The sequence below is a fragment of the Hypanus sabinus genome, chromosome 22 (genome assembly GCF_030144855.1).
Source record: "Hypanus sabinus isolate sHypSab1 chromosome 22, sHypSab1.hap1, whole genome shotgun sequence".
Classification (NCBI taxonomy): domain Eukaryota; kingdom Metazoa; phylum Chordata; class Chondrichthyes; order Myliobatiformes; family Dasyatidae; genus Hypanus; species Hypanus sabinus.
In genome coordinates, this window is record NC_082727.1 from 28,241,705 (window position 1) to 28,456,456 (window position 214,752).

Below are 214,752 nucleotides of genomic sequence, written 5' to 3' on the forward strand. Positions count from 1 at the left end.
CTGAAAATCCAAGTAAACAACAACCACTGATTCACTTTTATCTAACCTGCCTGTTATTTCCGAAAAGGATTCCAACAGATTTTATGGCAAGATTTCACTTTAAGAAAACCATGCTGGCTTTAACCTACTTTATCATGCACCTCCAAATACCCCAAAACCTCATCCTGAATAGTGGATTTCCCAGTGCTTAGGAACCATTCCAGAATCTAGTGATTTTTGAAACATTATTACTAATGCCTCCACAATCTCTTCAGCCACCTTTTTCAGAACCCTGGGGTGAAGTCCAGCTTGTCCAGATGATGTATCTACCTTTAGATCTTTCAGCTTCCCAAGCACCTTCTCCTTAGTAATAACAACTAACCTCATTTCTCCCCTCTGACACTCTCGATTTTCTGGCATACTGCTAGTGTTTTCCACAGCGAAAACGGATGCAAAATACTTATTAAGTTCATCCGCCATTTCTCTGTCCCCCATTACTATCTCTCCAGCATCATTTTCCAGAGGTCTAATATTCACTCTCACCTCTCTATGTATCTGAAAATGTTTTGGTACCTTCTTTGATATTATTGACTAGATTACCTTCATATTTCATCTTTTCTCACCTTATGGGTTTTTTAAAGCTTCCCAACCCTAACTTCCCACTAGTTTCGCTATATTATTTGCTACATTTTAGAACCATAGAACCAGAGAACATTACAGCACAGAAACAGGCCTTTTGACCCTTCTTGGCTGTGCCAAACCATTTTTCTGCCTTGTCCCACTGATCTGGACCATATCCCCCCATACCCCTCTCATCCATGTACCTGTCCAAGTTTTTCTTAAACGTTAAAAGTGAGCCCACATTTACCACTTCATCTGGCAGCTCATTCCACACTCCCACCACTCTCTGTGTGAAGAAGCCCCCCACCAATGTTGCCTTTAAACTTTACCCCCTTCACCCTTAGCTCATATCTTCTGGTTTTTTTCTCCCCTAGCCTCAGTGGAAAAAGCCTGCTTGCATTCACTCTATCTATACCCATCATAATTTTATATACCTCTATCAAATCTCCCCTCATTATTCTACGCTCCAGAGAATAAAGTCCTAAACTAGTCAACCTTTCTCTGTAACTCAGTTTCTCAAGTCCCGGCAACATCCTTGTAAACCTTCTCTGCACTCTTTTAACCTTATTAATATCCTTTCTGTAATTCAGTGACTAAAACTGCACACAATACTCCAAATTCGGCCTTACCAATGCCTTATACAACCTCACCATAACATTCCAACTCTTATACTCAATACTTTGATTTATAAAGGCCAATGTACCAAAAGCTCTCTTTACTACCCTATCTACCTGTGATGCCACTTTTAGGGAATTTTGTATCTGTATTCCCAGATCCCTCTGTTCTACTCCACTCCTCAGTGCCCTACCATTTACCTTGTATGTTCTACCTTTGTTTTTCCTTCCAAAGTGTAATACCTCACATTTGTCTGCATTAAATTCCATCTGCCATATGTCAGCCTATTTTTCCAGCTGGTCCAAATCCCTCTGCAATCTTTGAAAACCTTTCTCACTGTCCACTACACCTCCAATCTTTGTATCATCAGCAAATTTGCTGATCCAATTTACCACATTATCATTAGGATCATTGATATAGATGACAAGTAACAATGGACCCAGCACTGACCCCTGTGGCACACCACGAGTCACAGGCCTCCACTCGGGGAAGCAAACTCTCTGACTCTCTTTTTTGCACTCTCTTTTGCTTTTATGCTGTCTTTGACTTTACTTGCCAGCCATGGTTGCCTCATCCTCCCTTTAGAATACTTCATCTTTGGAATGCATCTATCCTGCACCTCTGAATTGCCCCCAGAAACTCCAGCTATTGATGTTCTGCCATCATCCCTGCTAATTTTCCCTTCCAGTCAACTTTGGCTAGCTCCTTTCTCAAGTCTCTGTAATTCCCTTTACTCTACTGTAATAATCTGACTTTTTATTCTCTTCCTCAAACTGCAGGGTGAATTCTATCATATTGTGATCAGTTTCCTAAGAGTTTCTTTACCATCAGCTCCGTAATCAAATCTGGTCCATTACACAACGCCCAATCTAGAATTGCCTTCCTCCTAGTGGGTTCAAATGCAAGCTGCACTAAAAAGCCATCTTGTAGACATTCTACAAATTCCCTCTCTTGGGATCTAGCATCAACCTGATTTTCACAACCTACCTGCATATTTTTTTAAAAACCCTGACTATTGTAACATTGCCCTTTTTACATGCATTTTCTATTTCCCATTGAAATTTATATCCCATATCCTGGCTACTGTTTGGGGTCTGTGTATAACTCCCATCAGGGTCCTTTTACTCTTGCAGTTTCTTAACCCTACCCACAAGGATTCTACATTTTCCAATCCTAATAGTATGTCAGCTCTTTCTAAGGATTTGATTTTAATTTTACCAACACAGGTTTTTTTTTAAACCCCTGTGACTAATTGCCTGTCTTTTTGATACATGTTGTATCCTTGAATGTTAAGCTCCCAGCTATGATTCAGTAATACCTACAACGTCAAACCTGCCAATCTCTAACTTGTTCCATATACTGCACTTACTCAAATATAACACACACCCTTTTTAATTTTGCCCCCATGTTACACTTCAATTCATTCCACTGACTGCAGTTTTTCCCTATCATCTACTGTCCTTCCTCTGTCTCTCTACACTCTGCAGGGACTCCATCTTCAGCCCACTCACTTCGATCCCACCCCCCTGCCAAGTTACTTTAAATCCTCCCCTGAAGCTGTAGTCACATGTTTTTGTTGTCGTTGATCTTGTTTGCACCTTTTGACACAATGGGCACCATTTTTGCCGTTTCCATAGCGTTTAACTGTTTTTTTACGAGGCTGAGTTACTCGCTTGACGCTCAACCCAGCAAAGATAGAAAGCATGCAGGGAGCCAGTTGGCTTCAGGGCCATTCTCCTTGCAGTCCTGTATTGATCCCACTACACCACCGGCTAGCTTTGGTTCACATGTTATCTGTCCTATTTAAACAGTTCATACCTTCCCAGAAGAGTATCCACTAATTTGAAACCCTGCCCCATGCATCAGTTCTGCAGCCATTCAGTCATTTGTATTATCATCTTGTTCCTTCTCCTTGGCCTCATCTCTAACTCCCTATACTCACTGTTCAGGACCTCCTCCATTTTCTACCTGTCATTGGTGCTAATGGGCACCATGATCTCTGGCTGCTCACCCTCTCTCTTGAGAATTTTCTGAAGCTGCTCTGAGATATCCTGGAGCCTAGTGCCTGGGAGGCAACACCATTTCCTGGCTTCTCCTTAGCAACCACAGACTCTACTGTCCATACCCCCTAACTACTGAGTCCCCAACACTGTCATTTGCCTGACTTTACCCTTCCCTGCTGGGCCTCCAAGCCGGCCACAGTGCCACCGGTCTGGCTGCTGCTGCTGTGCCCTGATGGGTCATCCCACCTCCCAGCAGTATCCAAAGGGGTTGCTGAGGAGACTAGCCACATAGGAACCCTGCACCAACTGCTTCCTCCCCATCTACTAACTGAAGCCTGCACTCTGGGTCTGACCACCTCAGTAAAAGTCTCATACATGAAACTTTCTGCCTCCCTCCAGGATGGCGCTGAATACACCAGCTGAGATCCACCTCCAGTTCCTTGACCTTGTCACTTAGGCACTGAAGTTTGGTGAACTTCCTGCAGATGTAGTCATCGGGAAGTCAGTCAAGTACCCTGAAATTCCATGTCATAAGAGGAGCATACCACTGCCTGAACTACCACCCTGTCTACACTTGTTATACCTCCAACTTCTCAAACTTAAATTCTAGCTTCTGCCCATTCTCGTTGAAGCCTATTGATCCAAAGCCTGACCACTCTAACATCAATAATGGCTGCTCCACTTAAACCTCATTTCTGTTTTATTGGCCCTTGCTAAGTTCTATTTAACCCAAGCAATCTGACGCTCTGCAGACATGTCCCAACAGGCCCCACTCACTTCTTAAAACTGGCATCTGAACTCCACAAGGAACTATCTCCAACTCACTCCACGATCTCTCACTCCAAGATTATTTATCCATTCAATAAATAGTGCCAACAAGATTATCCATCTCATGATTCCCGCATTGTGTTTGTGAGCTCACACTGTGCTCAGATCACCAACCTCATTTTCCATGTACAATTTCAATGTTCAATAACCACCGGTTAAGAGTACATTTCCCAAGGAGCAAAGTTAACAATCAGACTCTTCCCCACTCCCATAGTCACTGAGACATTTCTGAGAACTTTATTTAAACCAGTCATCTTATATAGGAAATGGCTAAGTTATTACTGTCGACGGTCACTTCTGTTAAGCATTATTTAACAATCGTGCTAATAGAATCACTTTCTTGGACTGCGACCTTTCCAAGATAATGTTTTCCCCTCATTTAGTTATGGTTCAAAAAGTAAGAATGAAAATTGGTTTTGAAACCATTCTTTCCAACTGAGGAAGCAATTGAATGTACTGACAGAGAGATCACTAAATCTACATTAGTCAGGAGAAGTGATTTAATCCAATTCCAAACACAACAACTTTCCCACAATTTTTATCCTTTTGGAAACCTCAAGCCACCAACTCATAACTTAGTATTTAAATTTGAATTTAAGTTGAGACCAGAAAATTCATTTCCTCAGAGAAGGAAGTACCCCTCAATCAGAATATTATCACTCTGGGCAGAACAAGTGACAGACTCGCTATAATGGGAGAGTTCACTCAAGATAACCTAAACTGCATGTGAACCTGAAGTCTACTCAAGAGCAGCAAATTCACTCTAAACCCAGAGTTTACTCAAGCATGGCAAAACTCACTCTAAATGCAGATTCTACTCGAGAACGGCACAACTCACTCTATAAACTTCACCATTTTTTCTGCATCTAAGTTAGCAATTTGTGTCCTGTTATCACAGCACCAGCGGCCTGGGTTCAATTCCCGCTGCTGACAGTGAGGAGTTTGTGTGTTTCCCTCCGGGTGCTCCGGTTTCCAAGGATATGTGGGTTGGTAGGTTAATCAGTTACGTGGGAGTAGCTGGATGGTGCACACTTTTGGGCCAGTAGGGCCTATTACCGCGTTGCATCTCAAAATAAAAATAAATTAAATGTTCCTTAAAACCTACCTCTTTGACCAAGCCTTCAAACTTCTGCCTTTCCTGGCTCACTGTCCGTCTTTCTATGATCACCCTCCTGGGGGCATTTTACGACACTAAATGGTCTATAAAATATATGTTGTTCTTTTGATTGTACGGATCGTTGCCCTATTTTTAATTTATGTTGGTTTTGGATCTCTTAATCATGCTGGTTTATTGTAGAAACGTTATTTGACTAAGTGTTCTGACCTCGAACCCATGCCACCCCCATTACTTCATCTTTCACATTGAAGTTTAGACTGTGTAGGTAAACCTGTGATTCTTAAGCCATTGATGTAACTGGTGTCCATCGTTTAAGATTTGAGAGAGATTTTAAATGGAATGTATCAAATTGGACAAATACTATAAAAGGAGCATTTAATGAGCTGGCATGCTTATTGTAACACTTTATATAGTTCAGCAACATCTGTTTCATGTAGTTAATACCATCTCAGTCCTCTGGGGTTTTTGCCATTCACCAGGGAAATGTGCGTACGATGTACTTTCATTCTCCCAAACTAGTTTCACTGTTCTGATTCATTGTGAATATTGAATGTCATTTGGATGGACAACTAACAACTGGCTGTTAACGTAATTTTACTGAAGGGAATTACAGTTTTTATCTATTCTGAGGCAATCTCTGGTGGGGAGGGGTATTGGTAGAGGGGGATGCTCTAAGTCCACTGGTCTAAGCTGGCTAATGAGACCAAACTGGGAGAACCACATCGCCTCCCACCCCCCAAGAGTCTGCCACAGGTGAGGTGGAAGGCCTGTGACAGGGAGATAGTTTAGCAGGCAGTTCACCTCCCACACTACCAGGTTCAGGAACAGCTAATACCTACAACCATCAGGCTCCTGAACCAGCATAGATAATACCAATCACCTCAGCAATGAACTGATTCCACAGTCTACAGACTCACTTTCAAGGTCTCCACAACTCATGTTCTCAGTATTATGTTTTCTTCTTATTTGCATGATTTATCTTCTTTTGCACGTTGGTTGTTTGTCAGTTTTGATAATTTTCATAAATTCTGTTGTAGGGTATTTCTTTAATTTCCTAGAAATGTCTGCAAGAAAATGAACCTCAGGGTAACATATGGTGACATATATTTCTTTTAGATTTAGAGATACAGCATATTCACAGACTCTTCCAGCCCAACGAGCCCACATTGCTCAATTACACCCATGCGTCTTTGGATTGTGGTGGATATTGGAGCACCCAGAGGAAACCCACACAGTCACGGAGAGAATGTACTAACCCTGTACAGACAGCGGCGTAATTAGCGTTCTTTGATAATAAATTTACTTTGATATCCTTTTTGTCCTCCCAATACAAGGTTCACGCCTGAATACTCCTCCTTCATTTAGATTGGTGATGGGCCGGGAAACCTATTTGTTAATAGAACTGTTCCACTTCTTTAAGAAGACTATGGAAATCCTTTCTTGTGACAGGGCTTGGGATAGTTCATTTGTTTTGGGATACTGAGGTCAGCAAAGAGATAAAGTTTCGACCAATGACCAATTCTGACATCAGAAGTTTTGAGAAGAGGGGACTTCACTCAGGTCCACTGCCCACGTAGAAAAGGGAGCAGTGGATCACGGCAGCATAATTGAGATCTGACCAGCGATCAATCCACGTTTAGGAATGATTAGCAACAGCAAATTAAAGGAAGGCAGGGCAAGCGCAGTGGCCATTATCTGAGTGGACAGAGTCAGAGTGGTGATCTTGAAGCTTTAGCTCATCGAGACTTCAGCTCTTCAAGGCTTTAGTGAAGAGAAGCGTCACTCAGAACAAACAAAAAAAGAAAAGCTCAAGGTTAAGTTTTTTTTTCATTCCCTTCTTTATATCTGCTCAGCTCGGACAGTAAAGATGCCAGGCAGGACAGTTGAATGCTCCTCTTGCGGGATGTGGGAAGGCAGGGAGATCTCCAGTGTCCCTGACGACTACAACTGCAAGAAGTGCATCCAGCTGCAGCTTCTATCAATCCATGTTAAGAAGTTGGAGCTGGAACTGGATGAACTCTGGATCATTTGGGAGGCAGAGGGGTGATAGGATATATAGCGAGGTAGCTACACCCAAGGTGCAGGGCACAGGGAACTAGCTGACAGTCAGGAAGGGAAAGGGGTTAAGGAGCCAGTGCAGAGTAACTCTGTGGCCATCCCTCTCAACAGCAGGTATATCATTTTGTATACTGTGGGGCGGGGGGGGGGGGGTGACCTAACAGAGGAAAATCACAATAGTCAGGACACTGGCACAGGGTCTCCATCTGTGACTCAGAGGGAAGGTGGGGGGGGGGGGAGGAGAAGAGGCACGTTGTGGTGATAGAAGGTTTGTTAGTTAGAGGAATGGTCAGGAGGTTCTGTGGGCAAGAATGAGATTCCCAGATGGCATGTTGCCTCTTGGGTGCCAGGATGTAGGAAACCTTGTATTGAGTCCTCAGTATTCTTAAGTGCAAGGGTGAATAGACAGAGGTTGTGGTCCATGTTGGTACCAATGACATGGGTAGGATGAGTGATGAGGTTCTGCTTAGGGAGTTCAGGGAGTTGGACGCTAAGTTAAAGGATAGGACCTCCAGGGTTATGATCTCGGGAATGCTGCCCATGCCTTGTGCTAGTGAGACCAGAACTAGGAAGATTATACAGCTTAATACATGACTAAGGAGTTGGCATAGGAGGGAGGGCATAAGATTTTTGGATCATTGGGCTTTCTTTGAGGGAAGGTGGATCCTGTACAGAAGGGCAGTTTGCACCTGAACTGGAGGGGAACTAATAACCTTACAGGAAGGTTTGTGACAGGTGGATGAGCTGGGGGCATGGATCAAAACCTGGAATTTTGAAGGTGTAGCCATTAGTAAGACTCCATTGCAGGAGGGGCAGGACTGGCAGCTCAATATTCCAGGGTTCTGTTGTTTTAGATTGGGAGAGTGGGAGGGATTAAAGAAGGAGGGGTGGCACTACTAGTCGGGGAAAATATCACGGCTGTAATCTGTCAGGTCGGACTGGAGAATTCAACTTGAGAGGTTGTGAAGGCAGATGTTGGTTAAGGCCTCAGACAAAGATAGGAACCAAAAGGCTGAGCATAGTGTGACGGGTGTCCTGACCTGAGTATATTTCAATGCAAGAAGTATCATAGGAAAAGCAGATGAAGATGAAGTAGCTGAGGCAATGTGTAGTGAGGAGAGTCTGATGATAGGGCAAAATTGCAATCAACTGGATAAGTTGCAATGTAAAATGCAGACAAAATCAAAAAGAGGTCATTCGTTGGTGGTGCAGTATGAGGTTTAAAAAGAGCTTGAATGTTTTCAGTGGGCTGCAATCAATGCAGGGCCAATGAAAAGAAGGGAGGTGTAAGCGGAGTGGCCTCTGTTGGAGTGGGCTGGTGTCAGAGAGGTCAGGTGGAGGCTCTAAGTAAGTTTCTAATACTTTTTTTCTGTCAGTGCATAGCTAATGTGCTGAGAACAGGTTCAGAGGTAATGATGTGTTCTTTGTGTGAGGTGAGGGAACTCCAGAAGGCCTCCAGCCTCCCTGATAACTACAACTGCACAAAGCGCACCGAGCTGCAGCTCCTCGGAGACCATGTTAAGGAACTGGCGCTGCATCTGGATGACCTTCAGCTCATACGGGTAACTGAGGAGGTGATAGATGGCGCAGGGGACAAGCTCTCAGATTTAGGGATCATTGGGATCATTTTTGGGCAAGGTACAACCTGTACAAAAAAGACAGGTTACATCCGAGGGGCCAATATCCTTGCAGACAAGTTTGATAGAGCCGTTGGGGAGGGCTTAAACTAATTCAGCAGGGGCATAGGAACGGGCGTGATAGGGCTGAGGATGGGGCTGTTGATATATAACTAGATTCAGAGTGTAGTGCAACAGTGAGGAAGGATAGGCAGATGATAGGGCAAAATTGCAGTCAGTGGGATGACTTAAAGTGTAATGAATCCAAAATCGAGAGGGTAATGAATACAGGACTGAAGTTGTCATCTTTGAATGCATGCAGTATACGGAATAAGGTAAATGATCTTGTAGCTCAGTTGGAGATTGGCACGTATGATGTTGTGGGCATCACTGAGTCATGGCTGAAAGAAGATTATAGCTGGGAGTTTAATATCCAAGAATACATATTGTATTGAAAGGACAAACATATATACAGAGCGAGGTCTCTGTTGGTAAAAAAACAGAATGTGGTGACATAGCAGTGGGATCAGAAAATGTAGAATCCTTGTGTTCAGTTAAGAAACTGCAAGGGTAAAAAGACCCTGACAGGAGTTATATACAGACCTTGAACAGTAGCCAGGATGTAGGACATAAATTTCAATGGAAAATAGAAAAGGCATATCAAAAGGGCAATGTTGTGAAAATCATGGGGGATTTTAATATGCAGGTAGATTGGGAAAATCAGGTTGGTGCTGGATCCCCAAGAGAGGGAATTTGTAGAATGCCTGTGAGTTGGCTTTTTAGAGCAGTTTGTGGTCGAGCCCACTAGGATATCAGCTATCCTGGATTGGATGTAATGTAATGACATAGATTTGATTAGGAAGGTTAAGGTAAAGGAACATTTAGGAGACAGTGATCATAAAATGATAGAATTCACTCTGCAGTTTGAGAAGGGGAAGCTAATATCGAACATATCAATATTACAGTGGAGTAAAGGGATTTACTCAGGCATGAGAGAGGAGCTGGCCAAAGTTGATTGGAAGAGGACACAAGCAGGAATGATGGCAGAACCGTAATGGCTGGAGTTTCTGATGCAAATTTGGAAGATTTAGGATAGATGCATCCCAAAGATAAATGAGTATTCTAAAGAGAGGATGAGGCAACCATGGCAAGTGAAGTCAAAGCAACCATAAAAGCCAAAGAGAGGGCATATAATAGAGCAAAAATTAGTAGAAAGTTAGAGGACTGGGAAGCTTTTAAAAACCAGAAGACAGAAGAGAGTTTTGTCGCTATTACTAAGGAGATGTTGCTTGCGAAGCTGAAAAGTTTGAATGTAGGTAAGTCACCTGCCCCAGAAAGACTTCACCCCAGGGTTCTGAAAGAGGTAGATCAAGAGATTGTGGAGGCATTAGTAATGATCTTTCAAGAATCATTAGATTCTGGAATGGTTTCTGAGCACTGGAAAATTGCAAATGTCACTTTACTCTTTATGAAGGGAGAAGATAAAAGAAAGGAAATTATAGGCCATTTAGTCCGAACTTCAACGGTTTGAAAAATATTGGAGAAAGAGGTTTTGGAGTACTTGGAGGAACAGGATAAAATGGGCCAAAGTCAGCATGTTTTCCTTAAGCTTAACTGACGAATCTGTTGGAATTCTTTGAGGAAATAATAGGCAGGATAGACAAAGGAGAGTTTGGGATGTTGTTTATTCAGAAGGCTTTTGGCAAGGTATTGCACATGAGGCTGCCAAACAATATAGAAGCCCATGGTATTACAGGCATGGATAGAAGACTGGCTGACTGGCAGGAGGCAAAGAGTGATAAAAATGGCTGCTTGTATCTAATGGTGTGGCGTAGGGGTTAATGTTGGGACCACTTCTTTTCACGCTCAATGGATGAATGAATGTATTGATGGCTTTGTGGCCAAGTTTGCATACAATACTAAGATAGGTGGAGGGGCAAGTAGTGTTGAGGAAGCAGGGTGTCTGCAGAAGGACTTAGATTGAGGGAATGGACAAAAGGTGGCAGACGCAATATAGTGTAGCAAAGTGCATGGTCAGGCACTTTGGCAGAAGGAATAAAGACGTGGACTATTTTCTAAATGGGGAGAAATTCAAAATCAGAGGTGCAAAGGGACTTGGGAGTCCTTGTGCAGGATTCCCTAAAGGTTGAACTACAGGTTGAGCAGTGTTAAGGAAGGCAAATACAATGTTGTCATTCATTTCGAGCAGACTAGAATACAAAAGCAAGGATGTAATGCGGAGGCTCGATAAAGCATTAGTCAGACTGCACTTAAATATTATAAGCAGTTTTGAGCCCCTTATCTAAGAAAAAAATATGTTGGCATTGGAGAGGGTCCAAAGGAGATTCACGGGAATGATCCCAGGAATGAAAGGGTTAGCATATGAGGAGTGTTTAGTGGCTCTGGGCCTGTACTCACTGGAGTTTAGAAGAATGAGGGGATATCTCATTGAAACCTATCGAATACTAAGAGGTAGATAGAGTGGATGTAGAGAGAGGGTATTTCCTATAAGTGGGATCATATAGTGGGATTCTAGGATCAGAGGGCACAGCCTTGGAATTGAGAATGTGCATTTAAAACAGAGAAGAGGAAAAATTTCTTTAGTCTGCGGGTGGTGAATCTGTGGAATTCATTGACACAAGAGGCAATGCAGGCCAATTCATTGGGCGTATTTAAGGCGCAAGCTGGTAGTTTCTTTATCAATCAGAGCATTAAAGGTTAAGGGGAAAAAGGGCTGAGAGTGATAATAAATCAGCCAAGTGGAATGATTGAGCAGGTTCGATGTGCTGAATGGCCTAATTCTGCTCCTATGTCTTACGGCCCTATGATCAGCTTTATTTGCCACGTGTACAACAATACACACAGTGAAATGTGTCACTCGCATTGGGGATTATGCTGGGGCAGCCCACAATGGTTACCACGCTCCTGGCACCAACGTAGCATTTTCACAACTTACTTACCCGAACTTGTTCATCTTTGGAACGTTGGAGGAAACCAGAGCACCCGGAGGAAACCCCATGTGGTCACGGGGTGAAAGTACAAACTCCTTGCAGATATTGAGCCACAACCTGCAGCTGGCTCTGTGAAGCGTTGCATTAATTGTGTGTCATTGGGCAAAATCTGATGGACTTCTACAAGTCCCAGCTCATTCCCCTTAAGGAGTCAGCGCAACCTGCCATTGTTTCTAGTGGACAAGATAGAGAGCAATTAAAGATTCTGCCTTATGACTTAAACTTCAACAAGCCACGCAGGGAGCTGGACGGGGGTTTCTTTATGCTTTCCAGTTTATGAGAAGCAAGCAGATTTGCAAGAGCTGCACTGAAAGTGATATCAAAATGAAACTCTCACTGTGCTCACTGAGTTGTTTGAAGAATTTTTATAGCAAATATCAAGTTTTACATCAATCTAGTAAAGGATTACTCATGAAAATTCAGCCTCAACATCAGGTTTCCAACAACCTTTTAGCAAGAAGTGGTTTGAAGTGTTTAGAGACATCACTGTGCTTGCTAGAACGTTGTTTCCTAACTTGCAATATATAGTAAAACATCAGCAATCCAGCATCCTTGGCACTCTGATGATGCAGGACCAGCAGATTTTCTGCACTGTTGAGTGTTATGCCTAATAAACCACAATTATTTCACTTCTTTAACATACTGTGTTGCGCAATAGCATGGTAAATTTTCCAGAGAACCTGGTGAATTTAAAGCGAGCAAGAAATAGACCAACATTTGGGACCCCAGTTCTGGCTACAAACTTAACTCTGATGTTCTGAACCTTGACCCTACTGTGGATCCTGACCCATATGCACTCTGAACCCTGGCTTCAGCTGCACACTCCATTTTCTTTCTGGAGCTCGGTTGACAGCCCAATCTGCTGAGAGAGCCAGCTGCCAGTCTCCAGGATTTCAGAACAATGGGGTGAAAGGCTATTGGGGTTCCCCAGTGCAAATAAACTATTCCATTCATTATATATCTCTGCAGGGGTTGATATTCTGATAACTCATTGCCACAAAGTTTCTGTTAAAAAATAAGAAAAGAGCCAAAATTGTACTGGAGGAACCCAGTAGGCTGAGCAGCATCTGTGGCAGGAAAGGAAATTCCACGTTTCAAGTGAAAACCCTTCATCTGGGCTGAAATCCTGCAACAATTCCTTCCACCCCCCCCCCCCCCCCCCCACAGATGCTGCTCAGCCCGCTGGGTTCCTCCAGCAGGTTGTTTGTGGCTCCTGATTTCAGCATCAACAAGCCAATTTTCTACTTACCGGGATCCACCTTCTCGGTCCAACATTTTCTCCATTGCTTCTGCTGCATCAAAGTGTTCCAAATGAGTAGCTCAGATAAAACAAAGGAAGCTTTGTTTACATAGTGCCATAAAACATAGAAAAGTGTGTGGTGAACTACATATACCTGTCTGGACACGCTCCCTGCTGACTGCTCCTGTGGCTCCTCCCACAGACCCCGGTATAAAGGCGATTGAGGCCTGAGCCCGGCCTCTCTGTCTCCAGGATGTAGTATGGTGGTCACTCACTGCTTGTTCCTTCTTCCAGTCAATAAAAGCCGATATCTCGCCTTTACGTCTCAGAGTGAGTTATTGATGGTGCATCACAGTGCAACACGACACAGGCCATTCGGCCCACAATGTTGTGCTGACCTTTTAGCTTACTCTAACTTTTCCCTCCCTTATAGGCCTCTGTTTTTACAGCATAGAACATTACAGCACAGTACAGGCCCTTCATCCCAGGATGCTGTGCCGACTTTTTAACATACTCTAAAATCAATCTAAACTTTTGCCTCCCACATAGCCCTCCATTTTTCTATTCCCTATGTGCCCATCTAAGAGTTTCTTAAATGTCCCAAATATATCTGCCTCTACCAAGTCCCCTGGCAGCGCACTCCTCGCACCCACCACCATCCAATCACCTTAAAATTAAGCCTCCTTGTATTAGGTATTTCTGCTCTGGAAAATGTCTCCGGCTATCCACATGATGAATGCCTCTTGTTATCTTGCACACCTCAAACAAGTCACTTCTCATCCTCCTTCGCTCCAAAGATAAAAGCCCCAGTTCACTCAACCTATTCTAATAAAACATGCTCTCTGATCCCAGGCAGCATCCTTGAAAATTTCCTTGGCACCTTCTCTACCGCTTCACAGCGTCTCCAAGCAGATTAATTTTGGGACTCTCCAGAACTCCCTCCTGGAAGTGCTAAAAAAGAGGGCACAGAATGGTACAAGAATCATCTTGGGGCTGGCCCAACATTCAGTTGTGACTCGGCTATGGGTCATTGACTGGTCCTTTTCTCTGCAGGCTGGACCCTGGAGATGGGGCCCTGGATATAGGACTTACTGGGGTTGACAGCACTCTGGCAGTTTCTCCTTTCCTGGGGTGGATGCTGCAGAGGAAGGGAGGGGGTTGACTTGCTGTTTGTTAAGTGGGCAAGTGTGAGAGTGGGAAGTGGATGGAGATACATGGGGAGGGTTTTGGATTAGAGCTCAGTGTTTTGGATGGGGGAACTGGGGTTGTTCATCTGCAGAAAGGTGGGGAGTAGGTACGGGATGTGCCAATATCAGGGTGACAGAATGCCCTATATTGTAAGTTAGTGATGGCGAAGCTAGAGTTGATCCAAGGGTCAGGGGTAGGAGACATTGATCTTGATTTCAGGATGGCTTAGAACTTGGGTAAGATAGTTTGGGAGAGGGCACAAAAATGCAGGTTATAAGTCCTAATTGGTAGGACTTCCAAGTCAGTGCTGCAGTCAGAAACATGATTGTTGTTCCAGGAGCATGCAACGAAGTGTTGACCCAGGACAATGTGGCGCGCGTGCGTACACACACACACACACACACACACACACACACACACACACACACACACACACACACACACACACACACACACACACACACACACACACATTACCTGTGATCTTGACCAGGACTCACACCGGTGTCACCAGGGCAGCTCATGTCAGTGAGTTCCATGTGGAACTTCCCTGTTGATACCATGATCCTGAAATGGCCTTAAACATGATGGACTCCAGTGGAAGTTCAGTCTTTTAGTGTTGAAGAAACCAATGACACTAATCAAATATCATGGCCCTGGTTACTTTTGCAAAGAGCAATGTGTGAATGAATGAGGTAGATTCTTTACACAGAGGGTGGTAGGTTTGTGGTAAAGGCAGATATATTCGGAACGTTTAAGAAACTCTTGGATAGCCACATGGACGATAGAAAACTGAATGACTATGTAGGAGAGAAAGATTAGATTGATGCTAAAGTAGGTTACAAGGTTGGCACAGCATCGTGGGCTGAAGGTCCTACACTATTAGAGTTTTATGTTAATATTGAAAGCAAACCCACATGAAACACTTCAACTGGCAGCTTGTTCCACTCACACTATTCTCTAAATGAAAAACTTTTGTGTAGAGAACTTACCTCTGACATCCCCCAATTTATCACTCCAGTCAACTTAAAATTATGCCATTTCCACCCTGGGAAGAAGTCTCAGGTTATCTACTCAATCTATGCCTCTTGCATCTCTATCAGGTCATCTTCTCATCCTCCTTTGCTCCAAAGTGAAAAGCCTTAGACCACTTTTAAGAGAAATTTTGGTAAGTACGTGGATGAGAGGGCTATAGTGGAGGTGCGGGTTGATGGGACCAGGAAGATTAACATTTCAGCATGAACTAGATGGGCCAAAGGGTCTGTTTCTGTGCTTTTAGTGCTCAATGACTCGATGATTCCAGAATCTTAGTACTACAATATCTAATCATTCATTTACTTATTGTTCTTTGCTAAAGTTACCAGGGCCAAGAAATTTTATCAGTGGCATTGGTTTCTTCAACATTAAATGGCTGAAACACAACTGGAGTCAATTGTGTTTAAAGCCATTTCTAGATTATGGTATCAACAGGGAAATTTCGCAAGGCATGAACTTCCCTGGTGATCACTGAAATGTAACCTAACTTCATGCAAAGCTCAGTCACTAACCCTGTTCCAAAGTACACTCCAACCTATATTTTCAAATTTCAAAGTAAATTTATTACCAAAGTACATATATATCTCCACATACAACCCTGACGTTCATTTAGTTGCAGGCATTCACAGGGAAATAAAGAATTCGAATAGAATTTGTGAAAATCTATAAATAACATAGACTGACAAACAACCAATTTTCAAAGGAGACAAATCATGCGAATAATTAAAAAGAAGTAAATAAATAATACTGAGTTGTAGGGTCTTTGAAAATGAGTCTGTAGGTTGTGGAGTCAGATCAGAATAGAGGTGAGTGAAGCCTGATGGTTGAAGGATAATAACTGTTTCCGAACTTGGTGTTGTGGGACCTCAGGCTCCTGTACTCCTGCCTAATGGCAGTAGCAAGAAGAGAGCATGGCCTGGATGGTGGGGGTCTTTGATGATGGACACTGCTTTCTTGTGGCAGCCCTCCTTGTAACTGTGCTCATTGTTGAGGAGGGCCTTGCCTGAGATGGACTGGGCTGTATCCACCACTTGCTGTCAACTTTTCCGTTCCTGGGCATCAGTGTTTCCTAGCAATGTGCATTTCCAACTGGAGATACATGAACATTTCCAATCCGTTTTGTTAGGCCCTCGTAGTCTGAGTAACATCTGATTAATAAATTAGTGATCAAATTATGTAGTACATATTATAACCATGCAAAGCATGCTGCAATATACATTAATAAATGCAAAAATATGTCAAGTTAAATAAGATATTACCATGTTTTTTACGACAATGCCTTTTTTCATAGAACAGCATCATACAGCCTGAATTGTCTTGTCAGGCAACATCCATTTTATTTCATTTTATAGTGTGACATTAATGTCTTACTCTTCTAAAAAATGGGTAGTATGCAACATATTATACAAAGTAACAAACAATATACCAACAAAATACAAAACTATGTCTTTTTATTTTTATCTATCACTTCAAGCTCTGGAGGGTTTTATCCCTGGCTGGTTTGAGGCGATGTAAATTCCTTTGCATATCTCAATTAGTTGTTTACATGCTTTGAGTGTTAAGCAGAACATGATCTATAAAATCATTATATCATGGGATGTGGCCAATTGGTCTGTCAAGTCCATACTAACTTTTTATAGAACAATGCTGTCAGTCTCATTTCCTTGCCATTTCCCTGATTCCCACACAACTCTTTTTTTTCCTCAAAGCCCTGACTGACACTATTTCTCCCAGCTGGACAGGAATCAATTCCAGATTGTAACGAGCATCTGCTTAAAAAAACTTTCCCTCACGTCCTATATTTTACCCACCACCCAGGCCATGCTCCTTTCTCTCTGCTGCCATCAGGTAGAAGGTGCAGGTGCCTCAGGACTCACACCACCAGGTTCAGGAACAGTTTCTACACCTCAACTATCAGGCTATTGAACAAAAGAGGATAACTACACTCATTTCTATTTCTGGTCTTCCCACAATCAATGATCTCATTTTAAGGACTCTTTACCTTACAATTCATTAATATTTGCATCTGTACAGTTTTATTTTTCATTGATCCTGTTTACAGTTACTGTTCTATAGTTTTGTCAAGGAAAAATAATCTTAAGGTTGTATATGGTGACATGTATGCACTCTGATAATAAATTTTACTTTGAACTTTTGAACATTGATCTCTTTAACTCTGACACCTGGTCCTTGAACCACACGCCGAAGGGAACAAGTTCTCTTTACTTACCCTGTCTGAACTCTTCAAGCTCTGCTGCGTCCTCTCAGACTTCTTAGCTAGGAGAAAATGAAGAGAAAAAATTACATCTTCTCTAGATTAACCTTGGATGTAAAACCTCCATTGAAATCCCAGGGACCCATTTAAGACAATATTTCCCGTTTCCTTTCTACATCCTTCATAAGGTGTGTTAACTAAATGTGGACACAGTAATCCACCGGTGGTCTAAATATTTCAATGTGACTTCCCTGATTTGTATCTATGAATCGTATCTGTACTGAATAAGCAGCCATAAGTAACATGGCCCTGCAGAGCACTTGAAATTATTCCATTTAGTTAAGTATCCCTCTCCCTCTTTCAAAATGTATCCCTTCACATCACTATTAAATTTCGAATGCCACCCATCTTACTATTCTGCAAGCGTGTGCATAACCAGCTCGCTCCTGATCTACACTCACATGCCATCTATCAATTTACCGATGAGACAATCATTGTTGGCAGAATCTCAGATGGTGACGAGAGGGCATACAGGAGCGAGATATACCAGCTGGATGAGTGGTGTTGCAGCAACAACCTTGCACTCAACATCAGTGAGACCAAAGAGCTGATTGTGGACTTCAGAAAGGATAAACACACACCAATCCTCTTAGAGGGATCAGGAAGTGGAGAGAGTCAGCAATTTCAAGCCTCTTGGCATTAATATCTCTGAGGACCCAACCTACTTCCAACGTTTTGATATAAAGAGGACAAGACTGCAGCTACATTGTATTAGGAGTTAGAGGAGATTTGAAATGTCAGCTAAAACTCTCAAAAATGTCTACAGTTGTACTGTGGAGAGCATTCTAATTGGCTGTATCACCATCTGGTATGGGTGGGGGGGTGGGGGGGCTACTGCACAGAATCCAAGTAAGCTGCAGAGAATTACAAAACTGATCAGCTCCATCATGGGCACTAACCTCTAGAATCCAAGTCACCTTCAAGGAGCAATGCCTCAAAAAGGCAGCATCCATCAGTAAAGACCCCCACCACCCAGGATATGCCCTCTTCTCACTGTTGCCATCAGAAAGGAGGCACAGAAGCATGAAGGCACACACTCAGCGATTCAGGAACAGCTTCTTCCCCTCCGCCATCTGATTTCTGATTGAACATTGAACCCATGAACACTACCTCAGTATGTCCTTATTTCTGTTTTTGTACTACTTATTTAACTATTTGATATACATATATTTACTTACTGTAATTCACAGGTTTCTCCCTATATTATTATGTATTGCCTTGTACTGCTGCCACAAAGGTAACAAATTTCACGGCATATGCCAGTGATATAGATCTGATTCGGACACGAAACTCACTAATATGTGAAGAGCAGCCCTGGTCCCAGCACAAACACCAAAAATTATCACTACCTCTCATCTTCCCATCTGACAGACCCTGAAAATTAACTGAGGGGTCCATGGACCCCAGCTTGGGAACCCCTTCTCTGGGGTATTTCTTCCTCCAACACATGCCCTTTCCTCCCCCAAGAGGACCACAGCCCTATTGGAGGATTTGAGAGCTATGTTAGTTGGAATTAGGGCCTTGTCCTTTGGCTCTTGGTAGGGTCACCCATGCCAAACAGGTCAAAGGGTAGAGGCCAGACCAAGAGTGGTCCACCAGTCCTCCAGGTTCGGCAGTTCATCTCAGGGCTAACAACCCTGACTGGTCAAAAAACAACTGTAACGGAAACAGCAATGAAGTTTAAGATGGAGGATCTTCATTCCTGCCCTAAATGCCAGTGCTGTAACGGGCAGTAAGTTTGCCCTTTTTAGAGATGTGCCTTGCCTGTAACTGAAATACCACCTCTTTTAAGATTGTTTTGTTGTACTTTTACCAGCCAATGATTAGTTCAGCCTCACTCTGGCTAGATCCTTTCTCTTCCCGTTGACTATCATTTCTCCAATTAAGTTTCATTTTACATCATAAAATTTGCCTATCACCACAATAGGTCAATGGCAGACACAATCTCAATGGCCCTCCACACGGCTTTTGACCACCTGGACAACACAAACACCTGCATCAGGATGCTGTTCATGGACTGTAGCTCAGCATTCCCACAATCCTGATTGAGAAGTTGCAGAACCTGGGCCTCTGTACCTCCCTCTGCAATTGGATCCTCAGCTTCCTAAACAGAAGACCACAATCTGTGCAGATTGATGATAATATCCCCTCCTTGTCAACGATCAACACTGGCGCACCTCAGGGGTGTGCTCTTAGCCCACTGGTCTACTCTCTATATACACACGACTGTGTGGCTAGACATAGCTCAAATGCCATCTATAAACTTGCTGATGATACAACCATTGTTGGTAGAATCTCAGGTGGTGATGAGAGGGCGTACAGGAGTGAGATATGCCAACTAGTGGAGTGGTGCCGCAGCAACAACCTGGCACTCAAAGTCAGTTAGACGCCAGAGCTAACTGTGGACTTCAGGAAGTGTAAGATGAAGGAACACATACCTATCCTCACAGAGGGATCAGAAGTGGAGTGAGTGGCTTCAAGTTCCTGGGTATCAAGATCCCTGAGGATTTAATCTGGTGCCAACACATCGATAATGTTATAAAGAAGGCAAGACAGAAGCTCTACTTTATTAGGAGTTTGAAGAGATTTGGCATGTCAACAAATACACTCAAAAACTTCCATAGTTGTACAGGGTAGAGCATTCTGACAGGCTGCATCACTGTCTGGTATGGAGGGGCTACTGCACAGGACTGAAAGAAGCTACAGAAGGTTGTAAATTTAGTCAGCTCCATCTTGGGTACTAGCCTACAAAGTACCCAGAGCATCTTTAGGGAGCAGTGTCTCAGAAAGACAGCGTCCATTATTAAAGACCTCTAGCACCCAGGGCATGCCCCTTTCTCACTGTTACCAGAAGCCTGAAGACACACACTCAGTGATCCAGGAACAGCTTCTTCCCCTCTGCCATCCGATTCCTAAATGTACATTGAACCCTTGGACACTATCTCACTTTTTTTTAGTATACAGTATTTCCATTTTTACATATTTTAATGTATTCAATTTATGTAATTTATTAATTATTATTTTATTTGGTTTTTTTTTTCTCTGTTAGATTATGTATTGCTTTGAATTGCTGCTGCTAAGTTGACAAATTTCACATCACAGATAATAAACCTGATTCTGATTCGGATCATTCGGCTTCTCCATTTCGAACTCCAACCTTACAAAAATAATGATGGCATGCACTGGATGGGCTGAAGGGCTTGTTTCTGTACTGTAGTGCTCTATAACCTCAAGACTATGATTCTTCCCTACATGTTCTCCCACTAACTTGAGCAAAATACTGCAAACACTGAAAATCTGAGATAAAACACACTGTTGGAAATACACAACAGGTCAGGCAGTAGGTCATCCATGGAGAGAGAAAACAGAGACAGAGCTTGTGCTATAAAAGTTTCATCACCTTCACAAACCAATTTTGTTCTCCAAAAGCAGTTTCGGCAATGCTTTCATTGGTGGACTGAAAGCACACTGTTCAAGAAGACTCCTGAACACATTCCAGAAATTAGTCTTCGCTTGCTTGTTACATTATTCCTGTCAATGGGGCTCATTGAAGTCCATCATTCCTGAACATTTCTCTAAGTTTCCTGCAGATTTACCCCTCCATCTTCTCTCTTGCTATTTGGTGGACTGCCTCAGTGTTACGGTGGACCCTTGCTACTTCTTAAATGCAGACAAATAAGATTCTGTCCTCAACCTTCTCTTTCAAGGACATGCTCTTTCCAGCACCATGGTACCTTTCTTAATGAGTACTAGCACGCTACCTCCACCTTTTTATCTCTGAAACTTCGCACCCAGGAGTATTGTTTGCCCAGGAGACATTAGAGCCGGCAGATGCTGGAATCTGAAGTAGCAAATTATCTGCTAGAAGAACTCAGGGTTTTGACCCAAAATGTCAATGATTACTGTTCCCCTCACTGATGCTGCTCCACCTGATCAGCTCTTCTAGCAGATTGTTTGTTGGATTTTCCCAGATGTGCCATTTTGAGCCATTCTTCAAGTATACTGGTTATATTTTTAATTACACACTTGTGCCTGAAGCTCGTAAAACTTAAATTATGGGCCCTTTAAACTAATCCACCTTCCTCTTTGGTTAACATGGCTACTCCCATCTATTGCTCAATAGCTTTCTGCTCTAATAGCATCCTTCAACTCCACCCCTGTCTACACCTTATTTGTTTTTACTGATGCACACTGGTGTCCTTCCCCTCCCCAGATTAGTGGAAATACTCTCTTGTCAAGAGTATTTTGTTTCAAAAAAGAGGAAAAATGAGATTTTTTTTTTGCAGAATTACTTTCACCAGGTTGAGTGAAGCCAATAACAAATAACTTGGCCCCAATTTTAGCACCACTGACAGCATCAAGTACTCTTAGGCCAAGAATAATCTGACAAGGTCAGCAATAAACCATTTCCCTAATGTCAAACTTCTCGCATTTTCAACAGCTCTGTTCCTTATTGCCCCTCCCAGCAAGATTCGTAGTTTTTGTATTTGGTTCTGAATGATATGCCCATCAGCACTAAGCAGTTGTTAATCTTGTTACAGTTGTTGTGCACTAGTCAGGCCACATGTGGAGTGTTGCATGTTGTTCTGGTCGCCTCACTATAGGATGGATGTTGAGGCACTGGAGAGAGGACAGAAGAGGTTTAACCAGGATGCTGCTCAGTTTAGAGGACATGGTGCTATCATGAGAGGCTGGACGAACTTGGGTTGGTTTATTTGGAGTGGCAGAGGCTGTGTGTTGATCTGATAGAGGTTTGCAAGATGATGAGAGGCATAGAGTAGACAGGCAGAATCATAAGACATAGGAGCAGAATAAGACCATTCAGCCCATCAAGTCTGCTCTACCGTTCCATCATGGCTGATCTCAGATCCCACTCAACCCTCTACACCTGCCTTCTTTCCATATCCTTTGATACCAGGAAGGAAACTATCAACCTCCACTTTAAATATACCCATGGACTTGGCTCCCACCGCAGTCTGTGGCAGAGCATTCCACAGATTCACTACTCTCTAGCTAAAAAAAAAATCCTCCTTATCTCTCTTCTAAAAGGTTGCCCCTCAATTTTGAGGCTGTGCCCTCTAGCTCTGGATACCCCCACCTGGGTAACATCCTCTCCACATCCACCTTATCTAGTCCTTTCAACATGCGATAGATTTCAATGAGACTCCCCTCCTCATCCTTCTAAATTCCAGTGAGTACAAACACTCCTCTTATGTTAACCACTTCATTCCCAGAATCATCCTCGTGAACCTCCTCTGGACTCTCTCCAATAACACATCCTTTGAGATATGGAGCCCAAAACTTGACAATACTCCAAGTGCAGCCTGACTAGTGTCATACAAAGGCTCGGCATTATTTCCTTGCTTTTATATTCTATTCCCCTTGAAATAAATGTCAACATTTTATTTTCCTATCTTTTTCCCATGGTAGAAATTTCAAATACAAGGCATGCATTGAAGGTGAGAGGAGGTAGGAAAGGGATGTGAGGGTTAAGCTTTTCTCGAAGGACTGTCTGCTGAACTGATAAAAAGGCTCAAGATTAATTGAAACAAATCTGAACATAAAAGTTACTTTCAAAATAGCAGAGGTAAATAATGTCATGGAAAGATAGTGCTCCAAAAATATGGACCATAGTGTCTGATGCAGTTGTTTAAAGGCTTGTGGCATGAAGTTGAACATATTTTGATGAATACACAACCCATGTACTTTGGCAGTGAGGCAGGCAAACCCAAGGACTATAAATGGGTCCTGATCTGACACGTCAACTGTTTATTCCTCACTGAAAATGCTGCTTGACCTGCTGAGTTTCTCCAGCATTTTGGGTTGGTTACTCTGGATTTTCAGCATCTGCAGAATCGCTTGTGTTTATGGGTGGCAAAAAGGAAGAGATGAAGGTGCCCAGAACATGCCATGATGCCTAATGTTGATTAGGTAAGGGAGGTTTTGCAAGGTATCTTCAATAAAATGCCACAATTAAATTAAAATTAATGTCAGACATGTTACCTTAAGATATTACCTCACTTGAACCCCTACACATCCTTCTTGAATAATTGTAATACAACAATGCCAAGTAGATTGCTGGGCTGCTAATTAAAGCAATATGATGTAATAAAAGTCATAACTTTCAAGGTAATATGAATAATAAGCTACTTAAGAAAACCACTCATCTATTAAGTAGTAAAACTTTTATTAAATATAACAGTGGATCAGAAAGTACAAAATATTTTGCCAGCTATGTGATAGATAAACTATTGGCACAAAGTATCAAAAGCATTTGCCAAGAAGTACACTTTAAGAACATACAAAAACAAAACTTTAGTGTTTATATTTGGCTCAGCAACATTAGACATATAGTTTGAACCTAATATAAGATTACTCAATAACCTTAAACTATTAGGATGCATCTGAATGTTACCAGTCTTCACTTTTAACTATGTACAAATCACCTTACATGAAAATGTGCTATAGATCCAAACCAAAAATGCAAAAAGAAATGTGTTCATTATTTACAAAATACAAGTTTTATAATAACATGTCAGTATAAACATCTTGCTGATAATAGTCTGAAAATATTTAAGCTATGTATGGCGGTGAATGGAACAACCATATGAGGACTACACTCTAACTAATACAGCCACAATCACACAAACAATCTCTTAAGTGCTCGTTATGATCATTACGAGCATGGAAACCAACAAAAATAATATATCCTGATTTCACAATACTTATGATCACAGTGCTCTTTGCAAAGCTGGACCAGATGTGACCGTGGTATACCATCGACAAACATGTGCAGTTAAGTATCGAAGCTTTAATGTGTTGTTGAAATGAAAAGGCACAGCTAGTTCTTGATGTAACAGGGAGACTGCCAGAAAACCACATGTGATACTGAGGCATCAATTAAACATGTTTATTGTGGAACTGAAAGGAAATTATTGTAACCAAATGTTAAGTCCTCCAGAAGCAAATGTTGTAATAAGTTTAAGAAAGACTTTCTTTCAAAGTATTTGCCCATGTTTAATTTGAGGGCACTTTTAAAAGGAAAGTGAAATTTTCCAAAGCCTAAATGAGAAACAAAAGGCTGCCAAAGATTTCAAGCCAAGCTCAGGAGTTGAACAAAGAGCCAGAATTGCATTTCAACACAAATCTTATTAAAGCTTCACCAACAGCTGCAGAGGCAACAGGAGTACACTGAAGAGGCTTTATTACAGAAAAAAAGCAGAATGTTCATGGATGCCAACGTGGAATCTTGGTCTCTTCCATTTTATTGTTCTGCTTCACTCTTCCCTCTTTTCAAAACCTGCCTTGTTTACTTGAGAGATTTACAGTTTAAATATTTGACAAAATGTTATGTAAAACCACAGAAAGAACCCTTACAGCTATATTTTTGTAACCTTAAATGCAAAGTGGGTGGAATCTATATATAAAATTATTTTCCTGTAATGCAGCTATTATGAATTACTATTACCTTGTCTATATACAAATCTTTTAACACGTGTGGCTGCCGGGCATTTAACAAGTGAGTTTGAGACGTTGCCACGGCAACGATGAATGTACGAAAACTGAATTAGAAATATTTACATTAAATTTTGAAATATTAAAACAGAGGCAAACGCATCTCAAGTTATTTTGTAATTGGCTCTGCTTTTATGGATGTGAAAGTCTAGAGCTTAACAACTGCGAGAACAGCAATTATCTCCAAGGGGTTGCGGAATAAGCACGGTGCACTATTACACAATGTAGAAATTAAACACCACATATGGGTTCTACGAAAAGATTCAAAAGAATCCAAACAGACATTTACAGCTGCGGAGAACTTCCTGTAGTTATTATGTCTATCCTGTTCTGGAACAAGAGCACAATTCTCAACACATCCATCATCTGACACTGTGAAAAATGCAGCAATAAGACAACCAAAGCAGCACACAGAACCTGACTACAGTTGCATAAATTAAGATGTAAATGTTTATAGTGAATATTTACACCCATTAAATGTGTCGCTATTCTACTGGTGATAGTGTTAAGTCACAGGCAAAAAGATTTATGTACAAAGGATATCATTACCACACTTAAGAAAACAAAACAAACTTTACAATTTGTAGATGATAATGTCACCGAGGGTGAATGCAAGGAATACGTAAGCCAGTTGCTGGTAGCTTGCAGTCACCAAGTCTTAATGTAACATGGAATGTCCGGCTTATTGCTGTCTTCAGCAACGTTCATGTAATGAAATATTTACAGTTTTGTGCTGGGATGTAGAGAAGAGATCGGCGAACTGGAATAAGCAACCTGCGGGTTCAGAGAACCCAGCGGATAAAGACTATGGTGCAAAATATCTCCATAAGTAGCCGCGACTGGGGAAGCAGCCGCGGACAAATGTCTGTACAACTGCGGGGATGCACCGGTTGAAGCCAGGATCTGTCTCTGCATCGCCGGTATCATGAAGGAATGGATCGCAAGTGGTTGCATGAGGGGAGAGAGCACAGCTTGATTCTTCAAGTATTGTAAGGGGTGGGCATAGTCAACGGGGAAATGAGAGCTTAAGCCGTCACACATATCTTGCACCTGAGATACAAAAGCTCCAGGATACACACCCGGGAAAATTGGTGTAGGCAGCGGGAACTTGTGGCCCTCCAGGAAAATCCCTGGTGGCAGGGTTTTGCTGCCTTCACCATCCAAGTCGAAAGTCTTTTCTTTCATCGTTGGGTCCTTGGAGATGGGAGACACGGCCCGGTGCTTCTTTTCTGGGCTCTCACCGCTCCCACAGTCAGTACTCTCTCGGTTCCTCTTGATGGGCTTGGTGGTCCCGATGACCTGCGAGCTGGCCTTTGAACACATGATCGGTCTGACCGCCTCTTCCATCTTCGCTGGCGATGAGGTGATAGCTTCGCCGGTCTTGGCGCTGGCCACCATCGGCATTGGAGGGACTCGGCATGCCTTGGGGTTGTAGTTGGAATGGGCTGGCTGTGTTCCTGCTGTCGTGCTTTTAGCGTCCAGGGGCAACGATGAAGGAAGTGGCGTACCAGTCAGATTCCTGGGCAACATCTTCTTCAGCTTCGGAAGACTCAAGTCAGTGGGCTGTTCCTCCGCCGGGGATTTCACTCCAAACTTTTTTTCCGGTTGGTGCAAATTTGAGAGATAATTTAGATATTCAGCATCCTGGTTTTTACGCTGCATAAACGATGAACTCTTATTCTTTGCGATGTTGTGGTACTTTGACGTTTGGTCATTAAGGTGGTGCTCTGTATGTTTATAAAGGTTGTGTAGGTGAGGGGAGGAATAGAAGTCCACTAGAAAGCTTGAGACTTGCGACGGCGGGCAACATTTCTTCTCAGAGTTATTGTTTTCATTGTCTGTAAGGTCGGAGGTGAAAGGGTAATGAGTGCCTCCTTTGAATGAGTCTGAGCAATTGAGATGATGGTTGGGAAGGTAAGCTGTCTCAGAATCGGATAATTTATTCAAACCATCTTGCTTAAACGCTTCCCCTAGCTCATCTGAGCTTCTCTTGGGAATGCTATGGGCGCGCTGGATGACAGACGGTCTATTAACGGCGGGCGGGTCTGATGAGGAGCCTTGTGAAAAACTACACTCAGTTTTAACCGTTTCCTCCCCGTTGTCGCCAACTTTTTTACTGCTCAGCAGCAGGGGTGGTGCTCCAATTGAATAGTTGTTGGGTAAGGTGCCACTGACTTGTGACAAGAGCTTCTTCTTGGCAAGCGGTGACATGATGCCAGGATGTCCTCGGGAGTACACCACGGGCATGTAGCTGGGGCAGGCGTCACTTTTTGTGGAAGCAAGCACCTCCTCCTTCTCTTTGTGAGGGTTACCTCTCTCAGGCTGCCGTGTGTGCTGTCTCTGGGCACCGGGCTGCGGACTGCTCCCGGGACGACCTTCAGTCTCCTCCTTGCGAGACTGGTCAGCTTGATCAGACTGGACTGCGTCTCCCTCCGCTGGGACCGCGCCGGCAGCTGTTTCCTCCTGGCTGTCAATTGCTGGGAGGTCGGGTGGGCATGGCGGCGGCTCAGGGTTTTGGCCGGGGGTGGAGGTGTCCATGCCCATCTGTCCCTCCTCTGGTGTTTCCACTGTTGTCACTGCTTCCTTGCCCGAATCGGGCGTGATGCCACCATGTTTCCTGTCTGGGTGCTCGCCACCGGCTTTGTCGTCGTCGTCCTTGGGCTGCCCCGTTCTGGCATCAGAGCCTTCTGCAAGGTCACGGCTGTGCTGCTCCTCGACCTCAGGCTCCGAGATTGCTGCTGCTCCTTCTGGCACTGAGACCAACGTTTCCCTGGACACATCCATCTCCTGCATACCTTCTGGCACTGAAGTTGCCTGGTTATTAAAGAAAAACACAATGTCATTAATACAAAATCTATAAAAAGGGAAAGCAGATATAGATAAAAAGCTACCAGAGAAGTGATACAAGAGCCTGAAAATACCAATTCAAAGTTTAAGAAACATCTTCTTCCCCTTCGCCATCGGATTTCTAAACCACATGAACCTATGGAAACTACCTTCCTATTTTTGCACTACTTATTTACATTTTTTAAAATATATTTCTTATTGTAGTTTATATTTTATGTATTGTACTGCTGCAGCAAAGCAGCAAATTTCATGACACACATCAGTGATAATAACCTACCTGATTCTGATAAAGATCAGCTTTATTTTTCACATGCACATCAAAACACACAGTGAAGTATTCCCTTTGCATCAAATTAAATCAGTGAGGGCTGTGCAAGTGTCGCTATACTTACGGTGCCAACATAGCGGGCACATGACTCTCTAACCCTATGCCTTTGGAATGTGGGAGGAAACCAGAACAGCCGGAGGAAATCCACATAGTCACGGGGAGAATGTACAGGCAGAGGCAAGAATCAGCCAATGTGTTGTAAAGTGTTGCTCTAGCTAGTACGTTACCACACCATCCATGTTCAAAGCATGGGCCCAGCAAGAACATCTTGTGTCAGGAAAGAGAAAGAGTCATCATGTCAAGACTGGGACCCTTTATCTGAACTGGGAAAGAAAGAAATTTAAGGTGGAGGAGGGCAGCGGTGAAACAAAAGGAATTGAAATAGCAGTTCATTTTACATAAATTGTTCTTACTTTCTGTTAAAAGAAATAGCAATTTTTTGACCTTCTGCATTTCCTATGTTTTCCTGTATAGTACTGTATACAACATTGCACAGGTTAGACAACATTAGCAACAGTTTAGATAGAAGCAGTTTAATTGTGTTTCAACTACCCTAATACTTCACCCTAGGAACAAAATTCCCTTTGTTCCATGCACCGTCCACCATTTACCTTAAATGTTCAACCTGAAATGCTAACTTTTCTCTTTCCACAGATGCTGCCTGACATGTTGGATTCTATCAGCATCTTTATTTTTATTTCAGGATCCAGGCATCTGTGATTTTTTTTTTTGTTCCAAGGTTAGGTTTAAATCAACTGCTTCCATGTACACAAGAAAATCTGCAGATGCTAGAAATCCAAGCATTATTGGAAAAGAGTAAACAATCGACGTTTTGAGCCGAGATGTTGCCTGGCTTGCTGAGTTCCTCCAGCATTTTGTGTGTGTTACTGTAGTTTGAATCTTTAGCTTTGTAAAACATTTAAGGGGTTTCAAAGTTACATGAATGTTGTGAAAAATCGATACCAGGACTTAAAAAGAAGGCAAGAAACCACAGTATGCTCCAAAAGGATGGCTTTAGGGAATTGCTTCTAAAAGCAAAGGGGAGCTGAGTATGGAAAAATGTGTTCCAGAAGTTAGGCTGAATGCAGCTCAAAGAAAAGACACCAGATGACTTAGGAAATGGACAAGAGAGCAGAATAGCAGGTAGGCAAAGTTTATTTTTTAGAAGGATGCACAGTTCTCATAATCATTCTCCATTCTATTCCTCATCTTGATTAGGGAAGGGGAAAAGCTTCACTTAATTCTGTTGGATAATCACAACACTTCAACTAAAAGTACAACTCCACAATTCACAGAATCACTTTCAAGGACTCATCAATCATGTACTCATTATTTTTTTGTTTTGAGTTTACATGTTTTGTCTTCTTTTGCACATTGGTTATTTCAGTCTTTGTTTATATATAGTTTTTTAAAAATAAATTCTGTTGTATTTATTTTCCTGTAAATGCCTGCAAGAAAATGAATCTCAAGGTAGGGAATAAATTTGCTTTGACTTCACACGGCTTGTTTCTGCTAGTGACACTACCTGCCCTAAGAGACAGCGGAAACTGTAACTTGTCTCAAATAGCTCAGCTGATCTTCAGTTCTTTAAAACAGAGACAGATTCTAACATGCAATCAAATGTTCTGACATTTTAAAGTACACTATTTGAAATCATGGCCACAGTTAAACCAGTTACTTTGCAAATAGATGGTTGAGGTCAGACATTTCAAATGAATTCTCTGTTTCAACTACAATAGAAAGCAGAGACATAGATTTTAAACGGGTGGGACAAAAACAGAAAAACACTTAATCTGCCCAGCTGTTGGCTTCATTCCCAATAACCTATTCAAAATGGTACAACCAATATGTTGTGTGTGTTCTGGGAACCAAAAAAACACAGCTAAAGGAAAATAGATTAATGTTCTTGTACAGTAACTCTGGATTACAGCAGAGTATAAATCAAAACATTAATATTTAGATATTCATGAAATATTTTACTTTCTATTTCATTTATGTTTTCATAATCCATCATCTCTAATTGCAATTTCAACATAATGGAACACTGCATTGTAAATAATTGTTGACTTTATAATATTGAAGGTTACCATGACTACAATAACCTACTTTCTTTGGCATTTTCCAAGGTTATTTAGCAGCAAAGCAGTTACTAGAACATGATATCTCCTGGCTATATCACTTCCTAGTAAACAACTGAATTTGTCCTTGTTACGATTAGTAGTTGGCAATTCTGCAGTTCTCAGCCTGTCAGTGTGAAGAATCGCCATAGTCAGTGGCTTCCATCAGGGGCCAGCAGAGTGGGTGTAGAGGCCTGGCCAGGCCTCCGGTGGGCCTTGTACTAATGGTTATTATACTAATATGTCATTTAGCACCATTACCGTTGGGATAATGCTCCTACCATTCCCTGTCTCCTTGCCAATTTGCAAACGCCTGACTTACACAAAGCCCACACATACTAATGAGCATTTGGAAGATCAGTGGCATGGATTTGCACTGATCCAGATCAGGGGAGCTGCCGTCACCTTCTGCCATGTGGAAACTCAGATGGCGGCTGTATCTCCAACGTGCAAACTGTTCAGTCCACAACCAGTTGATAGGAATGGAGTGCTGCTGTAACACGGGGAGGGCCTGTAGCAGTAATGACAATACTGAATGGCAGCTAATTAATAGAACAATACAGCATCCGCAGAACAGGATGCACTGCTGACCTCTCAACCTACTGGAAGGTAAATCCAACCCTCCCCTCCCACGTAGCCATTTTTCTATCACCTATGTGCCAAAGAGTTTCTTAAATGCCCCTAATGTATCTGCCTCTACCATCACCTCCGGCAGGGCATTCCACGCACCCACCACTCTCAGTGTAGAAAGAAACCTACCATCTGACATCCCCCTATACTTTCCTCCGATCACCTTAAAATTATGCCCCCTCATATTAGCTATTTCCCACCCTGGGAAAAAATCTCTGGCTCTCCACTCAATCTGTAGCTCTTGTACATCTCTATCAAGTCACCTCTCATCCTCCTTCACTCCAAAGAGAAAAGTCCTAGCTCACTCAAGCTACCCTCTTAAGACATGCTCTCTAATCCAGGCAGCATCCTGGTAAATCTCCTCTGCATTCTCTAAAGCTTCCACATCCTTCCTTTGAGGCGACCAGAACTGAACACGATATTTCAAGTGTGGCCTAACCAGAGTTTTATGAAGCTGCATTGTTTCTTTATGACTCTTGAATGCATCATCAGCTAGTCCTTCCTTGCAACCTAGTGCAGGAACAGTGGAAATTACATTACAGAATTAGGAGTTATGGGGAACAGGCACAGAAGAATAGGTGTTGATTGAGGCCAGTGATGACTGTATTGAGCAATTGGATAGGCTTAAATGGTCAAGTGGCCTGCTCCATTGCTATTTACTTGTAACTGATCGAAGAAGTCCTATGTAATTACAAAAGTCAGAGAAGTAGCAGTTTATTATCACAATGGGACTTACAGACAATGCAATACTTTCAAAGTGTGGGTACAACAATGTAGAAAGGAACTATTAGTTTGCTGCTAACAAACAGATGCAGTGGAGATCTACTTCATCCCATTTCATACCCTTCACCACCTCAATCAGATCAACTCCTCTATCTCAATTCCAGCTTCCTTATCCCAAATCCTGTGATCACCTCGGTATCCAAAGATGCACCAATTTCCATCTTGGATTGATTCAACGCCCTGAATTTTGCTAAGTTTCATGCTGCATGTATGCCAACTGATGTGAAAATCCCAAAGCTCGATGCCAAGCTCCAGCCGCACCTGACCATTAGGTCCAGTGCTGGGAGTCCAACACTGGACAGAAAGCTGGCTCCTAGGCTCTACAAGCTGGCAAGTGTTGAATTTAAATTTCTTGAGTTTGTGAATGAAGGGCACCGAGCCCTACTGTTACTCCTGGATTGCTGTTAGATACAGCTTTCCAGGATTCATTCCATGATTGTAAAGGAAAAATGAGGCATCGATGCTTGGCTTCCATTGGTCTTAGCCAACAATCCTAGTTCTAGGATCTGCTCCCTGAGGATGCAGAGCTAGGAAGAAATACATTTAGTGCAAAGAACTGCTCCCACTTATTAAACCAAAGCCCAATGTTTGAGCGGCACTTTGGGATGATGTGTTTGGAGTACAAACTCACTTAAAGATTCACAACTTTTTCCGTGGAGCAATATCTACCATCTTAATTTTCAGGATATGGTCCTTAACTCAAGATCCCCAGCTACAGAGAAACATCCTCCTTCAACTTGAGGTGAATTTTGTGGTTTATCGAGATCATCTCCGATTCTTCCATGCTTTGAGGAACATGGAGACGCAGATCACTACAGCACAGAATCAGGCCCTTCAGCCCATCTAGTCCATGCCAAACTGTTACTCTGCTTAGTCCACCTGGACCATGGCCCATCCATGTACTTATCAAAATTCCTCTTAAATTTTGAAATGAAACCAACTTCTACCACTTCCACTGGCAGCTCATTCCACACTTGTATGACTCTGAGTGAGAAAGATCCCCCCCCCCAAACAGGTTTTCTTAAATATTTTACATTTCACCCATAACCTACGACTTCCCATTCTGGTCTCACCCAACTTCAAGCCTGCTTGCATTATCTATATCCTCACAATTATCTATAGCTCTACCAAATCTACCTCATTCTCTTGATCTCCAGAGAATAAAGTCCTAGCCTATTCAACTTTCCCTACAAGTCAGGTCCTCAAATTCCAGCAACATCCTTGTGAACTTGCATTTACAATCGTGGAATGAATCCTGGAAAGCTGTATCCAGCAGCAATCCAAGAGTAACAGTAGGAACTCGGTGCCCTTCATTCACAAACTCAGGAAATTCAAATTCAACACTTGCCAGCATCACTGTAATCCCATGAGAAAAGTAATCCCATGAGAAAAGTAACCCCCAAAAAAATCATCCCAACTTGTGCAACCAATGACAACTAGCAGCTGAATACGTAAGTATTTGCCTATGTAGCAGAAATTAAACATGTGTTTATGTCAATGCTAAAATACATTCATCAGATATATAAAATAGATTTCAGCACTCTTCCCCCTTGCCTTCCAGTCTGGGCCCGAAACGTCGACTGTTTATTCCCCTCCATTGATGCTGACTGGCCTGCTGCGCTCTTCCTGCATTGTGTGTGTGTGTGTGTGTGTGTGTGTGTGTGTGTTGCTCCACATATTAAAATAGAATCTACTTTCTTGATTTTGCTATCTAATGTGACAAAAAAAGGGTAAGTTGGCGAACAAATCAATGGCAGTACTTAAGCACAAATGAGCCAGCTCTCACTCTTAATCTTACACTCCTGCATATCTCTTCCCCCTACATAATTTCTTCTTAATCACACCCATGGTATTTGTTCCTCTCTTCTCAAGGGTAGTAAATTTCACTCTCTAACCACTCTGTGGGCATTGAATTAATTAGTGACCACATTATTTTCAAGTTAGTTGAAATATTTTCTAACTTAACAGATTATTTCATGAAATTAAAGATCTATATCAAGCCACTTCAGAGAAAAGAGCCCTGTCTATTTAGTCTTTCCTGAAAGTTATTACCTCTTGGTTCTGTTATCACAGACTTTCTGTAATAGAATGCTTGATGATCTAAGGACTGAAACCACACAAAGACTTCAGGAATCTTGGCCCCTTTCCCAACTCTTCAGTAACATTGTTTTTGATCCATTCAAACTATTGAAATCTTCACCACAGGAAAGTGTTGCAATATATTTAAAATAAATCTACCAATGACTAATTGCCTAAAACATGGCTACAGCAAACAGCAAGAATATGACTCAGGCTGTGTTCTAAAGAGGAAAAGGGCAGCACAAACTACTGAACTGCCTCATTAAATTTCAAATTAGTGTTGCACATTTTAATTAACACATTGATAAAACAATACTTAGAATCTCCATAATCATTCAGATAACCAAATATCCTGTTATGTTATCTCATTCGTTGTGGTAAGGCTGCTGATAAAGCTTACTATTTTTTGTTTGATAAATAAAGTTGTTCCTTAGTCACCAGAGAAAACCACACTTCTTCCTGTAAAGTCTTTTTTTCTCCCCATTAAGTGACAAAAACAACAATGGCAGTTGGTCGTCATAACAACATTTACAAATTTAGAGGAGAAACACTTGTCAGCGTTAAAATAGAACTTCAGTGCTCATATTTGACATTTTAAGATGATGCACTTGATCTGCCTGACTTCAGCTCAGCCTCCAGGTTCTGAGTTAGCTACTCCCCTGTGACTTAATAACTCATTCAAAGCCCTCCCCTCAGTTACTGCCTCCTTATCCGCCATTCAGTGCTCACCTTAATACAACAACAGCACTCCCACCACCGAGTCTCCGTTACAGAGTTCACACTGGAAGTGGCTAGTTAGGGGAATGGAGGTGGAGGGCCAGTGGCTTAGAGTTCCTTGGTGTTAGCATCTCCAAGGATCTGTCCTAGGACCCCCAGACAAGTGTCATCACAAAGACAGCACAACAGTGCCTCTACTTTCTTAGAACTTTGTGTGGATTCGGCATGACACCAGAAGCTTTGATGATCTTCTAAACATGCTGGTTGCATCATGGCCTGGTATGGAAATAGCAGTGCCCAGGAACAGAGAAGCCTAGAGAAAGTGGAGGTACAGCCAAAGCCCTCACCAACAATGAGTGCATTTACACGGGGCACTGGCGCAGGACAGCAGCATTACCATCAAGTCCACCACCATCCAAAGCCATGCCAATATCCCGCTACTACCATCAGGCAAGAGGCACAGAAGCCTTAGGTCTTACAGAACCAGGTTTATGAGCTATTACTACCCTACAACCGTCAGACTTCTGTGTTGGCGCGTGGCCGAGTGGTTCAGGCATTGGTCTAGTGATCTGAAGGTCATTAGTTTGAGCCTCAGCTGAGGCAGCATGTTGTGTCCTTGAGCAAGGCACTTAACCACATATTGCTCTGCGACGACACCGGTGCCAAGCTGTATCAGCCCTTGCCCTTCCCTTGGACAACATCGGTGGCATGGAGAGGGGAGACTTGCAGCATGGGTAACTGCCGGTCTCCCATACAACCCTGGCCAGGCCTGCGCTCTGGAAACTTTCCAAACCCATGGTCTCTCAAGACTAACGGATGCCTATTATCAGGCTTCTGGACAGGCATTGACAACTTTGTTCACCACCTCTCCAAATAGAGACTACCAAATAGACTCTACCACACAGATCCTGACGAAGGGTCTCAACTTTGTTCACCACCTCTCCAAATAGAGACTACCAAATAGACTCTACCACACAGATCCTGACGAAGGGTCTCAACTTTGTTCACCACCTCTCCAAATAGAGACTACCAAATAGACTCTACCACACAGATCCTGACGAAGGGTCTCAGCCCGAAACGTCAACAGTGCTTCTCCCTATAGATGCCCTTGTAGGCTATCAGACTGCCAGCTGGCCCGTTAGTTGTCCCTCTTAACAGCATTTACCAAGAGAAGATATGCAAAAGAGATCTACCATTTTTACTCAATGGATTGCAAACAGAGATGAAATCAAAATCTGATCTAAAAACTACACACAAAATTGTTGGAGCTTGAAAAAAGGACTGTGTTATTCCAGAAAGCCCAAGATTTATAACCATTATGAATAATTTACCATACATTTTGATCCCGAGACCTGCAACCCAAGTTTTTCTAACAGCATGCCCATGCAAATACCAAGAGCCACAAATGTGACTTAAATACCCTACGATGTGACTGTGAGCCAAGATGGCCCATCAGTGGCGAAGTGCACGCTTGAAGTCGGCTCCCAAGACCAATGTATTACCTAGAACTACAGTCATAGAGTCCATTCAGCCCATCTAGTCTATGCTGATTTATAATCTGCCTCGTCCCATTGACCCACATCTGGACCATACCCCCTCCTCCATCCACATACTTTCCAAGGTTCTTTTTGAACGTTCAAATCAAACCTGTATCCACTACTTCTGCTGGCAACTTGTTCCACACTCTCACCACCCAGAGTGAGGTACAGTCGTTCCCCTTAACACATTTCAGCTTTCATCCTTATCCCGTGAGCTCGAGTTCTAGTCGCACCCAACCACAGTGGAAAAAACCCGCTTGCATTTACCTTATCTATACCCCTCATAACTTTGTATATACCTCTATCCAATCTCCCCTCATTCTCCTGTTCCACGGCTGTCTGACAGATCCTTCTGAGCTTGTCAATACGCTGCAAAATGCCTTTGTGAAATCTGAATGGCAGCATTGTCTAAGGACTTCATTTACTACTGAATAAACTGTCAAATTAAGCAGCATGTTAAGACAGCCCTTTAGCTATAAGTCTGTTCAGCTTAGTAACTTCAACAGCATGTCTGAACTCCATTTACCATTACAACTACATTCCTCCAACTCATTTATTTGCCGTTTTCTATCTCAATCCATACATTTCTTGACACTATTATGTTGACCTTCGACCATGAGATACAATCAATTTTCTAGTTACCTCCGCACCATCTTAAAAGCTTCTTCCCCAGTAGATAATCTGATCAACCATTCTAGCTAGCCCCACCCCCTCTATTACCTCAGTCACCACATTGTAAACACATGCTAGTATTTATGTATTAATGCATATTTAATCCATATTTGTACTAACTTTATTTTTTGGTATAATTCTTTATTAATTGTTGAATGTTGCTTTCTGCTGCATGCTGCACCCTGACCAACACAGCACAGCAAATTCCTAACACATGTAAATGTATATGGTGAATAAAGTTGATCATTGAGCTCCACTAGCTACAAGCTTCTGCAAAGTTAAAACTCTCCAAGTGGAACGTTAAAGACTCAGTGACAGAGGAAGTGTCTTTAGCAGTGAGACGTCAGTATAATCAGCTGATCTCTGACACACGTCGGTGAAACATTAGTAACGTCAGCTGAATTCTGACACACATGAGAGTTGGGTTCAGTCAAAGAAGTTGACTAAAGTACAGTACAGGTCTTTAAAAGGAACAGAAGGAGAAGGAATTGCAGAAAATGTAAAGTGGTGGAGCGATCAACGCACTAACCAACTAGTTAACAAGGCTCTAATATGAATGTTTCCTCCATGGCCTTAACCATCCACAAGGGAGATTGGTTAAGTATGGTGGGAGGGAGGGAAGAGAGTTTTATCGATAATGAAGAAAGGGTAACCTAATTTCAGACCCTGTTCTTCCCTGCTGCATTTAAAAGACAAAAAAGGAGTCTATTTGTGATTACTTTGCTCTAAAATGTTTTACTCAATCTCTCAGGAAATGTGGAATTGCATGAAAATACCAGGCAGATGAACAATCCATGGAAGACCAAAATATATTCAGCAGTGTTGAATGGCCAAGCTGGCTTCTGCATGCAGAACAACTCTCTTGGGGTCTGATATGAATTAAGTGAAAGCAATACAGCATGCATCTGTGTTTGAACAGGAACTAATGGTTAACATGATGAAGTCCAGATTGGTCAGTGATGTACATTTGTATCATCTGCATTCAGGCATATCAAATGCATGTATTGTACATTCACAAAAGCCTTGAACGGTGTAGCTACAGCTGCACTGTGATCATTGCTTAACTCAAGCTCGCTAATATGGCTTTGAGCATTAGGTCAGACATGGACGAGATTGCCTCACAGAATACTTTAGTGTTCTGGACCTCTTCAAAAGTGGCCTCTCACCTCCGAGATACTGACAATGCCACATCCCGAATGGATACAGGTTTCTGGCTAAGAGGGTGAAGTGCAATTTTGCAGACTCATTCCGTGCTGTGAGGCCGGACTGATACGCAGACCTCTAGGCACCATCATTGGTTCTGCACTCAAATCGGCATCATACTACATCACACTAAAAAATCTTCGCGGACACTCCCCACCATGCAACCTACCTTTTCCAAAAGCCCCCTTCTGGAAAACACTATAGGGCTCTTAAAACAAAACCTTCACACTATCTTTAAAGTTTCTTCTCCCAGGCAGTTAAACTGATCGGCCATTCTAGTTAGCCACCCCTACCACCCCCACCCCATTAACCCAGTCCCTGCCCCATTAACACTTTAAACCACTTTTTATAATGCTGTTTACAATGCAAATACACGCCGGTATTTATGCACATTGTATTGCATATCTGTACTTTAACCTCTAGCTTTATTCTTTATATAACTTTTCATAATTATTGAATGTTGCTGCACCCTGAGCAACACGCACGCAGCAAATTCCTAATACAGCTAAATGTGTATAGTGAATAAAGCTGATCCTTGATACAAATTGGGGATCAGAATGGAGAGAATATGACTTGTCTACAACTGCAAATGAACAGCTACTGTTCAAACTGGTGGCAGAGGGAACTGGGTGGTGGTGGAGATTGTACCCTCCCCCCCCTTGATGCTCACAATCCACCTGATAAAACACTCTGTTCAAAGTCAGCAGGTCACCCTTTGGAAACGGCCATGGGCTGATCTGCCAGCTAGGGACGTTTGCCAGTCAGTTGCACAAGCTCCAGTTAATTAAGCATCTGGATCAAACAGATGGGGCTGGCGCTGTCTGCCTGGCGCAGGAAACAAGGGGCACAATCCTAGAGCGGGGAAGAGACACAGAGGTAGAAGGTCTGCTGTAGAATGTGACGTAGCCACCAGAAGCTCTGTGGCCCACTCCTGCTTCTGTCCTGCAAGCACTCATCGAAACTCTGGCGGGAGTTTATTGTTTTTAATGGATGGCCGAGCGACCTTTGCTGAACTGCAGCCACGAAGATGAACTTTTAAGTGCCATATACATTCACATGTTTTAGGAATGTGCTCTGGTATGTTGGTCTTGGCATGACACACAACAAAAAGCAACAACATTCAACAATTATCTAGAATTGTATAAAAGTAACGTTATGTGTTTAAGTACAGATGTGGAATAAAATGTGCATAAACTGTAAAAACCAGCATGTATTTACAATGTAAACTGCCTTATATAATCCTCTATATCCCTCACATCCATGTACCTATCCAAGATTCTCTAGCCCTCTACCTAGCTACATGGTCTAATACTAGTCCCAGTGATATAACCATACCGCATGAAAACAGGCCAACAATTTTGAATTCATGCCAACAATCAAGCCTCCATTTGCACCAATGATACATTTATCCCATTTTAGTCTACTCATATTCTATCATTCTGAGGTGAATGGCAGACTCTTAGGAGGGGTATTGATAGGAACCACGGGGAGAATAAATAGCAGTGTAAAATGGGGCTTAATGGTCAGTGCAAACTTGACAGGCCAAGTGGCCCGTTTCCATGCTGCACTCACCTATTCACTGGAGAGTATTGACAGTGGCCAACTGGCTCAACAGTCTCACGTAGCTTTGGAATGTGTGAGGAAACTGGGGCATCCAGAAGAAACCCACACCCCTTCAGAGAGAACATGTGGACAGCAGCAATGGGGGTGGGGATTGACCCTGGACTACAGAAGCCGCTTGGGAGCAGCTCCACTGGCTGAACAACGCAAACGCCCAGCAGAGATACGACTGTACACAATCATGCTTCTAGAGCCGAAGCATCCAAGCGCACTCTCAGTGTTCCTACCTTGTTCAATGCAAGGGTCAGGATTCTTTACATCATTTCTGTGCCAAGCCACTAGGTGGGAGCATTCCACTGTCGAGAAACAAAAGCTACCTTCTTTGTATACCCCTCCCTTTGAAGTACACAATCCTGATGGCAATAGACTCTTCCTGATAAGGATTTGTACTCTGCTGCTCTGCCGCTACGTTTGGAGGGGAAGTTATAACATTCGTTAATGAACTCCTTGCCAGAAAGTGGAATCAGAAAGTATTTCAGATCCTAGGCAGTTCACAATAAAGATACAAAAACTGGCTTCTAATAAATTCTGCAGGTACTGGAAATCCAGAGCAACACACACATATGAAGTGCTAGGGGAACTGTCAGGGAGCATCGGTGGAGGGGAGTAAACAGTGGACATTTTGGTCCGAGACCTTTCACCAGGAATGGAAAGGAAGAGGGCAGAAGCCACAACGAGCTTCTAATACCTGTCCACACATGGAAAGAACCACTGTGACCTACAATTTCAGTGCAAACATGGCAGGTTGGCTAAATGAAACCCGTGTAGCGCCACAGGAATCCGCTGACGACATGTGCCAAAACCTCACAACCGCGGTGCCTAGGGTAGCTACAGAAATGGCAGAAACCAGGAAACACGCTAAAGAGCAGGACCGGCGAAGGCAGGCACCAAACAGATCAGCAGCAGCATGTGTCGAGCCAGCCAGTAAACACACCCCTCAATCCACAGATCATGGATAAAACACTTTGAACCGCTCACAGTAATAATGGCATCGGTGGCACCTTTGAAGCAGCAAGGGAACTTGAAAAGGAACGTTACCAAACTAAAATGGAGATATGAGGAGGGGGTGACCAAATGAATAATTTTAAGGTAATTGGAGGGGTGATCCCACACAGGGAGTGGTAAATATGGGGAGTATTCTGCCAGGTTTGGTTGTTAGCGACATTTACGAGTCTCTTAGACAGGTACATGGATGAGATATGTAGGAACAAAGAGTTACATTGACTTTATAGTTGGTTAAAACATCAGCACCTGTTGGCCTGCACTGTACTATAGTGTCCTATGAATGGGCAAGAGGCAAGCTTTTAGCAATAGTCTTGAAGATGTGTAAAAACAAACCCAAAAGAGCAGGGAGTTTTAAGGCAGGTTATCCCACAGCCAATGAAAGCAGAGTAACCAATGAAGAAGCAACAAATTGCCCAAACTGTAATGGGCTGGTGGAGGCTGTGCACCATTTTGACTTCACTGCCTTGTTGCTGGACAATTCAGAGGTTGGCAGAGCTTTAGAAGATCAGGGGAATTGATGGGGTCAGGCCTCATGGAGGGCCTTGAAACGGAATAAACTGAACGTGGAGTGAATGCAAGGCAGCACTCACAGGGATAACGGGTGACTAGGGCTTGGGAAGTTTGTGGAGAACCAGCCCGGTCAGGTTGGCTAGAGTGTAGTTGGGTCCAGAATGGGCGGGGGAGGGGATGAGGAGGGAGGAGCAACAACGGAAATGGCGAGAAGGGACAGGGTTGGGCAGTTTCAGCAATGGCACAGCCACGCAGACTGAAGCTCCAGTCAGGGTCAGTATGGTGCCAAAGCTGTAAACAGTCCGGCTTAATTGTAGATAAATGACAAACATAGATCAGAGAGATCAGAATGGTGGCTGGGTGGACTGGACATTTCCAGGACAGGACAGTGCCCGACTCGGAGGAAGCTTGTGGGTAGCAGTTCCCACCTCGCTTGCTTGACCCTACAACCTCCTGAACCAATATAGATAACTTCACTCACCTCAGCTGTGAACTGTATCCATGACCTAGAGACCAACTTTCGCACATTGGTTGTTTGCATATGTATATTTTTTCTTTATTTTCATGAGAAAGCCACCAGGAAAATGAATCTCAAGATAGTATATAATGACATTTATGTACTTTGATAATAAATTTACTTTCACTTCTCAGTTTGAGAGATTCTGTTGGAGAGGCCGGATGGTGGATGGGATACCAATCAGTCAAGGCTACATTGTCCTCTGTTCCCGATTGCTGTCTCGCTCCTGCTTCAGCTGGGCACCGGTGAATGGAATCTAACACTGCGATTGCCAGAATGGAGCCCCACTTCGAATGCAAGGCAGATCATTTAAGGGAGGAGTTGAAGGCAAGTGGACCTAGGAGTCGGCCCTGAGAAGTTCTGGTGGGTGACACAGAAGGCCACGAGCAACCGTAGCTAGCTGCTCCCGTGCAGGGTATGGCTCAAACCAGTGAGGGGCTTGCCTTCACCTTGAAGCCTACCGACTTCAATTTTCCCTGGAAGTTAGAATGGAACATTACAGCACTGTGCAAACCCTTCAGGCCAAACTTTTAACCTACTCCAAGATCCATCTAACCCTTTTCTCCTGCATTACCCTCCATTATTCTATCATCTATGTGCTTATCCAAGAACTTCTCAAATGCCTCTAATGTATCTGCCTCCACCACTCCTGCTGGCTTAGCTTGCCACATACTCACTGCTCTGTGTAAATAACCCACCTCTGACAACCCCCTCTATACTTCCTATCACCTTAAAATTATGCCACTTCACTTCTACTCAGATTGTCTCTGGTTGTCCATTTGACTGTTGCCTCTTATCATCTTGTACACCTCTCAGGGCAACTCTCATTCTCCTTTGCTCAAAAGAGAAAAACCCTAGTTTGCTCAATTTATCCTTGTAAGGCATGTTCTCTAATTCAGGCAGCATCCTGATAGATCTTCTTAATGCTACCAATGGGCACACGAGTGTGGATTATTGCTTTAAAAGTGAACAATCAAATTTGCTAGAAGTCCTTCCAGGAAGGAGGGTGCTCTTCTTACTCCGCCTGGTCTGTATATGCGAGCAGACCACAGTTGTCTTTGCAAGCAGAATTGGTAAATGATGTCGACAGCCATGAGACATAGGAGCAGAATTAGGCCATTCAGCCCATTGAGTCTGTTCTGCCATTCCTTCATGGCTGATTTATTATCCCTCTCAGTCCCATTCTCCTGCCTTCTCCTCGTAACCTTTGACACCCTGACCAATCAAGAACCTATCAACCTCCATGTTAAATATACTCAATGACTTGGCCTCCACAGCCAGGAGACAAATACATATGAAAAATGAATCTATATCACCTCTGGAAATCAACTCTTTGAACACGGGTCAAGTAGACCCTGTGGAATCCAAACCGAAGAGAGGACAGGTTGCTAACAATCCATAACTCTGTATAAAACCAGATGATGAAGGCATATAACCAAACAATTTGGAGCAGAATGCAACAGATCACATGGAAATGGTGTGTGTGTGTGTGTGTGTGTGTGTGTGTGTGTGTGTGTGTGTGTGTGTGTGTGTGTGTGTGTGTGTGTGTGTGTGTGTGTAAAAAAAGTAAACAAACCACGTGACACAAGAATACATGAAACCATGTGACCACAGTAAAAAGGAAATCAAACCACTGGGCAAAGAGTGCAGACTAACATGACCAAATCTCATTTGAATAGTACAGATTAAAGCATTGGGCAATACGACACACCAGGTTACACAAGAGTTTTGCACCAAACCAGGAACAAGAGTGTAAATTAATAGCATGATTTGGCAAAGACTGCACAGTCATCTACCACCCTACAACTACAGACTGGAGTAATTCCCGTCTTTGCAATGGCGTACCAATGTAAAAGTTGTAGGTTCCTTGGAAACTTATTCTTAACTGAAAGGAAAATATGGCCAAAATATCGATGCCAATAATGCTTGTGGTTAGACTGGAATATCTGCCCAACACTTAATGAGATTGAATGCTTTCAATCGTGCTGATGCAGCTTACCAGCCTTTGTACAAATTGCAAACTATAGAAATAAACAGCAAAGTTTCAACAAGTATTGTCTATTTCCAACATGCTGAGCATCTCAAACAAAATACCTGGCATTTTCGAAAAGCAGAGTTAACAGTGACTCACAATGCCACAACACAAAATTGTGAACAGACACACAACGGAAAAGGGAACAACACTAACCTCACAGTTCTCTTTCATTCTCTGAGCAGTATCCTTTTCTTTTCTCCCTTTTCTGATTTGCTCACTTCTCCGTTTGGTTCCAGCTGCCTTCATCTTGCTCTCTGTTTCCTGGGAGCTGTTCTCCTGCTTCCGAGGCTTGACTGGAGGGAGAGGCTTGTCTTCTTCCCCTTTGATATATCTTTCGTACGGCAGGATCAGCCTACAACAGCCGTGAAGCACACTTGGTGAGAGAGAGGCTCAGAGAAAGCATGCCACTGCTCTGACCTTTACTACAGAATCAAAAATAATGGAAGGCTAGGGGAGAGGAGGGTGCTTGTTCAGAGGATCACACCAGACTACTTCGACTAGGCAGGACATGCTAAATACTCAGCATTCTCTGTGGTTTTCCTGCATTTGGTCACCAGGAGGCAAAGTGATGGTGAAAAACCAATATCTGAGGCCACAAGGCGATTATCTGTTTGGTCAGTTACAGCCCTTGGGAAACTGAGTAAAATTCAAGCACGAAGGATGGAGTGGAAGTGTGTGTGGGGGGGGGGGGGGTAGGGAAATGTGATAAAAATGTAATTTGCTATCCAAGGACTGTGATTGCTAATAAATCAGAGAGATTAAAAGTTTGACGAAAGCAATTACAAATATAACTTGTGTTTGAACAAGTCTGCAAGTCTGTCAGAAAACCGCTTTGTCTTTAAACCTTGCTCGTCTTGAAACAATGATGTAATGATACTCTACCATCTGGGAAGCCACTGTTCTTTTTCCCTAACCTGAAAAAAGCTAACAATGTAATCTTGCGAATATTTTATTTCCAGAGCATAGATATTACCAGCATGGATATTAATGCACATTCTCCTTGCAGAAGGGGGCCTGAACAAACTTTTATTGCCAAGGAAATGGCAATTTGCCAGCGATAAAGCTCCAGTTCAAGACCATGGGGTATATTTATCATTAGATGCCATTACAAGGAATGTTTAAATATCTTACAGCTGCTAAAACTGGAAAAAGTTTTTTCTGAGTACTGGAAACACACACAGATACCAAAATACTGAGTATCAGCCAAATTCCTGGTCTCTGTAGTAATGTTAGAGTAACATTTATATAATGAATAACACATTAATATAGTGGATGGGAATTTAGTTCGAACTGTGTTCCAATTAAACACGAGATGAAAAATTTATTGCGGTGATACCTGCCTCGCAGACAGCAAAAATACATCCAATGAATAAAAATCAGTGGGATATGAATGACGGCAAAGAGCACAGGACTGTGTTTGCAGCTGTGAGCATGGGTGAACGGGGTGGGCACCTCCAATAACTCAGTTAACAGTCAACAGCACTGGAGCCTGGCATCGACCACAACGTTCATTTGATACTTCTCCCCCCCAGTTTGCCCAGCCATCGGCCACAATGCTTGCCACTAACCGTTCTTCCCTTTTTAACACAGGGGAATTAACAGTCTTCTGGAAACAATAATGCTCCACATTCATAACCGGCTGCAATTTAATCAATTCGAGGTCATAAAATAAAAATTATTTTTCCGAGTGAACGTCTTTACACTGAGCAGGGTCTGAACCAGAATGGAAATCTTAAATTCATTGGGATCAGGCCTGACAAGATTAATGAGCCAACATTCTCTCTACTTTTCCATCTATGGAGATTTCTAAAAAGGTCTTTCTTTCCACCGTTTGTAATACAAGCCTATCTTCAAAATAAAAGAATAGCTCACTTTGTTTGCTAGCAAATTAGGTGCCTATGGTTACAACTTCCCTTTTAAATCTCTTTTAACAGTTCAGCTGGGACGCGAAACATTTAATTTTATTTTATTTTTCACAGAGCTCAAAAACCTGGCAATGGGACAAGGGTAAAAATACACTTAACACAGCTGGCCTGGAGACTTCTGCCAGCTGCAGGAAATCTAGAGTTAAATGTTCCTTGTATCTGTAAAGTCATGACTAAGGTAAAATTGGAATCAAAACACTAAGATTTACTTGTTCATTTTTCCGTGGATATCTGGATGATTCCATTGCTACTTCTGAGAGCCGGGTTTGTCAATAAATTAAGAGAGGGGGAGAAAAAAACAGGCAACGGGAAAAGTCACAAAGTCCAAACAAAAGAAGGCTCTTGGGATTTTTGACTTTGGGTTAAAATTCTCCTTGAACCGCTGGTCCTTAAATGCACAGACTTTGTTTACTGTTAATCCTGAACTTTGTCTTCGTAGTGAGCACTTGGAATACAATGTAAGCCAAAATACAAGAGTCATTTCACAAACTGCCTTCCCATATTTAGAAGGTTTGGTTAAAAAAAACCAGCCAACTTTCTTCAAATATCAGAGCAAATTAATCAACTAGACCAAAAGGGAGTTTGCCTATGGATATTAATGTGCATATTACTCTGAGTGGGGGAGGATCTACTTGTGATTCGAAGGTATTCCATGCTATAACTTGAGACACATTCTATGCCTGATCTTTTAAAGATAGGCTTTGTTTAGATTTTTAAGTGAATGTGAACATTATTTCTTTTTCCTTCTGCTAAACATTTTATCTAGGAATTGGAGGAAACAGTCTAAACACTTACTGGCAGGGTTACAATGAAAACAACAGCTGAACTGTCAATATTCAATTTCTGCCTGTGCCTTTTCATTTGAAAGATTCAACATGGTTTTGCAATCCAACTACAGTGAGTTACGAAGAATTATCCTTCAGAGGTGCAATCATTGAGACGAGATTGATCTCAAAGCTAATAATTTGCATGGTACAGACATGGGGTTTTATTTTAGAATGTGGTGATGGAATTTGGAGGGGGGGGCAGCAGTGGAATAAACAAAACATCATTTTTTCCGGTTGTGCAGCTAACCATGACAGCAGCTGAACAAACATAATATATGACTTCACATAAATAGCACAAACACTCATTAAATTCTCCATAGTTGTAAACTTTCCCTCTGCCAGTCATTACACTAAGGATGCTGACAGTACACATCATATCATTATTTTCTTTTTTAGCTCCTGCTGAGCATCAAGAACAGAGCTCCTTTTGGTGAAAATTACTGTTCTACTGGTCCTTGCAACTGTTATTTTGTTGTTGCCTGAACTTATTACACAGCAACAGCTGTGTCCTTGTCACCTTGCACTATAATTCTCTCCTTGCATTGACATTTTGTGAATAGCAACAGTAACAGGTTCAGCACATATTACCACAGCTATAAAATTGGATGGAAATGAGTCTTTGCTGGCTGTGAAATCAATCAATTCAAGCTCTTTTTAAAAAAAAAATGAAGAAAATAGCTAAAAATCTCAGAGCTAGGAATTAACCATATAACAATTACAGCACGGAAACAGGCCATCTCAGCCCTTCTAGTCCGTGCCGAACGCTTACTCTCACCTAGTCCCACTGACTTGCACTCAGCCCATAACCCTCTATTCCTTTCCTGTTCATATACCTATCCAATTTCTTTTTAAATGACAATATCGAACCTGCCTCTACCACTTCTACTGGAAGCTCGTTCCACACAGCTACCACTCTCTGAGTAAAGAAGTTCCCCCTCGTGGTACCCCTAAACTTTTGCCCCTTAACTCTCAACTCATGTCCTCTTGTTTGAATTTCCCCTACTCTCAATGGAAGCCTATCCACGTCAACTCTATCCATCCCCCTCATAATTTTAAATACCTCTATCAAATTCCCCCTCAACCTTCTACGCTCCAAAGAATAAAGACCTAACTTGTTCAACCTTTCCCTGTAACATAGGTGCTGAAACCCAGGAATTGATCAAAGTTATTTTGATGCACGTTTTTAATAAGACATTATTATATGCAAATCTTAAAAATAAAAGCAATTGCCTCCTTTTATCTAATATACCAGAGGGAAATAAAAATTATAGGAGATAACTGTATTATACAAAGTGACAAAGATACATTGCTCAGGTGGAAACAGTTGTTTGGTTTAGAGGTAAAAGGTGATTGCCCATCAGTTCAGTGGTCTATTTATATATGATCAATAAGGTGCACTTCCAGGCAATATACAGTGCACAAAATTTTATTTAACTCCAATTAGTAAACACTGGTTTAAGAGCCTCTTTCCAGTTCCTTCCTAACCCTGCAGCACAGTCTAATTCCTTCTCATCTACCTGTCCTGTACCTATTTAAATGCATAGAGTCACAGAACGGACTAGTAAAGAAACAGGCCCTTTTGGTGCATCTTATCTGTGCTGAACTATTAATCTGCACAGTCCACCCCCCTTCCCATCCATATATACTTATTCAAATTTCTCTTAAATGTTCGCCACTTGCACTGGGAGCTTGTCCCACATTCATCTTCCCCATAAACTTTTCACCTCCTTAACCAAGACTGCTAGTTCCCGTCTCACCCAACCTCAGAGGAAAAACCTGCCTGCATTCACCCCATCCATACCCTCAATAGTTCTCTTTACTTCTATCAGATCTCCCTTCATTCTCCTACGTTCCAGGGGATAAAGTCCAAACAATGTTCTCAGGCCGTGTGTCTTCAAGTGGCAGGGATTCCCACAATCTGGGAAAATAATTTTTGTCCGGTTGATATTTTTGAATTTATCTGTGACTATACTGTGTAGCTGATGGCCTCTGAGTTTGGTCTCTCCTACCTCACCTCTTCAGAGCCAGTCCTTACTAACCTCATTCACTATTTTAAATACTGCTATTATTCTGCCCCCTCCCCATCAGAATAGAGAAAGGTGCCCCAGTCTGTTTCATTTTTGGCACTGCTCAAGCTTAATTTGGTTTTATATCGGTAGGTGAGCTATTGTTCTGTTTAGTAAAATTACATGTTAGTGCCGACCTCCTTTATCCTGCTATCTAATCCCATTATTAACCCTACAATGCACTGCATCATAAAACTCACTTCCTGTCAGTGAAACACAACTCCACAAATTTTACATAGGAACATTAAAAGGTGCAACTTCTAAAACTTACCATGAGACCACAGATCAGCTCCAAAAATGTGATTTAAACTTCTCATGAGACCGAGCACCAAATAATAAAAGATCAAGGACAAGGCTAGGCATCAGAACACGACGCTCTAAGCTGACTGAATCTGGCCCTCCTGTTTTATTATGTCACGTGATCCCTTTCAGTGAATCACTGTCCAGTAATCTGCTCCCAACCACTTGCTGTATGCATAACTGACCCCTCAAGGACAGTGTCGAATAGTGACCCTATTCCCAGGAAACAGGCTGTTTTCCTCAATATTCTTTCTGAAATTATGGTTTGGCTCAAAATACCACGCAAGTCAGGGAAAACCTAAACCAGAGAAGAAAGGTCCACTGTCACACACAAGGGAGCAAAGTGGAAATTTGAATATGGCTTTCTTTTTTGGACATTGCGACACTTTCAAATGCTCCTAGTTGACAAACAAATGTTTACTGGAAAGCACAAGTGCAAGATCCTGAACTCGAGGAAAATGAGTAACTCAGCGTGTTCTTCAACAGCAGTGGGACAACCCTCACCACAAGGACTTCCATAAAACCAAGGAGTCCCACGACTGCCTTGAGAGCGAGCAGGGATGTGCAATAAATGCCAACTCTGCCAGCAACATGCTGTGAGCTCATACAAAACACACCAGACCCCAACGCTAAACTCAGGCTGAAGAAGAAAAATACTGATTGAGAGAGATTTTTTAAAAAATGTAGCCCAATAGAAGCTCATCAATATACCAATCGAATCCATTACCTGCAGCTTTTAGTCATCGTGACCTGATTCTATCAACCTAGACAAACTGCATTTGCCACGTTAAACTCGTGTGTAACTTTCATCTGGAACAATCACATTTGAATCACAATAGTCTTTCTGCTCTACCTAATCAAAAATAGTTTTGTAAATTTGCAATAAAATTGAAACATAGCAGGAAAGTACTACATGTTAAAATATGTATTACTGACAAGAATTCCCAAAGAAATGAACTGTGTAACATTCCCCCTTTTTAAGAATTCTTGGATTGGGGAAAACTGATAGTATCTCTTCAATAAGTGCAGGTACAAAAATGACATAGTAACTACAGAAAAGAAACAGTGGTGAGATTAATCAATAGGGACACCAGGTCACAAGACATAGGAGCAAAAGTAGGCCATTCAGCCCATCAAATTTGCACTGCTATTCCAGCATGGCTGATTTATTATTCTTCTCAACCCCATTCTCCTGCCTTCTCCCCAAAACCTTTGAAACCCTGACTAATCAAGAACTTATCAACCTCTATTTTGAATAGACCCTACATCTTGGCTGCTACAATGACAACGAATTTCACAAAATCACCATTCTGTAACAAAAGAAATTTCTTCTCTGTTCTAAAGGGATGCCCTTTGGTGGAAATGCTCAATAGCTCAAATCTATAATATATTCTGCTACTTAATCCCTGCTTTATAAACAATCCATGAATCTACGAAGTAAGTTTGGCCTTAGGTGTGATGACTACAACTATGATGGAACAAAGTCATAAATTACTAAGTAGAGTTTAGAATGCACTCAAGGACTTAGCCTGAATAACAATACACAAGAGTTCCACACCTTAATAGAAATATAGCACACACTATCAAAACAGGGTGTGATGGATCAGGACGAATTCACAAGGACGAATGCTGAGCTCAAAAAAAATCTTACATCAGTTAGGGGAAAAAAGTCAAGATTAGAAATATTGCACTGCCTTTCTGCTGTACGAATTTGACGACTGTCAAACCTACCTGCACATTGGACGCTCAACACCTGCCCTTTGATCTACAGCATGACTAGTGAATTTATTAACTTTTCAGTAAACAAGAATCGCAGGAAACTTCCCAAACAAAAAATTATCTCCTCATCCTTGTACGCTACATAATGCAAACTCAGCCCAATTCTCCCAAACTACAGGCATGCAAAAGCCTACGAGAATAAACGACTCACACCACTTGATTTTTGAGTTTCTTTAAAAAAAAAGAGTTGGTACTTTGACAATTAGTAAACTTGAGATTTTTCTGTGGTACATTTTTGACTCATTCCTCACAGAGGTACGGTTACTGTAATACGAGCAGAGCTGGGAGGAATGCAATGCTCTGTTTTAAATTAGTCTGAGGAACTGTTTATTAAAGCAACTTGTGTTCATCATTTTGAATTCAGTTCCTACAAAATACTCCAACTGTTGTAGTCAGCAATTCATATTAATTTCTTGTTAGATCTTTCACTGCAGGTCTGGACCGAAATCCAACAAAATATTTTACTAGATGTAGCTGGCATTTTGCCAGCTACCATCTAGTGTGTAAAAAAAAAACGAGTACATGACAATAAGTAATTTATTTGCTGTTATTTGTTAACCCTTTGTCAACTTTCCAATTCAGCAGTTTAAAAAAAATATTTTCTTGGAGAAATTATTCAATAAATCACTTAAGAGAAAGAATTAAAATTTATAAACTCAGCAGTCCCAAAGCATTTCACTGCTGATGGAATATATTTGAAACAAGGTCATTGCTGTAATGCAGTGAAAAACAGTGCCAATTTCTCCATAACAAGGCCCAATAAGTAGCTACATGTTACACGACATTACGATTTTTAAGTTAACGGCTGGGTTCTGAGAAAGGAGCTTGTCCTGTATTTTGAATAAGCTCATGCAAACTTTTCTTCGCAGAAGGAAGATTCCACACAAAAAGAGGCATCTCTACACATGATCCCTGGCTTGGCGCTAGGCTGGAATGTCAACACAGAGAATCTAATTAATTTCTAGAGCAAGTCTTCAACTCAGCATCTTCAAAATTTAATTCAGAAAGAAAGCGCCGCCACACATATTGGTAGGACCTTGTCAGAAAAGAGCTCAATGAACAAGATTCTGTAGATGTTGAAAATCCAGAGCGCGCACGCACAGAAAATGCCTCAGAGCTCAGCAGGCTACGCATCAGCCGTGGAGAGGAAGAAGCAGGTCGCAGCCCTTTATCGGGACTTAGTTGTAGTCCTTGGTACTGCCTGCAACATGGCCAAAGAAACTAGATTGTATATTCATCAATATATGTTCAACTTTACAACACAGGTGCTTAAATTACTGCTTCAAACAATATAGTCCATTTTTAAAATATTATTTTCTCAACATTTCAGTCTGACTGTAGACTTTATTCATCTCCAGAGAGGCTGCCTGACCTGCTGAGTTCCACCAGCACTTTTTGTGTTCCTCAATACTTTCTGTCTGTCTACAATGGAAATTAATCCACATACAAGGGGTGATTGATAAGTTTGTGGCCTAAGGTAGGAAGAGTCAATTTTAGAAAACCTAGCACATTTATTTTTCAATATAGTCCCCCTCCTACATTTACCCATTTAGTCCAGTGGTCGTGGAGCATACAGATCTTGGACCTTAAAGTGTCCACAGATGGGTGATTGATAAGTTTGTGGCCTAAGGTAGAAGGAGATGAGCTATACAGCTCTCGTTACATGCACATGCAGTTCAACTCTGAGTGATTATGCAGAAAGTTTGAAGTTAATAACTCATCTCCTTCTACCTTAGGCCACGAACTTATCAATCACCCACCCCCCGGATGAGTTATTAAGGTAAAGGAACCTTAGGAGGCTACAATCATAATGTGATTAGTTTCTCCATTTCAAATTGCAGGGTGAAATCTAGTCAGATGTATCAGTATTACAGTAGGGTGTAGGGAACTACACAGAGGAATGAGAGAGGAGCTGGCCACAGTTGATCGAAAACACAGGCAGGGATGAGAGCAATTCAGAGGTGTGCGATCCCAAAGCAGCAGCAACATTCCAAAAGGGTGGATGAGGCAACCGTGGCTGACAAGGGAAACCAAAGGCAACGTTAAAGCTGAAGAGAGAATATAAAGTATAGCAAAACTAGTGGGAAGCTAGAGGATCAGGAGGCTTTTAAAAACCAAAAAGGCAACTAAAAAAGCAACAGAGTCAGTGGATGTCATTTACTTGGATTTTCAGAAGGCCTTTGACAAGGTGCCACACATGAGGCTGCTTAACAAGATAAGAACCCATGGTATTACAGGAAAGACCTAGCATAGATAGAAGAATGTTTGACTGACAAGAGGCAAAGAGTGGGAATAAAGGGGCCCTTTTCTGGTTGGCTGTCAGTGACTAACGGTGTTCTACAGCGGTCTTTGTTACGTCCACTATTTTATCGCGTTACATGTTAATGATCTGGATGACATAAAGGATGGCTTTGTAACCAAGTTTGCGGATGATACAAATATAGGTGGAAAGGCAGGTAGTTATGAGGAAGTAGGGTGTCTGCAGAAGGACTTGGACAGATTAGGAGAATGGGAAAAGAAGTGACAATTAGATCGCCATGTGTATGGCCATGCATTTTAGTACAAGGAATAAAAGATGCAGACCAATTTCTAAATGGGAAGCATGTTCAAAATTCGGAGGTGCAAAGGGATGTGGGAGTCCTGGTGCAGGTTGACTTGCAGATTGAGTTGAGAGTAGGAAGGCACATGCAATGTTAACATTTTTTTTCCCAAGAGGACTAGAATATAAAGCAAGAATATAAAACTTCTGCATACAAGGCATCAATCGGAGCATATCTGGAATATTGGATGCAGTCCTGAGTTCAATATCTAAGAAAGGATGTGCCGGCGTTGGTGAGGGTCCAGAGGAGGTTTATGAGAATTATCCCAGGGATGAAAGAGTTAACTTATGAGGAGCACTTGATGGCTCTAGGCCTGTAATTACCAGAGTTTAGATGAATAGGAGGGAATCTCATTGAAACCTACCAGCTATTAAAAGGGCTAAATACAGTGGATGTGCAGAGAATGTTTCCTATGGAGGTGATTCTAGGACCAGAGGACAGAGAGAAGAAGGTTGTCCCTTTAGAACACAGATAAAGAGAATGGAGTTGAGAGGGAAATTAAATCAGCAATGATTAAATGGTGGAGCATGTTTGTTGGGCCAAATGGTCTAATTCTGCTCTGTCTTATGGTCTTAAAATACAATGTTTATTATTTTAAATCCAAACTCATAACCCCACAGTTTCCATAGTCTGACCAACTCAGATCATACAGGTATATTAATGAACAATTTTTTTCCTAATTTAATTCTGCAACCAATACCTTCCATCTTTGCTTCACAATCCTTGCATAGACAAAGCTGTTCAAAAGTACTGTGAATAGTTGTGGTCCCACCTGGATTCTCGTGAGGTAGAACATCTCAATAACTGACGCCACCTAGCCCCAAGGTATGCCAGTATGACATTTCTTTTTGGGGGGGAAAAAAGGTAATTAGTGTGCCCCATTCCTTCATTTAATACATTAACATGGAAAAGTGATGAGACTAATCATCTAACTAACCTTCTATTGTTAACCATCTTTCCTTTCCTGGCTTTGTTAGGCTTGGATTATTTCCAAGTATCTCCTGGCTGGCTGCAAGGTGCAATTATTATCCATCTTTAATTGGCCTTAAAAAAGTGACAGCAGTTTACAAACAGGCAGTTTGATAGGGTGGCCCACATTCTTCTATATATATTTTAAAGTTCCTTTCATATATTACTAGCAAGTACATGTGTGCTTTACTATAACATTTCAAATTGCATATTGATAAAGGTCATCTAAGTCCCTTGAGGTAGGCTCCATTTCACTATGAGTCAATTCTGCAATACACTGAAAATCATTTTGCATGAGCAGTATATTGAAAACCAGTCTTCGTGTATTGTTCAGACTGTGGGTCATTACAAACAATGTACTCAATACAAATACGGAAACCTCTAGCGGTGCAGGGAGAAGTATCCTATTTGTAATTTTGAGAGATTATCCTCGCCCGCCAAAGGTTTTAATATTTTAAAATAAAGGCTGCAAAACTAATAAGAGTCTAATTGTTGATAACAGATCCCTTGAATAGTTTGCAGATACCAATTGTGTCTTTTAAATTAACTCATAAACAGATTCATGTTTCTAATCTAATTATAGGCCCGAATAAAATTAACTTTAAATACACTCTTAGCAGAAACTCACAAACAGAATCATATCTATGCTGACTTAACAGTTAATCATCAGTAATCCAACTAATTAAATTTAGAACAGCAAAGAGCCTTAGCCAAGTAGCTGGTAATTTGTATTAAATTCTGACAGTGATGGATAGTTACTGAATGAATTAAAGCTGACTAAGACATTTGCTTACAAAGCATCTGAGTTGATTTGAATTAAAACAAAGTAGATGCAGGCATGGACCAGTTAAAGCCCGAGGGACATTAGTGAAATCATCAGCATTAAACTGTTTTCTGCTTTGCTCAAAATAAAAGCTTCCATCCAGCATGAGGCTACATCACAAGGAAGAGAGAGAAAAAAAAATCAAATGAATTTACTCTGCAATGAATACAAAATAATCCACGTGAAAATAAACACTGTGCTCTGAGCATGTTCCGAAATGGAGCACAATTCATCCTGACAGCATTCTGCCCCACTTAATCATCTTAAAGTGTTGTAGCAAAGCTTGAATCGGTAGTGTAAACATATTTAGTCATTGCTTTCCTGAGGGAAAGAAAACCTCTAAATCAGGCCACTCTATCAGTATCAACTGGGAGCTGCTTGTTTTTTTTTATTCTCCTCGACACTGGTGCAGCTGACCAGAAGGAAACAATAATTAAATCTTGTTTTATACAATCAGAAAAACAGCTAATGTGAATTTGAAGACTGATGATGAACTCAGAATATTCATGCTACATAAGGGTCTTATAGGAAGAAAATGGAAATAAATTTCAATATGAATTTTGGATACACTACTGAGCAAGAACCTGAGCAATGGGTTAATCATCGGTGATTAACTAGGTACAGATTGACACTCAGAATCAATCAAAGCTGTGAATTGCTCAACCAAGATTAACTGGTATTATACATCATTAACCAGCTCTACAGCTCAATCAAAGAGATTAACTAACACAGTCAATCTGTGGCCTGCTATCAATCAGCTCATTCACGGTATTAACCAGTACCAGGGATTAACCACCAGGAATGGATCAATTGCCTGGGATTAACTAGTCTAGCACTATACCAGAGTCTGAATTAATCACCTCGATTACTACGAGATATCTGCAAGCCATCAAGCCGCCATCGTTCAAGATGTTCTTCTCAAATGATCCTGCTTCCCAGCACCCTCAATACCCCAACTTTAAATGGCTGGCCTCTCATTTCAGAGTTACATCCCCTTGTTTGCAACTCTCAAAATGACAAAACTAGTCCTCCAGATCAGCTGACCCAATATAACTTCACATGGCTTTCCTCCCACAGTCCAAAGACGTACTAGTTGGTAGGTTAATTGGTCACTGTAAATTGTCCTGTGTTAAATTGGGGGACTGCTTGGTGATACGGCTACAGAAGAGCCCACCCCACACTATATCTCAATAAAATAACTTCAATATAACTCACTCCAATACAACTCACGCTGTTGATCAATGACCAGGAGTTAACTAGAACTGCAGGCTAATCTGCCAAAGTAACTAGCACTATGAATCAATTACTGTTGAAATTCCCTGGGATTAACAGATCAGATACTGATATACAATGTAGACCCTGCAACGTAGATATCTGGTCAATTGACTATTCCATTTTTACTTCCACTTTAACGGATGTAAATAAACGTTGAGCAGTTTTCATAACCAAAACAATTACAGCTACTAGTGTGAAATGTTCCAATCAGCAATTTCATGATAAACCAGGCTTTGCCCTTGACAAGGTTACAGCTCAGACTTGGACTTGTTTTTGAAAGTTCATAAGGGATGATTTTGACAGGCGAACTCTTACCTCTCGTAGTGTCTGCGAGTACACGTCGCTGCACTTGTGCTGCCCGGATTACCACCTAGTTCATCATAGATCTGCTTCCACTGTCGACGTGCTGTTATCTGCCATAATCACAGTAAGAGCCAGTGTTAGATGACGCCTGACTGTTGCCCTCCTACGATAGGTTGCATAACCTGTCGTGTGAACTATTCCCATATAACACACCCTATTTAAATGGAATTTACCAAGCAGCTCCTGAGGAAGAACTTTAGCTCAATGAGAAACCAACCAGATAAATGGTAAAAACTGGAAAGAGTTGTTGGGAATGTAGGGAGAATGAAGTAGGATTAATGTCGGATGAAATCAGATGGACACTTGTTGGCCACTGTGGATTCAATGGACTGGAAGGCCTTTATCTTTTCTGCAGGTCTATAATAATCCTCTCTCACCAGGTGAACCCCACAATAGGTTACAATGGCATCTTAACAGTCTCCAAATGTGCTGATCTGGAATACAGTCCTGCTGGATATTGTAGATAGAGCTAAATCCTGCTCATCACAAGCCATTTCCTGTACCTCAGCCAGCAGTATTCCTACACTGGTCAGGACAGTCCAAAAATTCTGGAAACAAGGTACTGAAATGGACGCATACCAAAAATTTTAAATCTGCAATTTATTCTCAGTTCTTTCCAATCCTCGATTTCCCACCCACACCATCCTGGGGTGCAAGATGGGGCACCACAGTAACATAGTGGGTTAGCATAACGCCTTAAAGGACCAGAGACCCAGTTTGATTCCCAACTGTGTCTGTAAGGAGTTTGAATGTTTTCCACATAACCACGTGGGCTTCCTCCAGGTGCTCTGGTTTCCTCCCACATTCCAGAGACATTGAGGTTAGTAGGTTAATTGGTCACATTGGTGTAATTGGTGTACAGATCTGTTCAGCTGGAAGTGCTCTGTAAATAAAGACGATATGATTCTCAGCTGGGTCTGATGATGCTCCTCTATGAGAGGCCACTAGAGGGCAGACACAAAGAACTCAGCCACCGATCACTGTGATCCATTATAACACACACAAACTGCTGGAACTCAGCAAGTCAGGCAGCATCCATGGACACGAATAGACAGTCGAAGTTTCGGGCCGAGACCCTTCTTCAGGACTGGGAGAGGAAAGGGGAAGACATCTGAATAAAAAGGTGGGGGGGGGGGGCGGGAGAAGAAGGAGAACTAGAAGGTGATAGGTGAAGACCAGTGGGTGGGAAAGGTACAGGGCTGGAGAGGAAGGAATCTGATAGGAGAGGAGAGTGGACCGTGGGGGAAAAGCAAGGAGGAGGGGCACCGGAGGGAGGTGATAGGCAGGTGAGAAGGGGCAGGAGGCCAGAGTGGGGAATAAAAGAGGGAAGCTGGGAGGGATTTTTTTAAACCGGAAGGATGGATCGATATTCATGCCATCAGTCAGAGGTTACCCAGACACAACACAAGGTGCTGCTCCTCCACCCTGAGTGTGGCTTCATTGTGGCACAAGAGGAGGCCATGGACTGATATGTTAGAATGGGAATGGGAATTAAAATGTTTGGCCACCTAATTTACGACAGGTCCCATTAGTGTCAAGGAGGCCACATCAGGAGCATGAGTATCGATTTCCTCCAGTTTAAAAAAAATCCCTTCTCCTCTCCTCCTATTCCGCACTCTAGCCTCTTTCCTCTTCTCAGCTGTCTCTCACCTCCTCCTGGTGCCCCTCCCCCTTCCTTTTCTCCTACGGTCCACTCTCCTCTCCTATCAGATTCCTGTCTCTCCAGCCCTTGACCTTTCCCACCCACTTGGCTCCACCTATCACCTTCTACCTATCCTCCTTCCCCTCCCCTCACATTTGTATTCTGGCATCTTCCCCCTTCCTCTCCAGTCCTGAAGGAGGATTCCGGCCCGAAATGCCAACTGTTTCTTCATTTCAAGGACACTGCCTGATCTCCTGAGTTCCTCCAGCATTTTGAGTATGTTGCATCTGCAGAACCTGTGATTCATTTGTTACCTCCACCTGTGGCAACAAGTCAGTAACACATCCCCTGGGTGTCTGATAACTGGTACAAATCAAAGGGTATGAACCTGCTGCACATTAAACCTCTTCCTTATGAATGGAAAAACTCAAGAAAGCCTTTCCACCATGCACCATTTTAGAGAACGCCTGAGTTGTATCAGTCTAACTGGGAATGGAAATGTCAAACAAAGGACACACAGAAGTTTCTTTTTAAAGGAGCAACTGGCAGAATTTCTCAATTTAGACTGTAAACTGCATGGTGTTGCACGTGCACAGCCAAGACAGAGGTAGCTGAATTTTACACATGCACAGATTTGGACACTGAAGGTGTGGAGTTGTGTGTTAGCATTACATGAGTTTTCAGTTCAGCCCATCAGTCAGGGTGATTTGCTCTTGAGTGACGTTGGTGTCTCTGTGAAATGGTTTTAGCTGCAGCCTGAATCTTCAACAGAAAAATTCATTTCAATTTTCCGCAGAGCAGAGAGAGTTCAATCTACTTCACTTTAAAACATCAACACTCACTCGGCATTGGTGTAAGGCCATAAATGCTCTGCACCCATAGTAAACACTGGTTTGAACGCGGTGTGTGTCACGTGCAAGCCTTGGTAATGCAAGGATAACTAAAAGGATGTGTAAGAACATATTGATTTTCACTTCAGCGCCAGGATTGTGTTACAAGGCTCTCCATTTATATTTCAATTTACATCTCCTTGATATGCAATCGTATTTTACAATGCTTATTCAATTTTTTTTACAAGACATAACTATTGTGTGTGAGTTACATATTCAGAAAGGCCTCTCTAAAAGGAAACACAGCTCCATTGTAGCCTGATTTGCATAAAAGCCCTGTATGAGAACAGTGTATCATGTAGAGAAAATGGGCTTTTGCGCAGCGCAATTGTCAATGGAATTTCATTACTAAAGGCTGTAATGGAAAACCTAGGCAACAGGGGTACTGTTATTATTAAAACAAACAAAAGAGTTTGTTTTCAGAAACAATGCTGCTTCTTGCATCCATTCGTTAGCAATTACATTTTCTACTTTTTGTAAATAATATTTATAACTTTCTATGATGAAATGGGCTTTTATACTTTGTTAACTGGTGGCTTATCAAGCTGTGTGAATACACACATTATAAGTTCTTGCTGGTGAGCAGAAAGCAAACATAATCTTCTTTGTGTACAATGCCACGGCTAAACATTTCATATCTATGCCCAGAGCTGAAGCCTCTTAGATTATGGCTGCCCATTCTCTATCAGATCAATATTCTGCGGAGCAGAGGAAGAAAGTGACTGTCACAGCACCAAAAATGGAGAGGAGGGAGGAAGAGTGGATGGAAGAAGCAGAGGGGGCAGAAAGTGAACAAAAGAGGGAGCAACGCAGATTGAGCAGAGAGGAAAAGAAAAACAGTGGCCATAGAAAACATTATTGTATCATGCCCAAAAATAATACAATGGAAATTTATAACCTCCTACATTTGATGTAAGCAATGGATGGTACTTATGCTTGGCTGACATCACATCTCATGATTTTTATGAAAATTTCCCTCTTGCCAGACACTTGCCGAACCCAAATAACACTAGACCTTCAGTTATCAAAAACGTTAGCTTACTTATTCCAAAGAAACAAAGCAGCAGCTTTTCTAGATGTCTGTCATTAGAATCAAAACATTATAATTCACTGAGAACTGTTTGATATCTGGAGAGATTACTATAAAAGCAGAAGACCCTTTTCTGTTGAATCAAATCCCATTCATAAATCACTCACCAACTTTGAGGGTAGGAACTCTTAAAACAGCAGATATGACAGCCAATCTGTACACTACATAGTACCACTAGCAGGGTGTTTTTTTTAAAAAAAAAAATTCATTTACCTACTTAACCAATAAAAAATTATCATTCTCAATCATGAAATGTTCAACTGTCCCCTGAATTTGGGAGGGGTCAGTGTGAATCACATTTTGCCTTCAGCCCTCATGGACCTAATTTTATCACACACTTACATTCTTCTCTTTCTCAACAGAAGAAATTATTTATCTCCATGTGAAAGACCTAATCATATTAAACACCCGAAATACACTACCTCTTGAACTCGATATGCCTTTAAATCCTTTAAAAGAGGACTTGTTTTAACATCTGACGCACAACAGTTTACAGCACCACACTGAAGCACTATTCTAAATTTTACGCTTGTATTTCTGAAGCAGAACTCAAATTGACGCTCTGAACTCAGTGGCATAATAACCCCGTGTATTTGAAAGTCACTTTTGGGCCATTTTGTTCCTGCCCAGATAGCTAGGTTATTAGTACTTGAACAGTTGGTCTAAAAATGTTAATCATTCTATATTCAGAATGCATTAATCTCCTACTGACTGACCAGACAAGCAAAGGATGTGGACGTCATTGCTCACTGTACTGATGGTTTTTAATATTCCATATTAGCTTGTCAAAAAAAGCAACTGACAAATGGCCTTTACAATTCTTTAACAACCATTACTGACTCACTTTTCAGCCATTAATACTTTCCCATATTACATGTGAACAGATGCCAAGTAAGCAGCCAAGTAAAAATTCCTTTCTGCAGTCTTGGCTTGGCTTTATAATTGTCCCCTTTGAGAGGCAACATGGGAAAAAATTACAGAGCTCACTTCTTTCCTTGACAGAGGAGCTGTTACATGTGTTTTCCACTTGTAGCTTTTTACAATAAATCTGCTCCATTCTAAATCTGGATCTAATCTCTAGCCTCTGTGCAAAAAAAAAAAGGACCTTTTAAAAATGTACTCAGAATGTCTGCACCATGCTAAAAATTTGTCATAGCCACCATTTATTTATACGGACAGCTGAAAAACATGACTGAAGGAAGCAAAGTGATCTTTAGTGAAGCAATAGAGGACTTACCACTTCATATCCTCCGAGATTCTGGGCCGCTTGGAACATAGTCCAAAGGTTAACTGTTTAAAGGAAAACAATAGGTGTAAGGATTATCAAAAGAAATAGCAGGAAATGATTGTAGTTGTATAAAAGTTAATACTAGCCAATGATTTTTCAAACATTACGCACTTAAACTATGAAACCTTAACTTTTGAAAGAACAACAGCCGACAAAGTGTACAAATTTTTAATGTGTAGACCATGCCCAGGGTGGGCTCTGCCTCTGGTCACTTCTGAGAGTCATCGTGCCCATTAGGGGGCTGGGCACAGCTGGCATCAGCCAGGCACTCACTGGCAACACAACTTGTCCCAAAGGGTCTCGGCCAGAAGCGTCAACTGTTCACTCCCCTTCATAGATGCTGCCTGACCTGCTGAGTTTCTCCAGCACTCTGTGTGTTGCCATTTGAAAAGTAACCATCATTATTCTGCATCAGCAAAAGCATGCAGCTAACTGCCACAACCTTATGAGATTAGATTAACAGTTTCAGTAATGTTGGTTGATTCATAAATATTAGCCTATGTACTGGGAGACCTCCCTGCCTTCAAAAAGCATTGCTGCGTGGAAATTAAGACGAAGCTTTACATTGCTCAGTGGAGGAGCAGCACTTCCAAAAGTACGATACCCCGTCATTACGCCATTGGTATCAGACTGGGTGAAATGCTCACGTTTCTGCAGTTCAAATCCTACCTTTGGAATCAACAAGGTCCACATTTAAGATCTCATTTTGATGCACGAATGGGAATAACCTTATCCAAACCACGATTCTGCAGCTGCTGGAAATATTAGCAACACATACAAAGTGCTGGAGGAATGCAGCAAGTCAGGAAGCATCAATGGAGGGGAACAAGCGGTTGACATTTCAGGCTGAGACCCTTCATTGAGTCCTAATGAAGACTCTTGGCCCAAAATGTTGACTGTTTATTCCTCTCAATAGATGCTCCAAACCAGGTCACCACAATGAAAGGTTTTACAGCTGGACTATGGTGTAGCGATTCAGTCAAGTTTGTTCACACTTGCTTTGGCAAAGTGTATCTTCTGCTTTGTCGAGATGGTCCCCTACTCAACAGACCACCGCACATTAACAAGAAACAAATGGGATCCTGTAATCTGTGTGTTAGCTACTTCATGGTGGGAAAAACCTCCATCCTGTCCAAAAAGAAAAATCAGGTGTAGCTTTCAAGAGGTACCAGGATAGCTCCCAGCTCCCAATAAATCACCTACTCAACCTCAGCTTACTCTTTCTACGTGTACTGCTAGAAGATCTAGTTTTCTGAAGCAAGAGCTGAGGTATCTTGTTACTGTTTAATGGTGCCCATTGCAGAAGGAACAAGGAGCTATACTCAGTCCCACTCTGTAACAATGAATGTACTTACTCCTATCATATAGCCATTGTGTGCAATGAATGTGCAATTTTATCAAAGTTGAAAGTAACAGGCATCAAAGAAGTTGACTTTTCTTTTATGAGGATAGGTTGAGCGAGCTAGGGATTTTCCTCATTGGACTGAAAGGGGATGCGAGCAGAATTGATTGAGGTGTACAGGATGATAAGAATGCCTTATGAGTATGGGTTGAATGAACTCGGCCTTTTCTCCTTGGAGCAAAGGAGGATGAGAGATGACCTGATAGAGGTGTACAAGATTTTGAGAGGCATTGATTGCGTGGATAGTCAGAGGCATTTTCCCCCAGGGCTGAAATGGTTGCTATAAGAGGACCCAGGTTTAAGGTGCTGGGGAGTAGGTCCAGAGTAGATATTAGGGATAAGTTTTTTACTGAGAGAGTGGTGAGTCATGCAATGGGCTGCTGGCAACAGTAGTGGAGGAGGATATGATAGGGTCTTTTAAGAGGCTTTTAGATAGGTACTTGGAGCTTAGTAAAATAAAGGGCTACAGGTAAGCCCAGTAATTTCTAAGGTAGGGACATGTTCAGCACAACTTTGTGGACTGAAGGGCCTGTATTGTGCTGTAGGTTTTCTATGTTTCTATGATAAGAGGCATAGATTAAGTAACTAGCCAGAGATTTTCCCCAGGATGGAAATGGCTTATACAAGGGGCCATAATTTTAAAGTGACTGGAAGAAAGTTTGATTGAGGGATATCAGAGATAGATTTATTTATTCACAGAGAGCATTAAGTGCGTGAAGCAAGCTGCCAGGATTGGCAGTACAGCAAGATACATTACGGTCATTTAAGATGGCACATAGATGATAGAAAAATGGAGGGCTATTTGAGAGAGAGGGATTGGATTGATCTTTGAGTAGGTTAAAAGATCAGCACTTGCTGTAATGTTCTAAGTAGGTGCACAGAAATACAAGAAATACAGAAATACAAGCACCAATGAACTACAGGAATGAACAGGATAAAGAAATACTCAGGTCACTCCGTTGTCACAGAACAGGGCAGAGTGTAGTTTTGACCCAATGATAAATCTCTCACATCCCAAAGCCTGAACCACATGATTTAACACCTATATTCATCAACTGCTCTATTGAACTATGAGTCAAATAACACTGGATTTGAGTTTAAAATAACGGCAGTCCATCATGGCTTATATTTTTGCAAACGATCAGAGGGTAAGGACTGGAGACTGTTATAGAGAGCTCTGTTGTCTCAAATACAAGGTGAATAATCTTGCTCCTCTGATTCAACCAAGTGTAGGTCAAACAGATCTTCACTAACAGATCCAAGATCAGGTTGAGGAATTAGTTCCACAAAGAGTTGATTTCCAGCATTTTTGAGGTTAGATGGTTTATGGTTCCATAGCAGATAGAGATTTGACATGCCACCTAACTTGTATAGATGCAGAGTGGAGGATATCCTAACTGATTGCATCATGGCCTCAGATGGAAACATCAATGCCCAGGAATGGAAAACTCAAAAGAAAGTGGTGGATACAGCCTAGTCCAGAGGAAAAGCTATCCCTCCCACCCCTGCCAGGGAGTGCATTTACATGGAGAATTGCCAGAAGGAAGCAAGATCCATCATCAAGGTCCCAAACCATCCAGGTCACACTGCCTTCTTGCTACTGACATTGGAAAGGAGGTACTGGACCCACACCACCACTGTTATTATCCTACAACCATCAGGCTGCTGAACTGGTATGGATAACTTCACACACCTGAACACTGAACTGACTCCACAACCCATAGACTCACTTTCAAGGACTCCACAACTCATATTCTCAGTATTATTTAATTTTTTTAATTTATACATAGTCTATTTTACACTTTGGTTGTCAGACTTTGCTATGTGTAGTTTTTCCACAAATTGATTAGTATTGCTTTATTTCCCTGTAATTGCCTGCAAGAAAAATGATAATAAATGTACTTGGACTTAACTGAGATTTTAGACAGCCACATGCAGAAATTGAGTTCAACCATGATATGGTAAATTTGTAAATAAGAACAAATACTTAAACCTGATTAGCTTGGAATCATTTCTAGCATTAGGCACAGGGTTAATAGTACCTAATGCTAGACCAACTATTGACACAAAACCTTCGGATGAATCAAACGGAGTAGAGCTTGGACATCAGAGAGGAAAAAGATGGTGAAGTCACACCTGGTGGTAATGAACACAGGCCATGGAGGGACACAGGATGTTCCCCCGGGCAGGTGCAAAGCAAGGGAACAGCGTTTGTTACTCAACTCAGTGATGAACATAACAGAATTGTATCTCCTTTGATTTGATCAGTCAGCAATGAATGGTCAGGGACTGGGCTTGCAGTGCAGGGGCAAAAGGGTGGCTTCAGTCTTCCTGATGTCCACTTAGGGATAAAGTCCGATTCATTCACAAGCTACTCAATGCTAATACAGGGAGAGGGAAAAGGAGAGCAACTAGGAGTGAGAAAGGGGTTGCTGCAGTGACTTCAGTATCCAATTGGAAGTTGTAACCTTCCTTCTACAATTTAATTGGGGAATTGGTCAATGTGCTGGCTACTTGGGTTGAATTGTTAACTTTGGAAGGGTTCTGGAAGTGGACAATGCTAGATAAGATGGTGGGGACAGGGACGATAGAATAACCAAGTATATTAAAGCTGATGAGCAAACTGAGAACAAAATGATGGAATTTCATCTGCAGGGGGTACTGATGGCAACTTTGACTTGGCCTCTCAGTGCTAGTAATGAAGCAATATCGGTCCGGAGATCAACCAAACGATTGGGAAAGGAATGGGAGGGGCAAGAACCTGGTTGCTAAGGATGTATTCAAGAGCCCAAAGTAGAACTGGAAGTTTAAACATGGAGAGCAGATTAGAGAGGGGGAAATCAAGTGTGAGCTTCTGATGAATTGATGGGGATTTTGACAGGAGGCAAATGACACTCTCTGCTTCCCTAGAAAGTCGTCAAGTGCCAAAGCACGAAAAGGAAAAGTAAAGACATCTACAGATAATCATTTAAAGGCTTCAGCAGGCTCCATTATTGCAAAGCACTTGCATTATTAATTGCATTACTAGCTGTTAAATTTTCACAGAAGAGGAAGTGTTTTGAAGAACATTTACATTTAGTTACATTTTGATGTATTTTTTATTGGACTTATCTCGATCTTAAGTCTCACTTAAATCCCATTACGCAGAAGCTTCAGTACAGCCTGCAGTAGAACAAGATATGAATGTTCTCATTTTGTTGATGAGTGTACCGCAGATACTCTCAGCAAGCTGTAAATGGTCTGATTTCTCTGGTAATACCATTCAGAGGCTCCACAGATCAAAGATAAAACAAATTGTACTTTGCTGCCTTAATTCTTTTTGAAAGGGAGAAATCAGTGGTGATCTCAAAGCACACATTTGCACTAGAGTAATTTTCATTGCCAATTACTCAGCTGGAGCTACTAATCTATTTACACTGTAAACTGAAACAAATTCTATTCATATGGAGACAGTATGATGAATGGCATACACAAGACTCAGATACTGTACTTATAGGTACCAACGTGTAATAGGTATGTTACTGGTTATTGACCCAAATAACAAAAGTTCAAACCTCACACTACCAGCTTGAAAATTTAAATCTGGTTTGACAAAACTGGAAAATCTAATAAATGTCCTTCATGGCATAAAGCAGGTCATCCTTACCCAATCTGGTTTGAGGCCACGCTAGCCTTTTGAGTCTAAGATTCCCACTGAAATGATCACGCTGCTGTTTTAATACAAAGGATGGATAGTATATGACAATCTTAATGAGATAAACACAAGAGGTCCTATAGATGCTTGGAATCCAGAGCAACACACACAAAACACCGGGGAATTCAGCAGGTCAGGCAGCATCTATAGAGAGGACAGTCAACATTTCAAGCTGAGTCTCAATGAGAATACTTTTATTACTCTTGTTCACGACTCTTTTCTCCTGGCTCTATTCGCTCTGGTTTGCTTGGTGGTGACTTTTAATTTCATCTTCCAATTCCTATTGCAGAAAGAGGTTCAGGCAAGCTTCAAAAGTGGATAGTGGAAATTCAAAGGAGAGGCCATGAGTTTTGAAATTGATTAGATCTATGGTTGCTCTAAGCTTGTGATAGTACATTATGTAGAGATACCCAAATGTGATTGTGCACAAGTAGTTTGTCAAAGCATTAGTTTGAAGTTAAGTGCCCTCAAATCCCAAGGCCATGTCAATCGTATGGCTGCATGCAGAGGAGGACTAGTGCAGAGGGCCAGCCCATAAGACCAAGGAGCAGAATTAGGCCATTTGGCACCATCATTCATTCATGGCTGATTTATTACCCCTCTCAACCCCATTCTCTTGCCTTCTCCCCGTAACCTTTGATGCCCTTACTAAGCAAGAAACTATCAGCCTCCATTTAAAATGTACTCCAATGATTCAGCCTCCATAGACATCTGTGGCAATGAATTCTACATACTCAAAGTTCATTATCGAAGTAGACATACGTCACCATGTACAGCCCTCAGATACATTTCTGGCAGGCATTCACAGTAAATAGAAATGCAATAGAATCAATGTAAGACTGCATCCAACAGGATGGATAAACAACTATTGTGGAAAAGATAAACTGTGCAAATACAAAAAAGAAAAATATAATAAATAAATAAGCAGTAAATATGGAGAACGTGGGATGAAGAATCCTTGAAAGTGAGTCCATAGGCTGCAGGAATGCTTCAGTGATGGGAGGAGTGATGTTATCTAGTTCAAGAGCCTGATAGTTGATGTGAATAACTGTTTCTGAACTTGGTGGCGAGAGGCCCGAGGCTCCAGTACCTTCTTCCTGATGGCAAAAGTGATAATGAGCGTGGCCTGGATTGTGGGGAGCTTGATGATGGATGTTGCTTTCCTGTGACAGCGCTCCGCGTCGATGTGCTCAATGGTGGGCAGGGCTTTACCTGTGATGTACTGCGCCGTATCCATGGCTTTTTGTAGGCTTTTCTATACAAGGGCATTGGTGTTTCCATACCAGGCTGTGATGCAACCAGTCAATATAGTTTCCACCACGCGTCTACAGAATTATGTTTGGGGGGAAAGGCTATTTATTCATTCCAAGGACACAGAGCTGGGTAGAAGTTTACTAAATCAGACCAACAAATCAACTCAGGCACAGTACAGGCCCTTCGGCCCACAATATTGTACTGACATTTTAACCTATTCTAAGATCATGGATGATAACAACTGAAGGGCCTAAGTTTTTTGTTTAAATGTCCTTCATGTATCAGCGTCTACCATGGCTAGCCCAAGAGCATGAGGCCTTCCAGGTCTGATAAATAACTTTCAAACATCCTGTGTACAGATGACATAGATGCACTTCATTAAGAACCAATGATGGACACTACAGTAGCATTATTCAAGAAAAGACTTGCATAGCAGAAAATCCCTTTCGGCATTCAAGGAACTGATAACGTATCTGACATCTACAATCAGAAGTGTGCACGCACGATGGGACACAATAAACAAGATGTACGTATGATGAATTAAAAGCCCACTTTTTATATTAAGACATGCTACAGATCTGTTATACAGGTAAGTGAAAGAAAAATAAAAGTCACACAGTCCCTTGCTTCCTGGGAACACCAGCAGCTTGCCAACCACTTACCTATAACAGTCACCCTCTGGTGTTACTCAAGGCTCAACAGATGCAACTGGGCATAAAACATGGAAGGATTTTATGCTTGACAATGAGCATGCTCCTAGTCCCGTTACCTCCAGGTAAGGGTCTAGCAGATGCACACAGTACAGAAGGTGAAGGCAATGTTTGGTTGTTTGTGTATGACAAGGTGTGTTTGAAACATATGAAGCAATGCATTCAAATTATGTAAGGAAGTGATGCTGTTACCCACTGTGCAAAGTCCCAGGGAGGCTCTGGAATAACTTCCAAGTTGGCCATTCCTCTAAGAAACCCAGCAATAGGTGTAGGGCCACTTTGCTTACTGTAAGGACCAGGCTGAATATTTTGAGCTTGATGAACTATGTAATTCTGCACATTCTTCTAATGACTGGCTTTAACGAAGTCTTAATGAACAGTGAACACATTTTGAATAGACCCTAGCAATGACCACTCAAGATTTCTACTTCTGCAGTGAAGCGATAGATATGAACCAAACACAGGGAAAAGATCTATTCAGCTTACAGCAAGAGAGCGACAGAGAGAATATGCGTGTGTGTGCGCACACACAAGTTTTTTTCCATTTTATTGAATAATGATGGGGCAAACCTCATTCTTCTCTACACAAGGCTTTCAAATGTCCCCAAATTAGGCATTTCAACAGCAACTGTATGTGGAAATGCCAGCTGATGGCCAGATACAAATACAAACCAGCGTACAAGGTCATCACATCGAACTACTTTCACTGCAGTAGCCTACTTGCTGCTAATAGTCTGCACTTGGGACAAAAGCTCCACTGAATTAATAATACAATGCATCACCTGATCTTTCCCAGTCAGTGCATCCATTTGGTGAAATAAATTTTTACTCATTTCACATGTCACGAATTCTTGAAAGATGTTATAAAGGAGGAAAAAAAAGGTCACACCTACTTTGTTTAAATCCAAGGTACGGTATCCTCTCTATGGGAGTATTTCTTTCTTTCATATACTTGTAAAGAGCAACTAGGAAAGCCTGCTCCTCTCCTCTGGATTCACTGCCCGCTGCAACCTTTGATTTTTCATCAGCTGCGATATTTTTGCCGTTGTTGTTATTCTTGGGTTTTGCCATCATGGTTTTGAGCTCACATTTCGACTGCGATGGAAAATATGCACAGAATTTATAACAGCACCGTGATTAACACATCACATCTAAATCTAAAGTTTGTAAGGAACTTGAAGGCTACTATTTCCTAAATATTGCTATACAAAGCACTTATGATAGTTCAAAACATTTCCATTTATTCACAAGTCCTTTGGTACTTCAGGATTTTCCAGAGCACTTTACAATCAAGGAACTAGTATATTTTATGCAGCGTATCTAACGAAACATTATCAAACAAAACTCGACATGAAGAAATATTAACATGGAGGCAGAAGACACTGGTATTTTTGCTCCAATCCCGGCATCTGCAATCTGCTGGAGGAACTCAGTGTGTCAGGTAGCATCCGCGGAGGGAAATGGATAATTAATATTTCGGGTTGATACCCATCACTCAGACTGGACACACACTTCCCTCTGGCACGTCATTTTTCAACTCAATTAATATCAATCCGTAGCTTTCAAACAGTAAAGGGGTAGCAAAGCATCGAGGGAATTCCGGATATTAAGACCTGACTGGAAAATGGCACAAAAACGATCCAGGCATGCTCATGTGAGCAGGATTAGGGGAGCCCAGATGCTGAGGGCAGCTGAGTAACTGGCAGTGGAGGCTCTGCTACCCTGTGGCACCAACAACTCAGGCTCAACCCTGGTCTCCGGTGCTGCTTCTGTGGAGTCTTCAAGCTCTTCCTACTGTGTAGCCCCAAGCATACTGGTTTTCTCCTATGTCCCGGGCTGTACATGTTGGCTAGATGACTGGTTGCTGTGTGTAGCGGAACAAAATGGGATTAATGTAGGTAGGTGCTTGTTGGTTTCACTGACTCAGCGGGCCAAAGGATCCAATTTAGTACCACTCTGTAGTACTCCAGGTAGTCAGGATGGAGTAGATCACAGAGATGTGGGGCAGGAGGACCGTAAGATGTAGGAGCAGAATTAGGCCATTCAGCCCATTGAGTCTGCTCTGCCATTCCATCATGGCTGATCCTGGATCCCACTCAACCCCATACCGCTGCCTTCTCGCCATATCCTTTGGTGCGCTGACTGATCAGGAAACAATCAACTTCCTCCTTAAGTATACCCATGGATTTGGCCTCCACTGTTGTGTCCTCCTTACCTTTGTTGTAAAGGGTCGCCCCTCTATTTTGAGGATGTGCCCTCTAGTTCTGGATACCACCACCATAGGAAACATCCCCTCCACATCCACCCTCTCTAGTCCCTTCAACATTCGGTAAGTTTCAATGAGATTCCCCCCACAGGAGAGGATAGAAAGATTTAATGAGGTTTTTAAAATAATGTACTGCTCAGATAGAAGCCAACATCAGCAGACACCAAAGTGATGAGTAAATGGGCTGTCACGTTACCGGGATGAGGAGATGCTCTGGATGATTCTGAAGTTTATTCTTTTTTTTATATTAAACAAAATATACTTTATTCAAAAATAAAATTATGTACAATAAACCACTCAATAACTCTCAGCCCTTCACAAATGTTTCCATTGCGGACTTTACATTTCCACTCTGTTTGCTACCCAGGTGACACTCTGTTATTCCATATTTACATACTCTTGTTGAGGGGTATACACCCTGGTGGCCCCCTACCCCTCAACTCCCATGGGAGAAGAACCCTAAACTGTGGCCCTTCCCCACCGGACCCTTGCGGTGGCTGCACCAAGTTTGAGTGCGTCCCTCAGCACGTACTCCTGCAGCCGAGAATGTGCCCGTCGGCAGCATTCCCCCACGGACATCTCCGTGATTCTGAAGCTTATGGGTCGGAAACCACTAAGGATTGAGTTACAGAAATCAAGTCTAGAAGGTAGCAATTACACAAGGTGAAAACCTCAGTAGTGTGGCACAGTAGAGTAGTTGCTAGTGTAACATTACTGCAATGCCAACAACCTGAGTGGAACTCTGCCACTGTTGTACAGAGCTTATACATTCTCTCCACAACACCCAAAATTAATGATAAGCACCATTATGTCCGGGCTGCAATCACACATATACAGACATCTCAGGTCAATGGGGTGTTTATCAGTTTGTAATCAACCCCAGTCTGCAGTCCAAGAACACTGCTGTTCTGCACTACTGTTTAAATTCAATTTACAATCCACATTCATACCTGAAGCTGGGTTGCTGTTAAAATTAATATTTGCCATATTCCACTCCAGAATATGGCCCAACACTCAGGTTTCCTCCTACATTCCAAAGGTCTATGGGATAGTAGGTTAAATGGTCACAAGGATGTAATTGGACAGTGCGGTCTCATTGGGCTAAAGGGCCTGTTACCCTAAATAAAAAGGGGTGAGGTGGAGAGCTCAACTGATTCTACAGTGGTAGAAATAGGGAATAACAACAAATTTCACGTCAGTGAAAATAAACCTGATTCTATTTCAACCTAGATTTCATCCAACAGTCTCTGAAGTGCGGCCAGGATCCACAATCTTTCACTTAGAGTCAGAGGCTGACACCTTGCTGTTGATTTCAGAAGATAAAGGGTTTCAGGGTGGGCGAACTGGGATGATGAGGGGCGCAAAGCCACGGACTGAAACGTACGAGCCGGAGTGATGAACTGGACCATACCTTGGGGTTGCTCTTCCCATCAGAATCTTCATTGGAATCTCTCAAGCCGTTTGGAACTTGTGCATCCCGCTTTTGTGAGCAGACCTTCTTCTTCCGGGGTCGGCCTTTCAGATTGAGCGCTGAAAAAAAGCATTAAGGAGGGAATGATTTTTCCGAAATCAAAACAATAGCAACGAAAAACACCTACAAGATAATTTATCCCATTTATGAATCTGTGCTAAATTCACCAAATATTTTTATATCAAACGAACAGTACGTTAAAACAGTTGCATGTCTTTGTGTAAGGTCTGATGTTTAGCACACCTATTGAAAGTACAGATGTAAATTTAGTGACCATTCCTAGTGAATTGCATAGAAACTGCAGGTTCCAAAGAGACAAGTGCAAACTGCAGGGACTGTGCCTCCGTTAACAAGCACGTGCATTGTGTGCAGCTGTGTGACTGCTGCTATAAATAACCTGCTCTACAAAATATTGAACAAAGCACATTTTCTTCAGCTGAAATTGCAAAAGAGAAAGTTATCACATTGATGACATTTTGTTTTTAATATCTGAAAGTCACAAAAAAAACACTTTGCTCACAGCAGCAACTGCTGCTTTGACAGAAAGCCAAGCAGCCTTGTCCCTCTGTTGTAAACTATCATCGCTAATCACTGCAGCATCGTGTTTAAGACCATCAACATTTGGTTTTCCTGTGGCAAGGAATGGCCATTTCAGAGTCTTCGGTCACCACTCACTGGCGTCCTTGGTTACTCTTCGACCGGAGTTCAAACGACACAGGCCAGTGAGCTCACCGAAGATTCAGAAGCGGACACCTATGTGTTGATAATGGCAGGTCCTTAATCATTCCACTAACTTCACTGCAAAACTGGCTTTGCACCACCATATAGGTGGACTAGATAATATTGCCCGGTAAAAGACAGTGGGACCCAATACAAACATTTACACTGTGTGCTTCCTACCATCTGAGCCATTCATTACTGGACTCAATACCATTCATGAGCTTATAATCACCTAAAACTATGGAGATTCTGCGTGCTAATTTTGATTTTGAGTAAACAATTCAACCGTATACTGAATTTCAGTGAAATGGAGATTGGAAGAGATGCATAATCGGTGGCTGAAGAGCAGATGCACAATGGTGGATGTGTTACTACTTGAAAGGTTGTTAGACAGCGAAGGTAGAAGCTCAAAGGAGTTGCAAGGGTCTGGAGGCGTTACTAGGCCTGGGTCATTGGGGTCTGGAGGCGTTACTAGGCCTGGGTCAATGGGGTCAGAGGCCTGTGAGAATCCAAAAGTTGACGCCCAAACGCCAAACCCATGATCAGCGAGTGTTGGGTGAATTCCAAAGGAGTTCTGAGTCTGTGAGCCCCAAAATCCAGAGGCTCTGAAACGGCCTGACCTGTGTTGGAGGTCTGTCTGGGTGGGGGTGAAAAAGGGGCTTGTTTTGCTGTCGTCTTGTCTGGGTGTTGCTTATGCTGTTCTGTGTAACACTGTGGACAAGTTATACTGGCGTCAGAATGTACGGCAATGCTTGTCGGTTGTCGCCAGCAAGTCCTCAGTCGTGCACGTAAATGAGGCATTTCACTGTATGCATTCGATGTACATGTTCTTAGTAAACGGGTCCGAATCTGAGGTATCTGCTGCCACTGGATTTCATTGTGACAATTCCAGGGAAACCTGGCTAGATACCAGTCACTTCCTACGGGAGATGTTTAATGTGTTACCCCTCCACTTACAATCGCACAATGGATACGATTCTGCTTTTCCAATGCAACAAAAGATCCATAAATAATCCAGAGCTGACTCTTGTGCAAAAATGCTTTTGAACTGTAAATAGATCAGTGGCAATCATATTTATGTAAGGTTGCTATTTTAACCTCCTGTGCACACGTAACAAAAGGTGAAATGCTTTGTTATAAATCAGGTTAAAGGTATAATGCTTCTTCCATACTAGACCAAGCCTGGAGTGCTATTGTTCAACACCAGAAAGTACCCCACTGCTGTGCTTAGCGCATTATTGTCTGGAAGGCAAATACCAGAAGGCATGCAATTAAGATGAGAGGCGAAAGTTGAGAGGGGATGTGAAGGGCAAGATATTTGACAGAGAGCGCGGTGGGCGTCTGGAATGTGCTGTCCGGGTGGTGGTGGTAGAAACAGATACATCTGGGACTTTTAAGAGACACGACTGTGAGGGAAATGGAAGGATATGGACATTAGAACATAGCTCGAAAGCCAAGTTCACAGAACAGTACAGGCCCTTCAGCCCACAATGTTGTGCTGAGCCAATTACTAATCAAACAGTGAACTAATCTCTTCTTCCTATATAATGTCAATACCCTATCCAAATGTCGCTTAAAAATCCAAGCACCAACCACTCAGTTTAAAAAAAACGTGCCCTTCACATCTCCTTTTAAATTATCCCCTTTTACCTTAAATGCATGACCTCTGGTACAAAATGGGATTAGTTTAATTAGCCATTTGGTTACTAATTTAATTGGATCAGCACAACACTGTGGGCTGAAGGGCCTGTTCCTGTGCTGTACTGTTCCGTCTTCTGACTTAAGGACCTATCCTACCTTAAATCTCACTCCATACTTGCGTACTGACAATGATACCTTCCTAACATTCAAACAAAGCCCCAGGGTATGTGACTTGTGTTAGTCACACCAATTCCATATTCCTGAAAGGAATTCAAACACCTTTTGCAACGTTGTGGAATATTCCAGAACTAAATAGGACCTGCCTGGAAAATGACTGTTTCAGATTGGTTCCAAGCACTTAGGCAAAACGGTTGCAAAAGATCAGAGAGATTAGTTGCCATTAAGCACATTGTTTGACAACTCAAAAGCTAAGTTCATATTTTCTTTCATATCCTACTATAAAAGGCAGCCAAGACATCAAAAACAGCATGAAATAAGCTACAATCTTATTTAATTACTGTATATTTGTCCGGTAGCTGATGTCTGTTTTAATGACAGGGTTCAAACATTAACTGTAATGAGTAAAGAAACTCGGCAAAATAGCTATAAAGACAAGGAGTCACTGAAAATATGGCAAAGAAACATAATCCAGACTTGGTGTTGGATGTTACGGTTTGCAAAACAAGCGTGCATTTGTAGATTCATTGAGAACAAATACAATCCAACATGTACATATTAGATAGACCATGGGAAATGAATAATACCTTTATTATCCTTAATAGATACTTTGAATTATTTACCTTCATTGCAAATGTCTTACACGAGAGTTTATTTGGAGCCAAAACATACAATTGACACACTAGTCCTTAGTGGATTTGATTTTGTAATCTTTTAGAAATGTTACTCTGTTAATTAAGTAAAGGCTCTCTGTGGTACATTACAAGCTACTGAAGCATACTTAACAAATGTGTAGGTGACCTTTAAATAGCACTGACTGAGGAAGTGATCCAATTTGAGCTGATTCAGAAATATCAGGCTAACTGCAGCTCAGCTGAATATGTCCAAAAATGGATTGGGATGAAATAATTTTACCATTATTAAAACATGACGACATGCCGTATTGATTGCAGTAAAAGCGAACACAAACCTCCTTATTGCAGCCCCCCCCCCCAGCCACACACACAAACTAGTATCATAAACTCCTTATCACAGCATCAGTGGCTTTTTTAAAATATTTAGTTCATTTAAAACTATTGCGGGAGGCAATAGGACCCTTACTAAACATTCAGCCTACAGTGAACTACAGGGTACACTAACCAAAAATCCTTTAATGCCCCACTGACTTGACCAACACAAGCAATCACCAAATACAAAAGGAACTCACAGAATAAACACAGAAAGTGAAAACACAAATAAAACTGTTACCCATTTCAGATGAATTAACCAGGTCCTATCAGCCTCTGACGTTAAGATCATAGCAAGAGGCAATATGCATCATTCTTGACACGCCGATGCTCGGTAAAGTGAACCACTTGCCAATAATCGTGCTTCCTGTCTTGTGCCCACACAGTTTTTACTTGGGCTCAAGAGAACGATTACTCAAATAACAACAGATCACTGACAAAATATGGGGAAAAAAAAGGGATGAACTGCCAAGCAGGATAAAAAAAACCCTCACATACGAGCTGCAGTGCTTCACAGCCTATTTGTTGCCATCTCGTCCCACCTCTTTCATAGTAACAATGATTGGAGTTGCTTTCCTGGGTCCAATTCCAGCTCATTTGAAAGGCACTGCACCCGCTCACAACTCAGAGCCCAGTTACTCATAGGAATGCAGCGCAGGCATGATGTGCTGGCTTGAAGTTTTATATCATTTGATATTTATGGGACTTTCAATATTTCAGAGAGCCTGGTTCTGCTGTGAATGGTTATAGATATATTGATGCCTGCAAGCAAACACAACCAACAAAATTTCCCATACGCTTAAAAATGACTACAAAAGATAGATCAGTTTGTCGATATTTTTCAAGTGTATAAAACACTAATGTAACACAACAGCAGTTCTGCAAAAACTGGGCGCAAGCAGAATTATTAGAAAGCAGGGTAAAGGTAACTTGATAGGCATTTAGGTAATAAATTACCAGGCGCACTTGTGTCCTTTAAGATTCCATTATCCCAGCTATGCTTATTGGTAAGTTGAAGCTCACTGCCGCGTTTAATCAATTTATTAAAATCGTTGCTTTGCAATTAACTCTGCAGGTTCATTATCTGCTGAAAAACTGCCACACCGGCGGCTATCAAAGCACATTGCTGAACACAAGCAACTTCCTTCGTTAAAAGTGCTGGAAACTGTAGTCTAAAATTGACATGGCTGTGAGCAGTATCAAAGTCCAAAGGGCCACAGCAGGTTCTGAAACAAAGGTATCACTGCTTTGTTGTGCAAACAGCTGACGCTACCTCTTCCTAACAGGGCAGTAGTTTCAGTATTTAAATAGGCTTGCAAGTTAATTCTTTGTTTTATTTGGAAGTCAGAGTTTACACAGGGTCCTTTAAATTACTGCCTATAAAAGGAAGCACTAAACTATAAAGTTAAATCATAAGTAATTTATTGGGCTAATGTACTATATCCTCTTATAATATTAATGAACATAAAACCCCAGGTTTAAATATCAGGCATGTAAATTGAGTAGAGCAGCAAACTTAACAAAGGATTATCTTACACCATGGCATAAATATAGTCTTCAACTATTAGGTTTCAAGTGCTGCTGCCAGAATGTGAACAAAACAACTTCTTAATTACTGCAAATGAAAATCCAATTTAAGTTTCACTGGAACATGATCTCATTACTTCAGTTATTATATTCCTTCTATAATTCTTTTCACAGACCAAAATACACATAATATAAACAGTTCAGTTTGAAACCATCTCCCTGTTGGGCTCGGACATCCTGCCTCACAAAGTCAACGATTAAAGCAATAACACCAGTTATTCCGAGGCATCAAAATCCTGAAAACGGTATTTGCAATCCACCATTTCTCAATGCTACCATTTCTTAAAATCGTCACTGGGAGAAATGTGTTTCAAATTTAAGATGTTTTACTTAGCTTCAGCCCACTTTAAGCACACAGCTGGTTTCCTTCTAGTGTGCACAGGAAATTGAAGCTCATAATCATGGGAATGTATCGCTGGGTAAGACTGTTCTTCCCACCATTCCCGTGCTAGCAATTTCAAAGAGGTATCCTGTCATTTCTCGGTTTTTGTTACATAATCCTGAAAATGAATTATGTACCTTTCGCTGCGAGGCAACAGCCCTCTCATCCATGCCCACCCCCTCCCAGGATAAATCTAACCCCCTTGGAAAAGTCGAGCAAACAGGACGAGATGCTGGAGGAACTCAGCAAGTCAGGCAGCATCTACAGAGGGGTTTCAGGACCGGCCGTTGTTCGGCATGCCAAGGGTTCGGCCTGAGAGTCCAGCTCTGATTTGGAAGCCCAAGATCTCAGGGCCCTGGAGACGGGCTGATCGAGGGTCGGTGTCACGGCAGGAGACCCGTGTGTCGTCGGGGAGTCGGAAAATCTTCTGATGTGTGTCCGAAGACCCAAGATCTTTGCGATCTTCAGGCACAGAGCTTGAAAAAAAAGCGACGTAACAGACTTTTAAACCATAAACCAGCGAGTTGTTTGTTATGTCACCCCGCTCGCTGGGAAAATGGAGACACCTCCCTCTCCCTCATTAGGGAGAGGGAGAGAGAGAGAGAGAACCTGTGGCATGTCGAATGCTGGGTGAAACGCAAAGTCTTTGGGGCAACCGCAAGTCCGTGTCTTTGCCATCGCTTTGCTCACGCTTGAGCGTGATGCTTGCTTTTCTGCCAGTGGGGGGAGTGGGGAGCTGGGGGATCTTTGGGGTTCTCCTGTTTGGCTGTCGTTCATTCTTCGGGGCAATTCACTGTTTTTGTAGATGTGCATCTCAGGATGTATATAGTATATATTTCTCCGACATTAAATTCGACCTTTGAATAAACATTCAGTGTTTCAGGCCGAGACCCTTCATCAGGACTAGAAGGGAAGGGAGCTGAAGCCAGAACAAAACACACAAAGTGCAGGTCAGGCAGCGTCTATGCACAGGAATGAACAGTCAACGTTTCAGGCCAAGAACCCTTCATCAGGACTGGCCCACCTCATCCATAGAGGCCGCCAAACCTGTGGAGCTCCTCCAGCACATTGCGTGGATTACTCTAGACTTCCAGCATCTGCAGTACATTGTGTCTAGAAGCTAGAATGAGAAGCCTTTTACTTACACTATCAATATCCTTTAGGGTTCTAAAAATCTCAATTAAATGTTCCCTTAATCTTCTTACTTTAAAAAGTACAACCCCATTCCTTCCAGTTTCTCTATATACCAAGGCACGCAGACTTGTTCAAGGATCAAAGTAAATTTATTATCGAAGTACATACATGTCACCATATACAACCCTGAGATTCACTTTCTTGTGGGCATACTCTATAACTCCATAATAGAATCAGTGAAAGACTGCACCAACTTGGATGTTCAACTAGTGTACAAAAGACAGCAAATTGTCCAAGTACAAAAAGAATAATAATAATAATAAAAATAAATATCAAGAACATGAGATGAAGGCTCCTGAAAGGTAAGACCATAGGTTATGGTAGTGGTCGCCAACCCGTCGATCATGATCGACTGGTAGATCTTTGAGATTTTCCCAGTGGATCCCGAAAAAAAATGAAAAATAAATACACAAATACTGTTGAGAGATTGTTTCCGGGTTGCGGGACTGTAGTTCTTTCTGCCCAGTGCGCGTGTGTGTAACTCCCCCGCCACATGACTGCACAGTGTACTTCAGTGGTCCCCAACCACCGGGCTGCAAGGAAACAATGTGATTTGTTGAACTTGAACACACGCGAGGTCAACAGTTGCCTAAACGCAGTGATACCCTCGCGCCAGGGATCACAGGTTGGCATCAGGTAACCGGCCGCCTCACGTGGCTGGCGGGAAGTGCCATTGCTACCGGTCTGGAGCGCGGACAGATGGGCACCGCCTCTAAACCTGTTTAGCACACTGAATGTTTGTGGGGAACCCGGTGCTAAAATATTCGCAGACAACCTAATCCGGGCTCAGGGTTTCGTAAGTAGCAGAGCAGCTACCGCACTGCAATCTACTGAAACAAACTTTTGTCGACCGATAGATCCTACGGGGGGGACGGGACATGCCCTGTCGCTCTCCTCGCTCGGTCGGTTGCTCTCTCTGGACTGCGACCACCACCACGGCCCCGGCACGGGGACCTCCGGCCCTCACCTTGTCCTCTCACCCCACCCTGGACAAGGCATCAGGCGGCGGGCAGGCAAGAGGCTGGAGTTGGGGCCTGGAGGCTGTCTAATGAGGCCATGAAACCCTCAAAACTGCTCTGGTCCCCTGAGTCCAAGCACCCCGCACTTAAATTCAAACCAGCTGGGTTTTTTTTCCAGCGTTAAAAACGTGAGCAAGCGGGACAGCAGCTAAGTGCAGAGAGCCATGTAAACTAAATTGCTGAATAGACTGGACATAAGGAACCTGCTTCGAGTTTCACTGTATTCCGGTCATGTTTAAACCAGCCCCCCCCCCCCCCCCCAAATCGGCTGAAGCGCAAGAATATTGTCAATATTAAACTGGTCCGTGGTGCAAAAAAAGGGTGACCCCTGGTGTTCGTACATTATTTCTACTACAGGGTTGCGGGGTTTTACTTCCGGTCTTTTCTGCCCCGCTGTGCATGCGTGTAACTAATTGATTTGGAATCAATCTCGTCTTTCACTAAGGCTGAGGTAGGGGATCTTGGGCTTCAAAAGGTTGGTGACCACTAGGTTATGGCAACAGTTCAATGATGGGACAAGTGAAGTTGAGTGAAATTTTCCCCTTCGGTTCAAGACCCAGATGGTTGAAGGGTAATATCTGTTCCTGAAACTGGTGATGTGGGTCCTGAGGCTCCTGTACCTTCTTCCTGATAGCAGCAGCAAGTGGAGAATATGTCCTGGGTGGTCAGGGACCCTGATGATGGATTCTGCTTCCCTGCAACAATGTTTCACGTAGATGTGCTCAGTGCTGGGGAGAGCTTTACCTGTGATGGACTGGACCATATCTACTACTTTCTGTAGGTATTTCTGTTCAAGGGCATTGGTGGTTCCATACCGGGCTGTGATGCAGCCAGTCAACATACTTTCCACCACACATCTATTGAAATTTGTTACCATACTGTTAATGATGCTTGAACCTTCTTGATACCCTTACTGTCATTCCTGACATACAATGTATGGGAGGGGACAGAAAACTCCAGATCAGGTTATCCTGTGATTTATTAGGTTGGGCATAACTTCCTCAACTTGTTTTCTATGCTGTGGTTTACCAGGTTCAGGATCCTTTGAACTTTATAAAAACTTGCCTGGTGGTAGAGCTCTGCCCTGAAATTATGTTCTGTAATTTTACATCTATAATGTGATCTGACTCCAGTGGAAACAATAATCACAAGTGAAAGCTGGGCACTTTGCACAAAACCTGAACTCTTCATTCTGGGTCCTCTGTGCACTCCACGCCTCACATGGCATTGACCATCCAAATGGCAAATCCCTGCTTCCTAAGCAATGGGCACCACGAGCACCCTAACCAATGGACCTTTGGAAGTGCCGACAAATTTCTAAGCACTTTATTTTGCTGGCACAAAGAAACAGAAGACTTAATAATTATAATTAAATCAAGCTAATGTGCACTTCCTGTGAGAAAATTGATCTGAGAAGATTCACATTAAGTAGCACCTATGCCTCAGGGGAGTGCAGAATAACTTCCATTTCTATTTAAGTTTTTAACGTCAGTCCCATTCAAGCCCACTGTAAATTCAGAATTGATTTTGCATCCCTCATGGTTGTTCCAAAATTTTTTACAAAAATTATTTAGAGTTGCAAAAGTTAATTGCCATTTTTTGTAATATTCATGCAACGCTGGTTAAGTTCAACCAATTTGATTAATTGCACTGAACTACTTGAACATTACAGGAACCTACATGGTAGTACTCGCACCTACAAATGATATGAGAGAGGCCTACAAAGATTAATTTAACCTACTCTTAAGATCACTATAACTCTTCACTTCCATTTTTCTATTATCCAAGTTTCTGAAATGTCCCTAATGTATCTGCCTCTGCTCCATCCCTGGCAAGGTGTTCCACAAGCCCACCACTAAAAACATTCTTACCTCTGACATCCCGTCCATGAAACCAAATTCTTTAGCCATTTGCGATTTGGTAACCCCCTCATCCCAGTTGTTACTTTAGTGAATGTCTTTAGGACTGCCTTCAATGCCATTATACACCCCTTCGATAAGGAAACCCAATCAATGCACAGTACTAGAGGTGCAGCCTCACCAGCGCCCAGTACAATTACACGAAGACTTCCCCATTTCTGAAGCTCAACATGCAATAAAGTCCAGGGGACAATCTGCCTTCCTAAACACTTGTAATAAAAGACGTGTTTATTCACCTTCTTGTGATGCATACATAAGGACACCTAGATACCTTATGATTTAAATTTATCTGCAATTTTTCTTCATTTAGATTCCTCTTCATTAAAGTCATGACTTCCCACATTCCAGCATCAAACTTCATTTACCAACCTTTCACCCATTCGACCAGTCCATGCCCTGCTGCAGAATCTGAACAGCCCCTCTCATGACCTTTGTGCCAGCGGCAATCTTCGCCCCTTCTCCACATCATTAACATTGGATCAAAAGGCCCAAGAATCAAATCTTGGGAAACTCCACTACTTACAGATGTGCGGCTAAGGCAGATGCTCACATTCTTTTTTCCTGGGACAGAAGTGTAAAAATAGGGGAGACAGATACAAGGTGGGGGGGGGGAGGGATTTAAAAGTGACCCAGGATACAGCTTTATCCCCCCACACAGTGGGTGGTGGTTTTATGGAATGACCTGCCAGAGGAAGTAAAGGAGGCAGGTACAAATAAGATGTTTTAAAGACATTTGGCCACAAAAGCCACGATGAAACTAAGGGAAAGATACCCCAAGGGGTGCCCGAGAAGAGAGGGGAGGATGAGCACCCCAGTCGGATGGACACAACGGCATCAGACCCAGGCGACGAACAAAATGACTATGAGGAAGCAGTGTGCATGTGGCAAAATCTGCAAGAACGATCGCGGCTTGAAGGTCCACCAAGTGAGGATGAAGAGTCTGGTGGGAGCAGGAGCAGCGCAACGTGCAGATGTCCAACCTGGTGAGACAAAGGAGGTGCCAGGCCCAGAGTCACCCCGTAGTGCCCGGAACCTCCAAGTGTTGCAAACTGATCCCTCCAACATCAACTCTAACAGGAGGCGGATCAAATGGCCTGCAGCTATCATGACTTCACTGTGGAAGCAGTTCGATGAAGATGTCAACCAAATTCTGGGGGAGGGGGGCAACAGCAAAGGGAGGGGTCAATAGGAAGCTACAAGCCATGGCAACAATCATTGTCAGCATCAAAGCTGGACGGAGAGCGAGGTGTCTCCCAGTGGAGGATGGTTGTAGGGGATTTGCAGCCCATTCCTTAGCCACAGCCTTCAACAATTTGGGCATCGAGGAAGAGGAGAGCAATCCGCAGTACCACCGATGCGGCAGAGAGGGCCTCAAGATGGCTGTGACCATGGAGTCACAAGTAGCTAGCCACCTGGACACAAACTGGTGTCTGATGAGCCCCGGCTGGGTCACCTGGAGGAGGGTGTATGATGTTGAAAGACCCAAAACACCCGATGATTCCAGGAACATCACTGAGGATGTGTCCAGAGGCATCAGTAGATGTATGTACACAGGGACAGATACATGGATAGAAAAGGTTTAGCAGGGCACGGACCAAATGCAGGCGAATGGGACTAACTGAGATTGGCATAAACACAAGAGATTCTGCAGATGCTGGAAATCCAGAGAAACAAGCAAACACAAACACACGCACAAAATGCCGGAGGAACTCAGGTCAGGCAGCATCCGTGGAGAGAAATAAACAGGCAATGAGACCCTTCATCAGTTGGGTTGAAGAGCCTGTCCTACATGATAGGACTCCATTGCCCTACGATATCCTTCCAGGCGCTAATAGACCCGTTTATTCTGACAATATCTTCTAAGCAATAATCATTCAACAATCTTGTGTGAACATTTCCCTTTGCTAATGCACCAGTGTTTTAAGGTTCAAAAGTTCATTTATTATTGAAATATGCAACTCTGAAATTCTTCAATTCTACAGGTAGCCGTGAAATCAAGAAAAAAAAAGGCAGCACGATCATCAACCCCCAAAACAAAATGGATCAGGCACATCGTGGCCCTGTCCTCCACCTTCCCTTGAAGATAGGCATATGCAAACAGCGGAGAACTAAACCTGATGCCCTCCCCGGTATTTATCCAAAAATCAGCAATAATAATAATTTAGCTGACCATTATCACTTTGCTGCTTGTAGAAGGTACAAGGGAGTGCAGATGCAAAGCTACAGGTGAGCTGTCCCAGCAGAGTGAACAGAGGACGATGTAGACACCGGCAACACTCCAGCCTTCTACCAATCGCTGCACGTAGGGCATGGTCCAACTCTTCAGATTCAAGTCCCTTTACACTTACTTCATGGTTTTGGATTTTGGTATTGAAGGATGAAACCAAAAAAAGACCCTTCAGCTACTTAAAAGCCTCATTACTGAAGTGCTACAAGTGACAGACCTCAATGGTCAAATAAGTCAACCCAGTACAATCTACAGGCTTTCCATATTAGTTTACATTTTCTTCAATATCAGTGGATGCTTTCCTTTGCATACTTAACCTCGTCTGAAGTAAATTACTGACCGGATAAAACTTGACAACAGCCAATGAAGCTGTCTGTGCAAATTCTATTTAAATATTCTTTCTTGTTTTAATGTAAAACATTCAATAACTAACATTACTTTTGCAGTTACTGAATGCTTTAATTTGCAACTCCTGAATGTGCTTGGCTTGTTAAAGGCTTACTGATAAAGATCTCCAATGAGAGATACTTCTAAACCAAATTCCTGACAGCATTTTTTTTTAAGGCAGTTTAATGATTCAAGAGACTTGTACCAAAATCCAGAGTGTAGTTACAGGAAAGGAGGGCATTCAGCCTCTCAGCTCCATACTGGAGACACAGGAGATTCTGCAGATGCTGGAAATTTGGAGCAACACATAAAAAGTGCTGGAGGGACTCAGCAGGTCAGGCAGCATGTATGGAGGGAAAAGAACAGTGGACGTTTCGAGCCAAGACTCTTTATTGGAATGTCCATACAAGACCTATGTATTAGCCTCAACCCCCTACCATTTACCCCACTGGTCTAGTTCTCTTGCTCCCTATTGAACACCACAACCAAAGCTGCATCCAGAACTCAGTGCATTTCAGATCCCAAACAATTATTGCATGAAAACAGTCTCCCTCATCCCCACCTTTGATTAGCTAGCCACATAAGTCTGTGTCATACACCATGTGACCCTTTTGCCATCACATTTAGTATTACAATCGCCTCGTGTGTATCTTCATTATATAAGGAAATCAACACTTAATTCACATTTTTTACATTGCATGAAACCATCTTAAGTGACAACCAAAATTCGTGCCTGGAAAGTCAGCAGTGCTCTGATTTATTTCAAACAAGTCACAGTATGACTGAATTCCTCTTCTCCCTAAACCTCCTATCACAAAGATTGCCTCGCGTCCCTGTAAGTTTGCCCAGACTCTGCCCAATACATCACTATGGGGCCTCTTGCCGTCAGCACTGCAGGAGAACGCAAGACATGCTGACCTGGGAGCAACCATCATCGAGCTATCCGTTACCAGGGGAAACCAGGTCTTCCCCCAGTGCAGCATGGGACTTCTATCAGTCAGGTCCCTTACTGACCCAGCATCCTGGGGGGGGGGGGGTCGGAGGACCGTGCGTATGCCAGGACAGGCGGGCAGGAGGGAGGCACGGGGCTGGTTTCTGCCGAGCACTGGGGGGATGCCATGTTGGTGCTGGAACATGCCACAACACTTCCAGGAAGCTTCCAGCACATCCTCAGGTGTGTCGGATGTTAATGCAAACGGTACATTTCACTCTGCGTTTCGGTCTACATGTGATAGATAGATCTGAATCTGAAAGCTCCCTCCTATACACACTGCATTAACATCCCCCACCAGAGCTTCACTTCTATTCCGTACCTCTCCCATTGTGGTACTGCTGCAACCCTGGATTTCTTTTGGCAAGTTCGATTATTGTTTTCAATGCCCCCGGCAGTTTGGTGTCTCACCAGAACACAGGCCTTCCCGATGGGAAACTGACATCCGGTACTAATGACTGACACTTGGATGACCAACAGGAGGGATTGGATTTGCCAGTTGTTGCAGGGCTTGTGGTGGGTGGGAATGGGGTACACCCCTGGGTCTACTCAAAATAATAACCCCCTCCACCACCACCCAACTTCAGAAGGGGTGGGGTAAAGCGAAGCAAACCTGGGAGCAGACTCACTTCATCACTTACCGAGTGATAAGTTTACGAACGGTTTCCTGTTGCAAATCGTTCTCGGCAACAGAACCCTATCCTAACGCGGACGCTACCTGTATATCAAATGATCTAAAAGATGGAAGTATATCTTCTGGTGGTGGGGGGGGGGGTGTGGGGAGGAATGTTGTCTAGTAATTTATTTTAACCCTCAAGACAAGGTATCACCAAATTTTCTGGTGTAGGCCATTATGTCGTTCCTGGCATAATTAACGAGAAATTAATTTTGTAGCCGGGGCAAAATACACACGCAGAACAACAAATACTTTTTTGTGTCTTAAATTCCTTTATCTGTTTTAGATGTTTTATTGCAGAAAGAGGGTATCAAAATAAAAATGACAAAATAAATTTTAAAAAACAGTTCCTGCCATTACAATCTCAGTTTAACTTCAGACCACACTCTTGTTAAGTATGCAGTATGAAAATAACAAACAAAATATACAAAACCAATAAGGTAGTGGCAAATATTTGGCACACACGTGCTTTACTTCCAAACACATACAGGCTAGACCTTGAAATGAGTTCTCCTCGCTCACACTGGTAGGCCAAATGAGGAACTTTGCAATCACACTATCTAGCACTGATCAATTTACTCGTGAAAATCTTTCCTCACCTAGCCTGGGAAAAGCATTCGAAGGCTGTACTTTCTAGAACCTGCAACTCTCCACTCTGCTCCACCCCTGCGAAATTACATCACCATTTTCTCTTAAAGGCACAGGCAGCTATTTTAGCATTACCAAGATGAATACATAAGTGCACTTTAACAATTAAAAAAATGATATCCAACAGTCACCTGGTTACATTAAGTATATCTGAGAGTGAACATGCCTCATCAGTGTTAGCTGGTTGTACTGAGTTTAACCTCAAAGGACTTGATATCCTGGGATCAAATTAAGGAGTCAGTTTTACTGTTCCTTATTGATCCAACGTAAAAAAAAGTTCTACTGAACATTCTGAGGTTCATTTTAGGCAGAGTATAAAATCCTCATTTCCAAAGCAATCTACAATCTTAGAATTCAGATCTCAATCTTGTATCATAACCACGAAACAACTCATCTAAATAATTTACTCGCTGCCCCATTCTCCTAGTGGCCAGCCATTTCAACTGCGTACCCCATTCCCACATGGATATGCCTGTCCACAGCCCCCTCCACTGCCACCAGGCTGAGGCCAAAAGTAGATTAGAGGAAAAGCAACTCACATTCCACCATGATGGAATGGTCATCGAATTCTCAAATTTCTGGTAAGCCCTCCCCCTCTTCCACCCCCTCCCACTTTTCTATTTTCCTCATTCACTCTGATCCAACTGGTCCCCATTTCCCCCACCCCACCTTCTTCATCTGCTCATCACCCACACTCTCCACCCATCAGATCTCGTCCTCACTTACTTCCCTGTATTCCATATTCCACCTTTCTCTCCCATCATATTCCATCTTTAGCTCTTTGTCACCTCCACCTCCCAACTTCTGACATCACTCACACTCAGCCCGTCACCTGCTATCTCTTCCTCCATCCCGCTCCTCCACCTTCTTACACTGCGTCTCCTTTTCCAGTCTTAATGAAGGGCCTCAACACAAAATGTCAACTGCACATTTCTCTCCATCAACGCTGCCCGACCCATCGAGTTCCTCCTGTACCCGTGTGTTCTAGACTCTTGTCTCTCTCACTCTCTCTTTAATAATTGAATAATTAAAAAGTGAACTGGTTGACAGATTTCTGAAGCCCATAGAAGCAGCTGATGCTGTTTTTGACCAAGTAATCATGTGTGCTTGCATTATTAAGAGTCTTGTAGATCATCTAATGATTTGAGTTTAGGAAAACCCAATTCAAAATTAGTTCCATAGAACTATAGAACATTACAGCGCAGAAACAGTTCAAGATAGAGATATACAAACTAAACACTAGATTCAGGCAAGAACCCTCTTCTCATTACAACAACACACACAAAATGCTGGTGGAACACAGCAGGCCAGGCAGCATCTATAGGGAGAAGCGCTGTCGACGTTTCAGTGCTTCTCCCTATAGATGCTGCCTGGCCTGCTGTGTTCCACCAGCATTTTGTGTGTGTTGTTGTTTGAATTTCCAGCATCTTCAGATTTCTTCGCGCTTACCCTCTTCTCATTGTTATCGTCAAGAAGGAGGTACAGAAGCCTGAAGGCACATACTCGACGATTTCCCCTCTACCATATGATTCCTAAATGGACATTGAACCCATGAACACTACCTCACTTTTTAAAATACTTCTCATCTGCACCATTTTTGATCAAACTATTTAAATATATACTTCCTGTAATTGATTTACTTTTTTAAAATTTCGATATTATCATGTTAAAAAATTTCATGACACATGCTGGTGATAATAAACCTGATTCTGAGAAAGACTGCTGCTAAAACATTTCAATTCTACCCATCACCAGATGAAATTTGACCTTGGTTGTATTGGAAAACAGGCAATAGCAAATCGGCTATCCATTTAAGACTCTGCTGAGTTACATTTTCCACATTTATTTATTGTGCTGGACTGCAAGAGGCTTCAAGTTGAAGAACAGATAAGGAATTTACCTAATTAACAATATGCAATTATACAACTACCAACAGCAATTACTCCTACAGACTTCACAAAAACAGAATTAGATGAAAATTTACCTTTCTCAATATATCATTCGTTCCATTCTCCCCGGTGTTCCTTCTTTATTTACCAGATCATTTCAGAACAAACTGCAAATGGTTGGGCAGAAGAGTGCTTTCCAGAGCACTTTAAGAAGAGGAGAGAGGAATAGAAGGCATGCAAGTTCAAGAAGAAACATTCAGAATCTAGTTCTGGAGCCGAGACAGCTTTCTCTGTGGCAGGCCACCAAAATGAGAGCAGGAAACACGATTGGTTTTGTTGCACAGTAAATACAATATACTGGTGTGACGATACAACGAATGCTTTGGTGACGCTATAGATGTGCTGATTGTAATGTATTTTCTGTATTTTTTTTTCCAGATGAAGTTTATTTTTGAAAATAACAAAGTGAATGGTGGTACTGTGCCAAAGTTAAATAGAGTCAAGGACAACAATCCTACATTCATACTTTTAGTAGACTAGTTGCTAAAGACACTTCGTGGGCAGGATTTGGTGCAAGTACAGGCACATAACCATTGAATAAATTCTTTGGCATAGGCCTGAGATGCAATAGACAGCTCTTTTGTTCACTACACTAAAAATAAAACCAAAATGAAAAAATGTCTTCTAAAACATCTTTTAACATTCTGGGGGGGGGGGGGGGTGGGTGGGTGTGGAAAGAACAATTTCAGACTGCCTCCAGGCATTTTGAAACAACAAATTGATTTTAAGAGGTTTAGGTAAGCAAACATAGCCTATAATGTCACAGAGAATGATGATGCGTGGTCATATCATTTGTTTAGATTGACCAGGATATCAGGAGAATTACTGCGAACAACATCATGGGATCTTCCACGCCAACTTAAAAAAGTGATACTTCAGTACTGCAGTCAAGTGCCAATCACTGTGCATGTCAAATCTTGGGATGGTGGTAGATTGGGTATGACAAGAGATATAGGAGGGGGGAGGGGGCGGTGATGCTTAAACGCTTGACCTACGGTCTCCGAGGTGACTGAGAGGTCACATCTTTTGTCAAGCCGATCAGAATTAATACCTCAAAAGACCAGGCCCCATGTTTTGTGGGCCTGGGATTTGTGGCCTGACAGTGCTTATGTTCCCTCCGACAGCTGTCACCACTGGAACCGTCATTCGCAGCATCGTGCTGCCAATAGTGAGCGACGCCAGAAGGGAGCACAGGTCGGTAAATAAGCAGTCCAGGGCTTCAGCCCTGGTTCCGGTGGCAGGTCTCATTATCAAATGATGCAAGTCTCCTAACTGGATGTTGTATTCCGGAAGGTTGTATCATGTGACCTCTGACCTCCTACTTCCTTACCCAGTCACATCCACAATATTTTTCCAAATATAATGAAGCAAAAGAGTGTTTCAATTTCTCTCCCTACTCAGTCATAACAACATCCAAAGATTAATCTTTAATGTCCAAATTCACTCAATCGATTCTGGAAACTGGCAAATGAAATTAATGCCAATAAGTGGCTCAAGGTAGAGATAGTGGCTTGTTCCTATGAAGAGGCATCTAACAATAAATCATTAAAGTTTACTGATACTGGTTGGAATACAACAGATCTGGAATCAATTTTGAGAGAGAAGATTTTGGAGACACAACTATTTGAGTAAAACTGGCCACACAAAATTTCCATATTAAAATCTATGCCTAGATTATAATTAAGCCTTTGAGGATGAGTCAAAGGTCCTTTTTTTAAAATCACCTCAAGACTCCACTCTTCTCAGCATCTAACACGAAGACCTAACCCACTCGATTTCTTGGATCAATAAGGATGAATAACTAGGCAAACTTTCACCTTGTCTTGTACTATGCTGCGAAAAATGAAACAAAAATAATGGGATTTATACCATGTGCAAGCAACCGTAACACAACTAAGTCTTTTTGTACCACCGTGAAGACCAGCCCAACAATCAACGTCACTGAAGCAAAATATTTGGCCATTTAGCACTTTTCTCCGCAGGAGCATGCTGTGTGTAAATTGGTTTCTTTGGCACCTCTAATTACATAATTTGTTATGCGTCACAAGTTATTTCATTGGCCAGAATCCATTTTGACGTTTCCTGACGGTGTTAACTTTCCCCTGCTTCCAACTGAGCTTACAACAGCCGTCTCGCTGTACTGCAGTCTTCTCCACCACTAAGAGCATAACATTTTGCTGAGCCCTCATGCTAAAAATCTCCCCAGGCACAAAGCCAGGCTGGGTACAGTTGGAGCAGTCACAGTTAAGGCAGTTGCCTGCGTTGGTTCAGAGCACATTGCGCACCAAAGTACTCAATTGCCCTCTAGTGTCAAACTTTCATCCCACACAACCAAAGAAGCCCTTTTTGGTGACTCTTTGTTATTTCAAGGATTCAGATACAGCACTGGAAAGAGAAGCATGGTTTGGCATCTGATCAAAACAACTAACAAAAAAAAAGTATTAACTTCCTTAGTGACTGATCAGCAATTGCTTACTTAGAATCATCGAACCATTGTACGACAGGAGGTGGAGAAACTTGGCCTTTGGAACCAAGCCAGATCTTTAGAGTCCCACTCTTCTCCTACATCTCCACTAATCTGGAATCTTTTTTTAGTACCCTCAATGTTTTTGGGTCAGAGGTACAGAGTGGAAAGAGTTTCTCTGGCTCTCTGAGTTTGTACTGTGCAGTGACCACCCATTTTACACTCTCCAACATTAGTTTTTTTTATCATCAACAACCTTTATACTGTGCTGCTCACCAACGCGCTCGGGACAAATTACGGTGGCCAGCCAGGCAACCAGCACCTTTCTCTGTGAGAGCCGGACAGAAGCCAGAGCACTCAAGGGAATTCTACACAATCACAGGAAGGACTTGCAAACTCCACACAGACAGGCGGAGATTGTAGATTGGCTTCTGGCGCTGTAAGGCAGATGCTCTGCAAACTGCAGCTCTGAGGTGCCTGTAAATCCCCTATCAAAATTCACAACGTGCGATGTCAGCATCCATCACACTTCCTCAGCTCCCATCACGTGACTGTTCATTAAAAAAAATCCTCCTCATGCCAATTCCAAATATTATACCAATTACTTTAAATCCCCATCCCCTCATCTCAGGCCCCTTACATTTGTGCAGTTTACATTATTGTCAAGCAGGGAATCCAGAAGATTCAATTCCCACAGCACTAGGTTCAGGAATAGTTACCTTCCTACAACCATCAGGTCTTGATACAACCAGCACCATCCTCACCCAACCACAACAATGGAACCTATAGACCATCTTAGACTACAATGGACTCATCTCTGACTGGGGGGGGGGGGGGAAATCAAGACCCTAGTACAAACAATACAGTCTCTTTTCCCTCTCGCACTCTTCAATGACTTGTATAATTTATGCGCTGTGTGTTATTTTCTTTCATGCCCACCAGTGCATGTGAAGGAAATCACGTAACAGGTGAAGTTCGCAACCGCCCAGAAAAAAAAGTAATTTGCACAACCTCCTTTGCAATGCACCCAGGTCTCCACGCTCCAATGCTCCTTTCACTTCATATCATCTTCCCTTGTTCCACTGCCAAAATTCATCTCTTTGAAATTCTCTGTATTAGTGTTGTCTGCCACGTCCAACCACTTCAACCTCTCTATGTCCACCTGATGTTCATTATCCATCTTAAAGCTTCCCCACATCTTCAAGCTGCACATCTTCCACAAAGTTCAGAAATCTTACCCTGCATACCCTTGTCTAAGTTACTAACATATTAAAAAAGAGATGGCTCCAGTACCAACGCCTTGGTAAGAGGACAATCTAGCTCCCTGCAGCCTGAAAAGCAATGCGTTATCATGATCTGCTGCATGTCATACCAGAGAGTTTCATATTAAAGCCATCACTAATCCTTTTAGTTCATCAGCTCCAATTTTGCTAACTAGCCTTGTAGAATATTTAACTTCGCTTGTGAAAAAAAAAACTAATTCATTTTCCACAGTCAGTAAAGAACACGGTAAGATTAAATCAAAACAAGTTTTAATATCTCACAAAATGCCTGGTTTTACAATACTGGTTTCAGTCAAATGTATTTCTAAAGCCAAAGCATTTTTGCTCAATTACTGTTTTGAGAATGAAGTCCCTTTGTGTTGACCTTCTGAAGCTTCTGGACTGTCATCCCAACTAAATCAGCAGAAGTAAAATAGCCAAGAGTCCTATTGACATAATGAAAATGCCAAAAATGATTTTGGCAAGATTAACGACCTGGCATGTTGAACACAATTATAACCACTGCTTCTTTCAAGTTCATACATTTTTTCAATGAAAAGTAAACACAACTGGCTTCCCTCACATTTGTTTTCTTCCAATCAAAAAGAAATTCAAACCCCACCCTCCCTCTATTTAATCGCAATCTAAATTATAGGTTGCACTCTTGAAACCCTAGTTACAGTGGAAGTATGCAACAAAAAAAAATTAGAGTTGCACTCACATGCTCTTCAGTACCACGCAGGCCACTGACTGCAGAGAGCTTACCAGTTGACAGTTTGCTCTGAAACTTCCATGACCAGGGCAGAAAATGCAAATTTACCTCCCAGTCCAATGTTAGGTGGCAATGCAACTGAAATTATGCACTACTGTTTTCGTATCAACAATATTACACTGAGCAAATACTACATAAATTGCATCATTTTCTGAAGAAGTTGAAATGTCCAATAAGGTTAATAGAGCATATAGTTAAAAGAAACAACATATGACTTATATACTGACTTACTGGAAAATAAATTAATCAGTAATCTGTGGGTGATCTTTCCCTGATGTCACTCTCACGTATTTTCCAGTAAACTGCTGCTTATACAAATGGACACATGTTGCTTCAGACTAGAATTTGAGTACAGATGGAAAAATGTTAATTATCACATCAGAAAATAATCAGAATGTGTTGCATCAACATTCTGAGAAATTCATTGTTTCAGAACTGTGTTTATATCTATTCCTATCCTCTCTGAAAATCAAGTATTGTTAATCCAAGCTTTGCCAAACTAAAAAGACTATTTATTAATCCAGCTATTACCTTTTAATAAAATGGAACCATATCAAAATAAATCACATGAACCAGGTTGTCATTTAAATCCACCAGAGACCTTTCTGGATAAAAAAAAGACAATTTCTATTTTAAATTTATGAATTGACAGTAATACTTCAGGTTTTAATACATTTCAACAAGTGCCACCTTGACAAGTCTAACTTGTTAACTGACTAACAGCCATTGGAAGAACAATCGGTTCATTGGCACAGTAGCATAATATCAAGAGTGTAATCTGTTCGTTGGCTGGGTTAAACTCCTATTACAAGTACATTGGCCGGATTAAACATGCTTTGAAGCTGAAATATGGATGCCTGATATCAACCCAAACACAATCACATAATGGGTGAAAGACCCTCTACAAGTATTGGCAATCTTACTTGAGAATTTCCGATCAAGTTGTGAAAAAGGTTCAGAGTTTCAAATGACTTTCTCTACTTCAACAGTGTATTTTTTTCAATTTATGAAGAAATGGTTATTAAATACATATTTTAGTCACAAAGAAATGATTTTAATGCCTGCAGGTACATGCCATGAGTGAGTCGATACTGACACAAGTCTCTCTTCTTCCAAATCCACAGCCCTCGACTCATTCCCTCTTTTTTGTGTTGTGCGTGATTAAAGTGGGCAGGCATATTACACTGCTGACTCAGTTAAGTATATAACACTGGAGCTAACATTTGCTTGCATAAACTTCAGTTTTAACTCGCAGAAAGTAAAATACCAGATGCCATGATTAATATCTTTTCAAATTGGTTTTAGGTTACAATGTAAGAATTCAGCTGCTGAGCTATCTTGGGGAAAAAAATGTGAAAAACAGCATTTTTGCACTGACCCTGCGTTAGGTCACAACAACTATCATTTATTGCAATATACTCAAAACCCTGCCACTGAAGGCCAGATGCAATGAAACAGCAATAGTACAACAGAAATTTATCTAATTCAATCACTTTTAAACGTCAAATGTTGTACAGGTGTCATTTATCTTCTCTGAATGCCTGCCTTTCAGTTTCTTTATTGCTGTACTGCAAAACTGAACTCAAACTGCACTAAAGCCAATCAGATGGACACAAATTCACCAAGCCCTCCTCCATCCTGTACCCAGATTTATGCACTGATGTACATGAACAAAGTGAATGGATATACAAACACTTAACTTATAAATAGAATTTATTTCCCCCCCCAAAATCTGGTCTTGATGAATACTTTATTGCACGTTATTCATTCACAGGCTGTAGGGAAAAATCGCTGGCGAGACCAGCACTTTCTTTTGCTCACATCTCGTCCGCCTGGCAAGGGGCTGACAACTGAAAGATCGGAAAAGCCACTTCATTAGGAAGCTTAACAGCAAACCAGGGGCCCCCCTTTCATTAAGCACATTTACAGGCATCCTTCATCAAGGACCCCCACCACGCAAGGCCATGCCCTCTTCTCACTATTACCATCAGGTAGGAGGTACAGGAGCCTTGCTTCCCATACCACAAAGTTCAGGAACAGTTATTACCCCTCAACCATCAGGCTCCTGAACCGGCGTGGACAACTTCACTCACCTCAACTCCGAACTGATTCCACAACCTACAGACTCACTTTCAAGGACTCAACACATCATATTCTCGGTATTATTTATTTACTTCATCACTCACACAATTTGTTCTATTTTGCATGCCGGATGTTTGTCAGACTGTTATGTGTAGATTTTCATAAGGAAATATAATACAAATTATTTTCTTGCAAATATCTGCAAGAAAGGAATCTCAAGGTAGTATATGGTGACATACATATACTTTATCTGAAAATAAATTTACTTTGAAACAAGGATAGCACAAATTCATGAACTTTTAAAAAATTATCAGCACATATTTATCATCAGTCTAGCCCTCTAGGTTATTAATCCAGCATCATAAACAATGTGCTGGCGCCAATTTAAGGTACAGTTCTAGGGTTGCCACATTGGCCTCATTAGCCACCTCAGAAACCACAAAACCAGAGGGGAAACAACTCATTATTGATCTCAACGCACCGCCCCAGAAGGTAGGACAGTAGAATCGCCTGCTACATCTAGGTTTCCACTAACCTGGTAAGATGTGTGGTAAATAGTGGCATTGCACGATGCAAGGTTTACAGAAATGAACAGTTTTAAACACATTTACTCACATCAAGAAAACAACAATAAGATAACTGACAGAGTGCCTTAACCAAATCAATGGCCACTGGCACTACATCAGGAAAGTGATAAGTTAGTTCTAGTTCACCCGAGTATTCGTCATAACAATTCCTCATTGATTTGGCGCAATAGCGCTTACAGTAGCTTAATGTCAGGTTCCTGAAGACCGTGATACTGGAGGGTCACCAACCTTACCAAAAGGTTAACGAAGGGCATGAGTCCATTCATGGAGTGGTCAAGGGTCAGTGAATGGTCAGCAAAAGGAATCAAAACAGTGTCATTTTGAAAATGTTTTCATGTAATGTATTGTCAGGAAGGGTAAAGGAGTCCAGTTCAGCTTTGATGCTCAAAAGAGAACTGGATTAGTTGAAATGATGGTACATGTTGTACAATGGGGAGAGGGCAGGGACCGGGATTAGCTGGACTGCATTTGCCCAGCATAGATTTGATGGACTGAGTGGCCTCCAGATACGTTGCAGTCTGCGATGCTTCAGCAATGTATGCACTGGGTTTCAGTAAAAGAGCTGAGTGGGCTTAAGGGGGAAAAAAAAGTTACATTCCAGAAACAAATCAGATTTGAAGTTTATTTAAAGAACTTTGCAAACTCTCCCCTGAATCTTTCATTAACTCACCCAAATCTGGTTGTTTTGTGGTAAATACAGCTTTTTTTAAAAAAAAGTGAAGTAACCACGTAAAATAGTGCTGGCACAACGAGTGAAACTAGAACAAGCACTGTTAAATTGAAAGATGAGATCATATCAGAGAAATAGAAAAAAAAAATCCTAAGCTACATGTATAATTAGAAAAAGCAGAATACTCATTTTCTAAGTAATTATCGAAATGTTTTGAAAGAAACACAGAATCCTTTGTGATGTATTTTGCTTGGCCACGTTCCCAAGTTAACTTGATGTTGCAAAGACTAAACATCTTTGGAGCTGAAGTTTTCCTTCAAGTCTCCACAGCTTTGTAGCAAGACTATAATTAAATGCAATTCAAAAATTATTTATATAGTTTAAAAAAGCAGTACAGTTTTAGTAGCCCCTCCTGCTTTCTATATTACAAAAAAAGTTCGAGGAGTAGTTCTTAAAACAAACCAAGACTGGGATATTTAGTTTCAGTTTTATCCAGACTCGAGTGCAGAATCTATTCTCTGTGTTCAGGAGTTGTCTTATCTGTTTATGCCTTTGATGAATCATTGAAGGAGAAGTATAAAGTGAGATGGCAAATTACATGGAAAACATTCATTCTAATCTCAAAATATTCATTATGACTCAATTCAAATTGCACATAATGACGCTGTTTAGAATTTACAGTTAAAAGATCTAAAGCAGTTATTTACTAATTCAAGGGCTTCGAGATTTGAAAAAAAAATTCAGAGTAGAAGGTTGAAAACTGCCAGGAAATTATTGCTTTCATTTACATTTCAATTTATCAACACGTTAGCAAGTTTCCTCTGTGAAGTTGGGCATGTTGGTAATTCACATTATTAGTGTCAGCAAGCTATGACAATATTTCGTAAAAAGTGCTGAACTGATTGCTTAAAGGGCTTTAATTCTTTTTCCTTTCTGGAATAATTCACCTGCCTTGTAGTTGAACAGGAAGCCTTTGCTCATCTTAAATTAAATGTGCTCAGTTCCCACATCAGATGCAAAACATTCTTTTTAGAAAATGCCTCAAGTTCACTTTCAGTTTCCCCCCGGGGCAACCACCCCACCTAAAAGCAGCAGTCAAATTTAAAGCAGGGCAAGAGTGACATGTGATGCAGATATTATTTTGGTACTCTTGTGATTAAGTGACAAGAGACACCAAGAAATGATCATAGAGTGTACAAGTTATTACTCAAAGGTGATACATCAAGCAATTTGTATCAAAAGCACAGTTAGAAATGTGGTTACTTAAAGAAAATACTTCATATTCTGGTAACATTCTTAATTAATCCACAGCATGAGGCCTTTCACTGAATTCCTAGTCTACACTGTAACTAGGGCTAGAAGCTTGGGACTTTGAGAAAGTATTTAAACTGGTATGGAGAAGTGGTCTTCACATGTGTTTCATTTTGTGAAGACGAGTACTCACTGATGCTCTCTTTTTGTGATTTAATTCTGTAAGAACCCCGGTGTACCGACCAGACTCGAAACGGTCTAGCTTTTGTTTAAAATAGAAAGTTAAGTTGCACTTTTATTGAAACTGTCATCTTCCCCCCCCACCCCCAGAGGCTTGAAACTCACTAAGTCATATTTTAGTTCCATATAAACATTTTGCCTGCTTCAGCAATGCTTAGTGGGGAAATTTTTAAAAAAAATTCTCTTCCATTAGTCAAAATAAGTTGCAACATATTTTGGCATCCTTCCTACAAATATTGAAAGATAGTAATTCTGTAAATAGACAATCCAAAACAATCAACAAGTCCACACCTGTCAATGGGATTCTTTTCGCTATACTCTCACCATCACGTTTGGAAAATTTATCTTTTGCCAAGTGTGGCGCCTGCTTTGTAGTATTTCTGTAAAACATCCGTCGGTTGTGCCTTATTTGGTGAAAAGGTTGTGGGCGCAAAGCCTCACTTCAGATCTAGGCCGTTGAATATGCTCCAGATTTCATTCCTTGAAAGAGGCATTAAATTGTGTACCCTCACACTAAATACAAAAGATTCAGCAGTGATATCACAAAGAGGATCAGGGAGTTTCCCAGCAGGGCACTCGTTCACCCATCAGCAATCACACTAAACATCTCTTGATTATTTGGTTGTTATCATCTTGTTATTTATCAGACTTTGCTATGTATGAATTGGCTGCTAAACATTTAAACATTTGTCACAATGACTTTGCTTCAAAGGTAAAACAACCTGGAATGTCACATTTGGGGAAGGAGTGGAATATAAATCAAAAAAAATTTTTTTATATATATATGATTACATTTTATAGTACCAGCGATCATGGTTCAATTCCCTCCAGTGCCTGTAAGGTGTTTTTGTATGTTCTCCCCTTAATTACGTGGGTCTCCTCTAGGTGCTCTGGTTTCCTCCCACAGTCTAAAGACGGACTGACTGATAGGTTAATTAGTTATTGTAATTTGTCTGGTGATTAGGCTCGGGTTAAATCGGGGGATTGCTGGAAACCGTGGCTCAAAAAGCCTATTCCATAAGGCATCTCAATAAATAGATAAATAAATATAAAGCCCTCTTTGGCTGAACATGTTATCACATCTCCAATCATCGTTTTTGCTTACATTGGCCAATTTGGAATTGTGTAGCAGCTTGGAAGGTAATAACAAAATGCAAATTATTGTCCATGTGCACCACAGAAAAATGGGAAGAGGACTCTGATTTAATGTCTCCGCTAAACAACATCATTTTGAAAACTCAAGCACTCCTTACCTTGATATATCAGTGTCAGTCTTCGTGCTGGAGCATGCACACAAAACACTGGAGGAAGGTAACAGCTATGCAGGGGGATAAAGCATCTATGAAAGCTCTCCCCTATCACCTGCTAGGTTGTACCCCTTCCCCTCACTCCTCCCCTCCCCAAATTCCGGCTTCTTCTCCCTTCCTTTCCCGCCTTAGTCCGAAAAGTTGATTGTTTATTCTCCTCCGTTGATGCTGCCCGACCTGCCAAGTTCCTGCAGCATTTTGTACGTTGCTTTGGATTTCCAGCGCCTGCTGAATCTCTTGTAGGTGAATGTGAATAAGGAGAGGTCTTTGTGCTAAGGGTCCCAAAATCAAGAGTTAAAATTAGTTGCAAAATGTTTCTACGTCCATGGACACTGTACCTTCACACCCAGTCTTCTTCCAGGGCGATTCTTTGGAACCAGGGATAGGCAGCCTCCACTACAGCTTCACAGGTTGTGTGGTGGTTGGTGACCGTTGAAAGGACAGACTCTTTCATCACTGTGTTGGGTGGTTTGCAAGGGTGTGCACTCCTTTCACTGGTTGGGCAGGGTCTCCGCGTGCGCATCGTCAATGGATTCCAAAGGCTGCTTCCCCTCTTTCAGCAGGCATGGACGAGAGATGAGCAGGAGCTCCCGGGGATGGCGCAGCGCATGAAGCGGCCTGCTTACGTGCAAGTGAGAACAACATTTTGAAAACTTGGAAGCGATTTAACCCGGAAGGCAAACTTGTTAAAAATGTGATGAGCAAATCTAGCCGCATGGGGAGATGGAGGAAACCAAGTCTGATAAGAAATAATCTGAAAACCAAAGCAAATGAGACCACTTCAGAAGTAAAGCTAGAAAGCACAGCTTCCAAACACAAGGCAGAGGAAGTCTGATACTCCCTCTCCAAAAGTCTGTGGATGGCAGAGGACAACTGGAACTTCCAAGACTGACTGAAATAGATACTTGTTTGGTAAAGACATGTGGACCAGCTGTGAATGCAGATAATGTCCAAGCCAGAAGCTATGGTTCAATTAGCTTGAGGAGATTTTGTGCCTCAAAGGAGATAGCAAATTTCTACAGCTGTGTTACGGAGAGCATTCTAACAGGTTGCATCACTGTCTGGTGTGGAGGGACCATTGCACCGGATCAGCAAAAGCTGCAGAAGGCTCTAAACTTAGTTAGCTCCATCTCCTCCCCACCATCGAGGACATCTTCAAAAAGGTGATGCCTCAGAAAGGTGCCATCCATCATTAAGGACTCCATCATCCAGGATATGCCCTCTTCTCAATTCCACCAGAGAGGAGGGACTGAAGAGACACATGCAACACCTTAAGAACAGCACCTTTCTCTCCACCATCAGATTTCTGAACAGACAACAAAACAATTAACATTACCTCATTATTGTTGCACGGACATGACAAGTGATAACAAACCCAATTCCGATGCTGGTAAAAGAAATTAATTCAGCCTTGGTGGAACAGGCCTGATGGCCAACTGGCTATGTCCATTCTTCTGGTGGCAACATTAAGATGCTGCTAATCATGGTTTACAGAGAACTATACAGTGACCAAAAATGGACCACGAGAATCATTAAATTCCAGCAAAATTTAATGGTTTTACACGATAAGATGCAGGACAATATGGCGTAGAAGCATAATTAGACCGTTTGGCCCACCGTGTCTGCTCCACCACTGCATCAGGGCTGAGTTATCATCCCTCTCAACCCCATTCTCCTGTCTTCTCCTGCATATTCCCTTACTAATCAAGAAGCTTACTTTAAATATACCCAATGACCCGGCCTCTACAGCCGTCTGTGGCAACGAATTCCAGATTCGCCATCCTCTAGCTAAAGAAATTACTCCTCTCTGTTTTAAGGAGATGTCCATCTATTCTGAGGCAGTGCCCTCTTGTCCTAGACTCGCCATCTACAGGAAACATCCTCTCAATGTCCTCAAATAGATACCTACCCCATTCTTCTAAACTCCAGCGAATACAGGCCCACAGCCTCATGTGTTAACCCTTTCATTCCCAGGATCATTCTTGTGAACCTCTGCTGGAGCCTCTCCAACTCCAGCACAGCCTTTCTTGGATAAGGGGTCCAAATCTGCTCACTATGCTCCAAATGCAGTCTGACCAATGCCTTACAAAGCCTCAGCTTTACACCATTGTTTTTATATTCTAGAATCTCAAAACGAATGCTAACGTTGCATTTATTTTCGATTTCCTTCACCATTCCCTGCACTCGCAGTAACCACACCCCCCCCAAACCACCACACAGCCAATGTGCCCTCACCACCCTGTCTGAATTATTAAAAGTTGAGTTATAAAACATGTGGACAGCTGAAGGTCTATTAAAATAGCAAGAGGACAGAACATCAAACAATGGTCTATTATTTCAGCTTGAATGTCACTGTAACACAATGAACCAACAAACCTGACAACCCCGAGACCAAACGTGATCATGGAGCATTGTCCAATTTGTTACAGGCGTACAAATTCAGCTGGGCTGAGCACAGCTCAAGCTAATCTTAGGGGGTGGAACTTTATACTGCAAATGAACCTGGACAAATATTTGTGTGTGCAGTTATCAGGAAGTGCTCCCTTAATTTGCGTTTGTTTTTTTTAAGCTCTATGAACAATTTAATGCTCCACACCAACAAAAAGTAAACATGCCCTCGCTGGTGTCCACAAAGACTATAATGAGTAGTTGACAGATGTCCTATTTCAACTGCTGCAAGCCGCCATCTATTTTTAAGTCAAAGTTTCAACTGCCTTGTGCAAAATACCTGGGTCGAATTTTGCAATGAATTGTCTCTTACGTACAAACATGTTGAATTCCAGGAATACGGAAATGTTACAAAGATTTTCTGGACTGACACTCTCCTCTAATCTTTTATTGTGTCATCTCTGGGCTGCTGAAAAGGAAACTGTTTTCCAGCTTTAAAGTACTGCAAGAGGCAATTTAGATATCTGGTATACACTCCCACCTTGTAAACACAATAAAGCAATTACACCTTGTGCCAAAAACTCATTACTAAAAGTTTCATTTGGAGCCACTAATTTCTTTTTAAGTAGCCCTGCTATTATTCACAAACAGAATTGATTTTATTCCCCAGAGGAAAAGGACAAACATTGTTTTAAATGGGTTATGTTATGTGTGCTTTTTGTGTTTCTATAAATAGCACAGTAATCTCTTTATAATGCATTTCAGCATTGTACCACAAAGAAATGATCTTTTATTTTTTCTCTGAGAACTGAATAGCTTTGTATCAGAGCCTAAATCAATGTTTGTGCAGTTATAGATGAATGCCAAATAACCAAAGAAAATCTACAACATATGGTGCATGTAACATAAAACATAAAAAAGTGATTTTCCCGATTAAAACTTTGCTAAATAATAACAGAACAACACATTCCTCCTGTGTATACAAAATAAAACACCAAGTACTGTACACCGAGTACACACACAACCTTGCATCTTATCTTTTTAAAAAAAATAGTTCACCAAGTTCTAAAGTTAAGAGAACGCAGCTTCCTTCTATAGTTCCTCCCCGTCCCCAAACGCTCCCGATTAAAGCAAATTTAAATAGAGTCAGAAACTTCTCCAGTACATTGTCAATATTTCTGTAGGATGAATTCAGTGATTGGATTGTGAAGATAACTTCACTTGACCATGAATTGACTTTCATTGGAATTTCGGGAAGTGCTGGAAAAGTTCACATTTTGCTTCTTTGAACTTGTGCCTGAGCATGTGACAGTCCCATGATCTGAATACGGTGCCAGTAGAAAGGATTGAGTAGATGCTGGCTTGACCTGTCTAAATAGCTTACCCCTTCATTAAAATACCTGGCGTGTGTTTGTAGTCCGAGGCCCAATCAGTCAGTTGCACTTATTCACGGCTGTGTATGATTAATAACATTTCAAAATAAACAGATATGAAGATTTCAAGATAACGATTAGCTTTTTTTTTGCCACGCGGTACACTGAAACGTCCAACTTAATGGGCCAGTCGCACCAAATCAAATCAGCGAGGATTGTGCTAAGCAGCAAACGATGCCACATTTTTGGCACCAACGTAGCAGGCCCACAACCCGCACGTCTTTGGAATGTGGGAGGAAACCAGAGCACCTGAAGGAGACCCACATGGTCATGGGGAGAACAGCCAAACTCTTTACAGACCGCGGAAGGAATCGAAGCCCCATCTTACACCTGCCACTGTAAACGTGTTATACTATCTGCTACTCTACTCTGAGTGATCGACTGGGGCACCTACAGAGTGAAGGAACCAGATAACTCATGCAGCTTTATTTTGGAACCACTGATCTGTTTTGTATCGATGAGGTAAGTGGGTGGTTCTGATTACCAATCCTGGCTATTAGTCTGGAACTGACCCTGTCACTTGACGGCTACAAACTACATCTCGTATCCTCAGGATTTCATCAGTACAGGCTTCAGACCAGGTGAAGTTTGAGCCTTACAGATTGCTGGAGGCCGCCTGCTGGATAGAGGCAGTAGACACACCACCTCACAACTCGTGACTGGGGTTCAATCCTTGCCTACAGCACTGCACGCGTGGGCTTCGCATGTGCTCCTTCTGGGTTCTTTCGCGCCCCCCCCACATCATTAAAAAAAATGCTGCTTGGTTGGTTAATTGCCCCTGGTCAGGAGGTAATGGGCAGAATCTGCTGGGAGACTAGGTTACAAGGCAACAGGAGAAGCAAGCAATCTGCTAGAGGAACTCAGAAATTGAGCAGAACCAGAGCTGCGATAGGAAGTTTCAACCGACTTTGGGTCGAAACCCTGCGTCAGTCTCTCGTGTCTACAGCAGCAGAACAGAATTGTTTCACTGGCATAGACTAAATGATCCGGAGCGGCCTTCTTCCGTGTCATTAGGAAACAAGGGAAAATACAAGAGAACTTGCTTCAGTGTGGTGGAAAGAAAAACCCATAGGTCTTCATGTGCTTTGAAATAAAGTTCAACACTTGAAGATAAAGAAATAAACGTACCTTAATTTGTCACGTGTACATTGAAACACAGAGTGAAATGCGCCGCTCGCGTCAAATCAAATCTGAGTGCGGCCACGCTTCCAGTGCCAGCAATGCATGCTCGTTAACTCACTGAGTCTAACCTGGAACGTGGGAGGGAGCCTCCGCACTCTTTACAGACAGCAGTGGGAACTGAACCCTGATCTTACACCCGGTGCTAACTGTTACGCTAACTGTTATGCCACCGTGCCGCACTTGGTTAGCCCGAGGTATGCTCTGCTTATGCCAGATTGCACACAGACAGGGCAATACACATGTAAAGGTATGGAGATTTTTCAAGCATCCCATTCCATCTTCTATATTTATTAGTATATTTATACTTCCAGTCACTTACACAGCAGTCTCAGTGTTCGGAGCCCAAGTACTTACAGAATATGCTGTGGTCACCGTTTTAAAGCCAGAGTACGCACTGCAAGCCCTTACACTGCAAACATTGCAAAGTGATACATAACCAGATAAAGGACCAGAAATTGAATTGCTAAAGAGCCTCTATGCAATGCACCACAACTACCAGTGACATTGGTACTGGTTTATCATCGTCACGTTGTACAGTGGCAGAGATACATTGACAAGATTTTCTTCAACACTGTTTATACGGATCAAATCATCAGACAGCACATCAAGGCAGAACAAGGTAAAACAGTAACAACACAGAATGAAATGTAACAGCCACAGAGACAGCGCAGTGCGGGTAAACGATTAAAGGGAATAACATAACAAGGGAAGTCTAATGGCGGGATCAAATTCATTTTTGAGCCTGACCATGATGGGGTCATAGCAGGCCAGACGCTCCCAATAATCTGTTGCACACTTTGCCTCACGCACTGCAGAGTGATACAGTGCTACTGCAGTTAGTTCCCTTCTCTCGCAGTTCCAGCGACCCCAACCTCTGGTGCATTCTGCTTGGAGTTCCCTCACTGTGACCCTGGGGGCTCTCCTCTTCCTTCCCACATCCCAAACTGCCTGGCTGGGTAGGTCGACTAGGTAACACACACACACACAAAATGCTGGAGGAACTCAGCAGGCCGGGCAGCATCTACGGAAAAAGAGTAAACAGTCGGCATTTTGGGCTGAGACTCTTCCTCAGGACCCTTCACGAGCCCTGATGAAGGATCTTGACCCCGAAATGTCGGCTGTTTGCTCTTTTCCATAGACGCTGCCCCGCCTGCTGAGTTCCTCCAGCATTTTCTGTATGTTGCTCTGGATTTTCAGCATCTGCAGAATTTCTTGTGCTTTAGGTTAACCAGGGGCTGCAAATTGCTCTCAGTGTAGGTGAGTGGCGGTGTGGTGATGTCACGACTTACGTGTCAGAACGTGATTGGACAGATTTTGGAGCAGGCACAGAAAACTGAGAAAGATCTAGAATGATCGAGAAGCATGGCGCTGTAAGACACGCGTGTAGTTGTTGCTGTTGTAAATAAGAGTTCTATTTCTATTCTTCCAGAATATGTTTTATTATTAGAAACCCATGGTAGTATAAAGAACTCTTGAATCTGAACTATCAGAGCATCCAATGCTTCACAATTAGCTGTAGAGGTTCAACCTTGTTTCCCCACTCTGCAAACCTCTGAACAAGCGTTCCTGAATTCAGGCATTTCTGCACGGTTGGGGAATAAAGGACTAGAGGGCATGGGTTAAGATTTTATAGGATTGTGAGGGACAACTTTTTTTTTTAAAAAACACGAAGGGTGGTATCTGTGTGGAATGAGATTCTCAAGGAAATGGCTGTAGCAAGTACGGTAAGAACTTTTAAAATGCAGTTGGATATGTACGTGGATTGGAAAGATTCAAGTTGCCTAGTTTGGATGTGACATTTTGATCAGTAAAGGATCTGTGGGGCCAAATGGCCTGTGTCCATTCTGTATAACTGAGTAAACACAACATGGTGTCAGAAGTCGGTCTGGAAGAATAATACGTTCACTAAACATGGGAGAAGCGAAGATAATCGAAAAAAAAAGCGCAAACACTTTTGGCGTTTGCTAACAGCTTTACAAATGGAAGGGTTGCAGCCTCCAAAAACACTTCAGCTAACTGGGAATGCAGCCGAAAACTGGAAAAAAAAATTCAAACTGTTTTGAAATTTATTCATTGGTGATCGGAGCAGAAAATAAAAAGGGAAAAAAGAAAGCTGCGATCCTTCTCCATGTAATAGGGGACGACGCAGTTGAGGTATATAACCATTTTACTTTTGAGAATGGAGACAATTTGAATCTACAAGTGGTAATTGACAAGTTTGAAGCATTTTGTATACTGAAGCGCAATGCGACGTATGAACGGTATAAATTCTGTACATGCAAACAGAAAGCTGGTCAAACAATTGATCAATTTGTTACTCAGTTGAGAAACCTCAGTCAAACAAGCGAGTTTGCAGGACTGATGGACTCTCTCATTAGAGACAAAATGGTTTGCAGCATTCTGGATAATGCGCTGAGAGAAGACTCTTAAGAGAACCAGACGTAAATTTGGAAAAAGCGTTGATTCTCTGCAAAGCTTTGGAAACTGTGAAGCCACAGGCTAAAGAGCTTTTTATTGAGAGCTACACAGACGCTGTGAATAACCGCGAACATGTTAGAAAAAATAATAAAGCGGCAACAAAACTGACAGAGGGCAAGACGTCATCTGAAAGATAAAAACTTTGAGATCGCTGTGGGCAGGAGCACCAACCAAGAAAGTGTCCAGCGTATGGAAAAATGTGCAATCACTGTGGTAAGAGTAATCATTTTTCACGCTCTTGCATAAGTAGAAAGGAAATAAAAGACATAAATGCAGTGTTTGAAAATGAATGTGATGAGTTTTATATTGATGTGCTTTGTGAAAACAAAGAAAGAAAGAATGACTGGACTATTCCACTGCAAGTGAACCAAAACAATATTCAGTTTAAACTGGATACTGGAGCACAAGTAAATTTTCTTGCAGAATCTGAATTTAATGCATTAAGGCCAAGACCAAAGTTACATCAGACAATTATAAAAGTGACTGGATATTCAGGTGCAGACAATCCAGTTAAAGGAACACGTGTGGCAAAAGTATCGCACACGCTTTCATTTGTGGTGGTGCCAGAAAATGTACAGTCAATACTGGGTTTATCTGCCTGTGAGAGACTGAATTTGGTGAAAAGAATCTTAGTCCTGAACAGTGACACAGTCAGAATACAGTGACTTGATGAAAGAGAGAGAACAGAATTTGATTCTAACGCAGCAAAAGTAAAAGAAGTCATAAAGAAAAATCCCTCACCCATCCCTTTGTTACCAGCATCTGACAAAGCATTGCCACCAAAAGCAAACTTGCCGGTACAGTACAATACAGCCAAAGAGTGACAAGGATCAGGATCCAATTGAAGAAGTGAAAGCACAAGTGAAGGAACTGAGAAGTTTTATTGAAATGATGAAGTATCAGCAGAAAAAAGAGATTACACAGTTAATGAATGAACTACGATTTCTTCGCAAAGACCTCAAGAAAGAGCCAACTTTAGAGTTTCCACTAACTGAAGCAGACCAGACAAAACATGAAAATAACGAGACACAAGAACTGTGTGAACCACTTAGAAGGTCTACTCGTGTTCATAAACCCCCAGAGAGACTGATAGAGACATGTTAAATCATGCATTTGTTTTGATTAATGTTGCTAATTGTTTTCTTTTTAAGGAAAAGGAAGATGTGGTGATGTCACGTGTCACGTGTAAGAACATGATTGGACAGAGTTCGGAGCATGTGCAGAATCTGAGAAAGATCTAGAAACAGAGAAGCATGGCACTGTAAGACACACGTGTAGTTGTTGCTGTTGTAAATAAAAGTTCTAGTTCTACTCTGAAGAACACAACAAGCGGGAGAATGTGGAGGGTGTAAGTAGCCATGTGACAGAGAAGCAGTATCAGATAGGGAGCTGGAGTGGTGGAGATGGGGGGGGATATGGGATTAGTAGGGTGGGCACTGTGGATAGCACGATTGGATGGGCTGAATGTCCTGTATCCATACTGTATCGCTCTATGAAGAAATAAGTGGGGGTGAATAGGACTGAGAACAGGAATAAGCTCAAAGGATAAACGGCTTCGTGCTGCAAGGAGATTTGAAGTCCAGAACTCAAGCTGAGTTGCAAAGGATTTTGGGGTAGACAAGGAGAGGGTCTCACGTTTGGCAGTTCAGCCGAGGCTTGCTGGATGAAGGGGGTAGATCATGGCGATTAGGGTTTATAGTGATGTTGGGAGGAAGAGGGGTGCGACTGCACCACTGTGGGATGAATGATTTACAAATTGGGGCCTTTGTGGTGATGGGGGTGGGGGGAGGGAGGGAAGGAAACAAGATTGTCCTGAGATCAGCTCAGAGTGCGACTGCCTTTGAGGAATGGGTGTGAGTAGTTGGATTTGGGCTGGAAAACAGCTAAATAAAGAAACATTGAGCTGAACTGGGTTTCACAGGAATAGAACTGCTTCAGAGAGCAGCCTACATGGTTATTTAGAAGCAACATGTAATGGGCAAACCAGTTGCCATCTCAATCGTGCAAGGGGATCCCTATCAGCTTAGATGCAACTGATGTGAAAAACCCCATCACTGGCAGAGAAGTCTCTCCTCGGTAGGGACACACACAAAATGCTGGAGGAACTCCTCAGCTCAGGCAGCATCCACAGAGGGCAATAGACAGCTGGTGAGACACTTCGCCAGGGAAGGGGGTATAAACCACAACAAGGTCAGTGGGGGGAAGAGGTGAAGTACAAGCTGGCAAGCGATAGGTGTAAGAGGTAGAGGGCTGACAAAGAAAGGATCGAATAGGAGAGGACAGTGGACCGTGGAATAAAGGCAAGGAAGTGGAAAACCAAAGGGAGGCGATGGGCAGGTCAGGAGCGTGGGTGAGGAGAAGGGGGCGAGGTCATCGAGATGGCAACGAGAATGGGGAATAGAAAACGTGAAGTTAGAGATGTTCATGCCACCAGGTTGGAGGCTACCCAGATGCAGTATGAGGTGTTGCCCATCCGAGCCGAGTTTGGCTACATCAGGGCAGTACAGGAGGGCCACAGACTGCCATGTCGGTACGGGGATGGGAAATCGAATAGAAACGCATGGCTTCTGGAAGATCCTGAAAGAGCGAAGGCGATCAGCAGAGCTCTTTAAATCTGCATCTGGTCTTACCGACGTAGAGAAGGCAGCACCAGATACAACAGATGAACGCGACAGACTTGTAGGTACCTGAAAGGACTGTTTAGGGCCCTAACTGATAGTGAGGGAGCACAAGCCATTGCTTAGTCATTGCCAGATTGGTAACTGGAAAAGAGTCACAATTACATTCTGCTCTGAAAATATGCAAACCTATGGCAGGCTGCATCAAACAAATTATTTTGTGAATATACTCCTGAACACCGTAAAATCTTGTACATGCAACTAAGAGGGAAAAGGCAGATTTAGATCTAACACATACATTGAGACATACAGTGAAACGCGTCATTTGCATCAACAGCCACCAGACCCGGGGGCAGCCTGCAAGTGTCCCCACACATTCAGGCACCAACATAACATACCCATCATGCTCAGAACACAACAAAACAGAACTTACCAAGCGACAAAGCGTCAACAGCAAAACGAGCCCCGACCCCCTCTCCTACCCACCCACTCGCACACTCTGACCCCAGCACAGGCCAAACTCAGCCTCGTCGATTCGACGTCCCAAGCGGACTTGGGGCTCCGGCTGTCAGGGCTCGACTTCTGGACTTCCAGCCGACCTATGAGCTTCCGTCCTCGCTAAACGGTGGCAAATTTGGCCTGCGAACGAGATCCCAGACCCCAGGCCCCGATTTCTGCACTTGCCGATGACAGGAGTGCGAGTGGCCTCGCTGGTCTGCCAGCCCAGCATCTGACCACGTCCACATCACCGGCCTTGGAAGGTGGAGCAGGGGCTTCGACCCCAGCCAGCCCTCTAATTCCCCCAACATCCTGACCCCTAACCCCTCCTTCTATCCCCAAAGCGCTCCTACGAATGTTAGAAGAAACAAATAAGTCTGACCTGCAACCTCAACAGAGACCACAGCTCGGTGTCATCTTGACGCACTTGGTTCAATATTTCATCCAAAATACTTCGGTCACCTGTGCTAAGTGTGTAAGCAATACACACTGCTGGTCACACTCCACTTGTTCAATCATTAGCGATCAGTGCAGAAGGCAGTGTGGGATCGTTTGCGTTGAGTGTGATGTTCCTCTAAAGGGTTGTCTATTAGTGGATCTTTGAGTGGCTGTAGAGGCTGGGCCACGACCCACATATTCTAGGATACCAGGGTGGATTTCCTGAATAGAGAACGCCTGTGTGTCGCTGTTCAATGTGGGGAGGCTGATGCTGCCAGGGTGTTTGAGGGATCAGTGTTATAACTCAAGATGACCAGGGACCTATCCTCAGCCCTCAGTGCCATCTTCCTGCAGCTCCACCACTGAGGTCTGGAGGACTGCAGCCTCCATATCGCGCCTTTAGCACGCCAGAAATTGCCTACCCTAACACCGCCAGCAGTGCTGGAATATCAGCCTGTGATTCTGAGCTTAACTCTCTGAAATTAAACCTGAAGCCACGAGCTTTATTCGTGCACGGTTGACCAAGCCAAAGGCTGATATCTAATGTTTACCTGATAAGCAATACTGGCACTGGAAATGCTTTGGACTTTCATTCTGAAAAGTTAAGGATTAAACCCAGTCCCCTGTGAATGTTCGGACCTCACTTGCCAAGACCATTAAATGCTCTTCCACTGGAAATAAAAGTGGACCAAATGGGGCAGGGTTAGACCCTGGGACAGCCTAGATGTCCATGGAAAGACTGCTGCAAATAATGAATCTGCCCTATAGGATGCATGCATATGCCATCTGGAAGCATGTCAAAAGTTCTGCACCTCAACCCCCACCCCAGCAGCGCTTCTAGTCCACTTTAAACACAACCCAAGATTTATTCAGGCTCAAGGAAACATTTTAGAAATATTATGTTCCGAGCTCCAAATTAAACTACCCAGATTCGCCTATAATTGTTTCCTGGCCCATTTTTAAGCTGTATAAATAAGCATTAGATTTTAATCATCTCAAGGACAAACTGAGCTGTGGTGCAATGAGATACAAGCAATAAATAAAATGGTATTTTGCAGCATATGATACATGCTTCACTACGTAATTCAATTTAATAAGGAGTTTTACATGATTTTTATATTAAAATTGTGATGAATAAAATTTTAATTAATTATTAGACACAATGTGCCTATTCCCTTTGCTGTGAATACCAAGATAGAATCACTTACACTCTGATGCTGATAATCTGCCTCCTATGCTCATTTATTAAATCAACCACTTGTAAACCATCAATTCATTGTTCAGCTTGCTAAAGTCCACAATTTCTGCAATCTATTCCCAGGGCATGCAAAAACCAGCAGGTTCTGCTTGGAAAATTCCTATAGACAGCGCCTTACTTACTAAATTATGACATCCATTAGTACCAGCAAGGGAGGGGGAAAAACATGCAAGCTTTGCCAAGACAGTGAAAGCAAGCCTGAGCAAAATCATTCTTCCTAAAAATCATAATTTGTTTTCACTCACAGAAAAAAAATCCTTAAGCAGAGTGCTCCACTTTCAGAACAAGTAATGACACGCAGACTGCAATGAGTTAGTGTATGCGTCTGAGTGAGAATATCACAATACTACAGCACCATTGTCATTAATATTCCCCAAAGCAAAAATGTATTATATGTTCAGAGCAGAGAGTAGCCAAAGGCAAGGTTTTTTCCCCTTATAAAGTAACCCAATTACTTCTAGCCAAATGGAATTTTTATTAGTTTTGCAATGTCAGAAAGGAATGTAATTAATAGTTTGATTTAAATCCATTTTCTTTCCCCAACTCCCTCCTCCCCCCCCCCCCAACACTCCACATTAGAAATCACGGGATTTCTAAAATTATCCAAGGAAATGTATAACACGGGCATAAAGAGCTCACAGAGTCTTGCTTGAATACCACTGTAAATAAATTTACTGTGATATGTCAAAGCTGTGCATAAATGTAATTAAAATATAGAACATCACACTTTAAATGCTCAGTTGGTGTTAAGTTTGTTTGAAACACTGGGGAAAATTCCCTCTGTCCTCATTGGTACAAATAAATTATCACACACTAATTCATTGAATTCAAATCAAAAACAGTCTCACTTAAATGCAATAGTGTGAATTAATGAAATTACTAAATGCATTAACTCAATATTATTTCAGTTGTCATCCTGCTTTATGAATTAACATGTAACTTTACACCAATAAAACATATATATTTAATCATTTTAAACTGGAAGCATTTAAATTGATGCCTAAAAATTTTGGAGAATCCTCTCTTCACCACTCCCTCACGTCCTAAAGTCCTACATCTCTGATTCCGAATATTAGGACAGTGATGCTCCTTTTTATAATATGAGACATTGTTGGTTAGTTACATGTTATAAATGGCATAAAACTGAGTTCAATAGCTCAATGATAATGACCGATGTTCATACTGACCCACAAAAACAAACCAACACGGAAATCAGGAACACATTAACCCAAATTAAAAATACAAACTGTCGCAGTACTTAGGTCAGACAGCATCCCTGGAAAGGCGAGGAGGATTAACAATCAAAGTTCATTGCCCTGATTGCAGGAGTTGGAGCTCTGAAAAATCATCCACCCAATATAACAACTGCTTCTTACTCTGCCTGCCTTTTACACTGACCTACATCAGTACAAAGGGTTTCTGAGTCTCCATGTGTTATTCCTATATTCAATTTCTTAAATAAATGATTGTATGTATTGCCTCGATGCAAAACTTCTGCAAATTACCACATTTTGGAAAATTAATTGTGAAGGTCACAGCAAATGATGTTTTAATATTTGAGATGTAAGCACAGGATAGGACCTATTGGCCTGTCAAGTCATGCCATCCAGCGATCCCCTGATTTACTCCTAGCCTAATCACAGAACAGTTTGCAATGACCAATTAACCTACCAACCGGTGTTGGTATGTGGTATGTGGGAGGAAGCCAGAGCACCCGGAGGAAACCCACGTGGTTGCGGGGAGAACGTACAAACTCCCCGTTGGAATTGAACCCGGATTGCTGGCACAGTAAACCGTTGTGCCAATCACTATGCTACCTTGTTGCCTTTGGCAGACACACTGACCATTGCAATTTGGTGGGGGGGGGGGGGGAGATAAGATTCACCCAGCCCAAGGCTTTAACGAAAAATTAAATTTTGACAAAGTGCTTGTTGACATTAGCTTATTTAGCTCACAGAGTTGGCGCAAGTGAGTAAAACTGGCTCACATCTTGCAACACACTTCGCTTCCTGGAACACAATGGGAGTGGATTAGGATAAATTTACAGTTCTGACATGAAAGGAGATGTAAATTTATGGACACCATTCTTTGTAAATACAGTATGGCAAAGCAGAATTCAGTGTCAAAATTTGGCCATACACAATAAGCCGTTAGTGTAACATCTGCAAGGGTTAATTCTGAATCTTCAAAATTGGATTATTCCCTATTTAAACCTTAATTTTGCGATGGGGCAATTTCAATGCACACAGTGCCAGCATATTTATCCTGAACTATGAATTATACAAGCACTAATTACCATGCTAAATAAATCAAAAGCACTGGGGAGTAAATCTGATGCAGTGCAAGATAAACAGTGCATGGAAAATATTAAAATGTTTTTTTATTGCAGTGCATGCATAATTCGAAGGTATGATCAATTGAAAGCACAGACCATTTTAATTGCTAATAGTAGGAGCTGGTTTTACAGCATGCCAGAATCAAGGGCACTTTGTAAGTGCTTCCAACTTGTGCTTTTGCTTTGAAGTGCTGGGTATATCTAGGGGTATAAAACCTTGGAGAACACGGGAATATTAAACGTCAAGTTGATGAGACGGAGAGAGCGCTAAGAGGGTGCAAAGGACGTGTATTAATTTGGGATAGCTCCCCAAAGCATGAATGAAACCGATCCAAACAGACTGCACTGGTCAAGCAAACTGAAACTGCCACCTTCTCAAAGGCAGGTAGTTAACAACTGCCCCCAACTCTCAGCGCATCACTGCAAAAATTGCTATATGCATTTAACAAAATGAAACATCCTCATACTTCACTGAAGGGATTATTGATAAGGGATAGATACTAGGACAGGGAACCCACATCTCAGTAACTAGGATTATTTAGGGAACATCTTGATAAAGGAGCTGGAGGTGGAGAGGGTATAGACTTTACAGAGGTAGTCCTCAAGAGGAACGTTGACTGCAGTAGCGGGAAGAACAAAGGACTGCTGTAGAAGTTTAAAGAAATGAGGGAGAACAAGGTCATGGAGGGTCTAATACAGCTTCAGAATACGTCCCTTTAGAACAGGGATGAGGAGGAATTTCATTAACCAGGGGGTAGGGAGTCTGTGGAATTCATTGCCGCAGATGGCTGTGGAGGCCCAGTCATTGGATACATTTAAAGCAGAAGTTGATAGATTCTTAATTTTTTTTTATTTATTAAGATGCAGTGTGGAATAGGCTCTTTTGGCCCTTCAAGCCATGCCACCCAGCAACCCCCGACAGAATCCTAGTCTAATCACAGGACAAATTACCAATTAACCTCCCAACCAGTATGTCTGTGGGAGGAAACCGGAGCACCTGGAGGAAACCCACGTGGTCACAGAGAGAACATACAAACCCCTTACAGACCGCAGCAGGAATTGAACCTGCATCGACGGTAGAGCGCTGTGCTGACCGCTATGCTAACGTGGCATCAAAGATTACAGAGAGAAGGCAGGAGAATGGGGTTGAGAGGGAAAACTGTGATCAAATGGCGGAGGAGACCCACTGGTCCGAATAGCCTAACTCTGCTCCTACATAGCTCTTATGATCTAACACATGGAGAGAACTTGCCATCAAAGCATTGCTGGACCTGACTCAATATATCTTAGCAGGGCACTTTGAGAAGAATCTCACCCACGTTAAAGAATAGCACCACTGTGAAATGAAACACCTAACCCTTTTTGAAAAAAAACAACCAAGATCAGCTCTGCAAAATCTTTCTCAGAATTAGGCTACGCCTTTCTGTTCAGTTACATTATAGCAGAGGTGCAGACAAATCTCTTGGGAACTATTTTATGCGGAGCTGCCTCCAAGCCCCATGAATGTTCTTTGCAGATTCATCAGAAGATCATTTAATTGCATTTTTTTTTGCTGCCACGCACAACCCAGCAACCCCAGAGTGCGTGGAGAGATAATATTTCATTTCAGTCAAGTTCTGAGATACACTTCACAAAGCTTTGAGTCAAAAAACCATATATCACGGTTGATGCAAGGTGGGCAATGCTTAAAAAGTGGCCCAGGGAGAAGGATGTTGATACACTTCCATGATGAAATTCATTTTAAGAATGGAGTACAGTGGATTACAGTTAATTGGACCATCAGTTAATCTGGGTCAATTCTTAAAGAACAAAAACTAAAATCAAGAATAGAGCTAGGATTCCCTTCATTTATTGGGACACTGTGGCACTTAATTGAGGCAGGAGACTGTTGAACAGTTTGTAACTAGTGCAAATCGGGTGCACTTACAAAGTCATTAGACACCACACCATACTTGGCATCAGTTGCGTGTGCTCAAAATGCACTAGTTCTTCTCGCTAACAGTTGGTGAGAAATAAATAGTAAGACAACTCAAAATGCTTTTGCTCACCGCAGTTTCAAACATTCGGGCTTGGAGATGCCAGAAACGGCCAGGAGTGAAAATGAAGTGATCTTACTACTTCAATGTGTTCGAAATTATGAAGAATTTGAAGACACCTTGAATGTTTTAATAAAAATGAAGATTTGGAAGATTGTATGAAGGCAGCCCATTATCTGAACTAGGTGTCTGCACTGATTTTGCTCATTTACAGTCAATCACAAGAACATGGCAGATGAATTCCTCAATCAATAACTATTAGGAACTAATAAAGTTTTATAGTACTGTAGGGGTACTGGTTATAATTTGTTCTGTATTTCATTTAAATACATACAATGTTACTTAGTTAAATAGTAGTTTGTCTTTTTTTTAAATATACATTTTAACTATTACATGAAATTTTGGCTAATTGGAGTAGCTGCTTAATTGGGCCAAAATGTACTGGTCTTAATGTGTCCCAATTAACCGGAATCCACTATGATATTAATGCACGCATGTGCATCTATACTTATTTGGACAGAAAGGTAAATAATTTCCAGTTCAGTTCATAGCCTGTGCTGAGATGGTTGAATTTGGGTGGATTGGTTGTACTTTGGTTGCTGCGTTGTGGAGAAGAAAATTACACTGGTACAGCAGATTGGAGGCTGCTGCCTCACACACAACTGGCCCCAACCTGCAAATGTCCTCACCACAAGCTATCTGATATTGTTTACAGACCCGAAGACAGAAGCAAATTAGGCCATTCAGTCCATCAAGACTGTTCAGACGTTCAATCATGTCTGATTTATTTTCCCTCTCATCCCTATTTTCGTCTATAACCTTTGACACTCTTACTAATTACGAACCTATCAACATCTGCTTGAAATACACGTTATTAGGTACGAACTTCATGCACCTAACAAAACAGCCACAGTGTGGGTATGCCCATGCTCTTCTGCTTCAAGGTTCAGTGTGTTGTGCATTCAGAGAGGCTTCTCTGCACACCACTGTTGAATCACATGGTTGTTACTGTCAGCTTGAAACAGTCTGACTATTCTCCTCTAACCTCTCTCATTAACAAAGCATCTTCTGCCACAGAACTGCCCACTGGATGGCTTTCGATTTTTTTACACACCTCACATCCACAACTACATATGGCAATGAATTTCACAGATTCCCCACCCTTTGGCAAAAGAAATTCCTCCTCATCTCTGTTCTGAAGGGACACACTTCTAATCTGAGGCTGTGCCCTCTGGTCCTAAACTCTCCCACTATTAGAAACATCCTATGTCCACTCTATCCAGCCTTTCAATATTCCATAGGTTTCAATGAGATCTCCCCTCATTCTTCTAAACTCCGGTGTGTACAGGCCCAGAGCCATCAAACACTCGTATGTTAACCATTTCATTCCCAGATCATCCTCGTGAATGTCCTCTGGTCAAGATTCATGCAAAGGGAGCAGTAAGCATGTATATCACATCCCTGAGAAAAGCTGCCCCACTGTGAGAACTGGGGAAAGGGACTGAAATAGGAACACAAACAAAAGCTTGGTAGTATCATTCATAATACCATTTATCGCTGCCCATTACAGCCTCTAGGTGGACAGGGACTCAAGCTCATCCTGTTCTGTTGGCAAAGAGCCCCAAACAAGTATTAGCCAGAGAATATACAAATAGGAATTGCTAGGTAATCTCAAGACCATATGTGGGGTCTTTAAATAAACCTGATGAAATAGTTGTACCTTCTATAAGGGAGATAAGATTTGTTGAGGTACAGTCCAGGGCTTATTGTTAACTGCATGGCCACTCCAAACAGGGAGCTAGGTACATCTGAAACCCAACAAGATTTATCTCTGTATAATGTCATATCCATTTTAACCTCGATTCAAAAATAATTTCAAGTAATATATTATCTAGAATGTATTCAGGTTTAGGCTTTTCTGGTCCCGAGCCACGCAAATAAATACCGGTTTGGGGGGGGGGGGTCCTCTCCCTCATGTTCTATATCTGTGTGCATTATCAGACACAAAATAATTCTCTTAAAAATAGACGACTGTCATATAAATAGTTGCTTGCATTCTTTTAGGCTATGTAATATACCCATCAATTTTAATCATAGCTAAAGCTTTCGAGGTTAATAATAGCAGCGAAGCTCGTTGGTAAGGAAATGTTGATGGAAAACAGAATACACATGCTCCAACCCCCAAAAGAGAAAAATAAAATGACCCGGGGCTTCTGATTGATACAAGTACATCACACCTTGTACAAGACTGTGGCTGCATCACAGCTTGCAACCTGAGCAAGGCTTTCACTAATTCCAGGGACGGATTACCCACTTCACATGAATTTATGCTCCACGCCCCATCCAGTGAAGGAAGTGGAAGGAAGGCTTCACGCAAAGTTTGAGAATTTGTTCTCTGCTGTAGTATTCTAAATTCTTCCGTGGCTGGACTGAACTACTGGAGGCATGCAGCTTTTATAAAGGACCTGAAGTAATTAGAAGGACAGTCCAACATCCACTGGAGCACTCCTACTTCCATTTCTTATGGCCACGGGTTCAATTTCAATTAAAGTATGAATCCCTTTTGAATCTCAGACACTCATTTGATGAAACTATTCCAAAGTCTCCAAAATGTAATCGGAGAGACAAAGACAGGCAGAGAGGCAGAGACAAAAAAAAACACCAACAGATTTAGTACTTGAAGCAGATGTGTGGAAGAAACCAAAACAAAGCTATTAATATTTGCATTGTAAAGTCATTTAATATATTCCAAGCAATAATCAGTAAGTTAATTATTTATATTAAATAATGTATTGATTGCTGAAGCTGTTTGTGGTTGAGGACTTGCTTACAGAGAACAATTATCCCTGACAGCTTTACCATGGTAACCTGGTAAAAGCAGTCTACTTTTCAGGCTATAGGACTTCATCTAGTCTTTTCTCATTGTATAAGTGACACACATTCATCATCACTTTAATTATACTTCAGCTTAAAAAAATCTTGATGCATTTTTGATTGTTGAGCAGTTAAGTCTGTCGTGTTTAAAGTTAATGCACTGACAGATAAAATAATCAGCAATTTTCAAAAGGAAAATGTAAACTAATTTAGGAATGTTATGTACATATGCCCACAGTGAGATGCAGGTAAATGTTTTCATCCTTTGCAATTCTGGAATGTCTTTATTATTACAAAGAATTCAAAGTAAATGTTTTGAAGTAAACTTGAGTTGAAACCATTTAAAGAGATTAAAGATGAGATGTATTTGTCACACGTACATTGAAACATAGTAAAATGCGCAATTTGCTTCAAATCAAATCAGTGACGATTGCGCTGGGAAGCCCGCAAGTGTCTGCATGCTTCCAGTACTAACACAGCACGCCCACAACTTACCATCCCCAACCTCTACGTCTTAGGAATGTGGGAGGAAACCAGAGCACCTGGAGGAAACCCATAGAGTCACAGGAAGAACATACAAATTCCTTACAGACAGTGGCGGGAATTGAACCCCAATCTTACATCTGACTTTGTAATAGCATCATTTGGACTACAATGCTACCCTGCCATCAATTAGTTTCCCTGTTGTCTGAAAATGCAAGTTTTTGCTGATTGTGAGGTGCTAGATTGAACCGCATTCAGAAGCGCTCAGCATAAATTAACTAGGCATTTTTTCTGTTTCATTTAATGTTAAGCTGCACCTGCAGAAATAAAAGTGCAATGGATGGAAGGTATTTGACATGTGAAGAGTGATCATAGGGTGCCCTATTCAGGAAGAAAAACATATTCCTAGGTTAATTCTGATTCAGCCTGAAAAAACAGGCAGGTAGACAAATAGATATTAATAGATACTTGGGTGCAGTCACAAGGCCATCAACTAAATGCAGAAGTTATATGATATTATAAGCTTCAATCTTGTAGCTTGAGTACGTTTACAAATAACTGAACATACCCAAGTATAGGTTACAGCTGTCAAATGGTGTCCTGGTGTTTATCTATTATTTCTTTGACATACACTGTAAATGCAATTTTATATTACACTGCTAAAGTATTATTGTCACAGTGCCAGGACTGGAGTGCTTGTCTCAATGTCAGTGTAATGCAAAATGGCATTCATCATGTTATGTGATTACTACATTAGAAAGGAATTCCAACAGTCTTTAGGAGAATTCCATTTAGATTATGAGTATATATTAAACCTATCATTCACCAAAAATTCAACACTGAAGCATGTACAATAATAACTGATGCTAATAATCCTATCAATAGTTACTTGCACACTGTGGTCATAAAACACACCATCTGAACAAAATGAGTCAGTCCACTGTGTATTTTTTCCACTTGGCCTGCCCAGAATGACAGATATTCAATGCATTTTTTAAAAAAAATTTCCTTTGAGTTTTCAAAAATCAAAGTGAAACAGAAGCAAGTTTAAATTTATAGCTACAGACACTGATAACAATCTGCAAAGAAACTAATTAAAGTAATTTGATAATCTAAAGGCAGCTGGGCGAGAGAATTCCAGAGCTCAAAAGTTCAAGGTTAATATTTCCAAATAAAGGAACCACAGCCAATATTACCAACTGCATTTTGTCACTGTTACTCACTTCTGGCAACAGTCCAACCGAATGTGATTTTTCAGCAACTACCTGCTCTGAATCAATAACCCAACCCTTCACAAGACTGATATCATGTTTACTTAGTCCTATAAAAGCTCTAGAATTTTACAATCTCCAACTTGCATCTGACTGGCTTCCTCAATCCAATGCAGAATACAGACTCATCACATTTTGCTGGTTTTCAGTCAAGATATAACCAAATTAACCTTGAACCAACCAACAATCAACACTTTGCTTTTCCTCCACAGGTCTCTGGGTTTCTCAGGACTTCAGCATTTGGGATCAGGTGTCCTCATTCTAAAGCAGGATGAACTAGGTAATGGCATTTGTATTTTTTAAATATTTTCTTCCAATCTTATCTAACTCAACCCCCAAAATCTCCATCTTACTCCAAGACCTCATGTAAATCCTATACTTCGTTGATCCCAGTAATGAAGAGGCCTTAAACAATGGAATTATTAACCTCCACCTCGTTCCTCCTTCATGACATGCTGTAAAACCCCCGTATCTTTTGCAAAGCTGACCTCTTTTACTTTGACTGGGCATTAATTAGCATTTTACTATGTACCTATGAAGGTGTTTAGAACGTTTTATGATGTTAAAGGCCCCATATAAAAAACAAATTCAAATGCAATATTCTGTAATATATACCAGGTACAAATGTTCAACAGCTCACAACCATTTATTCCAAGTTCCAAAATGGCTTTCAGACATATTTCCCATACTTTTTATAAATTATTTTTTTTGCATGAGATAAAAGATAACTATCATGGTAGAAATGATGATAATCTGAATATACTCTTTCAATAATCAAATACAGATCTCTTAGATTTGCATATTCCAACTATATTAAAATATTCATTATAGTTTGTGCTGTTGGGCACCCCAAATGTAATCTGATTAGAACCATGATTTTTATTTCAGGGTGCAAAAAAACTTTGTGAACCTCACTGTTGGCTGCTTGAAGGTAGGTAGTTCTTTTTTGTTGGTGGGGAAGAGATTTAAACTCTGCCTAGAATTTGCTTAGCAGAGACACAGGAGATCCTGCAGATGCTGCAAATCTTGAGCAACATGTACAAAATGCTGACAGAACTCAGCAGGTCAGGCAGTACCTATGCAGGGAAATAGTCAACACTTCAGGACGAAACCCTTCATAAAGACCGGAGAATTTGCTTAAAAGCTGCAAAGATGCCAGTGAGATAGCCAATGCTAGTGAGTTAGGGACAGCATCTCATGTTTGGTGATCTGCGACAGAGTCGGGGGTGGTGGGGGGTTGATCAAGATGACTGGTGGATGGAGATTTGGGCAGGGGAAAGAGGAGGGTGTGGGTCAGCATCATGAAGAAAGCAGCTGACACAGGGGCCAAAAAGAGGGCAGTTAAACAAATAATTTTGAATAAAGGGCCCAGCAACAAGCTGTGACCAGCTGAGGAAAATCTTAAAACTACACATGAACGTAACAGCGCACTGCAATAGGCAAGTCACAGTGTTATGCCGACAGTTTAACCAACTCTAAAATCAATCTAACCCTTCTCTCCCATAGAGCCCTCTATTTTTCTATCAACCATATGCCTATATAAGTCTCTTAAAAGTCCTTAAATTATTTGCCTTTCCCACCACCCCTGGTAGCAAGTATTATGCGCTCACTACTCTGTGTTATACTTAACTCTTACATCCCTCTATACTTCACTCCAATCAACTTCATTTTTTTTTTAAAAAGGTGATTAGACAAAAGTATAGGGGGAATATCTGAGATGGAAATGGCCTTTCCCAAGACCACTTTCACCCTGGAAAGTCTCTGGCTGTTCACCTAATCTACCCCTCTTATCATCTGTTGGATTTTTCACATCCAACGGCAGATAAGCTTTAAATCATTTGGAGCCGACTTCTCCCAGCAATATTTTATTATATACTGACCTGTTGTGGAAAATAGCTCATTCAAACGACTGCAATTTGCAATGGGGAATGCCCTTTACAAAATTTTCACTAGGGGACTATGTTGTAGACTGAGAGGCTTATGCCTCTAGTGCTGAGTGAAGACTGGGAGTTCGATTCCCACCACGGTAAGGAGTTTGTATGTTCTCACTGTGACCATGTGGACATTCCTCCAGGTGCTCTGGTTTCCTCCCACATTCCAAAGACGGACAGGTTCGCTATGGGCATGCTACGTTGCCGGCAGAAGCGTGGTGACACTTACAGGCTGCCCAGCGCAATCACCGCTGACTTGATTTGACACAAATGTTGCACTTCACTGCATGTTTCGATGTAGATGTGACAAATAAAACTAATCTTCTTCGGCTCACAATATCCAAGTTGGCATTTCTGCTCCACCTACAATGACCTTATTTGCCACATTAGGTCTGTATCCAGCTGCGGCTTGAATATTTATTATCCAAAATTTCCCTACATGTAATAATTGGACCCAACTCCACACTTCCTATTGCAGCATACTCCAGATATCAACTACTGTTTTAAAATACTTGCCTCCCAAATCCCCATTAGAACTCCTACCTCTCATCTTAAACCTATGCCCCCTTGTTTCTGAAGGTAATCAAACTTCAGTGCTTGTGTACATCTTAATGTATCATGGTGTAAATTCACTTTGACGTGTACTTGATTTGACACTAAACTATGCAAATATAAACTGTATGTGCTCTCAATATTATTTATAAATTATTTATTATTATTTACATTTGAACTTTGAACTGATTTTGAAGTACATCCCACACAATCTTGTTCTGGCATCAGACTGGGCGGAATTCAGATTGCTTTTAAATTTAACAGATTTGTCTAAAATGAGAACTTAAGTTGCCAACAATTCAATTGCAGCAAAAATCCTGCCTTGGCAAAAATCAGCCCAGCTGGCTACTGCAGCCGTTTGTTCAGCCTTCATTCACAAAACATTTCCTACCAATAACAAATCCAATTTTTTTTGTTTTTCTGTCAACTGTTTGCCTCTAACAACACGCAAAGGTTGAACATTACTTCTGCTAGCTCTTTATGGTTACCTCTCAAAATTCTACTTTAGAATATTAATGACCTTTCCACTTTCCAATAATGTCAAACCCAGTTTCTAAAGAATTTGACAAAAAAAAAACCATGAAGAATTTACCAACTTGGATTTCTTCATCGTTTAGCAATTCAAAATTTAGTACAGTCCTTGGATCCCAACTGATTTTGGCATCTTTGAAGTCTGCAGATATGCAGTCCAGCAGTTAAAATTCCGAACTTTTACTGCATCTAGTGTTTCAACCATGCTGTTGAGCTGCGGTTACCATTTTGCAATGAGAAGAAAGATACTTACCAAGCTCATCACAGACGCTCTCACTCTCAATCAGAGCTGGATGGTCAAAAGTGTCACGACAATACAGGATGCGGGTACTTCCATTAAGGATTGCAATTCCACCCAGCGCCATCACGAACTGGTCAACCAGCCAGGAGGACGATTGGTTCTGAATCCTCTTCAGCATAGTACGATAACGGCAGTACTGCGGGTAACTGAGGACAATGATTTTGGTGTTGTCAGCGTCATCGCCATCTTCGTCGTCATCATCTTCGGCACCTGTTGGGAAAGGCAAGCACCGCAGGCGTTACTGAAGAACATTAACTGCACTGAATGGCACATGGGTATATCCTGTTACTATTGACAACTGCCAGCTGTCTCGGCTTTGTGTTACAGTGTAAATTGAACATACTTCAAATTAATATAGGATATAGTCAGAATTGTTAAATATTTGCTCCCATTATCACCCCATGCAGCAAGAGAAATGTCACAAACTATTAATGACACTACACAAGATTCTGCCTTGAAAGCTTGTTGATATCATTCTGGGGGAAAACAGAAGTACATCTTGTGGGATTGAAACCCGCTTGCTGGCTGATTAAATATTTCACTGATAGACTGAATGGAAAACGTCATTAATTAATGCATAGCAAATCTGTCTAAAAACAGATTTTTAAAAAAAGTCTTCTGCTATACACTGGGAGCTAGGTTGCTACCTAAAACAGGAACTGGTACAATAGTGGCTAATAGACTCATTACCCTGCACTAACTTAGGCTGTCAGACGCCACACCTAAGCTAATGACATGTGTACAGCAATTTATCACGTTACCAAGTAGAGGGGTCTAAATAGCACCACATAGCTAATAGCTTCACTGCCTTGCTGGCCATTCTAAATCAGGACACACCAGCAAATAATTCTGTTCTAGAATTCAAAGAACTTCTTGGAAATGCAGCCTAGAAAGAAAAAGAAAATCAACTGCTTAGGAATGCTGGAGACACACACACACACACACACACAGGAGGTCAGGCAGCATCCATGGAAATGAATAAACAATCAACATTTTGGGCCGAGACCCTTCACCAGGACACCTTCAGAATGTTGATGTGCAGCTGAGGATGTTCCCCCCACATTATTTTGATGGGTGAATGAGTAACTTAGTTTGACTGTACAGACCAACAAGCTATAAAGTGCTAAAGTTTGGTCCATACTGAATCAAATGATGTCAGCCGCAGAGGAATCCAATTCTGCACCTCAAAATATGCTGTGGAAAACTGACCAAATCCCACTTCTCTTTGATTCCTTGTGATGTGTTACTGTGATTTGATACTTATTTAAGACCAGCCTGAACATTCATGTTAGCACATTGAAATTCGGACTTTGGGATTGTTGGGAGCACTCAAAATTATTTTAAAGTATTCCCAGTGGAGTTAAGTGTTTCAAACATATGGTACAACTTGTATCCCACTGTTCAAAGTAAAATTTATTATCAGAGTACAGAAATGTCACCACATACAACCCGGAGATTCTTTTACTGCGGACACATTTGGCAAATCTATAGAAACAGTAACTGTAAATGGGATCAATGGGCAACAATCTGTGCAAATGCAGATATAAATAAATAGCAATAAATAACGAACATTAAATAATATAATCGTTCTTAAATGAGTGTAACTATCCCCTTTTGTTCACGAGACTGAAGGTTGAAGGGTAGCAGCTGTTCTCGAACCTGGTGGCACCAGACCTGAGGCTCTTGTACCTTCTATCTACCTGATGGCAGCAGTGAGAAAAGAGCATGGCTTGGGTGGTGAGGATCTTTGTTAATTGCTTTTCTATGGCAATGTTTCATGAAGATTCGCTCAGTTGTTGGGAGGGTTTTACCTGTAATGTACCGGGCCAAATCTGCTCAAAGCCATACTAGGCCATAATGCAGGCAGTCAGCACACTTTCCACCACACATCTATAGAAGTTTGCTAAGGTTTTTGATGACATGCCAAATCTCTGCAGACTCCTGAGGAAGTAGAGGCACTGTTGTGCTTTCTTTTTAATTATATTTGACGTGATGGGTACAGAACAGGTCTTCTGAGATAATGACATCCAGGAATTTAATGTTACTGACCCTCTCCCACCTCTGACCCTCCAATGATTATTGGCTCATGGAGTTCTAGCTTCGCTGTTCTGAAGTCGACATTCGGTTTCTTGGTCTTACTGACAGTGAGTGAGAGGTTGTTGCTATGACACCACTCAGCCAAATTTTCAATCTCCCTCCTGTATGCTGATTCATCACCAGCTTTGATACAGCCCACAACAGTGGCATCATCAAACTAGCATATGGTGTTGGAGCTGTACTTAGCCACAAAGTCATTGGTGTGAAGCAAGTAGAACCGGGGGCTCAGTACATATCCCTGCGGTGCTCCTGTGCCGATGGAGATTGTGGAGGAGATGTGGAGGGCTGGCTGAGTTAAAGGAGTGGGACAGGTCCCTTAGGGGTTCCATTTAACCAAACGTGCTTTTCAACCCTTTAAATTTAATCTCTGGAGTTAAGATGGAATAAAAAATTATTTTTGTAAGTGAGGTGCCATGATCCACAGCAGTCTATTAAAAGAAGTGGATTTTGTTATAAATCAAAATAGACATTATTTATAATAAAATGTTATCTATAAGAATAAACTGCACAATCTCTTTTCATTCTTACTTCCATGGTCAATGTGTGAAGTAGTGTTCTGTTACATTCCTTATAACCGATAGGACCGTTGCCACTTAGGTGTCCCACCGCCCCCCTCCAGGGGTGATACTCGGCTACAATAACAGGGGGCTTCTTCACCCAACCTGACCCTTCCCAGTCCAGTAGTGGAAGAACCCCGCTGAAGTTCAAAGCTGTTTCTGTGACGTGATTGGCCAGTGCATTCAACTGTTGGCCAAAAGGCTGGCGGTTTGAGTCTACCCAGGGACAAAGAGTTACAGTACAAAGTACCAGAAGCTGAATACACAGGGAAAAAAAAGAATCTGATAATCTGCTATCAAACAATTCAGAAATCCCTGCAATGATGTTTACTGTACTCCTTTTAACTCAGTGTAACCCGATTCCTGCATTCCCTTCAAACTAACCCGGACTCCATTTCCTGTGCTCCTTTTAAACATGCTGGATTTGCTGGAAAGTTTTTTTTTCCCCGAAGCTGTTGGCACAGCATTAAAATAAAGTGAATTTGAAGTATTTTTAGGTATTAGTGGGAATAGCACCTAATAGGCCAGAAAATCTGCAAGTCCAGCATGACCAAAGTCCCAACTGTGTCAGATTAACAGAGTTTTACTGTAGCTAGAGATCTGCTACGGGTCATTTGATATGTTATTCAATCTTTGAGGAACATGAAGGCGCATAGTGTAAATTCATGGAGCCATAAGGAAGTCAACAGACTCAATTTAATCTGTATTGCGTATATTGAATTAATTCTAATCTCCAGTTCTTTTCCTATTACTCACTAGCATTGGTAGCAAATGCACTTGCATACCAGAACCAAATTTTTAACAGCTGCCTTAAAAACATGTATTTATGTAGTACTATTTACCACCTGAGGTCAATATAGTGCTTTTACACCTCATGAAGTGCCCTTGAAGAATAATCCCTGTAATGTAGGATGAAGCAGGGATACAGCTGGCAGACAGGAAAATATTCTACCTTCGAACAGTGACTGGACAGGCCCTGGATGTGGGTCAAATAAACCCAGGTTAGGTCCCAGCACTCGGGCTGCAGGATCTCCAGGACGTGGAAGGAGTGTCGAGGGTGGAGAGGTAGGGGTTTGGGGTTGCCTACATCTAGTTAAGAAGCTTTGGCCTTCACAAGTGTGGGGTGAGCTGGGGCAGACAATTAGCCTTTTCATGAACATCACTTCTGTGTGTTTATTAACTCTAATAAAATAGCCATGCCTCGTTTAAAAAGCTGCAGTTTGCTCTGCTCATTGACACCAACTGCGAATTTGAATGTAAAACGTTTTAACTTTCCTCCCAAGCTGCTAATATCACCTTCAACTTCCAAGATGTTCCAAATGGAAATACACAAATCCTAAACCACTGTCTGGTACATTTATTTGTTCCACACTTGGAAAATCATAAGTATTATGTGATGCCCCGTAAGTAAAATATCAACCAAATCCAAATTAAAATGGTATATCGCTTTCTCTAAATGGACACAGAGAGGCATGAAACATCTGTACATTCAGACCCTCTATTAGGTACACCTACTTATTAATGCAAAACATCTAATCAACCAATCACGGGGCAGCAACTCGATGCAGAAAAGCATGCAGACGTGGTCAAGAGGTCCAGTTGTTGTTGGGACCAAACATCGGAATGAGGAAGAAATGGGATGCAAGTAACCTTGGGCATGGGATGATCGGTGGTGCCTGAGGAGCCGGTTAAAGTATCTCAAAAACCGCTGCTGTCTTAGGATTTTCATGCAGAACAGTCTCTAGAGTTTACAAAGAAAGGTGCGATAAGCTGGAAAACATCCAGTGAGTGGCAGCTCTGTTAATGAGAGGGGTCAGAGGAGAATGGCCAGACTGGTTTAAGCTGACAGGATGGCAGTAACTCAAGTGACCACACATTACAATTGCGGTGTGCAGAAGAGCATCTCTGAAGGCACAACACATTGAACCTTGAAGTGGATGGATTACAGCAACCGAAGACCACAAAGACTCGGCGGCCAATTCATTAGGTACCTCCCATACCTAATAAAGTGGCCACTGCGCGTATATCCGAAAATAGCCTCTGAAAGAAATGAGTTTTCTTTCCAATGTACAACTGCTACTTTCTGGCAACAATCGAGAAAATATCGAACTGTTAGGTCCACACTGCTTGCTTCAGAGAAAGGTTAGTCGAACTGGCACCATATTCAAAAAGATCAAAAATGTATAATCAGATGCACATTACAACACACGTCCCAAGCACGCTACCGTTTAAAACAACCACAGGTTACAAGTGTTGCTTTTCATAGGGGTGGGGGAAGACTTCAAAACAAAATTCAAACTCACAATTCGAACGTGACGTTAGAAAACACTTCAGCTGGCACCAAGTATGGAATTCCCATGCCCAAGAAGTTCATTAATTCAAATGAAGCCTTCAAAACTGCAGGATAAAATTTTGGTTAGGTTGGGATCAAGGAATTTGGAACAAGGGTGGGTAAGCTGAATGGTAGGAAGACTAGATGGGTAAAACCTGATTAAAATAACTATTATACCCCAGGGCAAATGTTGAGTCCATTGCTTTCAAAAGGCAAACCTTTTTGCATTCAACTTGCTACAGCGTAAATGTAATCTGAGTGGCGAGCGGCTGAATTAATTGTCACTGCAGTGCGACTCCAAGGCAGAGGGACAGTCTTATTCGGCTTCGCATTGCCCTTCATTGCTCGGCTGGTTGTACAGGTAAACAAATGAGGTGAAGCTGCGACAGGCATTTCTTTACCGGGAGAATTTTAACGCGGATCAGTCAACCGAAGGATGTGTGGGTCTTTTGCACAGTCCAAATTGCATCAGCTGCCCGTCCTGCACCCTATTTGACCATCTGAACACACAGTACCTCTCCAGCAGAGACTAAATTTGACAAGACCTACGGTTGAGCAATAAACACATGACAAATGGACAATGGTAGTCCAATCACTGTCCGTCTGTGGCACTGAAACGGGAATACTTCTCATAACCTTGAAAAATAATGTAAAGCTTAATACTGGAGTGAAATGGACCAAGTATTGTATCTCTGTGCCAAAACAGATATAGTCAGTCAACATAGAGTATAAAATAAATAACAAGATAGATTTTTGAATTCTTCGCCTTGTAACAATGAACCATTTGATAATTAAATAGCACACTACTATAATGATAGTTCTGAGTGTGCTGTTCCTCCACACCTTGTGGGACATCAGGCGGCAACCTTACCATTTCTGTAGCATTTGTCTGTTTTTTTTACAAACTGAGACTGAATCGCTAGCTCAACACTCCACCCAGCACAGACAGAAGGCACGCAAGGGGCCAGCTAGATTCGAACCCGGGACCACTCGAGTCGCAAAGTCAGCTGCGGGTGCCACTAAACCACTGGCCGGCCGATATTTGTGAGCAAAGGAGATTAATTTCCATTACTGTTATCAATCCCCATATTTAAATACAAGTTTAAAACAGCATTTATAAAATTAAAGTAGTAAAAGCATTTCAAAGCACATCACAGGATCATAAAAAAATTCACACGGATGTTATGACTCACGACTTGAGAAATTAGTTCAATTGGTGGATTAGATAAAGAACCAGATTAGTTTTAAGGAAGTAGAATACATTGTATTTAAAATGCAATTGTGCAAAAAAAAATTCTAATATTGTTGCTGAGAAAGCATCAATCCTTTACATGCTTCAGCGATTTCAAATGAAATCCTACCACATGTAATAGGTAATCCTGCAATTTAGCGTAAAGGACAATCATACAAACATTGCTTGGAGAGGTGTCACAAATTGGCTGAGTTGCAGTGCAGAGCTGTAGTCCAACCTAATTCTACAGTAAGACATTAAGAAAACTTCCAGGCAGTGAAAACGAAAACCATTAGGATATTAACCTCAGGATATCAAAGTACTCTACAACCAATGAAAACCTCTGAAGATACCTCTGTTGTAATATAGGAAAATCTGTCAGCAAATCCCCACAAACAGCAACAAGACCACCTACTTGATTTAATGCAGGGCCAATCGTATTCAGGAGATTGGGAGAAATTCTCAGCTACTCTAATTTTATAAATATATGTTATTAAAGCTATAGCAAACACAATTAGTGTACATCCTTCTTGACGTTCATTGTAAATTTTCTAACAATGCATCATTACCAGCAATGTTCCCTCAAGAAATACAGGTCTGGAAACAATATCACGAGTTCTGCCTTTGTCATCCACTCAAGAGAACAAGCGGAGGTTCATCTTTGTCGAAAGATGGCATTGTCAATGTGAAGCAACCACTACGTGCTACATTGAAATACCAGCCTAGAGTTCATACTTAAATCCCCAAATTGTGGATGAAGCCTCCGTCTGATTTAGAGAACTATGTTTCATGGGGGTGTGTGTGGGGAACATAAGATTTGTGTTGTTCGACTTTGAAATCTCACATTGCAAATCAAGGATAGATGAAGAACATTTTCACGATTTGCTTGAACAGGAAATTTTTCTGAATATTGTTATGAATCCTGTAACTGGAGAACTTACCAGCAAAGATAGAGAGGTCCGTTGAAGTCTGATGTCACTATTTTCAAACGTTTTATTTATAAAGGGACACAAAAGTAGGGTTAATACATACATTCAGATAATGCACATTGTCAACACTCAATCTAAAGCGTGGGTATAGTAATAATCATCATTAGGAAGTGAGCTCTGCTGTTGTCTAGGGGTTAATAGATTGTCCGTTGGAAATATAAAAGTCACTCAGAAAGTCTGCAGGCCTCAGCCCTTTGAGAATCGCTGGGTTTCACGTGAGGCGACCGAGAGAGAGAGATTGGGGGAGAAGAGAAAGAACTTGCCAAGTCTTGATGAATCTTCCGTGAAATCGGGTGAGCATTGGTTTCCTCTCCCCGATGTTAGTTAAAAGCAGTTTTCTGTGATTCCAGCCACAAATTCCAATCCCGGAATCTAACGCACGTGGCTTCCTTCAGAATGGCTTCCCGCTGCTGCGGGAACACTCTCTCGTGTCTTCTTGGTGCGTCTGAGGGGCTGTCCCCCTGAGACTCTCCTTTATACTTCCTCACGGGGTCGCAGGTGTCAATCAGGTTGGGATAATGCAATCTCTCTCTCAACCAGCCCACCTTGCCCGAGGGCTTTTCACGTGGACTCCATGAGACAATAGTCGCTGTCGTCTTATTCTGTATCCCGGGTGGGACGTGCAATTTGGCACGTTTCTCTCTCTCTCTCACTTCCTGGGTCTACAGACCCCCCCCCCAAACGGGTGCTCTTGCGATTCTCACAAAGGAGGGGGCTGGGATCATAACAATATTAATTCATTAAAAATTCTTCAAACCCCACTCTCCAGACTTCTTGTTTAGAGGTGGCATTGGCAAAACTACAGTGTAACCACCACACTCTGAGGTGCAAACACTCCACTACAGGCCTGAAACACCAGGTGTTGTGATAACGAACCCGATAAAATGCATAACTGGAGTCATTTTGCAAGACATCAAGGTATGATGCACAGTTCTTCAACAAGCAGTAATTTCACTTAATTAAACCATCCCCCTTGTAAATCAACCACATATTCGCTAATACTTTATGTGCATCTGATTGTGCTGCAGATTGAGCATTTTGAAAGTATTTAGATTTAGTGGGACCCTGCTATCAGTTTATCACTGATGAGCCAAAATGAGTTATTATTAAAACAATATCAAAAGAAAATCTGACCCAGCCTGTGTAACTTACATTGAGGTCAGGGGCAGATTAACATTAAATATAGAACACTACAGGCACTTAGTCCCACAATGTAGTGCCAACCTTTACACCTACTCTAAGGTTAATCTAACCCTTCCCTCCCACCTAGTCCCCCATTTTTCTATCACCACCTTAAAGTTATACCTCCCCTCCCCCATTTTAGCCATTTCCACCCTGGGAAAACAATCTCTACTTAATTTATGCCTCATCATCTTGTACACCTTTATCAAAACACCTCTTACTCTCCTTCACCCCAAAAGGAAAAGTCCTAACTCACTGAACCTATCCTCATATAACATGCTCTCTAATCCAGGCAGCATCCTGATTCGAGGGATGAAGCACCCTGCTTTGAATTACCAGTCCACAGTGGACCAAGAATGGCCAGCCAATTTGTTATTCATTAAAGCCCGTAACTAACTTCATCCCTACCAAATCTCCTCAGTACAATTTATGAAAAATAAAATTTATGATGACCTTCCATTGAAATCAAGAACACATAATACATTTCAAAGTTTAAATATTCATTCATCATGGCCAGAAGTAAATAATGAATGCTTTAGTAGCTAGGTAAGGGTTAATTCCAGTTGGCCTACAGACTATAACTCCATTGTGAATTCTCTGCAAACATTTTAAAAAATTATCAAAGTGAATAATATTTCTGACAGAAGAGCACTCAAAGATTTAAAGTGCATGTTGTCACTGGAGAATATCCTCTGTACCTCACCAGAAGCTTTACCATAACTCTAGAAAATGGCTTGCGGTACAAAGGCAGAAGAAACACCTTTTACATAAGAACTTCTTGATTCTATTTTGATGCTCCCCTGTTTATTTCGCCACAAGTTAAACAGGTGAAAGAATGGGAATCCAATATGGCGAGTCACATCAGTGACTGAGGCAGTGGACACAGCTGAAACTGGCCCTTCAGCCCATCTAGTCTGTGCCAAACTATTTACCTGCCGAGTCCCATTGACCTGCACTTGGACCATAGCCCTCCATATGCTCTCCCATCCATGTACCCTTCCAAATAGCCCTCCATACCCTCTCCCATCCAAATAGCCCCCCATACGCTCCATACTCCTCCATACACTCTCCCATCCACGTACCCATCCAAATAGCTCTTAAAGTGTCAAAATCGAACTCGCATCCACTGACAGCTCATTCCACACTCACCAAACTGAGTGAAGGTCCCATTCGTGTTCCCCTTAAACCTTTCACCCTTAACCTTCTTGTTCTAGTCTCACCCAGTGGAAAAAAGCTTGTTGCATTTACCTCATCTATACCCCTCATAATTTTGTACGTACCTCTATCAAATCACCCTTCAGTTGTCCACACTCCAGGGATTAGGTTCTAACCTATTCAACCTTCCCCTGCAACTCAGATCTTCAAGTCCCTGCAACATCCTTGTAGATTTTCTCTGAAGTGTTCCAATATTATTGACGTATTTCCTGCAGGTAAGTGACAAAACTGCATACAATTCTCCAAATTAGGCCTCACCAAAGCCTTATTCAACTTCAACATAACATCCCAACTCCTGTACTCAATACTTTGATTAATGACGACCAATGTGACAAAAGCTTTCTTTACGATCCTATCTACCTGCGACGCCACTTTCAAGCAATCATGAATATAGTATACAGTTAAAAAAATAAACAAATACTTGAACTAATGCCAGAAAACCAGCAGCAGGAAATATGGGTGTCTGACCTGCTATTCATCTTCTATTCTGCATTCCAATGTACGCAGCTGCAGAGAAAGTCGGCGATGACTTGCCCAGAAGAAAGTGGCCAAACACTTTCTACAGTATTGCTGAACAGTGGTAAATACAGAGCTTTTCAGGCCACTAAAATATAGTCCAAGACATTTTCCATGTCTACAGTTCCTCACGAAGGGATCTGAATTCTAACTTGGCATCACGAAACAGAAAGCTCACTCCAAACTGACCTCATTTCATGCAGCACACATTACCACAACGTCTGCCCATTCACCTCAACTTGAAACATACACTTAAACTGGGAAAAGCAATTTTCATTCAATGCAATTTGCGCACTCCAGGGGTGAAATTGACCTGTTTGGGCAACAAATGTAACAACCGTTAATGTCAGGCCAAGCAAAAATATTAGCTCATGTTTCTGGTCTAAATCAACGGGAGGTAAATCACCACTTTATTCAAGTGTAAGTGTCGAATGAATTACATGCAAGCATCACACAGGGTCAAAAAGGCTAGTCAGAGGACATTCAACCCATCATATCTGTACTATATTTGTGAAAGAGCAAGCCAAAAATCTCCATTTCATTGCTCTTTTCCCCACAGCCTTCTACAAATTTCTCCTTCAGTGAATATGCATTTGAAATGTATGAGTGAATCTGCTTACACCACCCTTTCAAGTATTGCATTCTAAATCACAATTTGATGCATTAAAAAATTCTCTTCATCTTTGTTATTTTTGTCAGTCATTTTAAAGCTCTCTCCTCGGGTTATCAATCCTTCAGACACAAGAAACAATTTTCTTGCATCGGCTCTTTCAAAAACCCTCAACTTTGAATGCCTCCATTAAATATTTATTAACAAAAATAGGCAATTTTAAAGCAACTTAGCAGACCCAGATATCTACCATCATCATAAAAGTTAAATTACTTTGGTGAAAAATACAGAACCTAATAATTCTCGTGTTTTTCAGGGAAGTTAAATAATGACTGCATCTTGGTTTAAAAATAATTTCATTTTCCTCAACTCTGAAATGATTCCATAACCTATGGATTAACTTTCAAAGGTTCTACAACTCATACCTTGGTATTAATTATTTGTTTATTTACCTCACGGTTTATTTATTTATTTTTGCGCTGCTTCTCTTTTGCACATTGGCTGCTTGAGAATCTTTGTGTGCAGTTTTTCCATTGACTATTTTATTTCTGTGTTCTACTGTTGTAAATGCCTGCAATAAAATTAATCTCAGGGTTGTAAATGGTGACATTAGCACTTTAATAAATTTACTTTGAACTTTGAAACACAGTATTCCTATATTCAATAACATTGGGAACAAGGCAATTAGATGCAATATAGTGATAAAATAGAAAACAATATTTCAATTTGATAAGCAGCATTAATATCAACCCCAATCTCATTCAATTTCATTGCACAAGGCCATTCTTCCGCTATCCCAAAATCTCACATCATTAGCCTCTACCTGTGGTGTGTATAGGTTGAAGGGATGGCCTGCTATATAATCTCTATAAAGAACAAGAGATTAGCATTTTGATGGAATTGTCCACGTTCCAAAAAAAAAGCACTTATGAAAGCGGCAAAGTAAATACGACAACATCAGAAAACAAGTGGGATGTTAGGATACCCATTGCCACTCTCAATACCCATTTAACACAAGGAAATTCTATTTGCTGCACCAATGCACCGCCTGGGGTAGGTGGGGTAGTGAGCATCAAGTGTTATTTAAAGTTAATCCACACTGAAAGACAGCCTGCTTCTAACTCATCTTTTAACCCAGAAGGGACCGGCTGCCAGCACCGTGCCAGAAATACTGGTGCAAGAGGTGCAAAAGCAGATGACATCCCTGATATCTGCAGTGTGCCGAGAGGTCTTCTGTGCAATTTAACCCCCGTCTCACACAGAGCTTGAAGCCCCTAGTGCAGAAGCAGTCAGCAACTTCGCCAGCAGATCCCTGGATCCAGTCACAGTGTTCAGCAGCCAAATTCTCACACAGAGGCTGCATCTCAAACTGCTGTCATCAGGGCTTTGATCACAAGGAATGCTGGGTGTCACGGCAGTCCAGCAGCTTATCCCTGGATTGGCAAGTGACCCTCCTTGCGGGTTAACAGTATTCCTGTTCACATCTTCGTGCCTGTACTCTCCCTGTTGTGTACCGCAGCCCAGAGATTCTCCAGTCAGTTTTAGCCTCCTCCGTTGGAAGGCAGCATCTTTCGAGGAGGTACCCTGCGGCCAGGGCATGTTACGCACAAGTGTGGGCAGGGGAACAAAGGTGAAGTACTAAAGAACATATGGGACGTACAGGTAACGTGTGTTCCACTTGATATTTTTTCTGATGGAAAAGTTTGTTTGGGAATATTTATTTTGGAATGGACTTTTACTTGGACATCGTTTCAATGTAGTTATGGTGATGGGCAGCAGCAGCTGACATCGTGGCTGGAGAGTTCCTGGCCTGATGGGAGAGGATAGAAGCTATGGATGAATGGTAAAATGCAGCTGAATTTATTGATCAGTCAGAGGTGTTATTGTGAAACAGCAAACAGAAAGAAACCATGTAACAGCTTCCCTTCATCTTCTGGCTTAAAGTCATGCCGCTTGCTGAAAACTACCACAAATCTTTGAGAGAAAAAGTACTTGGAAAAGTGACCTAACCCGCAACCATGCACTGGAAGTCCATGTCTAGCCGTAGCCCGAAGTTGCCATATAATTGTTTGTGAATAGTTCGTGGCCAAGTTCACCATGACAGCCAATTGCAGATGGATCTTCAGTCTAGTGGCACACACAAAATGCTGGAGGAGCTTAGCAGGTCCTGCCCAAAGGTCTTGGCCCAAAACGTCGACTGTACTTTTCCCCACTGATGCTGCCTAGCCTGCTGAGCTCCTCCAGCATTTTGTGTGTGTGTGTTGCTCTGATCTCCAGCATCTGCAGATTCCCTCGTGCTTGCGTTCAAACCAGCTGCGGCAGATTTCAGTAACGACATCACATCAGAAGCGCGGACGTCTTGTGCATCGCTTCTCCGTGATCACGGGGAAAGCGCTCCCTTGCTGCTCTGTGGAAGCAGAAGGCAGGCCAGAAATCCAGCTCTCAGCCTCATGCTGGGTGTTCACCAAGAGGGAAGTTCACATTGTAATTACAATGATCAGATGGCGTCCAATGAAGTCTATCTTCAGCCTGTAGGTTTTTAATTAAGTAACATAGTTCCCAGCTTGTCTCGTATGGTGAAGAGAAATGAGCAACAGAAATACCTGTCAGCAATTTGCTGGGGAAGATATCCTACAAACTGTAAGTTCATATTCCAAATAATTTCACTTAGCATCGACCAATAGAACAAGCAACAAATGGCCAGGTCAAAATGATGAATGGCTTCTAATACTTTGCTATGGAATTATTTTATTACATTTAGCAAATGGCCACTAAATCAGTTCTGATGACAATCAGTACTTGCAGTTGAAAAAAAAAATTAGTCCAGCATGCATTCTTTCAAAAAAAAAGCTTATGAAGGGAAATCAGTGATTAATGATTATTCAAAGTATTTTACAACTACAAACAACTGACAGATTGAGTAAAATGGGAAACTACATTTACTGTTTCCAAAACAACCCATGCCACAGTATAAATCAGCAGACTAACTCAGTACTGTTTAATTTTATCCCTAGAAAACCACTAAAGGGCTAATTTGAATCTGTCTTAGAAACTATTCAAGAGCAGCACCACTGAAAAGCCTGAAATTTTTACAAAACTGCATATGATGAAAATCTGAAATTCAAAAAACATAAAGAGCTGGGGGGGGGGGGGGGGGGAGGGTTCTCTGACCTGAAACCTTCATCTAGTTTCCATTTCTGCAGACACTGTCTGATCCATTGAAGTGGCTGTTAGATATTAAAAAGTCAATAAATGTAATAGACTAACATGGATTGGCTAATCACACTTTCAATGGAACAAATTCCTTGTCCTTTTAAAGCTTGTTCCTTTTCCAAACTCGATGCCATAATGTTGCATTTCATACATCAGCCCCCGCTTCCATCATCTCTCATCCAATACATTCATTTCTCATCTCTTATTCACATGTAGTTGAGTTACAAAACATGCATAGATTATGACAATCTAAAATATTTTGCTGTTTAATATAAATGCCATTATCAATTTAATAAAACTTGTAAAACAGAATTAAATGGTCACAAAATGCTCATGAACTTAGTTAATTAAGAATACTTACGAAGCACGACAGATTTGTTTTCCTGTGATGGTCAGATGGCTCTGATTTCAGTCCAGAATATTAAAGAGAATGCATTGTGCTTTCAGCTGCTGAACATTGGGGTTATTGGGACTGCTCATAATATCCATAAGCCCATAGACATAAATGCAGAATTAGGCCATTCAGCCCATCAAGTCAGGGAAGCTACTTTTAGCATATACCCCAATAAGGGTGATGGTCTTGGGTAAGTAAGTAACTAGCATCAAAACAACATGATCAAACAGGTAAACAACCCTAATAGGAGATCATTTACAAAGATAGCACTGAGAAAAAAAGAATCCATCGGCAATGATAAATTGAAAGACTACAGGAATCATTTTACAGAAAAAGGACCACAAGATTAAACAGAGAGGCACTAACAGTAAATTTCAGAGCCAAGATGAAATGGTGATAATGGAGTAGGGCACAGTATAAACACAAGGCATTCTGCAGATGATGGAATTCCCGAGCAACGTTCCCTTGTTGAAGTGCTGGAGGAACTCAACAGGTCAGGCGGCATCTATGGAAAGGAATAAACAGCTGACATTCTGGGCAGGGGACCCTTTCTGGCTCTTCCTCCTTCCTTTTCAGTCCAATTCAACTGGTTATTCCTCTCCATTGATGCTGTCCGACTTATAGGATGGACATTACACTGAAAGTATGCACTTGGGGATGCAAGAGTATGAACAATCTGGGTGCTCAAATATGAAGTGAAAGAATTAGAAGTCAACATCCAGGGAAACATAACAGCACTGAGCACCCTAGATTTTTTTTAATAAGAATTTTTTTTCAGATGCTTATTTTTCGTCTTTCCATTAGTGTCCCAGTACAAAATAGCAAATTTTAGATTCCCAAAAAATTAAATATTGCAGAGAAATTTTTGTAACATATTAAATAATAGAGCACTTTTCAAATAAAACTTGATTACCTTGTGGGTATACAGCCCAGTGTGTGATTAAACAAAGATAACAAACAGGATGCTAAGGATCAATTATATAATGAGTTGAATGAACTAAACTGATTCACTGAAACAGAAATGGATGTAGAAGTTATGAAATAGGGCAAAGGACAACCCAATTAAAAAGCAAGGGGGTCAGATGTGACAGTTTATCACCAATTCACCAGGGGTTTTAAGGTGCGCTGTCCAAGCTCTTCTAAAAAGCAGAAATGTATGAGCAAGGTTGAGGACCAGAAACACAGTGGTCAGCTACAGAAACTGAGTGCAGCAGATGAGAAATACAGCGAATTGACATCTCTTCTAAATCAGAAGTCGTCCAGCACTGCAAACCAGCTCTGAACTCACAGAAACCACTGGAACCCAAGTCCACCTCTCTACAGTCTAGAGACGTCTTATCAGAAGTGGTCCTCACGGAAGAGATGCTGCCAAAAAGCAAAACTAAGAGACTCACCTACGCACAAAAACACGAGGACTGGGGTGCTGAACAGTGGCAGCGAGGGTCAAAAAGCAAATCAGAGTCACGTTTCGACATTACTCATTTTGCTCCACCGCTAGGGATCTACACAGGAGATACCATTCAAACTGGGGCCTTTTGGTCAGGAGACTGCCAGCCCAGGAAGATCCCCAAGACAAATTCACATGCTGCCTACCTGGATTTGTACTGGGGTTTCCATTCAACAAGGAACATACTGTATTAGTCTAAGACAACTGCACTACTCCAAAGAGCGCAATATGAGGTCATTCTTACCCTTGGCCATTAGGCTCTATGAGTCAATCAATAGCCAAGGAAGTGATGACCCCCTGTTTGGGATAACTTAAATTTTATACTTTCTTACTTCTAATATTTGTATCTCCATGCACTTGTAATGCTATTGTGACACTGTAATTTCCTTTTGGGATCAATAAAGTATCTAAACCACACATTTCTAGTTGTAAAAACATCATCCGACACTCAGGTGTGAGATCACAACACAGTCCTTAATCATACTTTAAAACAATTTGTTCTACATCTCACAACTGAAAATGACTGACCAATACGCAATCCTTGAAACATACCCCAGTATATCCTAGTTTTAATGGGCTCAGATTCAACTGCTGCGTAGTCGCTCCAAGTCTAGACAGCGTATTATAGCTAAAGGTACAGGGCGGGCAGGCAGAAAAGTAAAGCAGGATAGCATAGACAACCAAATGGTGATACTTCCAACCCGCAGTGCTCTGCAGGCATGCCCCAGTCTAACACTGCTAGTTAAGTGCTAGTTAAACCAATCTCCTCTTGATTTACAATAGGTAGGTTCACAGATACAGCTATTCAAAGGATTAGGTTCACAGAATATTTAATCAAAATACCATACCAGACAGCTTATCAGAAAAGCAGGAACATGACTGCAAAACAACCGATTACTGAAGATAAAACAAATAAAATCTTTTAAGGCCTATTTCATTTGTGCCATGAGTCATATTAATAAACCACATTGTTGTTTCAGTCACAGAAACAGGACACACAATACAACTATTCATTTCCTAAAAGGTCACCCTGGGAGAAGCACATATTGTTTCATAACCTATCAGTGTAACTATTATTCAGCAGATGAAATAAAATATTAAAACAAGTACATTGTAAAGTCCTGATGTGTTCATTATGGGAACCAGGGAGGGAAAAAAAAAACAATTTACTGAGCAAAATCTTAAGAGAATTAATCACTAGCTTGTTTTACTTAATTTTCAAATCTGTTTACATTTTTCTAACTACAAATGCATTTTTCATGCGCCAGCTCACAATGTACATCATAGAGAGTCAGATTGCTGGCATCGTGTCAAATTCCAGTCATGAGGAAACTAACTGCACATGAACTGATTCAGTGTTTCATAATGGATAAAGGAACATGTAAATTTTTAGTATGTCAGCAAATGCAAAAAAAAATAAAGTCACAAGCATGCACTGCATACAAAGCAATTTGGAAAATAATGGGCCAAAAATGTAGACAAAGGAGAAACTGGGAATAATTTACAACAGGCAGTGCAGGACTCATTCCAACCTCAAGGAGTCTGATGAAGGAAGAGAACTTGTCACTGGCACAGAGTGTAATGGAGAAATAATCCGGATAGATAGAAAAAGTAGGGGAACATCTGAGAAATAACCTTATTTACTTTTATTTCGAGCTACAGCACAACAGCAGACCCTTCCAGTCCAATGAGCCAGCACTGCCCAATTACCCCCATGAGACCAATTTACCTCCCTTGGAATGTGGGAGGAAATCAGAGCACCCGGAGGAAACCTATGCGGTCCCAGAAATGGACAAACTCCTTACAGACAATGACAGAATTGAACCCAGGTTGCTGGAGCTGTAATAGTTTTACACCAGGAGTTCCCAATCTGGGTTCCACCGACCCCTTGATTAATGGTATTGGTCCATGGCATAAGAAAGCTGGGAACCCCTGGGTTTCACCAAGTGCTCTGCTATCATGCTGCTTCTGAGGAAATACTTGAGCATGACGCAAGTGCAATTAAGACCAAAGTAAGAGATGGGAGAAAAGTTGGCTTTGAATTGAGGCGAGAGTGCACACCAATGGACCAGCTGAGTGTGATAAAGAGGAACACCAAATCCCTCAGGATTTAACCTTAATACAACTGGTCTCTACTTATACTCATTTAATCTGGAGCCAGAATATCTAAATTGTGGATAGCACCTAATTGGGGGAGGTCAATGCTGCAGAAGGCTTTAACAGATTAGAAGAAGCTGTTAAACAGATGCATATTAGGTCTACAACTGACAAGTACATTTCAAATTACGGAATGAAAAATAAGATCACATATAAAATAGGAATGCCATGATACAGAGGGACTTTCAAAGGGATTTACAATCACCAAGTAAGGGCAAACTGAGCAAGAATAAGAGAAGATCAAAGCACTAGGGTTTACATCTGGACAGAGTAGTGTAGAAAAATAGCAAGATACTTGCAAGCTGATTAGCACACGAAGCATAGGGTTTAACTCCAGCTGTTATGTTGTCATGAAAAAAGATAAAATGAGATTAAAGAGGCAACAAATATGATGACTAGTAGCTGAAATGGTGAGTCATACCGATTGGGACTGGAAAGCAGGTTGGGAGGTTATACCAACCAGGACTGAACAGCAGGCTGGGAGAAGGCCAAGGCATGACCACTCAAAGCCTTTACAATGATCGAAAACAGAACTAAAACTTCCAGCATCTGCAGATTTCCTCGTGTTTGCCCATAATTTCAAAATACATTTCATGACCTCAGGTTGCCCCAAAGCATCTTGCAGCCAACGAAGTATTTTAGAAGTGCTGTAACTTAGAAAATCATGATATATGACCGTTCTAATAAACATTACAAGAGTAAAGAAGGCACAGGAGTGTCAAGAGAACAAAAAAAAAATAAAATTAGTAGTCTCACCAGACTCGAGATAACAGAAATTCTGTGAAAACCAATAAAGTAGCCAGATTCAAGTCGAGTGACACCTGCTACTGTCACTCCAGAAAAATACAGAAGTGACTATACCACAATTACTGAAAAATTCCCTGCATGTCCGTGGATGATTATATAAAAATGCAAGTACAGGAAAGTTAAACTACAAGAAAAATCAACAATTCTACACTCCAATCCAACACCGGTTGCTGGAACATGCCATCCATGTGAGAAAATAGTACAAATGTCTTGCAAGTCTGGAAATATCTCGGGGGGGGGGGAGGAATACACGTTAAAGCAAGAAGGCAGCCAAGATATGGCCCAAATACAGCACGAACATTCAACACAGACTGATAGGAGCAAATAGCCAGTTGCTGCACGATAACTTCATTGTAATTCTTTAACTATAGTTTCTGAACATATAATACAATCCAACATGACTGCATTCAAAATAGCTCCAAGTATAATCACAACATTCCACTGCACCCTGTAATTTACTTTTTTTTTCATCTTTCTAGGATTTGCTAATTCTTTTTTTGTTTTTAAAACTTTGTGCTCTTGTGTATATACAACCAATAAACCCTTACACGCCAAAGAGTACCCTTTCAAAGCATTAAAAGCCAAAAGGGCACGATGCCAAATAGGGGCTGCAGATTAATCACTCTTCATTCCTTTCTGCTCCACACAAGCACATAGGATACCCATGCAAGTGCCATCAATCACTGGAGGATGAAACAAAAAGCCAGAAATTTAGACCTATATAGCCGAGGTGACTAGAACCTATTCCGGACAAAGAAAATTTAGTTTCCAGCTAAAATAAAATTAATTACATCCCAAGACCTTAGCTACTCAACTAGAAACAAATGCAGAGCCCAATCACATTACATCCTTGTAAAATGAGATGGCAACTTCAAAACAGAAAAGAATAATAGGCTTCGTTTCCAAATTACTTTTGAATCAGAAGACTGGAAGATTTAGTGGTTTCCTGTTTCAGCTTGCAAAGTAAAAAGTATAGATACCACATAATTAGCTCAGGCCTTTTTCCACAGCAGTTTTCAATCTGTTCTAAAAATGACAACATAATCTAACCCTCTTTAATATGATTCAATTAAGATACAAGACTGCTTGTTTCAGAACAGTCAAGCAAAATATCCTCAAATACCCACAAATATTGTACTGCACATATTTGAGCTAAGAGCATTGTAATTTTGATTTTCAAACTTATTCCAAAAGATATACTGTTTGATTTTATGATGTACAAATATTGTGTAATGTGCATATTATGCAATACATTTCAAAAGCCTGGGGCAAATATCTTTCTGCATCAGTGTCATAGCAAAAAGAACATTACAACTTTTTAAAATGTTAATCATTTTCAAGTGGGTTTGCAGGAAGGAGTTTGAAGGGAACATTTTAAAGGAAGATATTGCACTGAATGGGGACTACATGGCTGAAGACAGATCTGCCAATAAGAAAATGGACACCATGCACTCAAGGTCCTTTGACACTGTTAGAGCTCCAGAGCCCCTTTGGAGAACTAATGGGTGCAGCCGTCCTCGATACACTTAGGAGAGGGCAAGATTCCTATCCGGATCTCCTGCACATTTCCCCCAAACAGCGTGCAAGCCCCAATTGAGAGGTAGATTAACAAGTGAACCGAATGAAGCCCCAAATCAGAAGATAAACTTCAAAACGGGAAAAAAAATGTAAGCCACTTGGTGCCCTCAAATGAGCAACTAAACTGTTATCAAAACTATCTTCCACGTCTGCACAGCATAAAAACCAAATCAGTCAGAACACGAGTATTTATTTCAACTGAGTTTGTGCCTCACCCTCATATTATGGCCCTGAAAGTGGATTTTGGCAGCAACCTTCTCATTTTTAGCTTCACTTAGGACTGTATATTAAGGCGAGGCCTGATCAAGGTGACTGAAGTTGATCAAAGGAATTGAAAGTATAAAGCCAGCAAAACTATTTCCTTGGAAAGTACCCAGACAGGGTATGTAATCTTAATATTAGAACCAGGCTAGCGAAGAGCATCTTAATTCAAGTGCCTTCCTCTAAAAGCTACTGAGGCTTTTGGTGGGGGGATTTTAATAAACAATATTAGCAATTTAAATTGATAAAATGCTGGTCAAGTGAAATAAAAGCTTTCAAACCCAGGAAGTGAACAGTGTTAAGATGTGGTCACAACCTAAATAAATATTGCAACAGGACTGGCCTACTTTTGTTCTAGTTCCTTTCTACATGACTATTTTTAAAGTGTTGTATATTTGGTATTTCACAATGGAAAAAGGATGATTTGGCAATAACAGCTCATAATATGAAAAGGTGATGGTGCAAGCTGCTGTTCATAAGTTCTATTTTGTCCCAAGGCAACACTGCTGCAGAAGCAATTGGAACACATTCTAAAAAAATACAGATACCCATTGCTTCATGGAGTTTATGCAATAATCACAATTACTTATCTAATTACTGTACCGGTTTGCAAAAGCAACTGGATCAGAAACAGTTTTGAAATACTAGTGACATTACCTCAACCAAAAAATTTGCATGAACCATTGTGTTTGCAAATTGGTTTAAAAATGATTAATCATAGTTTTCAACATTGGTTTTATTTAGGCTTGCAGATAAGGAAAGATGTTTATATAAAGAATATATTACCAAATTGTGATAAGGCAATTATCCTAATGCACTGTGGATTTCACAAAGAGAATGCTAATTGCTATGTAAAGAAATAGTTAGAGAATTAAGGGTAATGTCACTGTAAGAGCCAAACTGTTCTGTAAAGGAGCTTTAGTATCAAACTGTAAATCAGTTTCCATCTTACAACATTAAATCTGTAAGAATATCAAAGTGGTTTCCTGATTTGACAATAGCTATGCACAATGATGAAACTACCACTGTAAATGAGTTCTTGAGGAATTTTGTCAGGAGACCTTTGAATTCTGATAAGAGCTTTCAACAATATGACATCAAGTTTGCTCACTGACTGTGTTACAGAAGGAGGGCAGAAACCTATTCTGATTTGGGACTTTCCGTAAACCAGGCACTGTAGTATCTTGAGGGCATGCTAGAATATGCAAAGATATCCTAGAGAATGAAGATTTGTGAATCTCCCTTATTTTTCAATGTTTCTCAAGAATCGAAACAGACTATAATGTGGCATCATTGCCGTTTACTGGTGTAATCTTTGAATATGGCATCTACCAATACCCTTATGATGCAGTCAAATATTGGGGGGGGGGGGGAAGGATGCATTCCTTGAAAGCAGTCCATAACTGCAATTTTCCATAACGAGGCTGTGTCATCAACATGGGCATCAAGAAAGTCAGTGAAGAAACTGTAAACAAGAGAAAATCTGCAGATGCTGGAAATCCGAGCAACACATCCAGCAGAGTCACGGGCCTGTGACCAGCAACTCCACATCCAAGGAGCTGGGCATGAGTGGATCTGGTTTACTCTCTTTTGGGCATGTTCACACAATCTTCCCGAAATAACGGAGGTGGAACAGAAAGGCTTGAGCGCATGGGGTCTGTATTAGGTGAGGTTATCCAAAGTGCGATGGCTAATCAATACATTTATACGGGACTTATCTAATTCCTGGGCCAGAAAATCCATCACCGTATCATAGGAGGACTGACTACCCTACAACAGACATACTTCAAAGTCGAGGCATTTGAGTTCAAATGTAAGACTGTTGTGATGTAACTTTATATAAAACTCTGGTTAGGCCACGTGTAGAGTATTCTGCACAGTTCTGGTCGCCCTGCTATAGGATGGGTGTTGAGGCTATGGAGAAGGTGCAGAAGAGGTTTACCAGGATGCTGCCTGGTCTAGAGAGCGTGTGCTATCATGAGAAGCTGGACAAACTCAGGTTGCTTTCTCTGGAGCGACAGAGGCTGAGGGGAGATCTAGAAGAGGTTTACAAGATTATGAGAGGCCTAGATAGAGTGGACAGAGAGCATCTCTTTCCCCAGGGTTGACACGTCTAATACCAGAGGGTAAGCACTGAAGCTGAGGGGGGTAGTTTTAAGGGCATGTGAGGGGTGTTTTCTTTTAAATGCAGAGAGTGGTGGATGCTTGGAATGCGCTGTCTGGTGTGATGGTAGAGGCAAATACATTAGAGGCTTTTAAGAGACACAAGGGAGATGGAGAGATACGGACATGGTGTAAGCAGGAGGGATTAGTGTTTGGGTATTTTTGATTTGCTTTTTAGCTGGTTTAGCACAGCACTGTGGGCCAAATGGCCTGTTCCTGTGCTGTACTTTTCTATGTTCCATCTAAAACAGGACTCAGTTCTTCTAGCAATGTAGTAAATGAGTCGAGTCCTGCAAAGAGAATGGCTACTCTAACACAGAAAACAGCTAACACAAGAAACGTCCATCTGAAATCCCATAAAAGTTGATTTTCACATGCACAGTCTTAGGGGGCTGAATCTTTAAGCACATGTTTATAATGGAAATAACCTATGTTGCATGCCACAATAAGAAAATGCCCTCGATTTTCAAAAGCTACACTTGATTCCCTGCAAGAACGTGTTCCTGACAGACCTGTGGCTTATGACGTGACATTTGTGCTCCAGAACATTCACTCCTCAACTGAGATTCACCTCATCCGAAAATCTGCCACCCTTATTCCACATGCTCAGGCACGAAGAACCACCTATCGGTGCTGAACCGCCAGGAATTTCCTCGGGTCAGCGGAGACGAGAGAACCCCAGTCAGCTGGCAACAACATCACAAGATTCCCCCCCCCCCCCCCCCCCCAATTTTTATTGAAGTTGGACTGACCAGTTGGGATCATCCTCTCAAGGAGATCCACTGGCAAGCAAGCTGTTGGAACTAGGCCTTTCGACCTGCATTGATTTGCAGCTCAAATTAAAGCAAGGTTAATATTGCAATTCTGCAAAATGACAATACATATAGAATTTAATTTGTTTGGGGGGGGGAGGAGGGGAAAGACAAAAGCAAAAACTGTGACTACCTAGTTCCAAATTATCAGCATTAGAGTAAAGACAGCTGGGCCACTATTGTACTCTCACATCAACAATATATTTTGTTCTTCATGTGGATTGGATATAAATTAACAGAGAACTGAATCTGATATGAGGCACACTCAAGTGTAGCTGAGAGCAAATTGCTGGAGGAACTTAGCGTGGCAGACAACATCTGTAAAGGGAATTGGACAGATGACGTTTCGGGTCGAGACCCTTTCTCTGGACTAGAGCACTCAAGTATCGGGTTTTACTTAGAATTTAAACTGAGAATTAACAAATAGCCTGCACCAAGTCAGTATCGCAACAGTAGTGTGTTCACTTACTGACGCAGCAACAGGTTGGCCTCTACTTTCTTAATTAAGACTGCTTAAGACAATTGGGTGTGATGCTTTCAATGAAACAATAGATGCAACATTTTCAAGTATATACCAGCAGGTCTTCCCCAGGTGCTGCTCCTATACAGTTTGGGACCCGAGGTATGGTTGTTCCGCTTAACAACTAATCAGTTTTTTGTGTGCTTAAGGTCAATGTTCAATTACTTCATGCTAATTACAGTTAGCTATAAATTACCCAGGCCAATTTAGAGGTCAGTAAACTGCTCAGAAATTTCAGTTACTGAGTTAATCACTAGCTTTCTTTATTACTATTAGGATCACTTTCTAGCAAAACCAAAAACACAAATTCAAAATCTCCTGCTGGGTGCAAAGGGTTATATTCACATATAAGGGGTAGGGGTCAATGGGATGAAGATATTACCTGTTTCTTTTGGCAGGGAGCAGGTAGCATGTACCCCTTACTCAAGGACTCTTCATCATTTGCCACAATGCTTTTCAATTTTGAAGGAAAGCTATGGGCCCATTTTCCCCGATGTAAACTGCTCCATCAAAGAAGCATCCACAAGGATATTGGCCAACCCAAAAACTCCATCCCCTTCTCCATGTCCTCCACCAGTCTAGAAAGAACTTCCAAGTAAACAGCTAATACAGAGGCACCAGGGTAACATAGAGGTTCGTGCAAACCTATTACAGCTCGGGGCTTGAGTTCAGAGCGCCATTCCACCACCCTCTCTGATCAAGTCTGTACGCTCCTTCTTGTGACCACAAGAGTTTGCTCCTGGTGTTCTTGCTTCCTACCACAGCCCAGGGGCACACCAGTTAGTTGGTTAATTGGCCATCGTAAACTGTCCTGTGATTAGGCGAAGGTTAAATCGGTGGGTTTGCTGGGCTCACTGCTCAACGAGCAGAAGGGTCTGTTCTGTGCTAGATCTCTAAAATAAAAAAAAATAAAATTTGCAGCAGCAGCTGTAAAATTGGGGTTCAATTCCTGTCGCAATCTGTAAGGATTGGGTTCAATTCCTGCCACTGTCTGCAAGGAGTCTGTACGTTATTTTATTTAAAAATACAGTGCAGATTAAACCCTTTAGGTAGCACCACCCGAGCAACCCCATTTTTATGCTAAACTAGTCACAGGACAACTTACAATGACCAATTAACCTGCCCAGTAGGTCTTCGGACTGTGGGAGGAAACTGGAGCACTTGGGGAAAACTCGCGCGTTCCACAGGGAGGACTGGAGTCTCCTTGCAAAGGACACTAGCATTGGGCTCCGACACTGAGCTGTAACTGCGCCACACTAACTGTTATCCCCAGAACCTCACAGGGGTGCTCTGGTTTCCTCTGACATTCCAAAGATGTATGGTTAGTGAGCTGTGGGCAAGCAAGGTTGGCACCAGACACATGGCAGCACTTGTGGGCTGCCCAGCACAACCCTCACTGATTTGATGCAAATGACACACTTCGCTATAGGTTTCTTAAAGCAAATCTTTTAAAATCACTGGTCGTTACTGGAACAGGGAGGAGGGAGTACATTCCCTCCCCCTCCACAGCCAGGGGAGGAAAGGTACCCCAGCCTCCTTATTCCAGCACATCGAATGAAAGTAGAAGATGCAAAGGGCACTGGTCAGCTCCCTGGTAGAAACCACACCCTGGTTTGCTATGGATAATACCCTGCACTCTGAATAACATTCCTGCATTCCTAAGGCAATACATCTTTAAGTACTGCTTAGAGTACCATACAGGAGTAGGCAAACATTCCCTGAGTATTCACACCCAAGTTTCTTGCACAGTTTTTTAAAAAACATTTTTCACCAAACACAAGATGCAGGGTGTCCGTCTCCTCTGAGATAGCCTCTATATGAAGCAAATGTTCAAGCAATTAAACCTCGTAGGCTGAAATGGTCACACCTACTTTTGTTGTCTAATCTCACAAAACAGAGAATCCTCCGACTCACAGTTGGCAGTTCTGATATTACCACCGAGATTGTTCACAGTCTACTGGAGATTATATCCTATTTTTTTTTTAAATGGGGTATTATTTCACTGAATGTATTATTTTTCTAAGGAGAAATACTCCTTAAAGCAGCAAAGTGTAATAACACTCCTCTCCCCAGGTTATTGTGTCCCCAGGACTCATTGCCCTTAGCAAAACCTTGGCATAATTAGAAATTGGTTTTCCATCCCTCCATAATGCATGCAAGTGCTCAAGTGGGAAATATTTTCTGCTACTAGGCAGATTTTTTTTGTGAACACTGAAAAGTAATGGCTCTTGGCCTTGCTTAATTTTTTTTCTGAGAAACCAAACATATCCACTAACACATGCAGCTTTTGAGGAAAGTTTACTGGCTAGCAAATTCCTGGAAATCCCAGCTCTCCTGGGCTCGGGAGAAAGGAAAACCAATTGGAAGTGACTGGACTTCAATTTTTTTTTAATTAAAGAGATAGATAAGTGGTAGATAACAGAGGCAGCTCAAAATTAAAATAGACATCTATAGACCGATCATTTATGGCACGCTGTTTATAAGCAAGTTTGTAGTCTCAAAGGTTTAAATATTAGATGCAAGAACAATCATTGATATGGTTTCAAACTAAGCTCATGCCTCTACCTCCTCAGGAGGCTAAAGACATTTGTCACATCTCCATCATTCCTTACCAATTTTTAATAGAAAACATCCTAGCTAGATGCATCGTGGTTGTGTATGGTAACTGATCTGCCCTTGACTACAGTAGAAATGTGTACACAGCTCAGCCTAGTATGAAAACCAGCCTCTCCTTCATGGTAGCTGATCTATTGCTGCCTCAGTAAAGCAGCCAGCACAACTAAAGACCCCACTCAACTGGACATTCTCTCTTCTCCCATCAGTCTGAAGATACAAAACCAAAAAGCCCGTACCACCAGACTCAAGGACAGCTTCTACCTCACTGCTCTAAATCTACTGAATGGTTCCCTAGTGCGATAAGATGGACTCTTGACCTCAGAATCTATCTTATTAAGATTCTGCATTTAATTATCTGCCCTGTACTTTCTGTAGCTGTTGGATTTTATTCTGCATTGTTATTGCTTTACCTAGCGCTATCTCAATGTGGAATGAACTGATCCGTGTGTTTTTCCACTCTACCTCAGTCTGCAATAATAAACCAGTTCCAATGAAAGAACAAGGAAATTCCACTTAACACTAATACTCTATTCCACTTCTCCGAACTACTCATTCAGCTTCCAATGAACTGCACAGAGGATCAGTCGTGCTCGTCCTATCCAAAATTAATTTACTATGTCACACTTTTTGAAACCGGTTTTGCTAGTACAACAAAGACTCATTTGTACATTGAGCAAATATAAACCAGCTTTTGTGGCAGATCATCAAAACAGCTTAATTGATGGACTCTGACTTAAATGCCATTATATTACTGGCTGCAGAATCAGAACACAAGCTGACACACTACTCTGAATGCATAATTTCAGCTCACTGTATTGTCTTACAAGATATTCAAGATTGTTTAATGTCACTTCCAGTACACAATTGTGAAGGAGAACAAAATAATGGTCACTCCGGATTTGACACAGCACCAAAAAAAACACAATAAAGATCACAAAAATGAAAAATATAAACACATCAGATACATTGATTGATTACATGTCCATACAGCGACACAATGCACTGAAGCACCAGTACATAAGGAGATTCTGTCAGGGGAAGTTAAAGTAGTGGTGGAGGGCTGGAGGTATTGATGAGCATTACTGTTTGGGGGAAGTAACTGGTTTTGAAGTCTGATGGTGCTGGTGTGAATGCCCTGTAGCCTCCACCCTGATTGAAGGACAAACAATCCAAGAGCAGGGAGGGCAAAATCCTTCATGATGTGGCTGGCCTAATTCCAGCACCTCAGCTTTGTCACGAGATAGGCCTCCATCTTGAGTATGGACTGGTAGAGGTATCGAAGTAAAACATAAAATCACTATTGACAGCATCCAGTGCCACACAAAAGTGTAAAATCAGCAAAAGGAAGGAAGGAATAATAAATTTTAGAGATGTTTTGGCCAAGCTTTTCTTAAATGTTGTTGCCTATTTGGGCTCATTTGCAGTGGGTCATTATTTAGGGTGATAGGGAAGAGGCATACAACACCTTTACTGTGAATGTCAAATATACTGTACCTCTCCAAAAGGCGATACAAGATCCTTGTAAGCCCTACGCTTTGGATGTGTCCTTTCAGTCTCCACACACACATTTACTTTCCACAGGCGATACATTAATAAGGCTGACTTCTGCTGTTTGAGGATTGCAAGCAGCCAGCCAAAACCTTAATCCCGCTGAATTCTTGCTCATTATCAGATGGGTTACAAATGATGTATGGACCTTTAATTTCTTCATAATCTGCAAATGACTAAATTGCAAAGATTTGTTTTCCCCAAAGACTTTATCAAATCTTCAGTGCTTTTCTGACAAAATATACTGGGTAAAAATCACTTATTTTAGAACATAGAAATCTACAGCACATTGCAGGCACTTCAGCCCAGTGTTGTGCCAACCATGTAACCTGCTCTAGAAAATGCCTAGAATTTTCCTACCGCATAGTCCTCTATTTTTTTAACCTCCGTTACCTATACAAGAGCCTCTTAAAAGGCCCTATTGTATCCGCCTCTACCACTGTCGCTGGCAGTGCATTTCACGCCCCCACCACTCTCTGTGGGAAAAACTTACCTCTGACATCCCCCTGTACCTACTTCCAAGCACCTTAAAACTATGGCCCTTTGTGTTAGCCATTATTGTCTTTAAAGGGCAATTAATCAAACTCATTTCACAGTATGAATTTGGCACCTTTATTTCCTATTTCTTTAAAAATAATCGGAGAGTGTTATGACATGAAGAGTAGGAGAGGGCAGGAGAATGGGGATGAGAGGGGGTAATAAATCAGCCATGATGGAATAGTGGAGCAATCTCAATGGGCCGAATGGCCTAATTCTGCTCCTATGTCTTATTTTCTTACAAGTTGTTAAAACACAACTTTATTAAAGAATCGGCTCAAAATATTGACTGTTTGTTTGTTTCCATGGATGCTGCCTGACCCGCTGGAGTTTCTCCTGCATTTTGTGTTTGTCGCTCCAGTTTATCAGCATCTAAGAATCTCTTGTACTGTATTATAAAGTCTTAATTGCTTTATCGTGTGTTTTAAACTGTACCACCAGAGAGGGCAAATCAGTGAGCAAAAAAACCAGTATTATTTCAAGCAGCTCACTCTCCAAATTAAAATGTAATAGCTGCAAAGGGAGAGATCGTTGCAAAATAAACATCAGTGATCTGTCCGCAATGGGCCCCAAACTCTTTCAATTTGTTTTTTCTTCCCCCCCACCCCACTGCAAGATATCAAAAAGAGTTGGTAGAAACTTCAGAGTTGTACTCCCTAGAGACACCTGCTGAACACTATATTGCATTACATGTGACAGTTGACATAGCAAACCTGAAGGATAAAAGTTGACAGAAAAGCAGGGCCAAAAAGGTAAAAGAGAGACATACAGTCGCAGATTCAAATGGATAACATTTTTGATACTGACCAATGATTATAATAAAACTGGAAATATCAAATACTTTAAAGGATGACTTCACATTTATATTTCCTAGCATGTCTAATAATACCTAGCCTGCAACCCTAAAGCAGAACATCAACGACACAAAACATCATAAATGTCATAACAGCTGAAAATAGCCAAAGCCAAAGCCAAATTGCAAGCCATTAAATTCCACTAGAGACTCGGCAACTTCAATGAGAAAATAACACATCTGTTCAGTATCAACTGAACCTAAAATGGAATCAAAAGATAATAGCAATAAAGAGCTTTCAAATTAGAATTTTGAGCTCGAACAAAAGGCAATGTAAATAAAATAATTACCAAGGTCAGCCTTCTCTTTTAACACATCCTTGAAACTGAGGCCGCTGTTGAGGGTACATTGTCTGTAGTGATGCAAAGTTTCCTTTTGTCCATTGATCCTCAGCTCCTTTCTCTTTGAGGGTTTCAGTGACACAGCCCCGAGCCCCCGTGTCCACGTGCTGAAATCTGAGCATGTCCATTTCATCAGGTCGTCCAGCTTCACGATTACTTTCTCTGAAACAGCTACAACTTCATCCTGTAAACAGCACCAGAATATTCAACACTAAGACGTTGCTGATCTTTGAAGGCTTTTGTTACATTTCAGACGATCGAGTTTTCAATTTCAATTTGTAGCAGATCACAACTCCCATCTAAATGAAATCTATAGTTGACTTAATATTTTAAAAATCACTATTCAACTGTACCATTAGATAGGAACATGGGACCAAATGGCACAGGGACCCTTCAATTTGTTGGTCTGACAAGAAGAAAAGATTGTTAAACTGCCTTGCCAATAGCCCAGCACATTTTTCCTTCCAAATATTTATTCCCTTTCAAAAGTTACTGTTCAATTTATTAACACCACCCTTTGAAGCAATGCGTTCCACATCATGACAATTTATTCCAAATGTTAAAACAAAAAAGTTGCTTCATCTCCTTCTTGGTTGTCATTCCAATTACATTAAACCTGTGCCTGCTTGTTAACAACACTTCAGTGATATTCTTCAGCTGACAGAATACACAAGTAGCCTGCTTTCAGATATATGTAAATGAAATCAGGACTAAGCCATCGAGAAGTTTACTGAAGCAACTTTAATGACTTTCCTTCCAATCTTTGTCTATTCCTCTAGAAAACCACAGCACTGCTGACCACAGAGGCAAGAAGTATCATATCACTGAAGTTTAATCTATTGCCTGAAGACAGTATGCCACAATGCTACATAATCAGTTGTGCTAGGTCTTTCATTCTGCATTATCGGTTCACTGAGAATATTATTTGTGGGGGAAATAAGCCTAGCGAAACTGAAAGGTAAATGGCTCCAAATGAATATTTTGTGAATTACTTGAAAACCAGGAGGATAAAATTTTACTGACTGACTTTAAGAAGAAATGCAAACACTTGCACAAGTTTCAACTAATTAATGTCATTAATATTTGCCGTCTTAGTGGTGTATCTTGAATTTTGCATTGATATGATGTTTTAAAGAGACATGCACCAAGATTTTAAGGATTTCAAATAACTGTCTTGTTATTTTTGTTTAAACGAGATCCTTTCTGATCTTGCGACTTAATTCTTTTCTTTCAAGCAGCATAAATCATCTTCCATAAATTTCTAACATACCTTTGTGATTATAAAGCTGAACTAGAAAAACATTGAAAGGAACATACTCCACATTGAATATTTCAATAGCAAATGCCCAAGTTATCTTAACTATAATTTGTGGTGCTGCCACTACAAACAGCAAGGTGGTCAAATGGAACTTTAAATTCACTTGAAATTTCAGTTTCTTCAAATTATTATGCTCCCACCTCCCCCCCTCAAAAATTCCATATTCTCTTTCCGATAAATGAAATATACGGTTGAGTGTGCTGTAAATTATATGAAAACCTCTTACTGTTAAGAAACTAATGCTCTAGGTACAGAATTATTGGCAACGGAATAATGCCAGCATTAGTTTGGGAATATGTTGTCCGCTTTATAAAGTCCAAATGGAGGAAACAAAGGCATTTTAAAGTTTTTGTAATCCACTTTGAACATTCTGTTGTTGGGTGACTTGCCTGAATTCCCTTTTATACATAGTGCCTTGATGAACACATCTGTTAACTATGTTGGCAAAGATGCTGTAATATGAGAACGTGAAAACAATCACTTTCCTAAGTTCATCAAATCAAGTTTAATGCCAGAATTTCCAGATGCTTGCTCAAATATGATTTAGGATCATACAGAATATTAAGCTTCTATCCGGGAAGTATCTCATGCCAAAAATCAGATCTTACTTTACTCCCACAATTACCTAGATGGTGTAGTATAAAGTTATGAAATCCTCAGATACAAAGAAGGAAACAAAACTAACAGAATCTAAAGATTTATTAGTGGCTGCAAGTTCCAAGGTTGAAGTGATTGCTTGATATAATACATTTTACTTAGAGGAGACTTCTAAAATAAAATCACCAGAGTAATTTGCTATTTTTAGTGAAAGTCTCCAATATTCATCTTTAGAAAAAGCAATAAAGTAATTATTTAGCATAATTTATAATTTTCAAGTTATATTACAGGAAACTGTCACAAATACAAATAAACTGTGCAATAAATTGCTGCTTACAGTTAGCAGTGAAATTGTATGCAATCATCCATATAATAATCTTAGTTAATATATGGTTTGGTCTGCTCAACCCTTTTGATAAAACAGCTACCAAAAGAAAGAAAATCTGTCATGCTGAGAATGTTTCAGTCTGTTGCCTCATGAGGTCAAAGAAAGAATTCCTCAGGTCAGAACAGATTAGTACACCTGTTTTGCTGTCTATTGAATTACTGACCTCGCAACATGAGAAATGATGCCTATAGGAATGAGAAAGCCCTTTATGTAAAGTGGCTATCTAGTAATTCATGTCCTTTTAAAAGGAGACCTGAAGATTTTTAATTTTGTTCTTGTTCTAACTTTAATTAACAGAAAGCTTGAAGAAGAAATGTTTAGGAACAGCTTCTTCCCTCCGCCATCAGATTTCTGAAAGAACAATGAACCCATGAAAACTAACTCATTATTTTTGCATTACTTAATCTTTTTAATTTTTTTAATGTATTGCACTGTAATGCTGCCACAAAACAAATTTCACAAATGCCAGTGATAATAAATCTGGTTCAGATTCTGACGTTATAAATTCACATTAACGTTTAAATTCTAACACAAGTGTTACAGAGCATAAAGAACAAATATGCATTTGAAAATGCAAATTGTACCACTCACTTTATGAATAATCCTAAAATGTACTCTCATTCCCATAAATTGTTTATTTTTGGCTGCAATAAAATTGCAATTTTCTTCTGTCTTGATTGCACAATGTTTCCTGAAAATTGTCACTTTTAGAACAAAGAGCATGGTGAAAATTTTAAAACAGACAAAAACAAATGAAAATACATTTATCGTTGTATCTTCTTTTCATCTCCACTTGTCTCCCGATAGCATTTTACCCCAATTATCCACATCACCACTTCACTCCCCATCAAAAAGTATAATTACACTTCAGCTACACTCTATAGACACTATTCTATTTTCATACTGGACAATGAATGAATGAGTGACTACCCAACCAAAGGAGACATCAGCACCAAATCTGCTCCTACTCTCACCCAACATAGCAGGGTGAACATTGATACTAAGTGCCAAAATCCTTCTCCTCTCTAGTCTAGAGACCAAGACCAGGAACCTCCAACTAGCTGATTCAGGACAGACCAAGAGGGAAAAATTCTATACCATTTCATTTTACACAACTCCAGTGTTCTTATGAACTTACCTCCTCTTTCATTTGCTAAGATGTCACAACTGCTCAAGTGACAAGAACTTTGAGGTACATGAGAAGGGTTTTTTCAGGGCATCGAGCATCGGAAGAGCACTTCTCTGTGCAAATATCAACATTACAGCCAGCACTGCATCTGTACCTTAAGCTGGTAGTGCTGGAGAATGGAACAGTCCAAACATCAGCCATACTACAATGGTCAGTGAACCTCGAGGCCAGATACATAAACCCATTCTCAATAATATTTCTCTAGCCTGATTTGCAGATACTAACAGACCCTAACCTTTTTATAAATTTAGAATTTCTACTCTAGCCTTTTCCAAACCTCCAGTGCCAGGATTCAAAAGGAAGGGATGCTGGGCTGTGAGAGTTCCAAGTGGGTTGCAATTTGGACAAGCATGGTATTGGACTTGTTTTATCATGCTCCTGAAGCTTCTGAGTTCTGATGAAGAATCCCAGACCAGAGATATCAACTTTCTGCAGCTGCTATGTGTCCTCCTGAATTTTTCCAGCATTTCGTGTTTTTATTTCAAATTTTCAGCAAAAGAATTTGAAAATCAAAATAAACTGCACATTAATCTTTGGTATTTGTGTCATGTACCTCCCTGTTTATGACCTACTTTCATCAGCTCAGCAATTAAAGACTGATAATACTGCCTCAACTGAAACCACTCATCACTGCCATACCAATGTTACATTCTGCTGTTTTCATCTACAAGGAGTTAATAACCACAATATAAATCTTGCACTGGCCACCTATACAATCCTTCCATCTTTATATGAATATGTGGAAACTTAACCAAAATTCCGACTTTACTCCGGATTGATGCCAAAAGATTTTTAAAAAATTGCTATTATATAAAATATTGCATTCTTAAAAGGACATCGTGTAACCTTTGAAACCCACTCATCTCACAGTTAAAGCAGGCGATTAACTTCTGGAGCCCTGCTATTGAATTCACATTACTATTAGAGGACTATTGGTATTTGGTAACTGGAACCTAATTTAAAGAAGTCAGATGCCTGGCACTGAAGTTTTACTTCCCCTGATGCTCACCAACACCCCCATCATCACCACTTATTTTTCAGAATACTGTAATCACTTTAATTCTTTTTCTGAGAGCAAGCTTTTAAGACATATTTAAATTATCCAAGCCAGCAGCAGAGTTAAGAAAAACATTTATAACAAATGTTAAGATTTATTCCAAATTATTTATTTTCCTGATACAACTTAGTCGTAAAAATATTACGATGCTGCTTTACAGCTTTAACTTATGTCATTATTTCCTCTCCTACATTAGATTTAAAAATTGTTTAAACATTTTTAGTTACTGCCTGAACAGTGACTGACCCACTTTAAAAATCAGCCTTGCCATGCAGGCAGTGCTGCTTGCTGGATTTGAATTTTGAAGAAGACAAGTGACTTTTGGGGGTGGGGTGGGGGGAAGAGAAAGGATATTGCTGTTTTCCTATACTATATTCAAAACAGATGACATTATTCAAATAATTGGCACATTAAATGAAAAAGCCCATGATGCTATCAGCATCAGAACATAAGAAATGCAAAACTTAGAAAAAATGTTGCCAAAAATATACTGCAGTGTATTTCACGGATTTGCATAATTGTATTCATTATATCTGATCCCTCTGGGGAGTGAGACATTAATATACTGTACAGTGAAGATGAACCACAATTTATTCAGCTTTACTCGAATAGTTTGCCATTATTGCTGCATATTTATGCCAAATTTAATACGCAGGCACAATTAGCATCTTATGATTCACAGCACAGCAACAAAAAAGGTGGATTAGAATTGAAATAGAAGGTAATTGTTCTGTGACAAATAGTCTTTTAAAAAAATCTGAAAAGGAGCACACAATTGCAATCTATTAGAGAATCTTACTGCGTAGGAGTCCATTCATCCCCTATTGCATGTGCCAGCTCTTTCAGAAATATCCATTTCACTTCACATTGCCTTCTCTTTCTTAACATCCTATTTTAAAAACAAACTTTACGAAGCATATACCTCACTTACTTTAGGTTATTAATCAGCCTCTGCCCCATCTTTTCAAGAAGGCTGTTCCAAATTGTAACAATATTCTTATGTAAAGACATGTTTTATTCTCTATCCGCTGACTCTAATGATTAAACACGAGGAACTCTGCAGATGCTGGAAATTCAAACAACACACACAAAATGCTGGTGGAACACAGCAGGCCGGGCAGCATCTATAAGGAGAAGCACTGTTGACATTTTGGGCCGAGACCCTTCGTCAGAACTCTTAATGATTGCTAGTTTGAGGGCCTGTACTCGCTGCAGCTTAAACATATGAAGGGGCATCTCACTGAAACCTATCGAATATCGAAAGGCTTTGATAGGGTGGATGTGGCGGGAATATTTCCTTTAGTGGGTGAGCCTAGGAACAGAGGGCACAGCCTCAGAATATAAGAGAACAGAGATGAGGAGGAACCTCTCTAGCCCAAGGATGGTGAATCATTGGGAGTCCATTGCCACAAGATGGCTGAGGGGGCCAAGTCATTGGGTATATTTAAAGTGGAAGTTGATAGGTTCTTGATTAGTAGGTTTACAGGGACAAGCCAGGAGAATGGGTTGACAGGGATGATAAATCAGCCATGATGGAATGGTGGAGCAAACGTGATGGGCCGAATAGCCTAATTCAGCTCCAATGTCTTACAGTCTCAAGATTCTGAAGTGTAACAGCTTCACTGTACACCTTGTACTTCTCACTCCCATTTCATTTGCGAGGCATCATCCCCTGTTGTAATAGCTTTTAGGATGGTTGGTTGTTTCGTTAGATTATCGGGCCTGATCTATTCGCCATCAATTGTTCGATTTGGATTTACGTGACAGCCTGAAGCCATAACTGAAAAAGTTAAAAATCCACAAAGAATCACTGTTGAGATGCTAATTTGTTGAACACTCACTGTTGACACTGTACCATTAAACAACCTAGAAAGCAAGAGCTTGTGCACTGTGTCTAACAGCATATGCTTTTACATGGTACATATTACACATGCAGTGCATATAATGTATACCAGTTGTTCATAAATTTGTGAGATAGCTCATTTACTATTGAAATAAGTCAGCATTCACATAAATTATTTCCATTCCAATACAGTATAACCCAAACCTTTTACGGGGAATCTGTCTATTTATGATACAGGATGAAAAGGGTCACTGTTTTGTGGTATAAAATGAATAAAATTCTAGTAACTGGCAACTTCGAAAACATTTTTAAAATGGGGAATAATGGATTTCCTGTGGGGCGTTTCTAAATTTAGAAATTAATATGAAATGATAGGTGAATTAACTTGCAATTCCCATTCCCCAAACAGAAAGCTGGAATAATGTATAGTAGAATACAATGCGAGATGGACGATAACCATCAATTCTGACAAGAACCGTATGTACACAACACACCTATTAATATGTGACAACTGCGTTAACATATTAATGGGAGTCTCACATTGAGCTAGCGAGCTCGGTGTAAGTTTCTCTGGGCAACTTGCCAACGCTCAGGATCAGTGTGTGCGCGCTTGTTGCTGTTCCCGCTGCTGTTCTCTTTACTAATGAATGACTAACTCTGGCCAGAAGGGAAATGACATCAGCTGCCGCGAAGTAAGACTGCATCTGGAAGCTACAACCTGCTCCTACCCTCGCCCGTGTTATTTAAAGTACACAAGATATTTGCATAACTTCAGGTCTGTCCGGGAGAGTTAACTTCTAGTTTACAGCACTTTAACAGATGACACCGAGGTTTTCCGGGCGATATTAACCAGGTTAATGATTAACAACAGTACTTTGCTCCTTGACTCCGATTATCAGAAATAGCAGATCAGCACAATTAACCGCAATATAAAAATCACATAGTGCAATATATACAAATTCATGTTAAAGTCGATGTTCATCGTTCACAATCTACTTAAAATTACAACACGCCTCCCTTCATTTTAGCTGAATAAACATAATTATCAACCAGCAGGTTCACGTTGAGAAAACTATGCACAATGAGGTCCGCTTGCCTGCATTTGGCTGGGAAGATGCAAATAAACGCTATTAAATTGCGGCATTAGCAGATATTCCACCCTGCATAATAAACTAATCGCTTTCAACTGCTTTACATATGGGGGGGGGCAGAATTAGCCTGCAGTGCCACGGCTCTGTTTCGTTATTTATTTTATTTTTTTTCCAGACCACTAAACCGCGTCAAGTAATAAATTTCAAAAGCAAATAATGGGGGGGGGGGGTGAGAAGAGGGACAGCTGCACAGGAAAATTTAGACGGGGGAGGGGTAACAGAACTCGGGAGAAAGGTCATGAAGTGTTTTCAATAGTTTTTTTACTGGTAACAATTAATTTACTAATCGATTTGGAAAGAGAAACGAAGCAGATAAACAGGTCGAATATAATTAGATTGGAGAGCAACAGTAACAGAGTGGTTTGAAGTCTTTTTGCTAACGTTCGGGGGAAAAAAAGTAATACGAGGGATTAACTGCTTCTAAACCTGTTGCAAGATATGAAAAGGTAATTTGACACGCCAGTCTTTCAGAATGCACAATTAACTCCGACATGCAGACAAGAGCTGTTTTCATGAGCACAACTAGTTGCCTGTAGTGTTTACAATCTATACTCTCTCGCCCCTATCAGGATACTGTAAAACGCAATTTAAAAGCTCTGCTATTTACACGTCACGCTAACCAGCACTTCAACGCGTAACTGTTCATCATTGATTTTCACACACATCACTGCTATATTACAGACCAATCCAGTCCCTACTGTCCTCTTGATGTATTTATATGGTAACTGAATCAGATTTCAGCTTTTTAATAAAAAAGTTATTTAAAGACTTGCGTCATTGCATGGAAAATTGCGCGAGGCCAGTTTCCTTGGCACGCTAGATATTTTTCTCTCTCATCCGAATGTGCTGTTTGGATGTTTACATGGAAAGAATCGGTTTTCACTACACACTGTAGAAACACGTCACACGCTGACAATCAAAAAAAAAGACTCGCCGCATCACATCTCTTGTGCGGAGAGAGCTCGACAGAGACACGGCTTCTCACTGTATTATTGTACCTGTCCCTTTTCAGCCGGTTTCACGCTTTCATAGTATAGCTTTGATCTCATCCCGTTTCGTAATTTCCGCCTTTTAGTTCACGCTAAATATTTTTAATCACATAGTTCCCCCCTCCCATCAAGCCCAAGACAAATAGCTGAGCATTACCCAACCGAACTACAGGGGGAGGGTACAAATATCCTTTCCTTTTACTTCATACTATGCAAATACATTCTGTAAATATTCTTATTTTCTGTAAAGTTCACGTACAGCAAATGCTAGGTTATAAGCGACAAAGTGCACAGCTCATATTTCATAAAAGGCAGCAATTAAAATATTGCAGTCAATTAAAACCGAAACAAACAAGAAAGTGAGGGTCATCACCTCTCCGTGCCCGATCGACCTTCCTTCGGGTGTATCTTCGGGGAGAAAATAGAGTTTGGAACTCGACAAAAGTTGCTTGTTGTTTCTCTCTTCCCACAACAACTGGAGTTCTGCTATGCAAATCGGAGCTCCTGGCTTACATCTTACAAAGAAAAAGTCTCCGAGGGAGAGGATTCTTGGTCTGCCTTCAAGACTGAATTTGAAAGCTTTGTAGAAAATGTAGGCTCCGTGTAAACCGCACGGAGAACCAACCCACTGCGAGGGAAAAACATACACAACATAATTAATAATATATATATAAAAATGAAACATATGGGAAATTTTGACTGGAACGGATTTTTTTTTCTTTAAGAAAAACAATCTAAATATGTTTGGAACAATTTCTGAAGAGCTGTATGTCAGCTTTTTAAAATTATTTTTGAACTTTTACACCCTATTCACAAGTCAGCTGAAGTCAGGCGAAGGGAAGGATGCAGGCGGTGGAGAGGTTTGAAGGGCAGTGTGAGAATAATAGCAGAGAGCAGTTTAATACCTTGATTGAGTCCGTCTCCATATCGCCCTTCTCAATTGATTGAAGTCTACATTCTCCTCGAAAGTTGGCTTGAATGAATGTGCCAGGTCCTGGCAGCTCCAAGAATATTTCGTAAGAGGGTGCAGCGATGGTGCAATATGAAATTCATTTCTCTTCACCCAGTCAAATCCAATATGATCGCAATCCGCACCTAATTATTGCCCCTCCCCCTAAGTTTTCATACCTCCTCCCCAAACTGCACCAAATGCCTGAAAATCCTATTGTTTTTCTCCTGCAAAGTGATTTGCAACAGCGTCCTTCCAACCTAAACGCGCTGGGAATCGCGGTGCTCGCAGCTTTCGGCAGGGCCATAAAAACGACCACTGCAGTGAGCGGGAGCAGGCGAGTGCTGAGATCACCCCGAGCCTGGTTGTACCCAAACTTGAGGCGGAATTTCATTTTTCGCCCAGGTTTTTGTGAGCACTGGCCTCTACCGTCCTGCCAGGACCTGCGGCATGACGTCAGCGTGTGTATATGAGAGAAAAGAGAGAGCGAGAGATTTCCTGCAGCGGTCCCGGGGGCGCGCGCCCGCAGTGGCGGGAGCGCGCGCCGCTGGCAGAGAGGGACGCCGAGTCGGGGACGATGCTCGCAAGGTCTAGTGCATGTGCACGAACCATGCCCCTCGAGTCGGGGGCAATCGCGGCGGCGGCGGGGGGTCGCGCGCAGACCGGGGGACGCGCATTCCCGCTCCCCCCCCCCTCCCCCGGAACGGTTTGCAAACAGAACTGAAAATTAGCGAAGCTGATGGGAGCTCTGGGTGCTGCCCCTCCAGGGTTCATATATTGCATCAACGGCTCAGGTGCTTTAAGCTTGCATGGCTTAGTCCCGGAAAAATGCCAGAGCTGGGGAATCTCCGTTGCATGGCTCCAAATGCTGGGGTACACATCTCATACTCCCAGGCGCAGATTGTTCTGGGTGCATACTTTACATTGTATGGCCCCAGTTGGTACCGATACTTGGGTGAATGTATTGCACAGCTTGTTTCTGGATTCTGCCAGTGCTGGGGAGTGTGCATTGCATTTCACTAATCTTGGTGGCACTGGTTCTAGGGTGCATGTAACCTAAAAAGTTAACCATTCACAGGTCTCGACCACAATCTGCTACCTATTGCGAGGCAGCTGCTCTTCCCGCTTACGTTTAATATTCACAACCCTGAAAAGTCTGCTGCGCACATTGGATTTGCGTAACCCTGATGCGATGCAGAACTGGGTTAATAATTATTTTCATTTTCCCCCTCAGGTGATGGCAAGTTGCAGAAAACAAGAGTCGGGGGCCCGAGGGTGATAATTCCTGTAATTGAAGATGCGTACAATCTATATTTGCAATGCTGCGCGATAACTGCAGTAAAACATCACGGTGTCTGCAGCGTAAATAGCTCGCTGATGTTGCAGTCTATTTGAGTACCACGAAAGCAGTGATACTGTAACACAGGTATACAGTACGCTCTAGAAGCATTTTCTCTCAAGCTTCCAGATGGTTAATTTCGTGTTTCTTTTGCACTCCAATTTCTAGATTGTTTTCGTAGAATAAAAAAAACAAGCGATTATCTTCCAACTTGAGTATATGCATTTTTTTTTATTGGGCAGGGAATTTCCCAGTATTGAGCTTGCACAAGCGTCTTTACAGAAATAATCACAGCTTGATGCAGAGATTCTGTGCTGTTAATACTCTCAACTCTCAGATCCATTCTGGGCCAGTTTAGACAGTAAGGGGGCAGTAATGAGAAGTTTATTTAAACTTTCTGTAAGAAGTGTCCAATTTCAAACATGCGGACAAACATACCTAAAAATACATGAAAAAGGCCCCAAGGAAATTTCCTACATTTACCTAAATACTCAAATGAAATTGTAATCTCGGATTACAATAAAAGGAAATGAATTTTGCAGTAAGTGGCCGGTCATCACAGGCGTTCGAGTGCGTTACTTACAGGGGTTTAGTTGGGGAAATTACAATAGTTACAATTTTTACAGCTCCCACTATACCAGGCATCCCGGGGTGAGGAGGGTCTTGAATACACTCGCCTAGAAAATATGGAGATTTAAAATGTTGCCAAATCAAACGAAAACAAAGCACGGTCAATATCACTGGATGACGAACGCACCGAAACTCGAATCAATTACAAGATCTGTGGAAATTGCGTTAAATAAACAAGATAGCTGGAAACTGACTATTTTTAGTTAACTCGAGGAGTGTTTGATGTATGATTGAAGCACGTGATGGCACTCGGTAGTTAAGACTTCAAAAGGTACGTATTATTAGCAATGTGCAAACAATTACGAAGAGTCCTCGTGACCCGTAGTGCAGAATTAACAATGGTTTCAGCGCGTTTCGTGGGCAGAGTGGATAACGAGATATTATTTATTTCATAATGTCTTGACACGATGTATATTTCTTCTTGTGCGTTTAGTTTATTATGCCCATCTTTCCTGCTTTCACCAATAATTATTCCTGCCAACTCAAAGTTTAATGTTACCTACACAAACGTTTGGAATGGGAAAAAGGGTAGTTGTTGAAACTCACGACTAACGGGAGTTTAGTAACGCTCACGATCAAAATCTATGAAATCGGCTGCTACCTTCTATAAAAGGTTCCTTCAATTAATGATGCGTTTATACAGACATCTTCTGTGGGATGTGCACGGTTTGCCCACAATCCTTCTTTTTACAGCATATTTGAGTTATTTTTATTCCTTTATAGAAGGTGGGTGTTGCTGGCAAGATTCGGGTTATTTATCAGTTGTCCATCGAAACAGGCAGTGAAATGTGTTGTTAGCGTGTGCTGTGGTCAGCCTGCCACATGACGATGCCAGGCAGAGCAGCATAGAACACAACCCCTTTCCTTACTCCCACCCGCGCCCCTACACACTCCTTTAACCCCGAGACGGTTTGTTTTCTAGACTCCGGTCACCAGCGGACTTGCACTTGAGGTTTGACTTCTCCCGCGAATTTGCAGACTCGGCTCTGGCCAACTGCACTCAACTTCCGATCGACCATTGGGCCTCGATCCCAGGACACACCGATCATCGTACACTAGGTCTCGAACTCCGGATTCACTACCGACAGGACCCCACACACTAGGCCTCAAACTCTGATCTCTTCGATTCTTGAACCCAGGATGTGATTGGGACTCGTTCAACCTGTCCACACAGAAGTCCATCTCCGGAACCCAGTAGAACAACATGTGCGGCCCATTCTTAATTACCATTCAGAGGATGGTGCTGAGCTGCCTTTCCGATGTGCTGTCATCGTGCATTTGTGTTAATACTTATAATTATGACAGCAATTATCAAGGCGCTCATTGTCACGATGTAGTTCTGGCCTCTTCTGCACCAGTGAGACCGGTGGACTCTTTCAGTGAGCACCTTAGCTCCGTCCACTACAAAAGGTGGGATTTCCCGGTGCCAATCCCATTCCCATTCCAATGTGTTGTCCATGGCTTTGCCTCCTTCCATAATGCGACCACTCTCAAATTGTAGGAACCCAAACCCCTCATATTTTGTCCAAACTGATGGTATGATATTGACTTCTCTAACTTCCAATAATTTCCACCCCCTCCCCTTCAATATTTTCTCCATTTCCCATTCTGAATCCCCTCTTACCTCTTCTGCTCACCTACCCATTACCTCCCTGTGGTGCCCCATCTCCTTCCCTTTCCCCCATGGTCCACCCCCTCTATCAAATTACTTCTTCTTCAGCCTTTTCCCTTTTCGACCTATTACCTCCCAACTTATTTCGTTCCTCACCTCCCCTACCCACCCACCTTCTCCCTCACTTGGTCTCACTTCTAACACCTGCCAGCTCCTGTCACCTCCCCTCCTCCTGTCACCTTATTCTGGCCTTCTCCCTCTTCCTCTCTAGTCCTGGCGAAGGTTCTCGGCCCAAAATTGCTCACAATGCTCCAAATGTGGTCTGACCAACACCTTATAAAGCCTCAGCATTACTTTCTTGCTTTTATATTCTAAGCCCCATGAAATGAATGCTATTATTGCACTTTCCTTCTTTACTACCAATTCAACCTCCAAGTTAACCTTTAGGGAAACCTGCACTAGGGTTCCCAAGTCCCTCTGTACCTCTGATTTCTGAGTTCTCTCCCTATTTAGAAAATAGACTATGCCTTTATTCCTTCTAGAAAAGTGCATGATCATACACTTCCCTACATTGTATTCCATCTGTTATTTCTTTGTCCAAGTCCTTCTGCAGATTCCCAGCTTCCTCAACACTACCTGCCCCTCCATCTATTGCTGTATCATCTGCAAACTTCACCACAATCCATCAATTCTGTAAACCCAGATCATTAACATGAAGAGTAGCAGTCCCAATACTGACCCTGGTGAAAAACCACTAATCACTGGCAGCCAACCAGAAAAGGTCCCTTTATTCCAATTCTTTGCCTTCTGCCAGTCAGCCAATCTTCTATCTATACTAATACCTTTCCTGTCGTACCATTGGCTCCTATATCGCTTAGAAGCCTTGTGTGTGGCAGTTTGTCAACAGCCTTCTGAAAGTACAAGTAAACAACAAATTATTTGCTCTGCTCTAGAGCAAATACAATAGAAGTAGAGCAATTGGGAGAACAGGGTGGAGTCCTTACAGCAGGCAGAGTTGGGAGGGAGAATAGTCTCTATAGGCTTGTAGTGGATGGTTATCACTAGCCTATTGTCTGAGGAGGAGGAGAAGGAGAAATCAAAAATGAGAAGCAGTATGATTTGGATATCATGAATGTGGGAGCAGAGTGGAAACTGACAAAAAAGTAATGAAATCTTCAATTTCTGTAAGAGCGCATGAAGCAGTTCCAATGGAGTTGCTGATATACCGGTTAGAGAGTTCAGGGAGGGGGCATGGGCAGTACTGGAGCAAAGGCAGTAACACAGAAATACACAGCAACAAACACAAAATGTTGGAGGAACTCAGCAGATCAGGCAGCCTTGGAGAAGAATAATTTGTTGACGCCTTGCAGACAGGCGTAGCTCGAGCCCTTGTGAGCTACTGTAGCTACACACCTGATCTGGAGAAAAAGCACAAGTGGAATTGAAATACAGGTTATTCAATGTGAAGATGGGTCCAGCCAGGGGAATGGGTCTCCAGCAGAGAACTAGTTAGGCCTTTGTGAATTACAGAATTATATTCTTCCCTCTCAAGCACCTCCACCCCAGCAACAATTCTCTCTCTTCGTTGGTTCTTGGCTCACCCCATTCATATACTTTTTTCCTCTAGCTCCACGATTTTTCTTCAATATCATTTAGTATTCCACCCGCTGTGATAATTTGTCTGCACTATCAGACTCAGATTTATTTAACATAGGTATATCAAAACATTTGTTCAGTGAAGTGCATCATTCAAGTTAACATCCAACACACCCAGTGATGTGCTGTGGGCAGCCTCAACTGTTGCCACACATTTCAGCACCAACATAGCATGTCTACAATGTTCTGCAGACAACACAGATCACAACAAAACAATGCCAAAACATTAACAGCAAAATAAATACCTTTCCTCCCTCTCCCCCCCCCCCCACCTCTATCCACCCAGAAATATGGACATTCCTCCAGTATTCAGGTTTCGGGCTCTGATCTTTGGTATCGACCTCTGGTGGACCTCAAACTTCAAACTCCAAGCACGCTGAATAACCAGCCCTTGTGCCTCCTTACATGGACCTGAGATGGCCCGACGTCCACGGATGTCCTTCATCACCCGACCATACTGGCCTGTGGGTGCAGAGAAGAAACAGGGTCTCCCAACGTCCACATTGCTGACCTATGGGAGCAGAGCAAAGCAGCAATATCCTTGTCATTGACCTTCGAACGCAAAGCCGACAGTTTGAGTCTGGATATCCTTCATCACCTGTTGTCCATTTCACTCTGATGTTGGTCCTGTTCTAATATTTTTATCCATAACTACTTTCTGGGCCATCTGCCATGCCTGCAGCCTATTTCTACCTCATTCTTATCTTTCCTCCTACCTTTGGGTCTTGTACCCTAGGTCAAAGTTGCAGGGAGAACGTTTCCTCTGGCTAAGGATTCCAGAAAAAAGAATCTTAATTTCATAAGTGGTAGGCTCTTTAAGGCTGAGGAGGTGAGAAATGTCTTCACTCAGAGGCTGGTGATACTACGAGAATCTCTATTCCAGCAGGTTCTGGAGGCACATTCCTTAAATTCACTCGAAATACAGATTGGTAGGGAATCAAGGGAAATCTGAAAGGTGTAGGAAATGGAGCTGAGGTAGGACAATATTCCTGATCTTAATGAATGATGGAACAGATTAGAAGGGCAGAATGGCTTACACCTCCTATTATATTACTTCTTATAAAGAAATGTTGTGGATGCTGAAAATCTAAAGTAACAACAGAAAATGCTATCATGTCCTACATCACTTTAAATTGATAGGAATACAATAGGCTGCTACTTCACTCAGAAACTTTTTCAGTTTTTTACACCCAGTTTGTAGTTTTGTGATGTTATTCCCTCTGCATTGGGAATAGCAAAGCACAGACTGCATAACCATTTTGTGGAACATGCTCTGGCCCTAGTATGTCACTGCAAATTTCCAGTCCTCTGCCCTTGGACCTCTGCAGTCTTCTAATAAAACCTAGCATGACATCTCAACTAATTATGCAAATTAGACCATAAGACATAGGAGCAGAATTAGGTCATTTGGCCCTATAAGTCTGCTCCGCCATTCCATCATGGCTGGTATATTTTCCCTCTCAACCCCACTCTTCTGCCATCTCCTTGTAACCTTTGACACCCTTCCTAATCAAGAACCTATCAACCTTCACTTTAAATATACCCAATGACTTGGCCCCCTCAGCCATCTCTGTGGCAATTAATTCACAGATTTACCACCCTCTGGCTAAAGAAATTCCTCCTCAGCTCTGTTCTAAAGGGACATCTTTATATTCTGAGGCTCTGTCTTCAGGTCCTAAACTCACCCACCACAGGAAACACCCTCTCATGTCCTCCCCAGCTAGGCCGTTCAATATTCTGCAGGTTTCAATGAGATCCCACCTCTTTCTTCTAAACTCCAGTGAATACAGGCCCAGAGCCATCAAATGTTCCTTACATATTAACCACTCATTCTCAGGATCATTCTTGTCAGCCTCCTCTGGAACCTCTGAAAGAAGGCCCAAAACCGCACACAATACTCCCAAATCCTGATAAAGCCTCAGCACATTAGACTCAACAATTCCAAATGCTGAATATTTCTAGCATTTTCTGTTTTTATTTCATATTTCCAACACCTACAGCGTTTTACTAAAGATGTCAATGTGATTTTGCTTCCTGCATTTACACTTCCATTAGTCTGATATTTCTCTTGTACCGTTAACACTGTCACTACTTTCCAATGATGTTATTTATTCACCCCTGACACCCACCTTTTCACTTCTGTTTCCTCCTCTTCTCATCTTAATCATTCCTGATGTCCACCTTGTTTTCTTCTGCCCCTACCATTTCCTCTGTATTTTAAGATCAGCTTGACCCTATCCTTCATTTGAAACATGGAGTGTTTCTCCTTTGCAATGCTGTTCAGTTTGGCGTCTTTTTCTTTATTGTTCCCTGACCCTCTTTGTAGGGGCTCATGGGGAGCTCCAGCCTGCTTTACTAATTATGATGAAGGGTTTTTGTCCTGAAACATTCACCCCGTTTCTCTTTCCACAGGTGCTGCCTGACCTGCTGAGTGTTCCCTACATTTGCTGCTCTAATTTCCACTACATTAATTAACATTCTGTCTTCCTGCACAGTTTATGTGTTTGCTTAGAGAAAAATAATAAGTACACCAGAGTGCATATGGGAGTTTTTATAGCCTAGAGATTCCTTTGTACAACACCCTAGCACTTTTTTTAAACTGTCAGAAAGAACTATCTTCCTTTGCAAAGTTTGCAAAGTACAGGAGTGAGATAGATTGGCTAGTTAAGCTTGTCACAACAACCTTGCACTCAATATCACTAAGGCTAAGGAACTGATTGTGGAGTTCAGAAAGGGGAAGTTGAGGGAGCACACAGCAGTCCTCATCGAGGGATCATCAGTGGAAAGCTTTAGCAGTTTCAAGTTCCTGGGTGTCAATATCTCCGAAGATCCATCCTGGGCCCAACATATTGGTGCAATTATGAAAAAAGCATGCCAGTGGTTATATTTCGTTAGGAGTTCGAGGAGATTTGACACGTCAGCAACGATTCTAGCAAATTTCTAAGATGTACCATGGAGAGCAATCTAACTGGTTGCATCAGTGTGTGGTGTGGAGGGACCACTGCACAGGATCGGAGAAAGCTACAGAAGGTTGTAAACTCAGCCAGCTCCATCATGGGCACTAGACTCCTCAGCACTGAGGATATCTTCATAGGGCAATGCCTCAAAAAGGCAGGATCTATCGTTAAGGACCCTCACCCCTGCAGGACTTGCCCCATTCTCAGAGAGGAGATACAGGAACCTGAGGGTACACACTTAGTATATTAGGAACTGCTTGTTTCCCTCCACCATCAGATTTCCAAATGGACAATGAACCCTCACAATTTTTACTCTCTCTTTACACTACTTATTTCATTTTTTGTATATATTTCTTAATGTATAGTATATTTTGCACTGCACCGCTGCCATAAAACAACAAATATCACAACATACAGTACGTCAGTGATAATAAACCTGATGCTGATTCCGGTAACACTGTGCCATGCAAGTTTCAGCTTGTGCAGCAGTGCTAAACTAAAAGTTCTTGCACCTGCCGGCACTCACCCTTGCAGCTATGACTAATGCAGCTAACCCTTTACACACATCATAAGCAGCACTCTCCCAACTCCTGCTGAGTACTTCAAAAACGGCATGAGGGCAGAAGGAAGGGAGGGCATTTCCCACGGACCAGAGGTACTTGGACACCAGTGCCCAGAAGGGGAATGGCCGTTCTTTGTGTAAGAAGGCATGGGGACCCACCAGAGCTATTGCAAGCTGCTCTTGGGGAGATGTACTGGGGGGGAGGGGGTTCTCGGTAAGAAGTTTCTCTGCCTGTTGAGGAAGCCCGCAGTAGTCGGCTGAGGTGTGCATTCCCAGAAAATGGCCATATCATGATTTTCTTTAACATTAAGACACATTATCTGCATGTGCATCAAGAAACACGAGTTGAAAACAAATTTATTTTCATCTATATTTACATTTTTCACACAGATTCGGAAGTTACTGTGACGTTAACCTCCTTGGGCAAAACAGAACCTGTGAACCTTTCAGCTGATGTTACAGATTTCAGTGAGGACAGTCTTGGTGAAGTTTGAGTGTGAGCATGGATCTCTATACTTTATTAATTTTTAATTTTATTTTTTAATGAGAGATACAGCCTCCTAACAGGCCTTCCAGCTCATGTGTCTAATGACCTACTAACCCGAACATCTTCAGAAAGCGGGAGGAAACCAGAACACCCGGAGGAAACTCACACAGTCAATGTACCTTACAGACAGAGGTGGGAATTGAACCCAAGTCACTGGCACTGTAATAGGGTTATGCCAGTGGTTTTCTGACAGATGATTTCTGATGGATAAGGCATTGAGTAATGAGACCACCCTCTCCACCAACCTCCCCATCACACACACACCTCATCCTAGATAGTCCTTGTAGCTGCTCCTGATACCTGTGCAAGTGAAACGTGACAAGGTGGCAGCTTAGGAATCGGAAAAATCTTTGAAGAACGGAGGAAGAGTAAAGTATGAATAATAAGTAAAGAAAGCAAAGAGACTGTGGAGTATCACTGAGCAGCCTGGCAAAGAACACAGGTTACGTGATTTCTCATTACATGAGTGGCTTTTGTTGATAAAGCTGGTTGTTCTGTCAACAGATGAGAACTATCATTTTTAAAACCAATGAATTGCCTATCATACTGGAAATGAGTTTTGGACATTGCACTATTGTTTTAGCTTGGAGAAACAATAAAAATTCTGATGCAATGTCTGGGATAAAATTTCCATCCGGTTGCTTGGAGGCCTGGAAATGTGTGCAATATTGCTCTATGCTAGCATAGGACAATTCCTATTTGCACATTTTGACATTGTAGACAGGAAGTTACAGGCCAAAGTGTATTATTTACTGTCATGATATTGCAGAAAAGTAGTGAATTATTGTTAGGCGTAATTTCTCAGTGAAATAGGCCATAATTCAGTGCTACACCAGTTATTCATTTTGCAGGTGTGGTGAACTACATATTCCTGTCTGGACACGCCCCTGCTGACTGCTCCTGAGGCTCCTCCCACAGACCCCTGTATAAAGGCGATTCAGGCCTGAACCCGGCCTCTCAGTCTCCAGGATGTAGTATGGTGGTCACTCACTGCTTGTTCCTTCTTCCAGTCAATAAAAGCCGATATCTCGCCTTTACATCTCAGTGAGATTTATTGATGGTGCATCAATTTTATTGACTGTAAGTTTTAAAACATGGAAGGCGTTTTATGTCCAGAGAGATTGGATTTGGACCCCCAAGACGCAGAAGCAGCTCTTGCCTTTGAACTCTGGCTTGCATGCTTCCAATCATACTTGGAGTAGGTGAGTGCAACTGAACCCGCTGTTATGCACCGAATTCTCCTCTCGAGGGTCACCCCAAAAGTTTACTCACTTATCAGGTGCCTGTCGACCTACGAAGGGACACTGGAAACCCTCAAAAGACAGTACCTGCGGCCGGTGAACAACGTCTACGCAAGACATCGCTTAGTTACACGATAACAGCGGCCTGGAGAATCAAGCGCCCAGTTTCTCCGAGCACTACAGATACTCGTCCGAACTTGTGACTGCAAAGCTCTCACGGCGGAATAGCATGCGGAACTCTTGGTACGAGACGCCTTTGTTATATAGGAATCAGGTCAGTGTATGTGCGTCAGCGGCTGCTGGAAAATGCCGGCAAAAGGTTCACCTTGCTGACCGACCAGCGCTCAGTTGCGTTCATGTTCAGCAACCAACAGCGAGGCAAAATCAAAAATGATAATATTTTGCAGTGGAGGATAGAACTCTCCACCTACAACTATGATATCCTGTACCGGCCTGGAAGGCTCAATGAGCCCCCTGATGCCCTATCCTGGGGAACGTGTGCTAGCGCACAGCTCAACCAGCTATACACCCTCCATGCACATCTTTGCCATCTGGGGGTCACCCGATTTTACCATTTCGTGAAAGCCCAGAACCTGCCGTACTCCCTGGAGGACATCAGGACGATGACCAGGGACTGCCAAGTCTGCGCTGAGTGCAAACCGCACTTCTACCGTCCTGAAACGGCGCAACTTATCAAGGCCACCCGCCCCTTTGAGTGACTGAGTGTTGACTTTAAGGGCTCCCTTCCCTCCACCGTCCGCAATATCTACTTTCTCAACATTATCGACGAGTACTCGCGGTTCCCCTTTGCCATCCCCTGCCCCGACACCACTGCCACGTCTGTCATAAAAGCCCTGCGCCAGCTCTTCACTCTGCTCGGATATCCCTGCTATATCCACAGTGATAGAGGGTCCTCCTTTATGAGTGACGAGCTGCAGCAGTACCTGCTGGCTAGGGGCATTGCTACTAGTCGGACCACGAGCTATAATCCCCAGGGAAATGGCCAGGTGGAGAGGGAGAATGCCACTGTGTGGAAGGCCACACTTTTAGCCCTTAAGTCAAAGGGGTTGCCGGTCTCTCGATGGCAGGAGGTCCTCCCCGAGGCACCCCACTCTATCCGCTCCCTGTTATGTACGTCCACCAATGCCACCCCTCACGAGCGCCTATTCTCTTTTCCCAGGAAGTCTGCCACTGGGACCACCCTACCAGCTTGGCTGACGTCCCCAGGGCCAGTGCTGCTCCGGAAACATGTGAGGAGCAATAAATACTCCCCGCTGGTCGAGAGGGTTCACCTTCTACATGCGAACCCCCAGTATGCCTACGTGGTCTTACCTGATGGGCGGGAGGACACGGTCTCCGTCCACAACCTGGCGCCCGCAGGAGCAGCAGACCGCTTCCCCCAATACTCTCCGGTAACTATGAACCCTGTACCCAAAGTGACACCGCGCACACCGAGCCCTACACAGACTCCTCATGACACTCCTATACCGGGCGTCTCGTACGTGTTAATACCAGGCGCCTCACACGCATGAGGGATCACTGATGCCTCCAGTTAGGCCAGAACCAGCACAATCTCCGTCTCCGGTGCAATCACCACCGGCACCTGTGCAATCACAGCCGGTGCTACGTAGATCGCAGTGACAGATTCGACCACCTGATAGACTTAACCTGTAAATATACTTGTAAGAAACTTCGCCCCATGGGGACTCTCTTTTAAAACAAAGGGGGGGGGGGTGAATGTGGTGAACGACATATACCTGTCTGGACACGCCCCCTGCTGACTGCTCCTGTGGCTCCTCCCACAGACCCCGGTATAAAGGCGATTGAGGCCTGAGCCCGGCCTCTCTGTCTCCAGGATGTAGTATGGTGGTCACTCACTGCTTGTTCCTTCTTCCAGTCAATAAAAGCCGATATCTCGCCTTTACATCTCAGAGAGAGTTATTGATGGTGCATCAGCAGGTTAAAGTAAAATGTCCTGAACCCATTTATTGTAAGATCAATGGACACGATAAATAGGCCCTTGCTTAAGAAAGAGCAGGGAATCCCCTGAGTATCTCGAGAAAACAGAAGTCCAAGCACTTGAATAGCCCTCTGTGCTCCCCACCTCCTCATGCACCCTCCATTTTAATAATCTGAAACTTCTGATACAACAGTGGAAAGTCAATTGTAGCGTAGCAAAGAAACCTTGCTGAGGCATCTTAAACAGCTCCTCAGAAACCAATGATCTCAACCGCCTCTAAAGGACAAAATCATCAGGTCCAAGGGATGTGTCATCATTCACCTGTTTCAAGCAAAGCTATGCATCCAATGTCCTTGGGCACCTACCGCCATCTTTTCATTGTACAAGGGTCAAAATCATGGAAGGCCTTAGCTAACAGCATTACAGGAACACCTGCACCAAATAAATTGTAGCAGTCCAGTAATGATCATGTTAATCTTATCGAAAAAGACAAAAATTACGTGTGTACTGCATTACAGCCAATAACAACTGTACACTGTACTGTGGTCATTGATGTTTAATAGCCAGGTCATTTTACAGCGAGTTCCCTTAAGCATTGATGAGATCAGGACCAGGAACAGATCCTCACAAACACAAGAGGATCTGCAGATGCTGAAAATCCAGACCAATACACACAAAAGACTAGCTGTTTATTCCCTTTATAGATGCTGCCTGACCTGCTGAATTCCTGCAGCGTTTTGTATGTGTTGCTCCCCAGATTACCACAGGATTCAGTTCCAGAGAATATCCTTGTCCTATTAGAATAGACAGTCTGGAAAAGCACTTTAAATTTTAATTTGCCATTCTTAATCGTAAAGCTGATATTAACAAATTTAGCCGAAGCCTATCTCATGCTAATAATGATTTTCTTTTAAAAGATTTTACTGCAGGTCAGATTTTACACTACACTGCACTGCAAACACTTAAAGTCACATTTTATAATGCTGTTTATATTGTAAATACATGCTTATTTATGAATATATACCCATTCCATATCTGTACTTTAACCTCTAACTTTATATTTTATATAATACTTTATTCATTATAATTGTTGAATGTTGTTTTTTTTTGTTACATGTTGCGCCAACACACCACAGCAAATTCCTAATACATGTAAATTTATAGAGTTATTGATCCTTTAAGTGCCGTGGATGTTTTTAAAAAGGGTACCACAGGTTGCTAGACAGAATTGGCAAAATGGATTTCACCATGTTGAGCAGAACGTATTCTTCTTGGGTTCGAGCTGGCAAAATTCCAGCAGGTGTCACGAACAGCGACCCATCACCTGCAAACCCCGGCAGTCAGCATATTCTCCCCCTGCCCCAGGTCTCTGTTACATCGTATACATGGGCTGGACGGAAGTTGGATGTGCACAAGCTGGCCTTCTGTCACATTGAATGGGTTAAAGATTTAATATTGAATTGGGAATTTGGAAAGATCCCCGATGCAGAATTTTGTCCTTGATCGTCTTTCCCATCCCCTGAACAGAGTAAATGCTGCTCGACCTGCTGAGTTCACACAGCAAACTATTTGTAGCTTCAGCCTGCAGCATCTGCAGCCTCTTGTGTCTCCCAAAGATCTCTGGCTGTTGCCCTGATCAATATTTATTTCCAACAATCCCATTAGTGAATACCACTAAAATGAATACTTTTTGTGGAAGTTTTCTGTGTGCCAATTAGCGCCATTATTGCAATTGTAAAACGTGTCATTTTTTTTGTTTTCTCCGGGTATGTGGATTTTAATTCAACATCTCATCCGATTTATTAAAAAATTACTGTCACCTATGTCAAAATGAATAGCGGCAATGCCATTGCCGTATTAATTTGCTAAATATGCAATTTTAACAATGTTGTATCCTTACTGACATTATAAGATTAGTCAGGTTTGACCATCACCACCCACTACTTCCCCACTGGCATTTAAGAAACTCCTAGGTGGTCATGTGAATGATAGAAAAGTGGAGGGCTATAAGGGAGGGAGGGTCTAGATTGATTTTTAGAAGAGGAAGAACTCTTAACTCTGAGTGGAGTCATTGGGACACCGTCATGTCGGCGTTTTTTTTAGCAGGCTTTCTTGTATTTACGAGACCGAGTTGCTAGCTCGACACTCAACCAAGCACAGATGGAAAGCGTGCAAGAGGGCCGGTTGGATTCAAACTCGGGAGGCTTCGCTCTGAAGTCCGGTGCTGACGCCACTACGCCACCAGCCAGCTAGATTGATTTTAGAGTAGGTTAAAAGATTGGCACAATATCATGGGCTAACAGGCCTGTACTGTGCTGTAATGTTCTATGCTCCAAGCTACTTCTAGAAATTAATAATGGGTTCTGACTGACTTTAGAGACTCCTGAGGCAGGGAAAAGTCCCATCAAAATGCAGTGATTCACCATAAGCATTACATCAAAGTTATATAAATGAAGGGTCTCGACCCCAAACATTGTTCCTTTCCACAGATGCTGCCCAACCTGCATTCTATGGATGTTATATAGGGTTTGTTTCCTTGATTCAGCTTCTAGGAAACCAAACTAAGAACTAGTAATACCACATTGTGGAAAGTGCATCTGAAAGTACAACATTGCACAATGCCCCTCAACCTTCACTTTCCATTTCATTGTCATATTTGCTTTTTATTCAACATTGCATCATCTTTACCTTCTCCATTTACAAAATGGGTGTGGAAACTCATGATGCATTACAAGTAAAAATAAAAAATGGCATTGGCATTAAGAACTTTGTTAGCTCAGAGCATTGCTGACATTCTCAAAATACTCAGTGTTTATACTCGCAGTTTAAGGCAAGGTGATGACTTTCATCTGTGTGGGACTCTGCAACTCATGATCTCAGTATTACTTTACAAATTTATTTGCATAGTGAGTCTTCTTTTGGTTGCTTGTCAGTCCCTGCGTGTGGTTTTTATTGATTCTATTGTATTTCTTAGTTCCACCGAGAATGCCAGCAAGAAAACGAATCTCAATGTAGTATAAGGTGACATATACATATAAGTGCTTCGATAACAAATCTACCTTGAACTTTGAATTTTTAAATTCTGTTGTTCCTCACCATATGCAAAGCAATATCATTATCCAGGCAATGCAGGCAATAATTATTCCCACTAAGGCCTTTAATGCTGGAACTTTATTCATCTGCTAAACTTGTATATAAAAAAAGATGACCTGATTTCCAAAATGCACTAAGTTAAAGATGACACATTTGTTTAATATCTTAAGCAAGATTACTTTTTATTTCCATCTTTTACAGTTTCAAATTAACAAAGAAGGAAAAGGGCCTGAAGCAAAAGTTTGGACACCCTGAATGGTCAGTGCTTAGTAACACCCCCTTTGGCAAGTATCACAGCTTGTAAATGGTTTCTGTAGCCAGCTAAGAGTCTTTCAGTTTTTGTTTGGGGGATTTTTGCCCATTCTTCCTTCCAAAAGGCTTCTAGTTCTGTGAGATTCTTGGGCTGTCTTGCATGCACTGCTCTTTTGAGGTCTATCCACAGATTTTCAATGATGTTTAGGTCGGGGACTGTGAGGGCCATGGCAAAACCTTCAGCTTCCGCCTCTTGAGGTAGTTCATTGTGGATTTTGAGGTGTGTTTAGGATCATTATCCTGTTGTAGAAGCCATCCTCTTTTCATTTTCAGCTTTTTTACAGACAGTGTGATGTTTACTTCCAGAATTTGCTGGTATTTAATTGAATTCATTCATCCCTCTACCAGTGAAATTTTCCCCGTGCCACTGGCTGCAACACAAGCCCAAAGCATGATCGATCCACCCGTGCTTAACAGTTGGAGAGGCGTTCTTTCCATGAAATTCTGCACCCTTTTTTCTCCAAACGTACCTTTGCTCATTGCTGCCAAAAAGTTCTATTTTAACTTCATTAGTCCACAGGACTTGTTTCCAAAATGCATCAGCCTTGTTTAGATGTTCCTTTGCAAACTTTTGACACTGAATTTTGTGGTGAGGATGCAGGAAAGGTTTTCTTCTGATGACTCTTCCATGAAGGTCATATTTGTGCAGGTGTCGCTACACAGTAGAACAGTGCACCACCACTCCAGAGTCTGCTAAATCTTCCTGAAGGTCTTTTGCAGTCAAACGGGGGTTTTGATTTGCCTTTCTAGCAATCCTATGAGCAGTTCTCTCAGAAAGTTTTCTTGGTCTTCCAGACCTCAACTTGACCTCCACCATTCCTGTTAACTGCCATTTCTTAATTACATTATGAACTGAAGAAACGGCTACCTGAAAACACTTTGCTATCTTTTTATAGCCTTCTCCTGCTTTGTGGGTATCATTTATTTTAATTTTTAGAGCGCTAGGCAGCTGCTTAGAGGAGCCCATGGCTGCTGATTATTGGGACAAGGTTTGAGGAGTCAGGATATTTATAAAGCTTTGAAATTTGCATCACCTGACCTTTCCTAACGATGACTGTGATCAAGCCATAGCCCTAACAAGCTAATTAAGGTCTGAGACCTTGGTAAAAGTTATCTGAGAGCTCAAATCTCTTGGGGTGCCCAAACCCTTGCATGGTGCTCCTTTCCTTTTTTTCACTCTAAGATTGAACAAAACAAAAACAATACATTAATCTTGCTTAAAATGTTGTAAAGAATGTTTCCTCTTTAACTTTATGACTTTTGGAGATCAATTCATCTTCTACTCACTAAACTATTCACAGTAACAGAAATTTATATATAAATATATATATATATATATAAAGCTATCAGGGATACAAGGAGACAATAGGACAATAGCAGTAGAAAATAGAGACCCAGATCAGACATTATTTTGTGGCAGGTCTTACATGCAATAACCAACTTCAAAACAAAGTCAGGCAGCATCACCGACAGCAGCACATCCCTTCTCAATGAGCTCAACGCATTCTATATGCATTTTGAACAGAAGGGGATTTGAATGTTCTGAGTTCACAGTCACTGTTGCAGATGCAAGATCATTCTTCTGGAGGGTGGACTTTTGAAAAGCCACAAACCCACATGGTGTCCCTGGCAGCCTCCTTATCAGCTGGCGGGGTTATTTCTAGACCTTTGTAACATCTCACTACTGCAGTCTGACGTTCCACCTGCTTTAAGAAGACCAATATCATGTCAGTGTCTAACGAAAAACAAGGCACATGCTTTAATGTCTAATGCCTGGTGGCTCTGACATCTGTCATCATGAAGTGCCTCAAGAAACTCATCATGCCAAACATTAACACCAGCGTCAACCTACTGCAATTATGGTCTTATGGTCTAATTCACCTGAACCAGGTCTACAGAGGCTGCCATTTCCCTGGCCCTACACTCATCACTGGAGCATCTGGACAGTAAAGATACCCAGGTTAAGATATTGTTTATTGTCTACAGCTCAGCTTTGAATATTATAATTCTGAGCAAACTCTGCAGCTGGGATCAGCAACTGGATCCTTGACTTCTTGACCAACAGACCTTAGGCAGCAACATCTCCGACATTATTATTCTCAACATTGGTGCTCCACAAGGTTACATACTCAGCCCCTAACTCTACTCCCTGCGCCTTATGTGACCAGATTCTGCTCTGAATCCACTCACAGGATTGTAGTTGATGCCACCACAGTGGGCCGTATCTCTAATAACTATGAGTCAGAGTACAGGAAGGAGATAGAGATACACGGTACGCTGATGACAACAACAGCAAAGCAGAGGAGCTGGACGTTGCCTTCAGGACGGGGGTGGGGAGCTGCACATGTTGTTGTTTACATCAATGGTGCTGAGGTCAAGAGGGTTGAGAGTTTCAAGTTTCTGGAAGTGGACGTCTCAAATAGCCTGTCCTGGTCCAATCCACAGTGATGTCATGGCCAAGAAAGCTTACCACAGCCTCAGGAAGTTGAGGCTTCCTCAGGAAGTTGAAGTTGAAGTTGGCTCCTTCCTCAGGAGGCTAAAGAAATTTGGCATGTTCCCCTTTGAACCTCTCCAATTTTTATCGCTCAAACCTAGAAAGCATCTTCTCTAGATTCCTCACTGTTTGGTGTGGCAACTGCTTTGTCCAAAACTGCAAGAAACTGCAGAGAGTTGTAGACACATCACAGAAGCCAGCCTCCTCACCATGGAGTCTATTCACACTTCCTGCTGCCTCAGTAAAGTGGCAAACATTATCCATTCCTTTTTCCCCCCCTCCCAAGGGCAGAAGATACAAACGTTTGAAAGTAGATACCACCAGGCTCACAGACAGCTTCCATAGTATTGGATCTAGTAGGATAAAGTGGACTTGACCTCACGATCTCATTATGAATATGTATCTTTAGATTACCTGCAGTGCAGTTTCTCCGTAATGTAACACTTTATTCTGCACTGTTATTACTTTATTTTGACTATCTCAAGGCATTGTCATAACAATCTGTATGGGCAATGCCAGACAAGCCTTTCACAGTAATTCGGTCCAGCCCCGCCCCTTGTAAGATTCAAATCTTAAGGCTTGTTTCTCCAGAACAAGCTGCATGTTCCAAGTATAAGGCATTCTCTCTCATGCATAACCTTGGCAACCACACATTCATTTGTAACATCATTCTACTTATATTTATTCAAAGTAAGTTTATTATCAAAGTACACATATGTCACCCTATGCTTTTTTGCGAATTGTTTTCTTGCAGGCATTCACAGTAAATATAATCAATGAGAAATAAAGATGGACAAACAACCAATGTGCAAAAGTCAACGAATTATACAAATACAAAAAAGGAAAAATATATAATATATATTGAGAACATGAGTTGCAGAGTCATTGAAAGTGAGTCCATAGGTTGTGTGATGGGAAGAGTGAAGTTATCCACGCTGGTTGAGCAGTAATAACTGTTCCTGAACCTGGTGGTGTTGGACGTAAGGCTCCTGTACCTCCTTCCTGACAGCAGCAGTAAGAAGAGAGCATGGCCTAGATGGTGGAGGTTCTTGATGACAGGCGCTGCTTTCCCGCAACAGCGCTCCTTGCAGGTGTGCACAATGACGGGGAAGGCTTTTCCTGTGAAAGACTGGAAGGAAGGCAAAGCAGCAGGTAGAAACGCACACAGCACTCATGGGGAGGTACAGCAATCTCTACACGAACAGCACTGAACATCAGGATTGAACCCAGGTTGCTGGAGTTCTGGGGCAGCACCTCTACTACCCTGCCACCCCAATGGCTTACAGGCACCCTACATCAGGAAGGAAGTAAAATCTTTAGACTCAATACAGACAGATTTATAAAAATGGTACCAGCAATAAAGGGCAAGAAGAGACCATAGAAACTGTGGCTGCTCCCTTTAGAATAGCAAAGGTTAAGGAGAGATTCATTGGAGGGTCTCAAAATCATGAAGGCTTTTGATAAAGTAATAAGCAGAAGCTGTTCCCAGTTGTCAGTGACCTGGCAACATGGGTTTAAGGTCATTGGGAAAAGACCCACAGGGAATCTGAGAGAGAAAAGAAATTACACAGTGAATTGCTGTGATTTGTAATCCAATACCTGAAAACAATGCTGGAGGCAGACTATAGGGTACATTTTAAAAGGGAATTGATGAATACTTGAAGTGGGTGATGCACCATCAATAACTCTAGGAGACTGGAAGTGAACGATAGGCTCTTATTAACAGTGAGAAGGGAGCACGACCATGTCGAAGACTGAGGGAGGAGCAGTGCCCCAATCGCCTTTATACAGGGGTCTGTGAGAGGAGCCACAGGAGCTGTCAGCAGGGGGGTGTGTCCAGACAGGTATACTTAGTTTACCACAGTGGGAAAAAAATGCGAGACCCTGAGGAAATTCTAGGCAATGGAAATCATTGGATGGCTCTTTCAAGGTGCTGGGTTCTGGTCAAGATGGCGCCGAGCTATGATCTCCACTGAAGTCGCAGCTCTTGAGGTGGTTTTGGAGAGGGGAGTTAGGGGTCAGGGTTGGGTTTAGGTAGAGGGATGTGGAGGAATTAAAGGACAGGCTGGAGTCTAAGCCTCCACAATGTATTCAAGGGCCAGCAAGGTGGACGTGTCGGATGTTGTTCTGTGAGGACAAGGGAGCCCCAGGTGCAAGGGTTGGTGAGGCCCGAGTACAAAGCTTCGTGTTCAGGGTCCCGTCATTGTCGAGTCTGGAGCTCGAGGCCTGGGGTTCAGGTCGTCATCCGTAGCCATTGGTGAGTCCTGGGCCGATACAGAAGATTGAAGCCCGAATGTCAGTTAAAAGTCCAGACAAAGCCCAAAGGTCAATCAGACAGTCCAGAAAATGAAGCCCAAGAGCGGGAGCACCGAGACTGTGAGTCTCTGAGTTTGCTGGGGAAGCTGAAAGATGCTGGAGGCTGGAAGCTTTAAATGGCCTGGGGTTAAAGCGCTGTGCGTGGGAGGGAGGACCAGTGCTCGTTTTGCTTTGTCGCCCGGAATGTTCTGTTTTGCGCCGTCGAACATGGCGGGCATGCTTCATTGGCACCGGAATGTGTGGCGACACTGGTGGGCTGTCCCCATCACATGCTTGGGGGAGTTGGTTGTTAACACAAACAACACATTTCTCTGTATGCTTCGATGATGTACACGTGACTAGTGAATTTGAAGCAAGCTGAGTGGCCGGATATGTGATCGTCCCTGTTATTTTGTCCATGTACATCAGTGACAGATAACGTGCGTGTCCTCCGACTCTTCACCTGCGGTGACTGGGGTGCAAGAATTCAGCAAGCAAGATGATAACTATATCTATAAACAGGTGCACCACACAGGAACAGAAAAGTTCAAATCTAGGCTTCAGCAAGGCAGTGCAAAATGGCCAAGGATTATTGGAGCATGATGCACAGATTTATTTCAGTTCCACTTTAAAGGAGTACATCTCATTCTTATTTTTATACTTTTCCATTATTAGTTCTGCTATTGATCTCTATCAAGCAAGTTGAGATTTTGAACTCATTGTGCTCTTGTCAGTAATGACAACATAGGAATTTATTAGGGCGCCATAGCTATTACAGCTCAGGACACCAGAGTTCAAAGTTCAAATCCGTCGTCCTCTGTGCGTTCTTCCCACGTGCACGTGGGTTTCCTCCAGGTGTTCCGGTTTCCCCCACAGTCCAGAGACATATCGATTAGTAAATTCATTAGACATTGTAAATTCTCCAGTGATTAGATGAGGGTTAAATAGGTGGGTTGTTGTGTCCTGATGAAGGGTCTCGGCCCGACATGTTGACAGCGCTTCTCCCTATAGATGCTGCCTGGCCTGCCTTGTTCCACCAGCATTTTGAGTGTGTTGTTGGGCAACATGGCTTGAAGTTCCGGTAGTGCCTGTTCCGCGCTGTAACTCTAAATAACGAATTAAATAAACACAAGAGATCCCGCGGATGTCAGAAGTTCAGAGTAACACACACAAAATTCTGGACGAACTCAGCATTTAATTTGGACATCTCTGTTCCTGGGCGATGCATGTGCATCTTAGATAGGCATGGTAATCATTCTGCTTGCAGGATCCTTGCACCCAGTCACTGCAAGTGAAGATTCAGCAGACACACACACTACGGCTTCCCTCTTACCCCTTCTCTCCTCCTCACCTGCTCATCACCACTCTCTGTTGTCGCTCCTCTTTCTCTTTCACCTGCTGTCCACTGCCCTCTCCAATCAGATTCCTTCTTCTTCAGCCCTTTACCTTTACCACTTATCATCTCCCAGTTTCTCACTTCAACCCCCCCATCACCTTCTGGCTTATACTCCTTCCCCTCCCCCCTTCTGGTTTCTTCTCTCTCCCCTTCCAGACCTATTTATTCCCCTCCATAGATGTCACCTGACCTGCTGAGTCCCTCCAGCATTTTGTGTGTGTTACTTGTATTTATATTGAAAAAGTTGACAGCAAATTTTAAAAATCATGTGTCTCCTGTGTGAAATACTGGAAAATCTCATCATCCAGAGAGCTTGGCCATGTAACTACTCTAAATTTTGGAAGTTTTAATCATCAGTGGGAGTTCAAATGGTATGGGATAGATTATAGCATTGAATACCCAAATCTTTCCTATAGATCCCATGGGTGGGTACCTGTTTCCTCAGTCTCACAGAGAGCAAATTCAAAGTTTGACATCATACCAATTTTTTGGCTCAGATTGGAACTAACCTTGGGAGGCAAACTTCCAGGAATGTTACATAGACTCCAGAAATCAAACACTAAATTACTACACCAAGCCACAAATAACACAAACAAAAGATAAAGACAAATTCATATAAATTTCTTTTTATAATCAGTTGATATTTTAAATATAGAAATGTGAAAAAGGCTGTTTGACATCTAGTTAAAAATAATCTGACTGAGTATTGCAAGTCAGTGACTGGTCAGTTGACTTGGAAGGCAGTGCCTTATTGTGATTGTCATATGAAATGAGCAAGGAAAAGGGTGAGAGTCAGAATACTTGGAGAATGGGCGTCTCGTGATAGGCTCACCACTGCCTCTTTACTGTTAGGTTAGTCTGATAGGAAATAGATCCACCAATCTTACCAAGATAAAGTCTCACCTGCTGCTGATGACGTCTTTGGGGCCTAATATAAGTTTATAAGGAACGTTTCCAGCTTTGGCTATATGTTCTTGTCACTTGCTCATGAAAACAGGTCGAAATATGCTCCTTTTCCATATTCTCAACCTAACAGAGAAGGGAGTAATTCGGTCCATCAAGTGAAGGCCAGCACACAAAGCGATCCCTCTTATCCCAGTCCCCCAGTGGATGGATCATCTCCCATCAACTCCGGCAGGATTTTCCTAACTCCTACCAACCCACCAGGGGTAAATTTCAGTGGCCAATTAACTTATCAACCTGCATGACTTTTGGATGTAGGAGGAAACATATGTCGTCTTACAGAGAAAGTGCAAACTCCACGAGGACAGGACCAAAGGTCAGAGTGAGCCCAGGGCTCTATAAACCCTGGGGCAGCAGCACAAACTGCTACACCAGTGTGCCAGCTGCCATCAGATTTGATGCTATTATGTAGTTCATTTTATTAATTTTTTTGTGTTTTAAAAACAGACTTGGGGAAATTTTGACATCCAGTCTCAATGATAAAGGGCTGACATTGGGTAGCCAGAGATTTTTCTCAAGCCAGAAATGGCTAGTATGAGAGAACATAACTTTAAAGTGATTGGAGGAAAGTATAGAGGGGATGTCAGAGGTGAGTTTTTTTACATAGAGAGTGCCACGGATGGTGGTAGAGGCAGATACCTCTGGGGCATTTAAGAATCTACATGCATGACAGAAGAATTGAGGGCTATGTCGGAAGGAAGAGTTAGGTTGATCTTAGAGTAGCTTGAAAGGTTGGCACAACATTGTGGGGTGAACTGTGTTGTTATGTTCTATGTTCTAAATCATCCAGGCAGGTAATGAGTCTGTGATTGGCCAGCTTACTTGAGAAATGGACAGTGCCTTGCTGAGATGGGCCTGTCAGATGATTGCAGACAAGGGAGTGAGACCAGATGTCAACTCATCCATTCTGTGGGAAGATTAAATCCCCCCTCCTCTCCTTTTTTTTTGTTATAAGTTTACCTAAAATGGGGAATGGTGTAAGGGTTAAAAACCCAAGTCACCAAATCCCGTGTAATAATGTTTAGTTCAGCTTTCTCAGTATTGAAATGATCACTAAATGTAGACAGTGCTTGCGAATATCATCGGCAGGGACACATTCATTATGAAAGTCTAAAACAAAGAAAATATGTATCTCTCTTTCACACAAAGACAAGAAGGCAATAATATTCAAACAATGGGCTGTTTGTCCAGAAGTAATTTTCACTGGAGATAAATATCTGCTGCCTTGCTGGAAACATTTCTGGGTTCCTTTTTCTTTGGAACAATCATTTTAGTACATGTATCTATAAAATTAAATTGAAAATGCAAACACAAATAGAGTAACATTATCCCCTCTGGGTACTTTCCGCTGATTCCAAGCTTACGTACGTTGCATTCAAAAAAAGGAAGTAACAGCTAGAAAATTGCTTTGTTTCTCTGATCAGGATTCAAGTTTTTCCAATAAAATATTACTCATATCTTGCACAAGGAAAATTGAGTAAAGCACATAATGGGAGTTGATTCCACAATGCTCTTCAGTAAGTCTGCCACCAAACTGACAATGCCAAAGCAGTTAATAATTTAATTAAATAAAAGGATGTTAAAAAGCTGACATGCATTAAACCGCACATTTTATAACCTCAGGTCATCATAATAGGCATTACAGGCATAGAAAGAGAGTCACTGTTGTCATATGAGAAATTCAGCAACAAACAGGCAAGAATTGTAAATTAAAAAGCTAAACTGTTGAGTCACAGCTCAGATTTAGTTGTTTTCTTAATTATTTAATTATTTTTAAGTTTGTAAGATTGGTTTTGGAGACAGAGAGGGGAGTTAGGGGTCTTTAAGGCTATAAAACATAGGAACAGAATTAGGCCATTCAGCCCATTGAGTCTGCTCTGCCATTTCAACATGGCTGATCTATTTCCTCCTCAACCCCATTCTTTTGCCTTCTCCCCTTAACCTTTCAGATTAGGGTTTAGGAACAGGGATGTGGGAAATTAGAGATCAGGCCAGAGTTTAAGGCTCCCTGTTCAAAGACCAGCAACATGGACATGGGGCATCTGCGGTCAGATGTCAGACCCGCGGAGAATGGACAAGGGCATTCCCAGGTCAGCGAATTATTGGTAGGCCCTGGAGTTGGAGTTCCATGTGGGCAGGAGGAATGAGTTCTGATGACCCCCTGGGTTCACAAATCAGTAAGACCGGAGTTTGAGGCCTACTGTCCAGTTTCCCATGATTGGCAATTCCAGATTTTGAGCTCTGGTATTTGGTGATTGGCATGTCCTGGGATTGATGTTGAGGACTGAAGCCTGAGGGTCGAATTGGAAATCCAGAAGTCAAGTCTGCGAATCTCTGCAAATCCACTGGGGAGGTCGAAGCTGGTGTCTGCAGACATGAGTCCTTGCTGCTGGAGGCTTGCACTGGGGTTAAAGGACTGGGTGGGAGGAAGGAACAGGGCTCACTTTTGCTGTTGCTCTTCTGACCAATGTGGACATGTTGTGTTGGCACCGGAGTGTGTGGCAACACTTGCGGGCTGTCCTCCGCACACTCCTGGGTGTATGATTGTTAATACAAATAACGCACTTCACAGTATATTTTGATGTACATTTAATAAATAAACTTGAATCTTATTATCAAAAAGAGTATGAAGTTGGAAAGGAAAATTATTGCCATTACTTCTTGCTTTTCAGAGGACAACGCAGATCATCGAGCTTCCTGATTCATAACCTTGTTTCATGTGTGAGCTGGTCAGTCAAATCAAATCAAATCTGGGTGGATCTGGCACAGGATGAAAAACCCAGATAAAGTAAAACCCAGTAACTGAGAATTCTGGTGCCAGGAATAATTCAGACCTCCCTCAGAGCAGCTTGTCTCCTCACCTCTCCTGATATGTTGTGGAATGCATCACATGTACCCTGATCTTGCAGGCCACCAATCGTCACCTAGACTCTCAAATGGGAAGAACTAGAACGAATGAAGAATTTTTAAGATCAAGTTCAGTTTATTGTTGTTCAACCGTACTCATGCATAGCGCCAAACAAAGCAATGTTCCTCTGGACCAAAGTGCCCAACGCAGTATTTTATGACGGAACAGAAAACATTGGAAGCACTCAATAGGTAAGGTAGCATCTGTCAAGATAGTGTTAATGTGTCATACCAATAGAAAGTCCAAAGTTCTAAGTAGATTTATTATCAAAGTTCTATGTGAATGTACTATACACTACCCTGAGATTCATTTCCTTGCATGCATTCAATTGTAGGATAGAATGACCATCAATCCAAACTATTTAATTTGTTTCTACTTCCATGGATTTGGTCTGAACTGCCATGATCAAAATGTCCCTTACCAGCAGAGTTCATTTACGGGGAGAGAGGATAAGTTCAAAGAAGATGTGTGGAGCAAGTTTTTTTACATGGAGAATGGTGGGTACCTGGAAGATGCTGCCAGGACTGATATGGGAATCAAATAAAATGGACATTGGTAACATAGAATACGGCAAGTTTGGTTCACTGGTTCATCGGCCAGGTCGACAATGGAGGAGCTGTGCTGCCTTCGTTGTGGCAAGGATTAGTCTGAGGCCATGGGTCACCTGTTGCAACTGGCCAGGTGGTGTGTGAGAGCATCTGCAGGTTAGGCTGGAATCCATACTTGGTTGGGGGCTGGCCAGTCCCATCAGTGCTGCCCTCCAGTGTTCGCTCAGTGCTGCCCTCCAGTGTTGGAAGAACAAGCTGGACCAGGACAGCTTACCGACAGTTCTACAGTTATGCCAGTCAGGGACTTCAGCTATTTTTTTTTTGCTGCTGTATGTTTTTCTGAAATCATAACCATATGTGCTATTTGCACTATGCAGTGCACTTTCAGCTGTTGGTATTCGTTGTATATTTAATATTTCGGTAATATTTGAGTAATATTGTAAATATATTGTTTGAATAAGCATTCTTTGTTGTTTACATAATGCATAATGAGTTTTATATATAAAAGTATGCAAATGGCATACATCATCACAGCACCACGTGACATACCCACGCCTCAGTTAAAGTAAAAACAAAATTAGATTCGCATTTTGGGCTCCCTTGTTTTTCTTGCAATTAGTCTTATTGCTCGGAGGTACAGAACATAATAGTATTATATTTTGCACCTTGGCTACACAGGTTAAGCACCCCTTATCTGAAAATCCAAACTCCAAAAAACTCTGAAATGTGAAATTTTTTTGAGCGCTGATGATTTCACAAATGGAAAATTCCCCAAGGTGCTGGGAGGGTTCCCAGGCGATGCACAGGTCTCTGCACATCACAGACAGTTCTGAAGTGACCTCGCATGCCCTAAGTAGGGCCCTGTAGGTGTCAGTTTGTTGAAGATAATGTTTAAAATGTCCAAAAAACAAGCCTGCCCATATGGGTAATGGTGAAAAGACAAAGGAAGCACTTATGTTTATTTATAACACAGAAAGTCAAATTATTTGAAAACTTTGAGAGCGGTGTAAATATGAAACATCTGACAGAGGAATATGGTGTTAAAACAATCACCATCTATGACCTGGGGGTCCAGAAGGACAAACTGCTAAAGTTCTATGCTGAAAGTAATGAAGAGAAGTCAACAAAAAAATAGAAAAACGCTGCATAAAGTGAAAAGTGAAGATCTCAACTGTGTATTGAAAGAGTGGATTCATCAGCATCGGAGTGAACATATGCATCTTAACGGTACGTTGATCGTGAAACATACAAAGAAGCATCATGACAAACTGAAAATTGAAGGTAATTGTGTATATTCTGCAGGGTGATTGCAGAAATTTAAGAAAAGGTATGGCATTAAACTTCTAAAGATTTGTGGTGATAAAGCACCTGCTGCTCACAAAGCGGGACAGAAATTAATTGATGGGTTTGTCAAGATCATCGCTGATAGTCTACAATGCTGATGAAACATTCTGGTGTTATTGCCCCAGGAAGACGCTGATTATAGCTAATGAGAAAGCTACTACAGGAATAAGGACACCAAGGACAGAATAACTGTCCTCTGAAGGTTCAATGTACACATTGTTACATGTAGCAAATAATTAAAAATATTATATAAAACTGCCTTCAGGATAAATGTATAAGCTGTATATGCAATATAAACGGACGTATGGATTTCCGTTTCAACTTGCGTCCCATCCTCAAGCTATCTCATTTTCTAGAGGCAAATATTCCAAAATCCAAAATAAACCTTAAATCTAAAATGCTTCTGGACCCAAAGCATTTCAGATAAGTGGATGCTCAACCCATTTTCATGTATGGTTGAATGATTATTAAACTTGAGATTGAATTTGATTGTAAGAGTGTTAGATAGGTCTATGAATGTGCAGGGAATGGAGGGATATGGACATTGTGTAGGCAGAAGAGATTAGGTATGTGTTTAATTACTAGTTTAATCAGTCCAGTGAAACATTGTGGGCTGAAGGGCGTATCCCTGTGCTATGTTCTATCTGCCTCACCACTCACTTAGTCAGTGCATCCTTACCACCTATTGTTGAATCACTCTTAAAATATGCTGTTTCACCCAAAAATGTTATTTATCTGCTTGTGTATGATAATGTTTGTCTGACTACATGCTCACCAAGTGACTTCACTGAAGGTACCAAACAGCATTCAAACAATCTTGCATTTCTATGACATTTTTAATATGGGGAGTTGGGCTGTGGAGGTGAACAGTGTTCGAGGAATGTGGAACTGTCAGAGAATTGTAAAGATGTAGGAGATTACAGGGGGAGGGAGATATACCAAGCCAGAATTTGAACATAAGGATGGGATCTATAAATCTGGGACATTAGGGACTGGGAACCAATGCAGTTTAAGGATAAAGAGTAACAGCTCTAAGGTAAGGTTAAGGCAGCAGAGATTTGGCGAAACACATGTTAACAAAGAGTAGAAGTTGCAAGGGCAGTTTGAACACTCAGGTCAAGAGAATAAATATAAGCTGTGGTTAAAATTTTAAGCAAGTATGGGTACTAATGTAACATTTTAGTTGATGGGTAAATAAGCAGAATTTGACTGTCCAAAAGCAGTAAATGTACTATTTATGAGTGGCGTGTGAGTCATAAAGTGAAGTTAAGTAATGCTGGCATAAATAGATAATTCATAATTCATTTCAGCAACCAGTTTCTATTCATTTCATTCTGATAGTCATATAATTCAGTTACTTGAAATACCAAATCTGCAGAGCATCAGACATATTATATTGTTCCCAGATGTGATTACAAAACTATTTCTACAGACATGCAAAACCACAATTAAAAATCTGTAAAGAGAAATGTCATTGCATCATGTAAGAAGAATTACAGCCAATTAGGAATTTTATTGTTCGTGTACGGAATATAATTTCATCTTTATATTCCAAAGGAAGGGGGACATAAGCATGGTGAATGTTGCACCCTGGGGTGCTGGTGTGTCATTGTGCCTAAAGGGGGAGTGAGCAAGAAGTGCAAGCAATGCAACATTGGGCTCCTACCGGGTGTGGAACTTTGCAGGAGTTACCGAGAGACTCAATCTCATTTTAGCCAGTGTTGTATGTTTGGTGTTACAGTGCAGCTGCCAATTTCATAAAACACAGTACTGGCCCTTTAGCCCACAGTATTGTGATGACCCTTTAATCTACTCTTAAGATCCCTCCTCCATAACACCCCATTTTTCTATCATCCATGTGCCTATCTAAGAGTTTCTTAATGTATCTGCCACAACCATCTCTTCTTGCAGGACATTCCACACACCCTCCCTCTCTGACAACAACTTTTACTTTCCTTTAATCACCTTAAAATTATGTCCTCTTCATATTAGCCACTTCTACTCTGGGAAAAAGTCTCCGGCTATCCACACAATCTATGTCTCTAACCTCACCTCTCATCCTCCTTCTCTCCATTGAGAAAAAGTCTAACTCACTCTACATATCCTCATAAGACAAGCTCTCTAATCCAGGCAGCATCCTGGGAAGCCTCCTCTGCACCCTCTCTAAAGCTTTCACATCTTCCTATGATGAGGTGACCAGAACTGAACGTAAGTGTGGTCTGACCAGAGACTCATAGAGCTGCAACATTACTTCACAATAAGTATTTGACCTCACTCCCCTGACTAATGAAGACCAACACACCATATGGCTTCTTAACTACCCTATCAACTTTTGTGGCAACTTGGAGGGATCTATGGGTATGAACCCCAAGATCCGTCTGTTCCTCCACATGGCCGAGAACTCGACCATTAACCCTGTATTCTGTCTTTAAAACCAACCTTCCAAAGGAAATTACTTCACACTTTTAGGGTACAATAGACAATAGGTGCAGAAGTAGACCATTCAGCCCTTCGAGCCTGCACCGCCATTTTGAGATCATGGCTGATCATCTACTATCAATACCCAGTTCATGCCTTGTCCCCATATCCCTTGATTCCCATATCCATAAAATACCTATCTAGCTCCTTCTTGAAAGCATTCAGAGAATTGGCCTCCACTACCTTCCAAAGCAGTGCATTCCAGACCCCCACAACTCTCTGGGAGAAGAAGTTTTTCCTTAACTCTGTCCTAAATGACCTACTCCTCATTCTCAAACCATGCCCTCTGGTACTGGACTCTCCCAGCATCTGGAACATATTTCCTGCCTCTATCTTGTCCAATCCCTTAATAATCTTATATGTTGCAATCAGATCCCCTCTCAATCTTCTTAATTCCAGCGTGTACAAGCCCAGTCTCTCTAACCTCTCTGCGTAAGGCAGTCCAGACATCCCAGGAATTAACCTCGTGAATCTACGCTGCACTTCCTCTACAGCCAGGATGTCCTTCCTTAACCCTGGAGACCAAAACTGTACACAATACTCCAGGTGTGGTCTCACCAGTGCTCTGTACAAATGCAAGAGGATTTCCTTGCTCTTGTACTCAATTCCCTTTGTACTAAAGGCCAACATTCCATTAGCCTTCTTCACTGCCTGCTGCACTTGCTCATTCACCTTCAGTGACTGATGAACAAGGACTCCTAGATCTCTTTGTATTTCTCCCTTACCTAACTCTACACCGTTCAGATAATAATCTGCCTTCCTGTTCTTACTCCCAAAGTAGAGAACCTCACACTTATTCACATTAAACATCATCTGCCAAGTATCTGCCCAATCACCCAGCCTATCCAAGTCACCCTGAATTCTCCTAACATCCTCATCACATGTCACACTGCCACCCAGCTTAGTAACATCAGCAAATACAATCCCCTAATTGAGAATGTGATGGTAATCAGACAATCTGTTTCAGAGGCATTGGATGATGGATAGTTACCAGCCAGCACTGGATAATTTCCTTGTGGTAACTGGGGTCACTGAGTCAAGGAGGTAGGTGTGAATGGGCTTCCTCAGACAATCACACAGCTCTCATGCAACTTATCGTCCAACTTACAGAGCCAAAGGATGATATCTCAGTTACGCTCCTTTCCACCAAACGCTTACCGCCCCTCTTCTTCTCTCTCACTGGAGGTATCCAGACGAGAATCCTGTGGTGACACTGAGAATCATGTTCCAGCATACTTGTTTCAGGGATTGGGTTGGTGGTCTATTTTTCCAGGGTCCATCAAAGGTCCGGTGTAAAGTACATGTCATCAAGGTCCTTAATGAGCCCAATCCCCAACACAATTGAACAGAATGTCTTGGATTTGGGCCAGAGATTGAACTGAGTGATAAGATGGCAGACAATTGTAATCTGAATTGATAATGGTGGTTATAGGAAGGAGCAGGGCTGTGCCTGTTGTGATGGGTATTGGCAGAGTTGGTATACGAGGGATCACCATCAGGGAGGATGAACCAGGAACGGGTCTGCTGAATTATGGTGCTATCTAAGTAAGTGGTGAGAGGTTAGCTTGGTGATCCACTCTTTCAATGAATTCCTTAGGACATTGTATGATTAGGGACACATGGAGTTTGTAGAGTTGGGACACTGAGGCCAGAGTTGAGATGAAAAAGAAGACAATCAGAAGGTCAAAGGGTCAGGACCTAATTTTCTATCGTGCCTGACCCCTTGAGACCCTTTGTCTGGACTGAAGTATAGAAGGGAGATAGCCAACAGTCTACTAGCTACCTCCTCTCTTTCTTTCAGTCCAGATGAAGGGTCTTGACCGATTGTCCATTTCCCTCCATAGATGCCGCCTGACTCACTGAGTTGCTCCAACGCTTTGTGCCTTGGACCTCATGAAGTGCCCAATTGAATGATGTCAGACAATTTAGAAATGCCTGTACTGCATTCCATTCTGGAAAAAGTCGATTTTCTAATAGTGAAATAATGAATTTTAATGAGGTTGTCTACCTTAGTATGTTTATTGACATTGTGCCTACTAATGGCTTATAGCGCCCTCTAGTGCAGAGAAGTGGGAGATGACTGATTCTCACACCGGCACTGCTCTTGGATATCTGACATCTGCAAAATTTCAATATAAATAACATAAAAATGAATAAAGTACAAACATACATTGTAGCATTTCAAATACAATAAAAAAAGTTAGGGTCAGGCCCACAAGTAATTAATTTAATGAAACCCAGTACTTGCATCCAGTGGAGTGGAATAAGCAGTCAATAATACCGGCCAAGACTCAGCCAAAAATGTTGACTGTTTATTCATTTCTGTAGATGCTGCCTGACTCTTTGAGTTCCTCCAGCATTGTGTGTGTTTTGCTCTAGATTTCCAGCATCTGCAGAACCTTTTGTGTTTAGAAAATTTAATTCCACTGGATGCAAATACTGGGTCGCATTAAATCCCTTGTCAAGTAATGAAGACCTGTGCTGATCAAGCGACTGGAGTAGTCACTGATATCTCTCTTTGGTACACTGAGGTACCATCCATATATACCACTTATATCCACTGAAATGAAGTGCTGAGAGGTTGGTGACAAAACATGTCAACTCCTGCCTGAGAAGTGACTTGAATCTGTTCCAATTTGCCTATCATCACAACAGATCAAAGCAGATGCCATTTCATTGGCTCTTCACTCAACTCTAGAACTTCTGGACAGTGAAGATCCATACATCAGGATGCTCTTCATTAACTACAGCTTAGCACTCAATACTATCAGAACTACAATACTAATCAATAAGCTCCAAGATTTATGACTCAGTATCTCCTTGTGTAGATTGATCCTTGATTTCCTTACTTGCAGACCCCAATCAATTCAGGTTGGCAACATTACCTCCTTCACTATCACCATCAACACTGGTGCACCACAAGGCTGTGTACTTGGCTCCCTGATCTGCTCACTTTATATTTATGACTGTGAGGCTAAGCACAACTTTAATGCCATATTTAAGTTTGCTGACAACACAACTGTCATTGGGCGAATCAAAAGTGGTGACGAATCAGCATACAGGAGGGATATTGAAACTCTGGCTGAATGGTGCCACAACGACCTCTCACTCAATGACAATCGACCAAAGATCTGATTATTGTCCATAGGAGGACAAAACCAGAGCTCCATGAGGATGGAGATGAAAGGTCAGCAACTTTAAATTCTTCATCATTTCGAACTATCTGTCCTGAGCCCAACGCGTAAGTGCCATTGCAAAGAAAGTTTGGCATTGTCTTTCCTTTCTTAGAAGTTAACGCATCATCTAAAATTTTGACAAACTTCTATGGATGTGCGGTGGAGAGCATACCGAATGGCTGTGTCACGGCCTGATATAGAAATGCCAATGCCCTTGTGTAGAAAGGCCTACAAAAATTCATGAATGCGGCACAGTATATCACGGGAAAAGCCCTTCCCACCTCTGACCACATCTATATAGAGTGCTGTCGCAGGAAAGCAACATCCATTATCAAAGACCCCCACAATCCAGGCTATGCTCTTTTCTCATTACTGCCATCAGGAAGAAGGTACAGGAGCCTCAGGTTCCACACCACTAGATTCAGGAACAGTTATTACCCTTCAACCATCACACCCTTGAACAAGAGGTAATTAATTCACTTGCCCCATTCCCAATCTATTCCCACAAACTATGGACTCACTTTCAAGGATTCTTCATCTCATGTTCTTGATATTTATTGCTTATCAATTAATTATTACTATTTCTTTTTGTATTTGTACAGATTGTTGGCTTTTGAACACTAGTTGTTTCTACATCTTGTTTTGTGCGCATTTTATTGATTCTTTTGTGTATTTACTGTGAATGCCTGCAAGAAAATTAATCTCATGGTTGCATATGGTAACATTTATGTCCTGTACTCTGATGAGAAATTTACTTTGAACTTTGAATAAAATAGCTGTTTTGCGTGGATTACATTTTCTATCTGGAAGGTTATTTTGGTGAAACAACAGTGTTTATTGCAAAGATTGTACAGGTGGAAAACCGACTGAGTGGCTGTGCCTAAGTCCATACATAATATGGAAGAGGGGTCAAGCATGAAAGAGACAGTTCAGTTTGGTTGCCACAGTTAGTCACCAACCTCCAGGCAGAATACACTCCAGTTACTACCACACTCTGAGTTCTATGGGCAAGCCAATTCTGAATCCACAGAGCGAAGATTCCCTGGATTGTCCGCATCCTTTCTTTCTAAATGACCATACCATGGAGAGCCTATCCACTGCTCTACCTTCATCAATTTGTTTTGTCACTTCCTTGAAGAATTCACTCAGGTTTGTGAGGTACAACTTGCCTCCTACAAAGCCGTGCTATCTCTATTCAGACTATGCTTCTCAGTGCTTTGAAATCCCTTCTCTAAGAATTCTCTCCAGTAGCTGGCCCACCACTGATGTTAGGCTCACCGGTCTATAATTCCCAAGGATACCCTATTACCTTTTCTTGAACAATGGAATAAAATTTGCCACCTTGCAATCTTCTGGTACTACTCCTGTGGCTAGTGAATGCAAAGATCTTCATCAAAACTGCAGTAATCTCTTCCCTTGCTTCCCTGTGGTATATTGTATTCCATCTGGCCCCAGGAATAATCTATCCTAAAGTTTTTCAAAAGTTGCAGCGCATCCTCTTTCTTAGCATTGACATGTTCCAGCATATTAGGCAGTTCTATGCTGCCCTTACATTCATTAAGGTCCATCTCACTGGTGAGTACTAAAGCAAAGTATTCATTAAGGACCCCCACTACCTTCTCAGATTCCAGGCACATTTCCCCTTTTATCTCAGATCTGGTCCTACCCTCACATTAGTCATCCTCCTGCTCATCATGTATGTGTAGAATGACTTGATGCTTGCTTTAATTCTACTCATCAAGGCTTCTCACATCCACCCCTAGCTCTCCTAAGTCCATTCTTAAGTTCCTTCCTTGCTACCTCGTAAATACCTAAAGCCCTATCTGAACTTGTTTCCTAAACCTCCTTCCTCTTGACTAGCAGTTCCACAACTCTTGTCAAACTTGGTTCCTTCACCCTACCGTCCTTTCCCTGCCTCAATGGGACAAAAATATCCAAAACTCCATGAAAGTGCTCCCTAAACAACCTCCACAGTTCCATTGTGCATTTCCCTGAGTACATCTGTTTCCAATTTACGCTCCCAAGTTCCTGCCTAATAGCATCATTAATTCAATAATTTTCCAATTACTTCAGTTTTAAATGTCCCTGAGTGGAACTGGAATTGGAATTGGTTTATTAATGTCACATGTACGAAGATATAGTGAAAATATTGTTTTGTATACTGTTCTTTCAGATCGGATATTACAGAATGCATTGAGGTAGAAGAAGGTAAAACAATAACTGTGCAGAATAAAGTGTAACAGCTACAGAAAAAGTGCAGTGCAGGTAAACAATAAAGGTGCACTTTGATTGTGATGTCAAGAGTCCAACTTATTGTACTGGGGAGTTATTTAATTGTCTTATAATTGTGGGGCAGAAGCTGTTCTTGAGCCTGGTGGTATGTGTTTTCAGACATTTTTTTGAATCTTCTGCCCAGTAAAAGAGGGGAGAAGAGAGGATATCCAATGTGAGTTTTTTATAAGCCAATTATTGGTGTCAGGCTATTGTCCCCCATTAACCGCTCTGACCTTTCCTGCCATCACCACTTCCACTCCTTGGCACAGGGTTCCTTGGGCACGTCGCTAATAACTTGCCGACTCCAACCTCCAAACAGAGTACAGGGCACCACATGTTTGGTGCAACAGGTCTCACAGCTTCTCAGATTATGCTCAGTGATAAAATGATCCGGTCTCTACTACACCATGAGTACCTCTTAAAATTTGTGGGCACGAACACTATGCTTTGCCTTCAAGTGTAGAGTATTGCTTAGGTCTGTATAATATGAGATAATATTACAAGAAATGGAGAGATATGTGCTAATAAGAGCAAGTCAGTACAGATTTATTGAAGGACCAAAATCTAATATAAAGGGTACATAGGTGGGCTGCTGAATTCATTGTATGACAACATGAAACATTTTGAATATAAAAGTATGGAATGAATGCATCTTAAATGATAAAATAATTAAAGGAGTAGAAATCAGTGGAATCTCAAGGTACAAATTAAAGTGGAAATCTTAATAAAATGGCCATAAAATAGCAAATGGAATCTGGTTTTGCAGATACAGAATACAAAGAACAAATATTGAAATGATACATTTTCTTTCGTTTGGACTGCGTAGTTTAAGGTATCTGATTGTGGGGAGGATAATGGCAGTCAGGAGTTCCCAACTTTTTCTATGTCAGGGACCAATATCATTCAGCAAGGGATCCACAATCCCCAGTTTTTGGAACTCCTGAGGGCAATGGAGATCAAGTGGCACATAAATCTTGGGATGTTGTTGGAGATAAGAGATTCATTTGTCAAGGAAGACTGGTTTATTTTTCAGTATTTGAGAAGGCTTAAGGTTAGTTTGCTTGGCATCTTCCAGATTCTGATTTCAATTGAAAGCAAGGGGGCACAAATTTAAGGGATTTATATAGAAACTAAGTGATGTTGAGTTGGTGCGTGGCCAAGTGATTAAGGCGTTGGTCTAGTGATCTGAAGGAATGTGGAAGATTGAGAGGAGATTTGATGGAGGTCTGCAAAATTGTGAGGGGGGTGTGGATGGGGTGGATGCAAGCAGGCCTTTTCCACTGGGGATTGAGTGAGTCTACAAGTGGAGGTCGTGGGTTGGGAGTGAAACGTTTAAGGGGAACATGAGGGAAAACTTCTTCACTCAGAGGGTTGTGAGAGTATGGAACGTGCTGCTAGTGCAAGTGGTGCACGCAAGTTCAATTTCAAGTTTGGATAGGTAGATGGGCGGTCGAGATATGGAAGACTATGGTCTGGGTGCAGGTTGATGGGAGTAGTCAATTTAAATGGCTCAGCACAGACTAGATGGGCTGAAAGGCCTGTTTCAGAGCTGTACATTTCTATGACTTCATGACTATAATTATAATCTAGTAGAGGCTAGTGATTGAGTACTTTGAAGAACTCTTGGCATCTTGCAAAAGATTTTTTGACTAGCTCTTGCAATATGTCTGAGTAGTCCCCATCAATCTCAAGAATGATAAAAAAAAATCAATTCCAGATTTTTGTTTCTCCAGCTGTCTTACTTCCCTAATTCACTTGCTTGGATGTCAGGTCACTTATTGTACCATGATTCTATTTGTTACGGGATCCAGTAGGGTCACTTTTAGATTTGCAGTTCTATTTGTTATGGAATCCAGTTTCGGTACAAAAAATGATGTATGAATGCAACTATTACAGAGACTAGCTTTACGTTCCCTATATTGCAGATTTATTTAATTCATTTGAAACTCCTTGTGTTGGCCCCTCGAATAAAGCATTTGTTAGTCCGCCATGCTGTCGACATGTTCTTGCAGATACTGACAAACTTTGAGAAAAATAACAGAAAAGGTCTAGGCTAGATTTGTAAATGAGGACAAGTATGGCCAGGCAGAAAAGCTGTGGGCAGTCTCATCTTTGTTTCTTTTAGGCCATCTTATTAAAGGGAGTCATGTGCAAAGCTTGCTTGATATTCTAGGGAACACCTCACAAAGCCAATCAGACCTTTGTTCTGGTTTCTTCCTATGAATTGACCTGCTAAATTTTTGTTGCACTGCCTTAGAGCAATATTTTCTAGACATTTCTCTCCAGTTGTGCTGTCAATAACCCCTGTTATAAACATATCTGCATTTCTTTTATAAGAGTTCCAGCTCTTTCCAGAAGGTTCCCACCCACGGTATCAAGAACCGCTCCCTCAGATGGCACATCAATGCAGCGGTTAGCACAGTGCTTTACAACACTGGCTAGAAGATTGGTGTTCAGTTCTCACCACTGTCTGTAAGGAGTTTGCACGTGACCGCATGGGTTTTCTCCAGGTAATCTGGTTTCCTCTCACATTCCAATGATGTACATTAGTGAGTTGTGGGCATGCTACGTTGGCATGTGACATTTACAGGCTGGACCCAGCATAATCCTCCTCACTCATTTGATCTGATGGTCATGACGCATTTCAATGTATGCTTCAATGTACTCATGACAGATACTGCAAAACTAACGTCTAATTTCTCTTAAAAACTTCCTTGATCTTTTCATTTCTTCATTCATAAAATGGCAATTTGACAACATTAGCGTTCATTGTCAATCCCAAATTATCCCTCAACTGAAAGGGAGAGTTAAGCATTAATCACAGCGAAGGATTTAGCATCACAATTATTCCCAATGGGTCAGGAGGCCAAATCTCCAGTGCAGGCCAAGTCATTGGGTCTTTTTAAAGCAGAGGTTGGTAGGTTCTTGAGGGTTATTAAGGATATCAAAGGTCACGTGGAGAAGGCTGGAGATTGAGAAGGATTTTAAGTCAGCCATGATAGAATTGTGGAGGAGACTCAATGGGCCAAATGGCCTAATTCAGCTCCTATGTCTTATAGTCTTACGGGATGGCAAATTTCACCTGCTGAAAGACACCAGGGAATGGGTTTTAATGACGATCTATTAGTGTAATGGTAATATTTACAGAAGCCAGCTATGTTTTCATTCCAGCTTTATTTAATTAATTAAAGTTAATTACCTAGCTGCCATGTGAATTCCTGTTCTGGAGCAGTGGTACAGACAACTGGTTGCTAGTGCAGTAACTTAACATGTATTTCATTCCTAGCACCTTGCAATGAAAAGGTATGGCTTTAATATTCTGAGCTGTTTTCCTCACCTGCATCTTAACACCCTGTGATTCAAGTTTGAGAGCATCCGCACCTCTGGGAACACCAACATTTGATGGGGATCTGAGAGATTCTGAAGATGGTGGAAATCTTGAACAACACACTCAAAATGCAGGGGGAACTCAGCAGGTCAGGCAGCATCTATAGAAATGAATAAACAGTTGACACTTCGGGCCCAGACTTCATAACGACAGGAAAGGAAGGGAGATAATGATGGAATATAAAGGTGGGGTTGGGGAAGGAGGACAAGCTAGAAGGTGATAGGTGAAGCTAGCTAGTAGGGGAGAGGGCATGAAGTAAGAAGCTGGGAGGTGATAGCTTGAAAACGCAAAGGACTGAAGAAGAAGAAATCTGATAGGGGAGGAGAGTTGACCATGGGATAAAGGGAAGGAGGAAGATCACCAGGTGATAGTTGAGGAGAAGAGGTAAGAGGCAGGAATGGGCAATAGAAGAAAGAGGGAAGGGGAAGGGACAAAAAATTACCAGAAGAAGAAATTGATGGTTCACGCCATCAGGTTGGAGATCCCTAGACAGAATATAAGGTGTTACTCCTCCACCCTGGGAGTGGCCTCAACGTGGACCGACATGTTGGAACAGAAGCGTTGACAGGAATTAAACTAGCTGTCCGCCAGGATTCCACTTTTTGCTCGACAAGGTGGTCCCCCAATTTATCCTGGGTTTCTCCAACATAGGGAGACCACACTCTGAGCACCGGATACAGTAGATGACCCCGACAGATTCACAGGTGAAGTGCTGCCTCACCTGGACCCTGAATGAAGGTGAGGGAGGAAGTGAATGCTAGTGTTGCATTTCTGACACTTGCAGGGATATATGTGCCAGGAGGGAGTCGAGAGGCAAGCAACAAATGGACAAAAGAATCACCGAGGGAGTGATCGCTATGGAAAGTGGAGTGGGGGGGAGGGGTAGGTAAAGATGTGTTTGGTGCTAGGATACCACTGAAGATGGTAGAAGTTGTGAAGAGTGATGTGATGGATGTGGAGGCTCATGGGGTGGTAGGTGAGGACAAGAGGAACTCTATCCCTGTTCAGTCAGAGGAAAGATGGAGTGAGAATGAGTGTCTGGGAGATGGAGGAGATGAGGATGAGGGCAGCATCAATGGAGGAAGAAGGGAAACCCAGTTCTTTGAAGAGGGAGGTCATCTCTGATGCAGCGGAAACAAAGGATCTGAGGAAGGGGGCACACACAGAAGGGAACTCAGAGGGTCAGGCAGCATCTATGAAGGGAAATGAACAGTTGCCGTTTCAGGCCAAGACCCTTCAGGACTGACCCTCTGAGCTCCCCCCAATATTTTGTGTGTGCGGCGGCCAATTGAAGGTTGCTTTTCATTGAAAAACTGGTCCAGTTTCTAGCTGAAATAGAAGCAGGTACCAACTTTCCATGCATGGATACTGGTGTAAATGGGCTGCTGCATCTACAGTGTCTTCCAAGGAGGCCAGAGGCTTCAAAGCCATTCGTTTCACATTACACTCCAGCTACCACCTCGTTGCTTCCTCATCTTCCCTCCTTACCCACATGTCCATATCCTTCTGCAGCCCCTTGTCCTTCTCACCGCTTACTCCGCAGGGTATAGTATTGATTCTGGCATAGGGCAGTTTGGCAAAATGCTCTGATTCTGAGGTGTATATTTTAGGTATCTCTTTAATCGGGGTACCAGCAGAATGAGGTATGAGGTATAACATTTCAAATAGAGTTACAGAAAACTGTAGCACAGAAATGAGGCCCTTCAGCCCATCTAGTTTGTGCCAGACTTATTTTGCCTAGCCCCATTGACCCGTATGGGAAATATGGCCCTCCATACCCCTTCCATTCATGTACTTCTCTTAAACGTTGAAATCGAATCTGCATCCACCACATCTGCTGGCTACTCATTCTGCTCTGTCAAGACCCTCTGAGTGAAGGAGTCCCCCTCAGGTTTCCCTTATACTTTTCACCTTTCACTCTTAACCTATGACCTCTGGTTCTAGTTACACCCAACCTCAGTGAAAAAAAACGCCTTTTTGCTTTATCTATCCATACCCTTCATAATTTTGTATGCCCTCATTATCCACCCTTCCCTTTATCACTGCTGCAGTTGAGGTGCTGAATTGATAAAACATCACTGGAAGCAGCAAACATCATTATTTTATTCAAGTGTAATCTGGATAAATGAATGGAAGGATGTGTATTACTCTGTGGAAATGGCCTGATACATATGGTAATCAAATTCTAAAATTGCCTGGACAAATTGAAGTAAGATAGCAGCCAACGATAATGTGTTCACATCAACATCCTGGCTGAGCCAGAGTGCACTGCATTGAATCCTACCCACTCCACACAACCACAGATCCAACACTGCAGAACAAGACCCCTCATACCCTAAAACCAGCACCACCCCCTTTCTCCCAGTAATGCAATAGCAGCTAGCCTTAATAATAATGTCTGAATCTGCAGGAAGGTCCTAGAAATCCATCTGGTTCACTTGTGTTCGGAGAAAGTATCTGGCCATCCTTACTTGGTCTAGCTTGTGTGTGATTCCAGGCAGACCCAGCCCTCCCACGTGGTTAACGTGAAGAGTCCTCTGAAATGCTTTGGTAAACCGCTCAGCTCTAGGGTTGTTAGGGGTGGCTAATAAATGCTGCTCTTATAATGATGCCCAGATCATAAAGAATGAATAAATTAAGAATTAAAACATTAAATAAGTTGCTGTAAATTTAGTGAGAAAGGAAAAAGAAGCTTATCAAGCAAGAACGACAAGATGGCCTGACCTCACAATATAACTCATTATGATCTTGCACCTTGTTGTCTGCCTACACTGCACTTTCTCTGTAACTGTAACACTCTACTCTGCACTCTGTTGTTGTTCTCCTTTATACTACCTCAGAGTGGCACGGTAGTGTTAGGCTACTACAGTGCCAATGACTGGGGTTCAATTCCCCCCACTGCCTGTAATCAGTTTGTATGTTCTCCCCATGACTGTGTGGGTTTCCTCCGGGTGACCTGGTTTCCTCCCACATTCTAAAGATGTACAGGTTAGTAGGTTAATTGGTCACATGGGTCTAATTGAGTGGCCCGGACTTGTTGGGCCGGAAGGGCTGTTACCGTGCTGGATCTCTACATTAAAAAATAAAAGCTACCTCAATGCACTGTTGTAATCAAATGATTGGATTGGATAGTGCACAGAGGAAAGTTTCTCACTGTTCCTGGGTGCATGTGAATAATAAACCAGCTTACCAATGTACGGCTCTGGAATGGGCCTTCAAGGAATACAAAGGAATGAGAAAGAGTTTGAACAGGGATCAGAAGGTCTAAATGTGTGTGACATGTACCGGTAGATTTAAAAAAAAATCCCAAGGCATTTTATACATACATTAGAAACAAGAGGGTAAATAGGAACCACTCAAAGACGAAGGAGAAAATCAAGTCTGAAACCAGGGGAAGTGGGTGAGGTACTAAGTGAGAACTTTGGATCAGTATTCACCATGGAAAACTTTCAAGAGGACCACAACCCTGCCATGGCTTGGAGGCTTGCAAGCCTCAATGAAGGTTTATGCTGGCTGGAGTCAGGGTACTATGCTTTGGCTCTTGTTGGGGTCAGCCATGCCAAAGGGTCAAAGGGTAGAAGCCAGACTAAGAATGATCCACCAGTCCTCCAGGTTTGGGGATTCAGCTCAGGGCTAACAGCCCTGCTTGGCCAGATAAGACTGTTACGTAAACAGCAATGAAGAATCCTACATCTGTGTGTGATGGAATTCCTGAGTCTCCACCCAGGACTTGCATGGCTGACACTAGTGAAAACTTAAGAGGAAGCTACTGGCATGATGAGAGAATCCCTGAACACCACCAAGACCAAAATTGGCCAAGGACAGAGAGAGATGGAGGACCTTTTTGCTGCTCTAAACACCAGCAGGCATAATAGGTCACCAAGGAAGAGGACATAGAAAATAGAAAATAGAAAATAGGTGTTAGATCACAGAAATCTACAGCACATTACAGGCCTTTTGGCCCACAATGCTGTGCCGAGCATGTAACCTACTCTAGAAACTGCTGAGAATTTCCCTACCGCATAGCGTCTATTTTTCTAAGCTTCATGTACCTATCTAAGGGACTCTTAAAATATCCTATTGTATCTGCCTCTGCCACCCTCGCTGGCAGTGTGTGCCATGCACCCACTACTCTCTGTGTGAAAAACTTGCCTCTGACATCCCCCTTGTACCTACTTCCAAGCACCTTAAAACTATGCCCCCTCGTGATTGCCAATTCAGCCCTGGGAAAAAGCTTTTGGCTATCCACATGATCAATGCCTCTCACCATCTTATACACCTCTATCAGGTCACCCCTCATTCTCCATCACTCCAAGGAGTAAAGGGCAAGTTCTCTCAGCCTATTCCCAAAAGGCACACTTTCCAATCCGGGCAACATCCTCGTAAATCTCCTCTGCACTCTCTCTATAGTATTCACTTGAAGAAGGTGGAGAGCTTCCTAGAGCCTGTTGAAATCTTTCCCAGATTATTAAGTGAGGCAGAAGTTGAGATTTTTAGGGCCTTGACAGAGATCTTTGTATCATCTTTAGCCACAGATGAGTTGCCAGAGGACTGGAGAATGGCCAATGTTGTCTATTTGTTTAAGAAGGGCAATAGGTATAATCTTCCAAATCATAGAACAGTGAGTCTCACGTCAGTGGTAGAGAAATTACTGGAGAAGTTTTGGAGGGATAAGAGTTACTCACCTTTGGAGAAGCATGGATTTAGAGATAGTCAACATGGCTTTGTACAAACCTGGCTGAGATTGTTGAGAAGGTGATGAAGATGATTGATGCGTAGAGTGGTGGATGTTGTCTACATGGATGTTAGTCAAGGACTCTCATGATAGACTGATCCAGAAGATATAAGATCTTGGTAGGCTGGATTCAGAATTGGTTTGGCCATAAAAGACAAAGAATAATTCTGACTATTAGCTTGTGACTAGTGTTGTTTTGTAAGGATCAGTGCTGTGACTTCTGTTGTTTGTGATACATTGGATGAAAATGTAAATGAGCTGATGAGAATGTTTGCAAGCACCGTGAAAATTGACAGAGTTGTGGATTGTGAGAAGGTTATCAAAGGGTAAGCAGGATGGAGATCAGGTTGAAGCATGGAGAAATAGTCGATGAAATTTAATGCAGACAAGTGTGAAGTGTTGAATTTGGCAGGTACACAGTAAATGGCAGCACCCTTAGGAGCACTGATAAATAGAGGGATATTGGGGTGCAAGCCTATAGCTCCCTGAAAGTGATAACACAAGTGGTAAGGAAGGTGTATGGTATGTCCCCCTTTCGTTGAATGAGTCATTGAATAGTAAAGTAGGGAAATCATATTGAAGCTATACAAAATGCTTGGATTAGGCCACATTTAGAGAACTATGAGCAGTTCAGGTCATCACACAATGGGAAGGTTTTGCAGAGGATGCAGAAGAGGTCAGAAGAATGGTGCCGGGATTAGAGAGTATTCACTATAAGAAAAGGTTGGACAGACTTGAATTGTTTTCTCTCAAGCAGAGGTTCCTGACCTTTTTAGTACCAGGGTCCAATACCATTAAGCAAGAGGTCCATGAACCCCAGGTTGGGTACCTCTGCTCTAAGCTGAGGAGTGATCTGGAACAATTCTGAGAGGCATAAAAATGGCTCGAATGTCAGATGTCAGAGGGCACAGGTTTAAAGGTGAGAGGGTAAAAGTTTGAAGGAGATGTATGAGTCAAGATGATTTACACTGACAGTGACCAGTGTCTGGATTGTGCTGTCGGTGGAAGAGTAGAAGCAATATTTAAGAGGCACTTAGAAGTCGTATGCACAGGCAGGGGATGTTGAGATATAGATCAAGTGTAGGCAGATGGCATTAGTTGAACTTGGTGTCATGATTAGCGCAGACAGTGTAGACCAAAGGGCTGGTGCCTCTGCTGCAGAGTTCTGTTTTATGTTCTAAACACAGTACAACTGTCATCAGAAACCCAGCCCGTGTAAGTGGCCTCACACTCCAGCAACACCAGCCTTTCGTCGCCTCAACCATCTAGCCTAACAAGTGAGTCATTAGTTTACTTTCAGATGGAGTCTTTAAGGATCCGTTGTTGCTGTTTGCTTTGTGATGAACATCTGCGTCGAGCGCCTTCTCTCTGTCCACCACAACAGATGGGATTTCCAGGTGGCTGTGCATCTTAATTCTACTTCTTATTCCCATTCAGACATGTTGGTCCATGGCCTCCTCTGCCGTAACGATGAGGTTACTCTCAGTTTGGAGGAGTAAAACCTCATATTCTGTCTGGATAACCTCCTACAAGATGGCAAGAACATTGTTTTCTCTAACTTCTGATAATTTCTCTCCCCACACCCATTCTCTTTTTCCATTCACAATTCTGGCTCCCCTCTCACCACCTCCCTTCTCCTCACCCGCCCATCACCACACTTTGGTGCCAGTCCTCCTTCCCCTTCTCCCATGGTCCACGCTCCTCTCCTACCAGATACCTTCTTCTTCAGCCCTTTATCTCTTCCACCAATCACCTCTCAGCTTCTCACTTCATCCCACCCACCTTCCCCTTCAACTGGTTTCACCTATCATTTGCCAGCTTGTACTCTTTCCCCTGCTCCCAGCTTCTTGTTCTGCCATCTTCCCTCTTCCTTTCCAGTCCCAATGAACTGACTTGGTCCATAACGTTACTGTTCATTCCTCTCTGACTTGCTGAGTTTTGCATGTGAAGCTTTGTGATGAGTTTTACCTTATCCATACAAAGGGTCTGGGCCTATCCATTGCCTTTGTACCCTTGACATTAATGCATTTAGCACCCACAGCACCAGAGACTAGAAAATAAGAATGGTTTGCATTCTCCTGATGTCATTAGCACGGCAGACAGTGACAGAGGCGGGAGCAGGAGAGAGAATTAATCTGTGTCATGCATTTGTTTTCACCTCATGCACCTCGGTCTTATTCTGTTCTCACACCTGTTGCTTGTAATAAATGGCTACTGGGCTGACTGACAAATATAAGAAAGTCAGTCCAGATGCAGAGTTTTAACTGAAAGGACTGACAACTTCTTTCCTCCCACAGATGCTCCCTGACTCACTGAGATCTCCAGCAGATTGCTGATTGTTTATTTTAAATACCATCATCTCATCACTCAAACATTTAAAATTTGAAGCCGTGACTTAATTTCTCTAAACTTAATTCAGAGAGGCTGTAGATAAGGTATCAGGTGGATAATGTGCTGATCTCAGACAATGAATCTGTTTATCTCTCCATATGTCCTGCCTGGCCCGCTGTGCATTACAACTAGTCTCTGTTTTTAACAGGAACATAGGAATTAGAAACAGCCGAAAGCGATTTAGCTCCATGAGCCAGCTCTGTCACTCAATAAGGTCATACCTAACCTGCTTCCTGCTAGATCCTCAAACCGCCTGAACCACTTAGCATCCACAATATCTATCAGACTCAGTCCTGAATATAATCAATGAGTATCCATGTCCTTTGGGGAGAGAGTTCCAAAGATTTACATTTCCTGGTATAAAAATTTTCTCCTTGCCTCTAGTATGAAATTGGCTGTCCCTTTATCCTTTATGTTGGTCCCCTCATTCCGAATTCTGCTAACCTGAGGAAATAGCCTCTCAAAGTTGACCCTATAATTCCCTCTCAGTATTAAGTAGCTTTTGATGAGATGCTTTTTATTCTGCCAAACTTAAGTAATAAATCAACCTTAGAAATTCTCTCTCAGTAGGTCGATCCCCTCATTCTGGGTCCTCTGCCTGTGAACCTTGTGAATTTATTTTACAGCAGCTCCAAAGTTATCTGCATATTAAGACCAAAACTGCACTCAGTTTTATCTCAGATTTCAAGTAACAAAAGTATTTTCCTTTGCAATTAATTTACTGGCCTCCTCTCAAGACCCTGTACAATGCTGACTTGCTGAAACCAGGGCCTTAACTGGCAAATAACACATCTGCAGTTGCCTACAACTGTAAAGAATAGTTGTCTCTGGACTTAACTAGGGAGATTGACAAGAGCTTATAAACTGCAAAGTAAAATGGCAATCTGAAAATAAAGAACTACTTAATATGATAAAGAGGAAGGCCATTCAGCCCATCGGATTAATGCCAGCAACACTCACTGTGTTCTACAATGGACCTTTATTTGTCCTAATTTTATTCTTCCTGGTAACATTTCAAGTTCAAATTCAAGTTCAAGATTACCGTTATTCAACCATACAAGTGTACAGCTATACAAAATATTGTCCTTCCAGGGCCAAGGTGCAGAACTCACGAAGTTCCAAGTCCAAAGTAAATTTATTATCAAAGTACATATATGTGACCACTTCCTTGCAGGGATTCACAGTAAATACAAGAAACACAATAGAATCACTGAAAGATCACATCCAACAGGACAAACAACCATTGTGCAAAAGACATCAAAATGTGCAAATACAAAAAGAACAAAAAACAAATTAATGGTAATAAATAAATAAGCAACATGAGACAAAGAGTCCTGGAAAGTGAGTCCATAGGTTGTGGGAACAGTTTGGTGATGGGGTGAGTGAAGTTATCCCCCCGGTTCAAGAGCCTGATGATAAGGGGTAATATCTGTTCCTGAACCTGGTGGTGTGGGTCATGAGACCCCTGTACCTTCTTTCTGATGCCAGCAAAAAGAAGAGAGCATGGCCTGGGTTGTGGGGGTCCTTGATGATAAGTGCTGCTTTCCTGCAACACCATTCCATGAGGACTTTACCTGTAATGGACTGGGTCACATCCACTGTTCTTAAGTGGATTTTCCCTTCAAGTGCACTGGCATTTCCATACCAGGCTGTGATGCAGCCAGTCAATGTACTCTCTACCACACGTCAGTAGAAGTTTGTCAAAGTTTTGTATGACATGCCAAATCTTCACAAACTTCTAGGAAAGTAGAAGTGCTGCTGTGGTTTTCTTCATGATGTTACTTACCAGCTCGAGCCAGGACATAGCTTCTGGAATGATAACACCAAGGAATTTAAATTTGCGGACCCTCTCCATCTCTGATCTCCCGTTGAGGACTGGCTTGTGGACCTTCAGTTTCCTCCTCCTGTAGTCAATAATCAGCTCTTTGTTGTATTGATACTGAGCAAGGGGTATTACTGTGCCATCACTCAGCCAAATTTTCAATCTCCCTCCTATATGCTGATTCGTCACCACCATCACTGCTAACAATGGCAGCGTTGTCAGCAAATTTGGCATTGGAGCTGTGCTTAGCCTCACAGTCCTAAGTATAAAGTAAATAGAGCAGGGGGCTAAGTACACAGCCTTGTGGTGCACCTATAGTTATGATCCTGCACAGAGAGTCACAAAATAGTATTAGCCAGGGGCCTGAAGATTGACAGGTTGGCATAAAGTGCGAGGTGCATCTTTATGTAAGACAGTATCATGTTATTGGGACTATTAGAATTAAGCATGTAAACGAATAATATTTGTACATAATTCATATTTCATTTGTTTTCCTTATGAATGCTGTTTATCTGATGTTGCAATATCACAGACACATAGCAAATTAAGTTTTCAGACCACCTGTGCATACATAGAACCATAGAACATTACAGCACAGAAACAGGCCCTTTGGCCCTCCTTGGCTGTGCCGAACCATTTTTCTGCTTCGTCCCACTGACCTGCACCTGGACCATATCCCTCCATACCCCTCTCATCCATGTGCCTGTCCAAGTTTTTCTTAAATGTTAAAAGTGAGCCTGCATTTATCACTTCAACAGGCAGCTCATTCCACACTCCCACCACTCTCTGTGTGAAGAACCCCCCCCCCCATGTTCCCTTTAAACTTTTCCCCCTTCACCCTTAACCCATGTCCTCTGGTTTTTTTCTCCCCTAGCCTCAGAGGAAAAAGCCTGCTTGCGTTCACTCTATCTATACCCATCATAATTTTATACACCTCTATCAAATCTCGCCTCATTCTTCTACGCTCCAGGGAATAAAGTCCTAACCTATTCAATCTTTTTCTGTAACTCAATTTCTCAAGTCTAGGCAACATTCTTGTAAACCTTCTCTGCAATCTTTCAACCTTATTAATATCCTTCCAGTAACTAGATGACATGCACAATAAACTTGATTGTGACTTTGATTCTAATAATTCCATTCCCTCTTATTTTCCCAGTTCTCCCGCAACTTGTTCTCTGTCACACGCCAATCAATTGCCTCCCACCCCCCCACCGATCCTTTAGCCACTTACTGACAACGATGATCTGAGGAAGCACACAACTGGATCACACAGCCAGAATCTCATGTGGTCACAAGGAGAGCATGCAAACTCTATGTTACCATCACCAAAGGTCAGGATTGAAGCGGGGCTGTGGAGCTGGGAGGCATGGTTGTCTCACAGACCATCATGTAGGGTTGGCAACTGTCCAGGACTGATCAGGAGTTTCCAGAAATGAAAAGACAGTTCTTCAGAATATGAATGCAAGATGTGCAGATGCTGGAAATCTAGAGCAACACACACAAAATGTTTGAGGAACTCAGCATGTCAGGCAGCATCTATGCAGAGGAATAAATAGTCAACATTTTGGGCTGAGAACCTTCATCGTGAATATGGCTGTGAATTACAGTATTTCGGCAGCTTTTCAGTGTATGAAGTTACCTTCTGATGTTTCTCAGAAATGCTAATAGACAACATTTGAAATAATGGAAATAAGACATGTGTTTAAAAATAGAGGTTTAATGAAGAAGAAGAAGAAGAAGAAGACAAAGCTATCCTTGGTGGGAAGAAAATCAGTCCTGGAGACCTGGAGACCTGGAGGCTAGTACACCAAAAGAAAGACCCAAGGACACTTAAAATGTGTCCTTCAGCTTTTACATTTTTAAAATTCCATCTTCATTTAATGGGTTAGAAAGACATTGAAGTTGAGGGAAAAGGATTTTGAATGAACAGGGTGACTAAGTACAAAGATAAGTGGAAGGGCAGGTAGTGTTCCGGATACTGGATGTCTGCAGAAGGGCTTGGACAGATTAGGAGAATGACCAAAAAAATAGCAGATGAAATATAGTGCAGGGATATGTATGGTCATGCACTTTGGTAGAAGGAACAAAGGTGTAGACTATTTTCTGAATGGAGAGGAAGTTCAGAAATCTCAGGTGCAAAGAGATTTGGGAGTCCTCATGCAGGATTCCCTAAAGGTTACCTTGCAGGTTGAATGGGTGGTAAAGAAGGTAAATGCAATGTTAGCATTCATTTCCAGAGGACTACAAAAAAAAAAAGCAAGGATGTAACGCTGAGGCTTTGTAAAGCATTGGTTAGATTGCACTTGGAGTATTGTGAACAGTTTTGGACCTCTTATCTGAGAAAGGATGTGCTAGCATTGGAGAAGGTCCAGAGCAGGTTCACAAGAATGATCCCAGGAATGAAAGGGTTAATGTACGATGAGCATTTGATGTCTCTGGTCCTGTACTCGCTGGAATTTAGAAAAATGAAGGGGGGAGGGGTGATCTCATTGAAACCTATCAAATATTGAAAGACCTAGATAGAGTGGAGGTGGAGAGGATGTTTCCTATAGTGGGGGAACTCCAGGACTGGATAGCATAGCCACAGAATAGAAGGAAGTCTATTTAGAACAGAGATATGGAGGAATTTCTTTAGCCAGAAGGTATTGAATCTGTAGAATTCATTCTCACCTTCAGCTGCGGACACAACCCTATTGGGTATATTTAAAGTGGAGATTGATAGCTTCTTGATTAGTAAGGATGTGAGGAGAAGGCAGGAGAATGGGGTTGAGAAGGATAATTAGTCAACCATGATGGAATAGCAGAGAATACTCAATGGACCGAATAGCCTAATTCTGCCCCTAGGTCTTATGGAAGCAGGAAATTCTATGAAGAAACCTCAAGGTTTGGGTGAGCAGCTGGAAGGTCACAAAATCACTGCCTTTCTGAAGCCCCTCATACTATTACCAAAACTAGTTTAACTTTAAAATCAACACTTGGTGAGATCACATTAATACATTGAATCAGAATCAAGTTTATTATCATATGCTGTGCAATTTGCTGTTGCTTGGGAAGCAAAGCATTATCCAGTAG

The 214,752-nt window shown here is 41.9% G+C and overlaps 1 protein-coding gene across 5 annotated transcripts; it reads right to left on the reverse strand.

Annotated features, from left to right (window-relative positions):
* Nucleotides 1-23,756: 23,756 nt before the first annotated feature.
* arid5b (AT-rich interaction domain 5B) lies at nucleotides 23,757-163,673 on the reverse strand. 5 transcript variants are annotated; one of them, XM_059947361.1, is made up of 10 exons: nucleotides 163,516-163,673; nucleotides 162,984-163,238; nucleotides 154,028-154,262; nucleotides 124,055-124,312; nucleotides 72,277-72,395; nucleotides 69,493-69,694; nucleotides 61,489-61,541; nucleotides 56,582-56,679; nucleotides 43,856-44,054; nucleotides 23,757-27,915 (listed from the first exon to the last, which is right to left on the reverse strand). In XM_059947361.1, exons 1-10 carry the CDS (start codon nucleotides 163,534-163,536, stop codon nucleotides 25,822-25,824), a joined length of 3,534 nt encoding a protein of 1,177 aa, XP_059803344.1. In that variant the 5' UTR covers nucleotides 163,537-163,673; the 3' UTR covers nucleotides 23,757-25,821. The 5 variants fall into 5 exon arrangements, with proteins under 5 accessions (XP_059803344.1, XP_059803346.1, XP_059803347.1 ...); XM_059947363.1 differs by lacking the exons at nucleotides 162,984-163,238; nucleotides 163,516-163,673 and adding an exon at nucleotides 162,620-162,682; XM_059947364.1 differs by lacking the exons at nucleotides 162,984-163,238; nucleotides 163,516-163,673 and adding an exon at nucleotides 162,395-162,417.
* Between the last annotated feature and the right edge of the window lie 51,079 nt (nucleotides 163,674-214,752).

What these genes read in the sequence shown, in the direction of transcription:
- arid5b (XM_059947361.1), bottom strand. Translation starts at nt 163,536, where the DNA reads ATGGAGACGGACTCAATCAAG. An exon ending in GAGCGTCTGTGATGAGCTTG is followed by an intron (nt 72,396 to 124,054) that starts GTAAGTATCTTT and finishes GCTTTTTTTCAG; the next exon opens with CGCTCAATCTGAAAGGCCGA. An exon ending in ATCTCGGAGGATATGAAGTG is followed by an intron (nt 56,680 to 61,488) that starts GTAAGTCCTCTA and finishes TGATTATGGCAG; the next exon opens with ATAACAGCACGTCGACAGTG.